At 44.7% G+C, this 260,908-nt stretch overlaps 75 protein-coding genes across 86 annotated transcripts in view; 32 read left to right on the top strand and 43 right to left on the bottom strand.

The window, feature by feature from the left end:
- The window catches only part of BDCG_06155 (TdiA protein), a 3,168-nt gene extending 1,899 nt beyond the window's left edge, over positions 1-1,269 (bottom strand). Inside the window, exon 1 of the mRNA XM_045421881.1 lies at positions 1-1,269. This exon is cut by the window's left edge and continues 1,899 nt beyond it. Within this exon, the coding sequence (XP_045277650.1) occupies positions 1-1,260 (1,260 nt within the window). The 5' untranslated portion in view covers positions 1,261-1,269.
- BDCG_06154 (TdiB protein) overlaps positions 1-4,247 on the top strand; it is a 6,236-nt gene extending 1,989 nt beyond the window's left edge. The window contains exons 1-4 of one of the 3 annotated variants that reach the window (XM_045421879.1): positions 1-2,134; positions 2,315-2,990; positions 3,066-3,545; positions 3,641-3,970. The exon at positions 1-2,134 is cut by the window's left edge and continues 1,876 nt beyond it. In XM_045421879.1, the coding sequence (XP_045281560.1) occupies positions 2,014-2,134; positions 2,315-2,990; positions 3,066-3,545; positions 3,641-3,743 (1,380 nt within the window). In that variant the 5' untranslated portion in view covers positions 1-2,013 and the 3' untranslated portion in view covers positions 3,744-3,970. Of the gene's footprint in view, positions 2,991-3,065; positions 3,546-3,640 lie in introns of all 3 variants that reach the window. The other 2 variants (XM_045421880.1, XM_045421878.1) reach the window with 2 other exon arrangements.
- A 1,680-nt stretch (positions 4,248-5,927) lies between these two features.
- On the top strand, positions 5,928-8,182 carry BDCG_06153 (TdiD protein). The gene is made up of 5 exons (XM_045421877.1): positions 5,928-6,476; positions 6,541-6,552; positions 6,619-6,819; positions 6,878-7,129; positions 7,194-8,182. Exons 1-5 carry the CDS (start codon positions 6,316-6,318, stop codon positions 7,624-7,626), a joined length of 1,059 nt encoding a protein of 352 aa, XP_045277649.1. The 5' UTR covers positions 5,928-6,315; the 3' UTR covers positions 7,627-8,182.
- Positions 8,183-8,759: 577 nt separating this feature from the next.
- On the top strand, positions 8,760-11,027 carry BDCG_06152 (CMGC/SRPK protein kinase). Its single transcript, XM_045421876.1, has 2 exons — positions 8,760-9,736; positions 9,792-11,027. Exons 1-2 carry the CDS (start codon positions 9,073-9,075, stop codon positions 10,580-10,582), a joined length of 1,455 nt encoding a protein of 484 aa, XP_045277648.1. The 5' UTR covers positions 8,760-9,072; the 3' UTR covers positions 10,583-11,027.
- Positions 11,028-11,108: 81 nt separating this feature from the next.
- BDCG_06151 (TRAF-type zinc finger protein) lies at positions 11,109-13,039 on the top strand. Its single transcript, XM_045421875.1, has 2 exons — positions 11,109-11,963; positions 12,039-13,039. The coding sequence occupies exons 1-2, from the start codon at positions 11,439-11,441 to the stop codon at positions 12,936-12,938; spliced, it is 1,425 nt and encodes a 474-aa protein (XP_045277647.1). The 5' UTR covers positions 11,109-11,438; the 3' UTR covers positions 12,939-13,039.
- Positions 13,040-13,649: 610 nt separating this feature from the next.
- BDCG_06150 (HET-C domain-containing protein HetC) lies at positions 13,650-17,945 on the bottom strand. Its single transcript, XM_045421874.1, has 6 exons — positions 16,900-17,945; positions 16,658-16,793; positions 16,374-16,544; positions 16,163-16,204; positions 15,850-16,079; positions 13,650-15,748 (listed from the first exon to the last, which is right to left on the bottom strand). Exons 1-6 carry the CDS (start codon positions 16,985-16,987, stop codon positions 13,929-13,931), a joined length of 2,487 nt encoding a protein of 828 aa, XP_045277646.1. The 5' UTR covers positions 16,988-17,945; the 3' UTR covers positions 13,650-13,928.
- BDCG_06149 (Spc97/Spc98 family protein) lies at positions 17,274-20,976 on the top strand. Its single transcript, XM_045421873.1, has 2 exons — positions 17,274-17,787; positions 17,870-20,976. Exon 2 carries the CDS (start codon positions 17,888-17,890, stop codon positions 20,294-20,296), a length of 2,409 nt encoding a protein of 802 aa, XP_045277645.1. The 5' UTR covers positions 17,274-17,787; positions 17,870-17,887; the 3' UTR covers positions 20,297-20,976.
- BDCG_06148 (MFS transporter) lies at positions 20,933-23,701 on the bottom strand. The gene is made up of 4 exons (XM_045421872.1): positions 23,031-23,701; positions 22,310-22,971; positions 22,162-22,229; positions 20,933-22,088 (listed from the first exon to the last, which is right to left on the bottom strand). The coding sequence occupies exons 1-4, from the start codon at positions 23,500-23,502 to the stop codon at positions 21,386-21,388; spliced, it is 1,905 nt and encodes a 634-aa protein (XP_045277644.1). The 5' UTR covers positions 23,503-23,701; the 3' UTR covers positions 20,933-21,385.
- Positions 23,702-25,534: 1,833 nt separating this feature from the next.
- Positions 25,535-26,619, bottom strand: BDCG_06146 (uncharacterized protein; the record flags this gene model as incomplete). Its single annotated transcript, XM_045421871.1, has 2 exons — positions 25,535-26,067; positions 26,193-26,619. The coding sequence occupies 2 exons, from the start codon at positions 26,617-26,619 to the stop codon at positions 25,535-25,537; spliced, it is 960 nt and encodes a 319-aa protein (XP_045277643.1).
- Positions 26,620-27,787: 1,168 nt separating this feature from the next.
- BDCG_06145 (uncharacterized protein) lies at positions 27,788-28,036 on the bottom strand (the record flags this gene model as incomplete). The annotated part of the gene is made up of 1 exon (XM_045421870.1): positions 27,788-28,036. The coding sequence occupies one exon, from the start codon at positions 28,034-28,036 to the stop codon at positions 27,788-27,790; it is 249 nt and encodes an 82-aa protein (XP_045277642.1).
- A 90-nt stretch (positions 28,037-28,126) lies between these two features.
- Positions 28,127-29,756, bottom strand: BDCG_06144 (uncharacterized protein; the record flags this gene model as incomplete). The annotated part of the gene is made up of 3 exons (XM_045421869.1): positions 28,127-29,458; positions 29,509-29,645; positions 29,693-29,756. The coding sequence occupies 3 exons, from the start codon at positions 29,754-29,756 to the stop codon at positions 28,127-28,129; spliced, it is 1,533 nt and encodes a 510-aa protein (XP_045277641.1).
- A 26,670-nt stretch (positions 29,757-56,426) lies between these two features.
- Positions 56,427-56,651, bottom strand: BDCG_17251 (uncharacterized protein; the record flags this gene model as incomplete). The annotated part of the gene is made up of 1 exon (XM_045426395.1): positions 56,427-56,651. One exon carries the CDS (start codon positions 56,649-56,651, stop codon positions 56,427-56,429), a length of 225 nt encoding a protein of 74 aa, XP_045281558.1.
- Positions 56,652-58,850: 2,199 nt separating this feature from the next.
- Positions 58,851-61,724, top strand: BDCG_06143 (uncharacterized protein). The gene is made up of 8 exons (XM_045421868.1): positions 58,851-59,309; positions 59,359-59,440; positions 59,625-59,975; positions 60,064-60,196; positions 60,422-60,600; positions 60,647-60,724; positions 60,773-61,183; positions 61,233-61,724. Exons 1-8 carry the CDS (start codon positions 58,957-58,959, stop codon positions 61,308-61,310), a joined length of 1,665 nt encoding a protein of 554 aa, XP_045277640.1. The 5' UTR covers positions 58,851-58,956; the 3' UTR covers positions 61,311-61,724.
- A 97-nt stretch (positions 61,725-61,821) lies between these two features.
- BDCG_17250 (uncharacterized protein) lies at positions 61,822-62,127 on the bottom strand (the record flags this gene model as incomplete). Its single annotated transcript, XM_045426394.1, has 1 exon — positions 61,822-62,127. Exon 1 carries the CDS (start codon positions 62,041-62,043, stop codon positions 61,822-61,824), a length of 222 nt encoding a protein of 73 aa, XP_045281557.1. The 5' UTR covers positions 62,044-62,127.
- A 300-nt stretch (positions 62,128-62,427) lies between these two features.
- Positions 62,428-63,141, bottom strand: BDCG_17249 (uncharacterized protein; the record flags this gene model as incomplete). Its single annotated transcript, XM_045426393.1, has 2 exons — positions 62,428-62,687; positions 62,823-63,141. 2 exons carry the CDS (start codon positions 63,139-63,141, stop codon positions 62,428-62,430), a joined length of 579 nt encoding a protein of 192 aa, XP_045281556.1.
- A 6,963-nt stretch (positions 63,142-70,104) lies between these two features.
- BDCG_06140 lies at positions 70,105-73,483 on the bottom strand (the record flags this gene model as incomplete). 2 transcript variants are annotated; one of them, XM_045421866.1, is made up of 5 exons in its annotated part: positions 72,500-73,483; positions 71,797-72,388; positions 70,550-71,735; positions 70,341-70,488; positions 70,105-70,282 (listed from the first exon to the last, which is right to left on the bottom strand). In XM_045421866.1, exons 3-5 carry the CDS (start codon positions 71,109-71,111, stop codon positions 70,105-70,107), a joined length of 888 nt encoding a protein of 295 aa, XP_045281554.1. In that variant the 5' UTR covers positions 71,112-71,735; positions 71,797-72,388; positions 72,500-73,483. The 2 variants fall into 2 exon arrangements, with proteins under 2 accessions (XP_045281554.1, XP_045281555.1); XM_045421867.1 differs by having other exon boundaries at positions 71,797-72,928; positions 73,035-73,067.
- A 356-nt stretch (positions 73,484-73,839) lies between these two features.
- Positions 73,840-74,049, bottom strand: BDCG_06139 (uncharacterized protein; the record flags this gene model as incomplete). The annotated part of the gene is made up of 1 exon (XM_045421865.1): positions 73,840-74,049. One exon carries the CDS (start codon positions 74,047-74,049, stop codon positions 73,840-73,842), a length of 210 nt encoding a protein of 69 aa, XP_045277639.1.
- A 3,069-nt stretch (positions 74,050-77,118) lies between these two features.
- BDCG_06138 (transcription initiation factor TFIIA small subunit) lies at positions 77,119-78,186 on the top strand. Its single transcript, XM_045421864.1, has 3 exons — positions 77,119-77,233; positions 77,296-77,443; positions 77,528-78,186. The coding sequence occupies exons 1-3, from the start codon at positions 77,193-77,195 to the stop codon at positions 77,672-77,674; spliced, it is 336 nt and encodes a 111-aa protein (XP_045277638.1). The 5' UTR covers positions 77,119-77,192; the 3' UTR covers positions 77,675-78,186.
- A 70-nt stretch (positions 78,187-78,256) lies between these two features.
- Positions 78,257-85,594, top strand: BDCG_06137. 2 transcript variants are annotated; one of them, XM_045421863.1, is made up of 5 exons: positions 78,274-78,681; positions 78,731-78,776; positions 78,831-79,846; positions 79,922-81,486; positions 81,553-85,594. In XM_045421863.1, the coding sequence occupies exons 1-3, from the start codon at positions 78,528-78,530 to the stop codon at positions 79,825-79,827; spliced, it is 1,197 nt and encodes a 398-aa protein (XP_045281553.1). In that variant the 5' UTR covers positions 78,274-78,527; the 3' UTR covers positions 79,828-79,846; positions 79,922-81,486; positions 81,553-85,594. The 2 variants fall into 2 exon arrangements, with proteins under 2 accessions (XP_045281552.1, XP_045281553.1); XM_045421862.1 differs by having other exon boundaries at positions 78,257-78,681; positions 79,922-85,540.
- Positions 79,711-81,199, bottom strand: BDCG_06136 (uncharacterized protein). Its single transcript, XM_045421861.1, has 2 exons — positions 80,285-81,199; positions 79,711-80,201 (listed from the first exon to the last, which is right to left on the bottom strand). Exons 1-2 carry the CDS (start codon positions 80,458-80,460, stop codon positions 80,048-80,050), a joined length of 330 nt encoding a protein of 109 aa, XP_045277637.1. The 5' UTR covers positions 80,461-81,199; the 3' UTR covers positions 79,711-80,047.
- Positions 81,844-85,338, bottom strand: BDCG_06135 (NAD-dependent aldehyde dehydrogenase). The gene is made up of 3 exons (XM_045421860.1): positions 84,643-85,338; positions 83,620-84,504; positions 81,844-83,507 (listed from the first exon to the last, which is right to left on the bottom strand). Exons 1-3 carry the CDS (start codon positions 85,057-85,059, stop codon positions 83,394-83,396), a joined length of 1,416 nt encoding a protein of 471 aa, XP_045277636.1. The 5' UTR covers positions 85,060-85,338; the 3' UTR covers positions 81,844-83,393.
- Positions 85,595-85,975: 381 nt separating the features above from the next.
- BDCG_06134 (uncharacterized protein) lies at positions 85,976-86,784 on the bottom strand (the record flags this gene model as incomplete). Its single annotated transcript, XM_045421859.1, has 3 exons — positions 85,976-86,185; positions 86,245-86,511; positions 86,701-86,784. 3 exons carry the CDS (start codon positions 86,782-86,784, stop codon positions 85,976-85,978), a joined length of 561 nt encoding a protein of 186 aa, XP_045277635.1.
- A 1,909-nt stretch (positions 86,785-88,693) lies between these two features.
- Positions 88,694-93,098, top strand: BDCG_06132. 2 transcript variants are annotated; one of them, XM_045421857.1, is made up of 9 exons: positions 88,694-89,122; positions 89,192-89,422; positions 89,476-90,009; positions 90,102-90,781; positions 90,921-91,136; positions 91,193-92,120; positions 92,186-92,493; positions 92,558-92,639; positions 92,710-93,098. In XM_045421857.1, the coding sequence occupies exons 3-9, from the start codon at positions 89,537-89,539 to the stop codon at positions 92,774-92,776; spliced, it is 2,754 nt and encodes a 917-aa protein (XP_045281550.1). In that variant the 5' UTR covers positions 88,694-89,122; positions 89,192-89,422; positions 89,476-89,536; the 3' UTR covers positions 92,777-93,098. The 2 variants fall into 2 exon arrangements, with proteins under 2 accessions (XP_045281550.1, XP_045281551.1); XM_045421858.1 differs by having other exon boundaries at positions 89,192-89,341; positions 89,428-90,009; positions 92,710-93,045.
- BDCG_06131 (uncharacterized protein) lies at positions 92,763-94,883 on the bottom strand. The gene is made up of 5 exons (XM_045421856.1): positions 94,773-94,883; positions 94,435-94,711; positions 94,145-94,353; positions 93,663-94,068; positions 92,763-93,588 (listed from the first exon to the last, which is right to left on the bottom strand). The coding sequence occupies exons 2-5, from the start codon at positions 94,618-94,620 to the stop codon at positions 93,307-93,309; spliced, it is 1,083 nt and encodes a 360-aa protein (XP_045277634.1). The 5' UTR covers positions 94,621-94,711; positions 94,773-94,883; the 3' UTR covers positions 92,763-93,306.
- A 118-nt stretch (positions 94,884-95,001) lies between these two features.
- BDCG_06130 (pyruvate formate lyase activating enzyme) lies at positions 95,002-97,465 on the top strand. Its single transcript, XM_045421855.1, has 2 exons — positions 95,002-95,471; positions 95,568-97,465. The coding sequence occupies exons 1-2, from the start codon at positions 95,091-95,093 to the stop codon at positions 96,258-96,260; spliced, it is 1,074 nt and encodes a 357-aa protein (XP_045277633.1). The 5' UTR covers positions 95,002-95,090; the 3' UTR covers positions 96,261-97,465.
- Positions 97,466-98,736: 1,271 nt separating this feature from the next.
- On the bottom strand, positions 98,737-99,691 carry BDCG_06129 (uncharacterized protein). Its single transcript, XM_045421854.1, has 3 exons — positions 99,437-99,691; positions 99,241-99,388; positions 98,737-99,133 (listed from the first exon to the last, which is right to left on the bottom strand). The coding sequence occupies exons 1-3, from the start codon at positions 99,658-99,660 to the stop codon at positions 98,987-98,989; spliced, it is 519 nt and encodes a 172-aa protein (XP_045277632.1). The 5' UTR covers positions 99,661-99,691; the 3' UTR covers positions 98,737-98,986.
- Positions 99,228-100,687, top strand: BDCG_06128 (uncharacterized protein). Its single transcript, XM_045421853.1, has one exon. The coding sequence runs from the start codon at positions 99,697-99,699 to the stop codon at positions 100,441-100,443; it is 747 nt and encodes a 248-aa protein (XP_045277631.1). The 5' UTR covers positions 99,228-99,696; the 3' UTR covers positions 100,444-100,687.
- A 517-nt stretch (positions 100,688-101,204) lies between these two features.
- Positions 101,205-105,599, bottom strand: BDCG_06127 (mitochondrial DNA-directed RNA polymerase; the record flags this gene model as incomplete). The annotated part of the gene is made up of 3 exons (XM_045421852.1): positions 101,205-101,255; positions 101,384-104,677; positions 104,763-105,599. 3 exons carry the CDS (start codon positions 105,597-105,599, stop codon positions 101,205-101,207), a joined length of 4,182 nt encoding a protein of 1,393 aa, XP_045277630.1.
- A 504-nt stretch (positions 105,600-106,103) lies between these two features.
- Positions 106,104-107,543, bottom strand: BDCG_06126 (uncharacterized protein; the record flags this gene model as incomplete). Its single annotated transcript, XM_045421851.1, has 4 exons — positions 106,104-106,325; positions 106,403-106,686; positions 106,798-107,421; positions 107,537-107,543. The coding sequence occupies 4 exons, from the start codon at positions 107,541-107,543 to the stop codon at positions 106,104-106,106; spliced, it is 1,137 nt and encodes a 378-aa protein (XP_045277629.1).
- Positions 107,544-108,155: 612 nt separating this feature from the next.
- Positions 108,156-113,034, bottom strand: BDCG_06125 (sulfite reductase beta subunit; the record flags this gene model as incomplete). The annotated part of the gene is made up of 4 exons (XM_045421850.1): positions 108,156-108,185; positions 108,289-112,692; positions 112,763-112,902; positions 113,004-113,034. 4 exons carry the CDS (start codon positions 113,032-113,034, stop codon positions 108,156-108,158), a joined length of 4,605 nt encoding a protein of 1,534 aa, XP_045277628.1.
- Positions 113,035-113,759: 725 nt separating this feature from the next.
- On the bottom strand, positions 113,760-116,783 carry BDCG_06124 (golgi apparatus membrane protein c). Its single transcript, XM_045421849.1, has 2 exons — positions 116,287-116,783; positions 113,760-116,142 (listed from the first exon to the last, which is right to left on the bottom strand). The coding sequence occupies exons 1-2, from the start codon at positions 116,326-116,328 to the stop codon at positions 115,039-115,041; spliced, it is 1,146 nt and encodes a 381-aa protein (XP_045277627.1). The 5' UTR covers positions 116,329-116,783; the 3' UTR covers positions 113,760-115,038.
- Positions 116,784-116,855: 72 nt separating this feature from the next.
- Positions 116,856-119,132, bottom strand: BDCG_06123 (Ras-like protein Rab-6A). The gene is made up of 5 exons (XM_045421848.1): positions 118,784-119,132; positions 118,670-118,695; positions 118,497-118,585; positions 117,978-118,380; positions 116,856-117,885 (listed from the first exon to the last, which is right to left on the bottom strand). The coding sequence occupies exons 1-5, from the start codon at positions 118,834-118,836 to the stop codon at positions 117,827-117,829; spliced, it is 630 nt and encodes a 209-aa protein (XP_045277626.1). The 5' UTR covers positions 118,837-119,132; the 3' UTR covers positions 116,856-117,826.
- Positions 119,133-119,141: 9 nt separating this feature from the next.
- BDCG_06122 (V-type H+-transporting ATPase 21kDa proteolipid subunit) lies at positions 119,142-121,132 on the top strand. Its single transcript, XM_045421847.1, has 5 exons — positions 119,142-119,532; positions 119,610-119,644; positions 119,739-119,830; positions 119,946-120,254; positions 120,353-121,132. The coding sequence occupies exons 1-5, from the start codon at positions 119,475-119,477 to the stop codon at positions 120,453-120,455; spliced, it is 597 nt and encodes a 198-aa protein (XP_045277625.1). The 5' UTR covers positions 119,142-119,474; the 3' UTR covers positions 120,456-121,132.
- Positions 121,133-121,236: 104 nt separating this feature from the next.
- Positions 121,237-124,345, top strand: BDCG_06121 (molybdopterin molybdotransferase). Its single transcript, XM_045421846.1, has 4 exons — positions 121,237-121,836; positions 121,964-122,004; positions 122,065-122,102; positions 122,170-124,345. The coding sequence occupies exons 1-4, from the start codon at positions 121,567-121,569 to the stop codon at positions 123,987-123,989; spliced, it is 2,169 nt and encodes a 722-aa protein (XP_045277624.1). The 5' UTR covers positions 121,237-121,566; the 3' UTR covers positions 123,990-124,345.
- Positions 124,044-128,262, bottom strand: BDCG_06120. Of its 2 annotated transcripts, XM_045421845.1 has the most exons (5): positions 128,081-128,262; positions 126,597-127,997; positions 125,205-126,513; positions 125,005-125,142; positions 124,044-124,901 (listed from the first exon to the last, which is right to left on the bottom strand). In XM_045421845.1, exons 2-5 carry the CDS (start codon positions 127,896-127,898, stop codon positions 124,402-124,404), a joined length of 3,249 nt encoding a protein of 1,082 aa, XP_045281549.1. In that variant the 5' UTR covers positions 127,899-127,997; positions 128,081-128,262; the 3' UTR covers positions 124,044-124,401. The 2 variants fall into 2 exon arrangements, with proteins under 2 accessions (XP_045281549.1, XP_045281548.1); XM_045421844.1 differs by having other exon boundaries at positions 126,597-128,243.
- Positions 128,263-128,401: 139 nt separating this feature from the next.
- Positions 128,402-130,308, bottom strand: BDCG_17248 (uncharacterized protein; the record flags this gene model as incomplete). Its single annotated transcript, XM_045426392.1, has 3 exons — positions 128,402-129,246; positions 129,332-129,887; positions 129,947-130,308. The coding sequence occupies 3 exons, from the start codon at positions 130,306-130,308 to the stop codon at positions 128,617-128,619; spliced, it is 1,548 nt and encodes a 515-aa protein (XP_045281547.1). The 3' UTR covers positions 128,402-128,616.
- A 25-nt stretch (positions 130,309-130,333) lies between these two features.
- Positions 130,334-131,501, bottom strand: BDCG_17247 (uncharacterized protein; the record flags this gene model as incomplete). The annotated part of the gene is made up of 2 exons (XM_045426391.1): positions 130,485-131,501; positions 130,334-130,417 (listed from the first exon to the last, which is right to left on the bottom strand). The coding sequence occupies exons 1-2, from the start codon at positions 130,755-130,757 to the stop codon at positions 130,334-130,336; spliced, it is 357 nt and encodes a 118-aa protein (XP_045281546.1). The 5' UTR covers positions 130,758-131,501.
- On the top strand, positions 131,455-134,466 carry BDCG_06118 (FAD monooxygenase). The gene is made up of 3 exons (XM_045421843.1): positions 131,455-132,702; positions 132,764-133,057; positions 133,128-134,466. The coding sequence occupies exons 1-3, from the start codon at positions 131,908-131,910 to the stop codon at positions 134,109-134,111; spliced, it is 2,073 nt and encodes a 690-aa protein (XP_045277623.1). The 5' UTR covers positions 131,455-131,907; the 3' UTR covers positions 134,112-134,466.
- A 1,566-nt stretch (positions 134,467-136,032) lies between these two features.
- BDCG_06117 (uncharacterized protein) lies at positions 136,033-137,518 on the bottom strand (the record flags this gene model as incomplete). Its single annotated transcript, XM_045421842.1, has 1 exon — positions 136,033-137,518. The coding sequence occupies exon 1, from the start codon at positions 136,342-136,344 to the stop codon at positions 136,033-136,035; it is 312 nt and encodes a 103-aa protein (XP_045277622.1). The 5' UTR covers positions 136,345-137,518.
- Positions 137,519-139,701: 2,183 nt separating this feature from the next.
- Positions 139,702-141,328, bottom strand: BDCG_06116 (small nuclear ribonucleoprotein F; the record flags this gene model as incomplete). Its single annotated transcript, XM_045421841.1, has 5 exons — positions 139,702-139,774; positions 139,969-140,124; positions 140,306-140,343; positions 141,051-141,105; positions 141,252-141,328. The coding sequence occupies 5 exons, from the start codon at positions 141,326-141,328 to the stop codon at positions 139,702-139,704; spliced, it is 399 nt and encodes a 132-aa protein (XP_045277621.1).
- A 1,264-nt stretch (positions 141,329-142,592) lies between these two features.
- Positions 142,593-145,408, top strand: BDCG_06115 (uncharacterized protein). Its single transcript, XM_045421840.1, has 4 exons — positions 142,593-144,240; positions 144,341-144,438; positions 144,510-144,872; positions 144,957-145,408. Exons 1-4 carry the CDS (start codon positions 143,912-143,914, stop codon positions 145,124-145,126), a joined length of 960 nt encoding a protein of 319 aa, XP_045277620.1. The 5' UTR covers positions 142,593-143,911; the 3' UTR covers positions 145,127-145,408.
- Positions 145,409-145,429: 21 nt separating this feature from the next.
- BDCG_06114 lies at positions 145,430-147,158 on the top strand. Of its 2 annotated transcripts, none has more exons than XM_045421838.1 (3): positions 145,430-145,893; positions 146,508-146,570; positions 146,692-147,158. In XM_045421838.1, exons 1-3 carry the CDS (start codon positions 145,771-145,773, stop codon positions 146,899-146,901), a joined length of 396 nt encoding a protein of 131 aa, XP_045277619.1. In that variant the 5' UTR covers positions 145,430-145,770; the 3' UTR covers positions 146,902-147,158. The 2 variants fall into 2 exon arrangements, with proteins under 2 accessions (XP_045277619.1, XP_045281545.1); XM_045421839.1 differs by having other exon boundaries at positions 146,238-146,570.
- Positions 147,159-147,203: 45 nt separating this feature from the next.
- On the bottom strand, positions 147,204-150,077 carry BDCG_06113 (GTP-binding protein rhoC). Its single transcript, XM_045421837.1, has 3 exons — positions 149,308-150,077; positions 149,029-149,232; positions 147,204-148,961 (listed from the first exon to the last, which is right to left on the bottom strand). Exons 1-3 carry the CDS (start codon positions 149,614-149,616, stop codon positions 148,635-148,637), a joined length of 840 nt encoding a protein of 279 aa, XP_045277618.1. The 5' UTR covers positions 149,617-150,077; the 3' UTR covers positions 147,204-148,634.
- Positions 150,078-150,922: 845 nt separating this feature from the next.
- Positions 150,923-153,922, top strand: BDCG_06112. Of its 2 annotated transcripts, none has more exons than XM_045421835.1 (5): positions 150,923-151,282; positions 151,461-151,677; positions 151,788-152,558; positions 152,655-153,268; positions 153,373-153,922. In XM_045421835.1, the coding sequence occupies exons 1-5, from the start codon at positions 151,228-151,230 to the stop codon at positions 153,435-153,437; spliced, it is 1,722 nt and encodes a 573-aa protein (XP_045277617.1). In that variant the 5' UTR covers positions 150,923-151,227; the 3' UTR covers positions 153,438-153,922. The 2 variants fall into 2 exon arrangements, with proteins under 2 accessions (XP_045277617.1, XP_045281544.1); XM_045421836.1 differs by having other exon boundaries at positions 150,959-151,282; positions 151,446-151,677; positions 153,373-153,874.
- Positions 153,923-154,157: 235 nt separating this feature from the next.
- On the top strand, positions 154,158-160,323 carry BDCG_06111 (Ulp1 protease). The gene is made up of 4 exons (XM_045421834.1): positions 154,158-156,843; positions 156,911-156,994; positions 157,092-157,373; positions 157,429-160,323. Exons 1-4 carry the CDS (start codon positions 156,079-156,081, stop codon positions 159,358-159,360), a joined length of 3,063 nt encoding a protein of 1,020 aa, XP_045277616.1. The 5' UTR covers positions 154,158-156,078; the 3' UTR covers positions 159,361-160,323.
- BDCG_06110 (copper-transporting ATPase) lies at positions 160,177-165,356 on the bottom strand. The gene is made up of 3 exons (XM_045421833.1): positions 165,299-165,356; positions 163,865-165,231; positions 160,177-163,786 (listed from the first exon to the last, which is right to left on the bottom strand). The coding sequence occupies exons 2-3, from the start codon at positions 164,343-164,345 to the stop codon at positions 160,497-160,499; spliced, it is 3,771 nt and encodes a 1,256-aa protein (XP_045277615.1). The 5' UTR covers positions 164,346-165,231; positions 165,299-165,356; the 3' UTR covers positions 160,177-160,496.
- Positions 165,357-165,605: 249 nt separating this feature from the next.
- BDCG_06109 (endo-1,3(4)-beta-glucanase) lies at positions 165,606-169,962 on the bottom strand. The gene has a single exon (XM_045421832.1). It carries the CDS (start codon positions 167,717-167,719, stop codon positions 166,346-166,348), a length of 1,374 nt encoding a protein of 457 aa, XP_045277614.1. The 5' UTR covers positions 167,720-169,962; the 3' UTR covers positions 165,606-166,345.
- BDCG_06107 lies at positions 168,717-173,402 on the top strand. Of its 3 annotated transcripts, XM_045421831.1 has the most exons (4): positions 168,740-168,964; positions 169,053-169,992; positions 170,078-171,778; positions 171,857-173,279. In XM_045421831.1, the coding sequence occupies exons 3-4, from the start codon at positions 171,013-171,015 to the stop codon at positions 172,633-172,635; spliced, it is 1,545 nt and encodes a 514-aa protein (XP_045281541.1). In that variant the 5' UTR covers positions 168,740-168,964; positions 169,053-169,992; positions 170,078-171,012; the 3' UTR covers positions 172,636-173,279. The 3 variants fall into 3 exon arrangements, with proteins under 3 accessions (XP_045281540.1, XP_045281541.1, XP_045281539.1); XM_045421830.1 differs by having other exon boundaries at positions 168,717-169,992; positions 170,081-171,778; positions 171,857-173,347; XM_045421829.1 differs by having other exon boundaries at positions 168,740-169,992; positions 171,857-173,402.
- On the bottom strand, positions 169,998-170,180 carry BDCG_17246 (uncharacterized protein; the record flags this gene model as incomplete). The annotated part of the gene is made up of 1 exon (XM_045426390.1): positions 169,998-170,180. One exon carries the CDS (start codon positions 170,178-170,180, stop codon positions 169,998-170,000), a length of 183 nt encoding a protein of 60 aa, XP_045281543.1.
- On the bottom strand, positions 170,225-170,888 carry BDCG_17245 (uncharacterized protein; the record flags this gene model as incomplete). The annotated part of the gene is made up of 2 exons (XM_045426389.1): positions 170,225-170,475; positions 170,543-170,888. The coding sequence occupies 2 exons, from the start codon at positions 170,886-170,888 to the stop codon at positions 170,225-170,227; spliced, it is 597 nt and encodes a 198-aa protein (XP_045281542.1).
- A 390-nt stretch (positions 173,403-173,792) lies between the features above and the next one.
- Positions 173,793-180,114, bottom strand: BDCG_06106 (DENN domain-containing protein). The gene is made up of 4 exons (XM_045421828.1): positions 178,261-180,114; positions 177,120-178,139; positions 176,820-177,056; positions 173,793-176,761 (listed from the first exon to the last, which is right to left on the bottom strand). Exons 1-4 carry the CDS (start codon positions 178,639-178,641, stop codon positions 175,604-175,606), a joined length of 2,796 nt encoding a protein of 931 aa, XP_045277613.1. The 5' UTR covers positions 178,642-180,114; the 3' UTR covers positions 173,793-175,603.
- A 3,812-nt stretch (positions 180,115-183,926) lies between these two features.
- Positions 183,927-185,929, top strand: BDCG_06104 (HIT finger domain-containing protein). Its single transcript, XM_045421827.1, has 3 exons — positions 183,927-184,013; positions 184,082-184,525; positions 184,627-185,929. The coding sequence occupies exons 1-3, from the start codon at positions 183,967-183,969 to the stop codon at positions 185,477-185,479; spliced, it is 1,344 nt and encodes a 447-aa protein (XP_045277612.1). The 5' UTR covers positions 183,927-183,966; the 3' UTR covers positions 185,480-185,929.
- BDCG_06103 (3-oxoacyl-[acyl-carrier protein] reductase) lies at positions 185,638-188,426 on the bottom strand. The gene is made up of 4 exons (XM_045421826.1): positions 187,187-188,426; positions 187,040-187,071; positions 186,618-186,948; positions 185,638-186,458 (listed from the first exon to the last, which is right to left on the bottom strand). Exons 1-4 carry the CDS (start codon positions 187,309-187,311, stop codon positions 186,002-186,004), a joined length of 945 nt encoding a protein of 314 aa, XP_045277611.1. The 5' UTR covers positions 187,312-188,426; the 3' UTR covers positions 185,638-186,001.
- A 71-nt stretch (positions 188,427-188,497) lies between these two features.
- Positions 188,498-193,816, top strand: BDCG_06102 (TBC domain-containing protein). Its single transcript, XM_045421825.1, has one exon. It carries the CDS (start codon positions 189,297-189,299, stop codon positions 192,678-192,680), a length of 3,384 nt encoding a protein of 1,127 aa, XP_045277610.1. The 5' UTR covers positions 188,498-189,296; the 3' UTR covers positions 192,681-193,816.
- A 295-nt stretch (positions 193,817-194,111) lies between these two features.
- BDCG_06101 (uncharacterized protein) lies at positions 194,112-195,466 on the top strand (the record flags this gene model as incomplete). The annotated part of the gene is made up of 1 exon (XM_045421824.1): positions 194,112-195,466. One exon carries the CDS (start codon positions 194,112-194,114, stop codon positions 195,444-195,446), a length of 1,335 nt encoding a protein of 444 aa, XP_045277609.1. The 3' UTR covers positions 195,447-195,466.
- Positions 195,467-195,849: 383 nt separating this feature from the next.
- Positions 195,850-197,103, bottom strand: BDCG_06100 (uncharacterized protein; the record flags this gene model as incomplete). Its single annotated transcript, XM_045421823.1, has 1 exon — positions 195,850-197,103. One exon carries the CDS (start codon positions 197,101-197,103, stop codon positions 195,850-195,852), a length of 1,254 nt encoding a protein of 417 aa, XP_045277608.1.
- Positions 197,104-197,886: 783 nt separating this feature from the next.
- BDCG_06099 (uncharacterized protein) lies at positions 197,887-198,761 on the top strand. The gene is made up of 2 exons (XM_045421822.1): positions 197,887-198,195; positions 198,453-198,761. Exons 1-2 carry the CDS (start codon positions 198,019-198,021, stop codon positions 198,747-198,749), a joined length of 474 nt encoding a protein of 157 aa, XP_045277607.1. The 5' UTR covers positions 197,887-198,018; the 3' UTR covers positions 198,750-198,761.
- A 104-nt stretch (positions 198,762-198,865) lies between these two features.
- BDCG_17244 (uncharacterized protein) lies at positions 198,866-199,234 on the top strand (the record flags this gene model as incomplete). The annotated part of the gene is made up of 1 exon (XM_045426388.1): positions 198,866-199,234. The coding sequence occupies one exon, from the start codon at positions 198,866-198,868 to the stop codon at positions 199,232-199,234; it is 369 nt and encodes a 122-aa protein (XP_045281538.1).
- Positions 199,235-199,492: 258 nt separating this feature from the next.
- BDCG_06098 (uncharacterized protein) lies at positions 199,493-200,970 on the bottom strand (the record flags this gene model as incomplete). The annotated part of the gene is made up of 3 exons (XM_045421821.1): positions 199,493-199,813; positions 199,884-200,737; positions 200,796-200,970. The coding sequence occupies 3 exons, from the start codon at positions 200,968-200,970 to the stop codon at positions 199,493-199,495; spliced, it is 1,350 nt and encodes a 449-aa protein (XP_045277606.1).
- A 700-nt stretch (positions 200,971-201,670) lies between these two features.
- Positions 201,671-207,208, bottom strand: BDCG_06097 (VPS15 protein kinase). The gene is made up of 3 exons (XM_045421820.1): positions 206,764-207,208; positions 206,587-206,707; positions 201,671-206,530 (listed from the first exon to the last, which is right to left on the bottom strand). Exons 1-3 carry the CDS (start codon positions 206,975-206,977, stop codon positions 201,979-201,981), a joined length of 4,887 nt encoding a protein of 1,628 aa, XP_045277605.1. The 5' UTR covers positions 206,978-207,208; the 3' UTR covers positions 201,671-201,978.
- Positions 206,115-211,694, top strand: BDCG_17243 (uncharacterized protein). The gene is made up of 18 exons (XM_045426387.1): positions 206,115-206,484; positions 206,748-206,954; positions 207,040-207,565; positions 207,629-207,766; positions 207,827-208,387; positions 208,460-208,740; positions 208,937-209,024; positions 209,089-209,131; positions 209,207-209,227; positions 209,297-209,345; positions 209,443-209,527; positions 209,625-209,643; positions 209,739-209,753; positions 209,866-209,894; positions 210,181-210,256; positions 210,314-210,348; positions 210,441-210,504; positions 210,598-211,694. The coding sequence occupies exons 3-18, from the start codon at positions 207,336-207,338 to the stop codon at positions 211,036-211,038; spliced, it is 2,175 nt and encodes a 724-aa protein (XP_045281537.1). The 5' UTR covers positions 206,115-206,484; positions 206,748-206,954; positions 207,040-207,335; the 3' UTR covers positions 211,039-211,694.
- A 2-nt stretch (positions 211,695-211,696) lies between these two features.
- BDCG_06094 (uncharacterized protein) lies at positions 211,697-213,679 on the top strand. Its single transcript, XM_045421819.1, has 3 exons — positions 211,697-213,207; positions 213,271-213,344; positions 213,410-213,679. The coding sequence occupies exons 1-3, from the start codon at positions 212,290-212,292 to the stop codon at positions 213,630-213,632; spliced, it is 1,215 nt and encodes a 404-aa protein (XP_045277604.1). The 5' UTR covers positions 211,697-212,289; the 3' UTR covers positions 213,633-213,679.
- Positions 213,680-215,959: 2,280 nt separating this feature from the next.
- BDCG_06093 (uncharacterized protein) lies at positions 215,960-216,774 on the bottom strand (the record flags this gene model as incomplete). The annotated part of the gene is made up of 2 exons (XM_045421818.1): positions 215,960-216,390; positions 216,672-216,774. The coding sequence occupies 2 exons, from the start codon at positions 216,772-216,774 to the stop codon at positions 216,077-216,079; spliced, it is 417 nt and encodes a 138-aa protein (XP_045277603.1). The 3' UTR covers positions 215,960-216,076.
- A 1,290-nt stretch (positions 216,775-218,064) lies between these two features.
- BDCG_06092 (isopentenyl-diphosphate delta-isomerase) lies at positions 218,065-220,145 on the top strand. Its single transcript, XM_045421817.1, has 3 exons — positions 218,065-218,902; positions 219,061-219,399; positions 219,483-220,145. The coding sequence occupies exons 1-3, from the start codon at positions 218,668-218,670 to the stop codon at positions 219,719-219,721; spliced, it is 813 nt and encodes a 270-aa protein (XP_045277602.1). The 5' UTR covers positions 218,065-218,667; the 3' UTR covers positions 219,722-220,145.
- BDCG_06091 (uncharacterized protein) lies at positions 219,107-221,333 on the bottom strand. Its single transcript, XM_045421816.1, has 2 exons — positions 220,923-221,333; positions 219,107-220,847 (listed from the first exon to the last, which is right to left on the bottom strand). The coding sequence occupies exons 1-2, from the start codon at positions 221,015-221,017 to the stop codon at positions 220,421-220,423; spliced, it is 522 nt and encodes a 173-aa protein (XP_045277601.1). The 5' UTR covers positions 221,018-221,333; the 3' UTR covers positions 219,107-220,420.
- Positions 221,334-221,623: 290 nt separating this feature from the next.
- Positions 221,624-225,265, top strand: BDCG_06090 (MATE efflux family protein subfamily). The gene is made up of 3 exons (XM_045421815.1): positions 221,624-221,822; positions 221,901-223,054; positions 223,141-225,265. The coding sequence occupies exons 2-3, from the start codon at positions 221,966-221,968 to the stop codon at positions 223,945-223,947; spliced, it is 1,896 nt and encodes a 631-aa protein (XP_045277600.1). The 5' UTR covers positions 221,624-221,822; positions 221,901-221,965; the 3' UTR covers positions 223,948-225,265.
- Positions 224,074-225,486, bottom strand: BDCG_06089 (DnaJ like subfamily C member 8). Its single transcript, XM_045421814.1, has 3 exons — positions 225,343-225,486; positions 225,226-225,269; positions 224,074-225,165 (listed from the first exon to the last, which is right to left on the bottom strand). The coding sequence occupies exons 1-3, from the start codon at positions 225,403-225,405 to the stop codon at positions 224,634-224,636; spliced, it is 639 nt and encodes a 212-aa protein (XP_045277599.1). The 5' UTR covers positions 225,406-225,486; the 3' UTR covers positions 224,074-224,633.
- Positions 225,487-234,029: 8,543 nt separating this feature from the next.
- BDCG_06088 (ATP-dependent RNA helicase DBP4) lies at positions 234,030-236,615 on the top strand. Its single transcript, XM_045421813.1, has one exon. It carries the CDS (start codon positions 234,073-234,075, stop codon positions 236,503-236,505), a length of 2,433 nt encoding a protein of 810 aa, XP_045277598.1. The 5' UTR covers positions 234,030-234,072; the 3' UTR covers positions 236,506-236,615.
- Positions 236,616-237,359: 744 nt separating this feature from the next.
- Positions 237,360-239,345, top strand: BDCG_06087 (AAT family amino acid transporter; the record flags this gene model as incomplete). The annotated part of the gene is made up of 6 exons (XM_045421812.1): positions 237,360-237,691; positions 237,779-237,980; positions 238,049-238,090; positions 238,150-238,298; positions 238,362-238,826; positions 238,904-239,345. The coding sequence occupies 6 exons, from the start codon at positions 237,360-237,362 to the stop codon at positions 239,343-239,345; spliced, it is 1,632 nt and encodes a 543-aa protein (XP_045277597.1).
- A 2,329-nt stretch (positions 239,346-241,674) lies between these two features.
- On the bottom strand, positions 241,675-242,102 carry BDCG_17242 (uncharacterized protein). The gene has a single exon (XM_045426386.1). It carries the CDS (start codon positions 242,063-242,065, stop codon positions 241,775-241,777), a length of 291 nt encoding a protein of 96 aa, XP_045281536.1. The 5' UTR covers positions 242,066-242,102; the 3' UTR covers positions 241,675-241,774.
- A 2,546-nt stretch (positions 242,103-244,648) lies between these two features.
- Positions 244,649-244,941, bottom strand: BDCG_06086 (uncharacterized protein; the record flags this gene model as incomplete). Its single annotated transcript, XM_045421811.1, has 1 exon — positions 244,649-244,941. Exon 1 carries the CDS (start codon positions 244,928-244,930, stop codon positions 244,649-244,651), a length of 282 nt encoding a protein of 93 aa, XP_045277596.1. The 5' UTR covers positions 244,931-244,941.
- A 909-nt stretch (positions 244,942-245,850) lies between these two features.
- BDCG_06085 (uncharacterized protein) lies at positions 245,851-247,542 on the bottom strand (the record flags this gene model as incomplete). The annotated part of the gene is made up of 4 exons (XM_045421810.1): positions 245,851-245,989; positions 246,399-246,529; positions 246,594-246,705; positions 247,504-247,542. The coding sequence occupies 4 exons, from the start codon at positions 247,540-247,542 to the stop codon at positions 245,888-245,890; spliced, it is 384 nt and encodes a 127-aa protein (XP_045277595.1). The 3' UTR covers positions 245,851-245,887.
- A 5,334-nt stretch (positions 247,543-252,876) lies between these two features.
- Positions 252,877-260,669, bottom strand: BDCG_06083. 2 transcript variants are annotated; one of them, XM_045421808.1, is made up of 4 exons: positions 260,446-260,669; positions 258,969-260,336; positions 255,149-258,901; positions 252,877-255,041 (listed from the first exon to the last, which is right to left on the bottom strand). In XM_045421808.1, the coding sequence occupies exon 3, from the start codon at positions 258,735-258,737 to the stop codon at positions 255,894-255,896; it is 2,844 nt and encodes a 947-aa protein (XP_045281534.1). In that variant the 5' UTR covers positions 258,738-258,901; positions 258,969-260,336; positions 260,446-260,669; the 3' UTR covers positions 252,877-255,041; positions 255,149-255,893. The 2 variants fall into 2 exon arrangements, with proteins under 2 accessions (XP_045281534.1, XP_045281535.1); XM_045421809.1 differs by having other exon boundaries at positions 253,142-258,901.
- On the top strand, positions 259,100-260,545 carry BDCG_06082 (single-stranded DNA binding protein p30 subunit). Its single transcript, XM_045421807.1, has 3 exons — positions 259,100-259,284; positions 259,345-259,448; positions 259,559-260,545. The coding sequence occupies exons 1-3, from the start codon at positions 259,281-259,283 to the stop codon at positions 260,291-260,293; spliced, it is 843 nt and encodes a 280-aa protein (XP_045277594.1). The 5' UTR covers positions 259,100-259,280; the 3' UTR covers positions 260,294-260,545.
- BDCG_06081 (FAD synthetase) overlaps positions 260,666-260,908 on the top strand; it is a 2,435-nt gene continuing 2,192 nt past the window's right edge. The window contains exon 1 of the mRNA XM_045421806.1: positions 260,666-260,908. This exon is cut by the window's right edge and continues 2,192 nt beyond it. Within this exon, the coding sequence (XP_045277593.1) occupies positions 260,901-260,908 (8 nt within the window). The 5' untranslated portion in view covers positions 260,666-260,900.

The following is a 260,908-nucleotide window of genomic DNA, read 5'->3' as shown; positions in this document are numbered from 1 at the left end:
TGCCTCGATCCCAGAACCGTCGAGTTTGGTGATGCGCATGCGCACACCTGGCATGCATTTGCCGAGTGACGCAAACTCTAAATTCTCCGCGCGATCATAGCTCGGACACCGGCTGTTAAATATGCATCCGGCACATGTCTCGGTCATGCCAAATGAGGGTTTGAATACATCTTCTGGAGCGCCATATTTCTGGAGCAGAGATTGGAGACCAACGCAAACATTTGTAACATTCGCTTCACCACCTGTATCTAGGTACAAAGTTTCTAGCTTCAGGTCTGCGTCCGTGGATGCCTTGTCCGCCTCCAGTTGCCTGCGCAGCTTGGCAAGGAGGATGTTTGGCGCGAAGGTCCGCGAGACACGGTGACGACTAACAAGGCGCAGGAGTTGCATAGGATCGACCAGCACTTCAGATGCGGGGACCTGAACTTGTGATACCTTGGACACAATGGCAAATATGTGGCAATGGACGAGGTTAGCTACGTGATCCATATTCACCCAGGAGAGAAACGGGCTATTTTGATGCCGCAAGTTGGCAACCTGTGTTTTTCCACGAAAGGCTACAAGTAGCTGATGGTGGGTTAACGGTACCACTTTTGCGTTGCCGCTGCTTCCAGATGTGAGCATTAGAGCAATCACATCAGAAGGGGAAGGTCGGAAAGGTAGGGGCTGCCAGGATTTAATGGGTGGTACGGCTTGAATATCGCCAATGACAAACGTATTAATGCGGTCTTCCCCGCTTTGCTCTTTGAAAGGACCTAGTAGGAGCAGCTGAGTGAGGCATATTGGTCCCTTCAGCGTGCTATGGAGATGGCTCAGATGCTTATGCCTGTCACTTGGGTTCTGACTGAACATCGAGGGGCTGGTGATGGCGGGGATTCCGCCAGCTAACAAAACAGACCAGTACCAGATGATGGTGTCTAAGGTATTGTCGAAGTGGATGAGCACGACATGTCCAGGCTTGCAGATGCTTTGCTGACGAAGCCGATTTGCATTTTCTTCCGCCTGCTGAAGCAGCTCACTGTACGAAAGCTGCTGGACTGCAGAAGTCCCGCTAGTGTTGTTGGGCTGATATGCGATGATCCCCTCAGTTGTTTCTCTGGCGGCATGTCGCAAGGCGTCAATGATGTTGTCGAAGTCGTATCCATTTTGTGGGATCGCCGTAAGCGGAAGAGCGCCATTGGTGGTGGGTTCAGACACTCTATCTGCCATCTTATCTTCCACGTTGGCTTTCTTCGAGGTTTGCACGATTGAAGGCGCCATGTTAATGTGCTAGGAATGAAACTTGAATGAGAAATATACTGAAGTACTGCTACTGACAGTTATATAGCCGGAAAGACAGAAAACGTGGAAATGGATTCCTATAAGGACAGAAGGATGCAGATTATTATCAGCATAAGAATGTCCCTTGGACGTCCAGCTTACGGGTTGCATCCACGGAGTTTATCCTATTGCATTGAACAATGATGCGCCGCTCTCGAAGAGCAACATGGCATTGACAATATCAACGTGCTACGAGGTTAACCGCCTTTATAATGTTTTTACCCCTTGGGGCTATTTGGTAATATGATACCACACCACAGCATGAGACACAATCCCAGCCATGAGAAATTCTCTTACACGAGGGTTGAAAAGCGAAAGTTTTTTTCAAGACGGGACACAGGGTGGCAAAACAGCTGGCAATGTGCCTGGAGATCCAGGTGGTTCTCGTTTTATTCATCTCAAAGAATTCACGAATCTACAAATTCGCTTTCCCTTTTCAGGCAAAATACTACGATATGGGGAAAGAATCCCAAAGTTAATCATTGATGGAATGCTTACCTTTGGCCTGAAAGGATGGAAACTCTAATCACACAGTTATTGCTCAGGTTCAAACAATTTTAACATCCTTGACAATCTCATGCAGTTGCCGGCTGCGATCCATGCGTTTCCGGTGTGCACATCAGCCCAACTTAATTGTTGTGCGACCCTGGAAAAGAAAATAACCCGACCAATTGCCAGACATGGTTATTATCTATGGGACCACGAAACCGGATTATTGATATCTTTTGTATAGCATCATGGGTCATTATTGTCTGTATAACAAACGCGGAGGGCTGCTGGAGGATCGCAGAAATAACAACCTCTGAAGAATCGAGTAAGTATATATAGAGAATCTTGCACCATTTCACCGCTTCGGATTATTCGATGTTGCTATTGATGATCATCGCCCCGAAACCTTCTCTCTTGAATCAATTGTTGAAACCTTGTTACCAATCTTCGTTATTCGCGTATTCTCCTTAAGGATACCCAAAATTAATCAATATGGCCGGGCAAGCCGTTTCCGCGATCCCTGAGGCAGCTTCTGCGTTTCAACAGGCAGCAAAAGTTACAGCCACACGGTTCTGGTCTCATTATCTCCGCTCCATCATGGCGCCATTGTTCAAATCGGTGGGAGCTTACACGGAATCCGAGCAAGAATCCCATCTTCAGTTTATGGACGAGCATATTGCAACGAATCTCGGACCTCTACCAAATGATCCTCATTCACCATATGTTGTGCCCGCAGCGATAGTTGGCGCTCCCTTTGATCCCAGTATCAATTTGACTTCATTTGGCAGTGGGAAAGTTCGCTTCGATTACACAGTCGTTGAGCCGATCGAGCGCCCGAAGGAGGACCCCTTCTCCGAAAATTTGGCCAGAGAGATGCTACATAAGTTAGCCTCGGTCGTAGGAGCAGACACGAGGTGGATGGACAGCCTCATGTCGTCGCTTTATTTATCACCCGCCGAAACTGATGCTCTCCTGGCCAGTATGCCGCCGCAACTTCTCTGCCCACCCGCTTGTATCGGCGTGGATTTTGACGGGCCCAAAAGGACGCTTAAGGCGTACATTCCAGGGGTACGTAAGGCTCTTGCCACTGGACAGTCTTCGGCCGAGCTTGTGTTGGAGGCTATACGGGATCTAAAACCATTAGGATCCGAGCTCGCGCCGGCCGCGGATCTTTTAGCTGAGTAAGTTGGTTGCTATCTCTACTTGCCCCTCGATGTTTGCCATTAGCTTATTTTATTTGCAAATAAAACAAATAGATATCTCGCCAACTGCAAACATGACATTATTCTTTTGTTGGCAGGAATTGATTGCATTGACCCCACAAGACATAAGAATGCGCGGGTTAAATGCTATCTTCATAGCAAGGCAAATTCATTTAGTGTCGTTCGTGACGTGATGACGCTTGGTGGGCGTCTAAATGACGAGGCGTCGCTTAAGCGGGTCGACATTCTGCGATCTATCTGGCCATTGCTCTTGAACGAGCCCGAAGATACTAAACAAATTGATGATGACTGGTCGAAGCCCGAACGTATCAAAGAGAAGCTCTACACTGGGATACGTTATACGGTTGAGATGACACCCGGAAAAAAGATCCCTGAAACTAAATTATACATGCCAGTTTTCCAGTACACGGAGACTACCGACATAACAGAAAAAAATTTCGAGAATACTCTGAAGAAACTGAACATTGAATGGGGCCATAATGGGAAGTATGGAGAGGTCATGGAGGCTGTTTTGTGAGTCTATCCCCACTCGTCCCTTCTGGGAACTAAACTTTGGGGGGAAAAAAAGAACAAAATTAGAAGTTTTTTCATTTCTAACAACGATACAGCGGGAAAGAAAAAGATTATACACAGATTTTCAGTTCCTTTTCATACACCGCGGGGAAGGGCGCGTACACAACGTCGTATTTTGCGAAGCCAATAAGGCAGTAAAATGGCACAATTTTTTGTGGAAGGGTAATTTGCTATTTGTTCTGATGCACTACTTCTTACTTCTTAGTCAAGTTTTTTATCCTGCTGTGGTTTTAAGATTAGCCATTGGAGAGCTTGAGATGGAATAAATTGTAGAATTTAGGATAGGAGAATAGCAGTGTTCTAAGCCTTTGTGTTGCATAAATCGCGTTGATATATTTTGTTACAAGTGAATGGTTTATTTCCAGGGTCCCACGTTATTCTTGAGTAGTTAAGATTTTGCCCATACAAACCGAGATATCCTAACTGGAGAGAATCGACATTGGGCTGAGACAAAAGCACTCGCACGTTTTCTTGGTCTTACCAACCCCACGTCATGACTTCCGGGAACTCTGTTACACGGGGGGATACGGGCTGATATGGTTCTCGATTTGAAATCAACAAGAAAAGTTTTTACTAGCTTTGGCAGGGTTGATACGAATTCTAACTTTCATTGCACTACTCTCCAAGAAATATCAAGATCTGGTGATTTATTAGTAGTCCAATTTCATTTACAAGGTTCACTCAATGGAAAAGAAGATCTAGTTCATAATGCAACCCGGAGAGCCAATGCAACCATGTGAAGAACAGCATTTTGCATCATGGCTTACTTTGATAAATGTTACAATGCATCAAATATTGCTCCATTTGGGATTTGTAGTCTATCTTATCCGTTCACATTCATTTGACTCAAATTTTACGCTTCGGTTGTTTTCACATACGTTTGTCCAGAATATTTATATTCCAAATGAGCATTAACTCCAACTAGCTACTGCGCTTATCATATCCCTCCCAACCGAAGGGGATAGCTGTTTTACATCCAGGAGCTACTTCATAAAGCATACTTTAGTGAAGGTTACTTTTAATCTGTTTATAAGTGAGTTCCAAATAATCATGAGCAACTCACATGATTAGCAAGTAGAAGTAGCATAACTAACAGATTTGCTTGTAATACAACCATCAGCCTTGTCACAACATTGGTGACAGAATCATCCCCGGGTGGCTTCAAGCCGCAACTGCGCCCCTTGCAAAGTTACGCCATGCCCTTCCACACGTTGATAATAGATAATATTGAATCGTCTGTGTTCAGCCAGTCTGATGCTGGCTTGGGAAGCGGAAGAAATATTATTGGCTAATAAATTTGACCAACTATTAGTGTAAACTTAAATGGCATGAACCAAACAATCTTATTTTAACCTCTCCATCTTTAAATACTCTATTCTAGCTAGAGATCGTCAGGCGCGTGCAACTTGAAAACCTCAACATGGAAGAACGCAACTACCCAGGTAGGTTATAAGCCCGATGATATCTATGGCTGTAGAAAGGTTGTTCAAGTGCAGTTGTCTGCCAAAACTCGGTCTCGTCCTGATGAGGAGGTGCTTGGGTAAGCCTAGCGATGAAATGCTCCAGACGAGGCATAAATCTGCTTGAATGAATTTATAGCCTAAAGAGACCACATTCGTCAACCTGGAATACGAAACTCCACGGTCTGGCGGTCAGGAAGAGTTTTGAAAGAATATTTTCCAGAATAACCTAATTGGTCCCTTCCGTATGAATATCATCGTGCAGTAACTTGGAAACTCGGATGAGGAATCTGATTCCTACATGTGATTGAATCCGAAGGTAGGATGTCTGGATTTGTGAGAATGAGCAGACCGCATTCTTATCCATCATATCTTCTGTCGAGAAGAAGCAGCCTTATGGAACTAGGTGAGGGAGCTCAATCTAACAAGAGGAGCTTTTGGGATCCTTGTGGGCTCAATACGAAACCCCGATAGGGAGCGAGACTGGAACTCTATGGGTAACATCTGTTGTTGAGTGTATAGAATTGCCCGGAAGGATAGTGAAATTTATTTACAGTGGGGTGTACGCATACATCGAGAGCTAACTGTCTAACCATCCCATCATCTCACCGATATATGGGATGCTGATTCTTTTTCTTTACGAAGTTTTATATTTCCCAGGCTGAACGACATTTCTGAATAATAATTGTCTGGTTCTTCTAGCGGAATTAACTTCAAGAGAATTACATAGAATATCTTCCTTAACATTTTACTATTCTATTGTTCCGTCATGGGATCCGCAAGAGATGTGCCCGGGGGTGTGGCTATCGACCCAACCCCCTTTTTCTCCAGGCGTGCACAGCGATGGGAACCAGGAGCCAGTGAGTGAAAGTGTTTCTCGACACATATTACTCTTGTGGCCCTTTAGGCTAACCCGCAGGCAGTTCGGAGCCTTCTCCCTCTAGAGTCTATGCCAGGAATGATATCTCTTGTTGCCGGTGCGTCGAGCGTTTTGCTGCATACCTGGTCTATGGGATTCCCCTAGCGGTTGGGGCTTAATTCACCTGACACCCGTCTAGGAAAACCTAGCCCAGAAACGTTTCCTTTCGCCAAATTATCGATATCGCTCAAAGATTCAAATGAGAGTACTATAGTCCTTGAAGAATCTCTATTGAGAGAAGCACTTCAGTATGGATTGCCAGAAGGGAATGCAGAATTAATTCAGGTTTGTCATCTATGAATTTTGGGAAACAAGAGAACTTCTTAAACTCATGAATGAGAGTATGAAGTGGTTTAGAGGCCTTCAGAAGAGAGTTCACGGCCTCCCTGAATCTGGCGACTGGGCTTGCTGCGTTGGCAATGGGAGTCAGGAACTTATCTACAGAGCATTCCAAGTCTTCACTGACCTAGGTGACCCTGTCTGCCTTGAAACGCATGTACCACTATTTTCCATGCCCATCATCTTTTTGGAAAAGTTACTAACGTAGGACCATTAGGCCGGCATATCCGTAGGCCCCAGTCCCGCTTTTCTCATTGCCAAAAAATCATATCCTATTTGCTAACGATGCCCCTAGTGGAGTTGTAGGATTTCTCAGGGCAGATGGACATCATTTAATTGAAGTTAACTCGGACATCGATGGCCTGGATCCGTCTGAACTCGAGAGGATCCTCTGCAGCTGGCCTGAGAAACACCGACTCCCAAGAGTTCTTTACACGGTTCCAACAGGATCGAACCCAATAGGAAGGTCGTCCACTGAGTCACGGAAAGCTGAAATGTGAGTTCTGAACGATGAAAAACCGTAATTCGCTGACTCAAATGCTTGATTATTATAGTTTGCGGCTCGCTCAACGTTTTAATTTCATGATATTCGAAGATGACGCTTACTATTTTATAAACTTCGAGGAGGCACCATCGAAGAGAGCCCGTAGTTACCTAGCCCTCGAGAGAGAAGTCAACGGAGAAACGGGAAGAGTCATCCGTTTTGACTCCCTAAGCAAAATCGTCAGTTCAGGAATGCGGTTGGGCTTCCTCACGGGCCCCTTACCTGCTGTGCAGAAGGTCATAAAAATCACGGAAAACATAAAGTACGCCGAAAATCATGTTTTCTCTGACAGGTTTACTGCTTTTTGTGCTAACTTTCCCTGTTAGCCTTCAACCAGCATCCACCACTCAGTTTCTTGCCCTGGCTCTATTTCGACACTGGGGCTATCCCGGGTTCCTCAAGCATTGTGCGAAGGCTGCCAATACCTATCGGCAAAAACGGGACGCTTTCGCAGCTGCAGCAGAGCGGCACCTCAAAGAGAAAGCGACATGGGATATCCCAACTGCTGGCATGTTCTTTTGGCTAACACTCCGTCTTCCGCCGTGCATGGACAGTTTCGATTTGCTGAGTACTAAGGGCTTGGAGAATGGCGTTCTCGCAACTCCGGGCGTCGCTTTCATGCCCAACATCCGTAAGACATGCCACCTCCGCGCGAGTTATAGTCTTATCACTGAGGTGGAGATGGACGAGGCGTGCAGGCGGATTGCAAAGCTCGTGGATGATGCTTGGGGATCCCAATTGGACTTAGCAAAGACCTGAGTGTTGGAGTTCGAATGCGGCTCCATCGTCTCCAGTTTGTTTATTTTGCACGATGGTAAATTGCAGGATGCTCTCTATAATCTTTGAATGTCAATGTCAGGTTCTTGAACTAGACAAAATTACTACAAGGCGCATGTTTCCAGCACTCAATGCTCCTTAAAGATATAAAGCCCCAGAAAGCCTCATGGGTAGATCAACAGTCTCCATTGCAGTATTTTATTGTCATTAGCCCCTACGCGTGAGAGTGAGTAGGATAATGGTCAAGTTCATATATCGCTTTGCCCTCCCGAAAAGAAAAAGAAAAATCGTTATTCATCCCTCTGAGATAGGTTGCGGAACCTTTGATATGCGATATATCATTGGAAGGGAGACAGGAATTATTTTAAAGGCCCTAATCAGAACCCCTCCCAATGCGTGTAGCACTTCTGTTTTTCTATTTTTTTCTTTCTCCATTTTAAATTTAGGATACTGCTGCTGCAAAAAAGAAACGGAATTTATCGCATATTATATTTGCCCATGCCATAGTTACCATTGGACCATATTATTCTATTCTGACCCTGAACCTAGAAAGTTTTTGATGCAATTCATCTTGAAACACGTTAAGCGCCCATGCTATTATTAACTTATAACTTTGCCCAATAGTCAGCCTGCATGTTTCATCTTGAAGGAACAACATGCCATGATACACCAGCTCTGGACAACGACTCTTACAAGAAAATCCAGGGGCGGGGAAATAGCCTGTCACTACGAAACCTACAGTACCACCTCCTTCGCAGGGGTCATTCATAGGTAGATATAGTTTTAGGCGCCTGCGTGTGCATATTTCGCGTTGGCCCATAACCTCAAGAGAGAGAGATGACAGACTATAAGAAAGGGAGAAGGCCCTCGTTCATTATGATATTGTCCATTTTCAACTTGTCATCCGATGCGAGGTCTGAATTCTTGAATTCTGTCGTATATTTTGTTCATTCTCTCTTGATCGTCATCACAACATTCGTAAATATTTTTTTATATCAAAACTAAATCTGATTTTATGCGAATCATTAGCGCCGATCTAAATATTAATACTCCGTACATGAAACTACAACTATTGATGGCAAGCATGTATTTAAAGGACCCCAAACAAAGGCTTTCATGGGTCTTCTTCATTAGGACGAAGATCAAGTACACCAGCAATTCCATGTCACATCTCACCGAAGTATGCACATGTACTGTACAAATGGAAAAGAAGGTTTTGTCCTTAGGGAAGCGACGCATGCCACAGAAAAGAAGGATAGCGATTTGGTAAAGGGTCTGGAGCGAATGAATGCCTGGTTGGCGTGGAGATGGATATGCTTTATTTATGTCTGACCGCTGTTATGTATGGCGCTGTACGGAGTACAATCCTTTCGTAGAACACCCAACAAGACAGTATAAGATCCGTACCACTCACTACATTCGTTCTGTATGATGTTTCGCTATTCCAAGATAATTCCTTCATTTATTGTTCCGTTAAAATTTTCTTTACCCTCTTTGACGCCCTCGCCATTGAGCATTTGTCGCTCCCTGAAGAGTCGTTTTGGCATGGCGGCCTGCCTATCGTCATCCACAACGGGCGCTGACGGCAACCAAAAAGTTCGCTATTATGAGTATAAATGTATCTATGGAGTGGAACACCTTGAAAAGTACGAGCCTGGTGGATATCATCCATTGATGATTGGAGATATTCTCCACAATCGATACAAGATCGTAACCAAACTCGGCTTCGGTGGTTTTTCTACTGTTTGGCTGGCCCTCGATACTCAGAAGAAACAATATGTCGCCCTCAAAGTTGGTGTAGCAGATCAGGATCAGCCGCGGCACGAGAGTGAAATCCTCCATAAACTTTCGAATGCTGCTTTGTCCTCCTCTAGAGCGCATCCAGGCCACCGCTTAATCCCAGCTATCCTGGACGAATTCGCTGTTGATGGCCCGAATGGGAGACATCCGTGCTATACGACTCTCCCTGCGCGATGTGACCTTGGAGACGCTGCGTATGGCTATGTTTTCCCACTGCAAACGGTGAGAGCTTTAGCTGCTGGGATTACGCAGGCTCTTGCGTACATGCACTCTCGAGGATTTATACATGGAGGTTCGTTATACATCGTGGGCTCTTTGTTTTCATTAGAAGTTAATTGAAAATTTAGATGTACATATTCGGAATATCCTTGTAAAAACTTCACCAAAGCTCGACTCTCTCTCTATTGAGGACTTTTACAAACAATATGGAGAGCCTAACCTTACCCCTGTTGAACATCGTGATGGAAAGTCCCTTCCACCAAATATCCCATCAATGGCAGTCACACCGATATATATTGGTCGAATAACTGCAGACCAGTTTACCCTCACTGATGCCAGAGTAATGCTAAGTGACTTCGGCGAGGCATTTTGTCCAGCGTCCCATCATCGCCAGGCACAGGATAGCCACACTCCTCTCGGCACACGACCACCAGAGGCCAGATTCGAGCCTTGTAACCCTTTATCATACGCTGCTGATATCTGGTCTTTGGGCCTGCTCATCTGGCGAATCCTCGGACTCAAGTCGCTCTTTACCACCGAGTTCCCTTGTCCAGATGAACTTGTGTCACAATATATCGACGTTCTGCGCCCTGGACCCGACGGCATCGATATGCCAGAGAGCTGGTGGCGACAATGGGACGGCCGCGATAAGTTCTTTGACCATAATCGGGAACCGATACCAAATAGAGAAATATGGCCATCTCTTGAGACTGGTTTTGACCACCAGGTTCAGTATTGGCGTCGGAAGGATCAGATGGGGGAGTTCGGGGATGATGAGAGACGGGCCATTTTAGATCTGCTACGCCAAATGCTGAAGTTTATTCCTGCAGAGAGAGCAACGGCTGAACAAGTATTAGAGTCAGAATGGATGGTCAAATGGGCGCTACCTGATTTCCAAAGATCATATTTGGACGAATAGATGGCTTTTCAATCACAGTTTGTTTACTGAAGATAATATTGCATCTCGTTACAACGATAAGAAACTTAGTATGATGACATTCAACGCATCAAACACGAATGAATACCCGCAGGAGTAGCAGCCTTAAGACGCGAAGCCATAACCATAGCCTTACGGTGCATCCGTATATTGGGAGTGCGATTTAGTCGAAATCGCCCTGTAGGCTATTCTGTATTAGGAAGAGTGTTAGAGTAGGAGACTGGGGCAATGTACCGGGGCCGGTAACGAAGAGTGCTGCTTCCTTTCTTCTTTCGTCTAGACCTGCTTGATATTCCTCTTCTCTATACACTCTGATGTGTGCGGTGGCAGAACTACTTACGTACTGCTCATACATTGTGATTTCAATATATCGCGTTCGAAAATGAAGAATGATAATCCTGGGGCTCTTGGCGCCTCGGCTTACGGATACATCACATGACCCGGATTCCGGCCGACATTCATCAATCCATCCCCCGGTTCGGACCACCGAGTTATAACAACCCAAAGCTATTAATAGCCCAACAACCGTCTGCCCAACGCTTCTTTACATTTCACCTCATTTCATCTTCGCATATATCTATCTACCTCTTCCTCTGGCCTTTGACGCCTTGGCCTCTTTTCCGCCTTTTTATATCACCCGGAGCAACAACAACCCCGCAGCTTCTCACACAGCCCCGCAACGCTTCGCTCGGAACATTCTTCGCAGTACGCGGGTTTTAGACCTTGAAATCGCGGGTCAAGTTATATAGGAACCTATTTCACGAAGCCAGTTTCTTACATCCGATTCAACTTGCATTCGTTTATTAGAGCTGGAATGGTTGTGGTGGGACTGTGAAAGATGGAGGATGAATTTCTCGAACCCGATTCTATCGTGGACCTTCGAGCCCTCGAATATGTTTCTACATACGATGGCCACCTTATGTGCCCGATCTGCCACTGTCCGTTTATAAGACCAATTCGGCTAAAATGCGATCATATATTTTGCCAGAAATGCCTCAATTCCTGCATCACTTCATCCCCGTCACACATACCACTCTCGCCGCCTTCCGACAATTTTGCCTGCCCATCCTGCAGAACCCCAACGATGGCCACGTTTATGAAAGTCCCTCGTATAATAATTAGCATGTGCGATGACTTATGTGTGAAGTGCCCGTTTGCTGGTCAAGGGTGCGAGGAGATAATCCAACGGGGTCACGTACAAGCCCACGTGGATAAATACTGTGACTACCGGTTAATGCGTTGCCCGGAACCAAAGTGCAATTACATGACAAGGAAGAAGGATCTGGATCCTGACCGCCGATGTTTACACGAGCTCCGTACTTGTGACGATTGTGAAGAATCTGTGATGGAACGGGATTTCGAGGTGTGTTGTTTTTGCAAGTGCAGTTAAATTCTTGAGTACTACTCTCCAAACTGACACTTTAACTAAACCTGTTAGGTTCATAAGAAAGAACTGTGTTCAAGCTTGAAGACAGAATGTACGGATTGCCACACGATCGTACGTCGAAGTGAATTACCGAAACATCTAGAGACTTGTCTTGAAGTCGAGAGAACGTGTTGCGCTGCTAAATTCGGATGCCCAGAAAAGTTCAAAATAGAGGAACTTACGCAACATGAGCAAGCATGCACTCTAGCGAAACTGGGCCCATATCTGGAAGCCCAAGCTTCTCGTATGGAATCCATGGAATCCACAATAAAACAATTGCGGCAACGAAATGAGATCCTTGAAGACTGCGTCGCAAGTATCCGTTCAACGCTTGCGCAGGTCTCCCCTTTGCAAGCCAGCCCTCAATCAGAAGTTTCTCCAATTATCAGAAGCGACTCTCCCGTATCTTTATCATTAGAACATTTAAACATTTCCTCACCGAATGCCTCAAATAATCCAACAACTGAGCCCACGAGTGATGTCACCCCCCCATTTCAAGAATCTGTCACCAGCCCACCCCCTTCAAACACCACCACCTACCTTCTTTCTATCCACGAGTCCCTAAGAGAGGATGTAACCCAACTCTCGAATGCAATATCCGATATCGATGCACGTGTTAACATGTCTGTTATGAACGAGAGCATTCGGCTAAGAGATGAGATGGCCCACATTAGCGCTGGTGTTAATGCAATTCGGATGCAAGTCCATTGGCTTATGAATCCACGGCTACACCAGAACCAAAGAACTGTTAACGCCTCCGCAACCACAACATCGTCCACTAGTGATACCTCCAGAAATATGGGCGGGGTTGCTACCGTTGCTGGCCAGAGTGGCAACCCGTCCAGCCCTCCCGCTCCCATTCAGAGAGGACGGCGGCTCAGTGATGGAAGCCGTGAAGGAACAAAACTGTGATGGCTACGATGACTTATACGAGGACTTGTAATCATTGGCTGGTTGGCGCTATTTCTCTAATTTATTTTTATTTTTTTATTTTTATTTTTATTTTTATTTTTCCTTTGATTTACGATGACGAAGAGATGTTATATTTCCAATTTTTCCTCTTCTGTCTGAATGCATATCTACGGAGTTGTATTATAATTTTATGGGAACATAGGTCGAAAGGACGGGGATATTTTTTCACTCCTACACCAATTTATTCTACTCTCTTACTTCATAACCTCGACTACTTCCATACAGAGACCAAACACTCCTAAAGCGACGAAAGAAGAGTGCTCCCTTTTCATTCGTCTAACAGAGTTTTCTATGGACTTTTCTTTTTGTCCTGGCGTACAATCAGCTAGAGCACTGGCACATTGTGGTTTTGCCTTTTATTTTCTTGTTCTCTTCTTTTTTCTTTTACCTTTCAAACCAGCTCTCAAATTCCCCAAGAATGAGTGTTATTCTGGGACTGATTAACCTACCTTCTGACTTACTAAAGAACATCGCAATTGATCGATATCACCTCTACATTCCTTATCAGGTATCAGGCATCTACTGTACCTGCCGTAATTTAAAGTTGCTGACTCCTTTCCATTCAGAGGAATGATCACAAAAGGGGTACGCGCTATGTAGATAGAGGGGGGTTCATACACCAGCTGGCCAACTTAGGTGGGCTCACGATCATGTGCGGAGAAAAATTCCAATATCAAATTACTTTTAACAAACTTCACTATTGACGGGACGAACAACTTTCTATCATATTATTGCGTGACATTCTACAGCCCCTCATACATATATCAACTATTTTTTTTATAAAGCCCCCGGTTATCGACAAGGAAGATCCAAAATGCCAATCCGATACCCGTCTACCGTTATGAACATGATTCAATACATCATTCATTACTTTTTTTTTTTTCTTTTTCCCTTTCGTGCCCAGTAACCAGCAAGAGAGCCAGCCAGTCCTTAATAGCGTCGTGAACCATCATATCCACCAGGTGGGGCCTGGTAATAGTCATACGTATGCGCTCCCTGCGTGGGAGGTTGGTATTCGCTAGTATTTACATGTTGGCGATAACTCTCATAGCCAGATGGTGGAGGCAACGTGTATCCAGGATCATCATATAGGCCCTGCTGCTGCTGTTGTTGTTGATAGGCACCCGGTTGCTCCTGGTATGGTGGATATGGTTGGGATTGGCCTCGAGAGCCTGATCCGATCTCTTCAGCCGGCAGCGCCCGTGTCTGGCTATGACCCTGGTCCTCTGGCAATTCACGTGTCAAGCCACCACCGCCACCGCCTAGGAAGCCCGATAGTTTGCTCAATTTGTTGAGATTGGACATTCCTGGGATGGGGAGGTTGGATAACTGATTCCATGGTAGTGAGGAAGAGGAGGATGGTGGCTTGGTTGAGCCGCTGGAACCGCCTACAAAGTGAGACAGACCAGGGATACTGGAAAGGTTTGGAAGGTTGGGAATGCTCGGGAAGCCGCTGGGAGATTGACCACCTGCCTGATCGTGGGATTGATGCTGCGGTTGGTTATGGCCCCAGTAGCCGTGCTGTTGACCACCTTGGCTATGATTGTGGCTGTGAGAGGGAGCATATCCATATGACTGGTGTTGGCTAGGCGGCGGGACATGTGCGTGCGTGTTACTATTGCCATGTGTGTGAGCGTGAGGGTCACCCCCAACGTGATTCTTCCCAGCCTTAACACCATCTGCACTAAGAATATCGTTCAAATCTATCCCCTTACGTGCCTTTTCGCGAGCCCACCGTTCGACTTCCGCAAACATTTCCTGGTGTGCTTCGTTGTCAGACCGTCGAAGCGCGGGGTGGTGAAGAACAGAGACGCAATCGTCCAGCACCTGATCAACTGGGACATCAACGTGTTGGAATGCATATATAACACGAGGGACGACGAATTTCACCACCGCTGACGCTACTCGTCCAGCCGGATCGTTGAGGATATTGCTGAAATGGTCTTTGGAGAGGAACGAGTGGGTTGGATCTGTGCAGGCCGGGTTTGTCCAGGGTTCAAATTGAGCCTGAGCTTCTGAGGCTTTCAACTCATCTGCACCAAGCTGTAGTTTTGACGACGCTATCTTTATCACGGGTCGAATAAACGGCGCTAAGAGGGAGAAGATAAATATCGAGAGCGTTTCGCTGATTTTCTCCATTAGCGAAGCAAGCCCGGGGATTTTCTCGAATGCAGCGGACAGCCTTTTAGCCACCCTGTCTCTAAACTCCAAAATCGGGTAGATTTGAGAAATCGTTTCCTGAGGGTTAATATCTGCAGGTGTGGACGCCCGCGGCTGGTTATACGCGCTGTGCTGGTTTAAACCTTGATTTCCGTGGGGATCAAAATGGCTCCTTGAGGCGGCATAATCATCTAGGCCACGGTGTTGGTTTGCCTGCGCCTGAGCCTCCGATTTTCGCTTTAAGGCTTCCGCTTCTTCGATTAAACCCTTCATTCCGGGAACTTTAGAAAGCAGACTGGTGAGAGCACTCAAGGCTCCCGAGGAACCAGAACCCGTCTGTGCACTGCCAAGTGTATTGTCCATTTCATTGATTTCACTCTGAGCAAGATTATCTGAGGCACCCCCGAGCAAACTGTGAAAGAAATCCGTCATGCCAAATGTGCCAGTGACGATAGGGAATATGTATTTCCCTTGGATGTTCATCTGGGTGGCCACCCCGACATGAGGGAAAACATTATGATAGTTCATTTCTCGTAATACCAATTCGCAGTAATTGCTGTGTGCCGAGAAGTCTTCCAGAGTATGGAGAGCTATCGATAGTTGTTAGCTTTGTGAAGCTCCGCCATTGAATCCCTGATGTGGTGTTTTGTAAAGAAAATTTCCGTAAAGAATTAGAGTATAGGGACGTTACCTTGACCGAGACACCTGAGAGCCTCGCTCAAATGTTCTTCGCGGCCTTTCTCATGACGCCCACCGCCGAGGTAGAGCCTTCCAAAATGTATGCTTCGCGCAATACTATACCTCACGTACCCGGCGCTGGTTGCCCAATCGCCGCGCTCGTTGGCAATGTAGTTCTTCATACCGGTTTCCGGGTCGATTTCAAGCTCGATAGGTCGAATTGGCCCTCGAAGTCGGGGGTCACTAAAGGTAGAGGTTAATATATGATTTGTATGATGCAATGCATGTTGTAGATGTGTGCTTGTTTCGGGGAGTAGAGGACATACTATTGCCTCGCATCTTTATCATCCGAGTAACCCTTTGGATTGCTATATTTAAATAAAACGGTTAGGAATATAGTTTCTTTTGGAGGATGGTAAATTAAAACATCATCACTAGAAGGGATATAAGGCTTAAATAGCGATGTTTGGAGTACTCCGCATGATGCCATCCATCATCGTAACATATGATATCAATGTGGGAGGGGTAAAGACGAACTCAATATGTTCCTCCGGTCTGTATACTCCAAGTCTCTCAGCTGTGACCTCAAACTCAGCAGTTGCATATCCGAAAGCCATGAAACTGAGAATCCAAACCAAGACCCTGATAGAGTCTGCTTGAATTTTCGATACTGTGCCCACGTCTATAGCTTGCGAGTAATCTCTCAACCTATTGTGCCATAAGTTAGTTTAAAATCACTAAGGAGTTCCAACTGTGGTTGAATTAAACGCGTTGGATAAAAGGATTAAGTCAGGGGAAATAAGCTTGTAAAGGTACAGTACCAATTTCCAAAATATAGACGCTTCATCATAATGCCTGTCCATTTATGTCCCTTGATGAACGCAAGGGTTTTCACGATATCCTGGATATCTCCATGGCGCCAATTTTTGCCTTCAACCACAGATATAGAAGCGATATCTAAGAGAGCAGTCCAACAAATAAGTATCAACTAGTTATGATATGGGTCATTCAAGTGTCGAGTTTCCTTTGGGCGCACACACAAAGTCAAATAACGGAAACATACTTCCAGCTCCGAAGGCATGCACTTGCGAGGGAAGCAGCACAAGTAGAATCGCCAGGATAAAAATAATTGATCTTGTGCCTAAGCCCATGTTGAAGATGTGTGATCAAGCCTCCGTCCACACGACGATGTTAGTTAGGCAAAGGAAATAAATATACGCCTGATGGATTCGTCAAGCAATGGTGATTGCGGTGATATTAGATCTCTAGGTTCCCGTGAGAGGGTGCTTCAAGGAAATTGAGACAGTGAAAGGGAACTTGATTATTGAGTTGATTTGATTTGATGACGTCTCCAATGCTCCAAAGCCGGATTGCTATATTATTGCAAGATCAAGAGTGTGGCGTCACAGAAAACTGGCTTCGTGAAAATATTTAACCACCAGGTCTCCTCCCCCTCCCAGCTTTCTCCCCCCCCACCACCAAGGCTTGAACCCCGTCGTCGTGCGATAAAACTAGCGCAGGAAGATAAGGGCGCTTCCGGGGGCTGACGCAGTACTGTACTGTACTGATCCTGGTTGCTGGCTTGACTACTTCCGTCTGCAAGCCCTTTTTCAGCTGCGGTTGGTCTGCGGTTGGTCTGCGGCGGCGGTTGGTTGCTTCGGGTCGTCGTCGGCGCTCGAATGGTAAGGCTGAAATCTTAGTGAGTTGGGGCAAAGTGGAGGGTTGCTGACTCATCCGTGGTTCGTCCTTGGCTGCCAATTCTCCGTTTGTGGAAACATTGGATAGAGGAATCTCTGTGAACGCGCAATTCAACCGCCCAAACATGAAAGACATTTTATTCCCCGAAGAATGAATGGAGTTGGCTCCAGGCGATGTGTCGGTTCGAATTACTGGGCTGCATTCTGTTGTTACGTCGTCGAGTTGGCAAGAGTGAGGAGGATCGCGCCGCTAGGTTGGATTGAATCCACTCAAGACAGACACAGAGACTCACAGACAGACGCAATTGCAGTTCACTAATACTTTAAAAAATCTAGCAATTCACAACCGCCAGCATGCTCCATGAGATACTCCTCGCCTTGTCCGGTCATAACTCTCCCCTGTTTGACCAAGAGGAAGGTGGCTCTGCCAAAGACGGTGTCCCGTTTCTCTCGCCCGCCGAGCACGCCCTCCTCCAACCAATAGCGGAGCTGTGTCGACTTCATACACTACTCCGCAAACATACAGCGCGAATTTCCTCGTCACATCCCTCCACAATATGTCGGGCGGTATCAACCAATATCTCCACAGTGCAATTGGGTAACTTCCAGAAACAAATACTGGAGGTTGAGACAGCAGTGCTTGCTAATGATGCTCGATATGTTGGTGGCCATGGGATCGTACCATTATCAACAATTCGCTCAGAATTCTTGCCTTGGGTGGGGAGGTTACAATGGCTGTGGCAGATCGCACGGTTCATGTCGCCGATTGTGGGTGAGGAGCAAGGAATGTGTACTGGAGCCAGCCTAATTGATCACCTTCGAAAGGAGTCGCATACAGGATATTTGGATCTTGAAGAGATGGCCCTTCAGCTGATAAATGCCGGAGAAACCGCGTTCATGCGTCAGCTCTCGATGTTTGTGCTGTACGGCCAATTGCCATCATTCGGACGTGGAGATTTCTTTATCCAGGAAGGCCAGTCGACGGGGTACGAGAAACAAAAAAATACCGACTTCACAATCCGAGCAGATCTAATGCCAAACTTTGTGTCTTCGTCCACTGCCAATTCAATCTTATTCATCGGTAAATCCTTGAATCACATCCGAGCGCAGGGCAAATTTTCCGCTGGAGATGAGTCAATGGCCTCGCTGTCCAAGCTCACGTTACATGGAGATTATCTCGATCATCTCTCAGCTCTTTCTTCCCCGATATCGCCCGCTGGCCTTAGTGGTGCAATATCCAAGATAAGGATTTCATTGTCACAAACTGCCTTGTCACAACTTCTCCCATTACCTAAAATCGTGGAAATCCTTTCCTTGTTGCATGATTTCCTCTTGTTAGGACGTGGCGAATTCGCTATGGGGCTAGTTACATTCGCGAATAATCTTTCAAAAGGGAGACATCGAAGGCCTGACCTATTGAGATTGGGGAAGGGTAGTACCGATCTATTAGAGAATCTCGCAGTTAAGGAGGGGGAAGTGGCCGCAGTTTTATCTCAAACTTGGTCCGAACTGTATTCAATACAGAATGCGGAAGACCCCGTAGACGACGAACTCGACCTCGCCAGAGAACTTCTACACCTTTCCATCAAAGACAAGACTGATAACAGACGGGTTTCCACGAAAGAAGCGGCAGTTAGTAGCCCACTAATAGACGTTTCTGACGTCCCTTTCAACGATTTACTATTTGGCACGCCCACAACGTTGTCTTTAGATGTTCAACCACCGCTAGATCTCTTTCTCTCTCAGGCCGATATGGGGCTATACTCGAAAGTCCACTCTTATCTACTTGCTATTCGTCGAGGCCAAATTCACCTAAGTAATCTGTGGAAATTGACATCCCTTCGAAGAACTCACCCGGCGCCTCCTCTAGCAAACAAGCGTGGAGGCCAGGTAAGATGCCAGTCAAACCGGGAACGGGCTCTTGCTCGAGCTGCTGCTATCAGACCGATCTGGATCACGGCAAGTAGAGCTCTTTTTATATTGTCAGAGCTGACAAGCTATATGCACGGCGAGGTTATATCGAACTCGTGGCAACACTTGAAGCAATGGCTAGATGAAGTCCGACCAGTATCAATGAGTGGCTCGCGGCCGGCAACGGCAGTCTCCTCAGTCTCCCGGCGCGAAAGTTCGGCTGCGCGCTTTCGCTTAAGCAGCCTGGGCCAGGGCGATCCCCAAGCGCGGAAAGAAAATAAACCATCCCAACATGACCCGGAAGCTATCACAGCGGCCCACCGCGCTCACCTGGTATCCATCATCCAATCCCTGCTCCTAACAGACATACCCTTCACCCGAGCACTCCGCACACTCCTAAATGCCATCGACCACCTCATCGCCATGGTAATACGTCTCGAAACCGTACAGCAGAACCTGGACTTGGAAACTGATGAGGGCGTCGTGGATTCCCTAGCCGATTACGCGGCGGAAGACAAGAGGATAATGCATGACCTTCACATAGCAAGGGTCGAAGTTGACAATGGCGCTGCAGATCTCATTTCTCGATTACGTGATATTGACGATAATCGACTCGGAGATGGTAAGCGGCCTTTTGACCTGGGGCAGAACAATGTTGGTGGTAATGTGATGAATGTGAATGGGGATGGGAATATGGGTATGTTTGGCGATGGTGCGGGTGTGAGTGCGAGTGCGGCATATGTACCGTGGAAACCAGCTGGGGTGGATCAGTTGTTGATGAAGTTGGACTTTTTCAGTTCAAGTCAGAAAGACGATGTGGGCGGATTTGAATTTGGGGCTACGTTCACTTGAGAACTCGTTCAGTGTTTACCGTTAGGCTGGGGCACAGAGTGAGAGGGCGCTTGATAATCGAATTTGTATGATTATACCCCCCCCCCCCCCCGGCCTCCTCCCTCGGAGGGCTTCTTCCTCTTCCCCTTCCTCATCATTTTCTTTCTTATGTCTTTCATGATCATGAGTTTACGGATGTACCGAGGCGGCGTTTGCATTTTCAGGGTTAGGTTCGGGGTTCGGAATTATCACACTAAACAATTGGTAGAAAATTATCAACGCGATTTTTTTTATTTTTTTCCGTTCAGAATCACGGATAGGGTATAGTGGGACACTGAGTTATTTATTCTCCTATTTCAGTCAGAGACTATGCAGGAGACCCCCCTCATCATCTCAGTCTGAGGGCAGAATTTATTTCCAATCACTCATCTGACTACTCTCACTGAGGTGTATACAGTCTCAAGCAGCCTTTACTAATTATATGATTTTATGTGTATATCATTGATCAGAGAAAATTCTTCACTACTCTCAATTTAAAATCTAGTATAATTCTGAATCTTTGATATCTCTAAACTAGACGGTTCAGAGAAAATCACTAAAATCATATTAAATCTGACTGAATGCAAAGACAATCTTCATACACTAAGATTTAATGTCATTCTGTCCATTGATTATATATATATAGTGAAAATCATTTCCTCCTAATCTATTAATTAACTCTCTGTAGTCAAGAACTGGCCCCAGATTGTGTGGATGTAATCAATAGATCATGGTAAAATCACCTTGTGAGGGAGGCAGGATTCAAACCTGCAACCCTGACATCTCGGAAGAGCCATCCCCCATAGCCAGCCAGTTCCTACTTACCATGGTCCTTCCACGGACAGCGCTTTTACCACTACGCTATCCACCCCACCTTGGGCTTGCTGTGCATTTCACGCGAAGTTTTGGTAGATTTGAAAGTTATCAACATTAGAGGTTACTGGGTTGTTAGATAGTTACTGGCGCGAATCTAAAATCGAATCTCCAAGCGTATATTCCACAAACAATTGTTCACTAGCCCTAATCGGACAACGCAAATAGTCAAAAATATAGAGCAGAGACCTGGGAAGATCAAATAATATATGTGAATCCCCCGTCACCAGCACCTTTCTCCCTTCCATTCATCGACAAGCCCGCTGAGCCCGAGCCCAAACCCGAACCCGAGCCAGAGCCAGAGCCAGAGCCAGAGCCAGAGACACGGCCCATCAGCCCGGCAGCCTCCCCTTCAACCATCTCAATCTCATCTACGCCCGCCGCGCCCACACCCTTTAACACCCTCTCACTCTCCCTCTGCAAAAGCACTCTCAGCACGAGCGCCAACGCCGCCACCAAAAGCATAAACAGAGCACAAACGGCCATACCACGTACATACCACGGGCCATCGGTCCGTGGATACAATCTTGTCCCAACGAGTGGGCCGCACTGGCCGATGATATTCAGGATCGCCATGCCGGTTCCCTTACCTTCTTTCGCGGGCTGGTTGTCCATCGTCCAGGTGATGATTATGGTGATGGACGAGAAGAAGCCCGCTGCGGCGGGGTAGATGGCTATGTATCGAATGAGGATTTGGAGAGTGGAGGAGAGATGGGTGTGGAAGTGGCCTGCTAAGGCGATGGTTAGGTAGGCAGCGGAGCTGAGGAGGGCGTGGGTTATTATATAGGGGCTGCGGGTACGGTGGCGGTCAGAGAGGGAGGCGGTGAGGAGGACGATTAGAAATGAGAATATGTACGGTGGGGCGGATAGGGCTTGGGAGGTGATGGCAGAGTAGCCCATGCTAGGTGTTATTAGGATGGTTAGTTGTCGACGACGACCACTCTATACTACTGTTGCAAGTAGGATAGACGAACTCTTTTAGAATTGTGGGGAGGTAGACTGGCAATGAGCTGAAAGCGACATTGCAGCTGAAGAACATAAGCTACAAGAGAACGAGGATTTTTTAGTAAATAATGAACGGCGCAGAAATGTTAAAACAAATGATTCGCTCCTGGAACTCACCGCAGTGAGATACGCCTTGGGATCGCGAAGTGTTCGGCCGATCTCACTCCATTCAAACCGTCGCTTACGAGATTTATCCCTATGACGCATGCCATCGTTGATTTTCAAGCGTAGCTGTGCAACTTTCCTCTCTCGAGGGGTGAGATACCGGGAGTTACCAGGGCTATCAGGGACGTAAATCCACGCAAATACAGCAACAATTACACTTGGGAACCCTTCGAAGAGTAACAATGCGCGCCATGGTGCGATGGGTCCATCTTCACTTAGCTTCACAATCGCCCATGCAAGGGCGCTGGCGAAGGAGGTTGCGAGCGGAGCAGCGGATATAAACATCCCTGTGCGATAAGCCAGCTCCTCGCGCTTATAGAAAAAGGACAGAAAGAACGGAAGACCTGGCCCAAAGGCCGCTTCAGCAACACCGAGGAGCGCCCTGAGAAGCACAAGGGGCCAAAATGAGGAGACGAGAGATTGACATGCGGCAAGAAGGCCCCAGGAGAAGCAGCATATAGAAATATAGATATGTGCAGGGACGACTGTATACATAAGCGTCATCCATTCAAAACAAATATATGTGATGTAAAACGCCGTGAGAACCCATTCGAATTGCGAGGACGTGAGTTTGAGATCTCTTTCCATTCCCGCGATCCTGGCATTCCCGATGTCTAAAAGGCATAACAGAGTTTAGAATTTGTGACGCTTAGGGACCAAGATGTGAACTCACTTGATCGATCAATGAAGGACAGCATATATAACAACGCCATAAACATGGTCAATCGCAGATCAAACTTCCTGACGATGCGCCTCTCTTCGTCGGCAGTATATATCTTTGAGGAAACAGGCTCCTCTATGTAGTCGTATTCTTCCGTTCCTTTCGGAGAGATGTAAGGTCCGCCATTATCGCTCAGCTCGCTCCCGTATGCATCATGCGCTAATTCTCGGGGCTCTGCTAAGTTTTCATTATGCCCGTTGCCATTGAAATTGGCTTGAAGTCTCCCTAGTTCAGGAGGCTGCTGCCCCCAATTAGGGGATGACGGGGTATCTGCTAATATTGAGCCCGAAATTTCATCTTCTGGTGTCAACTGGGAGTTCGAAGAGGTGGAGGAGCTCGTTGACGGAGTATCTCCAGCAGTCGAAGAGGAGGGTGTATTTACGAAACGGCGAGAAACAGGGGGCTGGTTTTCAAGGTTGAGCATTGTAGGTGTAGTTTAGGGAGCTGCAGGGCTCCCTGGATGTCGGGGACATAGGGCACCGGAAAGATAACCCTAATGTGCTGAAACGTATTTCATGAGGTAGGTCGGACTTAAAACAGTTAGTTTGGGAGTAATATTAAAATCGTAACCGCCAAATGGTCCAAGGTTTAGGGAAATCCATAAACAGGTTGTTCGCGCTGAGCTTGAAGGCTGTTGAAGATCGATTCCGAGCTCTCTCCGCACCCAGATCACGTGGTCTATTTAGCTTGTTTGTGTGGGATGGTTGAACCTCTCTATTGGGGCGTAGGAACTAGCTAATCTATATAACGCTACGTCACGTACCACGTTCGCTAGGGCGACCGCTAGGCGGCTTCCGCCCAACAGTTTGTTACTCCCGTACAAGCAACGCCGCAAGCTCTAACTAGCTGCGAGGATCAGGTCAGGAATAATTAGTAAATGACAAGCTTCAGCCGTCTTGAAAATTTTGGGGATACATTGAAGCAACTGTCATTCCTTCTGCGCAAGCCCATAGTTCATCACTTGGTGTGTGCAAATGTCCGAAAGACAGTGCGGGTCTTGCTGCCTGTTTATCACTGATAACTTTCCATTCAGGTACGTACGTTCCCTTGCTTGAAAATGCCTATAGCGGAGAGCTAGTAGCATGGCCAGCGACTATTTGCCCAATGCTTACGCAGCGTATAGATTCTTTTCCCGGATTGCGATGTATAACTTGCCAGATATTCCAGGACTGACGAACCTGATCCCCCCGGTCAGATTGTTGGAACTGTGGAATACAGGCCATATGCTACTTTCCCTTAGGATAGTGTATTGCCCATGATGGAAAAGTATCGTTTCGGACAATGGGATGAAAACCACCGCCTTGGTGCTGGTGGTAGATGAGAGGGTGTACCAAGGAACTTCGAGGTTCGGAATTGAACTTGGATTAAGGAATCTTGCAGTGAAGTCCTCTCATCGTCTTAGTGGAAATTCATCTCCAGTAGGACAAAAAGTTCTTGATGTTGGGTGGTACGTTTCACTGAGCTATGCGTCGTCATCCATTGATAGTTCAAACAGCCGTGATACTCAGCAGGTTGGAAATATAACAACAATAACGAAATAGCAAATGACAAATGCATCTTTTGAATGCGATTCTCGTATGAAAAGTATCTCGTGAGAGTGAATAGTCTAACCACGTACTATATTGCGGTGATTAGCTGTAGCAAGTTCGACGAAACTACGCCCACTCTCCACTTCTCCTGACAGCGGCAGTGATCGTTTTGTCGCGATGCGAGAAATTTGGAAATATCTCAATACTTGTATTGATTGATTGAAATCATTGATGAAATTTGCTTTAAACCTACACGTCTTTCACAGTCATCCTTGTGATATGAAGCTAATCAGCATTTGGAACGAGTGTTTGAAAGAGAGAACAATTGATATTCTGCAGAACAGTCACCCGAAGGTGGTCTCAGTGTACTTCTCTATGGTTTAGATCATGACCCTACAAAATGCCCGCCGACTGTGGACTTGGGTGCTGGGTGGGTTTGCTATTCGCGGAAACTCAGGCACGAGCAACAGGCTCTTTTGTTCCGATGAACTTTGTCCCCATTTACATTTCAGAGATAACTAACTCGCTGGAGGCTTACGGAGCCACATGAATATTAATCCGGGGGGATACATGTATAATGAGGGGTGGATGGATAATCAACGATAATATCTTACCTCTTCTTCCACTGTCTAGGAAGTAGAAGATGGGTACGACAAAGGAGAAAGGAGGATAGATCGAATCATACAATAAATACTTGAAATCATTTTAGCCTTTTATTCCTAAATACCAGCAAACCTCTCACTGCTATGGAGGGTTCAGACATTCTCACTACTAAAATACCCATTGTATGTATTTCAAACGCCACATCAAAAAAATGGAGAAGTTTGAACGCTGCATTCGACCTGGAAAAGGATTGACATGGCCACCATACGGCAATTTTACTAGATGTCGATCAAACTATGCCCAACCATTCATCTCCCCTTGAGTTTAGTATGGACGGTAGCAATCACCTCTAGGACGGGACGCACGGTAGCAGTGCGGCTGAGACCGACGCTTCGCAAACCGCGATGCCGATGACGACATCGATGAAGCAGGCTTCCCTCCTCCACGCTTACAATCAGCCTCATGAATCTCAAAGGGCCGTTTCCTGCCCCCACTAAGCGCGATCGCCTTCTCCTTCGCCATCTGGAACGCCGCCTCCAGCGTCGGGACCATGGCATGCTCCATCTTGCGGGCATGCAGGTAGTTGAGGGCGTTTTCAGCGGTGTCGCGGAGAAATTTCGCGGCGCGGGACTTCGCGACGACATCGCTATCTGGGATTAACTTGTACTCTCGCTGTGCATTGGAAAAAGTAGAGAGGATGCGGGAAAGGCTGTCGTTGATGGTTTTGAGCTCCTTTGCGTTGTTGCGTGGGCCGTTCTTGTCCTTGTGGGTTTGGCCAGGGGCGCTGCCGTTTATAGCACCCTTTTTGAGAAGGGCTGGGATGGGGTCGGTGGCTTCCTGACCATTGGTGCGGGTTACTAAATGGAAAGCGCAGTTAGTATATAGAAGTAGTTCCTCTAGTTTCTTGTCTTTATTTTCTTCTCCTATATCCAAATTTGTAGCGAAATAACAAAGAATTCTAAACAAAGGGCGAAAACCATACCGTTCAACAATAGACTCCTGACAGCCACATGTTTGACAACCAGGGCCTCCAGGTCGGCAGCTTCAGCGCCTTCCATCCCCATAACCTGATCAAGGAACAACTGGATTGCACCCATGTAACACGTTTCAGCGCCCTTGTCAATCAATTCAAGCAGAGCCTTATCGTAAACAGTGATCTGGCCGTCCCCTAAGGCCTGCGAGCGGGACTTGACCAGTGAAATATGGTGTTCAAACACTTCATAGAGAAGACGGAAGAGATCGGAATTCTTGACAAATTCTGACAGCATTGGTTTCACAGAATTGGCATCGAGGTACTTCTCTGCAAGTGCAGAGGATTCATCGTCCAGGTTGGCATTGGCTTTGCGGACTGTTAAGTGGTTTCCATTGGCGAATTCAGGGCCGTGGTGCATCGCGTAGTTGGGAGACATGGCTTGGAGAAAGGGGTTGAGATCTTTGATAACTGAGTGTTTCTGATCTTATACACTCGATTGAGGATGATGTCTCATCCACTAGATGGGGGGTATGTGGCTCTAGTGGAGATGTCAAATCAAGCCTGAAGGTGGAAGATAACAGACGAATTTGTGTGAGGAAGTTTTGGCGTGAAAGAGAGATATCGATGTAGGAGCAGACAGACGCGTTTGGGTGAAAACAAAGAGGTGTCTGGTTGCTATGTCTATGTGTTGTGAGATATACAACCACTGGCCATGTAGCATTGAATATTAAAAACTTCTAGAATGGCCGGTATGTTTGTTGAGCAAAGAAGATACAGACCAGCAATTAGCATCCCAATAACTTTTTATATCAGTTCTGTCAAAATGAAGTTAGGAGACAGTCACAATTGAAACAAAAAGCTTCTCTAGGAAACTGCAGCTTCAGTATGGCAATATGGCCAGTGCTGCATCATCCTGCTGTTAGAGATATAGGTCTCTCCAGCCACGCCTAGGTAAAGATAAACAGGGATAAATCCTTAGCTTGGAAAATGCATTAGCAAGTGTAAAACATGCTCAACAGTGTGGATTTATCATGTACATTTATTGAGGTAATGAATCCCCATCCTTCAGCAGGGAGGACTCATAGCCCATGTGCAAAGGTTCTCCGCCAGCAGAGGAAAAGAAAAGTAAATAGATAGGGATATACACATGGGAAACGGTTCTTTTTCAGATAGGCAGAATAGCACTGAAGAAGGGAAGCTCAGTGGATTCATACATCGGAAATGAAAGGAATAGGTGTTGAAAGGATAGTAAGACAAGGCGGGTGGCCAAGAATAGGGTATATATTGTGGCAAAGGGTAGCGAGGAGCACGATAACGGGTGAGATATTTGATTTATACAACCAAATCTCAAAGGATGGGATAATGACGAAAACCAAAAGCAAGAGCTACGCCGGTGCTGGATGTTTTCTTATTTCAGATTTGTTATGAACCTCCCGAGTTGTCGTAAAGCCTGTTAATCTCATCCACAAGTGTGGGTGATTCATCTCCATGCGGCTGACAATCCTTCCACGTATGGCCGTCACGAATACACCATATCTTCTCATTGACACGAACGGTACAACTCTTTTTGATCCCCAAAGCAGTATTGCGCTTGAAATCAGTCGTCAGTAGCGCAGGCCGCTGACTCCATCTGGATCGTCGTCCTCGTCTACCTGGCGACTGACGTAGACATTGAGAGCGCCGAAATCAAGACCAAATTCCAAAGAGCAGTCCTCAATCAGCTCCCGCTCCGGTATCTTATTATATGAAGCCAATAAACAGTTGGCGAAACCAAGGGAGCGGACGATGGGCGTTTTATTCTGCGTTTGTGCACCGGGTGGGAATGGGAGGTTAGCGGCACAAAGCATGAACATGTTCCCTACACACTCGGGCGGGCCGTGCTTGCAAGATACATCTGAGGATTTATTCGATACACTAGAAAACGAGTCATAAAAACTTTTTTTTCAATCATCCGGCGAGCTGGCGTCCTCCGATAAAGATTCTTGCTCCAGTCGCGAGAGATGATGACTCTCTGGATCTTGCGAAAGTCCAGATTGTAGAAGCAGCGGGACTTCAAAATCGAAATCAGGCGGTAACTGGTCAATGGCCGAGCAGATCATATCAAAGAGCATTGGCATCCATATGTCATAGACATTCTTGGTGAACTTATATGCTGTCCATTTCTCTTTGCCATCTAGTTCAGTGAAGTCGAAAGTGCGGATAGGGTGGCGATAGAAGGTAGTCTCTTTACCCTTCATCACAGGGTAATGGCCATAGATTCTTACTGTTCGATGGTCGTGGGAGATGGAGAATGCCAGAATTTGCCGGTGGAGCTCTTGTTCTCGCTTTACAAGCCGAAAGAGCTCCACAATTGCCCTGACCGAAAGGGTCATGCTGTGAGCATTCTGTCGGTCTGCTACATCAAGTGCTGCAGCACCACATTTCACTTCACATGTTAGGAATGGAAAGTACATGTAGTATGTGGCCATGAAGAAAGACAGGTCCATGACGTCACCTAAAATGGGCTTGATCTTCGAAAGTTGATCTTCCGTGAATGCAGCGCGCCTAAATCCCACAGCGTAGTCAGGCTGCGGACGAGGTCCAACAAGGGGGATGGAGTTATTCCAGCCTTCATTGACGCTTTCGACTAAAATGTTCAAGGGTTTGGCACCAAATGTAGCAAATGTCTCTGCAGAAGGAACAATCAGTCGAGAAATATCTTGAATGACCCTAGCTTCGTTTTTATCTTGCAATTTTCGGCAGGCCTTATCAAACGTATCATCATGAAACAAGGAGTCTTTTGGGACAGTCTGTTCCTTCTCGAGCAATGTTCTGCAGAGGCGTTTGCTGGCATCTGTGATATCCAGTTCGGATTTGTCCACATAACTGCCCTTCGTTTCAAGAAGAATCGAATAACGTGGATCTTGGTATGGCGCACTCTTCTCCTCCCTCGGCTTTTGGTCGCTTGGTGTATTGGAGGTAGCCTTAAGGGAGCCCAGCCCTGATCGTTTGCGGCGAAGGGAGGATGCCGACTTCTTCCACGCAAGTAGATGACTCATTTCACCGTCCGGTTCCAAATATTCCTTTGGCCAAGCTTGTTCCCTCCGCCAATGCTCAATGGGATCAAATAGGGCGTCGTTCCTGTTGCGGGATGGTGCTCCTTGGTCACCCGGTCTCTTTGCGGTAAGGCTTGGAAATATCCGTGGTCGCTTCCGGAGGTGGTCAGTTGGTGTGTTGTCGGTTCCGGCTTCACGCGACCGCTTTCGACTCTTGAGTTGTTGAGTAGTCAGCTGGCCCTACAGAAGTGAGCTTAAGCTTAGATTTATTGTGAAGTGGGTTGACATACTTCCCGGGATAGAGTCTTGTTCATGGGAAGAGAGTGTTTGTGCTCACTATGGTTGCTGTACTCCAGGTTTAGGCGTGCACTTTTTCGAAGGCCTTTCTTCGTTCTCGTTTTGCAAACACCCTGAGGATGTTTCCCTTCTGGCAAGTTAGAGGTGGGTATTTAATTGAGTGTAATCGAGGCGCACCTTGATCTTTTTGTACAAACGGTTGCCTCATATCCGTCTGGGCGGCTTGCCTTGAATAGGCCATGTCGATTGGCGGGGGAGAAAGATAGCTTTATGTCACTGCTGGCCGGAGATTGAGTGGTTGGTGTTGATAGAACTAATAAGTTTCGGAATGAGCGCCCAAGACGTTCCCCACATAAGCTCAATTGGTAGTTAACTAACTGTTGGGGGTCCCGCGGTTGATCGGCCCTTCTACCAGCAGTGCGCTGGTGGTGATTGAGCTCTTTTGCCCCCAGTAGCCTACACTAACTATGGCTCCTGACTAAGCAGCCACTCTCCTTCCAGGACAAATTCTTACGGTGTATACAGAAAACTTGACCTCGCTAAGTGCGCCACTTGACCTCGTTACATAATCATGACCCCGACCTCGCACAATACAGTAATAATCAGTTGGTAATTGACTTTCAATCTTTCAATCCACTCATAGTCTCATTCATTCAGCTCATTAATTAATCAAAGCATGTATAGCTGATTCATAATCAATTAAATGAACAGACAAATTCATATAGAATATAAAGAGATATTTTACAGAATTTTAAAATATATTAAGATAAAAATATTTAATAATTAATTTTAAATTGATTTTAAATTAATTCTGAATTGATTCTGAATTAATTATAGTAATAAAAATAGATTTAATCTATATATTTAAGTAATTAATAATTGATTGAAAATCAGTTGATAATCAATTCAGTATTATTATGTAATTCAAAGATTGCTTAAGTCAGTGTATGATTACAGGCATATACCGGCTTCTTATATTATAATCTCATACATTAAATTAATTAGTATATGCTATGGCCTCTTTGCACTCATATGTGTATACTAGTAGTTCGGAAGCAGCTGTGTTATTATCTGACAGTTATATGTTCTTCTGAATCATATTCTTTCTCACCAGATTTAATCACACTCATGTGATCATGTTATACACTCTAGCTTCATGCAGATTAGCTCATCACTAGTATCTTATAATTATATAATCTATTTCTAATTCAGCTAGTATTCTGTGTATATTCTTATAAAGAAACTTTCACTATATTACATTACTCATTCACTAACTTTTCTCATTCTTTAATCATCTTCTTTATTATCATTATTATTAAATATCACTATCTCATTCAAGATTTCTATCTCTTCTTCTGTTCAACTCTTTTCATCTGTTCATCTATTATATTATACATATTTCTGACAATGACTTCTCATTCTTATAACAAGCATCATTATAGTGCTCATACTAGACAGTTTATTAGCAGTAAGTATAATATATTGTGAAACATAGTCAGAACTTGTTTATCTTCTAATAATTATTAGAATGATGTATTATCATGAATAATAATATATCTTCTTATACACTCTTAATTATTTCTCTTCTCAGCAGGTTTCTGATTGTGTTTTCTGACATGATTTTACATGAATGCAGATGCTGATATATTTGTTTTTATTCATATAGAATTATCATGTGTTGACAGATCTGTATTTATCAATAATAGTGAACTCAATATTAAATCATTAATTGAGAACTTGAAGAATGTGATAATGAAGAAATTGTCTGTGTCATATATAACTGAGTCTTCTGTATTTCTCTCTTCTCTCTCTGTTTCTTTCTCTGTCACTTTCTCTTAATCTTCTACATCTGCTTCTGTGTCTGATTCTCCTGCTCTTACTATCTCTGTTCTCATAACTCTCACTTCTGCCACTTCTGGTTTTACTGTCTCTGCTTTTGTTATCAGCTCTCCCCAATTCAAGAAGATATTGTATAGACTTAATAAACTATATCTCTCAGTATGTATGCTCTCACTCTTCTTACTGACTCTTAGAATAATTTATTGTATAAAGACTGTGTATAACATGACTATCTAGAGCTCAGTTATAAACACTGATTATTATATTCATTTTAAATATTTATAATAAGATAATTATTTATTTATATCAGAGAATCATCTCTCTTCTTAACAGTGTTAAAATTATAAGTCTTTTTCTTTTCATCTTTTCAATCTGACACTGATTTTTCTGTTCTTAGAGGAAATTGTTATGAGTTTTACTATGTACAAAGTCATAATATTCACAGATATCAAGAAGCTTTTTATAACTATAAAGTTCAATATTACAGAGATATTCACTCTGATAAATTTCTTCAGAATAATAGATCTGTATCAGTCTATTCTCTAACATCTGTTATCTGACTTTGTAATACAGGCAAAAGATATCTGTGTTTTCAGAAATGAGAATATGAATATCATACTCTTTTACACTCACAGATGTGAGACTTGTATATCTTGTCTGAAATGTTATTGTGAGAATGAGCTGTTTATACACTGTGTTCTGCTTTCTGCATTTTCTTATATCTCTCTCTCTCTTTCTGAGAAGCCTCATGTGTGTTGTAATTACATATACAACTCTAAGACTAGTAGATATTCATTCAGTAACTGTTCTCATCTCTGATTTTGCAATTTTTATATACTAATAATGATTCTTAGTTACTTCAGTGTCAGAGATTATTCTCATTGAAGATAATAATGCTGCTGAGACTACTCTCTCTCACTCTTAAGCTTCTTCTATTACTTTCTCTTTCTTCTCTGCAGAGAAGATTGTGTATACACTGAGTTATAAGTGTTCAGCTCTGAGTGACTCTCACTGTTATTTATTCAGTTCTGTGTCTTCTTCTTCTTCTATTTCTTTCATCTCTGCTCTCTCTGCTCTAACTTCTGATTCTGCAGATTCTACACTCTTCTTCAATTTCTCTACATATATACATGTGCATTTCTATATTAGCATTTCAGTCAATATTGTGATAAATGACATTAATGTTATACACAGAGTGATAGAGAAATCAGAGACATGCATAGTATTGTTATAAGAGTAACTTACAACTCTCAAATCTCTTATGAATCTCAAGTTTTGAGATTTTCTTTATTTTTGACATTTTTTGAGTGATGTAATGTTGAAAATAGATTAAATATATAATGTATAAAAATGAATGAGATGTGTATAATAATATTTATCTTTTTATGACTGACTCTTACAGTTGATAATCAATTCATTATCTCTTTTCTTTTTCTTACACTTTTTCTTTATCTGCTAGCTACTACTCTTACACAATCTCTATATAATACAGTGTTCAGTGACTAGATTTGACAGCTTTCATCTTTATGATTCTGTCTCATATATTATACTGTCTCTCTTCACTCACTCAGATCACTACAGTGAATAACTTATTGAAACTAATCTCACTCAATCTCTGAGCATCTTCAGAGATTAAGATGACTTAGTCTTATATATTCACAGATATTTCAGATAGTTCATCCTCTGTAATCTCTGTAATTGAACTGATGTAAACAGTTAAATTTAACTCTGAATTTCTTTTTCTTCTGTGATCTGACTTATATACAAGTCTGTCACTCTGAGATCACTCTTTATCACATTGCATCTGCTATCTGCAGTATATTATCATATAATCAGCTACAGTCTCATCACTTATTAAAGTGTGATATTTATCTGATTTCTTCATTTCTTCTCATTCTTTTCTTATAATTATGAAAAGATCAGAATAAGTGAGATCATCTGATTCATAAGCATCTATAATTTCTCTTACTTTGTAAGACTTTTTAATTATAAGTCTCTTCTTTTTCAATGCTGATGATAGTGCTGTAGATGATTATAATCTGCTGAGATCTTGTATCTTTGCTTTCATAAGTTGTGAATCATTGATTAAGTTGTATAAGATCTGTCTCTCTGATTCTTTCAATGCATACATTCTCAGAGAATGTGATTTGAGTATTTTATATGACTCAAATCATCTAGATTAAAACTTCTCAGAACTCTCATTATATATGAGAACTTATATTCTTATCTTAAGACTTGATTTCTTAACAAGTGAGTCTCATATTCTTTTTGATTGAATTGCTCAGTTCAGAAGTAACTTGTTAGCTTTTATATGTGTGTGGCTGATCTCTTTCAATCTTGATTTCATGTTCATGACTGTTGTGTCTGCAACTGTTCTCTCTCTCATCTTTTTCAAAGCATTCTCCGGGATGCGCGGATGCAATTTATACAACAGGTAGAATGATGAATGCTTGAAGACTGCATGCTGTTGAATTCACATGATTAATAGCACCTGTCTGAGATATTCATCTCATAGTCTCATAGACTTGCTCACTAGATATTTTGTCAGCATATTGCTCAAGATTTTATTCAAGTATTTTATCTTTTCATTTATCTGTGAATAATATGATGTTGTTCTACAATGTCTTATCTGTAACTAGCTCATAAAATACCTCACTACTTCTTCTATGAGATTCACATTATTATCAGTTAGAATCTCACACAGTATTTCATAGTTAATATAGATCTCATTATATAGAAACTTCATCATCACCTTCTCTATCATCTCTGAAACTGCTTTTATAACTGATCAGTCAGTAGTGTAATCAATAGCAGTGATTATTCATCAATTTTCATTTGACATTCACAGTAATATGTCTATAAGATTCATCTCTCATCATTTGAATAGTTGTATTGTACACTTCATCTGATATTATACTTTCTCATATTCTAATCCTTTCTTAGATTCTTTCATAATCTGGTAATTCAGACACTTGTGAGTGTACATCTGAATGTCCTCAGTCATGCTTGATCAGTATACTCTTGATTTGAGTACACTCATAAGTTCAGAGCTTTCTAAGTGACTGAATTCCTTATGCATATAAGTTATCAAGTCATGTCTAAATAAAGATTCTAAATAGAGAGCTTCTGTGTATTCTAGATCACAGTAAAGTATAATGTTGTTTTTCAATTTTCTCAGCTTAAAGCTCAGAAGCATCTCTTCTACTACTTTTATAAGACACTTATCATCTGACATCTTATCATTCTTCAAGTGAGAGATTATGATGTTCACTTATTCTGATTCCTTACATTCTCTCAGTACATTTAACATGAATATTTCTTATGTCTGATTTACAGAACTCTCACTCATGAAATCAGGTCTGTAACTGATTATATCAGATATCACAGTATTCAATCTCTTTCAGTATTTGATATGAAGATTGTACACTTGAAACTTCAAGATTCAACATACTAAGTATTTGAAAGATTTTGTCATTGATTATAGATAGATAAGGCTTTCATAATCTGTGATCACTGTTATTATATATCTGTTATTAATATATCTATCTCACAACATCAGCATGTGCTTGATTACTAGTAATTTCTTTTCATACACTGAGTAATTGAGCTCAGTACTCAATAGTTTTCTATCATCATACATCACTGAGTGCAGCTTGCTATTCTTGCTTATCTGTAGAAGAGCATCTCTGATAACTCATTTGAATACATTTATCTTAATATAGAAAGATTTATTATGATCTGATTGAATAAGTACTGAGAATATTATTATACATTCTCTCAGTGTGAGAAAAGTCTCTTCACATACAGTATTTTAGATAATTGAATGAAACTTCTTCTTTCACAGATTTGCATTCATTTCTCTTAAGAGATCTGAGAGTGATGCAGATATTCATGTGAAATTCTTGATGAATCTGCAGTAGTATGAGATCAACTCAAGAAACTGTTATATATAATGTATATTTCTCAGCCACAGTCAATTCACTATGACATTCAATTTCTTCAGAATGAGATGTATACAGTCATCACTCACTACATATTCTATAAACTTCAACTCTTTCATTTCAAACACACACTTGATTAATTTGATATAGAGCTTATACTCTGTCAGAGTTATAAGCACTTCATTGAGATGCTTCAGATATTCATCATATAAGTTTGAAAAGACTAGAATGTTATCAAGGTATACAAGGCATGAGGTTTCATTCTGTTTATAAAGAATTGTATTCATCATTGTTTGAAAGATGACAGACATATTTATCAGACTGAATGACATTGTCAGAAATTCAAACTTCTCTCATTATATATTAAACACAGTTTACAGAACTGATAGTTTGTCTATGCAGATGTGGTTCGGAAGAACGTACGACCGTCGGATAATAACGCGGCCGCTTCCGAACTACTAGCGTACGCGTACGAATGTAAAGGGGCCCTAGCGGCCGCTAATTAATTTAGTGTATGAGATTCAATATATAAGAAGCTGGCGTACGCCTGTAATCGTACGCTGGCTTAAGCAACCTTTGAATCACATCTGGTAGCATGTCTAAAAACCGGTGAGAAGCGCAGGCTCCTCCAGGGCATGATAATTCCATCTACAAAGTGATTTGTAGTTATCATGCCAGTGTGGTCCTAGAAAATGCCTCAAAAGATAGTGTATGAAGAGTGATGAGTGAAAGAGCATTCAATTGATGCTGCTTTGCTTATTAAGGGAAAACTTCATGCTCAGATGCATGCCATGTATGAGATGTGAATGAATGAGATGTGAGAAAGAGAATGAGAGCAGTGAATCAGATTCAAAGAAGTCTGCTCTCTACTCAAAAGAAGAATAAAAGAAAGAGTGATCATCATCAGAGTTGTACAATAATAACAGAGTGATATAGCAATATAATGATATAGTGATATAATGATATAGTGATATAATAATACAGTGATATAGTAATATAATAATACAGTAATAACAATAGATATCATACAATCAATAAGAAATCACTGAAATGAATACCTTCTCTAGCTGATATAAATAACACTCTTCTCTGCTATCTGAACTGAAAGGTATACAGAACCTCTCAGAGAAATTACTTAAAGCAGTAAGAAAAGCAGCTGAGACAGCTGAACCAGAATTGAAGCTCTGTACATGTACAAGAATTCTAAATGAAATCAAGACCTTGTATACACAGTAGCAGGCTGAGACAGAGGTTAAATAACAATTAGCATTTACTGCAGACTAAGCATTCACTATGAAGAGCTTCACTGACACAATCATCATCATTAATAAGAATAGAGAAAATCAGATCTTAGGCCTGCAGCAGAAGATCAAATGTTTACACAGACAGACAACTACACTGAATCTGAAGGTTTCATCATGATCATTCATAATCTCTTCAGAAGCATACACATCATCAGAGATCACTGTGCAGAATGAGAATCTGAGTATAAAATATATCAAGCTAAGAGATCTGCTGAAGTTATCAAGCTTTAATAACAATCAAAAAAATGATGCTGTAATCAGCTGACTAAGTCAGATGCAATCATATTATCAGATTAAACATAAACTCACAGACAGACAGTTAATGAAATTTCAATAAGTCTTAAGATCTGCTGTATTTCTACACAGAAAAGCAAAGTCATTATAAATGACTGATGAAAAGATGAATCTTACAGACTCAGAGCAATATTCATTCTCATAAACATGAAATGAGTTTTCTAAGTGAATCTTGCACAACTTTGAGAAAGTGAATATATAAGACAAGTATTATGAACACTTCACTGAGTGTAGACAAGTGAGTAATCTTATATTATACTTCACATACTTCAGCTTACACTATCTTGTGTTGAATGAAGAGCTTTCAATATCTTTCTATTTACAGATCTTCATTCATGATCTTATATCTGAGTTGAGAGTAGAATGAAAATGCTTAATCTTGCAATCAGACACAGTGAAAGAAGTATATAACATTCTCATCATACAAGAATAAGCAAGTCAATTGCAACAGAAAATACTGCAATTGAGTATATCTCAGTGAAGAATGAGTAATCAGACTTCTACAACACAAGTCACACACTCAGATGTGATGAATCTAGATCTGAATATCATTGCTAAAGCACTGAATTCTTCAAAAAAGAAATTCTCTGAGTGAAAACCTTGATGTCACAAGTATCAAGCTTGCTTCAACTGCAGACACTAAAATCATGATGTAAAAGATTGCACTCAGCATGCACAGTCAAGAGAAGCAAGAGAGTTAAAAAACTAGCAGAATCAGTGAGCTCAGAGACACTCACTGATATTCTATGAAAAGTCTTCAAAGTGAAAGAGATGCTCACATTAGATGACTCTCTGAATTCTATGAATGTAAAGAAGAAGCAGGCTTCTGAATGAGATGCAGACAAGAATAATAAAGTGAACACTCATCTCAATATCTTGAGGCTCAAAATGTTAATGTATAAGAGACACTTGAATAAGAATTGAGAGATAGCTGTAAAAGTGTTAGCAGATACAGAAGCTTCTACATAATATATTGATAATTATATAATCTGAAGATTGAAAGAGATTCACTGAGTGAAGAATCTCTGACACATAAGATTATCTGATAACTGATATTTAATATCATCTGCAAGAGTAAGAGTTTCCTTGCACTTCAGAGAATGATCTTGCTATATTTGAACATGAGAGCTGCAGAACATGAAATACAATCTTATTCTTAAACTTGATTGATTTCAAAGATTCAATTCACAGATTCAATGATGTACATATCATATGCAGTTGACTGATAGGAAGAAAATGATTCATACAATTCTATCAACTGATATGAGAAGAACATTTCACATCTCTGATATAGAAGAATTAAATCTGCTTACACATCAACAAGTAAAGAGAATGATTTACAAGACCTCATCTGAAAGCATTCTGTATATTATACAGAACCTGGAAGTGAAGAAAACCAAGATAAAGAATATGTGAGAGAATAAGCATATAAAGAAGCTTCTGAAGAAGTATAGAAAGATCTTCTGAACAGATCTTTCACTGAAATTGCTGCTGAAATAAGAATTCATACATGAGATTGACACAGAGGATGCAAAACCAGTCAATCAGAATGCATACTCTCTGTCACAAATGCATCTTGAAGAACAGAAGTGTCAGATCACTGACCTTCTAGAACATAGTCTTATATAACTCTTATCAAGTGTGTGAGGCTTTTCAGTTCTATTCATGAAAAAGGCAGATGAAGAGTGATGAATGTGTATCAATTATCAAGCACTTAACAAGCTTACAATCAAGAATGAATATTCACTGCTATGAATTCAACAACAGTTAAATACAGTCAGAAATATCTGATATCTATCAAAGATTAATCTTCTCTCAGAATACTGACAGATCTGTGTAGACAAACTGTCAGTTCTGCAAATCACATTTAATACATAATAAGAGAAGTTCAAATTTCTAGCAATATTATTCAGTCTGACAAATGCATCTGTTATCTTTCAAATAATGATGAATACAATTCTTCATAAACAGAATGAAACCTTATGTCTCATATATCTCAATGACATTCTAGTCTTTTCAAACTCATACAATGAACATCTGAAGTATCTTGATAAAGTGCTTACAACTCTGGCAGAGTATAAGCTCTATATCAAATCAATCAAGTGTGTGTTTGAAATGAAAGAGTTGAAGTTTATGAGACATGTAGTGAGTGATGACTGTATACACTTCATTTCAGAGAAATTGAATGTCATAGTAAATTAGCCACAGCTGAGAAATGTACATCATGTATAACAGTTTCTTGAGTTAGTCTCATACTACTGCAGGTTTATCAAGGATTTCATATGAATATCTACATCACTCTCAGATCTCTTAAGAGAAATAGATGCAAATCTGTGAAAGAAGAAGTTTCATTCAATCATCTGAAATGTCATGTGTGAAGAGGCTTTTCTCACACTGAGAAAATGTATAATAACATTCTCAGTGCTTATTCAATCAGATTATAATAAACCTTTCTACATTGAGACAGATGCATCTGAATGAGCTATCAGAGATGCTCTTCTACAGATAAGCAAGAACAGCAAGCTGCACTCAGTGATGTATGATGATAGAAAACTATCAGATGCTGAGCTCAATTACTCAGTGCATGAAAAGAAATTACTAGTAATCAAGCACACACTGATGTTGTGGAATAGATATATTGACAATGAGTATACAATAACAGTGATCACAGATCATGAAAGTCTCATCTATCTACAATCAATGATAAAACCTTTCAAATATTTAGTATGTTGAATCTCAGAGTTCTAAGCATATAATCTTCATATCAAATACTGAAAGGAATTGAATGCAGTGATACTGAATACAATCAGTCACAGACCTGATTTTATGAGTGAGAGTTCTGTGAATCAGACATAAGAGATGTTCATGTTAAACATGCTGAGAGAATGCAAGAAATCAGAATGAGTGAATGTCATAATCTCTCACTTGAAGAATGACAAGATGTTGAATGATAAGCATCTTATAAAAATAGTAGAAGAGATGCTTCTGAACTTCAAGCTGAGAAAATTGAAAAATGATGTTGTGCTTTACTGTGATCTAGAATACACAGAAGCTCCCTATCTAGAATCTTCATTTAGACACAACTTAGTGACTCATATACACAAGGAATTCAGTCACTTAGAAAGCTCTGAACTCATGAGTGTACTTGAATCAAGAGTATACTGGCCAAGCATGACTGAGAACATTCAGGTGTACACTCACAAGTGCCTGAATTATCAGGTTGTGAAAGAATCTAAGAAAGGATTGAAACACAAGAAAGCACAATATCAGATGAAATGTATAATACAACTGTTTAAACAATAAGAGATAAACCTCATAGATATATTGCTGCAAACATCAAATGAAAATCAATGAATAATCACTGCTATTAATTATGCTACTGACTGGCCAGTTGCAAAAGCAGTTTCAGAGGTGACAGAGAAGATGATAGTGAAGTTTCTACACAATGAGATCTATGTCAACTATGAAATACTGTGTAAGATTCTAACTGATAATAATGTGAATCTTATGAAAGAAGCAGTGAGGCATTTCATGAGCCAGTTACAGACAAGACATTGTAGAACAACATTATATCATCTGCAGATGAATAGAAAGATGAAACACTTGAATGAAATCTTGAGCAACATGCTGATGAAATATCTAGTGAGCAAGCCTATAAGACTATGAAATGAATATCTCAGGCAGGCACTGTTGATCACACAGATTCAACAGCATGCAGTCTTCAAGTATTCATCATTCTACCTGTTGTATGAATTGCATCCGCGCATCCCGGAGAATGCTTTGAAAAAGATGAGAGAGAAAGCAGTTACAAACACAGCAGAAACAACAGTTGCAGACACAGCAGAAACAGTAGTTGCAGACACAACAGTTATGAACACAGAATCAAGATTGAAAGAGATCAGCCATGCACATGCAAAAGCTAATGAGTTACTTCTGAACTGAGCAATTCAATTGAAAAGAATACAAGACTCACTTGTTAAGAAATTAAGTCTTAAGATGAGAACATGAGTTCTCATACACAATGAGAGTTCTGAGAAGTTTCAATTTAGATGATTTGAGCTATATAAGATACTCAAATCACATTCTCTGAGAATGTATGCATTGAAAGAATCAGAGGGACAGGTCTTATGCAACTTAATCAATGATTTATAACTTATAAAAGCAAAGATGTAAGACCTGAGCAGATTATAATTATTCACAGCACTATTATCAGTATTGAAAAAGAAGAAGCTTATAATTGAAAAGTCTTATGAAGTAAGAGAAATCATAGATACTTACAAATCAGATGATCTCACTTATTCTAATCTTTTCACAATTATAAGAAAAGAATGAGAAGAAATGAAGAAATCAGATAAACATCACACTTCAATAAGTGATGAGACTGTAGTCAGTTGTATAATAATGCACTGCAGATAGCAGATACAACACAGTAAAGAGCAGTCTCAAAGTAGCAGACTTGTATGTGAATCAGATTGCAGAAGAAAAAGAAATTCAGAGTTGAATTCAACTGTTTACATCAGTTCAATTGCAGAGATCACAGAGGATGAACTATCTGAAACATTCACAGACATGTGAGATCAAGTTATCTCAATCTCTGAAAACACTCAGAGATTGAGTAAGATTAGTTTTAATGAGCTGTTCACTGTAGTGATCTGAGTGAGTGAAGAGAGACAGTATAATACATGAGATAGAATTATAAAAAGTTGAAAGCTGTTAAACCTAGTCACTGAACACTGTATCATATAGAGGTTGTGTAAGAGTAGTGACTAGCAGATAGAGAAAAAGTGTAAGAAAAGAGATGATGAATTAGTCATTAATCATAAGAGTCAGCTGCAAAAGACAAATGTTATCATACACATCTCATTCATTTTTATACACTATATATTTAATCTATTTCCAATGCCACGCCACCTGAAAAATGCTAAAAACAAAGAAAATCTCAAAACTTGAGATCTGCAAGAGATTTGAGAGTCACAAGCCACTCTTACAATAACATCATGCATGTCTTTAATTTCTCTACCACTCTGTGTATGACATTAATGTCATTTATCACAATATTGGCTGGAATGTCAATATAGAAATGCACACATGTACATGTAGAGAAATTGAAGAAGAGTGCAGAATTCACAGAATCAGAAGCTGAGACAGAGAGAATGAAGGTGAAAGAAACAGAAGAAGAAGAAGATGCAGAATCAGATAAATGATGATGAAAGTCACTTGAGACTGAATGCTTATAACCTGGTGTGCGCACAACCTTCTCTGCAGAGAAGGAAGAGAAAGTGACAGAAGAAGCTTAAGAGTGAAAGAGAGTAGTCTCAGCAGTGTTATCATCTTTGATGAGAATGATCTCTGACACTGAAGCAACTAAGAATCATTGTTAGTGTATGAAAATCATAAAATCAGAGATGAGAACAGTTACTGAACAAACATCTGCTGGTCTTAGAGTTATACATGCAATTACAACACACACAAGACTTCTCAGAAAGAGAGAGAGAGATATGAGAGAATGTAGAAAGTAGAATGCAGTGTGTGAACAGCTCATTCTTATAATAATATTTCAGACAAGGTGTATGAGTCTTATATCTGCAGGTGTAAAAGAGTATGACATCTGCATTTCTGTTTCTGAAAACACAGATATCTTTTGCCTGCATCATGAAGTCAGATAACAGATGTCAGAGAATAGACTGATACAGATCTATCATTCTGAAGAAATTCATCAGAGTGAATATCTCTGTGATGTTGAACTTTACAGTTGTAAAAAGCTTCTTGATGTCTGTAAATACCATGACTTTGTACACAGCAAAACTCATAATGATTTTCTCTAAGAATAGAAAAATCAGCATCAGATTAAAAAGATGAAAAGAAAAAGACTTATAATTTCAATACTGTTGAGAGAAGAGATGATTCTCTGATATGAATGAACAATTGTCTCATTATAAATATTTAAAATGAATGTAATAATCAGTGTCTGTAACTGAGCTTCAGATAGTTGTGTCATACATCATCTTCATACAATAAATTGTTCTGAGAGTCAGTAAGAAGAGCAGAAGTGTATACACTGAGAGATGTGATTTATTAAGTCTACACAACATCTTCTTGAAACAGGGAGAGCTAGTAATGAAAGCAGAGACAGTAAAACCAGAGGTTGTGAGAACAGGGGTAGTGGGAGCGGGAGAACCAGACACAGAGGCAAGTGTAGAAGATTGAAAAGCAGCAGAGAAAGAGACAGAGAGAAGAGTAGCAGAGAAAGAAGCAGCAGAAGAGGTAAGAAAGAATGCAGAAGACTCAGTCACACATGACACAGATAATTTCTTCATTATCATATTCTTCAAGTTCTCAATCAAGGATGCAACATCAGGTTCACTATCATCAGCAGATGCAGATCTGTCAATGTGTGAAAATTCTACACAAATAAAAACAAATATATCAGCATCTGTATCCATGCAAAATTGTGCCAGAAAATATGATCAGAAACTCACTGAGAAGAGAAATGATCAAGAGTGTATGAGAAAGTGAAGAGAGTGTATGAGAAGGTGAAGAAGATGTGTCATTCATGATAGTATGTTCTGGCAATCATTAGAAGATAAACAGGTTCTGACCATGTACATTTCACAACATGTTACACTTACTGCTAATGAACTGTCTGGTATGAGCACTATGATGACACTTGTTATGAGAATGAGAGATCATTGTCAGAAACATGTACAATGTGATAGATAAATAGATGAAAAGAGTTGAACAGAAGAAGAAGCAGGAATCTTGAATGAGATAGTGATGTTTGATGATAATGATGATGAAGAAGATGATTGAAGAATGAGAAAAGTTAGTGAATGAGTGATGTAATATAGTGAAAGTTTCTTTGTGAGAGTGTACACAGAATACTAGCCAGATCAGAGATAGGTCATACAATCATGAAATGCTAGTGATGAGCTAATCCGCATGAAGCTAGAGTGTATGATATGGTCACATGAATGTGACTGAATCTGGTGAGAGAGGATGTGATTCAGAAGAATGTATGACTGTCAGATAATAATGCGGCCGCTTCCGAACTACTAGCATACATGTACAAATGTAAAGGGGCCCTAGCGGCCGCTAATTAATTTAGCGTACGAGATTCAATATATAAGAAGCCGGCGTACGCCTGTAATCGTACGCTGGCTTAAGCAACCTTTGAATCACACAGATCTACCAGTATTCTGAAAGAAGATCAATCTTCAATAGATATCAAGCATTTTCAACTGTATTCAACTGTTGTTGAATTCATGACAGTGAATATTCATTCTTGATTATAAGCTTATTGAATGCTCAATAATTGATACATATTCATCACTTCTCACTTATCTTTTTCATGAATAGAACTGAAAAGTCTCACACACTTGATAAGAGTTATATGAGATCATGTTCTAGAAGGTCTGTAATCTGACACTTCTATTCTTCAAGATATGTTTATAACAGAGAGTATGCATTCTGATTGATTAATTTTGCATTTCTCATATCAATCTCATGTACAAATTCTTGTTTCAGCAGCAATTTCAGTGAAAGATCTGTTCAGAAGATCTTTCTATACTTCTTCAGAAGCTTCTTTATATACTTATTCTTCTGCATATTCTTTATCTTGATTTTCTTCACTTTCAGATTCTGTATGATATACAGAATACTTTCAGATGAGATCTTGTGAATTATTCTCTTTACTTATTAATGTATAAGCAGATTTAATTCTTCTATATCAGAGATGTGAAATGTTCTTCTCATATCAGTTAATAGAATTATATGAATCATTTTCTTTCTATCAGTCAACTGTATATAGCATGTACATCATTGAATCTGCAGATTAAATCTTTGAAATTAATTAAGTCTGAGAATAAGATTGTATTTCACATTCTGCAGCTCTCACACTCAAATATAGCAAGATTATTCTTTAAAGTACAAGGAAACTCTTACTCTTACAGATGATATCAAATATCAGTTATCAGATAATTTTATATATCAGAGATTCTTCACTCAGCAGATTTCTTTCAATCTTCAGATTATATAATTCTTAATATATTATGTAGAAGCTTCTGTGTCTACTAACACTTTTACAGTTATCTCTTAATTCTTATTCAAGTACTCTCTATACATTAATATTTCAGGTCTTAAGATATTGAGATAAGTGTTTACTTTATCATTCTTATCTGCATCTCATTCAGAAGCCTGCTTCTTCTTTGCATTTACAGAATTCAGAGAGTCATCTAACACAGGCATCTCTTTCACTTTGAAGACTTTTCATAGAATATCAGTGAGTGTCTCTGAGCTCACTGATTCAGCTAGTTTTTTGACTGTGCATGCTGAGTGCAATCTTTTACATCATGATTTTGATGTCTGCAGTTGAAACAAGCTTGATACTTATAATATCAAGATTTTCACTCAGAGAATCTCTTTTTTAAGAGATTCAGTACTTTAGTAATGACATTCAGATCTAGATTCATCACATTCAGATATATAACTTGTATTATAGAAGTCTGATTATCTGTTCTTCACTGAGACATACTCAATTACAGTATTTTCTATCACAATTAACTCACTTATTTCTGTATAATGAAAATGTTATATACTTTCTTCACTGTGTCTGACTATGAGATTAAGCATTTTCATTTCACTCTCAACTCAGATATGAGATCATGAATGAAGATTTATAAACAGAAAGATGTTGAAAGCTCTTCATTCAATATAAGATAGTATAAGCTAAAGTGTGTGAAGTATAATGTAAGATCACTCACTTATCTACACTTAGTGAAGCATTTATAACACTTATCTCATATATTCACTTTCTCAAAGTTGTGCAAGATTCATTTGAAAAACTTATTCTATATTTATGAAAATGAATATTGCTTCAGATCTGTAAGATTCATCTTTTCATCAGTTATTTATAATGACTTTGCTTTTTCATATAGAAATACAGCAGATCTTAAGACTTGTTAAAATTCTGTTAACTGTCTATCTGTGAGTTCATATTCAATTCAATAATATGATTACATCTGACTTAGTCAGCTGATTACAGCATCATTTTTTCAGTTGTCATTGAAGCTTGATAACTTCAGTAGATCTCTCAGCTTAATATATCTTATGCTCAGATTCTTATTCTGCATAGTAGTCTCTGATGATATATACACTTCTGAAGAGATTATGAACAATTGTAATAAGATCTTCAGATTCAGTGTAGTTATCTATCTATATAAACATTCAATCTTCTGCTACAGATCTAAGATCTGATTTTCTCTATTTTTATTAATAATAATAATTGCATTGATGAAGCTCTTTATAGTAAATACTTAATCTGCAGTGAATGTTAATTATTGTTTAACTTTCATCTCAGTCTGTCACTGTGTACATAAGATCTTGATCTCATTTAGAATTCTTGTATATATATAAAGCTTCAATTTCAGTTCAGCAGTCTCAGCTGCTTTTCTTACTACTTTGAGTAAATTCTCTGAGAGGTTCTGCATATCTTTCAGTTCAGATAGCAGAGAAGAGTGTTATTTATATCAGCTAGAGAAGGTATTTATTTCAGTGATTTTCTCATTGATTATATAATATCTATTATTATATCACTATATCACTATATTACTATATCATTATATGATTTCTGTTATCATTATATAACTTCAGTGATAATTATTCCCTTCTTTTATCTCTTTGAGTGAAGAGTGATCTTCTTTAAATCTGATTCATTACTCTCATCTCTTTTCTCACATCTCATCTATTTATGTCTCATACATGACATGCATCTGAGTGTGAAGTTTTTCTTCAATAAGTGAAGCAGTATTAATCAGATGCTCTTTCACTTACTACTCTTCATACACTATCTTTTGAGATGTTTTAGAACCACACTAGCATGATAACTACAAATCACTTCATAGACAGAATTATCATACTCTGAAGAAGTCTGCACTTCTCACTGGTTTTTAGACATGCTATCAGATGTGATTCAAAGATTGCTTAAGCTAGTATATAATTACAGGCATACACCGGCTTCTTATATTATAATCTCATACACTAAATTAATTAGCATACACTATGGCCTCTTTGCACTCATACGCATACGCTAGTAGTTCGGAAGCGGCCGTGTTATTATCCGACAGTCATACGTTCTTCTGAACCACAATTATTAAATTCAAGAATAATTTCAGTATTAAATTGATTTTAAATTGATTGTAGAATTGATTGTAGAATTGATGATAAATAATTAAGAAAGAAAGAGTGGTTTCAAATTACAAGAAAAGATGTATTAAGCGAGGTCAGATAGTGGCACGGGTCACATTTACGAGATCAGCTTACATAATGAGATCAAGTGGCGCACTTAGTGAGGTCAAGTTTTCTGCTTTCTGATTCTTACACTTCTTACGTGTATACAGAAAACTTGACCTTGCTAAGTGCGCCACTTGACCTCATTATATAATCATGACCCCGACCTCGCATAATACAGTAATAGACTGATCGTGTGACCGTGTCTGAGATCAGAACTAGATTTTTTGATAGTCTTATTATCAATTTAACTGATTTCATTACACAGTTTTAACATTAGATAGTAGTCTCATACTGTCTCAGTGAGACTTACTGTCTACTCTTATTACATTTTTCAAATGAGATCATGATTTTCACTTCTCAATTTAAATTATTTTTATTGTTTTAAATGACTTTAAATCTTATTTAAGTGTTATCAAAAAGTGTTACTTTTTAAAAAATTAAAAATAGTCTAAAAAAAACCTTAAAATGTCTAAAAATAGTAACTTTATACTAAGAATGAGACTAAATGAAATCAAATGAGATCACTTTCTCATTTTTTTCAAGTCATGATTTCATTTTAAGATCTGATATATAGTCACTTTATCTGTTTTTTTAATAGTCAGTCCCAGTGAAATTTACATCAAGAAATGTATGAGATCAGATTAAATGAGATTAAACATGAAATTTATAGTTTCAGCAGCCAGTCTATACAGTAATAATCAGTTGATAATTGACTTTCAACCTTTTAATTCACTCATTCATTCAGCTTATTAATTAATCAAAGCATGTATAACTGATTCATAATCAATTAAATAAACAGATAAATTTATATAGAATATAAAGAGATATTTTATGTGGCGTGCTTCCGCTCCCTATTCAAGTCAATTCTCTATCCAGCTCTAGCTTCCGCTTCATCTCTTACTGTTTCCTGAAGCTTCCGCTTCTATCTTCTCCCTCTGTCCTTTCCTTTATATGTGATCACTTCTTCTATGAGAGCTTCCACTTCTTCTCTACAGAGCCTTCATTCTTTTCTTCATATGCAATCACTTCTTCTATGAGAGCATTCACTTCTTCTCTACAGAGCCTCTGTTCTTCTCTTCATAGACAATCACCTCTTCTACAAGAGCTAATCTCTATAGAACAATCACTGTATATATAAGAGTGTACACTCATCTCTCATCTTTAAGAGAATAAGACAAGTTTTTATCCTTATATCTGACCCTATATAGCAGCATACACTATAATTTGATAGCATGTCTTGTTAAGAATCAAGTTCTTCTAACCTCTTTAACTTTCACTTCACTCTCAATATACATAGCACTGATGATTGAACTGGGCTGCAGACATCAAGAATTGACTAGCTAGTAATCAGTCTGGTTAGTTATTCTATCTTCTTTTGACACTGCAGCTAGTGATTGGTCTGGCCTGCAGTCATTTGAATCTATCTCATTCAATACTACAGCTGATGATAGGTCTGACTGATGATTATTTGAGCATCTTCTGCTTCAGAACATCATAGTACTAGTGATCAGTCTAGAACATAGTCACAGTCATAATAAACTCATCTTCACACTCTTATACAACTTCATCAGCCTCATCATGATAATGAAGCAGGACAGACAAATCACTCAGAGCAGCTTCTATCAGTCACTTTCTTCTACTGAATCAGACAAGCTCATCAGTGAAATCAAATGACCCACTCAAGAATTCATCAATGAACCTGACTCAGAATGAACTTACTTGCAAGCAATGACTGAAAAGCATGCTATTATGATTGCAGAAGTCTGGCGGAACACAGACAGATAGTATGAGAGTGTCAAAAGCCAAGTGACACTGTACAATCATATCAAAGTGAAAGACATTCTTATGAGTGTATCAGTCAGGTGTTACAACAACATAAAAACAGCTTTTAACTTCACTTCAGTAGTGAAATGAAAGAATGTCATTGATCTCTGGTTGCAGGCCTTTCACACAGATATCACAAAGAATACTAAGAAGAGAGATTTGATAGTCTTAAGCTTTCATGAATTTAACTGTCAGAACTGTGCTCCTTCTGATGAAGCAGTAATACTAGATACAATTGAGAAGTTAGAACAGCTAGAAGCCTGACTGGCCTGACAAGAGAGTGAGCTCAATGAACATGAACATCAGCTTGATCAGCAGAAGAAGTAGTTGAATAAGTGTATCACTCTCATTGACAAACATGTCAGCAAACTTCAAGAGAATCTCAAATAATTGACAGACAGAAGAAGCAGGTTGACAGAAGTATGAAATAGCTTTCATGTTAAGAAAGCCGCACTCACTGCTCAAAGACAGAAGCTGAACTGTCATCAGTAGATGAATCATTCAGCTCAGATCAACAGAACAGATATTGAAGCTGACAATTCTCTTAACAAGTCTGCACGGCAATTAGATGCCTTCTTCAAGAAAGACTTCAAATCACCTTCTAGAACCTGACAAATGCCAGTAATTTCACAGAGACTGTGTGATACTGAAGACAGAACACACTGTCATAATCTAATAAGAGACAGAATTAATTTTCTCAGAGAAGTTAACACTGCACATTTTACTTATGACTCAGAGAGAAACTGGATGTGCAGAGACCAGGCACTCACTCACAATAATCTTGATCTTTCACTTGATAGTGAATCTCATTCATTCACATGGAGTGACAATAGGCCAGTGAGATTACAGGCTGACAATATCATGCTATTTAACTCAGCAGAAACAGATATAATAACATTTATCAGTTGCTTGAAATTCATTGTCACATAGAAGAGAGACAATGTGATTCTCTGCATATTTCTTCTGTACCTGAAGAGTCAGGTATTGAAATGACATAATGATCTGTCTATTGAAATGAGAAAGAATATGAACATCTCTCTCCCTATCATTATTGATAAGTTAAAACACGAGTTCCAGCTATCAGAAGAAGAAGCTTGAATAAAAGCTCAGACTCTGCATTTTTTCTTTGAGAAGTCAGATAAACTGTCTCTGATATTATACATCTTATGAAAGATTAACTTACTGCAAGCTGCTGCAATCTCTGACTCTGTTATAATAAAGAGACTCTTATGAGAGAGTTTAGAGTTCAATCTTTTCTTAATCACACTGCTCATTCTCACTGAACAATTGAACAACTTTCAATAATAAATTAGAGATAATGAGTCAGTCACTCAATGCACCTGAACTGATCAGAAGACTCAATTCATCAACTACATATATAGTTCCAGACATTTTGAACAGAATAATGATCATCATCTGTATCATATCTCTCTGTTCAAGCAGACAGAAGCTACAAAGTCATCTGTGTCTATTACAGAGACAGCAGCAATTTTCATGAGTGTCTCTACAATGAGTAAGTTGCTAATTCAGTGTACAACAGAAGGAGGAAGACTGCTGACATCTGCAGCAGAGTGCTACATCTGCAGAGGTCTTCATTATATCAATCACTGCCTCAAAAAAGAAGAGAACAGTGATTATTCAGTGAATCAAGTCAAACTGAAGAGTACTGAGAAAGATGATAACAAGCTACTGAATCTAGACCTCAGTCTAGATTCTGATAGTGAGTCAGAAAAATAACTAGCAAGATGAGCACTGAAAGACTCATCTCATCTACAGACATTCTCTTAGATGATTATCAGAACATCTTTAATACTGACATATATGTAATTACAGCGTGTGATATCTCTATAAGTGATTGAGAATATATTAGCAGACTACAGTATTTGTCTTACATCTTTCTCATCATTCTCATCATTATATCACAAGGCGATCTCTCTGTTTGCATGAATACAGGCATGAATATATCACTTATCAACACAATAATAGCAAACTTATTCTTCTCTTATTATCAACTGATTTCTATGCTGCATGATCAACATGTGAGCATTCAAGAAGTTGGCTTGAAAGCTGATGAATCAAATCTATTCATAATAACAGGTCTCATCTTAAGAGCGGACAATGATTCTCTTTTCATTATTGAAGATAAATTCCACTTAGTGTAATATCTCAGATGCAATATAATCATAGCTAATAATGTATTATCATTAATAAAAGCAACTATCAATATTCACAGTGAACTTGTTATATTTCACAGAAGATATTTCATAAATGTCAAGATCATCAGAGATGCTATCCGTGCGGGTAGACACTCATCAAACTCACAGCCACTTCAGCAGTGGAAGAAGATTGTCATTTGTGTCACTAATACTGACATCATTCATCATTCTGACTGAGAAGACCCCCTGTTTCCTATCTTATACATCAAATTACATTTGACAGATGTGAAAGACCAGGATAATTCACTTTAAATTCCCACAGCAGACACTCTCACTGAGCAGGTTCAAGCAGACATATCAGATCACTGAGTGACAGAAGATCAAGCAGTCATTCAAGCAATCATCAATCAACATCACAAACTATTTAGCTCCAGCCTAGACTTATTTTCAGATAATATTAAGATATCACTGCAGTTCATTGATGAGAGTAACTTTTTCAGCCTGAAACAGAGACTCTATTCTCTGTCTCAAAGAGATCATAAAGCCACTGACCAGATTCTGGACTCACTTCTGTAAGATAGAAGAATTAAACATGTTTCTCTTGAAGACAGAAACCTCATTGCTTCACCCATCTTTATAATCTGACTTAGAGAGAAGCTGAGAGTGATGATTGATTTATGAAAAGTAAATGCATGCTTACTTCTCAATGTATACTCTCTATTAACACAATAAGATGTGTTGCAATCACTCAGCAGTTCTACAGTATTCTTATTCATGAATATTCATCAAGACTTCTTTTAACAAGCAATTGAACAGAGTGATTATTTCAAAACCACATTCATGATCCTGCACTGAGGTCTTGAACATTTTACAGTCATCACAATGAGATTGACAACCTCACCTGAGTTCTTTCAACAGTGTATGAAGAAGATTCTAGTAAAATTCCTATGACAATTCATATTAGTCTATATAGATGACATCATCATCTTCTCTCACTTACTGAATGAACATCTTCATCATATGCAGCAAGTCTTTGCAGCTCTTGAGACATCTGGAATAACAATGTCATTAACTAAATGTCATTTCACATACCTCTCAGTGCATTTGCTGAGTCACCATGTCAGCTGACTAGACATATCTACTCAAGAAGAGAAAGTAGCTGCTATTACTAATCTAATCTTCTCTATAACACTCAGAGAACTAGAAGGAATTATCAGTCTCTTCAATTATTATCACAATTTTATCAATTTTTATGCAGATCAGATGAAAGCATTAGAGACTCTCAAGATCAAGTTGCTACATAACAGTTCAAAAACAGGCCAGAAAAGAGCATCATATGCAGCTAAGATCAAGTTGATGAGATTTGAGAACTCACTGCAGTTTCACACTCTGCTTACAGAAGTCAGATATTCATTTGACATGATAAAGCAAGCCTTGATGAACACTCTCACTCAGACATATCTCAACTTTAAACATCTCTTCATATTGTACATGGACACCAGTAAGCAAAGAGGTATCAGAGTAGCTCTACATCAAGTCAGAATGAATAACATTGAAAGACCTGTTCTATTTCTCTCTCATCAATTGAGTACAGCTGAAAAGCACTACTGAGCAATTGAATTGAAGTGTCTTAAACTTATATGAGCCCTGCAGAAATTATCACAGTATTTAGATGACAAGTTTACAGTTGTCACAGATCATGTTACTCTTGTGTTCACTTTTCAGTTGCTGACAATAGATCATCATAGCAACTGACTGATAAATTGAGCCTTAGTTCTAAGCTCATACCTTCTGTGAATGACAATCTGCTATTGCAAGGACACTGTACATACTAATGCTGACACTCTATTCAGATTGCACTGTCTAGATAATGATTCAGAAGAGATTCTCTCTGAAGAGCAGAAAAAAATTCATCAGATCATCATCAATCAGGCAGATGAACTGATGATAGATACATCTTCAGTGAAGATATGTATGATTTCAACTACAGTGATAGAGCTCACTGACAAATTCAAAAAGTAACTACACTGAGATATTCTCTGTGACTCAGCATTGAGAAAGGTCTTTCACAAGGCCAGTCAGAAAGAGTAATACCAGTTATTTACAGTGCAGAATGAGCTATTGTTCTTTGAAGAATTATGTCTCTATATTCTCAAATCACTGATGTGAGATGTTATTCATATATGTCATGATGCAGCAGGTCACTCTGGCCTTCATTGAACAGAAAACCTTATTTACCAGTTCTTCTTCCTTTCTCATGTCTGAAAGAGAATCCTGGACCATCTATCACAATACCTCAATTACTAACTAGTCAAACTGTCAAATCACTTACCAGAGGACAAATTACACCTCATCTCACTCTCAAAACAGTCATTTGAAGTTCTTTTGATTGATTTTATTACAGAATTATCTATGAGTGATAATTGTGACACTATATTGACAGTCACAGACAAATTTTTAAAAGCAGTAATTCTAATTGCAGGACAGAAATAATGAGATGCTTCATGATGAGTGAAAGACTTCTATAAGAAGATAATCTACTACTAGCAGCCCTCACTGGTGATTATTTCAGATAGAGATCTCAAATTTATATCACAATTTTAAAAGTCAGTTCTTCAACTCATGAGAATTAAGACATGAATGACAACTGTCTACAATCCTCACTCAAACAGTCAAAGCAAGTGAATCAATCTCATGATTGAAGTCACATTGTGAACACTTCTTATAGATGAATATGAAGCAAATTGAACTGCTCTGCTTGAACAAGTGAAAAGAGTATTGAACTCAGTAGCTATACAGCCAGCAATGATCTCTCTCTTCAAATTGCTCACAGGTGTAAAGCCTAGATGACTGTCATTGAACAATGAGAAAGCTCTGCTAGATATAGCTGAGTTCATCACTGCATGAGATGCAGTGCAGTAAGACATTCTTGACTTATACACTCTGACAAAAGCTAGGATGACTGAGTTCTTTAACTGATCTCATTCTCAATCAACTATTCAGATTGATGATTGAGTCTTCTTGAACCTCACTTAAAAAGCTCAAAAGAGCTACACATTAAAAGAAACATTCAAGCTATCATTCTTACAAGTAGGCTCATTTCACATTCTTCAGAAAGTATCAGATGCTGCATTTCAATTGAAACTGTCAGTCAGTTGATGAATGCACTCAGTAATCTTCATCATTCACCTGAAAAAGACTGTGTTAACAGAAGCAAATATGAAGTATTTATCATCAGAATCAGTACTTATTAATGATCAGTTGCAATTTAAAGTTGAAAATATCATAAGAAAGTACACAGAGAATGGTAAGACTTATCTTCAGATTAAGTGAAAGAAATATAAAGACCTGATCTGAAAGCCTTTTGAAGTTATTGCACAAGACATCCTGCACCTGATCAAGGCCTTCATGATCAAGAAGCCTCACAGTCAGCTGAGTAAATGATAGAAAGAAAAGTAAAATAGAGACAGAGTGAAAGAAAGAAAGAAAATGTATTACAATCTAATTTTAGCTATTGAATGAGAAAACAAAGAAAACAAGAAAATCACTATCTTCTGCTCTTTTCATCATTTCACTCTGTCTCTTCTCATCAATCATCTTCAAGCTCTTTCTGCAGCTTGACCTCCTGCTCAGTGAGACATGTGTCTCAAAATGCAACATTCACTGACAATTTCTCATTCATAAGATCACTGAAATGCACCCTGCTGAGCAACTTAAAGAAATAATTATTAGTCATAGTATCCCCTGCAGCTGAAATCACATTGATGAACTTAGCTATTTTATCCAGTTTCTTCTGTGTGGTCTGAATAGCATTCAGATTATGCTTGTCAAGGTTAGGCAGTCACTTCAGCACCTTCAGATCTTGAGCTCTATAATTGACCATGCAGTCTTCAGAAGACAGAATTGACAATCATTATGCACTACTCATCTTGACCTCATTGATCATCTTAGCAGGGGTCAAACAGCTTATCTTCACCTCATCACTCATCTTCACAGATGTCAAGATATCTCACTCACTGATTTAAACACATTTCAAGAGTTTCAGTGCAATCAGACTCAACATCTTGCACTTGAAAGATATAGACATTCTCTTCATTGAAACTATAGTCAAATTGTTCTTCTTCTTCATATCACTGATCTCAACAATGTCATCAACATCTGTCTTCTCAGTCACAGTCTTTTCAAATCCAGGCACACTTTCTTTAAACAGCAAGTTATCTGTGTTTCACTCAAGTTCATATCAGTTACAGCAATTTAAAGAGCAGTGAGATCTCTTATTTTCTCACTGATAGTTAGTGTAAGTGTCATGTCCTTGCTGCATCTATTTATCATCTGCAGAGATAATCATACATTTCTCAAATCATCTCTGACTCTTCATGCAACACTGATACAACACAGAAGCTATTTTCTCATGAGTCTGCAGAATAACAATATTCTGATTAGTGAAATTCTTAGAATTGACAGTCTGTGAAGTGATTAGTTCATCATTATTTATTCATCAGTACAACTTTCACTTAACAGATAACTGTCTTAAATCTTTAATCAATCACTGACTGAATAAAATGAAAAATTCACAATTGATAAATGACATCTTCTCACTACATTTTACAAGTCTTTCAATGATCAAGACAGCATCTGCAAGCCTCTTCACAGTCAGGTTCTGTATGATTGACACACTCAGGTGAGTGAGCTTGTCATTCTGCTGAAAGCATAAGTCAGTCTTATCATCATAATGCAGACATCTTATACATATTATGTCATACAGTCAAGACATCTGATCACTCTCAACATTCTTCTTTCACTCTGACTTTCTTAAAATGTTATCACTCAGAGTTTCATATTGCTTTCAACTAGTTCTTCAGTGCTTCTTGTTCTCTTCTATCAGTAACAGTTCTTCAGCATCTGTATCTGCTCATTCAGCTCTTACTTTCAGTTCTACTTATAACTCTTCATCACTGATCACTCTCACAGCAGTCTTCTGACTCTCTTTTCTCTTATTCATTTCAATATCTTCTTCTGAAAATCAGCATGTGAACAGTCATAACTTTTTCAAATGAGTAAACAGTGTTATAAGCTTTTATATCATAGTCTTAGACTCTTCTTGACTCTTCAAGCTTCTGTTATATGATTTATCTGTTAACTCTTCTGCAGTGGCACCATGCAGCCTAGCTGAGTGATGACAAGACATCACTGTCTTTTCTTTATCTTGATCTTTGATCACTTTATATGTGAAAAGATAAGTTAATAGTATTGAAAGCTCATCTGTTCAGAATTCTAACTCTTCATCTTCATCATTTTCTTTTATCTCATTCTCACCTGTTCTCTCTTCATCAGTCTTCTCACCTGTCTTCTCTTCTCTATCACTCATATGAAGAAGGGCATCACACTTCTCCTGACTTAACAACTGAAACAATTTCTCTAAGGTTAAGGCCTTTTTCACCATGCTCACTGCGCCTGTCTTCACAGCTGTTAACTTCTTCTTAAGACTCATTGTTTCTGTGGTCTAATCTTTCATATATTGCGATTTTCACTAATTCCACTATATTAAATTTTAGTGAGATGTGTGAGAAATAAGAGAAGAATAAGAAGAAAGTAATTGTAATATATATATTAATATGATTATTCATCTACACTAATCTCTATCACTCACAGAACCTTCTTCTCATCACAATGAAACTTTCACTCTCATCTATCTCATCAAAGAACTCTTTCTCATTCAAGCTTCTTGTAATTTCTTTACAATCTCTTTCTTTTCTTACAGCTGTTTTTAGATTAAAGAACTTCTGTCTCTTTCTTATCATTTCTTTTCAAGTCATTCTTACATCTTTTACTCTTTATAGAGACAAACAATTCTTACATCTGATCACTCTTTATATGAATAAGCAATTCTATTACTTAGTCTTCTCTTTTCTATGATATCTGCAGCATATGTAAACAGACTAGCACTTCTGAATAATATCTGCCCCTTTGGGCCTAGCGCCTGTGATATCTGTCATCTTTTTTCAATGTCATTTTTTTCTTCTCTGTGAACACATTCTTTCAGATAGAGGAACTGTGACATGCTTTCACTCTCTATTCAAGTCAATTCTCTATTCAGCTCTAGCTTCTGCTTCATTCCTTGCTGTTTCTTGAAGCTTTCACTTCTATCTTCTTCCTCTGTTCTTCTCTTCATATGTGATCACTTCTTCTATGAGAGCTTTCACTTCTTTTCTACAGAGTCTTCATTCTTTTCTTTATATGTGATTACTTCTTCTATGAGAGCATTCACTCCTTCTCTACAGAGTCTCTGTTCTTCTCTTCATAGGTGATCATCTCTTCTACAAGAGCTAATCTCTATAGAACAATCACTGTATATATAAGAGTGTACACCCATCTCCCATCTTTAAGAGAATAAGACAAGTTTTTACCCTTATATCTGACCCTACGTAGCGGCGTACGCTACATTTTACAGAATTTTAAAATATATCAAGATAAAAATATTTAATAATTAATTTTAAATTGATTTTAAATTGATTCTGAATTGATTCTGAATTAATTATAGTAATAAAAATAAATTCAATTTATATATTTAAGTAATTAATAATTGATTGAAAATCAGTTGATAATTAATTTAGTATTATTATTAAATTCAAGAATAATTTCAGTATTAAATTAATTTTAAATTGATTTTAAATTGATTCTGAATTGATTATAGTAATAAAAATAAATTCAATCTATATATTTAAGTAATTAACAATTGATTGAAAATCAATTAATAATTAATTCAGTGTAAATTATATAAATACTTACTTTATTATTAAATTCAAGAATAATTTCAGTATTAAATTGATTTTAAATTGATTTTGAATTGATTATAGAATTGATTATTAATTAATTATAGTAATAAAAATAAATTCAATCTATATATTTAAGTAATTAACAATTGATTGAAAATCAATTAATAATCAATTCAGTATAAATTATATAAATACTTACTTTATTATTAAATTCAAGAATAATTTCAGTATTAAATTGATTTTAAATTGATTTTGAATTGATTGTAGAATTGATTATTAATTAATTATAGTAATAAAAATAAATTCAATTTATATATTTAAGTAATTAATAATTGATTGAAAATCAGTTGATAATCAATTTAGTATTATTATTAAATTCAAGAATAATTTCAGTATTAAATTGATTTTGAATTGATTATAGAATTAATTATTAATTAATTATAGTAATAAAAATAAATTCAATCTATATATTTAAGTAATTAACAATTGATTGAAAATCAATTGATAATCAATTCAGTGTAAATTATATAAATACTTACTTTATTATTAAATTCAAAAATAATTTCAGTATTAAATTGATTTTAAATTGATTTTGAATTGATTTTGAATTGATGATAAATAATTGAGTGGTTTCAAATTACAAGAAAAGATGTATTGAGCGAGGTCAGGTAGTGACACGGGCCACATTTGCGAGGTCAGCTTACATAACGAGGTCAAGTGGCGCACTTAGCGAGGTCAAGTTTTCTGCTTCCTGAATTCTACACAATTCTCCGTGCGTAAAAAGCCCAATAATGACTTTACTCGCTGACGTACCACAAAATACTAGCCAATCATGAATCAGTGCACATCACAGTGTCAGGGAGACATGCAGCTTTGAACTGTTCAGAGCGAGCCAAATGAAGCTCTTTACTTATTTTCGCCATGATTTACAACTTAGTCAATCCCGTATCTGCGTTGTCAAAGCAGAAATGCAGTATATAAGAAGGCACGATTACCCAGATTTCCTGAGGCAATGAGCAGATGTTCAATCAAGAAGCCCCTATCAAGTTACCACTCCTGACCAATCTAAAAAATGCCCCCTCCTTTTCAATTATCACCATGTCCAAACTCATGTTTGCCCAAACACCTCCATGCAGCCCGATCGACGAAAGCGCCCAGAGGAGCCCGACATTGGATGGAATGTATCAGCACCTTGTCGCACAGAAGGAACTAAAAGATCTCCTTGTGGAAGTTATCCAGGAGATCAGGGCTAATCCCACCGCAGCTGAGCCCAATACGGATGGTGCATCGTCGGGAGCGAACAAGCTGTCAGACTCCAAGCCCGCAGTCGCCGCACTTGGCTCTAAGTTTGACTTCAAGAGAGTCGAAGAGATGTATGTGCTCCGTCATCAATGCTTATCAGCTCGACTGAATGGTTTGCAGTTGGGATAAAATGACACTGCAGTATAAGACCAAGGAAGCGGTGGAAGAGGTCCTTGATGAGCTTGACCAATATGCCTCCGTTGTTCGGACCTGAACTGGTAAAAATTCCACGAAGCGGACTGTCTGCATTGACATCAAGTCTAAATTCCTTTGTGATGCTTTGCAGGATGTTTTGAAAGTTGTCAAGTCCATCAGCTTGTAGGAGGATAAGCCTAGTGTGTGTTGCGCTTCATTGCAGAACCCAGCAGTGGCTAACATTGACACAGGTTGAGCTGGACCTCTTGTACTACTTCCTTCCTGAGCTGGAGACATATAGGACAAACACCGCTGGTACACCGGGCCGACAGGGCCAAGTGAATTTCCTTTCCCTGCTCATCGAATTCGTCTTGATGACATACCAGCCCACAACTGAACGGCTCGCATCCCAACTTGAAAGTGGACAAGCCATGTGGGACATTCTCTGGGCTGTCTTCAAGCCGGGGTCCATCATCTATACAAAATGGTTTTGGACGGAGAAGCCAAGATGCGTTGTGCTGAATGCTATTGAGGAGAAAACCAGGTTTAATGGTGTGGAGTATCACAGCCTCAATTGTAGCTACATCGACTATGACAGAAAGGTTCTTGGAAAAGCTGGCATGGAACTTGAAATTGAAAAGTTTTGAGGCTTGCGACCCATCCATCAGCTAACCAGCATTTCCACTTTAGTACCACCTGGAGGAAGTGATGGTCAGGCAGAACCTGATCAAATGTTGGCCGGAAGTTCTGTGGACTAGCAGGAACACATATCTGTCACTGCTGTGGAACTGCCTTCTTCATGAAGAAGAGACAACCTATGCAAGTCAATATTGATAGCTGTGTTGGAATTGATGCTTTGCTCTTTCATCAGATGACGCTGAACTATTCTCGACCATGCGTTGAAGTCTCAGTCCACGGGGATTGACTTAGATGGAGCTTTTTGGATTGACTTTGAAGAGCAGATCCAGAAAGAGAGGGAGCAAGTGAAGTATGACAGCGTGGGAGATGTTGACATGGATGATGATGACTATCTGATATGCTGTCCCAGCCGTTGATGACTTTGGTGAAATTAAATGGTCATCGACTCTCTTTGGGAACTTGACAATTCCTGATGAGCAGAGGTCCACTCTTATGGCACTTGCAAAGACACAGATGGGTGTGACTCCCGCCCTCCCATTTGATGATTTTGTTGCAGGCAAGGGGTGTGACCTGAACATCCGTTTTGTAGTATGTCCTGAGGGCCTTCAATTAGTTTCCCTGCTAACAGACACAGCACAGTGGCCCACCGGGTGTGGGTAAGACTCTGACGGCTGAAGCTATGGCTGAGAATTTTGAGTGGCCTCTTTACCCGGTAAGCCCAGCTTCAATTGAAAGTCAATAATTTCTGCTGACGTTTCAGATTCCTGCCGCGCAACTGGTCACCCAATCTGACAGACTTGAGAACAACCTCACAAGAATATTCCAAATCGCCAAATGTTTCGATGCTCTTCTCCTCCTAGATGAAGTTGACGTGTTTCTTGAGCGTCGCGCATCCATCAACATGTCCAAGGATGCTATTGTTACCATATTCCTTCGCAAACTGGAATATTTCCAAGGGATCTTCTTTCTCACGACCAACCGCGAGACAGAATTTGACGAGGCAATCCTTAGCAGGATCCATCTGAAGATTAAATATCCCAACCTAAGTCGACAGCAACGAAAGGCAATATGGAAGCATTTTGTCTCCCAAGCACATACGCATCAAAGACCTGCAGCAATAAGTGATCGGGATCTGAATTGGTTAGCAACCTCAGATCTTAACGGCCGAGAGGTATGGCTCTAGACCCCTTTCAATTCAGCTCTTGCTAATATTGTCTCAGATCAAGAACCTGACGTCTATTGCACATGCTCTTGCCACTGTGGATCGTACCTGTGTTAGCTATATGTACATCGAGTGAGCATCAACGTCAAACGAAGATTACTCTCGTGAATTTGATTAAGTTAAGATCAATGACATGTACACCTAGTTTGCTCGATCTTGGAAAGGCTTTTTGAGTCTCAGGTCTAATGTTCTTTCTTGCTTCAAACACAATACAAGTCCCTGTTCTGAATTTATGTCGTTTGAATTACTGTTCTTGGACTCTTGGGCCGAAACCAAACCATGTATGGTCTCTATATGCGTAAGTATTCCCGAGCAAACATGCGTGTCAGCTTCAAATGTATTCCGAAGCCCGGATCTTCAACCTGACTTCACTAGACGCCATTTCTCAAGGGCGCTCAAAGAGCTAGAAAGCTAGAGAAGCTAAGACAAGAAAGCTAGAGAGCTAGATGGCTAGAGTGAGAAATAAAAGACTGTGATCATTGGGTGTCCCCTCGCCGCCTGCTCCTGCATCGTTATGCTGAAGTTTGCCCAGGGAAAAGAGGTCCCGGCAGGACCTCTTTTTTCAACCAATCATCTTGCTGACTAACTCATCTAGACCAATCTGGGATGGTCGAGCCCGATCCAAATTCCATGTCACTGGTTGTGGAATCCTGTAACAGTAACAGTGCGAGAGGGAAAATAAGATGTTCATCTGGTCGATAGTCTTGGCACAGGCCAAGACTACTCCTCGCCCACCTCTCCTCGCGGGGTGCACGCCGTCCTGCAGGCCCATGCTGTCGTTCAATCCCGATAGCTGTAGCTTGTGACATGTCAGACTTTCCCTCCCCTCATCCTCATGGAGAAGCGCATGAATACAACGCTCTCGCCGCAACTTGTTGCGAACGAAGTGCACCGCCAACGAGACGCAGAAGCTTGTTGATTCACCAATTTCATTTCCCTGCAACTGAATATTTCTGTGAAGTTGAATTCCGTAAATACGTAAAGACTTAGCAGAAAACCACATAGACCTCTTTCTACTTTGATCACCTACCCCTTGTTCGCTCACGGCTACTTGGTGTTGATCGATTGTTGAGAATCGAGTACGTTTGCCGCAATGACGCCGGCGTCCTGTTTGGGAACCTCTGCTGGATCAGCTCCCAGGGCTTGTTCTGGCGCCTTATCGACAGAAGAAGCTCGTTGTCCGCCTCAGACCATCAGGCCCGGTTTGCTCCTTGATCGCTCATCCTCGCCGCATAGTCCGCGCCAACGTGTGGTGGTCCAGACCCTCCTCCATACCTTCCAGGGCCGGCAGTGGGCGTGTCCATTGTAGAAGGGCGCATGAGGAGGAAGTAGAGTTCAAGTGCAACAGCAGAAGCCAGCGTCATCGCCTCCTCTGGAGGCAGTAGAGTGTGACCTGCCTTGCACAGGCATGTGTGACCCGTTTGGGTAGCCTCCCTCGCGCTCTCTTCATGATCTGTTCAGACAAAACCAGTATTGTCTCCTTCGCCGCCCCTATCCTCAATGTTGTTGTCATGTACACAGGCATGTTCGGCAGCATCTTGTCATTGGATCTGTGCTGGTGGGATCACTGCAGAGACTGTAGACTGACGGTAATCATGACATGTGGATGGCCGCAGAAACGCCCTTCGCTGCTTTGCAGGTGATGCTGACAGCTCATGCTCTGTGTCTGCGCTACCATGGCGTTTGCGGTCATATCCTGAGGTTGGCCCCTGATTGTCTACGACATCAAGGGTTGGTGGATTGCGAGCGTGAAAGCTGGTAGGAATCACCACTCCAACGCTAGGGTACCTTGGCGGTTGTGGGCTAACTTGATAGATGCTTCCGGGAAAAATGGGTGGGATTGTCACTAGCCGCAGCAGCCCCAGTATCTTCGGTGTCTGGCCGTGGCGAGGAAGGAATAGAGACATCAGGATGTGCATCAAGCTGAGCGTCCACGCTCTCCAACACGATTCGTCGCGGCGATGAAGTTTGTGTGCGATGGGAGGGAGGACTAATGTCCCTTTATAGTCGCAGGACGCCAGGGCAGCGAATACCCGCGCCAAACCCGATTAGGCTACGCTAGACCCGACACAGGTGGCGCCAGACCGGATCGGGGGAGTGCGGCCGAGCCTGAGGCTGCACTATGTTTTGTCGGAAGTCGACTTTATCATGCACCGGAGTCACAATACCTAAGCTTCTGAAGACAGTACTGAACATCAGGGCATTCGCTCATGATATTGGCCTGCTTGAACTAGGGCAATGCATGACAAAATTAATGAACGGCGGAACAGTCGGTATATTGCCAAACCTCCAGTCCGGTGCTTTTCCGCATCCCACATCCTTCCTCACGTTATTCTACGTTTCGTTGATGGGAATTCGTAGTAGAATTATCCGCCCTTCATATACTACAAGCTAAGCTGTGTATGATAGTCGGAAACTACTAATATCCATAGATTTTACCAGGCAGTGATGCGGCATGTTCACGGTCATCCCCGTTATCCATCCACGATGAGTTGGTGGAAGTCACGTGATTAACATTATACTTGGAAGTCTCTCACCTGATACCGAAGTATGAATCTCATAATTAAAATTATTATTGTGGGGGTTTCATCCCGCTGGCGGACTATATTCTTTGAAGAGATCTTGTATGCATGTTTCAAATTTGAACAGCAATCGTTTCATATCCAACGAAAGCCAGGTTGGATTCGTACGCTAAACTACCTCGGCAAACGATATAACGGTAAAACGTAAACGCGCGACATCCGGTATCGCCCCTCGTCCGGTCCGGCGAGCCCGAAGCATTTTTTTCGGATTTTGGGGCGAAACCAGCCCATAGTGACCTATATGCCCGCAGGAGCTTCCTCGCAATAGTAATGGCACACCGCCGTCCGAGTTAACCTACGGAGCATATATCAAGCGTCATTCTGTACCGGACCCAACTTGTGCCGAAAATGAACAGCCGGCGGCTAGCCTAACCGGCGAATCGGATGGCCTTTGCAGTTCTATGGTGTCTGTTCGTATGCATGAAATTGATAACTACTGGCAAGTAGTCCGAGGCGAAGAAAAGAATGCGGAAGGAATTGGATATCCAAACTGATTCTAGCCCCCATTTTGACGATATGTTGACTCACTGCGCGGGGGATCTCGGGTTCCTAGCGGCTGCGCCGTCCGTCCTATGAAGACACCCAAGAGGTTGGGGGAAGAGAGGATCTAGGGGATTCTCGAGAGCTATGATGAATGATTGCCTAATCCATTGACTAATAAATATCTTAATAAACTGCTCACCATATCTATCTGCATTCTAGGTCGAAAAGAGGAGGTTCAGCCTATGAAGCAGAAACGGACCTTTGCACGATTAGCATGTAGATGAATTTTTAGTCGATGGCGAGGGACATTTGGAATAACTTACGCTTTCCAAGACTCCACCCAATTTTAAACAGAAACGGATGTCGAAACTTCAAGTTTCAGCAGAAAAACAATATGATTTGCGAAAATTTCAGATGAGTTCCAAGTTGATCACTCCGGGGTGTCTCTTCTAACATCAACGCAGAAACAGGTGCTTCAAACGGCAATCGAAGTGCCCTGTCAATTTATCAGCCAGACTCATATCCGATGACATTCACCTAACGGGGATCAGAGCAGCAGCAAATGCAAATCAGCTTTGCCAGGGAGTTGAATCCGGCAGTCATTAGTAATTACCGAACTATTCAACAGGGGGGCTCTGAAACAAACGGCAAAGAACAAAGGAAAGAGAACATGGGTACTTCTTTGTCAGAGTTCTGAACCTCTTGTTTGGAACCTATCCTGACTAGTGTTGGCGCCCTGGAATAGCGATGTCGGGGGTATCCCCCTGTAGTGTAGTGATACTAAAAAAGGTGATGATTATTTTTGTTGGAGCCGATATGTACTGCGTAGGTGTTTTTGAAGGCCTGAGGTTCACGCCATCTGAAGGGGGGGGAAGGGGGGGGAACAATATGTCCAACAAACCGAACCCAAAAAGCTAGGGCCAGAAGATCTCAAACTCCTTTGCACGTGGGTGTTTGCTTTGCTGGTCTCGATTATTATTACTAATTTGTTGGAGGATTTGGAGACAAGAAATAAATGGGGAATTCTGCTGATGAGTGAGTTGGTTGATATGTAACGTGAACATCACTGGGCCAGCAGCCTGGGCCATGTTGCATTATGAGTGAGCTTTGTGCTCATCTTGTGATTGCGAAATTCGCTGCAAGAATGGGGGATCCAAGCAGCCGGAGGATTGAGATAGTAGTAAAAATGAAAAATGAAAAACGAAAAATAAAAATGAGGCTAAAAATAAAACATGAAAAATAACCATGTGTTCTGTAGCGATTCTATCCTGTTCTGTCCTTTATTATTATTAACTTCTGTATGGACATGGCCGACGTTACGTTGTTGACTTTGGAGAAGAATATATTAAATAACTTATAACTAAACTAGTTAAGTAACTTAAATAAATAACTTACGGTACGACCAAGAGCGCGGGCAGACTCACAGTCAACCACCAACCACCACCACCACCACCACCACCACCACCACCACCACCAAGCAGCAGGCGACATACCGCTGCAAACCAGCTTCAGGACAGCACAATCCTTTATCTCTCTACCAGATCATCCTCTCCTGCTCTCTCTCTCTTCTTATTCACCAGCTTTTGTGCTGGTTTCGCTACTGCTGTGTCTCTCTCTCCCCGCCAGCGCAATTGTTCTATTTCGCTTTCTGCTGCGAGGCCCCCCCCCATCCTGCCCTCCATAGGGTCACATCGGTGTATAAAGCAACCGGTCCCCATCTCTTGCAAGGTCGTATCTGCCGACGACCTCCTCCGCTTTTCCTACTTCTACTTCCCAGACGTTCACGGACGATCATTCCACGTCTCCGTCATTTATCTACATTAAATATTGCCTGTCCTCGCTGTTTCATCTTTGTCAGTCATAGTTCAACTAGACGGCACCGTCGGAGGTCTCAACTCGGAGCTTCGATAGCCGCATTTTTCAACCCCGCGCATCTACCCTTTTAACTAAGAATTTTCTGTTCTGAAGAGTCCTATCCGCGTCAGTTTGGGGGTCTAACGCTTGCAATTAAGGTATTTCGGCTGCGGAACACTTTCTGTTGACTTTCCTTCAACTCCCCCACGCCCGCTGATTAAACCCCCGTGGTTGCAACAAGTTACAAGTAGTTTGATAAAAATAACCCCGCCTCCTAATATTTTTCGAGTTTAGCCCATTTCCGCCTCTCCTCCTTATTGTCCTGCGCCTATTGCTTTAGCCAAGTCCTTTTCCTGCAACAATCCTGATATACTGCGACCTACACCGTTGCGCTTGGAAGATGTCACAATATAGTGTTATGGATGACCTTGATCATGGTCTAGACCACGAGTCTTACGATGGCACCTACACTGACCAGGGAATGGATAATGGTTATACCGGCCAACAAAATCGCGAAGACACCATCGATAGATTCCTACGACCTCTCATGGTATCAGACAACACTCTGCATGAACTCGCCTGCCGCTTCCGACATATATACCGCGATCTTGCTCGAACCTCATCCCAACAATTTCTACCCACTCCAGTAACAAGACTACCGACCGGTCAGGAAACCGGCAGATATTTGGCGATTGACGTTGGGGGGACAAATCTTAGAGTGGCTTTCATTGAACTATTGGGGGAGTCGAAGGATGGAGATGCGACGAACTCCAACTCTCCGACATCACGTGACACAATGCGAAGAGCGCAGAGACAACGGGTGAATCGGACATTAGAAAAGATATGGCCTATAGGGGAGCATCTGAAGAGGGACCAGGCGGAAGATTTGTTCTTATGGATTGGCGATTGTATGGCGGAGGTGGTGGCGGAAAGCTTAGCGCCGAATCTGGCGAGCGGTACCCCTATCCCGGAGGAGCTCGAAATGGGCATTACGTTCAGTTTTCCAATGATGTAAGTGCTACCCTTCAGTTTTCCCAATTTTTTTTATTTTTTTTTAACATTCTTTTTATTTTATTTATTTATTTTGTTTTTCCTCCAATCATGTTCACTTTGTATTGTTGGATACAGGGTGCCCTTCCTTTAGACTCGGTCGGCGGAGCAGTGGTTTGCTTCAATACTAACCGTGAACAATAGGCAAGAGTCAATCCAGGAAGCGCGGCTTATGCCAATGGGAAAAGGCTTTGCGATAACTTCAAATCTCGATTTAGGCCGTATTCTGCTGGCGGGCTATGATAGGCATACAAGACGACCATTTGGAGAAGAAGAGCAGTCGGCTAAGCGACGAAAACGCTTTGCGCTACCAAAACTAAAGATTGCCGCAATTACCAATGATACAGTTGCTACTCTAGCATCGCTGGCCTATCTGGTGAAATCCCTACCGAACAGCCGTGTTGCGATGGGTATAATTGTTGGGACCGGTTGCAATGCCACGATTCCCATGAGCTTGAAAGATCTGCACGAATCTAAGGCAAAACACGTTTCATCGCGACACCCGGACGCTGTCGAAACGATAATTAACACTGAATGGACCATTAATGGTGCTGCACCACCCCTCCGTGAACTCAACATCACTACAAAATGGGATACAAAATTAGATGAGGCCTGCGCCCGACCGGGCTTCCAACCTTTTGAGTACATGACTGGCGGCCGTTATATTGGCGAACTGGTCCGGATTATATTTTACGACTATCTAACGAACGTAGTTGGTCTATCGAAGAAGGAACTACCAGCGAATCTTATCCAGGAGTACGCTCTCACCACCACCTACCTATCACAATCTGTTGCTCAAATACAATCGGATTCCGAGCTGGTGCGATACCTCACGGAAACCTTGCCCCCACCCGAATCCAGCGATTGGAGCTGGGATAATAATTCGGCGCGGGCATTCCGAAGAGTTTCCCAGGTTGTCCAGACACGGTCTGCAGGACTAATTGCCGCCGCTGTCGTTGGCCTGCTGGCATGCAAGGGGGAGCTCAAGCTGCGTGATTACAACGATCCAACTCCGCGACCAGAACTACACGTTATGAATCCGTCCCTAAACAACGGAGCCTCCCCAAACGATATCGTAAATGCCGTGAACTCCAAACTAGCCGCCCATAGTGCTGCTGCGGCTGGTAAGACTGGTAGCGACGACCGTAGTGTTCCTATCATCGACTCCGTGCCATCTAACTGGCAGTCCGGACCGGAGGAACTAGTTGTCGCGTATACGGGTGGCATCATTCAGCGGTATCCGCGTTTCAAGGAGACCTGCCAACAATACATTGACCGATTGGTGATCTGGGATGGCCCACAGGAGAGTGGCAAGTCAGTGTTTCTCCGGGAGGCGTCGGATGGCGGTATTATCGGAGCTGGTGTCTTAGCTGGTATGCTTACTGGAAACAGATGACCAGAGAAGTGATGGGCGTGGTGATGCCAGAAAAGCGGGCGTGTCAGGAGCTTTTGAGAGGTTCCGTGAGCCGAAAAAACGTTCGGAAGCGTGACAGGCTAAATGCACATGAACTGGTGAATTGTGTGGTTAGGGATACAGATGGAGTTTCCTTCCTCCCTACTTTCATTTCTTCTTTCCTTCCTGCGTACGCCTATTGCCCTCACTTTCCTATCTCTAAAGGTTGGTAAAACCGTGAAAGGCCTACTAAAACTGCTTCATCTTGCCATTGGTTATTTGTTGATCTTTGATTGATAACTGCATAAAAGTTGCGAGACCTCTGGTGTTTTGTTCACCTTTTTTTTTTTTTTTTTTTAATTTTCTCAGTTCTGGCGCTTCTATTTATTAATCACGTTTTTCTCTATGGCGCCGGTGCGTGTAACCCAACAAGCTTCTACAAGCTCCTCGTTCCATTTCTCACTCTCCTTTGCCCCTTTCCCCTTGCCCTTTCGGGCCTTTGTCCCTCCTTTTATGTCCATTTATCGTTTCATTTCTTCCATTCTGGCGAAGTTTTATTTTTTCTGTATGCATGTGTCCATGAACACTTCGGCGACTGACATAGATACCGCATTTCTATCTTATTGTTTAAATTGTTTAATCTCTGTGATCGGGCCCTGGGGAATTGGAGTTTAATCAAGCATGATTAAAAATGACAAAGTTCCTGAAATATTCCGGCCGCACGACCAATTTATCTGACAGAAAGGGAACTGCTGCAGCAGCAGCATGCATCGGACGGTCTAAAATTAGAAAGTTAGCCTCTCAAGCACACACAAATGGACCCTAGGGCCGGCCCATTTTGTTATACAGCTTGGATATTTTGGACGATAGGTCGGTACTTGTTCATGCACATGTAGGAGGAGGATATGGATTCGTACGTAGCATCCTCAGGCTCTAAAAATCTTCAAGGGCGGTCCAGCCTTGCGTGGCCCCTAACATATTTTGTCCAATAGAGATTTTTTACGAGGTGAGGGGATGGCTCGTAAAGATAGATCAGCAGTTCGGTTTGATAACTAGGATCAATTCCTTTAGATGGCCGATGATAAGCGATAATCTACTATATCTTATTCTAAGTTTCTATATCATCTGAGTTGAATTGTTGAAGATATTCATGTTTTTCAAGAAGTATTTTTGTGATGATATTTTTGTCAGTTTGTATCATGTTAGTTAAATAATTCCACTATATATATATCACAATATCTACATCTCAGCCTAAATGAATTATTAAGCTCAACAACGGCTTTACAAATTAACTATAGCATGATCTATTTCATCCGTACTATTAATGATCAATGTTTAATGTAAATATCTTCCTGCACTGTTGAAGAACTGTGTAATATAGATCTGGTGGCCGAGCGTTCGGTGGGCGCTGGTAGGTAGCTGCTCGGCTACAGTCACGTGTCCCACATTGCGCGGAATGAGCTGGAGGATAGTGGGACCAGCGAGGAACTTCCCAGGCTACTGTAACCTTATTTTATGAAAGGTGGAAAATCGAGTAACTTCTGTGCCTGGAAATATCTCAAGGCGAGCTCATGAGTCGCATTGAAGATATCGTACAGCACGAATCGAAGTTTTGAGAAGACGATTACCCTGCGGCCGGGTTTGCTAGCCTCAATGTTCTTGGTCTTGCTCTGGTTTGTTGGACTACTACATGTTGAATTGAGATTCCATGGCATTCTGGCCTAATAGCTTACGTCCCACTTACCACGATTCACAAAACTGTTCTCCGCGCTTAATCTCTGCCAGACATCGAGCGATGGTGGAGGATATAGTACCTCTCCGCGGTCTTTGTTCGGATCCGTTCCCCCCAAATCTGAAATCCGGTAGACGAGGGTTGATGACGAAAACCAACACTGCGATGATGATAATGTTATCACGGCGACCGTTGTATTCGAGCCAGGGTTGTATACCAACAGTCGTGGGTTCCGCAGATGATAAGGAAATTCGAGAGCTGCACGATCTCGTCCTCCATATCCGGATAACTATCCAGCGCATAGCCCGTGGCAACCGGCGCGGATGCATTAAGATAAAATCCGAGTTGGACGAGTCCCAGACATGGGACAATCCAATGAAGACTGTTATCTGTCCCTAAGCCGTACAGCAGGACTCCACCTGCTCCGGCGAAAGGCATGAGGAGATAAGCCCAAAGTCTGTGTTCCGGCTCATAAATGCCACCCTGTCTTTTGGAAAGGCGCAGAAGCAGCCAGTCGGTGAATAGCCCGCCCCAGAGAGAGCCGAATGTGGCCCCGATTAGCAGGGCCAGGGTCATCAAACCAAGTGTCGACGGACTAAAGTTGTATGGTGGCTCCGCGAAGAAGGCAGCCAAAGTTGTCAGGACCAACATGACCACAAACCAGCCCAGACTGAATTGGATATTCGTCCAAGTGGGTGCCGGCAATACGATTAACTCGAACATGGAAAATGTTAACCTCCAGTATCCGATCTTAACGTCGTGGTTCCTTCTGGAGAGGGACATTCTTTTGAGGTATGGAAGGGGTTGATCGTCCGGTGTGGGAGCCTTGGATTAGGGCAAAGGATCGGGAACCCTTCTCTGCATCATGGTGAAATGCCTGCTTGTTTTCCTGGGCCTGTGTTGGCTCCATGTCATGTCGCGTGAGGTTGCGCGCTTCATTCAAAATCGTTCCTGGCGAAAGAAGTTTCGTCGGCAGTGAAAACGAACAGGAGCGTCACGAGTCCAAAGAAAATGAGAAGATACTGGAAACACCATTCCCATCCCTGGGCATCTGCTATGTACCCTGCTGCCAGAGGTGGAAGAAAGTTACCGGCCACAATGACGAGCACGAATATACTGATCGCATTCCCTTTTTCGTGGAGAAAAGAATCATCTAGAAATGCCACATTGATTGTTGAGTAGAGTTTGATATCCGTCATCATGCGCCCAAACACAAGACCAATCAGGATCAGGAGTGACCTCAAGAGGAAAGGAAGCCTTCTTCCATATTTAGTGGCCCATGGTTGCATGAATAGGATACCAACACCGCACATCAGCACCAGGAGAGCCTGTCCGTAGGTCAAAATGGTATAGCTCGTGTTGAGCGCCAAAGTCCAGACACCCAAGACTGACGCCGTCTAGACGATGCTAAAAGAATCATGGTCAGAATGGAAGAGTCGCTGTCTTTTTCTGCAGTTGCGGATCTCACCATTCATTCGCCAAAAATCCCCACGAGATAATTATATATAATGCCAAATCTTCTTTCCCTTGGACCAGTTCTAGCTCGTGGATCAACCTCATGGCATCGGCACCCAGGAGAAGCACCAGGTTGTATGTAGGTGTATGTACAACTTGCACATTCAACATTGTGAAACTCAAGTTCCCTGATAAATTTGCATGCAGGTATCACAAACTGCATCAGTCTATTGAATTGGGATCATGAGAAGGCTCAGAGCTCACTGTAAGATGTCTTGTCTCTCTATTGATAATTTTCCATCATTAGAGATGAAGTCAATGCTTTGATATCATTACATATTCAATGCTGCCAGGTTTCCTTGCTGACAAGTGTTGACTAAGTCATAACTGAAACTATACACTTTCTTATCTTTCTGTTCACAATCAGTAGTCTCAAAGTGCTGATATTCACTATGATTCTGCTGTTTCAAATTTCTGTAAGCTTCATCAGAAGAGACTTCACTGCTGACTCTCTCTTTTATCATATCTTTTAATACACCGACTTCTCTCTGAGATTGGTTTAGATAAGAGTCAGATATACTTGAACTTATCTTCTTTTTCAGATGCTGTCATTCATATTAGTATGTCTGATCAATATGTTCAATTCAATGAAAACAGATAGGTTATTCTCATATAATGTACTTGAAACTCTAGACAGTCTCAAGTTCTCAACATACATGTGAATTGTGAGGTAATAATTGAAGCTCATTCATATCTGAACTGCTTATTGTTGCAGAAAGCGAGAGAAAGCAAGAGATATAAAAAGTCACAGATCTGTCACAGTCATTTTTGAACCTGATAGTTTGTCCTTGACAATAAAGAAACCATGGCGCTAGTAGACGCGGCCATGGAATTCTTGTATGGGAATGATAACAAGATAAAATGCAAACTCCCATTTGCCTTCTTCCAGATGAATCGAGAGGGCCTCCGGCCAACCGCAGCCCACAGCGTAAGCATCATGTGGGGTATCGCACGTTCTGCCAGGTAGGCTAGTCCTTAGAAAAACGAACTTGGGTTGATATCCGTCCCGTATGATCTCAATGTCGTATTTTTCCGCCGTGGTATGCGTTTTCAGAGACACGGTATCACCTTCGTCATAAGAGAACCTGTCACAATATACCCAGGCGTCAGGTTCGCCTCGGTACATACCTGGTTTCTCAACCAAGCCCCCAGGCGAGATCATGCATAGTCTGCTTCCATATGGGGTCTTACTTGCTCTCAAGATGAATCCATGTTGCGTTCAAAGCTGTGATAACAAAAAAAAAATAAAACTAAAAATAAAACTAAACGAGAGAGAAGGTGATTCTTGAGTGTTGGACTATCAATTGGTGATCAGTCTCCTCCTAAGCTTGATATACATCTCCAGAAAGGATTGAGCGGATGGGCATGTTGTGCTAAGAGGATCCGCGCCATGCGAGGACGGAGCATCCATCTCACGGAGTGCAGAGTAAGGGCCAGAGAGAGGGGGTGATATCCTGGTAACCTCGGAAGATATCCATTTGTGTTGGTTTTGGAATATCAGCCGGGATGCTCGATATTCTTCGGCTCTGCCAAACCTATGACTACCGTGATCGCAATCAGCCTGTAGTTCACCCGAGTAATTTAAATCCACCTTCCAGTTAACTGATTGTTTGGTGAGGCAGAAGAACACTCAACCTTGAGCCCTCGATGTCTTGGTTGTTGTGATCTTCCCCTCAACTCAATCCGTAAGTAAGGGGAATACTAGTAACTAACTACCTGTGCCAAGCACGGAGTATTTTAACTTATTAGTTATTAGTGAATGCGCCCGCCCTGGGCGTGCTTGGCGCGGTTAATCTCTACAATGTATCAAACTTACTACAGTACTTCTGTTAGAACACATATGAACTAATAATAAGTGAAAAGTGGCGGGAGTAAATACAGATACTGCCATTACTATCTACCAATGCTGCCACCATGTTCACAACTATATACATCTTGCCTGCCTCCACCAGCTCAAAATCGCCAGAGGCCCCAGCATTGTACCTAGGCCGTTATCCTACCCTAATTCCTTCATATCTGAATATCCACCTGTGAACCCTAATGAGGGCAGATACTTGGTAGCACGTACTTCGTGGTCGTCTCGCACCCGATCCGGCAAGTGGTAGGACATGGCCTGAGAAGAGTCACGGTGGGAGTCTTCGGGCATGACAAGGTTGGACACGGAGTGGTAGAGGTTGTGATGCTGATGCACGGGTTGACAATGCATGTCGTCCCCGAGCAGGGTTGGTCAACAGTGGTTGTATGGGTGTAGCAGGGTTCGGGGCACTGTGCCGGCGGAGTGATTCTTGCATCTGCGGGAGCGGGGCTAGCGGAGCTGTACGTGCCTCTGGGGTTAGCTTTATTGGGGAGGGCTTTGGAGATTGGGCGATGAAGTTGACAGGCAAGATGAAAGAGTTCAAATGAAAAGGGAGTGATATGGCAAAGAAACGTAGTGTGTCAAGTATATAGTATTATATTTCAAACATTAACCAATGTCTACTTAACACACCTGAAGGGTGCAAAAGCTAGGGCTAGCGTGAACAAGACTCCAAAGGATGCCTTCATTTTTATAGCAGGGCAAAGATTTGAAACTGCGGAGAATGTTTTATCGTTGTCGAAGTTGGGGGCCCGTTGAGGAACGAAGATAAGTCTGATAACGATTATGGATCAAAGCATTAAAGCTACGATGAGCTGGGAGCTTCCCTCCTTTTATCTCCTGGTCTGAGGAGAATATCATCTTCAACGCACCGCCTTGGTTAGACCAATAACTGGCATGGATTGGTAAAGTCAAGCCAACAAAGATCATGACATGAATAGATTGCGAAACGTGCTTCGCCCCCCAGACAATGATACAGATGCTTAGAATGCATACAATCACTGCACTAAAGACCTAGAATGCATATTAGTCGACATGGTCAGCAAGCATGGTGATGGAGGGCTCTATAGCGCGTCGTGATTTCTTAGGCATAAATGTCCTTGAAACGGTTGGTTTGAAGGCTCACACCAAAAGTGAATGTGTCTCAATCAGGGTTTTGGGCGGTGCAGCTCTCCTTCGAAAAGCTCCTCTTCAGGGTCCTTGGTCGATTTGACAAAAAGATATCTTGGATATCTTAGACGCTGACCACCTCAAAAGGAATCGGATGTAATTAGCATATTATTAAGCTTTGTTGCCAGCGGAAGGTCGACTTAAGTTTGTGAGGCTGAGTCGAAACTAAGACATAACATACTCAACGAGCCGAGCTAATGTTTGCTCATGTTCACTACCCAGCCAAAGGTTCGTATTTTTCGACAAGCTCAGTCTTACATTTTACTGAAGCCTGGATTTATTCAGATGTTTTCGGATCTTGTTTGGATGAGTGCAGATCCCAGATCCTCGTGTCTGCGGTTTGGCCTCGTAACTTTGGCAGATGGGGTATGGTGACGTGAAAACGGAAGCTCGTCCAGAAGTGTCAGCCACAATGGGTAAGAGTTTGTTGCTTCTTAAAGCGTGTGGACTAGAAAGAAATAAAGATGTCATATCCAACGTTGATCCATCCCGTCAAGCATTGGGAAGTGCAAGCATGGAGGAAACGGCAGTATCCCTTGTACAAACCGTGCTCACATGGTTGAAATACCACCACATGAATGTCAACGTGCCCACACTGATTCATCTAAAATTCTGATACTCCAGTCGCCAAACTTTTATTGAAGCTTTTCATTCGGGTAGCAGCGATTGGATGTTGTGGTGTTCTTAGGATAGATTCGGAACTTCTAATTGGCAAACTCTGAACGCAATCTCATTCTCCACCTTCTTGCGGAAGGAATTGCGCTCCTCTGGATTGTCAATGGGAATTATTGAAAGCACCGAGTTATGACGATACCATTCTTTGGAGCTTTGGGAAAGATAGGCTAGAATCATACACTTTGCTTCGCCAAACGGAATGTATCTTGGAAGGTTGAAAAGTATAGAAACGGAAATGTATGGTTCCTTAATTCTAGGTTCTTATGAGCGAACGCTCTGCTTTGAGGATGCCTTTCTGGGTGAAATGATCTGGTATCGAACCTTAGTAAAAAAGTTTCATCGATCCTGGTCGTTGTTCAGATTAATGCTCAGTCTTTTGGAGTGCATTTTGCCTGTGAAACTCATAGACACGGCCCTGTTGATTTCGCACGCTGCGTTGCCAAGTCTGCCTAATTATTATGTGGTTGTCTGAACCTGACTGGATTCGAAAACTCTGCAAAGCTGAGAGCAAGCCTTCTGTCTGCGTATTCGCCAAGAAGTTAGCAAGTTTCTGGCCTTGGATAACGGGCTTGCGACAAGATACTGCTTCTCCAAATACGAAGGTTCCAATTGGGATGGGTCAACGTACTGTATTGAAGGATACAGGATCAACCAAACTCGAGTCCTACTGAATTGTGGAAGTCATTCATTCTTCCACCCCACAAGTCAAAATAACGGACAACGCTCCCGTTGAAGTATGAAAACAGGAAAATAATACGTTAGGACCAACGGTTGTATTTAAGACTCTGGTGTAAAGTCGAGTCATCTTGTAGACAGGGTTTACCACTAGGCGATGTGATACAGGTTGAACGGGAGAGCGGCATTCGCTATGTGCGGGGATGCGATACCATCCGACGAAGATAGTCAAGTAGCCGCCTCGAGCCCCTCATCACTGACGTTCCCATGCTTGAAGGTGACAAAGTCGTTTCCCTGTGACCAACGATACATATTTCTCCAAATGAGTTTTGGGGTTGCGCAATCAAGGCATCGTTCCATTCCGTCGACTGATACCTATCTTGTCGGGTCAAAACAATCGAAAAATATTGCTTTGTAGCTGATCGTTTCATGGCCGTAGGTTTCCCACCCTCCAACTCAGAGCAGATACACCACCTTCGCCCATCACCTTCTCCAGTACAGAGGTAACTAGCGCTGCTGTTTTCGCCTTCCTTTTGGGCAGAGTCTCATTGACTGCTATCGGACGGTTAAACGTTTCCGCACAGAGCAGGATTATGCCCACGGGGATGTTGCCAGCTCACGAGACGGTAGTCTTGGTAGACTTGCGAAACTTCCGTCCCCTGGTCCTTGATACTTCGGATCAAAAGCGTTGGCAGTCAACAGGCACAATGGGTTATGTCATGCATAACTTGGCGCCTACGGAAGAGGAAGGTTCGTGCGGTAGATACGGTCTCTGCACTAATGTGACATTTTAAAATTTTGGTATCCGATTTTTGCTGCGAGAAAACATGAAGTTGTATCCTTCGATAAGGTGAAATAAACCTATCACGTGTGATCAACTGATAGTCACGTGAACGAGCATCTGGATCCATTTGATCTCCCATTCCCATTGAATCATCTGGTGACAATCACAAACACCCAACCAAGCCGCAACAATGAGTGCCCAGGCATATTATGAGCTTTATCGCGGCAGCAGGTACTGCATGCCATAGCTTACTACACAGGATGAATATAGGCTAACACGCCTCGCTTTCTTAGTATTGGCTTGTCCCTCACGGATACGCTTGATGACTTGATCAACGAAGGCCGAATCGAGCCTCAACTTGCGATGAAAATACTGTCAAATTTCGATCGCGTCATAACAGAGGTCCTTGCAGATAAAGTCAAAGCTAGACTCTCTTTTAAGGTAAGGATACCTCTCCCGGTCCGACCACCTGTCTCTCATTCTAGAATTAGCACTTGGGCTAATCTTTTGTTATTTCGTCTGAAGGGCCATCTGGATACCTATCGGTTCTGCGACGAGGTCTGGACATTCCTCATTAAAGATGCCACTTTCAAGCTCGATAATCAGACCACTGTTCATGCGGATAAGGTGAAAATTGTGAGTTGTAATAGCAAGCGCCCGGGTGAGGTATAAGCTTGTGCTGCAGTTGGGTGGCCGTTTTTGAATCTTCGCAACATGGAAAGGCGCACATTGGGGTTGGGATTTCTCCACACGGAAGACCTGATGAATGGCACCAGGCTCCGGTATTTCTGTATTTGAATCTGATTTTACGGGCTTGGGAGTTTCTGTTACTTTGCAATTTAGAACAGCACGACAAGCTGAATAGCTCGTGCCCAATGATACTACGAAATTTTTTGTTTTCTCTGGACTTCTTGCCTCCTTCTGCTCGACCCATCCCTTTTCGTATTAGCATGGAAATGTGATACTCTACATGCACGAAGAGATAGTGGGCCACTGGTATTTTCCCTGCGCTTCTCCCCTGCACTGAAGTTGCCTTAGTAGGCAAAACTAGATAGTATGCATGTCATGTTCTCCCGCTTCTTCGCGCTCTTTCACTCAAAATAGCAAGTAATAATTCAAAAGCTAAGGCACGTAAGTGGTCAGGGTACAAGAATACGAAGCATAAATTCCAGATTGGTGCAACCTATGATATTAAGGTTTTACGCTAGGTCTATTAGAGATTAGAGTAAACTTATCCCCAACCTCCAGTTCCGAGCCTCATCCATCTACATTTCAAACTCAGCTGCGGGAGCCTCATGAAATGGTACAGAATTACCGTAGACGGGATGGGTGCGGTTTACATTGTTACCATCGAGGTATTTTGCTAGGTACGACGCTTACTTTACAAAATAAAAGCAACTACACATAGATTGATTCAAAGGGGATCCGCCCATGGGTTGATCTTTGTTCTCCTGGGTACCATCACGCTCTAGAATCGTACTGCTCTTGAATTCACTCAGAGAACTCTGGTTGCTTCCTGAGCAGTATGCCTCGGACACTGCCATGGCAGGTCGACGAGAAACCGAGGAAAAGCACTACTCCCACTGCGAGTAGCTCCAAACGGCAATCCAGATCGACGTCTTCAACAGCATCGGGATTGGGTAATGTGCAAACCCCTACAAGAGGCGCGCCTCAGATCGGTATGTAATCGCTTTGCTGGTTTCTTGAATCTTCATACTAATTTAATAGTGCGAACTCCTTCAACCTCTCCGCCATGCGAAGTACCTCCTGTAGAGTTCGTATTGTCTCATCTCACTGGGCCGCTTTCAAGCTAGCTAACAGCATATAGGTTTATGAAAGAAGGCTTAGATAACGATGATCAGTATATTATGGTCGAGGACGAATTTCTAGCGACTGCACAGAGCTTCACTCGTCATTTGCACCATGCCGAATATGTGCGTAAGAAAAACGAGACAAAAATCAAGAACGCCAAAGCAATAAAAGCTTTAGTTCGACCTACGGGTGTGAAAAGTACTTTGAGTGCCGAATCTCGCAAGAACATGCAGTCCGAAGAAAACTCTTCCAGGCACAAGGCTGCTCTGAGTGAACTCAAAAGAATTGCTGGTCGGCCCCCTGTCGACTCTGAGGTAGAGGATGAGGGCATCGAAAGTGAAGAGGATAAAGATGATGATCCTTGGGTAGGAACCTCGTTGCAGAATTTGATGACATATCAGATGAAGCACAAGTCCTTGGTCGGCTTGCACAGGATCAGATCTACAACTCGGGCTGCATTGGGTTTCTCGAAGGCGCCAGTTGGCTTAGCTGGAGGAAGTCGTAAAAGGGGCCAGGATGGGCACCCCCAACCGACACCGGGAGCAGAGATTCGCCCACATGTCATTGATGATGAAAGTACTACCGGCGACGACGATGATCTTGATGCCCAGCCTCGGCGTTCGAAATCAGTTCAGATACCAACACCGAACCCAAGGCCTGCGACCAGTAGGAGTAACACCTACGCGACAGGTTCACTGTCTACAAAGACGAGAACACAATCTGTATCACGATCTGACCCACAAGAAGGGATAAACGTATCACATGAGCCTGGCGACTCGACGAGCCACCGACGAGCCGCTTTTGTTCCGCCAAAGCGGACAAGTAAAATAATGAGTTTATTCGATGACTCGGAAGATGAAAAATCAACGAAAATAACGAAAAATGAAGGCAACAATAACAAATCCCAAGTTCGCAAACTATCACTATCGGAAACCTCGCCATATAAACGCCATGAAAAAGATGGAAAATCCAAAAAATCCCGCCTCAATGAAGTCCCGACATTCTTATTCTGAGGCGCGCAAGAAAGAAAAGGTATATTCCTCTGCTCAAAATGAAAATATTTCATAAACGTCGTATCCAGGACCTGTTCGTAACTTATTTTCATAGTTCGTCCTCGAAAAGTCATGATACATGGAAATATGTATCAAATGTCGTTGGTCCAACCATGGACCCAAATCTTCACCTGGATAAAAAATCCTATATTCGTAGGTTCTCGTCAACGGCAACAATAGTTTATATGCTCTGCCGCAGCAGTCTCAACCGGACCACATCCGTATTTTCGGTTAGCTTTTCCTTCAACATCTTGGCTTCGTGGTAAAGCTTTTCTCGCTTCGAAACACGATAAAGGGCGCTGGAGTCACTGGGAGTTTCGTCCGACAAAGCGTCTCTGTTCAGAATACTTAGCAACAATTTTAAGGATCGGGTGCCATGGGCTTATTTGCAAATAGCCAACTCAGCGGGACGACATACTCCTTATCATAATGGGGCATCGTGAATTCTACCCGCCGAAAATCTGTTGGAGGACCCTGAGACGGAGACAACGAATATAAGCATGAAACTAAACTGACCACTGCGCGCTGTGAATACTCACAATCACCAACCGCTTTGAGGTACTTTGCCGTCGTCGATGGATGGACTTGATCCATGGTACTAGACCCCCAAAACAGTCCATAACTATCCTTCTAGCCTCTTTGACAAAATGGCACAGAAGCTAGGAGATTGGAGGGCAAAAGCCTAACTCTACAACGGTGCTTTTTAGTGTTTTCGATAGGAGGCGACTTTGATAATATAAGAGCGGGAAGTTGGAAGGTGTGCGCGTGTGCTATAGCGCGTTGTCGAGTTACTCAAACTCGCCCAGTAAAATCACGGAACGAAGTAACAATTCACGACCAAGGAAGAAGGGCGCAGGGACAGAAATCGGACTATGTGGTTCGGAGTTGCACAATTCAACAGAACTTTAATGGCACAAAGAAAATAAATAAAATGTCGACAAATTCAAAGTCGGTGTTTTCGAATTAAATCTAAAGGAGGCGGCAAGAAAGACAGAGCTGAGTGATTTAATCTCGGCAAGGCCTTGTAGTGTATCATCCAACAAATGTTAAACTACAATCAATGCAAGCCTAAACTGCACGCAAAAACTGAAAAACTGAAAACCAAAAGAGATTCAAAGGAAACGAAGAAGGTCCGAAGAGCGGAATTTGCATGAGAAAAATAAAAATAAAAATGGGGATGCTGAAACACAGACAAGGCGCGGCACGAAGCGCTACCCCCTCTCCAGGATGAATTAACTAATAATGATTATTATGCTCACTCGTTTGCCCGCGCCGCAACTCCACCCCTGTATGACCAAGCCCAGCCCATATGCTGACTGGGAACAGGCCAAATAAATTGTATACGATTTGGTCAAGTGAAGGGTCCAATCTGATTCTTCCCAAAGCGCCAGCGCGAGCGGGGTTTTACTCGTCGCAGTGCAGCCGTAACATACTACTGTGCAAGAGGAACGGCGAGGGAGGTTTGTGTGTTCTATGATTGTCTTCGCGGCGGGGTTCTGGTTGGCTGACTGCGTCCCGCATGAACTCGCCCGTCCCCCAACAACTGGGGCTGTTCAACCAACCAGCTCTGTTAGCTTTTTTTAGATCGTTTGACATCGAACATGGATGGTCAGAAGTCAGGTACAGGCTCCCGGGCGAGTGTGCTAGCAGTGGCAATGGCATGGCTGACACAAGGGATGCATGCAGCATTGATAAGAGACGCAAGCCTACCAAGGCTGTGCTTCCGGACGGACATCAGGGAAGGAAGAGCGAGCCTTTGTTCACTCGCCGTGTTCATCAGGCTTTCCGCTTTCCTTTTCAGTGCAACCGTGGAATTGACGCATCCGAATTTCTGTGATCCTATGTACTCTAACTACTACACGGAGACATATAACTTAATGATTGGCGTGTTCCTGCACATAACACTGCGCTGCGTAATCGGACACACAAAATGCCAAGGGAACTAAACCTGCGTCGAACACAGATTAGAAGCTGACAGCCATATTGGGCGTGTTGACTTTCGAAGTTGAGCATCACTCACCTCAACCAAGAGGCCCTCGCGTTTTTAACGGAATCGGTCCCTGGTACTGAGATAATCGGCCCCGAAGCTTCCCTAGATTAGCCGCTGTTTAGTGGACTGTCAGCAAATAGGGCACTAACTAAGCGGCGGGGACCGAGATTGTAGCGCTGTTATCAAGGGGAAATGTCAGATTCTGGCGCAGATATGTTATACAGAGTACGGATTACAGAGTACCTGGTTCTCAGATAATATATCGAGTGGTTTCCGTCTCAAGCATACCCCAGTTGGCCAAGATTCCAGGCCACCCAGGTCTACTAAACGCAAGCAACTCCAGACAACTGTTGTCATGGGGGTATTCTCACCGCACCGGGAATACTTGCACCAAGCACTCGCGTCATTCTCCTAACATAACAACTCTAGTTTTGTTGTCTGGTTATGTCTGCCATTCGTCTTTCGCCCTCCCCTCGGCATGCGTTCTCGTTATTCTCAAATTTATCGTCAGACAGACCTTCTAGGTTGGCTGGTGGTTTGATAATCTTGCCATAAGCTAATATGCTGCTTAACTGAATTCGACCCTTCGAGAGCTCGCCAAAGCCCTTCGCCTATCCTGCCAAAAGCTTTAGTCCTGAATTTCAATTGAAGTAAAGCGATGCAGGAGGTACCCTATCAACGTGGCCATGAAAAATGCCCGTGCCCTGTGGGATGTCATTGCCAAAAAATAGACTGCTGCGACCCAGACTATTAAACTGAGGCCGGCAGGCTCGGCCAGTTGAGTGACTAGATACCTTTCGAGCTTCGAAACATGATGTGGTTACCAGCTTACAGGCCATAAATGTTAGCTCTAGGAAGTTGATAGATGTGGCATTGCCCCCTTCCGTTATTTGACTCAGAATGATATCTCAACACAAAATCACTGATGTTGGCGAAATGATATAGGAACTTGCGGATATAATCTATATCAACTTCTAGGATTTAGGACAATAGATCAACCTTCATTCCTCTTTCACGGAACAGTTGAGATATCGAGACTAAAGTGAAGGAGCCAGATAACCGACTTTATTAAAGAATAGTACGAGTCATATGGAGGAGAATGTTCATCTACGATTTTAAACCTACCATCTTTCAAAACCAGTTAACATGCCTCCGAATAAGAGCTGTTTGCACACCAAGTTTTCACGCACAGAGCGAGTGGATTTTTGGAGATGGATTCACCCCACGTTTGCCACGAAACCGATCATTAACACTGCGAACGGGTTTTTATGCAACTCGTAGAGTGGTGCATTCATGCATGCATGCACAATGCACAGGTGCTCCGTAACTGAAAGGGGGTATTCTTTGGAAAGCCTGTTTGGCGCTAAAAGCATACATACACATGTAATGTACATGTACATGTACATTCCAAAAATAGCTTCCTATCACCAGTGTTCCTATGCCGCATATTACATTCACCATAGTTGGTTAATTCCATTAGAAATGTTTTGGGTTAGTGAAACATGAACCTATTGCTAGGATGATAAAAGGGAAGCAGTTATTTTGGGTAGTCCTTGAGATGGAAACTCTTCAACTTGACAAATTGATCAAAGCCGAACCTGCTCAATGTCACACCGCGCCCAGAGTTTTTCCATCCCGTCCATGCAAGGTCCTATAAAGTTATGTCAGAGGATCATACTTGAAGTTGATGAGGCTTGGGGTGGAATTATTTGGAGAGGAGGAAAGGGGATGAATTTTCCTCTCTGCAATTGCAATCCACTTACAGGACTCGGGTAATCTGCTCTGTTGACGAAGACAGTTCCTGCTTCGATCTGCTGGATCAATTCTTCGGCTTTAGCAACGTCTTTTGTCCAAACACTCGCCGTCAGGCCCAGATCGCTTTGATTCATTAACCGGATCGCCTCAGCGTCATCCCTGACTTTTGTGACAGGTATAACTGGCCCAAAAGTTTCTTCCGCCATCACTTGCATGTTGTGGTTCACACCGGTTAACAGGGTGGGCTTGACAAAGTTTCCAGCCTTGGGAAGGTTGTCAAACGTCGAGTTCGAAGGCGTTTCATCCACTGCCCCCTTTTTGAGGGCATCGTCAATCTGGGCTAAAATGGCCTCCTTCGCTCGTTTCGAGATTACCGGACCGATCTGTGTCTTCTCGTCAAACGGATCGCCCACACGGTATTTGCTTAGGACTTTCTTGGCCTCTTGGACGAACGCATCGTGGATGGTCTCGTGAACGTATACTCTTTCGATTGCACAGCAGCTCTGGCCACTGTTGAAAATCGCACCATCAACAATCTCTTCCGCTGCCCATGCGAGATCAACATCACTGCGGACATATGCTGGGTCGTTTCCACCAAGCTCCAAGCCAACGTTCACAATCCTGTCTGCAGCCGCCTTCTGGACAGCTAGACCCCCGGCGACAGACCCCGTGAAGCAGACGTGGTTGATGAGAGGTGACCGAACAATTGATTCAATGTCGGTAGGAGAACCGCAGTGGAAATATTGTAGAACATCTTGTGGTAAACCAGCTTCATTGAAAATGGAAGCGATTTGTTCCACCACTGTTGGCGTTTGTGGTGAGGGTTTCAAAATAACGGCGTTTCCGGCAAGGAGGGCGGGAACCAGGCTGTTGACGAGGACCAGGTACGGGTACTATAAATAGGATAGTTAGCAAGAGCAAAAGGCGACGGAGGCGATAGAGCATTGATATACTCGATCAACAAATGTAGCCGATGGAATATAAGAAAAGGATTGGGGCTTAACAATGCGGGGTGGTGAATTGTCACATACGTTCCATGGAAAGATGATTAGCACAACCCCAACCGGCTCTTTCTTAATATATCTTTTAAACCCAGCCTCAGCCTCCGTATCTATGGTCCCTTCGTCTCCTAACACAGTGGAAGAAATACGATTCAAGTACTCGCCTCGTTTTATCGCTGTTGCAATCTCGCCGCCTGTGTATGCGATCGGGCGTCCCATTTGCTCCGTCACCTCGCGAGCTAGGATATCCTTCTTCTTTGCAAGAAGTCCAAGAGCGCGGGCAACGATTTCCTGGCGCTGACCTAGGGTAGTTGACCGTGAAAAGGAACGGAAGGCATCCTGCCCCTTTTGGGGCAATGAGGTAAGCTCTTGTTGAGATACCCCTGGGCGGGTGAGGATAGGATCGTTGGTGATCGGGGAAATCGTCGTCAAAGTTTCTACAGACATTTTCACTATGGCTAGCGAGCTAGATATTATTTTGATATGACCCTACCAAATGTATAATGAACTTGGAGGTTTTGGGAGCGGCTTCAGTCTTGTTGATACATGGGCGGGGTTCGTGGCTCGCCGATTATTGATAGTTCGCGGAGCCGGAATGTGGACCAAGATCGCGGGGACGATATAAACTTAGCCTAACCAAAGCAAACCGCGCAAGATTTGTCAGAGGAATCCCTTTCGGCAGATCGGAATAGTTTCCGTATTGATTTATCATGATTTATTCTGTGACACTATCCTGATGTACTCTGTATATGGAGCTGCTTTCGACATTCGGAAGCGAGAGTATCCATCATGTGACATCATGGTTGCTACCCAGGTATCTTTATGTATGTACAGTACATGTACAAGTCTGTTATAACCTGAGTGATATACAGGACACTCACTCTGTAACCACTAACTCGAATTAGGAAGGCAACTGAACCCATCTGGGAGAGAAGAACTAAGGCAGGTGAGGACTGGAGTAATTTCCTGTCTCCATTCTGGCTTATCATCAACTGACGCTCAGAGTCGACAAAACCGAGTGTTAAATGCCAATAGTTGCCAGAAAACGCTCAGCACTAAATACAAAGATAATAATATCCAAAGCTTCTGTACCGTTGACTTGGTTATGGGGAAACAAGCTAAGCCAACTACTAAGATAGCAACAGAAACAAACAGCTCAAAATCCTACCATGGGAGCGTGCGGCTAAAAAAATCCCTGCAACTTTGATTTAAATTGAACTGACTCCGAGCGTTCTGCAGTGCCAATTTAATCCCACAATATGATACCACCATTACAGATTAATTCTAGTATGGATTCTCTGAGCCTGCTAGAAAATCATCATTTACCTCTCTAGGTTCTGAAGGAAGAAAAACATCAGAAACATCACAGCCCTCTCAAGGGAAGAGTTTGAGCAGGATCCGGGTAGCAAAGAAGCCACTTGGCAACATTCTGTGCTGTGGCCTTGTTGTAAGTGGACATGCTGAGATCCCAAAATCCATGCAGTGTATAGGTCAAGGTGAGATGGTCATCCGCGGGATTGCAAGACGCCTTAAAAACACGAACTCTGCCAGACTTTGTAGTCACAATTGTGGTCTGAGTGAATGTCAGTGTCTGATTAACAGAAAAAAAACAGCAAAAGACTCAAAACATACCTTGAAGGGGCCATCTTTGTATATCAACTTCCGGTTCACATATTTCTCTTTAATGAAATCATAATCCATAGTGTTCATCTGATTGTAGAAGATGGCCGCAATCGCCGGATTTTCACTTCGCATAATATAGGTCGACTTGCCATCGCCATCAGAGGATATGGTGACAGATCCAGCAGTAGATAAGTTCAGTGGTTGGGAGAATTTCGAAATAGTGTATACCACTTGATATAGCGACAGGGAGCCATCCAGGGATCCATAACCAAGCCTCTATCAAACACATCAAACAAAGGGCCCCCAACCCTTTAAATGTTAGTTACTAGCCTATAGAAATAGGATAACTTTGAAGAACTTGCGGCCGCTCTCCAGGACAGAGGACAGAATTGTTTGACAGCTCTTGAAGAGTTGAGTGCATCCAACTCCCCCAGCAGTCACCAGCTGGTACGAGGTGAGACAAACCATGGCCGGCAGGGCAGGCTCATCAAACAATGGATAGCTCTGAATAGCTTTCTCAAGAGCCTGAGAGATTGGGACGAAAACCATCTCTGCCGTAGAATCATTGCAGACCACTTTGAGGTCATGACGCTTGACAATTTGTAGGAAGTTTCCTCTGCGAAAGGTGTCTGTTTAGAGGTGGGAAGGATGGGGAAAACAACAACAAAGACGGTGTAACCTGGAAGATGTGGAAGGTGGAAAGCTTGCTCGTTATTAAAGATATAATTCGCGTTAAATACCACGCACATGGTTCGGCATCTCCCTTCAGATTCCACTGCTCACTGGAAATCCAGCTTGTTGTATTCAATGGGACTCAGCAGCTATAGTCTTGACATTTACCTGACAGAGGTATCAAAGTTGGGTGGATCAACACCACTTGGGAGCAGACAATGCAGGCTCACCTCATCATCAGCAAGTTGAATGGCTCAGTTCCAGAAAAACCAGGGCATTATCGAAGAAGATGACATGGTTCTTTATAACTTTGTTCTCCATGGATTCCCGAGATTGAAGCATTATACAGACATCAGGGCATCGCAGATAGACATGGTAATCATCTTATCACCTAGGGTTTTATGATGACATAACATAAGAGCTGTTTGAACGCCTCTTTGAGCTCTGTCAAAGGGCACCGCCCAATGCGGAAAAAAGTAGAAAGACAAAACAAAATTCCTTTCCCGAATAGAACATTCAACAAACACTGACATATTAATTTGGCATTGTCTTGATTTTTCACAAATGCTCGGAGAGCTTCCCTTATCTTCCTCCTACTGGAAAATCAAGTCCACTGTAGCGTAAGATTAAGCGCGTTTTAAGGGCGACAATATACTGCTCATGGACTAAGCGATTGTCATTGAATTCTATCTGGATGTGCATGTACAAAAAGCATAGGTAGTCAAGTGACCATAATCACGGATCAATGTAGTGTAAATGGTAACATCCATTGCTTTCAAAAAGGCAACATGCCTATCCAATGTATATCGAGGAGAATAGGAGAAGCCATGAGGTATTTGTACTATGTAAGGTGAAAGGGTGAGAAGAGAAGGATTTAAGGGCTCCAAGAATTGAAACCTGCGGCAGTTTGAAGATGAAGTCCACAGAATCTTTTGTCTTCAGCCCATCGCGAACAAGTTAAACTCATGGCTGACAAAGTCAAATGAGAACAGTAGCAGTACGATGACTTCTTTGCCGTTATAACTGGAGGGTGTTGATAGGCAAAGACAGCACTTGCTTAGCTACATGGTCCTTTAATATCGCCGATTGAGTAGGATACAGGCCAAACTCGAGCGAGGAATTTAAAGACGTTCATCGAATGATAGATGTTGCGTATTTGAGCTTGGCCCGCGTCTCCCTCCGGCGTTCGCCTATATGTGGCTTTAAGATCAACGCTGGAGAGCTCACAAGGAACCAAGCTATCACCAAAAATTATTTCTGGCCGACCTTTCAAGGTTTTCATTCCAGAGCCTTTTTACCGTTTTCTGGGATGCAAAGCAATATATTTTTCTGATCAAGGGGAAATCGGTTCCAACATACGTGACCGAATGGTGAAGTGTCTCCACGGGGCAAGTGAATCAACCCAAGCTGAGGGTTGTTTGTAATGCCCAGTATGCCGGCGGATGGCCTGTCCGGGAGAGGATCTTCATTGACAAAGACAACTTGCTTGGTTGCCCGCTGCGCTCGCGAAAACAGACGCAATATCAGTATAACAGCTCTATCTCCCAGATCCACCAGTTGTCATTTCATATCGAAATTGTTGCCGTGACTCCGACTCCGCATCCGAATCCTACCACTGATCTGATGGTGCGGAAGTTGGCGGAACAGCTAAAATCGGAACAGCGGAGATAATGGCGAGGGGTATGACTCAGAAAGAGCAGTGTGCGAGCATTTGTTGTAATCAACAGCTCGAACACGAGGACGGGGATGCTCTTATGGAGATATGATATGAAGGATGGTTGGTTTGAAGCCACAGATGTTTGCAAGCAGCGCAAATTGGCCCAAACAGGCTAAACGAGCCAAACAGAGCAAACGATGCAAACAACTCCTACATTAGCGTTCAACTCTATCAACCTTATACTTTCCAGGTTCCAACGTCATCATCCAATGGGTCTTACTCCCGCATGCTTCCCGCATCCTTGGACCTGGCAGCGGGATATCAAAAAGCACGGGAAAAGCGGAGAAACCACAATGGACTTGACCACAATGCAACATTTCGCTAGGAACCGGATGAGGATGCTTACGTTCTCCCAATTGCCCCGTTTAATTAACCCTAGCCTTCTGCCAATTTGCTGTTCGTTTCCAGGCGAGCGATGGTCAGGTTCTAGCAACTCACTCTACGTCATCGGTGTGGTGAAAGTTTGGAGACTAAGGCAGCGTATCCGCGATTGAGCAGGTCAGAGCATCACTATGCTTCTTGGGAAACATGGATAGCTAGCAGGCTGATATAAACCTACCTCGAAAGCTTTTTGCTCTACGAAACTCTAACCACCAGAGCTAAATTATTCCTCATCCCTCTCCATCGCGGACGATATCTGAGCATCGGCAAGCTGCTACTCGACCCCGTAAAGTGACCATTAAGGACGACGGACCGTTCTATTCAGCCGATATTCAGGTACTAATTTCATTTCTAGACCCAAGCCCCCTCAGACCCTCAGACTGATTCCAATCGTCCACACCCCGGCTGACGGCACATGTAAGAGGAAATCTCCGCCTTGACAAAAGCGTTTAAACTCACATTGGATTTAGCTCCCTGGGGAAGCAGTGCGGAATTTTGAGCCTGGTTTAAAGTCCATATATATATATATATATGTGGGTGTGTGTGACCCGCCTACCAAGGTTCATCCATTCCACTAGCTTCTGTCATACATTTCATCATCTTTCTCCGTCCCTGATCGCAGAACAACAGGATTTTTTTATCATCTTCACATTTTCCCTATTTCATTTGCAGTTAACTATTCTACAGCATATATTTTTCCAATCTTCAGCGAAAATGGCGCCTTCCAAATTGAGCAACGTACCTATCATGGACATCCATGTAAATGACCTCAAGGACTCACTGGTCAACGATATCTACGCAGGGCTCAAGCCCTCGCATGGAGGCGCAAAGTCCTTACCAACCCTCCTCCTCTACAGTACCGAAGGCCTTCGTCAGTTTGAAGATATCACTTATGTGGATGAGTATTATTTGACCAACGCCGAGATCGAGGCCCTGACCACACATGCAGCCAAGATTGTCAACCAACTCCCGGAAAATGCACAGCTGTTGGAACTGGGTAGCGGGTATGCTCCTTCCCACCCACCTTTCCAAGCGAGGACATGAACGGGCCCAAAACTCGCCTCTCCCCGTGACATCTACTTAACTATACTTCTAGGAATCTTCGGAAGATCAAGATATTGTTGGATGAGTTTGAACGAAAGCAAAAAGCAGTTGAATATTTCGCTCTGGATCTATCCCGAGAGGAGCTTCACCGGACCTTCGCTGAAATCCCTCAGGGAGGTTATAAATATGTTCGATGCCGCGGGCTCCACGGCACCTACGATGATGCTCTCATCTGGTTGACTAGGCCGGAGAATAGACGAAATCCGACTTGTATTTTGTCCATGGGATCTTCCATTGGCAATTTCACTCGTCCAGAAGCGGCGCAGTTTTTGAACCGATTTTCCAAGATGCTCGGGCCATCCGACTCCATGCTGATTGGAATAGATTCCTGTCAGGATCCTGAAAGGGTCTATAAGGCTTACAACGACAGTCAGGGCGTTACCAGGGACTTTTATATGACAGGGCTTTCCCACGCTAATTCTATTCTCGGGTTTGAAGCCTTCAAAAAGGAAGATTGGGGCGTGGCTGGTCACTACGATGTGGTGACTGGGGCCCATATGGCATATTATGTCCCTAACAAGGATGTTACCTTCGATGGAGTGGTCCTTGAAAAGGGTGAAAAGATATTTTTCGAGCAGGCCTTCAAATATGGGCCAAAGGACTGCAAAGACCTATTTCAACATGCGGGACTAACACCAATAGCACAGTTTGGAAATAACACCGGTGAATATTGTACGTTTCTGCCTTTCACTTTCATTGTATTGGCTGCTTCCAAACCCTTGAAACACATGCATTTCCGGCTCTAGGGCATTCTAGTGAGCGCGTTTTGTTTGCTGAAACCCATTTAGCCTGCGGTTAACTTTTTTAATAGATGTTCATCTTCTGTCGTCTTGCGCCCTGGAAATGCCAACTCGAGCAGCGCAGTACGCAGAGAATGTAATACCCAATGTCGCAGATTTCGAGAACCTCTGGAAGACCTGGGATATGGTTACTTTATCCATGATTCCGCAGGATGACCTATTATCAAAGCCGATTAGGTTAAGAAACGCGTTGATTTTTTACCTTGGGCATATTCCAGCTTTTCTTGGTAAATTTGTAGACCTTCCAAGTCATTTCAGAGATGTATTACTGAGACCAAAATAGACATTCACCTGACACGAGCCACGGATGGCACTCCGACGGAACCCAAGCACTTCCAATCGATGTTTGAGCGGGGTATTGATCCAGATGTTGATAATCCCGAACTTTGCCATGATCATTCCGACATCCCAAGCGAATGGCCATCCCTTGGAGAGATTTTGGCTTACAGAGATGCAGTTCGCAGCCGAACACTCGCTCTATTAGAGAAGAGAACGAAGGACCGCCGTTTGGCCGAGGCGTTATGGATTGGCTTCGAGCATGAAGCGATGCATCTTGAAACATTCCTATACATGCTTTTGCAGAGTGACAAGGCTCTACCACCCCCTGGAGTTCTCCGACCGAATTTTGAGTCTCTTGCTCGCCAATCCGCGTTAGAATCAAGGGAGAACTCATGGTTTACAATTCCTGAGCAGCAGATATCTATTGGCTTAGATGATCCGAACGAGCATGTTATCCCAGAGCACTCCTTCAGCTGGGATAATGAAAAGCCCAAGAGAAACGTGAACGTTTCAGCCTTTGCTGCGCAAGCCAGGCCTATTACAAATGGAGAATATGCAACATACTTGGAAGAGCATCACATCACAACCATACCAGCGACATGGATTGACCTAACCCCAAAGACTGGTGATGTTAAACGGAATGGCTATGACAGTTGCAATGGCTATTCCACCAATGGGGTAAGACAATCAAGCACCAGCGCGACCAAGAAGTTTCTGGAGAAATTTGCTGTTCGCACTGTCTTCGGACCTGTACCATTGAAGTGGGCGCTTAATTGGCCGTTGATGGCTTCTTATAATGAGCTTCAAGGGTACGCGGAATCTGTCAACTGCAGGATTCCCACCTTTGAAGAAGTTCGAAGCATTTACCAGTACTCCGCGTTTCTTAAATCTAAGCAAAGAAATGGAGCAACTTCTTTGACAAACGGGCATAGGTAAGTAGCTAATATGTACCATATTGATGTGGATAGAATACATAGCTGACTTTGGTTTAAAATAGCAACGTGCCTAACGGGACCGTGAAAACCTTTGACAGATCAGTTGAACCCGCTAAAGATACTCACGGAAACCCTCGCTCACCGGATCACCAGCCTGTTCAATGCCCTTCAGCAGACCCCATGCCAGTGTATATCGACCTCGACGAAAATTGTAACGTTGGGCTCAAACACTGGCACCCTACCCCAGTCACCCAAAACGGAGACAGACTTTCCGGGCAGGGTGAACTGGGGGGCGTCTGGGAATGGACAAGCACTCCTCTACATGCGCATGAAGGGTTCAAAGCTATGGACCTTTACCCAGGTTATTCAGGTAATTAGACTTCCTTCTAGGCTACTCAATGCTTTATTTTGCTGCAGTCGCTGACACTCAACAGCCGACTTTTTCGATGGAAAACATAACATTGTTTTGGGGGGTTCCTGGGCCACCCATCCTCGGATCGCGGGTCGAACAACATTGTAAGGCGTTTCTATTCATTATCTCGCCATGCAAATCTTCGGAATTTCGCTGACATGTTGTGTTGCACAGTATTAACTGGTATCAACGCAAGTACATCTATGTATGGGCAGGTGCACGCCTAGTTCGAGACATCTAAAATTATTCAATTTTTGAGCTCCACAAATTTGTCAAGATGCAAGAGCAGCATGCTATTTGTCTGTCATTATCAATATATGTTTTTCTTTTTTCCTTCCGCTGGCAGAGTCATAATCTACTACATTGCCTGGACAATACAACATTAATGTATATAATAAATTTAGGGTGAATATTGTTAAATGTACAATTGTTCTTGCTTAGTCTCTTCTTTTAAAAAGAACTACGAACGCTACACAACAATGTTACTATTTTTAATCACATAACATTCAGCAAAAGATGGAAAATTCTATCCTTTGGTTCAGAACAGGTATCTTGTATTGTAGGAAATGAGAATGTGAAAGGAGTAAATAGGAAATGACAAATGGTAAATGGTAATAACTAAAAGATATGAACGACACCACGTAACGCTAAAGTAAGGCCACGCGCAGCGAAGGCCGACTAAACCATCGTCATTACATAGAACCGCGACATGAAATGTATATTTTGAACTGAGTTGTGTCCGCAAAATAAAAACGTGAATCCAGCGGCCATTTACATGACATACGATGCAACAAGCATGGCTGAACCGCTCATTATTCCCGCCATCAAAACGTTGATTTGATTATTGTCCAACAAATCATACCCACTCTCGATCTGGCGGCTTTCATGCTCCAAATCAGGAGGACCTCCCAAACTGTAAGAGCGCCGCTTCCTCAGAGTCGGCTCAGAAGTCAGGATATTTGCAATATCCTCCGCAACACGGATCCTGCTTCCCTCTCTGTTAGATGGTTCTTCCAGGCCGGTGATTATTGATTCACCGGGGTGTACAAGTACCTAGAGATGAGGTTTAGTTAAGTATGTATGGCAGGGCGAAAAGTTTTGAAGGGAAGGGTTTGCAAAGAACTTACTTTCCGCCCGCCAGCTCCTTCTACAATCTTGCCAGTACGTTTATCAACAACGCTAGCTTGGAGGAGGCCACCTAGAATGCTATCCACCACGCTTCCTAGCGTGCCCCATATCGTGACGGCGATAATCCAGAAGGTTTTCTCTCGCCAGCCCCATGCTTTTCCGCCGTCGAAACCGGACTTTGCTATGCCATCCGCGGGATCGATGGGACAGAATGGAAGTATCAACGATGTCCCTGCAATGATGAAAGCTCCAAGGGCACCTGCCAGGAGTCCTGTCAACGTGACACCGCCATTGGTGCCTGGCGGGACTTTACGGAAAGTTATTGATGTTATCAACCTGGGTTTGCTTTTCGAGAGTATCCCGAGTTCGCTTGAAAATGTATCTGCAGCTACAACGGCGTAGTGGCTATATTATTTTGTATTTAGTAAATATAAACAATGCAAGTTTGCAAAATATTGTTAATTTGACGGGCTAGGCTTACGCGACTATCCCAACCATGAGTAGATCTCCCCCGTACGGAAAACAGTCAGACTCTGGCTGGTTCTCCGTCCGCAAGCGACGCAGATCCAAAAGAATTAAAAAGGACGCGACTGCAGAATTTGCCAGCACCTGGACATGAGTTCTAGGTCCCTCACCTCCCACTGAACCAGTTGAAGAAACGGTCAATCGAGACTTAACATCATGTTTTATCTGGATATGGCCCCCTAGTTAGCAAAAGTAATCCCCGCCTAATGAGCTAAGAAAACCAGTACGTGAAATGAGCAACGTCACCTTCGTAACGTAGGTTCCACTCAAAAAAAAAACAACGAGGAAAGCAAACGGCGCGGAGCTTGGATGTAAAGCGTGCACCACAGCCGTGAGCGCAGCAGCAACTATACCAATAGCTGTTAAAGACTTCCGGGACCAGGCCCGATACACCAGAGCCAGGGTCGCGGGTACCGCAACAATTGGCTTCATGATTGGGAAATGCAATGCTTTTAAAACTATTTATGCGAAAGATAAGCTCATAGCCAAGTGTTTATGTTCGTAGATAGAAGTAATCGAATCTCTAGCATGGTCTCTCAGCAAGGTGTTTTGTATTGAATTACCAGAATAAGATTCACACTTACCTTGAGGTTCCAAAGAAGAATTCTTCAAACAAGTATCTCAATAGTTCCACTGCGTCAGGACTCATTAAGACATTGCCAACAATGCATTGTTTCATTCCCCTTAAAAAGTTACGCTTCTTCCACAAGAGGTGAGCCCGGGCTGGATATATATTAGCCGGATGTGGACTAGTGTGTCTTTTTCAGTTATGACGTAACTAGTTAATCCCGAGGCTCAACCAAAGCGCCAACCTTCGCATCAAAATTCCTTCCCCTTGATATAGTTATCACCAGATAGCATTGATACAGATACATCGCACGGAGCGCTACACTCCGCCTAATATGCGTCTACCTCTACCTCTTAAAACCCTAGCGCGACCATTCCCGACCTTCAGCCGTTCAGGTCAAACCCGCTCAGTACATCTCGCACCCCCGTATCTCCTCGATGAATATATCCCGCGCCATCAACTCATATCATCCGTGGATGCCGCGAAGAAGCGTTCCAAGGCATACGCCCATTTGCGGAACTGTAATTTGTGCCCCAGACTGTGCGGAGTAAACCGGTATGAAAAGACGGGTTATTGTCTAATACCCGGAGAGACAGTGAAGGTGAATTTGATTGCGCCGCATTTCGGGGAAGAGCCATGCATTCAGGGGTCAAGAGGGAGCGGGTCTGTTTTCTTCTCAATGTGTAACATGAGATGCACATTTTGTCAAAATCACGTTCGTTCCTTTCTTATTTCTTTTTCCCCCTTTGTAGGATTCGAGCCTGCTCTCCGGGTGTTATCGAACGCTGGTTAACGATTTTATATATCTCAGGATATTTCTCATCAACGTAATGGATTTGATCTGACACCAGAGGAGCTCGCGGAATGGATGTTAAAATTACAGAATGTAGGACAGGTACACAATATCAATTTCATCACTCCGGAACATGTAGTTCCGCAGGTGGCTCTGGCTATTTTAACCGCTGCGGACATGGGTCTCAAAATACCTATCATATACAATACGTCATCCTTTGACTCGCTAGAATCCATAGAGCTACTCGACGGTCTTATCGACATATACCTTCCAGATTTCAAAGTCTGGAAACCCAGCTCATCCAAGCGGTTATTGAAAGCAGACAACTATACGGAAACGGCGATGGAGAGCATCAAAGCTATGCATGCGCAAGTCGGAGATTTAAGCTTTACCTCTGACGGAATTGCCAAACGGGGAGTGCTACTTCGACATCTGGTAATGCCAGGGATGGAGGACGAAGGAGTGGAGATTGTGCGCTGGCTGGCTGAGAATGTATCGAAGGATTTATACATTCACATTATGGAACAATATCACCCCGATGCGCATGTTGGCAAGAAGCGACGAGGTAAATCTGGCTCTCAAGAGATTCGGTATGCGGAAATCAATCGTGCGATCAATGATAACGAGCTGGAGGCCGTCAAGAGTGCGGCCAGGGATGCGGGACTATGGAGGCTATGTGAGCCGGCGGAGCATGCAAGCTTTTACGTGTGAGAAGAACATGTTTGGTTTATAAAGAGATGCCATTCCGTCCCTGCGCTGGGTAAACAATTGCCAGTGGCAGTGTTGGCGGGTTCCACAACACCTATAATTACGCAGCCGATACGCGAATCATTGGATTAAACGCCAGAGCCACAGGTATCGCCCACACCAGCCCGGCTCCCATTACGCCCATACCTTGTCAGTATAGGGATATTCAGGTCTATTTAAGTTAAATCTCGGAGCAGCATCCAACCCTTTTGCCAACCCCTTCTGCCAACCTCTCTAGACCCACGAGGGAAACCGCAAGGGCCTACCCCGCGAGCAATGGCGACGCAAACATTGAGGAGGTATGAAAGCCACCGCGAATTTAATATGTAGGCTTAGCAATGGAGATCCCCAACTTGCAATTTATCCACGTTTTGGTCACGTTGGTCACGGCCACTCATCTGTGTGTACAAAGCACACGCAAAACAATAATGCACCGCCATTCGCATGTTCGATTTCCCACGGTTGCGGAATACGAGATTGGGCCTCAGACACATCATCAATATCGGGCGAACTTGAAACCAACTACTAGGATATTGTCTCCGCTTGAGAACCTTGTCAGATATTTCAAAGGCAAAGCTTAAGATGTAAACATAGACATCTAACCAACCATATTAGCTTGAATGATTGTCATAAAAGGTGGGTATTTAATTATCAGGTTGAACATGTTTACCAACAAACATAAATACATCAGCTTAGGCCTCAGAGCCAAATAGGGGTATGGAAAACAAATTGTCAATATCTTGTGAAGAAGGGGGGTCGTAGGCTCCATACGCCAAACCATAACGAGAAGAGTAGAAAATGGTATATACAAGGACAAGAAAACGGAAGGCTCACGGGGAATGTTACAAGAAAAACTGCCAGAATCCAAAACTTCAAATCACAAAAGTTGTCTACATACTCCGCCATCCGCAAGTAAAAATTTCCGCCAACCATCCCATGTTTTTGTTACGTTCCCGTTCTCACCATCAATAGTTATGTCATGCCCTGCTGAAACATCCACCTTACTTATCCCGTGCAGTCAGCGGGTGCATCCATCCGTCCTTCAGCGCTCACTCGCCCCAAAAGTTGCTCGTTTTCCTTGAATATCACAGAACCTCCTCGTCGGCTGGCCGCATCCTGCTGGGGCTGAAAAAAGGGTGGATTTGCCTTTATTTTATTTTATTTTTATTTATTTATATATATATATATATATATATATATATATTTTTTTTTTTTTTTTTTTTTTTTTTTTTTTTTTTGACTGCAGCTTTCAGTGTTTCAGGGCAGACATCAAGAGTAATAAATAATAATGTATGCACACCATCAATCATCTCATTGGCACCAACTTTCCCTTTGCTCCCCACAATCCAAAAGCCCCTCACATGTCGATTTCTCTATCTAAGTCTTCATTGGCAAGAATGTTTCTTATTAATCTTTTCTGGTTTTTGCCCACTACGAGATCTCCATCAAGCAGGTAGTTGAGCTTCCGCGATAAATGATATATGAGGGTATTGGTGAACTGCCTTCAGATGAGGATGACCTGTTCTGAAATGAATTCATGGCTACTCTTGCCGGGTTCATTGTAGGAAAGGATTCTGATATGCGGCGCTTGTATAGGGCCATGGAAAGGGGTGTGGGTCAGGTTGCACATTCTGGCCTACTCCGTACAGTGACAGTATCTAGCCCTACTGAACTGGTGGTGCCTTTGGATAGCTTGACCAGCATATCCAGTCATCATTGCTGAAGAGCAGTTCCAAAGCTGCCGTGGCATGCCCCGCTACTAGGTGCAAGAAGTGGATAAATTGCATTACTTCAAAAGATTCCTAGAAGGAAACAGGATCATGCAGAACCCTGGCTGGCGGTCAAGAGCAAACACTCATGAAATATATTCTTCATCATCAGGCTACTTCCGAGTGACTCTCTTGACTAATTCGATGTACCGGAGAAGATCGGTGCTATAGGAGAGATCGATCGCCGGCCCAGCTTATTTCATCCAAGTGCTAGTAACTAAGAGTCAACATTCCCCGCGGTCGGATCATCGTTCAAAGCAAGAAGAGGCTGTTGATAGCCAAAACCCTCTAGTATGTAGGCTAGGAACCTATCCATGCCTGGCGGGGAGAAAGCAAGGGAAAGGGAAATCATTAATTTTCATGCCAGTCAAAACCAGGGCTAACCTAAGAGACGCAAGCCATGCCTACGACCCGACCGTATATTTATTAGCGCCAGGAATCATTCTGGAAGGCTTTTTGACTGTACTCTGCAGATTAGCGTGCGGCACTTTGGCCTGTCTAATCTGCACTCTACGGAGTTATACTCTGTACATCTGGTGTACATCTGGGGAAATGAAGTCGCCGCCTCTCGGAGCTTTCATTCTCTTTATTAAATACCAATCTATAACTTACCGGATATGCACACCTGCAGGTGATCTCCACTTTTCCATGTCCACCATTGTTATTATCATCGCCAAATTGACTGCGTTTAGGCCAAGAAGGCGTGATTTATTTTCTAAGTTCTTTGTATACATAGTTACCCCCGCACTTTATAGTTCAATAGCTACATTTTTTTAGCTGCAGAGCGCCGCCAGATTTTGAAGGTATCACACGAACTGAGAGTGTAATTCAAAAGAGAATCCCCGCTATTGATCGAATCACTCTGATGTCCCCTACCTTTCATGCATGCTTAGTTCGCTGTGTAGGCTCAAACATACTGAATCACCCCTCCTCCTTCCTCTCCACCGCCCCCTTTCCAAATTGCCGCTGTAAAAAGGTCCTCCACCGATTAGTTTCTCCACAGCACTCCTTTTCGCTATCCTGGACGCAGGGGAGCAGGATGTGTGGAATAAACGAGCTGCGGTGAAGCTATGCATAGTATATCGAAGTAATTCCTGTAATAAGAATACGAGTTCACTCAAATAAAATCCCTGGGATGATGGCTGGAGATACATAGATTTGACATATTTACTTACCCCTGTCACGACAAAGACGAGAGTATTGGATGGCACGGGTTCGGCAACTCCAACCTGATAGCCGAGCCGAACCCAATTATTTCCCACTTTGGCCGTGATATCGGCTTCCCGAGCATTTAATGTGAGCTGTTCGATGATAGTTAAAGGCCTGTTGGATATCTTGACGGTGAGCAGTCTAATTTAACCAGCCACCTACCTCGCAACCCTGGCATCCTGGTGATTGAACCCCTCGCGGCCTTGCGCAATCTCTGCCCAGTAAATCTTCCTCTCCAAATATCCCATTCTATTCTCGTACGAATTGCTCCAATCAGCACCTGCAGAGTCAATATCAAACCCACATACTCCTACCGTAGAACCAACGCCAGACGCCTTAAAACATCCTACTGTGTGCCGCCCACGATAAATTAAACCAATAAACATCTCTGCGCCGACCCCGCAGGCCCCCCAACACTAGCCATGCCAAAGGAAACGCACACTTACACAACATATGCCGAGTTCCTCAACAACGTCCCTGTTTCAGAAGATGATATCAATTTCTTCTCAGGCATCCCCTGCGCCAAACCGTTTCTGAACAACCCGTCCACGTATCGCGTCATCCCCTTCCACCCCCGTTTCGACAAAGGGGAGGAGGACACGACAGATAGATTCTTCAGCAATGTCATCAACACGCCCGAGACAGTCCCGCGACTGGTTGCTGTCATGCGCAGACCGGAATTGAACCCAGTGGCTGCAGCGCTGCTGGCTACTCCTGGGGCGCCTGGGAAGCAGCGGGACGAAAAGCTACCCACAGCACCGCCGACCACTAAACAAAATTCATTGCCAGCTGCAGATCCAGACTTCCTTCTCCTCCTAGAGCTAGGGCCGTCGCTAAGTGGGTTCCGCGACACCGTTCATGGCGGTGTCTTAGCTACGTTACTTGACGAAACTCTCAGTAACTGCGTCGAGGCCTTTAGGCAGGATATGCCTGTCAGTGGTGGGGAGGACAGGCCGCGTCTATACACTGCAAAACTGCAGGTTTCTTTCCGAGCGCCTGTGGAGACTCCTGGGGTAATCATTGTTAAGGCATGGTTCAAGGGGGTGGAGGGTAGGAAGTGGTTTTTGGAGGGTCAGGTTGTTGGAGAGGATGGGAAGGTCAAGGTGGAGGCGGAGTCTTTATGGGTTATGGAGAGGACGACGAGAGGGAAGGATGCTGCCCGGTTGTAGGTGGTTAGGGCGGGTTTCGATATAATGGTGACAGCGAAAAATGTGATAAATAAAAGGACAACGGCTTTATAGATTATTGACTAGGTGATAGAAGGGCTACAAAAGGTACGCACACACCGCTAAAAGTTGGATGATATGTATAGATTAGATGTTTTGGGATAGAAATTGAGAATATGCGTACGTTATACAATAGAATAATATATCATACATCAATGGACATCTTTTCTCGAAGTTCATATCCATACAAACATGTTCCGGAATGACAACCGGAATAGCCTGAATAGCGTAATAGTACATGTCCCCGTTTGGCCAGAAAACAGCGGACAGAGATATCCTGGTCAAGCAGCCAGAAGAAAAAGGAAGGGGTAACTCTTTATACATCGAAATAACAGTAAAGCGGACGGACGCCCTTTTCAGATATGTCCAGGATAGGAAACACAGATGGTAGGAAGATTAAAATAGGTTACAGGAGAAGGAGAAAATGAGAATGAAAACGAAATGAGAACCTCGCTGACCGCCGTTAACGCCAAACAGAATGCCGGGGGTTGTGTGCATATACCAAAAATAAAATGAAAAATGAAATAAAGAGATAATCAAAAAGATCACCGGTATATATATGCACATGTCGAAGATGAGATGCTCCGTTCCTCTCTATAGTTTGCTTTTACCCACCATATTCCTCAGCGCCTAGAAAAACGTATGTGCAGATAAACGAGGCATATCGAAAGGGAAATAAATGACTATAGACATGTTCGAATCGTTTACGAGAAGAAATACTCGCTATTTTTCAGTCTCTTGACGTCGAATTCGCCCTGTGTAATAAAGAGAGTATGCGTGAGTAAACAATAAGCCAAGGAGAGCAAGCGAAAATTAGAACGATAACAGCGGCTGCAGCGAAAGGGGCATATTAAACATGTTAAAAAGAAAATTCAAGGCATACCTTTGCAGGAACTGTGCGGAAGGTCAATGGCAGCCAAACCCAAATAGGTGCAGGCTTAGACTTGGCCTTCGGCTTTGTGTCGGGAGACGCTGCCTCCTTGCCAAGCTCACTTAGTGAGAACTCATCTGGCTTGGTGGAAGTATCGGCTTCAAAAGCCGCTTCTTCAAGCTCGTCTAACGGGTCTTCTGACGTCACCACTCGGTCCCCCGTCGGCGTTTCGGACCCCTCAGGAGGAATTTGTCCGATACCAGCTACACCGAGCGACTGCATCGAGGCAAGTGAGGATTCAGCATCTTCAGACTCTGCAACGAGTTTTCCAGCGGTAACCATTTCACGGCCCTGAGCCTGCAACTCGGGATCGTTAGATCGCAGAAGCTTTAATCGTTTATACTCATTAACGAGTTCATCCAATTGAGCCCTTTTGCTATTCGATGATTTGGTGGCCTTGCGCCATTTCAATACTGCTTTGGCCAGTGGCGTGCCAGGCTTAATGTTGGCTAGGTACATGTGATTTGCGTATCTAGTTTTGAATTCGGAAGCAAGTCTCTCTACGATATCTTCGGAGTGCATGAGAACAAAAGCATCACGAAGCACACGGTTCATGATATCGACATCCGCTGCATGGGTCCAGAAAGAGTCGTGAACCGCGGAGAATGAAAGACCGAGTTCGTCGCATTTGACCGCGGAAAGAAACATATGAGTAGCGTCAAGGGAATGAACGAAGTTAGGAGGGAACGCCTGTAGCTGTTTGCGTTTGTTGACAATATCGCTGGCCTGAGGGTTCCGAATGCTGAGTTGCTGCAAGTCACTGTAAACCTTGATGGAAGCAGCGTCTCTATAGGGCTGAGCAACTGGAAGTTTAAGCGGAGTTGTCCATACAACAGTGGATTTAAAGTGGTATTTAGGATCTTTGATATTTTTCGCCATTTTTTTGGCGCCTTGGAACCTCCCTACTACCTTGAGGTTCTGTTCATCTGCTAGGGCTTCGATTTGTTCGGGGCTCAAGGACTGACTGATACGATTTGCGCAATCGCCGAGCCAGAATTGAATGTCGTGAGCACCGGTAAACATCGAACCCAATGCGACAAAGATCTTCCTTGCTATGTAGGTGGCGCATTCACCAGCAACTCCAGAATGGAAAAGGTCAGGGTAGTGGTCCACGAGCTGTTTCCGCACTTGCCGGATTGCCCCCAGGAAGGTGACGCCGTAAACGTTGGTCATGACCGTTTGTTTCACAATCTTCCTAGTGATTTTGTCTTCAAGTAGTTTTGCAGTTTGGTCGCCATTCGCTGCATCCTTTTGAATAGATTGTTTGACGTGCTCTGCCACGCCGGTATAAATATCCGAGGGGCGATCGGAAGGCTCAAGGTTCACCTGTTGCGCGCCGATGATATCACCTCCTAGAGCAGCATAGTGTTGAAGACCGTTGCAAGAACCATCTTGATGGACAGGCAGGTGAGAAACGAACTTGGTTGGATCTTCTAGAGCCATCGCATTTGTCAATTCGATGCAGGCTGCAAGGCACTGGAAAGGGTCTCCGGCATCAAGCCACCATTTTTTGCCCTTTAGACCATTAATGGCGGAGTCCCTGATGTCTTCCAAATGGTCCATTGCAAACTGCTCGCGTTCCTGGAAACTTGCCTTATCGTAACCAAACACGTTGGCAAGATGGATCTTCAGCCACCTCAGGCCGCTTGTGCCCAATTCGCGACCTTTGCTGAACAATAGAAGACCGCGACAATGATCGGCACCCATTTGGTTGAAGTATGGTGGCATCGGATATGCGCGGCCACGGAAATCCAGGTTATGGGGGAGATAAAAGGTTTCGTTCCTATACGCACGCGCAATTTCTAATTGGAAATTCTGGAAACACCGCTGTGAATGGTAGCCTGTGCGGGTGTTTGCGGCATGGATTTTTGCCCGGTAGTAATCTTTAAGAATATCTCGGTCGTCAGTTTCGGGCTTTTCAGGTTCGATAATATTTGGGTTTTCAGGAGCAAGGTTAGCAATTTCCTCGCCACTATTCCACGCCTCGAGCATCACTTCCAAGACCCCTCTATTGATTTTCCAGCCGGTTTTGCCGAGGACGGTTAATCCAGCGAATACAGTATCTAGGTCTCCACGGGCTGCTGCGGTTTCAACATAGCTCAACTGAGAAATATCCCCTGCCTTGACTCGCATGACCGCGGATGGGTATTCGAGAAATCCACCCTCTCGAGCACTGGTCCACGGGCGTGGTGGACAGACCATGGGCAAGTGTTTCGCTAACAATTCACCAAGAGGCTCTCGGCGTAACTTCTCCACGATATGATCATTGGCATGAACATAGCCAACTCTGAAGCCACGTTCCAACTGGTAAACACGTCTGAATGCGGCTTGGTCAGTCCGTTGTGTCCTGTTAGTGCTCGGATCTTTTGTAGAAACAGGAACAGTTGCAGTCGACAACAACATTGATGCAAGGCAAGCCCCGATTTTAGCTTGAACAACAGGTGACCAATCAACTGGTCTCTGGCTCTCCTCGAATCTCGCAATTATTCGTTGCCATTGGACCTGGGCTTTCTTTGTGCCTTTGTGGACAAGCTTATCAATGAGGGCCGATGTTCTCCTGGGAGATTTGGACTTCTTTTCCAATTCGCGCAACTGCATCGCCAAGTACTCATCGTAAATCGCTTTTCCCAGGTACATCACCAGTGCCGTTAACTTGACCCCTTTATCCACGCCGCTCTTATTGAGAGCATTAAAAGTGCTGAGAATGGTGAGGGCAGCGAGCTTGTCGGTTTTGATCGCTCTCAAATACGGAGATATTTCTACACGTTGGCTATCCGCTGGTAACATGCGTGACTTCTTTTCGGATTCCTCGATGAGTTCCAGCTCCTCATTTATCCTTGACATGAGCTGTGTGTGCCAGTCGTATAAAAGGGCTCCCATTGGCTTGCTGGGAATGGGATTGACTCCAACTTTTTGCAGCATTTCACTTTCCTTCCGCCAGCGGGCAATAGCTGAGTCGACGCAATCTGATTCTAAGCGACGCTGCCGCATTTGTGCATAGGCCAGATCTTGTTCTTCTTGGGAGCCGGGCAGATCGGATGGTCTGGGAAGTGCTTGCTCGGGGTCAAAGATGGATAAGGTCTCTCTAAGAGAACTAAGACCAAGACCTCGTTGTTCGGTAGCGCGAACGAGAGCAATGTCGTCGGGTGGATGCAGCTTCGGTTTAATCTTAGAGAAGTCCTCGTCCGGTTCAATGTAGGACTCATCGGGCATGGTTGAATCGTTGTAAGCATTTTCGGAACATATCTGTTTAAAACCAACAACGCAATTTTGTTAGTAACTAGAAGCGACAGGAACTAAAATCTACGCCTGATTTAACTCTCTAACATACCTCTGAAAGAAGTCCCAAGTCTGCTTCCGATAGAATGGGAAGACCCAATACTTCCTCTTCAATCTCCGCATCTTTTGCAAGATTCCAGTACCTTCTCACTGTTCGTTTCTGCTTATTTTCGAATAACATGCGTAACGCCATCTTAATCATCAGGGCGTAGGTTATGGAATCCGGTTCCGCAAAAGCATACTTCATGTCGACTTCAAACCATTTCTGTGCCCACCACACCATCCCGTAGCGCCGGTGGACAATCATATGCGAGATCATCGAGCGTAGATATTTGTTGTGAAGATCAAGGACTTCCGGCGTACCGTATCCAATAAGCTTGGCAACCCGATGAATCAGAATCTCCGAACGCCGGAACATAGCAGCTGAAAGGCTGACATCGATGTTCGCAAGCATCTCGGTCAATTCGCCACCAATTCCATTAGATCTTCTCACAGCAGGCGGCCGGCTAATTAGGAAATCCTTCCGTATGATGACTGAAGAGGTATCGATATCATCAGGCTCTGGATACGGAAGCCGCTCGTTCCATGGGGAATTCGACAGAGGCGATACAGTTAACGGCGAGTGAATCTCTGCATGTCCATACGGGAGGCCCTCAAACGGAACATTGATGTCTGAAGTTGCCGTTGCTAATGACCGGGTGGACCGTAAGGGTAGGGAATTAGGGGACTCGAGGGTTGGGAGGACGGACGGCCGGGACAAAGTTTGAATCCTGCTCGATTGGCACTGCAATCGCGGGTATGCTACGGGAAGCCATGACGAGGATATCTGCTCATATGATCTGCCTAGGCGGCGTAGAGTGTGTCTCCGTTGAGCGGCCCGGCACAACATGCTGGCAGTGAACTGGAAGTCTTAACAGAATGAGCGATTACAATTGATAAGGATAAGCAAAAAAGAAGGAATAAAATAAAAGGAAAAACATGTGAAAAAGCAAAGGAGAGAGAGAAATGAAAAGAGAAAGTGATTGAGAAGCTCCCTCCCCTCTGCGTTCCTGACAAGAGAGAGTACAGAAACCCGTCGTCGTTGTGCAGGAAAAGTGCTTGGACGTTGAGATAGAAATCGACGAAGAAAATTATTTTGGAGGCTTTGGACGATCGGCGTCTAGCGGATAATAGTTATCCCGTGCGAAAGGAAAAGTTAAAAAGATTGAGGATAAGTCACGTGTATATATTAGTCATGTGATCCATTTCTGACTACCTAGGTAGGTAGCAATTTGGGATAACCAAAAGGGTATTTTTCGATTGTAAGTAGTAGTACGATCTGTACATGTACACAGTGTTCGTCGCTCATCAGGCAGTACATATCGCACTCTAACCACGAAGTTCCACCACTTCATTAGTCGCCTGCCTTAGTTCTCCCGCGGACGTCAGACGGCCTCCGCGCCTTTCTCCGCAGCTTCATCGCCCACCCAGCCATCTCCGGGTTGATAGGGTCTATTCTCGGCGCGCTCATTCCATCAATATAGTCTTCGGAACCAATTGCGGATTGCAGTAGGGGTGGTTCATCCAGGGATTGATTGAACATGTATTCTTCATACATGTCCCAGGAATCTTGATCCTATATCATAGTGTTAGTAGATAATTTTTTTGCAAACGAGATTTAGCAGAAGGAGCGTTTGTTTGGGCTTTCCATACATTCTCATCAATCCATGCATATTTCTCCCACTTCTCCTCATGCATCCTTCTCAGGAGCACGTTATTGCTCGCAATGTTCCCTGTTTCAACATCCGCAGATTTGACCTTCATATCGATCGCGCGTGCCTCCGCTTGCACAGCACGAGACCCGCGCTCTTCATCGGCGTCGCGTTTGCCCTTCGTCATGGTCTTGCTTTGTGCAGATACCTCGTCGAAGGCGTCAAGGTGGTGGAGCTGTGGACGGAGCTGGATGACTGCAGATAGAGGTGCCAAGTGCAATTCATCTTAAAAAAAAGTCAGCGCCATGTCAACTCGTAAAATAAAATAAAATAAAATAAAATAAAATAAAATAAAATAACCAAGAAAGTAAAGGAAGCATAAGCGAGCACACATACTCTCCCTAAAAGCACCCAGCATATAAACCGGATCCCCATCAACAGGCTCCTTGATCCGTCCCCCAAGCGTTTGCGTCGTCATAATAACTCCAGCCTTCTCATCTTCATAATCCATCAAACCCTCCTCATCCCCAGCGAAAATCTGCTGTCTTCTTTTCCCTATCATCGTCATCCCATCCTCGCCATCATCCATACCTGAGGCGCCAGCGCCAGCACCAGCACCAACGGTCCCCTTAGCTCTCCCCCCCGTATTAAACCCACCCGCCATCCCCATCGAACCCCCCTCAGCAATAACCCTGCTCTTCTTCAGCGCATTACCGTACCGGAGCCCCTTCCTCTCATCATAATTGACATGCGTGTTAATCGGTATATCGACTTCTACTAGCCCCGTGCGTGGCTTTAGGCGGAGTTCGGTAGGTTTCTGCTGGGTTGCGGCGTTGTAGGGCTGTGTAGCTTGGCGGTCGGGGTATTGGAGGAGGAAACGTCGGATTTGAGAATCGGTTATATAGATATCGTAGGAAGCTATTACGGGGTCGGCTGTGGGAGGGGTGGTTGTGTCTATGGAGCCGGAGCCGGAGCCGGATGCCGGTCCGGGCGCGGGCGCAGGATCGATGTTAGGGGTGGCTACAATGGAATTGTTAGATTTGGAGAGATAATATTTCCGCACATCGGTTGGTATTTCATCCCTGTTCTTCTTGTATCAACGCGGGGTGAAGGGAAGCTATAACCGTTGACTTACAGGACATGGTGGTAGGGTGGAGCTAGAGGTGGGAGGTGCGGAGAAGATTGAAAACCGGAGGAATCACAGCGGGGCTAATTCAATCCATTGGAAATAGAGATTTTTTCAGAGAAATATAGGTTGGATTATTCAAATTTGCTTTTTCTAAAGGTCTTATTGCAGAGCTTCAAAAAAGTTCGTTGGTGATATCTTGAGGTGGTCTGTCGGTGGGCATAAAACCCAACAGAAAAAAAAGACGTTATGGTCCAAGCTCCTCTGACGCACCCGAACGCCCCGGCCTTGACCCTGAATCACGTGGGGGTGGCCGACCGCGGTCAGCATCTAGCGATACAGAAATACATTCATTGCATGTTCTCATGCTGAAAATTATTCGTGTTATACATGGCATTTTAAATTAATAGGATAACAAAAAGCAAGGGAGCTTAAACCCACGTTAAAATTCAATTGTCTTGGAGACAAAGGGTATTAAGTAGTTATATATAGAAGTCTGCATATAAAAAGGAACATGGACTGATTCCGAAATTTTGCTGAATACATTGCATAAAGAGACATGAAAAGCCACGACGAGAAGGGTAAAATAAATACAAGAGGTAGAATTAGACCATGTGCTGTACGTAAATTACTCCTCATCCTCATCATCTTCCCCAACCTATATTGAACCATTCAAATCAGCAAAAAGCTACCACAGAAGGCAAAGAAGCCGTACGCTGCGTATAAGACGAAGAAAAAAATAGTTAGAGAAATCAACTTACATCATCATGGAACGTCTTCCCCTCCGTCGTCTCCTTAATAACCCCAGCCCGAATACACCAATCACCAAACCTCTCCGGCTCCCCTCCCTCAACCGACGCCGCACGCCGCTCAAGCGAGTACCGCTTTAGCAGATCCTTCATGAGCTCCAAAATCTCATCCTCCTTAATCGACGACCGGTACAGCTTATTCAGCCGGTGTCCATGATACCCGCCGCCCAGATACATGTTATAGGCACCATACGCTTTACCCACGAACGCCACCTCCGCCAGCCAGGGCCGCGCACACCCGTTCGGGCAACCCGTCATGCGCATGACGATGCTATCCTTGCTCAGGCCGTTCTCCGCCAGGCAGTCTTCGAGCTTATCGATGAGGATTGGGAGATAGCGTTCCGATTCAGCCATGGCGAGGCCGCAGGTGGGGAAGGCGACGCAGGCGGATGAGGAGAGGCGCAGGCCGGAGAAGGCGGTGTTATCGAGTTTGTATTCGGCCATTAGCGCTTTGATGGCGGGGAGATCTGCGTCTTCGATATTCGAGAGAATGAGGTGCTGGTTGCCTGTGAGGCGGAACTCGCCCTTGTTCAGCGCGGCGAGTTTGCGGAGACCTGTGCGCATGGCGAATGAGGCAGTGTCTTCGACGCGGCCGTTCTCGATGAAGAAGGTGAAATGGTTCAGACCCCTTTCGTCCTTCTGCCAGCCAAATGTGTCGATGTTGGAGTCGAATTTGAAGGCGCGTGGTGGTGCGAAGCGGAGGTTTGGTGCGAGCAGGTCTTCGACTTTGCTCTTGAAAACGTCTACGCCCATGTCGTCGACTGTATACTTTAACCGGGCGTGTTTGCGGTTCTTGCGGTCACCGTGGTCGCGCTGGACGATCATGATCTTTTCACAGACGATGTGGACTTGGTCTGCAGACACGAAGCCGAACATGGATCCTGTTCGGGGGTACGTCTTCTTGTTGTTGTGAGTCATGCCCATGCCGCCTCCGACGAGGATGTTAAATCCTTCCAGGTGACCGTCGGCACCCTTGATAGCAATCAGACCGATATCGTGAGCGTAAACGTCAGTGTCATTGTGTGGGGGAATGGCAATCGTAATTTTGAATTTTCGGGGGAGGTAAGTAGGTCCGTAGAGAGGCTCATGGTCAACGACGGCGTTACCCGCTACCTGAATTTTGGTATCCTTCTCATCCTTCAGCCAGATTTCGTGGTACGCAGTTGTTGCCGGGAGCAGGTGATCGCTAATACGCTTGGAAATAGCATGGACCTCCTTATGATAATATGACAGCTCCGGAAGGCTGCTGCACATTACGTTTCGGTTTACATCACCGCATGCGGCAATGGTGGTCATCAGGGCCTGGTTGATGGCCTGCATGGCAGGTTTCAGTTTCCCTTTGACAACGCCATGGAACTGGAAGGTCTGGCGGGTTGTGAGTTTCATAGTTTCGTTTCCATATGCGCTACTAATGTCATCCATTTGCAGCCATTGCTTTGGCGTTGCAACACCACCGGGTAATCTGCAACGAATCATGAAGGAGTATGCGGGTTCCAATCCTTGGGCCTTACGCTCGTCCCTCACGTCGCGATCATCTTGCATATATGTACCATGGAACTTAGTAAGCTGCTGGTCAGTTTCTGAGATTGCTCCAGTCGATTCATCTAGCAGGCCCTCTGCGATTGTGCCTCGCAGATAGTTGGACTGTATTTTGATGTCCTCGTTGGTCAATGGGGGCGGCTCCTCTGGTAGTCCCTCGACCTTGTCCACCCCTAACGCCTGCCACAGTTTCGGTTCCCATTCTTGATATCCGGTCTGGAACCCATCGGGATCCTGGTCATCTCCAAGGCCGATATCAGCCAACTTCTTACCACCGAGGAACGATATACGAGCGTCAAGATCCTTGCCGGGCTTGTTGTAGTAGATCCTGTCCTGTTTTCTGGGCCAGTAGTGGCTGTCTCCCAATGCGAAAACAGAGTAATGAACGGAAGAGAGGTCGAGATCTCCAGAGTTCTTAACGACCTCCCACAGGGCACGACCATTCTGAGGAAATTCGCCCTGGCCAGCTGTACTCGTGATAAACACTATGTTTTCTTCGGTAGCCAGGTCCTCGATGGGGAAATCATCCATAGCCATAACCATGGTTTTCAGTCCACGGGCCTTGCCGCGGTTCCCTAACCGCTTGGCCAAGTTCTCACCATTACCACCGTCAGACGCGAACAGAATCGTTAGAGGAGCGCCAAAGAGACCCTCCAGAAGTTTGTCATACGAGTCTTTAGCAGCTCTCTTTTGCAGCGCCCGGACTTCCGTCCCATAAGACTCAGACAGGCTTGCGGAAAACTGAGGATGTCGTTTCATCAGCTGGGTAAGCTGGTTGTCCCGACGGAGGAATTCCTCCAACTCTCGCTTGATCCTCTCGGAATCGAGGGCGAAATTGGGCTCTCCTACTTCCGCATTCTTTGGGTTCCATCTATAAAGTGGCCAATAGCCCAAGTCGACAGCCTTCTTCGTTTCCTGCAAGATGGTCAGGGGAGAGTCACTCTCCTTGTTGTAAGGTAGATAAGCGAGAACCACAGAGGGTCCATCGAACTGATCGGCTTCCGCCATTGCCTGCAAGACCTGAGTATAAGATCCATACACCGCAACGGATGCGACATAAGCGTTTCCGAAGTTCATGGCATAGAGACCAATGTCCTTCTTTCTCCGCGTCGCGTCCGCAGCAACGCGCTCCGAGTAAGGTTGCGAGTCGATAATAAGCATATTAACATTGGCGCCCGAAGCGAGGACATGGTGAACACCAGAGTTGCCCAAATCATAGGCCCATGCATCAGAGCCAATCAGCCACTGTGACTCCTTCGAGAAATACTGTTTCGATTGCAGCAGTTTCCTCGCCAGAGACGATCCGTCAACATCCAGCCGAGAAATCACATCGGCAGCGAGGCTGTTTGCCTTGGCCGAATCTGTGGCGTTTAATGCCCATCGCGAAAGCCAATTCTTGGGCGTGTCGGTCGTAAAGGCGTTTGATTTGGCAGCTTCCGCAACCTCATCAATGAAACGTTGCCGACCCTCGATGCGCGCAATTAAGGCACCGAATCCGTACTCCGGCGTGAAAGCAATTGTGCTTGAGACTCCTGCATTTTCAGAACCAAGTTGATTGGCAACGTAAAGACGGGTGCTAAAGAGCTGGTCCAAAATCTTCATGTACGCATTCTCGGCCTCGGGCTGTTTTTGGACGCTGATAGCTGGAGAAATCTCTTCTGGAATCTTTTCCTTGCCGACTTGAAGGTTCTGAATTGGGGTGTCGGCCGCGAGATTCTGCAATATGCCACGAAGGGCTTGGTTGGATGTTGAGGGCTCTATATACCCCAGTCTATAGCCAACAAGTTGAGGAGCCCTTCCACTGTCGCTTGGTTGGGATAAGCTTGATAAGAGGTCCAGGAACGCTGGGCCCCATCGCGTGGTCTTGCGTACTTGCTCCAGGACGGCAATGCGTTCGATCGATTTGGGGATAGCATGAGATATTTGACTACCGATCCAGGGACGATAGAGGCGGGCAGTAATAACTCCAACATTTGCAAAATCCTCTTTGCTGCTAGGGTCCGTTAGAACATCGACGAAGACGCCCGTGGAGCCAAAAACAAATATGGCCGATTTTGCAGCATCCGGCCCAGTGTATTCGATAGCGTGATATTGACGCCCGGATAGCTGTGATAACGCATCCCATATTTTGCTAGTGATTTGGAAGATATCCAAAGCGTCCACGGGTCGGAGAGTTAAAGGTTCCACCGTGGTGGCTGAGGAACTTGCTGGAACATCAGAGCCGCTGTCACTTCGGGACGAGATGGAGTAATTCTCATGGGAAGACACCTTCGACGGAAGCGAAAGCTGGGAGGCAGACAGGCTGCCAGCTTGGCCCTCGCTCCGTTCGCCCAAATCTTCCTCCACAATGGTGGGAACACGGCCGGAGTTTGCATACAGCGTATGTGGAGCATTAGAAGGTACCTGGGCATGTTGCACATCTTCTAAATCTAGAATCTTCTTCACGAGCTCCGGATCCTCTGCCGCAATTGGATTATCATCGCGCGAGTTGGTTGCATCGAAGAAATGGATCACCCCCTTTCCTGACTTGGCTGCCAGCGAATGTGCCGTCAAGGCAATATCCTGAGCCTCTTGCAGCGTTTCCGAATGCAAGAAAGAAAAGCCACATTGGCGGATAGAGCTGATTACGGAGTAATCGGGGAAAGGAGCTGGGTCTAGGGAAACATGGATGACGAGGGGGTAATTTGCTAGTTTATATAGATACGGTATAGATGGGAGGAGGATAGAAGAAGTCGCTGTGATAGCGACACGGTGGCCCGACTTCAAAGGCTGGAAAGCCGATAACAGCGGATCCTCATTCACGCGGAGGGCGCGGATCTATATTTTATTAGAGCCATGTCAACATAACAATGATGATAGAAACAAATTTAATAATGAATTTTCATACCTCCGGGACCCTTTGTGACACAACTCCCCGTACACTACCGGCGGAGAGTTGGCTCAGGTGCTTTGAGAATAACGAGTCAGTCTGAAGGGATGGCTGGACAGAGAGGACAATGTCACTCGAGAGATAGGCGACTCTTGCGACTGCGCAAGAGAAACAAGATATATTAGCATCATCGTATTAAAAATGATATCCATGTTCAACAATATAATCAATTCTTGCAAGGTGATAAGGGTTAACATACCAGCCTCTCCCGCAGTTGACACCGACCTCATTGTAACAAAATCGACAGCGCTGCGGGCTGGTTGGATAGTATAGATCAGAAGAGCTCTATATCAGAGCGCAAGCATACCCTCAACCGCAGTCAATCCAATCCCAAACTTCTCCTCTTGAACGAATGAACAGAAATGATAAATAATAATGAGAATGAGAAGTAAAGAAGAAGAAGAAGAAGAAGAAGAAGAAGAAAAGAAAAGAGCAGTTACTTATCCATGCCATCACGAATTATTTGCTTGCCAATTCAGCAATTGGTCAGCATCGTTGGACACTTCCCTTGTTGCAACTGCGAGGAGTTGATTGGTCTGCGATCACGACATCAGTGCAAACATACCAAACAGGCACACCGATATGGGAGGAGGTACCAGGTACAAACAACCTCCATGTAAATTCTGCATCTTCAGCACGGCACTCCAAGTACCTGGTACACACTGCTGCTGCTGCCGAGGCTCGCCAAGGCACTGCGGAGCCGGACCGAGCTGACACCATTTCCCACAGCACTGACGAGATCGCGATAGATAGGATAGTCCGTTGTTTATGTGTGACACAAAAGCCAAACAAAATATATTCAAAAACTGTCTGTCAGCACTTCTCTTCGCCTCTTCTTATACGAAGCTGAAGACAACAATACAAAAAACACATACCGTATTTCCCACTTCTCCAGATTAGAGGAAAATGTCACGCCATGATATGAACACAATGCTACGGTAGATGGCCGTGGTGGAAAAAAAAAAAAAGGAAAGGAAAAACACCAATACAAAACACGATCAGCAAGTGAGTAAAATATATGAACAGGTATATATTCCGAAAAGAGTCAAGGCAAATTAGACAGGAAAAAGACAGCTGTATCATGCATCCCACCTGGAGCAGGGCCAACGCAAAAATAAAAGGCAAGCAAGACGAAATTGCCGAAAAAAAATGAAAAAAAATGATAGGTAAGGTTAACCGCAATGCCAGATTCTCCAAACAACTAAAACACACTATATCACAGCAACTGTCTTCGTTCGCGGACGCGGAGAGCGGGGCAGAGAGAAGGAGGAAAAATAACAAGGCATATCCACAGAAGGGAAATCACCGGAGCCGAAGCATGAGAAAGCGAAAGAAAAACATGGAGAAACTCCTCCTACGACGGCCGTTCCCGTACAATGACAGGCACACATGTACACCCGATTTCCTCAACAGCACATTTATAACAGGGGGACAATAAGAGCAGAAATGGTAGGGTGAGAAAGGAGAAAACAAGAAAAAAGGAAAAAAGGAAAAAAGGAAAAGAGAAAGAAAAAGAAAAAGAAAAAGGTCAAAAGGAAACCCCAGCCGAACAACCCCTTGTCATGTCCCACATCCAATATGTAAATCAGAAAAGCATATAGGGAATGGAAAAGAAGCAGAAGTGGAAAAGAAAGAAACGTAAGGGGAGATATTGGAAGGGAAGAGAAGAAATAAGGTGAAAAGGGAAATTGAATACAAAAAATACCGCCCTCACATTCTCCGTTCCCTTCGTTTATTATCATTGGGAGGTTGTTGGCCTCGTTGTAGTTGTAGTAACGTGTGTATGTATATGTATAAAAAATATATGCTCAGGCTTATATGCATGATAAGAAAGAGACAAATCCGTACATGCGAACCAATCTATCGCAATTTCGCCCAGGTTTTCGTTCGTCGCGCTTAAATGGGAATATGTCGTTCTGCCTGTTCGGTGCACACAAACAAAGGAAGGATATTGTTTTATCTTTTCTATCGGAGGAGTTGATCGATGGGGAGGTTGGGGGGTAGTGTATTTTGTTAAATAAACAAACGCGGGGGGAAGGGGGGAGAGGGGAACGAGTCGTGGTCATAAATCGGTGGGAGGCCTGCGAAAGGTCCCGCAAGTGATATATCTTATCGTTCTTATGCTGTTTCGCCCTCTCATAGATAAACGGCGATCTTGAGTGTCCACTGGCGGTATCCTGCGTAGATGAGAAGCAGGTGGCTATGTTATTATACCCTCCTCATCTTGCCAATCTCTACCGTCCTTCCGACATGTCGTGCATTTTCACCGATTGGCCCGCTAGTGATTGGTTCCGGCTGTGGCTGTTACTGTGTATTTGATGTTGTTGCTGCTGCTGCTGCTGCTGTTGCTGTTGCAGCATGATCGCAGCCTGCACAGTGGCGTGGGAGGGGACTGGTGGTCCAGTGCCGGATCGTCGACGCCTTTCCCGTTCAGAAATTCCACTCCCCGGATTATTATTGCTTGGGTCAACGCTCTTTCGGAATTTCCTATTCATCCCATTCATCCAGCTATGATCATCATCTTCAAGCCAGTAGCTACGGCCCACGGAAACCATGATCCTACCCAGTTTGCCCTTCCACCCTTGTCCCTCTGGTGCTCGGATGTTGAACGGGTTCGGGTCGCTATCGATATTGCTGAGTACGGAGGAGTTGCGGCTGTGTGCTGGGACGGAGGGTCGGCGACGGGAATCGACTGACGTCCGGGCGTGGAAGGAAAATTGCAGTATGCATTGGCGCGCAAAAGCCATCATGATAAACACAAAGTACACGCGGATAGTCCACAGTGTGCATATAATGGCGATGCTCTGCAAGCTTTCCGGCTGTAGGACACCTCTTCCAAGGGTCGCGGATGAATCTGCATGGCCAGCTCCGGCGGGGGCGGAGGCGGCCTGAGCGCTGGCTACCACACCATCTCTAGTACCAGCGTCCACGACCACGGAAGTGACGTTGAATTTTGGACGGGTGAAGCCGGCAGTGTCCGCCATCATGGAACTTCCGGGGCCTGACTTTGCCGGTGTATCGCTCTGTTGTTGGGCAATAACGAGGAACCATGTCACCGCAAAGGCAGCTGTGTATGCCGCATTAATGACGCTGTCGATCAGATAGAACCAAGCCAGCGCAAGACATTGGAAAGGGGATTGTAGTCGGACATGCGGCGCCAGGATGGCGGTCAACGCCAGGCCTAGAATCGAGTATATGTACATCGACAGCTGCAAGGGGGAGAGATGGTAACCGGTCAAGAGAGCAAGTAGGCCATAGACCCCACTAATTTTGTTCAGGAGAAGGGAGAGCGTGATGAGAGTAGCGCCGGTTTCTAGGCTCATCACATAGAGAAAGGACTAGTAGTTCGAAACACCCAACAGACCCGCGCAAAAGTTAGCCAAGCGGAACAGTAAAGATAGTTACTCTGTGAACGAGGCGCAATAGTGCAATAGTATCTTTGCTATATATCAAGAAGCACAGGAAACAAAGAGCCAACGCACCTGTGGCCGCGGAATGCGGAGGAATCGTAATGAGATGCCCATCCTGCTGGTGTGTGAACGCAGCGGGCGGCGACGGAAGCCCTGTTGGTGGTCGCGATACGAGCAACAAGCTGGTTCTCCAGCGTCCAAGAGAGCGAATTGCCAATAGAGAGAGCAATGGAGTCGGGTAACGAAAGTGAAGATAGGCGATGACTAAAGTTGGAGGAGACTGGCAGTTGGTTTGTGAGTGCTGTTGTGTATTTTTTTGTCTTTTTTTATACTTGGCAGAAGATGTATCTTCATGCAGTGAGTGAGAGTGAGTTGTTGGTTGTTGCTCGATCTTTGTCTTTGTTGCTTTCTTTCTCCGCTGGGGTCCGTCCGCCCTTTGCTTGGCTTAGTTACGATTAGCGCCGGCGCCAACCACCAAGCGTCAGCCAGCTGGATACAAAGATCCTGGAACTCTCCGGCCTGTCAGCCCCTGATGAAATCAATAGTTGGGAATGGCGGGGGAAGAAAGCTCTCTTGCTAGTAGTTGATAGTATTACAGCGGACAGTCAGCTGGACAATACTAATAATTAGATATTATTGTAGGGCACTGGGGCAAAAGAGCTCGATCACCAAATAGTTTTTTACTGGTAGTTAAGGCCGAACCACTCCATTTATATATATCTACAGATCTGATAACTATAATACGGGAATGGACACAGAGGTTACTGTCAAAGGCAGTTTTCTATGTATAGTATTATCAACACCAGCGCTTTTCTCCTCAAGAGCTTCATGTGATAAATAATATCCTCTGCACCCTTGATTGATGATATGAACAACATTTATCAGCAAACCCCTAGCATATCCGCATCTACATGTTTCCACAAGTGAAGAGTTAATATAAAACTCATTGTCTCTGTTGTGAAGAACGCAAATCTATAACATCCTCGGGTTGTCCAACCCTTTTATGAATAGGAGCTGGATAAATAACAACTATACACAGCATACAAGCGCATGTTCGAAGAGGTATAGGGGATAAATAATGCCAAATAATTATAATAATAGACGCAAGGGGGGATGTGAAAGCAATTCAGATGAGCAACAAAAAAACAACTCCATGGAGCAATGCGCAGTAATGGTAATAATAAGCAAGGAAAAATAAAAAAGAGAGAGAGAGAGAATCCCCAAAATAAAAGAGAGTTAGATCCATAGTCAATAATGGCGGGCGCCCGCGGGGAATTTAACTCGAGTCAACATGGATGGGAACTGCATAAAAATATGATAGGACAAAAAGAACTTTGGTCTACGATATCTCTGGCAGGAGAGGAAGAGGGGGGAAGTTTGAGCGAACAGACAGAAAAAATAAAATAAAATAAATAAATAATAAAAAAGAAAGAAAGAAAGAAAGAAAGGAAAAGAAAAAGAAAGGAAAGGAAAGGAAAGGAAACCCTCATTATACAAACAAGAGAATGCGGCGGAGAGAACAATTACAACGAGAATAAACCAAGCAAATAGATGCAATAGAACTGAACAAAGCGTGGATATCCTTAACATTGAACCATTCAGTAATTTCTCCCTAGCATGCACATCCATCGTTGCTCACGGGTTGTGTAGGGTTGATATTAACATCAATCACTGTGAAAAAATTTTAAGTTAGCAACGCCCCCAAATAGATGGATTCGCCATTATAAATGACAATAAAAGCGCAAAAGAAATTAAGAGCGTACTTTGGTTAGCGCCTCTCCCCGCCTCATCATCCATGCCCGGGAGAGCCTGAGCTATCCTCCGAAACAGCTGCTTGACGTTATGCCCAACCTTAGCGCTGGTCTCGATGAACATAAGTCCATGCTTCTTAGCCTCCTCCTCCCCTTGCGCTGTCGTTACTTCTCGTTTATCGTTCAAATCCGTCTTGTTCCCCACGAGAACGATGATCACATCATTGCCCCGCTCCCCGCGCACGTCGTCGACCCATTTGCGTGTGTTTTGGAATGACTTGGCATTTGAGATATCGTAGACAACGACTGCTACGCTCGAGTCGCGGATATAGGATGGGATTAGGGAGCGGAATCGTTCTTGGCCGGCGGTATCCCATAACTGGAGACGGACTGTTCGGTCTTCAAGGTACATTGTCTAGTGGAAGCAGGAGGATGTTGGTTAGTCGCGGTTGGTTCCCGACACGAAGCGGCAACCGACAGGCGGTAGATAATCCATGGCAGTCAAATTTGGGAAGAGGGGCCGGGTCCTACTTTTGATAGAAAGTCGATGCCAATTGTAGCTTGATACATGTTATCGAAGGAATCGTACATGAATCTGGTGATTAGGGAGGTCTTTCCAACTGCGCACGTTAAATCCAATATGGCATCAGACGTTAGTCAAGTGCAAACCGGCAATGCGCAAAGTGACAGCAGGTTTCACCCACCACTCTGTTCTCCAAGAAAAACTAATCTAAAAGGATCCAGTCAGCGTGGGGTTTCTCTTAATCAACAGGGATGAGTGCTTGAGACGGCGCGCTGGGTGAACGCGGCGGACGTACTTGAATTTCTTAAGAGGGTTCGAGTACGCCTCTGTTGCTGATTGCGAAGCCATGGCGAAGACTGTGTATTATGCTGAATTAGAGGGGGTATAGGTTAATTCGTGGTTTGATGCTCGGAAGCGGAGATGGGGTTGTTGGGTGGGTGGATAAAGGGCAGATAGATTTCGAGGTCGAGGAGAGTCGGGAGTTGCTATGTTCTGTGCCTCGGTAATCTGTACTAAAAGCCGTAGCAGTCGTTGCAAAACAGACGAATTCAAAGAAAGGGGCCAGAGCAGTGTCCTTTGTGTTTCAGAGTATCCAAGTTGAGGGTTATATCCTCTGGGTGTCAATCTGTCTGGTTCGGTTGAGTTGGGGGCAAGCTTATTTAGCGGAGGCGGTAAAAATGGCTAGTTCCGCGCGGTTAACTGGGTCAGGGAAGGTTGCGGGTTAGCCGCAGCCATCGTCACTGGCCAACATCACAGGGAAAACATCCGTCCCTCGAACCTGCAACAGCTGGGCCAGAGGTGCTTCGATACCTATCATCCCTCCGCGTCCACCTCCTCACACCGCCGTATACCTACCTCTTTTGCTGCTGCGGGTGCTAGCAAGCATTCTCAGCCCTTCAACTACTTCTCCAACACATCAATACCCTCCAATCTGCCACATTACACCCTGAAGAGGAATCACGTCGCCGGAGGTGCAAGAGACGACCATGGGTCTCCTGTACCCGGTTGGCGGTGCTACCGCTTTCCTCACAGTTGTTGGACTTTGTGCGTGCAGACATGTTGTTGCAAGAGTGTTCTGATTATTTTCGTCCTTCGGAGCTGACCTTGGAAAATGCGTATAGATATGCTCTTCAATGGCGAGGGTGAAGCCTTCAACGTATGCCTTCGATTTACCACAACCCTCTACCCCTTCCGTCCCGCATGCAATAAACGAACATAGTACCCGCTGACAAACGTTGTGAAACAAACAGGTTGGCCTGTTTCTCGAGTCAGTGTCTCCATATACCTTTGCGACAATAGGCATAGGCCTATGTATCGGTTTATCAGTCGTCGGAGCTGCATGGTACGCTATCTTCCCCGCTCCTCCATAAATACTCATAATATATGTGTATATATGCATTAAACTTTGACGGACCTACTCCTCTAACTCACCATCTCTTCGTCGTCCTTGATAACAGGGGAATATTCATCACCGGCTCCTCGATCATAGGCGGTGCGGTCAAGGCCCCAAGAATACGAACAAAAAATCTAATCTCCATCATCTTCTGCGAAGTCGTCGCCATCTACGGCGTTATCATGTCTATTGTCTTTTCGTCGAAGATCGCCTACGTCCCCACCGAAAACCTGCATTCCGGAAGCAACCTGTACACGGGTTACGCGTTATTCTGGGGTGGTTTGACGGTCGGTGTATGCAATCTCATCTGCGGTATTGCTGTCGGAATCAACGGAAGCAGTGCTGCATTGGCTGATGCGGCGGATTCTTCCCTGTTAGTAACCATCACCTCACATTGTCTGGATCTTGATCCACCACGTCTATTTCTCGTGCTAAATAGCTCATGCTGATGTGTTTTCGTGCAAATTAAAGATTCGTGAAAATCCTCGTGATTGAGATTTTTAGCTCCGTCCTCGGTCTCTTCGGTCTGATTGTTGGCCTACTGATATCCGGAAAGGCAAACGATTTTGCTTGAACGTTGTGAAACAGTCGAGAGAATTACAATGGAATTCATTTGGATAACCTCGAAACGCGGAAACCCATTCCCTTCCACACAACGGGGATGAGGTGGGAGAGTCTCGTGGCGCCAGGATCCTCTCCTGCAGTACAAAATAACTGGCGCCGCTTTTTTTGATAACCCTTTACTTATTTACGATTTTCCATTTCTCTTCAACCAATGATGAAATCGATCTGGGGCGATTTAGATTACCATTAACCATGTGATATTTACGAATGGAATAGACATGGAGTCATAACTTGTTTTTTAATACGGCAAACATGGGAAGGAGGGGAAGATTGTGAACCAGGAAGGGGGTTTGAATCACTGTCCGCCCGGTCTGTTGTTTTGCTATATCATGTATAGTATTTGTTGCTGCATCGGGGAATTATATATCTCTTGTGATCTTCCCGTCATATGTCAATTTATTTCACAGTGTGGACGGTTTGCCACTCACTCTTAACATTATAACATGGAACCTCATAAATACCATAAGCTGAACACTTGATAAATGCCTAATGCCGTCGTATCTGACGCAGCTCCATGCCTGGTTTTACTCAGCCAGCATAAATTCACAGCGGGGAAAGATATGGCAGAAGGCTGCCTTGTACAAATACATCTTCTACGTAGATCATAGAGGGAAAGATACTCTCCCAGCTTCCTCTAGATACATCATACATTGTAGCCGGGAAATCTCGAGGGTGATCGTGATGGCTTCCGTGTTACCGACCCAAGAGCGGAATGAATTAGAATCGCGTGTACTTGCCACAGACTACAGATTTAAGTTCCGGACTCTACCAATTTAGAGCCTTTTGTTCATTGTTGTTGTATCCTGTACGGAGCATGTATAGAGCATTGTTGCAGGCAGCGGCATCGAAAGGGTTTGATGTTGAGCTAAACTTTGCCCCTCTCTTGCCGAAAAAATGACCTTATTTAAATAACCGTTTTTAATAACTGGTTAAATATTTACGGCCTCTGACCAACGGAGCACATCCAACTTATTTATACCTGAAGATATTAAGAGATCCCATTCTCCAACCATTCCTAGTGCAAACACGAACCTCACAGGTGAGGATCCTCGACCTTCGCTATGGCTGACTCAAAATTAAAGGCTGCTATCCTGGTAATTTCTGATACTGCCTCTCGGGATCCTTCAACGGAGAAGGCAGCTAGCGCTCTCACCCAAACATTCGCCGCTGAAGGAGGGGGCAGATGGAGTGATCCCGCAATTGTAATTGTCCCGGATAACGTTCTGGAGATCCAACGGCAGATACTCTCCTGGACAGATGCGGAAGACTATTTTAATCTCGTAATTACAACGGGAGGGACGGGGTTTGCAGTTAAGGACAATACTCCAGAGGTGGGTTACGTTACTCCCCTAAGAGCATATATATCTACACCCCGGCCGATGTCTATCAATTGAAGCTTGCCTATGGGGCGGTCTTGAAGACTCTTTCAATTGTGCATCACTAACAAACTACTGTTAGGCCGTATCGCCGCTAATCCATCGACATGCCCCTGGACTTGTGTAGGTCCTAATGCCCCTTATTCGCTTGGGTTTCTGGCATATGAGCCTAACTTTCTCTAGGCACGGCATGCTTGCTACTTCTTTGGCTGTAACTCCTTGTATGGCATCCCCCTTCAGAAATATTTCTATCAAGTATTTGAAGCTGTTCTGATTTGTTCATCGCAGTTGCTATGATGTCCAGGCCCGTAGCTGGTGTGCGGGGTAAATCATTAATCATAACCCTACCAGGTTCTCCAAAAGGAGCGAAAGAAAATCTTCAAGCCGTCATCAAACTTCTCCCGCATGCCTGCATCCAGGCTGCTGGAGCTGATTCGAGAGCAATTCATGCTGGTGGTGTACAGAGGTTGGAGAAAGAAGCGGGCATCAGCACGACAGCTGCTGGCTCTGTCGAGGAAAAATCTCATCCCCATCATCACCATCACCATCACAATCACCATGGCTGCCATCAAGGGCACGGACATGGTCATTCACATGGCCACATTATACCCAGAGCTCATACATCGCCCGCTGACCGACCACAATCAAATGACCCTATTGCAGGACCAACGAGACGTTACCGTGAATCTCCTTATCCTATGCTTTCGGTGGAAGAAGCTCTCAAAATCATCGTTGAACAAACTCCAGAGCCAACCATCATCGAAACTCGTGTAGATGCATCTCTTGTAGGATCCGTAATTGCGGAAGACATCTATGCACGCGAAGCGGTCCCGGCATATAGAGCAAGCATCGTGGATGGCTACGCAGTTATCGCCTCCACTCCTACAGCGGATTCCACTGGAAACACAAAAGGAAAATTCTCAGTAGCATCAGTCTCACATGCACAAGCAGCTTCTATGCCGCCACCGTTGAAGCGAGGGGAAATTGCGCGGATAACCACTGGGGCTCCGCTTCCCGAGAACGCCAGTGCGGTCGTAATGGTGGAAGATACAGTCCTTGTATCTACAACCCCTGATGGGAAGGAAGAGGCTGTCGTGGAAATCCTAACTGGGGCAATAAAACCGGGAGAAAACGTGCGCGAGCCTGGCAGCGACGTCTCCCTGGGATCTAAAATACTTCAAAAGGGAGACCTAATTACAGCTGTAGGCGGGGAAATCGGTCTTCTCGCGTCGACCGGAACGCGAATGGTCAAAGTATACAAAAAGCCCCGCATCGGAGTCCTCAGCACAGGCGATGAACTCGTTAACCACGATGGTCCTGATTCACTCCAAGGTGGTCAGATTCGCGACTCAAACCGCCCGTCATTGCTCTCATGTCTTTCAGCCTGGGGTTTCCCATCAGTCGACCTCGGAATTGCAAAGGACACACCAACAGGGCATCTCGAACAGTGCCTGCGCGATGCTCTCCGCGGCACCCCCGACTCACCGAGTGTTGACATAATAATAACGACTGGCGGCGTTTCCATGGGCGAATTGGATCTACTAAAACCTACCATCGAACGCCAACTCGGCGGCACCATCCACTTCGGCCGGGTTTCCATGAAGCCAGGAAAACCCACCACCTTCGCAACAGTCCCATTCAAACCCGCAGTATCATCCACAGACCCCGCCGCCCAGCAGGAGCGCGAAACGAAACTCATCTTCTCCCTACCCGGAAACCCAGCTTCCGCACTAGTGACGCTGAACCTCTTCGTTCTGCCCGCCCTGCACAAAGTGACTGGTTTGGGTATGAGCAGCCAGCAGCAGCAGGGCTTCCAGCCTCGTCTCGGCCTCCCACTCGCCACAGTAACGCTGACGCAGGACATCCCGCTCGATCCTAAACGTACGGAGTACCATCGTGCGATCGTAACAGCCTCGAAAATAGATGGTAAACTTCTTGCGACGAGTACCGGGCTGGGTGGACCGGGTGCTGGGGCGGGGCAGCGGAGTTCGCGCGTGGGTAGCCTAGCAGGTGCGAATGCTTTGTTGGTCCTTGAGCCGGGGAAGGGTGTCGTGGAAAAAGGAAAGAAGGTGCAGGCATTGCTGATGGGAATGGTAGTTCCTGAGTGAAATTTAAAAACTAAAAATGATGAATTATTATGTGAAAGATGGACAATTTGATGATTTGGTTGATTCGATTCATATGTTTATTATTTTGGAATGTGGTTTTATAATTTCTATTGAGAATGACAAAAATCGTTGTGAATTTTACTTCTATGTAACTTCATGCGTATTTAGGGTGTTCACCGTAGGGAGGTATCATTGCCTCCACGGTCAAATAGGCAGAAATAGTTAACTTCGGGAATGTATGCCTCATGAACCATCTAAAAGAACCCGTAGATATTCACAAGGAGTAAACACCAAATCGAAAGCTCCAAATATGTAACAATAAAAAACACAATGAAACCTGAACAACTATACCTGAGAGAGAAGAATCCAACCATACACCCCAAAACAACCAAAAAGTAACCCCCCATCCTCACTACGCCTTTGCCCTTTTCCATCCCTTCTTCTTCTCCGCCCTTAACGCCAATAAAGTCCCGTCCCTCCCACGCTTTCTACCAATTTCCACAACCAAAAACCTCACAAAATCCTGCAAAACCCAATAACTACTATGCGCAGTCAGCATATTCAAATACTGAATACTCAACGGCCCACCGCCGCCGCTGATGTAAAAATCAATCTGCCCGTTATCGTTCAGCAGCGCCATGCGCTTCTCCGCGAGTTCCTCGCGCGAGAAGTCGTGCGTCTCCATCTCAATGTTGGAAGGTAGTTTTGCGATGCTGGCGGGGCGTTGGTTCTGCTGCGAGAGGGATGTGGATAGGTCTGCTGCGGTGCTCTGGTTCGGGCCCTTGGAGGAGCCCCAGCGGAACACGCTGCTGACAGCTTGGAAGAATGAGGTGGATGAACTCGGGACTGAGGCTGGTTTGAGGGAGTTGGCGAGATCGCTGTCCACGGCTGCATTGAGGCGGTAGGTGATTGCTAAGAAGAAGAATAGATATCAATATTGATGAGTTTATTATTATTTTATATTTTCTTAACTGGAATTGGATAGAACTTGGATATGAGAGGTAATTGAGCTTACGGTCGGTATCGTGCATGATGTTATAAATATTATCAACTGCTAGACAGCCATAAGTACCTGCTTCTCCGGCAACTCCTCGCTCCATGTCTTCTCCGTGCGTTCCGGGTTTAGCCCGATTTTGTCGCGGGAGCAGCGTTGCTATATGGAAGTTAGTTCTCTGATTCGCATCGTCTCCTGAATGAAAAAGGAATGATACAGACATTTATTTAGTAACAAGAAGAAACCCGCTGGGCTTCCGCAGAAAAAGACATTGCAGGTATCAAATTCAAATATTGTCTGGCTGATTTTGGTGAGTTCAAAATCAATATAGGGAACATGGGTGGGCTGCTGGCTAAGAATATCCATTGCCATGACACTGCCCAAAGAGTGCGCAATCAGGTGCACTTTACCAGCTTTTCGAAAATCTGGATTATTTTGACACCAGAGGCGATATATTCGGTTCGCTTCTTTGACTACCGCCTGAACCATTTTCTGCTTGTGGTGAGATAGGTAATAAGGGATGTCGAGCATAACATCGCTAATCAAACTTCTTATGGCTGGCATGGTTTCAGGTGTAATGTCTTTAAGGCTGAACTTGTTCGTATCCGGGTTTTCGAGTGAAGCTTCAGCATCAGCATCTTCTAGGGAGAGTGTCGACCGCCAGTTGACTGGTAACACCATAATGCTTTCTAATTCAGGGCGCATATGAGGCCAAACAGCGTCGCTGTTAAGCTCAATATTGACTTGTCTCCGGAACGCATTAATGGCATGTGTGAAATGATAACTTTCAACTCGCTCGGATAGTTTTTGGCCGATACCATGTACGACCAATACTAGGTCGGAAACCGTTGGTCTTTTATCCTCAATTTGGCAGGCGTAGCAGATAGGGCGTCGGCCAAAAGACTCTCTTTCAGCAGTTTGGTGCATTTTCACAATTCTCCTGCCGCTGGTCGCCGGAATTTTAACCGGGTGTAGCTTATCCCAAGCCTGAGCATTGAATCCTCGAACAATAGGAATTCCTATTTGTCTTCCTTTCCGAATTGCACTGAGCGGACGTCGTCCCCGTGCAGCGGAGGGTAGTAGATTCGGCCTAAGAATTTGCGCCTCCTTGGAATCAACATATATCACACTTGAAGATTTGTATGGCCTAGGAGCATCGGGTGGCGTCATAGAGCCTGCAGCTTGATTCTCATAAAATATCGACGGTCGCTCTGGCTCAGTCGACCTCGGAATCGACAAACGTTTAGGCGACTTCAACTCCCGCCCTGAATCCACCGTACTTTGCTCTTTTACTTCTTCTTCCAGAGGCCAGATTCGATGCACAATTTTCATTTCTGCCTCTGCTCCATTTTCTATGCAGCTGTTAAGTTCATCCTGCCAGGTTTCGGTCCAGGGGCGCATGTACATATAGCCGGCTTCTAGTTGGTTTGCAAGTTCCGGCTCAACAGGTAACATAGTGTTCTTATAAAACCACGTGGCTCGAATAACAGAAGATATATCATGAATAGGGCTCCAATATATGGGTTTCATCTAGAGGTTGTGTTTTGAGTTAGAAATGCTTCCGATCAATTGCCCCAATCACGCGAACAAAATGAGAAATCAAAACAACTTGCCTCTAAGTTGGGAAGTTCCACTGAATGTAGTCTTGAAATTCCAACCGGTATAACCGCATCAGGTTCCCGTTTGCTTTCTATCGGGGTCACTTCTGGTTGAGATGGAGATAACCGTTTCACTGGGACCCTTGAAGGGCTACCAGAAGGATCTACCCTAGAGCTAGATGAACGGCCATCGCTCCCTTGGTCACCTGTCACCATTCCACCTAGCGGATGCGACATACTACTTGGGGTAGCAGGCGACCTTGGTGAAGGAGCTGATCGCGGACTCCTGGCCGGAGCCCTGATGAACGGAGACCCAGAGATATTTGTGCCGCCTGCGTGTAAACTAGTTGAAGGAATCGACCTGTGTGTCTGTGAAGGGTAAGATCCATAAACGTCATCACCAGTTGGGGATGATGTGCTATTCCGTTTCGAAGTTTTTGACTTACGGTCCCCTGGGGGGCTGTGCCGTTTCAAAGAGTTTGGAGTATGGTAGTTTTGATCAGGAGTAGAAAATTGTCCCCCCGATTTACTAGATGCATCTACGTCGCAAGCAGATTTTTTCGAAGGTGTTCGAATCGGGATCGAGACACCAGTAGGCCTAGGTTGTTCATTGACTTGACGCGAAAGATTATCAGTAACCCTATTAGGAGTGTCCCGATCTTGGTTCGGGATTTCGTTGGATGCAGCGTTGAATATTGCCATAATTATAGGTCGCAATTCATTCCTCCAGTCGCTTTCTTCGTGCCGGCTAATTTGCTCGATTACGTTTCTCAGAGTTGAAACCACAAGCCTCCTTTTTTCCGCTTCATCATCAGAGCTTCCATATTCCGCCACATGCTGTTCAGCGAGAGAAAATATTGAAGCAGAATCGTGGCGTTCGTTAATCGGTGTCAGATCTATATCCGGCGAATCATGCCTATATTCGCGAGCTGCAGCTAAGGCTTCAATGATGAGTCTGTCAACTCTCTGCTTCCAGTTTCTGATAGCCTTGTTCTCTTCGGTCCCGCTTTTATGAGTGTCTTCAGCTTCCGAGTGTTCCTCTGTGTTCCTAAGTCCGTGCCATGCTTCTTCCAGCGCAATGTTATCCAAAACCGAAAAGGGCCGTGGAGGGAAGCTGGCAACAGAGGTGCTCGAGCTTGCAGAAGGCGCTGGCAGAGGAGTTAAAGGATCATCTATTGGGAAAGACGACAAGTAGAAAAACTGGGCGCGAACTTTGGGAGGAACTGTAGACGAGCTGAAATCCGATTTCGTTGCTGGATTGTCCTCGGGATCATATAGTAGGCATGTTGGCCCATAGGTGTGGAGCAAGCTCGACATACTTCGGCGGTGAATAGAGCTTCAAATATCTGCGGGAGATTACTTCGCGATATAAATAGGGACGAGGGTTTATATAGAATAAGCTGGGTCATATCATGACTGGAAATTTCAAGTTATTAGTCTGTTGAGTCCGTAGATGAATGCTAGTTCAACTATGGAGTAGTTATACGGCTGCCTCGAACCTTCGAAGTTGTTGGGGCTAGCCGAAGGTGCAGGATAGGCGCATTCCTTCATAGCCGCATGAAAAGCATCGAGATAGCTGTAGAGAAACGGGAATAGCCGCTAGAGCTTTCTCTTTATTAAATTGAGCAAAGTCATTGTCCAGCGTTGTCCCATTGAAAGCTGTATGCCTAGTATGATGCTGTCAGTAGCTCAACTGACGTTAACGTCATCTGTCCATTCTTGTCACGTGGATGTTCAAATTTCTGGCGTCGTCAAAAAACAACTAGTTACGGAGGAATTAGTATATATTCTTTAAAAAATTATTAATTATTACTTTACTCGTCGCAAACACTTTGAAAACGAGAAAACAAAAATAATCATGTTCATACAGATCGCCAGAAACAACAGGAAAGAAGTATTTAGGCGCTTAAAACCAGCAAACACATCAACGAAGCCCTGCCAACTCCGTGCAAGATATACACCCGCAGACAGAAGCAGAACGAATATACATTCGGATGAAGCAATGCTCGTTGTTTACTTTTTCTTTTAGATGCCCTCACTCTCGGTGTTCTCCATGAACCCTTCCTCTGTCTTCGTTTTCACGCTGAGATAGGGAGGGAGGGTGATACTCCCTCGTCACCCCATGCGGCCCCTTTCCTTGCATCTTCTTCTCTTGCTCCCGTTTCATCAGCGAAAGCGTGTTGACTTGAAGTTCCTGAAATGCGAGGAATGTGACAAGCGGCGCCCCGAGCATCTCCAAGATCTTGTGTGTATCATGCATATGTTTTCTAATGACGCTATCTGGAGTGCAGAAGGTACGAACACTCATCTCCTTGGCGATCGCTTTCCAATTGCGCAAGGTCGCATTGAGAGCAACCACATTCTGTGCACATTCGCCATGAAATTTGAACGTCCGTAGGTTGTAGATGACGAGATCACGCTGGGTGAGCTGGTCGAATTGAAACTGTACGACCTGCGGACGATTCTTTGAAGCCCAGAAATTGGTAACTTTGGTAACTGAATCCACCGATATGCGACCCTCCTTGTGCTGGTCGAGGAGGAACTTGTTGGCTGTCACGCATATCATAAGCTCTACCTCAGAGTATAATTTTGCCTGGGTTGGAGGGTCCAGGGAAATGGGGAACGTCGATTGAAACCTTTCCTTGGATTTCTTAGCATCCCCTGTCTGCAAACCGAATAGTCAGATTAAAAAAGATACTCACAGTACTGGGGAAATAATTCCGAGTAATTCGAGAACATTATGAACTTACGATATCCTCAACCCGCTGTTTGATCTTTTCACCAAGCGACTTAAAACCAGGCCTTTTGTTCTTTTCAGAAGAGCTTTCCTTCAAAGAAGGGCTACGACCCAACCAACCGTTTTCTCCAAACAGTTTTTTATGCGGTGATCGAGCCCTCTTCATAGGACTTGGCAGAAACTCGAGTGGTGAATTTTCGTCAAGGTCCTCAAGGACCTTCACGGGAGACAAAGACCTCCCTCTGCCACGCCCTCTATCCGGGGACCCAGATCGCTGTTTCTGGCGTCCGGGAAACACATTTGCTGAATGATTCCAGTCGGGGCAATAATGATCTCCTCTACATGGCATGTCGTCATAGCTCGTATTGCCATCAAGAGACTTGACATTGCTCCCCTCTGACTTGGAAATAGGGAGGCGTCTGTTGTATTGATTTGTATCAACGGGGTATGAAAATGCCTTTGGCGGAATTCCTGGCGTGGCTTCAGATGTCTCTGGCTCAAACGGCCACATTATTTCGCGTCCTTCTCCAGAAGGGTTGGAATCGCCCGCACTATTATATGAAGAGTGGCTAAATAATATGTTAGTTTCCCTTCCGCCCAAGCGACGAATATGGTGATATCAACTTACTTGTCGTATACGATCGGCACCTCCATAGAGCAGATTGGGTTAAACTTTTCCGGTTCAAGCGTCAAAACAGGTTTTCCTGTATTTTCTACTGACTTTAACAGTGGATTGTTCAAGATTTCACGCGTTAGTAGGCGAAAGGTGTCTTTGGTTGGAGAGCCAGATGAAGATTGAGAGTAAACGGATGCACTTGATGCACCAGACTGGAAGTAAGGGTTCCGGGCAGTAAGCTGTGGTGTGGAGAGCGTATCTGTTGCTCCGTGCAGGTGATGGGCTCTGTTGTGGTCGATCTCAAGGCCCCGAATACCCTCAATAGGAACATTTTCGTATTCAGAATAACCCCTTCCGCTGAATTGACTCTCCATGCTGGATAGAGTAGTTTGCTGGAGCTTACGGGTCCCTGGAACGGCGGAAACGTGTGTCAACGTCAACAACCACGAGGGTTGTTCGGTTGCCACGGCGCACGATAGCAAGCTGCAACTGGTGAGCTTCAAGCCCACAATACTCCAAGCAATAAACAAATCCCGAAAAAATTACGCACCTGGATATTGAAGGTTGACAGTCTCTGCATGTAACAAGGGGTTTGCCACCGCAGAAAACAGAGATAAGCTTGATCCTGATTCAAACAGTTCTTTATAGTATGAGTTGTATAAAAATGCTGGTATAACATGGAAATCAACCAAAAGCTCCTATTCAAATCAACGGTGTCAACGGTATACCAAGGATTGACAGTCCTTTCACCCAACTCCTCAGAGCACTCCGCAAATGCTAGATTCAGGGCCTGACCCATTGTTGGCGTATATGAATCCACCATCGACCAGATTGAATACAACAATGGGCTTCAATAAAGGTCTTCATAGTTTTGGTGAATGAACGTATTGGAACTTTTCAGCTAATTCAATTTGAAAAGAATATTTGCTTTGTCGACATATCCCATTGTGTGAATATTCAAAATTGGGATCTATATTCAGAAATATCTATAATCCGCCAGCTCAAGTGATATAATAGCAATTATTATATAAACATGAGCAATTTGGGCAGAATTCGAAAGACAGGAATCAAAAATATTCCAACCATCTACCAATCACCTTGATTGGTATTCCAGGGGCAATACACAGAACAATTCCACACGCTAGCATAGTATATTCTATGGCTGCCAGTCGAAAGTTCCATGTTTGGGAAGAACAAAAACCGAGATGCAGGCTTTGAAGGCTGCCATCACTCTGTCCGTGCTGAAAATAGAAAGGCGTAGCTTGATATCTCCAAATCATCCGAATACAATAATGGCGCAATTCGGATATCACTCCACAGGGTGATATGACATTCAACAGGGTATATACCCAATATCTATTCCAGCGGCTATGTGAGTTTCAACCTCGCGACTCGGATGCAGACCGAGAAAGGAGGGTGAAAAGTCTCTTCTTCCAAGATGAAGCTGGAGTATTAACTATATTCGGGGGCTGTTATTCGCATCCAATGAATCAGCATTCCCAGATACAAGCGGATTCTCTGCAATCTGTCATGATATTCCTGGTGTCCTATTACCGGCATCTTTGCGTTATAGCTAGAAGTTGTCAAAGAAGTTCAACGCTGACTAACATCCATGGATGACCTCACCACCACGTGACCCTTACACTGCCGACTACCAGCTCCGGCCGCCAACTAGGATAGGACTCTGCAACACAACCGAACAGCGAGTTTCCTGGTCTGGTCTGCAGCCCGCACAGCGATGCTATCCCCCACACTGCTAAGACCATGGCCGCTGGCTAAGTGCTCCCCCGCATCAGACACACCACACGCCTGAAAAAAGGCCCAACAAGATGCTTCGTTTCAGGGATCAGCGCCGCCGCCGCCGCCGCCGCCGGTTAGCTGGAGCTATGGTCTTCGTCAATATTAAAACGATACCCATGATTGATCCTGGATGGACAGTGTTTAGTATATAAGCAGCCTGTGCTTCCGCAGCTATGCGGCGTGGTCGATTGTCTAATTTTAAATACGCCTTCTCCTGGAGCGGAGATAAAAATGCCCATGGGTTCTCTACGCGAATCCCCCATTATAACAATTCCTGTCGTATCCTTCCAGTACCTCATAATCGTCACGAGAGTAGGATGCCTCAATCAGCAGACAAATACGATGTCGTCATCATTGGCGCTGGGCCTGTCGGGCTTCTTGCCTCCCTATGCTTCTCCAAATGGGGGTATGAAATCAAACACATCGATAACCGCCCACTACCCACCAAAACCGGCCGGGCTGACGGTATTCAGCCTCGTTCATTAGAGCTGCTACGAAATCTGGGTATAAAACGCAGGATCATGGCACACGATCCCGCGAGGGTTTATGACGTTGCTTTCTGGGACCCCTTACCGGATGGAAGAGGCATACATAGGACCGGAAGTTGGCCTAGCTGCCCTTCATTCATCGATACTAGATACCCCTTCACCACGTTATTACACCAAGGGCATATCGAAAGGGCTTTCATAGAGGAGCTGACAAAGCATGGCGGCTCTATCGACCGACCCTGGACCATTGTTGGATTTAAAAATGATGGGGAGGATAAAGCGTACCCCGTGGAAGTCACACTCAAGGACCTCGATACAAATGTCGAACAGGTATCGAAAGCAAAATATCTATTCAGTGGGGAAGGCGCCAAAAGCTTCATTAGAGAGCAATTGGGAATAAAAATTATTCACAAGGACCCAATTTCTCATGTTTGGGGTGTGATGGACGGAGTAGTACGGACAAACTTCCCTGATATCCTGGTATGACCATTCTAATCCAATAGGAAGCAGAAAAGTGTGGGTGCTGACGTGAGAATTTTAGACAAAGTGCACCATTCATTCGGATAGCGGCTCTGTAATGGTCATACCACGAGAAAACAATATGGTGCGGTTATACGTTCAAATTTCGTCCTCGACTGATGCAGACTGGAGCCCGCGGAAAACGGCAACGGTTTCGGAGGTCCAGCAAGCCGCCAAAAGGATTTTCCAGCCTTACCATTTAGAATGGGACAGGGTGGAGTGGTACTCTGTGTACCCTATTGGGCAGGGAATTGCTGAGAGGTATACATTGGACCATCGCATATTTATAGGCGGCGATGCTTGTCATACACATAGCGTGAGTGATTTGCATCCGCTGGTACCAAACCACACCTATGTCCGTAGGTCGCAACTAACCTCCTGTTCAGCCCAAAGCGGGTCAGGGTATGAATACCGCATTTCACGACGCATTAAACTTCGCCTGGAAAGTTCACATGGTAGAACAAGGCTTCGCCAAACCCTCGATTTTGAACACATATGAATCAGAGCGTAAACTAATTGCCGAAACTCTCCTCAACTTTGACGCCAAATATGCGGCCTTGTTCTCTTCAAGACCCCCATCCGCTGCTGAAGTGGGAGCAGCCAGCAACAACAACAACAACAACAACGATGACGACGATGACGCAACAAGCAATATCAACGAATTTGTAGACATGTTCAAATCCGCTTGCGAATTTACCAGCGGGTACGGCGTAGTTTACCAACCCAATATCTTCAATTGGGGACCCGATCACCCCGCCAAGTCCCCTCTATTCAACCCCCCAGGGGTAAAATTGGTCCCCGGTCGAGTGTTCCCCTCATGCACCGTTACCCGACTAAGTGACTCCAACAAGGTTGCGCTGGAGCAAGCAGTGCCCGCCAACGGCTCCTTCCGCATCCATATCTTCGCCGGAAACCCAGACAAGACGAGGCAAGCAGTGAACGACTTCGCATCAAACCTGGAGAAAAAGCGCTCATTCCTCTCCAGCTACCAACGAAGGGATATCGATACTGTCTCCCATTTTGAACGACATAATCCGCACTCCCACCTTTTTACATTCTGCCTGACTTACTCAAACACCGAGGGCTCGGGTGCAATTGACCACCTGCCCAAGTTGCTAAAGGCGTATCGCCATCATATCTACGTCGATAACGTCCCTGACATTAAGGCACCGAACGCAAGAGCAGCGGCCCACACGAAACTTGGCTTCGATACGGAGAGAGGCGGCGTAGTTGTTCTCAGGCCAGATGGGCATATCGCATGCACCCTGCAGCTCGTCGAGGGGAACGGCACGGTAGATGCGCTGAATGAGTATTTTGGGGCGTTTGCAAGCAAGGCGCTTGGAGATGGACATTCTCACGCAAAATTGTAATATCGTGCATCATTCTATTGGTAGTTGATTGGCTTTCTTTAGGTTAATTGATAGATACCTGGCCTTTATATATATATCGGTGCAAATGTGCTGCGCATACTTTATATTCCCAACGAGCCTATGGTTGGTTATATGCATTCGTATGTACATGTACATGTACATTACATACCTTTAACTATCTTCTTTTTGGCTTCTTCTTCTTCTTCTTCTTACAGCGCCAAATCGGGCCTAATCATAATCACTCAGCTAACCCAAAGAAATTGAAATACTCTCACCGAATGAAAAATAAATAAATAAAATAAAATAAAATAAAATAGAGCCCATGCAATATCTATCTCCAATCCCAAATAATCTTCTTCCAACCTAACAACTAACACCCTCACTTAAAATTGCCCATCTACCAACCCCCAACGATTTGAACCCAAGCCCACCTCCACGTATTCTAGCATCGAATATACCATCTGAAAACTAAACTCCAACCTCCTCTGCGCCGAAGGCAGTGCATACATCGTATTTATTTGGCTCCGTTGAGTTTCAGAGATTATACGAACTAATAAAATAGATAAAAAAAATAAAAAAATAACCCCGTTTGACCCGATCGAGGTCGATCATGTACATGTACATATATACATACATAACGTAGATTTAAGATGCGCCGCCATGCCCTGCTACTTCCTCCAGCCAGCCAACCATGCCTCTCGGGATTCCAGGGGGGTCCCGTAGTTATATATAGTTAAAACGAAGTACTCTCTCCGTACCCGTACCCGCACAGGCTTTGTTGGTAAAAAAAAGAAGTTGGTATAAAATAGCATTTAGCATGTATGCTTGGTGGTTGGTTATTATTATATCTCTCTCTCTTGCTGAATGGAAATAATCCAGATATCCCTCCCCACCCCATCCTGCCACCCAGAAGGAGCACAGGGAATGGAAATGGAAATGGAAATGAAATGAAATGAAACACTACACAAAACTAGGGAGGATAACGAAGAAGAAAAACTAAGTAAACAATCCATCCTCCAGCCCGCCGAAAAAAGAAAGAAAAAGAAACAGCGAAAGCTCCAAATAGACAAATAGAGATCACAAAAAAAAAAAAAAGAGAGAGAGAGAGAGAGAGAGAGAGAGAGAGAGAAAGGAAAAGAGAAAGGACCGCGCGGGGTATATATAGCATGATAAAGTTTGGGGAGCAAAGATAATCGAAAAAAGGGGGGGCATTCAGTCGTCAGGGCAGGGTAAAGACAGTCGTGAGGTCATGTCGTTTAAAAGTAATAACGTTAGAGATAAAAATCAGGGGGGTAGTTAGATGGAGCCAAAGTCAAATCGTTATCCACGAAAAAAAAGGGGGGGAATAATGAAGAGAGGGATATTACAACACAATAATAACTATAACCAAGAAAAATAAACAATGGTGACCAAAGCAGTAAATAAGTAAGGAAAAATCGGGAGGAGAAATCGTGAACTCCAGGTCCAGCCAACACCGATACCCCAGCTATCTGCGTAGGTAACTAGCAATGAGCACCAGAAAATTTAAAAAGAAAAAAAAAATAAGAAAAAATAAGAAAAAAATAAGAAACTAGGGGGGGAAATGTGTTGCATCGATATAAAACCACCCACCAGAGCTCATGCCACGCCCCCTCTCTCCATCCGGAACACACAAAAACATCCAGTCATATAGATGGAAAACAGATAACCACCCATTTTCCCAACTCGATAAAATTAACCAAACAATGCAAAACCCAGAACGGAAGGGAATTTTTCTCCAAATGCAGTCGTGAAGCATGTGTTTTTAAAAATGAGCAAACCCGCCGCTCATGCGCGGTCTCCCTCTCTGTCGACAGTGAAATCCATCCCCCCTCCCCCCCCTTCCCTCCATTCCCTCCATTCCCCAGTCCATTCCCCAGTCCATTCCCACTCCCCGCTCCCCCTATCGACCCCCCACGGGAAAAGGAATCCACCTAAAAGCCAACTTCCTCCGCGAACCCGATGACGAGGAAGAGGATGCCGACGATGTCGAAGACGTCGAAAATGTTGACGCGGTAGAGCGCGATCTGCTGACCGTGGTGGACCTTTGCAAGGCAGCAGCAGCAGCGGCAGCAGTGGTAGTGGTAGTGGTAGTGGCTTGGGCAGCTTCCGCGGCGAGGATATCTTCCAGTCGCACGTCAGCGCTGGAGAAGGTGTGTCGTTTGAGCCGTTCTGAGCCGAGGAGCTCGGTGAATCTTGAGGGTTGGGATGGCATCTTGGGGTTTTCTTTTTCTTTTTCTTTTTCTTTCTTTCTTTCTTTCTTTCTTTCTTTCTTTCTTTTTTCTTTTTCTTTTTGCGGGTTTTCAGGTCTGGCTTTTTTTGGCTTTGGTTCGGTGGTTTGTAATACTTGTGCAGCGAGATATTGTATGGATATATGTATGTATGTGTCGATAGTACAGTATGGTTGAAGAGAGTAAGTGAATCGGAGAGAGCGAACACTGGTTGCAAATATCCCGCTGCTTGATATCTTTGGGGTCTGCAGCTCACCCCGCTCCGCTCCGCTGCTCAACGTGACCCCTTTTTGCACGCACGTAACGAGTTTTTAACAGGAGCGACGACGACGATGAGTAATATATTTTTTTCCTCCGCTGTGTGTTTCGTTTTCTCGTGAACGTGTTGGTTTATTGGTTTAATTCGATCAACGATATTTTGTGGTTTGCGATGATGCTATACGATACGGCGAGATAGGGGAGGAGGAGGAGGAGGAGGAGGGTATGTAACGATATATCTATTATGTAAAGCTCAACCACCAGGACATTCCCTCGTCGTTGATACTGGTTCTTCCCGTCTCTCTCCCCTTTGCTTTGTCTTTTGTCTTTGTAGGGATAAAGACCACTGTGCGGGTATTAACGTTGAGTGAGGGAAGTAGTTAGTCTTTTTGGATCAATGGAAAACACATGTAACTAGATAGAAGGTCCAAACCCTTGCAGCGGGGGGCACAAGCAAGCAACGGGATTTAAATTAAGCGAGAGTTGGAAAGTAGCAGGAATAGGAAATAATAATACCAAAAGGGCGAACAGAGGAGAAATACAAAGAGAGATAGGTAATAATGATAATGTGGGGGAACAAATAATGTAAAAATGAAACCACCTTTCCGAACGGGTTCTTGCACTTCTTCCCCAAACTCCCATCCAGAAGAAAAGAAAGACGGAAGAAGAGTCAAAAAAAGAAAAGCAACAAGAGGCGAAAAGACTCGGACCAACCTGGCCAATACGGGGGATTCCTGGATATTTCCTGCATGAGTTATTATTATTATTATTCCCCTCCCCCCTCCTGTTGAAGCCCGGTGCTAGCTTCAGACCTGGGAAAACTTATTATTATATTTATTTTAGTAAGTTAGTTAGTCCCTTGCTCGAACCACCATCACGGACAAAAAAAAAAAAAAGAAAAGACATAGAACAAGCCATGTTTTTTAGACTTCCAAGAAACAATTGTTACGCTGCGCCAATCTGTACAATCACCCCCCCTCCCCCTCCCCGCCTCCCCACACACAACACACAACACACAACACACAACACACACGAGAATGTGCCCGTTGTTCTGATTGCCTACTCTACTCTACCTATTTGGTCCCGGAATGGCCAAAAAGGCGACAGAAATGTTTCGGACTCGGGAGGCGCGGGATATAAGGTTGTGTTGATTTCGCCTGCCGGCCGGGAAAAGCCCTCTTCTCCCCCCCCCCCCCCCCCGATTGGATGGCCCAGTTTACCAAAGGGAAGGATTGAACTACATTACGCAGTAGTAGTAGTAGTACATATGAGTAGTGGCCCAAGTAATTTCGTCCTTCCTCAGCGGCGGAGAATCAATTTTTCTGTGTCTCGTGCTCTAGATAGGTTGCGGGATGGTGCTAATGGTGCTAGTGGTGGTGGTGGTTGTTTGCGGGGGAGGGGAGGGGAGGGATCAAAGCCCACGTTTTGGCGCTTCGATGAATCATGGATTTATTAACTTATTAACTATTGCATTGGTTAGTTACATGACAACGCTGATCATTGTCAGTGGTAACTAGTTAACGAGGAAATATTTACATATATCTTGATCATGACTCTGTAGAAACTATCAGGCCTCGCTCGACGCTGGGAGAGAGCAGGCAGACAGCTAAGACTCCTGATCTTTATTTACTATGCGTAGTTATTATTAATAATATTTAGTCCAACCTCCCCGCCCACAACTTAACAAACTTGGCGACCTTGATCATGCGGCCTCACTAGTCAAAAAAACTTGTATCGAACAAGCTTCCAGATGAAGAAGAGGTGTGCTGAATCATATCTTTTGTGTTCATGGTTCAACGGAGCGGGAGGGACAACCCGCGCCCAACCAACGAGTAACCGGAAGGAGAGTGATAGTAAATTATATTTACATCCCTATGTATGTACAGTGTACATGTACATACATACATACGGAGAAGCAAATGGGAACAACTAACTAAACAGCACTGGACTTGGCCAACACCGGCCGGCCACCTATCCGGAGCGTTGGATGGTGTATATTTATTGAATATTTCATGCAGTCCATGCCGAAATCCTCTTCTTCTTCTCCGCTGCCCCCGCCGTGGGTTGGTTGGTGAATGTTGTCTCGTAGTCTGAATGAAACAAGCCCAAACAGCTTATCAGGAAGTGCGTAATACGTATTAAATATTGTACATGTACATGTATATGTACATTACATACATGTATCTTCTCTTCCTCCTCTTCAATCCTTAATCCTCCCATCCTCCTCAAGGAGAGAAGTAAGTGCATTATTGTACGTATTAGCCGGAGAGGTTGAAAGTAACTAGCTATCAAAAACAAGAATCCTTCAAAATATCCCGTCCAACCCTGTCCTTAACAGAGGGAACCCTTGAAACAGAGTAATTTTTTATAGACACAACGAACGACACTTGGATTACCTCCGCAACGCGCATGGACTTGGAGACACGGAACACCAGTTGGCAAATCCTTCTTCTTACCTTCCGACTACTTTTACTTGTTGACACTTGGTGAATATATAACTAACTATACACTACTATACTATAGCACGCACGCACGCACGCACACACGCAAGCTTTCAAGAGACGTCTTGATTCGCTTTATTTAGCCTCCATCTAAAATCGTAACTGTTGACTATCATCATACGGAACCTCGCTGCCAGAGCCAACCTCTTTCCCTCCCCTTTCCCCCATGAAACAGGCGGCAGTGTCGCGCCCTCAACCATGCCGCAGCATAAATGGAATCAACATATGAAATCCATAACCATTTAAGGCCCATTTCTCCCTTCCTCCCGGCTCCAACTAGAAAATATATAAAAATAAACGTAGGTAAAAACTGAAAGCAAAGGTCCAAGCGATTTAAATATTTTCGGATTCGTATATCCCTCGTGAGCGTAACAACAATCAACAATCGAAAAAGAAAAAAAAAGTCGAAAAAAAGTCGAAAAAAATGAAAAATCAAGAGCAAAAAACCGAAACAACGCAAACGCCAGAATGTCGCCCAGATTTTGTCTGATCGTTCGTTTGAAACCTTTTCGGTAATCTCATCTTTTCTTTGCTGTTTTTGTAAATATATATATATTTTTTTTCTTCTTGTACAGGTGTCGTTTATCCTTCGCTCATCTGGACGTCTTTCATCTCCACGCCTTTCGCGGCCGATATCCAGAGGACATTATTACACCTAGACAAGGGGTGAGACGTGTTGAGCGTTAGCGCGCACAGTTCAGTTCAGTTTCGTATCTATATATAAAATATATAAAAGAGAAGTACGGAAAAGCATAGAACCCCTTCCACACCGTCATAGCCTCAAACATCACTTTGAGAAAAAAAAAAAAAAAAAAAAAAAAAAAAAAAAAAAAAAAGCCAAAAACTCACCGTATCAAAACCTGCCCCAAACTACCCGTGCTCTTCCCGTCAATGAATTCCTCCGTATTCGACAACTGGATATTCATATATGAATCAACGCTGACGAGCTGGCCCTTGTACTCTGTCTGGCCCCATTTCAGGTGCACGATGATATCCTCGTTGACACTATAGCAAAACGAAAAAAAGAAAGAAAAAAAAAGAAAATTCGGTAAGCACACTAGGCATGGAAAGAAGTGGTAGGTGTTGTCGGGTGGGGATTTGTTTTTAAATATTGGGAGAGGAGAGGGGAGAGAGGTAGGGTAGGTAGGGTAGGCCGTTTGGTAGGTAGGAGGGGAGGGAGACGTACAGAGATTGCAGCATAGGCCGCGGGTTTAAAGGTACGAACTAAAAGACGTGGATATGTGTTAGAATAGCTAGCTATATAACATTGTAGAATTTTTCTTTTCTTGTAGGAGAGTCTGTAAGAAGGAAATGCTGGCTGGTTTCGCCTGGTCGCGCGTTACACTTACACTCATTGTGAATAGGAAGGGGGGTGTGTGTGCAATATCATCTGCGAGTATCGGAGAGGTGGGATATGAGGGTAAGAGTCTCGTGGTGGTGAATTAGCGACACGTAAATAGATCCGGCACGGTATAGAAGCGAGTAGTAGGTAGCAAGAGGTTTTGCTCTCCGTGCCAAATCCAATTCGTCGGGATAAAGCACTGATGGTTGGTTACTGTTGAAGCTCTCATGAAATCTCCAAAGGGCGGCTGCGATCGATCTGCCGGGCTAGGCGGTGAAAAGCATTGGCCAATCATAATCACTTTCTCGGCGAGACGAAGAGGAGGAATCAATAATACAAACATTATATATTATTTATTCCATTAATCTTTACAGCATACATCAATTAATGGCATACAGAAGAATTCAGCCCTCTTCTAGTCCACCGTCCTGCCCCTAGTCCACCGTCCTGCCCATCACTGAAATCATGTTTTTCCCCTCCTCCCGAGGACTCGTAGACCTTCCAGATTCCCGCATTTTTTTCCACCCAATATATCATACACACCGCCTCATGCTCTGCGAATCTCCCAGCTCACGTCTTTGATACTTACCTCCTCACCTGCCTTCTCATCATAATCATACCACTCCCCATCGCTAAGATCGACACTTGAAAATGCCGTCGATGATTCTGCTCCCTTCGCTTCCCACTCTCCCTAGTTATCCATGAACGTAACAACCGTTAACAACACTCAAAGGACGAGGGAAGTGCACATCATTATTATATATATATTCACCAGCAGCGTAAAACTCACATCAGCCTTAAACTCCGTAAACTCCAGCCCTCGACAATCGAACTCGATGATTTTTTGCCCCTCGCTTTTCGATTCATCATATGCGATTGGTCCGTTGGGGATCGAGGCGGAATGTGTCCTCTTTTTTTAATTTCCATTTCCATTCATAAGAATATCAATCAGCATTAAACCTTGTTTTTTCTTTTTTTCAGCGTGCCCAAATCTAGCATAAACAGGATGATGCTAGTCTAGTCTCCCCCCTCAAAAGGAAAAAGTAATGAAAAAAAGAAGAAAAAAAAAGGGAAGTAGTGGAGCTCTCGTCGTAGATAAAACTCTGGATAAAGAGTCCAACCATGCAAGCAGGCGAGCAAGCATTCAAGCATTGCAAGAATCAAAATCGCATCAGGGAGACAAAAGGCATTCAAGCAAAAAAAAAAAAAAAAAAAAAAAAAAAAAAAAAAAAAAAAAAAAAAAAAAAAAAAAAAAAAAAAAAAAAAAAAAAAAAAAAAATTTTGCTGGCCAAACCTCACCCGGGGAAGAGTGAGTGGCGTTCAAAATTGCCCCCACGAGGTGTCCCGTGGACCTCAGGTGTCTCTTAAGATTACCAAATCAGCTTTCAGGGTAGAAGAAGCTGGAGGAAAATTCCGGGAGGGGGTCAATCACGTAATATTACGACTCGTGCAGGGCCCCGTAATTTGAAGGACCCTATTTATGTATATATATATAAATAAAAATGTTCATCCTTCTCAAATATTTTAAAGTTCCCCCATTTAGGGTGGATTTTCCGGCAGGAGTTCCATTGCCCTTTAAACGTGTAAAAGTAAGGGTTCTGTTCCGTGTCTTTGGGCCGGAGATTCGTGACCTTGCGTTGTACAGTAGTTTTATTAGTATCAAAGAGCCACCACTGTTGGATTTTAGGAATGTCCGTAGAATGTATTTTAATATGGGTAAAATCATGCGAGTATTTAGTATTAAATGCTGATGTTGTCCAAACCAGGACAGGTGTGGCGGGGCGGGGTAGGTACAGGGGGGGGGGGGGGGGATAAGCTCCGACAGGATGTTAGAGTGATAAAAAGGAGACAACAGGTTAGAAAGGGGAATACTATACTTGCCCTGATAGCTCCGCAGAGAGTACAAGAGAGTACATTTTAAATCAACTTTGGCTGATTCCCTGGTGGAATTTGGGGGTTTGTATCGCTCAGCGGGTTGGTTAGATCTCTGCGCGGAGCAATTGGTTTCGTGGAGCTAAAGATTTAACTAAGTTAGTTATTTAAGTTTCCAGAGTATTTAGCTAAATATAAAAAAGTTCGAAAAGATTGTTTTTTCTTCATGCACTTTGATGTTTGTATGACAGAATTTATTTCTCATTATAACTAGTAGTATTTATTTTTAATTCTCTCTTGCACAGCAGTTTCGAATAAATAAAGAGTACAAGAAGTATAGTTGCCCTTATATATGAGTTTTTCTCTTTGAACGCTATTTGCAGCAGGGAAATGCACAGAACTTGTATCCAAAACCAAGGGTTTCTGATAGGATGAGAGGCAGAGTCCAGATAAATTCGTCGCAGCCCTGACTGAATATGATAAAAGAAAGAGCTGGCTCATTTGCTTTGAGTCGAACTAAGAATCTCGAAGTAGTTATCTTGTCATCCGATTTTTGAAGCCTTGTGCAAACAGCTATCCTACGCAGTATATCGACAAACCTTACAAGCAGCCTCTCTCGCTTATTTACTAGTAGTTCTGATACATAACCACAAGAGCAGCAGCAGCAGCAGTATTGTCCCTGCGGTCAAAAGGTGATCAGTCGTTTGAGTTCTACGCTTTCTTCTCTTTGCCTTGCGGACATGATTGGTTGACGGTTATATTTCCAGCAGCCACACCCTGTCATCACAGATCAACTGGTTTCGGAGGAATATTACCTAGTTAGCTAAATAGCTAGCTAGCTACCAGGGGCATCAGACGTTGAGTAAAGTCGCTAGAACTTCAATAATTGAAAAAAGGCCCTTACATATATTTATATTAATCTCCATTAGTTTCTTATTCAAGTGTTTCAGATATTCAGCAGAGGAACGGCTCCTATTCTTTAGAAGATGAATACCAGGAGGAGAGGTTATTGTTATTTAGTTACATCCAGCTCGCACATAAGCAGGGGTAGCTTTCAGCCATCAAATGTGAGACATCTTGTGCTCAGAAAGCCCGGAGGGGATGAGAATATAAAGTAATGTATATCGCATCGGACTCGGTGCAATTCTCTCATTATTATTTCAATGAATGAAGGCTGGATATCGTTCTCAATCCGCATATCCCTACAATTCCATCCCATGCAGGCCGAAGCACCGCACCCACCAGAGAGAATGAAAGCACCGCGAATAAATCCAAAACAGCAATAATATCCCCGAGACTACACTACGGCAGCCTAAATATCTGGACCAAAGACTCTGGCTTCGGATTCCAAGCCTGGGCATGTCTTGGCCCGAGACAACCCGGGCGCGGAGAATTGCAGATCATATCGCAAGGATTGATTGATATCAATTCCCACAGCCCCCGGCATATTTATATATATCATACTATAATATATTATTGTCATGTTTACGACTCCGGGATGATGGCGATTCATGGAGGGAACATCGCCGCCGCCCGTTTCTTTTGGCAGCTCTTTGACTCAAGAACGACAGCAAACTAATGTTGTCCCACCTCCGTCCCCGGGTCCTGACTTCCTCCTCCTCGAGCCTTTACCGCCGCCGGATTCGTCTCCTCGCTAGCACCGTTCTCTTCGTGCTATTCGTTTTCTATTACCTCCGGAATGATAGAGATGACGCAAAGCCGTTACCACATGGCCATGGACATGATCCACAAGCCGCCGTTGTGGTTGCTGGCCTGCGGAGCTCAAACACCAAATGGCTGCCCAAAGCATTCCCTCAATGGGATATGCATATCTATATTGCGGACGACGAGCCTACCCAACTGCGTATCCCCAGGAATAAGGGGAGGGAGGCTATGGTTTATTTGACGTTCGTACAGAGTGAATACCACAGCAAACCTTTTTTTTTTTTTTTTTTTTTTTTTTTTTCCCTCTCTTGTTCATTTTATAATTTATTAATTTATTCATAGATACATGATTGATCATTACGATGACCACCCAAATGATACTGCCGTTCTCTTCCTCCACGCGGACCAGAACCAATGGCACAACGACGATGAGAAGTACGGTGCGTTCGAGAAATCCCCCACGCCGAAAAAAAGAACCAACCCGGAAATCCTTCTAACCAAGACTCCCCAGATGGTAAGCGCATGCTCGAGCGCTTCAACCTCCAACACCTCGTACGCGAAGGCTACGTAAACATGCGCTGCCACCCGTACCCGGGCTGCACCACGGGACTCGATCTGACCGCAGTCCCGACAGTAGTAAACACCAGCGAAGCAGCAACGATCGCGGGCATCCTGCAGAACGCTGCCACCCTCTTCCCCGGCGCGACAAGCCTACCGGGAGAAGTTGCGGTGGGTTGCTGTGCGCAGTTTGGTGTTACGGCCCGCGCCATTCGAGAAAATCCGCTGCAGAGATATGAAGAATTGCGGCAGTGGTTGCTTGACACGCAGCTGTCGGATCAGATTAGTGGGAGGGTTATGGAGTATATGTGGCATGGTAAATGATCCGCCCCCTTCCCCGCCCTCTCTTGTTCTCTGTCCTTCTTCCTCTTGCTAATATGTGTATATTACATAACTCCAGTTTTGTTTGGGCAGCCGGCAAGGCACTGCCCCGATCCACAGCAATGCTATTGCCAGGTCTATGGACGGTGCAATCTCAATTGCGTCGACGGGGATTGCGGGGTGTATATATACCCGTTTGGTGCGGGTCGTTCGTGGTTTAATCGGATAAAGGATTACCTTGGAATATAGTTGGTTAAAAGGGTTCATTGATTTGGTTATTATTTCTGGTTTGTGCTGGATAGATTTTACATGGCTTGGGGTTATCTGGCCCCGAAGGAGGTTGATTATTCCGGCTCTTTTTGCTTTGTTCTTCGAATTATCTTGTTATATATGCATACATAAAGAATAGAGTTATAGATAGATAGATATAGATAGGTTCTTGACAACTTCGCAGTCCAGAAAGCCAGAAAGCATCATGGCATATCAAATATTTTCCTCAACAGCACATCAAAAATCTGCAACATATGTGACATTTCCGAATACACCACTATACCATTTGCTCAGTACAGGATTAATCGTGTATGTTTTCTACAAACATCATCACCGTGGCTGAAAGGGTGGCGTGGCGGTCGGTCCATATTAAGGAACAAATCCGATTTTGCTTCAACAAACAACGTTTTTTCCCATCATCAATTCAAATCAAGAACATAAATACGTAAATACAACCACAACCACAGCCAAAAAGCCAAAACTCTACCCACACTCACTCACCCACTCACCCACTCACTCATTCAAACACATTCATTCATTCATCCATCCGTCCCCCCCCTGTCCAATGACGAAGGACCAAAACTCCACTGTTCCCGTACGCTGAGGACGCGCCTTGTTGAACGATGTCATCGTCTGCTGCTGGTGCTGCTGCTGCCGGCCAACAACCACCGCGGCCACAGTCGTCAGCGAATGCGCCCACGTACTTTGAGACGCAGCGGGAGGAATTGGTTAGGGAGATTGCATTGGTGAGGATTCCTATTTGTCTTTACTTTTTGTGTCCGCTTTTAACTATTATTTTCATTGTTACATATATAAAACTACTGAATCTCCTCCCCTTCCCCCCGATGTTTTTTTTTCCCTTTCCCCTCACCCAGCGCGTGTGTGGTTTGGTTGTTTTTTATCTTATCGCGTTTCCATGCCGTGACGAATGGCAGTTTTGTTATTTCCATGTCCCTTTGCTGCTTTCTGCTTTTGCTCTGAGTATATTTCTTCATGCTCCATGCTCAAACTTCATATGTTTTGTTTTACATATGGAATGGCGTTATCCCTAACACTATCCCTGTCACATTCATCTTCATCGCGAAACCAGTTGAGATGATAGTGTTCCACCCTCCGTCAAATGCCATTTGCCTTCTATAGGGAGAGGAAGGGAGCAGCAGCAGTCTCTTCTGCTCACAACCTTCTCCATCATCTCCATAACCATCATCGTCCGTATGGGGAGAAGAGGGAAGCCATTCACTCACACCAAAAATACAAAATACAACCCAATCTTCCAGTTATCTCTATATAATATAATATCGGCACGCTTCCCTTATAAACCATGAGCCTACCAACTCTAACAAAGGAAACATACATCCAGAGCCTCGAACAAGTCCTCCAAAACATCAACCGGCTGAACCGGAATCTGGAAAGCGTTATCACCGTAAGTTGACTATCCTACCCTCAAACCCCCAAAGTTTCTTTAATATATATATATATATATCGACAACCCACGTATCCATTTATACAATGCAAGAAAACCCTAAAAATAAAAATAAAAACAGGTCGGCAACGAATTTTCCTCCGTAGAGGCGCTATGGTCGCAATTCGAGACGGTGATGGGGCTTGGTAATAACAATAACAATAACGACATCGACAACGACAACGACAACGACAACGACAATGAGAATGAGAATGAGAATGAGGGTCATGGTGAAGGTGCGCAACATGACGACCATGATCATGAGGATGGTGAGAGAGGTCGTGGACACTGACGAGGACGAGGACGAGGACGAGGACGAGGATGGAGCGGCCCATATCCGGGTCCCGGTCGAGAATAATAGGTTGACCATGAGGAGGCGATGGAGATAAGTTGTGATGATACATAATATAGATAGATAGATGTGTTTGTAGGTGTGTGCACGAATAGAAGCTGAAGGGGCGACAGTTTGGTATGATCCATATGGCATGATAGGATTTTTGGTCTTTTTTGGTCTTTTTTTTTTTTTTTTTTTTTTTTTTTTTTTTTTTTTTTTTTTTTTTTTTTTGATAAATAGATAGAAATACACATATGGATGTATAAACCACTAGAGGGTTGATTTTATGTTATTTTTCAGTAGATGTTCAGCTGTTCATAACATGCATACATAGAATCACTACATTCTCTTTTCATCTATTTATCACGAAACTCATATTTCATTTCCTTCAACAATCTCCTTACATTCACTTCCTCTACTACTCCTTACATTCTCTCAATTTCTCACTCTTTCCACTTCACTAACTCACTCATCAATCTCTTGACATTGTACTGTGTACTGTACTTTACATACATGCATGCACACACCTAACCTAAACCATACCCTCTCCATTCCCCAACCCACTCTCTCAAAAAAAAAAAAAAGCATGTACAGTACAATTCATATCTCAAATAAAAAGAAAAAACAGCCCGAAAAAAGGGAATATATGGAAAACTGATCAACTTAGAAGAGAGGAAATATGTTGGGTAAAAAAAAAAAAAAAAAAAGAAAAAAAAGACAAACACTTTCTATATGCATTTTTGTTGTCATGCCTTGGAATGTATTTCATCATCATCTCAATTCACTTTCAAAATGCTCATTGGGGAGGAAAAGGTTCACACACTCAGAGTTGATTTGTAAAAATAATAAAACAAAAAACAAAGGAACCTCAAAATATAGTTATAAAAAAAGGGCGAATGATTAAGGAGAGGTGTGAAAAATTCAAAATTGGAGTTAAAAACATACTATGGTAATAAAGGCTAAAAAAAAAAAAGCCGAGAAACATTAAAACTGGCCAATAGACAACAACAGACGTGAAAGACAAAAAAGACATATTTGCGCCATATCGTACTCTGTGAAAAAAAATAGGAAAATGGAAAGCATAAAGGAATAAGGGAAAAAGAAAAACGCCCATGAAAATGGAGGTAATGTTTGTATAATCAACAAGGTCACGGTGACCTTTGTTATCGCCGTAGAATGAAAATTCCCCCTGTCACCGGTGGGCGGGTGGTCAGGGACAGGACACAAGCAGCAGGTCATCAAAATGACAGAAAGAATCAATGCCGGAGCCAGAGCCGGGGCCAAGAAGGAAAAGGGTAAAAGGACAAAACAACATTTATACCGAGACATGAAAAGCATCCGTGTAGTGCCATTCATACATTGCAAAAAGGGGGGCATTTCGTCAGCGGGGAACTGGAACGTTGTGTTCATATTTTCGTCGTCCTCGTGAGGGTTCTTTTGTTTGGTGGGTAGGTGGTGGTAAGTAAGGTCCGAGTGTTCAGAGGAGGTTGGTCCATCCCAACAAGTGTCGTGAGTATATCGTCTGTAGATGGGTGGGGGGAAGAAGGGGAAATATATTGATCATCCGATAGGTGATATGGGGAGCGGAGGTTGGAAAGGGTGAGTCATGAGATTAGGGGGCAGGGGGCAGAATTCATTCGCATTCCTCCCGGGTGAAATAAAATGGAACCGGGGGGGGGGGGGGGTGATGTTTACAACAACTTGCACGTCCGTTTTTTAGCTCTCTTGCGACCTCCTCCGCCCCCATTAGATGAGTCGTGGCCCTGCTCTTCAATCCCAACAGCGGTGTTAACGGCAAGTTCAAAGACCTCGTCAACACCGCGCATCTCTTTGCTGCTACACTCCACATATGTGGCGCCCATTCGTTGAGCTACTGTTTGGCCTTGTTCGGGGGTAACAGGAGTTAACCCCTGGGTTTTAAGAAGCTCGATACATGTGCGTTTGTCGCGCAGGTCAGATTTGAGGCCGACAAGAATTAGGGGTGTTGTGGGGCAGAAATGGAGGACTTCGGGATACCACTATATATAGATCGATATGATTAGATTGATTTTCCGTGGTTAGAGTACAAGTTACAAGGACTCTTACCTTATCCATCACGTTCTCGAGTGATACAGGGCAATCAATTGCAAAGCATACGAAGAGGAGATCTGTTTCAGGATATGAAAGTGGACGCAGTCTGTCGTATTCCTCCTGACCGGCTGTATCCCATAGGGCAAGTTCGACTGTCTTGCCGGTTGGTACGTGCATGGTCTGAGTGATATAATTTTCGAAAACAGTGGGAACATATTTCTACGAGAGTAGCATGTTAGTGAATAAAATTGATAATATCAATTGTACTAGGCACAATAAATAAATATAACATACCTCTGGGAAATAACCCTGAGAATAACTAATCAACAAACAAGTCTTCCCGCAGCCACCATCTCCAACAACAACAAACTTTTTCGAGTATGCGGGGGGTTGGGTGATATTTGTTGCCTGGGACATTCGACTCGAGGCCATGCTCATATTTGTGCTGACTGTGCCATTGCTCACTCGAGTGCTCTGGCTTCTGGCGTGTTTTCGACGGGGAGTGAGTGGTGCGGGAAGGGCCTTTTCATCGACAACAGAGGAATGGCGGCGAACACGGCCGGCGCCATACTGCGGGTGCTCTTCGTACCCACGGGTTGCCATGGTTTGGGTTCAAAGCCTTTGGATATCAACAGGGGCAAGAACTTTGGCTCAACAAAATGGCTGATAAGGACTCCGGTTTGGCTGTTATCTAGTCGTTTTATGTTGTATATAGTTGTAGCAGATGTCGTGGAAGGGTATGCAGGGGTGAGTGGAAAACTTTGGAGAGGAAGAGAGAAGAGAAGGGAAGAAAATAGATATTTCTGTACAGGATATGTATGTATGTATGATGCGTATCGTTGTGGGTGGTGTAGAAAGAAACAGGCGAGGAAGATGAGGAAGATGAGGAAGATGAGGAAGATGAGGAAGATGAGGGAGGGGAGTAGGAGAAGCGAGGAGGGACAAGGGGCAGGAGGAGGGGGAGTCAAGAACAGGGGGGCAGGCAACTGAAGAGTCGTTAGAGCTGGAAGCTGGTGGAGGAGCAATAGTTATTCTTTTTCTCTTTTTCTCTTTTTCTCTTTTTCTCTTTTTCTTTTAATTTTAATTTTTATTTTTGAGTTGGCCGGAGCAGCAGTGAGATGCGATAGATGGGTGGTGTGGGTACGATGGCTGCGGCCAATGTTTACACCTGCTGGCTACCATGGCAACGCGCTCTCCGCAGCCGCCACTTGTCTTCCAGCTAAACACGCTCCTGGGATATTTATACATATCATATCGCTGGATGTTCCTCGATGTTCCTGGATGTCCACTGGTGGGCACTGTTCCCACTCTGTCCTGGGCCCTGGCTCAGGCTCAGGCGGGCTCAAGCTGGCTGCTTCAAGGAATTCAGGCGCTCTAGACGTCTTGTCACCCCCTGTTTGGCCTTGGTTTTTGCCCTGTCGCCCTCTCCACATGGGCGGATCCGAAACAACTAGATGGCAATAGTTCCTTGCGTCATCCTGGGTGAACAATTGGAGGCGGGCTGAAAAGCATCCAAGCTTGTCCCTTATTACAGAGTACTGCGTATTGTGGTGCTCGATGGAGCGCTATCGGGGATAATTAACTATTATTTAGAGGAAAAGATAGTCCTGGTGGTCTAGCCTCAGACGTTTCCGCCTCAGAGCACGAGATGTACAGCGTAATGATTCTTTCTTACTGCGTATACATTTGAGAATCCTTATGGAAAAACAGCTCCCGTCAATTTGAGACGTCTTTGAAACTAGTTACCTACATGTACAGATGAAATAACAATGCATTTCTCAACAGCGTACGGAGAGTACTACAACAGAAAAATAGATAAAACAATACAAATAGATCTCTGCAGGGGCTGCTCTTCCGCATTCATTTTTTTGTTTGTTGTAAAAATAGCCGCGACTTATTTGTTGTCCATGGTCCGCCCCTGACTAAGCTCCAACAGCCGAGGGCTGGCAGCTTTGACAGCCTCAACTTTCCATACGAAGAACTTCTCCTCCACAGCTATTCATTATTGCCTCAATCCTGCTACACACTATTGGATTCCATTATTTGCCTACCATTTAGATGCATTGAGGTCCCTGTCTGCGAGTTGTCCCGTAATAACCCCCTGGCTTATTCTCTGTTTTTGGATGTGCTAAGCTCTATAACATAACTATATGGCTCTCTTGTCAACTCTTCCCCGCCGCAATCGTTCTCTCAGTCTGACACGGAAATTTGCCCATGACTAAAGGAAAAGCAGACCAGCCCGATGCGGGCTTAAAAGGCTTGGACCATTGTATGTTCATTCATTCCATGTCGTTGAGTTACTGCCGTTAATGCGCCTGCCAATGTTTACGAAACACATTCCCATACTTGAGAAAAAAAAATATGAATATAAATAAATAAATAAATACATAAATAAATAAATAAATAAAAACACCCCAGAGCTAACAAAATAGTTTGAACTTGCGCAGATCAACAGAAACTCCCCAAATGGCGGTACAAGCTACGTACAGCCCTTCTCCCCCTGGTGCGGTGGGAAACGCCCTATCTCGCTTGGTTCCAGGCACGAATGCGCACCCCTTCCCTTGATTCTTGGTTTGCGATCACCGCCAATTTGGGTACCCATACCTTCTACATGGTAATGCTACCTATCCTATTCTGGTGCGGCTATACAGAGGTTGGTCGAGGGTGAGTCGCGCGACAGATTGGATTTCCTCTATCTCCCCCGCCTTCTCCGAGTATAACAGGGTATCGAGATGCGGAGGAGAATTGAGGATGGAGCTGATACATCTATGCAGATTAGTACACCTCTTAGCGTCGGGCGTCTTCATCAGCGGCTGGTTTAAGGACATGTTATGTCTTCCTCGACCCTTGTCCCCACCCCTCCATCGCATTACCATGTCTGGCTCCGCGGCGTTAGAATACGGATTCCCCTCTACTCACTCGACCAACGCAATCTCCGTCGTCGTTTACGCGCTTCATCTTTTAAACTCGCCTGATTCTACTGCCAGTCCGGTCACGAATACTATCTTCCGCATTGTCCTATACATATTTGGCACATCCATTGTAATTGGGAGGCTATACTGCGGGATGCATGGGTTCTTTGATGTTATCATCGGCAGCTTCCTTGGCGCTTTGTTGGGCTTCTTACGATGTTCATATGGTGAGACGTATGATGAAATTATCTATTCAGGCTCGATTAATACGGTGTTTGCGGTGGTTGTGGTTGTTCTTGCATTGGTTCGAATGCACCCCGAACCCGCCGATTCGTGTCCATGCTTCGATGATAGTGTTGCTTTCGCTGGAGTGTTGATGGGCGCAGAATTTGGGAACTGGCATTTTGCCCAGACCACGTTTGCTTGGGGTGACCCTTACCCAGGGACTGTCCCTTATGATTTGGCAAAGGTTGGCTGGATCAAGACTATCCTGCGGATTATTCTTGGGGTCGTGATTGTCTTCTTGTGGAGGGAAATAATGAAACCGTCCCTCCATAGGATACTGCCCCCGATATTCCGTGTCATAGAACGACTGGGCCTTAATCTTCCCAGAAGATTCTTCACGCTTGCATCGTATGTCATACAGGCCAACCACCCTTACCCACTCCCCCCTCGCACACCCACCTAGCCATACCAGGAACCTCAGCTAAAAACGTATTAATCCCACAGCGAATACGAACAAGTCCCCGGCCACCTAAAAGACGACGACATAATCCCCAACGTCTCCGAAATCCCCTCCATCCTCACCTCAATCCGCCACCCGCGCCGACGGGCAATCTCCATAGGCCCGCAATCTGAAGCAGACGCCTACGAAACACTCGCTTATCGGGAGAAGCGACGACGGGAAAGTACCTCCTCCAACCAATCGCGCAGCGTCAGTGCCGGACGCAGACTTCCACCCACCATTGAGGACAAACAAAACATGCGTGACACGTCGTCCGCCTCTTCCCCAGCTGCTGGTGGTTCCCAGAGATTCGGAGGCGGGGAAAACAACCCGGCGGTACGGAGCCCGCGCAAACTTGATGAGTACGAGCATATGATGGGGACGGGGACACCTGTGTTTAGCGCGGAGAGCACTCCGAATATGGATGGTGCTGGCGGTGCTGACGGTGCTAGCGGTGCTAGCGGTACTGGCGCGAACGCGGATGTGAATGTGAATGTGGCTGCGGATGCGCTTGAGTATCAGCTTGGAGCTGAGGAGGAGAAGGAGATGTTTTCGAAGATCACGCCGCCGCGGGTACGGTACGATGTGGAGGTTGTGACGAAGTTAGTTGTGTATTTTGGTATGTTCTCATCCCCTCTCCCCTCACCATCCTTTGGACCTTATTTTCTTTGTGGCGCCCCCTTTTTTTTTTTTTTTTTTCGCTAATAATATATGAATTGGTAGGAATCGGCTGGTTGTCTGTTGAGGTTAACCCGATTATATTTCAGCTCATTGGATTAGGGCCGTAGAGATTTTTTTTTTTTTTTTTTTTTTCATATTCCATAGTGGTTGGCTCTCTCCCTCTCTGTGGCATACACATTCTCACACACACACACACACACATATATATATATATATATATATATAGGAACACTCATATCAGCAGGGCTGATGCGACTAGAGCTGGGGTGGGGTACATATCTTTATTGTACAGTATGTTATTGTTGATGAGTTGATGAGCATGTGTTTACAGTAGTTTTATTCAGAATTGTTTTTTTTTTTTTTCTTCTTGGAAAGGTTTTTTTATAGGTATTTTTGGTATTCTTTAGGCTTCTTGATTTCTCCCTTGCTCAAATATATATATATATATTCATTGTTCAGCAACCTTCCTAGCGCCGGGACGCATATACACGCAAATAGATGCATTGGAAGCAAGAAAGACAAGTGAAAAAAAAATAGAACAACATAATTTATTGCTATGTTTGTTTTCTTTCATTTCTTCTTTGCAGTTCAGTACTTCCTATGTAACTACTTAAACTCTGTAGAATTAATTTATATGAGCTCCCGCACCTGATCAGGAATAGCGCACTCCCAAACCATGGCCACACTGTCAACGGCCATAGACTAAACCCAACCAGGCAACATTGCCCACTCCACGTGACCCCCAGCCACATGTTTGCCGCCCTCTCCTGCGCCATATATAAACGCGCTTGTGGCCCGGCGCAAGAGACAAAAGTTAAGTTGTTCCATTCCGCCCCATCGCGCGTGTTGCTTGCTCAACTTTCCGCCAAACACCACCTCATTTCCCCATCTCCGCCGGATGGTTACGGAGCACTTGTGCTTGTACAGTACATTTAGGGGCGGCGGGAAAACTCCGGGATCTTCTTTTCTCCTCCACGGCTCCTCCCGTTCTATCAAAAGCGGAAGGAAGGAGGGGGGGGTTCCCTTTTTTTTATTTTTGTTTTTATTTTTGTTTGTTTGCTTTTTTTATTTTTTTTTATTGTATTTATTTCATTTTCATTTTTCATTTTTATTTTGCTCCTGCTGTTTTAACTACATGAACATGCTTGCGCGTGTTGAGGGAGATTGTTTTTCCCTTTTCTTCTTCTTCTTCTTCTTCTTCTCTTCTTCCTGTCGCTTTTCTTCTATCATCTTTTCTACAGCTATATGCTATACCACCTCTACGATTGCTACTACTACGCTGCGTCGTTGATTAAAGCTCCATACACACTACCTATACATCCTTGTTATATCCGGCTTGTACCATATCTCTCTAGCTTCTCTCCGCAAGCTTCCCCCCCCAATCCATCCATCATCTATCCTCTTTGTTCCCCAGATCCCTGTGCAAGCCAACTCTACTCTTCTACAACAAACCACCCATCTATTCGGGACAAGCCGTTGGCTTTGCCTTTTTCGTTCTGTTTCCTACTTCTTATCCAATCTCCTCTGCCAACTACAACAGTGCATGCATGCACATGTATGTACGAACATCTACCACGACGAACGAACAGCTTTTGGACCTAATCGTCGTCTACCTGTTTGCTTTGGAAGAAAGCATTCCACGCGCTGGTTTCTACATGTTTGCAGAGTAAAGAAACTTGCATGGAAGTGGTTGGATCTCAGCGCGGCCCTCGATTATTTGCCTCTGTACCCCCCGTTACTACTGTATACATCCCGCTGTTCATCTTCATTTCTCCCCCCCTACGACCGCCACTACTACTACTACTACCTCCTTTGCCTGGGTCATCTTACTACTTCGCTCTGATATCTAACTGTGTGTTATATCTCTCACCTCACCTTTTTGTTCGTCTATCCTCGAGGTGTTTTGGCTAGGAGTCCTGTCTGTGTTGAGGTTCAGTCGAGCATCTGGCAGATCTGATATCCCCTATATACACACTTGACCTCTCTATTCACTTCAACACAACAACACAGCAACACCACAACAACACAACAACACTGCGCAGTGAATTGAGCCGCAGCTGCCTGGCAACATCACGAGTCCGAATCGGGACAGCGAGCTGATCGTACCTGCTCTTTCCTGCCCCCGTCGTTGTTTACCATCAACACAACAACAACAGCAACAACAACAGCAACAACAACAACACAAAATATATAAACAACAACAACATCCCTCATCCCTCATCACCATCATCCTCTTTACATTCTCCTCTGCCACTTACGGTTGAACTTCTCTTTTCCATCCACCACTCCTACGAGATTATCTCCAGAACGATTTCGTTGCGCTGCAAATAGCCAACCCCTGACCAAGCCAAACCCTACTGCTCCTAAGTCTACCAAAGAGTCGAACTTGTCCCTCCTTTTCAAGGGGCTATTGCTTCTCACGTCGCTTGTTGAAAGTTAGACTTGTCCTACTCTGATCAGGCCGCGTGCTTGGACTTCTACCACGTCCTCACCGTTGATAAACATTGGTGTTGCTACACGGTCATCATCATCACCATCAACATCACCATCCCTATTCCATCTGTACTCTCAACACGAAGTCTTTTTTCTTTTTCTTTTCCTTCTGCTAAGGTCTCTTTATCTTGCTTGAGCTATCTGATTGGTCCTCAGCGCGCTCTAGCATTTTCTTGACCCAATATCTCTCTTCACACTGCCCTACTCCCATTTTTTCACTTCTCAATTTTAAGCTGCCGTCGAACTGATTGCCCCATGTCCCGGATTCTTCGACACGTTTTAATACAAAACTTTCAAGCAGCGCAGGCTTCCGCCGCGGAGCCCACTAATATGATGGACTGGGAACCAACCCCCCAGGAAGATCTTCTTCCACATCCCGCACCCGAGACTAGCCACCAGCAAGATCAACCTAGTGTCAGTCAATCTACACTTCCTGTCAATGATGTGGAGGAAGATACCTACCCACAACACCTCCCTATTTGCCCTCCAAATCCTCTTCCGTTTGTTCCGGAGCCTGTTCCGGAGCGACCTCAAATATACCCCCAGCCAGAATTCTTGAAGCCTCGAAGAAAAACTTTACCTCAACCCCTTCTAAGCGGGCCTCAACCACATCTTGTCAACGTTTACCGTGCCCCACCAGTTTCACGGAAGAGTCTTATTGATCAACTTACATCTAAAAAACATCGTTCTGGCAACCTATTACCGCCAATCTCGAATCGCCAAGCATATTTCCGCAGTGTTGCGGAACCAGCAAAAACCTGGTATATGCGAAACCAGGCTGAAGATATTGCAATGCAACGACCGATGGTTGAGCTTAGAAACCAATTCACTACCCGAAGAGGCAACAACCCATATCCATATACTCCCTCGCGATCGGCTCCTCAGTCGGCGGCTAGCCCAAATTCACGCAAACGGCGAATCGAGGCTGTTGATGGCTACGCATGCGATGAGCATAGGGCTTCACGTGACGGCCAGGGGGGGATGCACAATCACAAACAACCAGCAGGAGCACAGGTTACTGTATATATCCCCGTCTTCATTTTTAGTATCTTGGCTTGTTGCTAACTGTGTTTTATCCTTCCTCCAGGCTATACCCGAGTCACCTATTGACACATCAATGGTCGACGCGCCTCCTTATGAAGGCTCCCTACTCCAAGCATCTCCAGTCCATGTAAGCGAGAAAAAAAAAATAAATAAACCCCTAACCTTACCATCTATGTTTTAAACTGTGTTTTGTTCTAATCTGATTTTTTGTTGTCTTGTATTAGGGTCGTACTGAAGATGACATCTCACAAATCCAACGGACTCCTCAACACATGCCTGGTACTTGGCCAGCGACTCCAGTTTCTGTCCGCCAGATCGCCATTCCACCCACTGAAATATTTCACCTGAGCGAAGCCGACGCCGGCTATATGCGAGACCAGGTAGCTCTAATGTCGGGCGCATTGGCTGGATGCCGACGAACTTCAAGCCACGGGATGGTAGTCCCACTGTCCGATGGCAATGCCATTCCTCCTACATCTCCAGAACATGCATATGAGCTTCAACGAGTGAGTGCTAACAAACCATGAATGGGACTAGCGTATACTAATTCGTTGTACCCAGCTTTCATACTTGCAAGATATATTGCAAGAAGTTTCTGACACCTATTACCCGATACTAAGATCATCACGTTTCGCTATAGAAGCAGTTGGCAACAGAGTCAGACACACCTATCGAGAATTCCTTCAAGCAGCTGTTGAAGTCGTGGGAAGTGCAAAAAGACGGGCAGTGGCGATCTATGATAAAGTGACTTCTAAATTCGTCCGGCGCAGAATTAATCGCCAACAACAAGACACCAGAAATCTTCGTCGCGCGTCGTCTACCGAGCGCCACCAATTGAAAGCTCGGAAGTTAGGGATGGGCCAGAAGAAACAAGGCTCCTCATCCCCCCAAGTCATAATTGACGAGTATGAAGATGTCACACCTCCTCGCCCGCCTCGCGATATGCCAGCCTCAGACATGATAGACTATTATCGTCTTCCTAAGGAAAAAGCTCCTACCCGAACACTACTCACCACCACCACCACCACAAAGGATGGTATTGTGAAAGGCGCAAAGGTACAGAAGAAAAAGCTGAGTGACAAAGCCAAATCGAAAACCAGAACGTCTCGAAAGCTGGCTCAACTTAGCCAAGAGGATGTGAACAAAGCTGCCCTTCCGCGAGCTCCAAGACGCGGCGAGTTGATTAAAGGAGCTTGGCCAAATGCCATACCACCTAGTGCAGCTGCTCTACGGGCATACCATGAATCTTTTGCGAAATTGAGGAGTAGACCTATTGAAGAGATGTCGGGAATTGATATTCCCGAGCCAGAAAATTGGCCCCCTCGTCCCCAACTTCCCCCGACTACTACTCCTCCTTCCTCACCCCCGCCGACAGAATTGCCCCCTCCAGCGGAAGAAATCACTTGTCAACCTGAAGCATCTGTTGAAGCTGAAGAGCCTGAGCCACCCAAAGAGGGACTGTCCCCCTCCTCTCCCGAGTACGAAGGTTTTCTGACCAGCCCACCTCGACCACGACGCGAAGCCAAAGAAGTCCACTGGCTTGAATCGGAATCTCCAATGGGACGGCCAATTTCTTCAGTGCGAGCCTACGATCCTCTTTCTCGTGTCACGCCATTTCAACCACTCGAGTCTGTCACAGCAGAGGAATCGGGTCGCCTAGCTCTAGAGCTAACGGATAAGGAAACACCGGCAGACCACTCGGTCCAGTACGACCAACCCCTTCTACGATCTCCAGAAGTCCCCTACGTCAAGCACTTGACAGCCAACTGGGAAGCTAAAGTAGACCGTGCGATGGCTCTTTCCGACAAAAGTGAGGTTGGGACCACGCCTCGCGGCGAACCCCTCACCCGGAAAGCCCTGAACACGTGTTACACGAAGCTCGAGTGGCTCAACGATGAAGTAATCAACGCGTATCTCGAGTTGATCGTCGACCATGCACGTCAGGAAGCAGGGAATTCTGGGCGGCACGACAAGCCCAAGTACCACGCCTTTTCAACATACTTCTTCTCGAACCTTCGGGACAAAGGTTACGAGAGCGTAAGGCGTTGGGCGACACGTGCCAAGATCGGGGGCGAGAAATTGTTGGGGGTGGAGACGATTTTCGTCCCCATCCACGACCGCTCGCACTGGACCCTCATGGTCGTAAGACCGGCCGCTCGAACGATCGAGCATTTCGACTCCCTGGGGTCACCTTCCTTGGGCCACATCGCCACGGCCAAGGAATGGCTCCGAGGTGAGTTGGGCGACCTCTTCGTGGAAGAGGAGTGGCGGGTGCTCCCGTCGATTTCCCCACAGCAAAATAACGGCAGTGACTGCGGGGTATTCCTCCTGACGACTGCCAAGTTGGTATCGTTGGGCAAGCCTCTGAGATATGGGGCGAGGGATATTCCCGAGATCCGTAAAAGGATCGTTGCCGAGCTGATGAATGGGGGTTTCTTCGGTGATTTCGACCCGAAGAAGGACGAGATGTTTCCCGCTAGGTCGATGCTGTGATGGCAGCATAGGTTCTTTCTGGGTTCATCTTCGTTTTTTTCTTCTGGGGAGATTGCATCTTGCCAGGGAGGGGAGAGGAGGGGGTGGTTTTTTCTTTTTTTCTTTTATTTTTTCTTTGGACGAGGGATCGCGTTTTTTTTCTTTTTCTTTTTTTTTGGTACGAGTCCGACTCGCAAGATCCGGGGCTTTCTCCGTCCTCCTGCGTGCTTCTGGGTTTGTAACCTTTTCTTTGTCTTTTCGGTTTTTTTTTGTTTTTTTTCTTTTGGTTAAGCCCGGTACTCGAGCCCGGCTTTAAGCACTCCCGTGCTTATATGCCTTGGAGTTTGTGTATTCGGTGTGTTTTTATTAGTATTTTTTCTTTCTTTTTTTGTCTCGTTTTGCATGTTGGCAGGAAATGGTGCTGTTTATTTCATTCCTCGTCCTATCTGGCGTTTTTACTTTGTAATTTGGAAGGGTATGTATCTAGAGCTGCTATTTTGTTTTCTCTCTTTCTTTCTTTCTTTTTTTTTTTTTTCGTTTTGATACCCAATGTTTTTCGCGGGGGCGTTAAGTTTTGTTTAATTTTTTGTTTCTCAAAAATAGATTTCATGTTTGGACGACCCCGTTTTTTGTTGTCATTATATTTATATTCTTTCATCTTTTATAAGAGTATGGGCCGGCGGTTGGGCCCCATTGACATTCTATACCTTCTCTTTGCCTACTGATTCCGCTTCTTAGCAATACGTGAATTCATCTGAAGAGTCTTGCAGCGCACTATCGCCGTTCATAATATGTCAGTTAGATAATTCGAGCGCTACAGGAATGATAGGAGGATGAGCAGAACGACTGTCGTTGGTGACATTATTAATATATAGTTAATAATAAAGGGAGCTAAGGTAAGGTATCAAAGTGAACTAGCTTTGCAATGCGGCCAACATCCTTCAGTACAGCAAAACCGAAATATTAGATTAATTAACCAACCCATCCATGATCCCATACATGGAAGACCCCGTATCCACAGGTAGCAAAGGAAAAAGAAAAGGAAAGAGAGAGAGAATGAATAGCGTGAATACCAGGAGAGTAGAAAGGGGGTGGAGTGGGACGTGTGACGACAAACCCCCTCTTTCTCCCTTTCGCCCCATCCACCCACATCCATCCTATATCAACGTGTCCGCCCTCAAACCAGACCACGACCACGGCCACGCCCATGACACCCCCACCCCCACCCCCAAACTCAAACTAACCACCACAACCGGCAATAGACTAACAACTTCCCCTAGACCCGCATAGCTCGGCTCAATCCGAAACCCAACCGCCTCAAACGCACCGCCCGCAAATAGCACCGCAAACACATTGTACACCACCGCCCACGCGATGTTGAGCCGGATGCGCCGTGTCGCTTGCCGCGAGAGGTCTAGGAAGGTCAGCAGGCCGGCTAGGGAGCCGGAGAGGATGCCGACGTCGGCGGCGTCGGCGGCGATGTCGGTTGCGTTTGTCATGCAGATTCCTAGGTCGGCTTGGGAGAGGGCGGGGGCGTCATTGGTGCCGTCACCGATGAAGAGGACCTTTTCTTTCGGGGGGGAAGGGAGGGATCGGAGGCGGAAGAGAGAGGTGGTAGGGGTGGTGGGGGTGGTGGAGGCAGAGAGGGAGAGGGTAGGTATCGGAGCCATCTGCAGCTTGCGAATGTATTCTGCTTTGCTTTCGGGTTGGCAGAGGCTGCGGACGTTGGCTGTGTCGAAGTTTAGGACTGTGGCGACGGCGCGGACGGCGAGGGGGTTATCGCCTGAGAGTAGGTGGGTGGTTATGTTCATGCTATGCAGTCGTTTGAGGACGGCCGCGGCTTCGGGGCGAATGGTGCTGGTGAGGCCAAAGACGGCGAGGAGGGTGTCGTTTTGTACCACGCAGAATGTGGTCAGGGATGCTTCGAGGAGGTCTTTGACTTTGGGGTGAGATTCGACGCCGAGCCAGGAGGGGCTGCCGCCTTTTATTGTTGTGCCTTTGTCGGTGGTTATTTCGATGCCCTTGCCGATTACTATCTTGGAGTCTACTTCGGGAGGAAGGGTGCTGGTTGTTTGGGCGCCGTTGCCAGCTAGATATTGTGTGATTGCCAGGGAGACGGGATGGCGATTCCCCCTTGTAATCATCAATGCCACTCTGCTTATTTCCTGGCAGGTTTTACCTGATTCTTTGCAAAGAAGTGTTTCGCAAAGGACAGCCAGCTCGCCCGATGTCAAGGTTCCTGTTTTATCGAAAACAACATGGCTGATGTTGCACCCAACTTCGAGAGCAGCTCCCGTCTTGAATAGGACGCCCTTTCTGGCTCCTACCGTGCTGGCAACAGTTAGAACCATTGGGACTGCCAGTGCTAACGCACAAGGGCAGCTGATAGCTAGGATCGCAATGGCATGCGTAAGAGCGTTGACTGACGATTTTGCATCATCCCAATTCCTGACGAAGCGGTTGACAAGAACCCAAATGAGGAATGCAATACACGCAACAGCGAGGATTATGGGGGTCAGGTATGAGGCAGCTAAATCGGCTCTCTCTAGTGCCTTCGTTCTTGATGATGCCGCCGTAGAGACGAGCCGTCTGACGATGCTGAGGGTATTTTCTGACACGAGCCTCGTTACTCGGTAATTTATCTGGCCATTGATGATAGTCGATCCTGCATAGACATATGCCTTCCTGGAACGAACAACTGGTTCATGTTCTCCAGTAATGTGCGACTCGTCTATTTCCGCGCTGCCGCTAACAACGATACCATCAGTGACAATAATTTCGGAGGCCTTCCCTTGAATGATATCTCCGTAATGAAGGAGTGAGCTATCGACAGAATCGGGTTGGAAGTCGCCCGAGTCCAAAAAGGTGCTGGCACGGAAACTCTTATTGGTATTGGGGGACGCCTTTTTAACAAGACAGGCAGATTTTGGTTGTGATGTGCCTAGTTTGATAGCATTCTGAGCATTTCTCCTAACCCATGCAGCCATCAGTCTGCCTAAGAGAATCAAAGTGATCAGCAACGAGCTGGTCTCGAAAATAGGGTGACCTAGCACTGTCTTGTCTGTCGAAAATCGCATCTCGAACGCATATGATACCACAGAGTAAATATAAGCGCTCGTAATGGACAAGACAACCAGAACATCCATATCTATTTCCCTCCGGTATATCAACGACCGAAATGCATGCATATATATCGGGATTGCGAGAAGTTGTACGACGGTTGCAAGTGCAAAGGCCGAGGATATGAACGAGGTTTGTTTCGGGAAAGGGGCATATCTAGCAAATGGTGCCCATGCAAACACGAGCACTGGGATCGTAAACATTGCGGCCACCACAGTGCGCCCAACTAGCCAGTACCAGTGTGAGTTTGCAATAGCGTGAGCAATACCTTCAGAGGAGCTGTCGGTAGCTAGTTCCGCATGGCCTCTGCTGGATGTTTTGGTGGAGGCATTTGCCGCATCAAGCATATCCCTGATCCCAGTAGTCTGGGGGTTATAGAAAACTTCATACGTCCCATCGCGAAGGGGTACGACATGGCTAACCCCATCTATCTGTTGGATGATGTCTAGGCCCTTTAAATCGAGATTTCTGATGTGGACGCGCTCTCCGGAGACATATGTGGCGGCAAGCCCTGTCCTAAGGATTGTGCATGTGAAGCCGGTGACTTTCTTGATTCTTGAGGTGATCTCTGCTGGATCACTAACTATGGACGAGTCGTATACCAGGTCTGCGCGGTTCAACATAAAGCTGGTACGCACTTCGCTGACACCAGTGTACGAATTCAACAGATTCCGCAGTTTGGATTCGCATCCCGTACATGTCATCCCGAACACACCGAGTGAAAGAACATACACTTTGTCGACATTGCCCTTCTCGATATCAATTTCGGGAGTCGGCTTAGCAGTATTCGTCGTCGCGGCATCGACTTTGTCCGCTGAAGGTTTGGAGGAAATCAAGGTGGATTTGCAGCCATTTTGAAGAAGAAGACTTTGCTTGCGTTCGCGGCTCACTCTACAGCAAGATTTGTCGTCAGGAAACACGAGACGGCGGGGTACACTGTAGAGGCATCTGTGGACGATGTTGCTGATGCGGGAAACGAAGGAAGCCTCCCCAGCTTTAACAGATCCAGAGAAGGTTGAGAAAACACTCTCCTCCCCCCTAGGTCCTTTATCTGAAAGATGTTCTGAAGCCATTCTCAAGTGTCTCGTACATGGCTTCCGCGCACGTTGGCGGCTGAGAATGTGGCCGAGACGTCGAGGCGGGAGCTCAGCGCTTTCGGGAAGGAGCATCGCGGAGTACCTCCTGCACTCTCTGGGCAGAGTAAGACTCTCCTCCCGATATTCTTCGCGCACACAACAATTCTCTCCTAGCGGGAGGCTTGCGGTGTCTTCGCTATGCTGGTCGTCCATCGAACATAGACGTGTGGCGTACTCGACAAGACATTCGTCTGCATTCTCAAGTTAGCATGGATTTTGATCTTACTTGCATGGACAGAATGTTTTCAGCAGCAATTGCTTTCATATACCTAAAGAATCGCAGTCTCCACCTCCTCTGCAGCACGGATTCTCCTCAGCGATGGAGGGAGGGGGCACTTTTATTGAATAAGACGGCCAGACGGTAGCCCGCCCTGAGCAACACGACTCCAACCCATTCTCAAATTCGGTTATCGGCGAGGATAGACGGCGAGGAGGTGGCGTTTTGAACCTGCAACATGTTCTCTCCTTCCTGCAGCAGGATATCCTTTTTCCCTTTCCTTTTTCGCTGTTGTCGGTAGCCTTCTCCTCACCAGGGTCGTCAATCACACCTGGCTCGCTGACGAGGGGCTCGTAACATAAGCCGCCCGGGGTAGGTGGGCGGGTCTTGTCTACACCATCTTCGTTATTCATAGACACTATAGAAACCCGAGGGCAATGCGATTCCTTATCGTCGGGTTTCTCGACAGACGGAGTCCGCGAGTAGACAGAGGAACTATCGTCTGGATCAATTCTTTCATCCGCAGCCGACATAGTTGTCGGTGTAGCTGTAACTGTAGCTGTAGCTGTAGCTGAACAACATGTACTCCGGGATTCCACACTGGCAAAATAAAAGAGTTTTGAAGGTAAAACTCCAGAGTTTGGGAGCTCTTTTGGGGAATGTATTTATTTATTTATATTATTCTATATAAATAAATAGCTAGCTCAAGACGCGACGTGAAGTTTTGAAGCGCGTCAATATAATAAGTCCGAACTGTTGAGCTCATAGATCTCTTGCATTTTTTATTTTATTTTATTTTTTGTATGAAAACAAACTTGCAAATGCACCTTCACACTAGTCTGGCTTTCGTGCAGCGAGCGGTTCATGCACGATCAACCAGGCTGGGCCGGAAACGGTCTGGGGTAAAGCGAGCTTTCTATCCGCTCTGACGGGAGTCATGGGAAAGGGATCAAGATCAAGAGTCATTGGCTTCATCTTCTTTCGTCCCGTCCTTTGGAGGAACATCCTTTAGCAGAACGGATGTGAATAGATAATGGAGGGCAGGACAGAGGTCAGAGCCGACCACACACCCCCCCCCCGCCCCCCCGTTATACACACTTCTTGCGAGTGAGCTGGCGTCATTTGTGCTGCGCAGCGTGCAGGGCCACACTTCGCGGAACATTATTGCCGTTCGATTGCCACCAGACAGAGTACGAGACGTTGACTCGGGAAGTTTTCTTGACTGATCGCTACTGATATGCAGTTAGCTTAATGGTTTGTACGCATAGTAGAGTAGGTTAATGGCGTTAGCGAGATTGCTAGCCCACCAATGACAATACATATCCGTGACAAATATTTGTCTAAAATAGTGTAGCCACACATGTAACTAATATAACCCTGCTTGCTAGCTTCTCCGAGAATAATGAAGAATCAACCATCCTGCAAATAGATCAAATAGTCAATGTGAGATCGTTAAACGCCGTCATGACATTCGAGATTCGCGTACCTTGTATAAAAATCAATGATGTAACCATCTCTCAAATCCGGCGCCCTGGGATATATTTATTTTAAATATCCCGCAGAAGCTACCATAACAACCCCGATGCGGTGCCTTGGAGTCAAGGGAAAAACGAAATAATTGGAAGCACGAAAATGGAAGAGGAAAAAGAACCTTTCAAACTGGCAAAAAATTCAATTAGCAACACGTTTGTCCCGCGTAATGAAAAATCAATAACTTATCCCAGGACTAAACAAACCTCCCAACCGTGTCGTGCCTATGGAGTATTTGACGCGAAAACCTCAAGTCTTATCCTTCCAGCTGTCTGTTCTATGTACAATGTACATGTACAGTACATTGATAATAAATAAAAAGTGGGAGTTGTACGGAGTATTCCGTTCGCCAACTCCTCCGGTAAAAATTTCCATCTGCCTGGTTTTATAAATATGTATATACGGTATATGGGATGGTGGTGTAGTTCTCGTTCGCCGCAACAGTCGTTCTCGGTAGCTATCCGCGAGCAATGGCTAAGCATAAGCCACCGCTGAGTATTGCATCAACTGGAACATGGGGAGAGGAGAGTAGATGAGTCCTGTTTGCGTTCCAGGTCCAATTGTGGCTCTGTCTCTCCGTCGTGTAAGTCATGGTCATACAAACGATGCATATTATAACTATATGATGATTGGCGATGGGCGGTCTCTCTGTATGTACTGTGCTATTAGCAGTGAACCCAGGTATGTCTCAACCAGCCGTATCTAAAGAACCAGAGCACAGTAAATAAATAAGTAGAATTTATCCATTCCTTTCCTTTTAAAAGAGGAACTATTAAAATCCGAAACTCCCGACCTAGGGCATCCTCAAGTACCCAAATGACGCCAAAAAAAAAAAAAAAAAAAAAAAAAAGTGACAAAAATATACTGAGCATCCCGGGAAGGAAAATAAAAAAAAAAAATAAGGGAAAGAAAGCAAGAAAAGAAAGTAACTATGTTATTATTCTGTGAAGGGTTCCATGAATACAACTGTAATCCGCTTTCCAACAAGCGCGCTCGAACATGATCAATAATAATAATCCCACAGGATCTCTGGCACGCCGACGGTTTCCACATCATCAATCCGACACCCGACCAGGCATTGCTGACCGTTCTCAGTCGTTCCGTCATCACCATCGAAGCCATCGTACTCATATTCAAGTTCCCCACGGCGTGGCTTTAACCCATCTCCAGCCATGTCTTCCAAAGTCCGTTTGGGATGGCTATTTCCAGAAATTCCAGAGTGGACGGTAGGGCGAGTTCGGTTGAACGAATCGTAAATTTCAACATCCATGTCCGAGATGTTGTAAGCAACTTCGATCCATTCGATCCCCATCAACGCAGTCGAACCCATTGTCATATTCCCAGACCATTCGCCACCATCACTCCACAGATTGAGGACAAGCATACTCGGCTTATCGGGAACATGGTAATCGTTCTCAGCTTGAAGTTTGTTATTGAGATACCATCGCGACATGTTTGGAAACCAGTCAAGGCGGTGAGTTGCCCAGCTTGTCCAAGGGACAGGCAACTCAACAATCGTGGCAGCCCCCGGTATCTCCAGGTCAGTTAAAGGATCCCAATCTGGTTGGTTGGCATAGTGGATGAGCGTGTGCGGATCAGCTGTTAATATTTCGATGTCTGATTCAACACTGGCAGAGTGATACGTGAAAATTCCAGCCACGGCTCCGGTGGGCGGCAGACGTAGACGGAAATTAGCTGGATTCAGTTCTGAACGGTTACGGCCTTGTCTTAATATCCCGTCCTCGTCAAGCACAGATTCGTGATCCTGTCCGCCCCAATAGCTATCTCCATCTTCATGCTCGTCAACATCCTCTAGGTGTCCATCTTGACCAGCATGAAGGCGGAGCCGAACGCGAAAAGAACAATGAAAGTAATCGTGAGAGTATGTTTCGATCTCCGCTGTCGATGAATGGTCATGTAATCTCTGGGTGCGAAGGGCTATATATGTCGTGTCGCTCGCTTCATTGGTTGTATCTTCGAGGACGAAAACATTTTCATAACTGTTGCGGATAGGGATCGGGAAAAGAAAGGACCCAGCTCTACTCCAGTCTTGGATCACCCAGTCGTCTAAGAAGCCTGTTTCTTCAAGAGTCATGTGGGATTCCTTTCTTGAATTGGAAGTCCTGTTTCGGGCTGGCTTAGCTGTCGTGGAGTTCGGCTGCCAGGTTTTCTCTGGAACAACAGATCGGAAATCGTAGAACTTGTAGTTCTGAAAATAACCGGGCTCGGCGCCTGAAACCACATAGCATTCACACCGGTCTGCAGGGTTATTAGGAGAATCACTTCCGTCATCGGTTGACTCCCGTGGGACCACTTTTTTCGCGCCAGCCTTGAACCATAGAACGGTAAAAAATGCAAAACACGGGAAATATTTCATAATGACGTACAGGAGAAGTTCTCGATAGCATGATAGAATAAAACTGAAACGCACCGTTGAGCCGCCTCAGCCAACGCGACATGCTCGGAGCAATCTTCGACATAGCCGCATCGTTTCTCAGTAAATAAATGGCTGCTCGATTCTGAGGAAAGTGCGATGCTGGCAAGAACGAGACGAAACGGGGAAGGCACTAGATGTTAGACAGCAATATACAGCAGTAATATCAACCTAACTGTCTCTTCTCTGGTGAGCGTCCCTCCCGAAGAGCATTTGCTCGGATAAAAAACGTAAACTGGCGTCATAAAGTCATCCTGCCGTTCCTAGGTGATAGGGGTGATAGGGCTTCCGCTAGAGTTTAAAAATTCCCATACGCTCAAAACTCTTCATTTTGAAGAGAAAGACGCAATGGAAAATAGAGATGAAGCAAGTCATTGAGCTCGTCCATGCCCACCAAGGAGACAAATGCTTTCCCCTTTCCCCTTCATATTAGCCAACCCAAGATAGGTACACCGGATATTCTGGCAACTGCCACCTAAGGTCACCATTTTTCAGACATCAAGAGAATAAATATTCCCCAGCTATTAGTCACCTGGAGGACTCAGCAGGGGTGAACATGTTGTTGTGAGTTGTGATATATCCACGGTAGAAATGCATACTCAACAGCACAAGCTGGCTCAGCCGACTTCCAAACTGGATGAAGCACCAGGGTTAACGGGTTTATCCACTTCGTAACCATAAACCTGCCAATGGGTCTGACCCAGGTCAAACAAGCTGGGCGATGAGATCTAGAAGAGATATCTCCCTCCCTCTCTACTCTGTAGTGTCTAATGGGAAATTATGGGATCACAGTTAAGGTACTCCGTATTGTATGGAGAGGAAGGCAGTTAGCCAAGACATATCACGGGAACGCCAAGATATCGGAACATTAATTATCCGAGTGCTGCCTGGAGACCTCATAGTCCATTTTAGGAAAAGCGTCGTCTTTCGCCGACTCCCCTTTTATCTCAACGCTCGTCCTTTGGCGGTTGGCAACTATTTTTTATATAGAATCTTCTGGCGCTGCATGTTCAAAGACTCTGTTTCGGATCAGAAAGACACCCGGAGAATCGGAGAGAAGCTTTGCGCGTTACTCATAGGGCGTATCTGCTGTATGACTTTGCAGCCGTCTCGACTATCCATTGCCGTTTATATATACGCCCCCTTTCATGAACTGAACCATTCCAGACCAGTTGTATAAACTATCCTGTCTGTGTTTCCTTCTTTTCCTCATACTATAGGGGTTGTTGAGCTGTGCTAAGAGAGTTGTCCAAACTTTCACGACAGCTACATTCAGCGCTCAATTTACATACCTTCACGCCATCATGTTTGGAAAGATGATATGATTGTTCTACTAGCATATCTATAAGCAAAAGACAGTTTTATTTTGAGAGTCATCATCGGCTTTGTGAGATTTGTACATGCATGTTGTTCGCATGATCCACAGCCGCTCCCTTGCCCGAATGCTAGTTTTGGGTTGGACATGAAGAGCTCATGCTCAGTTTCCGCAGGACATATCTGCTAGCACGGCCCCGGGCTTCTTTGCTGATATCAATGCGAAGGGCCCCATTTCCGTGATAGGGGCTCTGTTACATACCCTCAAAACCGGAGGCCCAAATCGCAGTCTCTTTAAACTGCCCCAGACAGTTTTAAGGCTAACCAGTCCAGGAATCCATTTGCCAATGACTGCTTAGAGGCGTCAAGCGGTGTTGTGAAAGCGTAAGTGCGTTAGGCGACCCGAGCCAAAGGGTCAGTCCAATCATCTGGAATTCGAGGATCCGCGTTTCGATGACGAATGTAACGTCCCTCTCGAGCATGATAGGCGGATGGCGCACTGCAAGTTGAAAACGACCCCAGTGCCAGACGGGAAAGAACGGCTGTGTCCCAACAGTGTGATGAGTGGTATCATTACCCCTTCCCCTTGGACAACTTTTGAAAATAATCCTATGGACCGCGGATCTTTCATTCCCTATGACTCCCATGGCCGATTTTATTTTGCCAAAAATCCAATGAATACCGCGGTTGCCTGCAAACAGGCCGATTGTCTATCTATTTCCAATTTCCCGCTCAGCATATGATGAGAGGCAACAACGAAGTGCTCGCGCTCTTAGCAAGACTCAGCTCTGTAATTATGAGTGGGTCATCAATAATGCCTCTCCCAACGTCCCATAATCAAGTGACTTGACTTGACTTTGATTGGACTCCATGACAAGATTGCTGACTGTTATTTGCAAAAGGTGAGTCATGTGATATGGTCATCCCTGCTGGGCCGGGCGTTCAAACCTCCAATTTTCCGTTGATGGGATGTTGATAATTGCGAAGCAGCCCGATCAGCTAGCGTGATACAGTGGCGGTACACTGGTTTGTTGTATTGCACTAATACAGGCTCGGGGGCTCTCATGCAGGCGCCAACGCATACAGCCATTTTCGCGTTGGGTTCCATTTGTAATGTCACATTGCCCAATAAAGTCAATACACTAGGCTGCAAGTCGCTGCAAGGCCCTTGATCCTGGACATGGCTAGCTTGTTTGAGCATAGATTGACGCCCACCGCCTGCTGATGCAAACCAACAAATGCATTCCTTTCCATCGCAGCCGAGCACATCCACTTCAGCCTGCGCCCCTCCTCGTGTTCCTCTCTCTCCTCTGCCATGGGAAGGTTATTGTTTCTTCCCAAGTTTTCCGGAAGCATTCGCTGTTTGGAAGAATTTTCTTCGTGCTCTAATTATCTTATTAAAAGATAATTATTTCGGATTCTAAAATTTCCTCTTTTTTCTAATTTTTCTACGTTTATTTTGCTGTGAAATCCGGCTCACTTGTCCTTTTCTGCCTTTGTTCTGCTTATGGGACTTTCGTAATACCGCTAGTGGTACGAAAGATATTTCAGGCGACACCAAGACTGCTGGCGCAGTCTTGGTATCAGCAGATATTGCCGTTTCAAGTTTAGTGTCTTTACATAGATCAAGCTGATGCATAATTCTTGCTGCGGCCCAGAGTTGAAACCGGTCTTGGGATGCCAACTTTGCCCATGAGCCCAGAATTCCCATCTTTCTCCCCTTTTGTCGCCATCTTCCATCTTTGTTCGTCGCCTCTTTCCCTCTCTCTCCACTTTCAATCGTCCACTCTGTTACCATATCACAAGTTTCCAACACGACTCATGCTCATATAAACGAAAATACAAATTCAAAATGGCGACCCTCAAAGCGTACATTATTATATAGGGTGCCACCCCATTCTACTTGCCCTTCTCTTGTCTTCATGATGAGCGCGGTTGAAAGGGGCCTTATGAGGGCTTCCAGTATGACGACCAGTCCGAGATTATCTACTAAGCGAGAATCGACACCACCCTCCGTCGTCTCCGATCCAGCACTCCTCCATATCCATGATCGTTTACATCAACTAGATGCCAAAGTAATCGAACTCCGTTCCTCTATCTTGACCCCCGATGAATATGTCGACCGACGAAACCGCCAGGATGAGTTCATCCGGCGAGAGTTCGACGGGCAACGCCAGGTTTGCAGCCGTATTGAGCTGAATGTTGGAAGAACGAAAAGTGACGTTACCCAACTGAAGGATGGGTTAACGCAGTTGAAGTCTGAAATGCTACAGCTAAGAACTCATGTCACCCAACTTGGCTCGAAGGAAGCATTTCTCCAGAGTGATATCACCCAACTCCAAAGTGATGTCAACCAACTTCAACTCGATGTCCAAAAACTACATGCCGATGTTTGCGCTACCCGTACCGATCTCAGCCAAATCCAGTCTATCGTAAGCCAGCTTCGCATCGATTTAATGACTCTGCGGAGAGAGACATCCCAAAACTTCGGGCTGGTTTTCTCTCGATTCTCGGCGATGGAATCGCGGATGAAACACATGGAACGCACCAGGTTCAACTCTCTCGCCCAGACGATACATGCCCCTATAACGCCAGTCCCTCTTGTCGAAGATGACGGTTCCGTTCGCTGGCCCGAATATTTCCCCCCAACAGTTTGGAAATTTTGGTGTTTGAAGAAAAGAAACAGGGGTGAGTGCATAGACATGGAATAGGGTTAAAGGGGTACTGTGCTGTGGCTTGCCGCCATACTAATCTATGAATTTCTAGTCCATCGACTCGTCGAGCTTGCCGATTTTTACGAGCTGGAAGGATACCAGTATTGGGGTCGTATGCCTCATGCCCATGATGCTACTTTCGCCACAGATGGCAATATGAGCGACTCGAGCGATTCGAGCGACCTGCCATCAGACCTCACCCGCGCAGAAGCAGCCCGAGAATATCCAGAAGCTTGCCATCAGGCGTTAGCCGCCACTCTTGGTCTGGTGTATTACAAGATCCGAAACGAAGTCGGCGAAGGTCCTCTGGGACATCACGTTCCAGCGGCCCACAAACGTCTGCAGGACGAAGTTGGATCGATCAATTCTTCATCAAGACAAAAACCAGCCAAACTCTCCCGTCGCTCTAATGAGAGCTCACCGACCAACTTACGCATCCACACCGGTGCCGCCCTCGATGCGAAGTCCATCGTTTCTGAGGGACTGGATAAGCTAGGTTGGAATGTTCACGCGTCACAGATGTCCGATGACACGATGAGTAAACTGAAGGGAATCGTATCCGATGAAGTCAACACCATCCTGCTCCACGCATTGGAACGCGGCCGGATTCGGCTGAAACCCAATGCCTTCGAACGTCACCAACAATCGCCCACAAACTCTTCCAGACTTAGCATTCGTGCCAGGCCCAACTTCGATGAATTTGCAGCACCACATGACGATGATATGGCTACTATTGCCAACACTATTCCAACCGAAATCATTTCGCCTCGATCTTCCGGGGAGGATGGACGTTGGATTCCAGGGAAGATGTCGGAAACGCCCAGTCCCTAGGGGTGTCTCCATCGCGTGGTTCTCGCGTCTATATATCTTCCTTGGACTCCAAAGTCATTTTCTCAGATCAATATTGCATGCTTGCTTTTCCCCATAGGAACCATATCTTCCTATTCACGAGCGCTTCTTACTCTTCTACGTCCGCTACCGATCAATACATTCCTACCATACTACGGTGATCAAATCTGGTTCCATTCCTTCGTTTCCACTGCTTCGCGTGTCGTTTCCCTATCGATTCGACGGGCACTTTTGGTTAACGAGGGTAAAACAACTGGGCAAGGACGGCGTTTGGACAACCAAGCACAATGGGCGCGTCAACTAGCATCGTCCGTTTCACGTTTGATAACTGCATTTCACTGGTGTTTTCGGGGTCACCTTCTTACAACATTTATCTGGCGCTCTGTTTATATCTATTTTTTTTTTTTTCAGCTTTTTATTCATGCCCACCTTCATGTCCAACATACCACTTCATGTCCAACGCACCCCATCCTTCACACTACTACCCTTAACACCCGCCTACTTACTACACCTTTCTGTCTTACTCTGCTCTCGCATTCTATTCTCGGCTTCCTATTTATTTACATTCTTAGCGCAGATATATCCATCCCCTAACAATGCAAATACAAATATAAATTATAACAAAATCCTTGTGTGTATTCATTTTTCATTAAGAGTCTACAGAGCGAGATAGGGTAGAGTTGAAAAAGTGGTGAACAATTTTGATTAACCCCTTATTCACGTGACCATATAGCCCTAACTCAATTTTCTCAACCTTTCCAACGCCCCCTGGTGTTAGAGGCTCTTATAATTGGATATCAGGGTACGGAGTAGAAGAGCAGTATATCACATATCCTTAAAAAAAAAAAAAAAAATAAAAATAAATAAAAAAAGATAAGAAATTTGCTGACTCGCGAGCTGGCACCCATCCCTTTCACCTCCTCGTCCGCAGCCTTGTAAGCAGCGTGGTTATATCATGTAAGGCTGGGAAAATGGGAAAAGCAAGCCCCTTGGAGCTCAGTGAAGTATCTTAACAAAAATGCCAGACAGGCATACGTACATTCCCCGCTCCTCATTCCCCCCCCCAACACCCAAAGTAGATGTGTGAATGGACAACAAATGAAAAGAAAAGAAAAAAAAAAAAAGGAAAAAAAAAATAGCTGCCGTGAAGTTATATTTTTTATCGACCACAAGAGAAAGAAAGATAAGATCAAAACTCAGCCTTCTCTCGTCCCATCCCTTCCTACATTCAAATCTCCCGTCTATTTGTTTGTTTAACCATGGCATGTAATGGCGTGTGTCGCAACACCACACCGTGGTCGCCATACAAAGTTACAAACCCGACAGACGAGACCAATAATAAAATACAGTTAACTAACCAAACGTCCGTATATAAATCTCCTCCAACAAATCTCACTAGGGTTCGTAAGGTATGATTATATTATCCTCCTCTCCTCTAGTTACCCTACCTAGCAAAAAAGACTTACTATCCGGCTAACACAGCACAGTACGAGCGTTCACTCCTTTCGCACCGGTTGGGTTGGTTGGCTACATTCCCCGCGTAGCAGGCAGGCAGACAGGCGTATAGTGGTGACCACTAGCCTTGTTTGCTTGGTCGTCTTCACTGCTTGCTCTTCGCGCAATGTGTGGTTTTCTGGCATTATCATGTTTGCTGAAATGCTTTATCTCACATAGGTATGTAGCACACTCGTAGGAAGCCTCGTGGATAAAAATGACCAAAGATGTTACTACTGAACTCAAAAGAGGTCGAGAAAACGAACTCAGGGTATATAACGATCAGCGAACATAGTAGAGTAAATATAACAAATGGCGATTAAATAAAGAAACAACGAAAGGCTATATATATATATATAGGGGAGGAAGAAGGAAATGAGAAATGAGGAAGCTACGAAAGTAAGCAAAAGGGGGAAGAACAAAAAAAGGAAGAAAAATCGATTGGAGATTCAAAAAATAAAAATAAAAATAAAACGAAAATAAAATAAATAATACTAGTTAACTAAAGGAGGGTGTGGGTGTACGTCCTGTGCCACGAAGGGACCGCCAGGAAAAGAGGAAAAAAAAAAAACAAAAGGGGAAGGGATCGCGCACGAAAAAGAGAACACAATACATATACACATATAAGAGATGAGAAATACAAAGAATTTGGGAAAGAACAGAAAATATGAAAATATGAAAACGGAAAGAAAATTCAAAACAAGGGAAAAGGAGCGTTTCATAGATAAAAAAGGTCTGGTGCGGCGTATGCATATTTTCCTCTTCAGTAGAATCCCATCCGCTGCTCGTGTGAACTGCGGGATGATACATATAGGTGCCTAGCACTATCTTTCTTTTGTCTCACTCTTTGTTTGGCGGGATATGACGGGCGAGAGGATCAAAAAACATGTCGAGAAGATAGTTTGGGTTTAAATCAGACCGGGCAAGGGAATTGGAAAATAGAAACAAAATAAGCTGTACACATGGTTTCGCATCACATATATACCAAATATATTTGTTTTGATAGACAGACAGATAGAAAAAGACACTTTTGAAACGCTAGCCTAGTTAGTATAGGCTGAGTGGATGGGCGGAAATAGGCGAGCTCTGCGTCTGTTTTACAGTGGCAGAAAGGTAATACTGTTAATAGGCTGAAAGGGGGAATAAGTTAGTTTGAAAAATAAATAAAACATCTAGCTTGAAAATAAAACAAAGAGGAGAAAAGAGGAAAGAAAACAAAGAAAATAATCCACCCCCAACAGATAAATAATAAAGTTATAATAGCAAGAGAGCTCGAAACAAAAGTCAAAATCATGGATGCAACTCCCAAAGGGCGCCATTACTTGTCGATGCTGCCGTCATTGAGCGTGGAAAGAGTATTCGTAGATATAGATTCCTCATTGAATCAATGTGTGTGGTGTGGGTTGTTGACTGGCGAAAGGACGACGCTCTATCAAGATGGTTTTCGTTCCTACTCTTATGCGATAACACGGGCAGTGTCAGGTCTCATAATGTGTTGACTAGGTTGTTTTGACACGGTGCCGCTGTCGATGTGTCCATCTGCACACTCCATGCCGTACGCGTGTTCATCCTCGTCTTCCACGATTTTAGTCGGAAGATCACCGGGTCCATATTGCTGGCTTGACCGCTCGGGGATTGTGGAGCTGCTGACCATGGACATCGATGTGCTGGATCGATGATGAATAAGATCTGGAGTTGGTGGAATACTGGAGGCGCGTCCATCTGGGCTCAAGTAACTGCTGTCATTGTCGCCGACTTCACTTCCATCTGTGCGGATAGAATGTTCGTTCCCATCGTCAGTGGGGCCAAGGCTGCTGCCTTCCCGGCTCTCCTTGCTGGCCTGGAGCGATTCTTCGAATTCTGCATCTTGGGCAAGATGGAGACCCTCGACAGCAGCGGCACACTGGTCGCTAATGTTGCGGATTATGTTGGCAATTGCATCTGTCTTATCGCGCAGGTGACGATCAGCAACATCAGACATGCTCAGTGCGGAGTAGCGTTTGGCTCGTTTACTGGGGTTCAGCAAGTGTTGTTCCATTTCAGGGGTAACATCTTCCCCATTACCTGCACTGGAGCGGGTTCCGAGTCTAGAGCTAGATTTCATGTGATGAACACCCTTAACGGAACTCGTTTCATTGGTATCGCGGCCGCTGATTGATTCGGTCTCAGTAGCATCTTCACGGATATCGTCATAGCCTTCCTGAATATATCCAGAGAGTTCTGGAGTGGTTCCCAGAGAGCGAACAATATGTTCCATGTGATGCGCCTGGCCATTGATGAGGCTTCGAAGATGGAGTACCACACGTTGGGCTTCATCACGTTGACGCAACAAAGTATCGCTAGTATGTTGCAAGGCACCGATCTCTTTAGCGTTCCGTTTCCTCTCACGCTCGAGTTCCTCAGCAATCTCTTGCTGGAGGACCAAGGCTTCGAGAGCATCGTCGCGCTGTTTTTCAGTTCCAGAAAGTCGGAGGGTAAGGCGAGCAGCATCGTCTTTCTGTTGGTCAATAAGACCAGTAAGACGGCGGTTCTCACGTTTGTGAGATTCAATTTTGACTTTCAGCTCAGAAGTCTCCTTGGTAAGTTGTTCAGCAAAGGCTTGGAACTTGAGGAACTGTAATGATAGTCAGTAAGCTTCCTTTAACTCTCAGGAAGACCATATGATAATATACCTGCTGTTTCCATGTCTCCAGCTCTTCGACCAAAAAGTTGTTGCGCTTGGTAACTTTGGAAAGCTCCGTATCCATTCTACCTTTGAGGTTGATGAAGTCTTGCCATGCTTCCATGGCATCTCTGGAGTACTGGTTACGCTCACGAACGATTTCGTTCAAGTGTCTCATGGAAACCTTGGTCATCAATGGTTTCTTGACAGATCCACCAAAGAGAGCTTTAACTCCAGTGTTTCGGCCCTACAAAGCGGCTTAGTATTTCACCTTGTACAAATTCTCTAGAAAATCATATCATATACTCACTAATTTTTCGCAGACATGGTCCATTACGGCCATGACGCCATCCTGATTCCACCAAGCTGGATCTTGGACACTCTCAACTTCACCTCGCATAACAATGATCTGGCCGGCTGGGATCAATTTACCTCCACCGTAGGCTGATCGGAGGTGCTGAGGAACGCCAGATTGGGTAACATCCCCATTGAGAGCCTGGGTCAATCTGTTGATCATTTTGGTCCTCTGGCCTGGAGTCAAAATGTTTGGAGGGCTGGAAGTCAATACAAAATTGCGGTCCAAATCAACTACCAAGGCATCAGATGGAGCGGTGAACAGAGTCTTGCATTCCGCAGTAACACCAAGAATGTATGGACCGGGCTCCTGGACGAGCTCCTTTGCGTGGCGCGCATGGACAACTGGGCAGTAGAGACCACTCCATTCGTAGACTCGCACACAGAATCGAATTGTTTCGGCGGCCACTGTTAGCATGGCTGGGTAATGACTGACGAAGATTATACGGCGGGTGGGCGAGACAGCGGCTTCAATAACACCCACAATATTCGGAATAGACAAACAGTTGAACAGGGGCCACATAGCGAAGTTTTGGTATCCGGTTTGGGAGGAGGGAAATTGGTAGCATAGTGCATAGTCCTTCATGTCAATCCGAACCAAATCATTGAGTCGTGGCGCTGGGAAGCTGAGAATGCGGGATACTTCTTCAGCGTGGAAAAGATTGGTAGCTTTGTTCCAGTGGATCCACATGCCACGGAGGTAGTCACCAAGAAGATCGTAGAGGGGGTATCTGGATAAGAAACTGAGGCAGTATGGAATCCAATAAGTTTCGTCTGGGGTATCATAGAAATCCGGCTCTGTTTTCCTGCGCAGCTCGCGAATGGTCTCCGCACGTTTCTCATCTGCTCGAGACCATACACGCAGCGCAATGCCATAGAGAGTGTGAGAGGAATCCTGTTGGAGAACGAATGAATGGTGTACACAATGAGGTTGGTTCTTGCCCGTGCAGATTTCAACGTCATGAGGGAAACAAGCCTGCAGAAATAGATATCAGCCCAAGTTCGAGTTCCAGCATTTGAGAAGGGTGTAGCGTATGGGGTGGGGTCCTTCCATAGCATCTTCATGGGTAGGTTGGACAGCTCCTGATGGGACTTACTCTCATTGCGGAATGTAGTGCCCTCGCAATCTCGTTATCCTGTTCTAGTCTGGGACTGCTGCCCAAGATCTCAGGTAACCAGAATTGACCAACAGCTCCCTTCATATGACCGATCTTTCCCTGAGCGGGAGGTGGAGCCTTCACCCACTGTGACGGCTCACGGCCAACGCCACAGACCATGTAGGCATGAGTGAGAGTTTTAGGAGTTTGTTGAGCTGGTTTCATATTCAGCGTCGAAGGGATGGGTTGGGTGATCCGGGAATGAAGTGAGGAAGTCCGACTTGGGATAACAAGGGAGTTGTCTCCCTGATCTCGGGTTATTGGGCGGTCCCTGGTGGCAGGGCGAACGAAGGACGCATGGTCTCTCAATGACGGAGCCATGGTAAAAGAATGTTGCTTGCTGATTTCGATGTCCTTCTAGAGGATCAATCGATCGATCGATCGATCGATTGGAGGGGGTTTGTTTGATATTACTCGTTTCCGGTTTTATTGGAGAGGGTTGGCGGATGGATGGGTTGCCCTCTGCTACAGCGAGGAGCAATGGTTTGCCAGCAGTTGTTTAAGGGGAAAAAAATAAAATAAAAAGTCAAAAAACAAAGAAAACCACTTGCTGCAAACAAACACACAACGGGTATAGTTAGACAGAATCCAAAGCCTCTTCTATCGATCTACGAGAAGAAATAAATAAAATAAAAATCAAAAATAACAAAAATAACAAATATCGGTCCGTGACACAGAACAGATAGATCAAATAAGACCCAATCGAAATAATATGATCGAAGTTGCTTGGGGGGGACCGTCAGAGGGGGAATTGAGCAGGAGAAAAGCTATTGTGCCCGTTGCCCTGATGAACCGCAGGAGAGATCAATGGGTCATTCAATCGATCAATTGGCGAAACAGGAGGGTTCCACGCTGATAAAAAGGAGTGACACGGGGGGCCACTGGTACGCAGTCAGGTCTGGCGGGCGAAGAAGAAGAGCTCCAGGCTGCGACACGACGCACCAAGAGGGTGCATCCAACGCAGAGAGAAGTTTGATAGAACAGAGTGAAAAGGAGTGGTGGCGAAAGGAAAGATAATTGAGGGAGATAGAGAGGGATAGAGAGGGATAGAGAGAGAGAGAGAGAGAGAGAGAGAGAGAGAGAGAGAGAGAGTCAGGGGCCAGCAGAGAGAAGAAAGAGAGAGAGTGGAGAAGAGGCGAGGAAAGGAACCCGCCACAAGCAACAAGCAGCGTTGGTTGGCGCAGGGGCACTGGGTGCCGCCAGGGGGGGGGGGGAGGGTTTGAGGGGGAAGCGGGCGGGCAGGGCAGGGCAAGGGGAACGAGGGCTTGCCTGCTGCTTGGGCCTGCTGGTCCTGCTGGTCGGGGCTAGGGCGAGCTTCAAGCCTGCAAAAGGGGCCCGGAGTGGGGTTCCAGGGTTCGGGCTGGCGGGGGTTGTGGGCGTTGTGGGCGTTGTGGGCGTTGTGGGCGTTGTGGGCGTTGCGGGCGTTGTTGGGGCGAGCCCGGGTGGAAGGGAGTTATTATTATTATTAACTGTAGCTATTCTTCCCCCTCTGAAACCCCCTATTATCATTATTTATTGTTGTTTTATTATTGTTATTCGCATCCACCTACTTGCCATTTCTTTTTCAATTGCTTTATCACTGGGTGTTCTGAATTCACATACACCACTCCTCACGCAGAAGGCAGTGAAGTTGAATAATAACAACTTAACACCCAAACAACCACATTCAAGAAACAGGGAGCAGAAAATAATAATAATAATCATGATGAAAGATGTCAAGCGTGGAAGGTTAACAAAAAAATCAGGCTCTATCGGCTTGGCAAAGGAAGCTAGCGGCAAGCGTTTTCCCGTTCTAAACTTCTTTAATCATCCCATCCCATCCCATCCCATCCAGCTGTTGAGCCTATCGCAGGCGGCCAAACCCCAACAGCTGAGCAAGCCCCTGACTGGACTGGTTGGTTTCGCCGCCCCCTTATTAGCAGCGTAGACAACTAAACAACGCCACATGGTCGGTGCCAAGGTTACCACACAACACATCTTACAGCGTAGTTCGGTAACTTACGCATGGTACAAGGTTCATCGGTTCCAGCCTTCTTCCTTCAAGCCTCAAGCCAGGCCTTCATATTCAATCAGAGCCACGGACGACGGCTCTTGGGTATCGTATCATATCTGACATCCCGAAAATAATAATTGGGTAGAGCCGTTCCCCCTCATTATTTGATAAATCGGCATCAAAAGGTTTCTTGGGAGAAAAAAAAAAAAAAAAAGAAAAAGCAAAACCATAGATTGAAACACATTACCCCCTTCCACGTTAGAAAACCAGCCGAAACGATCGATGGCTAGATCCCACCTCAAATTGATATTGGTGACACAATACATACCCAATCCCTCTAACCTGGTGAAAGAGAGGGTTGAATGATTTCTACATTTTTCTGAAGGGTTTCTTTCTGTGCAAATCAGGCAATTGAACCCTCCATCTGTTGTTACCTCTTCAACTCCAGGCCAAAGGTGTGACAAAACTATTGCATGTTACGTGCAACCCGATTCTACAGGTGAGGGGGTCCGTCTGACAGCCACGCCACGCCCCCTCGAACGGTATCCACGCACCGCTACTTACGATAATCAGCGAAAATGGCTGTTAAGAATCGTTCAAAATGACTGGTCGCCACGGCCGTTACGCAGTAATACATTATTATTGTTTATGTTAGGCCGGTTCTCCATGACTCCGGCTCCAAGGAACACTTAAGAAGAGGAGAAGGAACGCGCACCGCATACCAGACCAATAGTGGGCAACAAAATTGGCATACTGACCAACATGAATTTATGTATCTGCGTTTTTTAAAATATCTCTGATGCGTTTCTTTTGTTAACCCTCTCTCTTTACTCCGTACTCCGTACGGAGTACCTCTCTCTAAATACCAATCGCCCAGTTCTTCAAGAAGCCCTCCGCAAACGGTATGATTCGCCCAACACCGGGAGCTTGCCCACTTACTTGGCTATTCAGTTGATAACTCAGTCCAATCACTTTGTGTAGGCTACTGGGGCAAAAGAGCTCAATCACCACCAGCGCCTGCTGGTAGAAGGGCCGATCAACCGCGGGACCCCCAACACCCCCCCTCGGACCAGCTACCACAGAGTACAGTACTCCTCTCAGTGGCTCCTTTCAGTGGCTCCCCATAGTGGCTCCTCTCAGTGGACTCAGTCCTAGGGCTCAAGGGACTTCTAGGGCACACTCCTGGGATGTCTCTTGGCACTGTTAAAATGTCCAGGGTATTTGTTTGGAATTTTTAAGTCCATTCTGGGATCAAACCCATGCATGTTGACCACAGCGGGGCTCACGCTTAACAGTCTCATAACCTGTAGGCTACTGGGGCAAAAGAGCTCAGTCACCACCAGCGCACTGCTGGTAGAAGGGCCGATCAACCGCGGGACCCCAACACTTTGTCTTTGTCTTTTTCTCTCCTTTTCAAGCCATTTTTCCTTTTTTTTTTTCCTTTTTTTTTCTTTTTAAACTATACAATTATGCGGGTCTGTGCATTTGCTGTCTGGTCCCTGACCCAAACTACGGAGTAGTCAACTGTTCTTCCAAAAGAATGGTTAGTTGATGAATTTCTTTTTACATTCTCAGGGTCCTCATGATGCCCTTCTTTATTTTACTCCGTACTTGTCTTGTGGCTTTTCAGTTACGCCCCATTCACCGTTGGATAGCAAATTGTAACCGCTGTATGGTTCGGAACTCGCTGATCATCATTTGTTTACAACCCGTTTTTCTTCCTTCTGGGACCGTGTGCTCTTTCTCTCTCTCTTTCTCTCTCTCTCTCTCTCCCTCTCTTTTTATTTCATTTTCATTTCATTTTTTTTATATTATTTTTCGCTGTGCCTTCAAACAAGGTAGATGGGTGGCATGACAAAAGCTTGTTGAAAGCTGGGTTTGCTTCTACCGGTGCTGAGCCAAGGATATAGGCTGCGTTGCCCTATCCTCCATCCATGAATTATAGACTGTAGAAACTTGGGAGATGATCCAGAAACGGCGATGGAGAATCCATATGTTGCTAATCTCTCGTGTGTGTGTGTGTGTGTGTGTGTGTGTGTGTGTGTGTGTGTGGAGGTGGTGGTTGGTTGGTACCTAGGGATATACATATCGTATGAACAAAGCATGTGATGTTGATGGTTCAACTTCCAATGGCGGTAAGAAGCCTGGAGACTTTGATGAGTGTAGAATTTTGAATGAGGGGTTCTTAAGATACGTGTGTGTGTGGTTGTCTGTGGCGGGCGGGGTGTGAAAGAAAAATATTCTGTACAAAGTACGGAGTACGGAAGTAACTCGATTGAGAGCAGAGAATTGCTGGGTGCAATAATTCAACTATGGGAGATTGCATATGATATGCATTATGATATGCAATGCAATGCAATGCAGCAGTCATTGTAATAATGTATCTCACTGCTTCAAAACTTGACCAGCAATCATTTACTGCGTATATTGCAGTCTAAAATAAGATCAAATTCCGCTGAGAAGTCATCTCTATGCAAAGGAGGAAAAGTATAAGTGATTGCATTGAGGTATCACATTCACATATCACTGTTAATTATAGATAGATAAACTGCACAACTTCACATCTTCCCCCCTTTGCTTTGTAGATGTGTAACTTAAAGCCGAAACAGCTTCTAAAAATGCACGTGAAGTATTTTTTGTTCTCCTGGAAGAATAATAATGGACAGCTGCTTCTTGCATGGATGGGACTGCCACGGCTTAAAATAGTATGATGTTCAATTGATCCACTTAATATTCCGTACATACATACATATCCTCGTTCTTTATTATTGCCGAGGACAGCACGGATAACTGCGTGCTCTACGCATAGTAGTAGTACTGCGTAGTAGCGCCATCAACAAGATAGAAGGAGATCGGCTCGTCCACCCTGCTTGCTTGCGGTGGGTTTTTCTACTTTTTTTTTTTTTTTTTTTTTTTTTTTTCTAGGTTCATCTTCGGCGGACCGACCTGCTCCAATGCTCCTCTGGGGAGTAGATACGAGGGGCTGTGACGTTCCTTGTAAGCTTTTCGATTGATTCCCCTGGTTCGGGGTGATAAGTGTGTCCTTGGACTGTACTCTGGATGTTTGGGATGTATCCGCGGCAGCAGCAGAGGTCGCTAGCAAACGGAGAGCATCCGCTCATAACCGCTTCTGCGCTCTCTTGTATCGGGATTTGCCGCCTTCATTATATCCCTTCGTACCTAAGCAGCGTATGTATGTACATGTACATACAATGTACAGTAGATAGGAGGTGCTTGATTGCAGTACGCCTTTTGAAGCATCTGGATGCTAAACGGGCTGTGTGGTCGGGTAGGGTAGGGATGATGGCATCGTTATTGGCATGTTCCCCGCGAGAGAACCGAGAGGCACCATCGCCAAACAAACCCTGCACGCGCGTTTTGTCGTTAGATAAGTGCTCGCCGGCGCCAACGGGGGAAATTGTCATCACTACTCCGTAACTACACTTGGCCGAGCTGAAGGAAGAGAAGCTTCCTTCATAACCAACGCTAGCCCTAATAGTTAATAGTAAAAGGAGGCTCTCGCGCCAAGCTTCCTTATCGATAAGCCGGGGAAATATTTATTCCGACAAAAATTGTTGTGTTGGGATGTTTCCTTAACTGGAGTATCAGAAACCATATCTAGAGCTCGGGGCTATGTACTGACCTTCCACAATATGTCTAAATCCAAGGAATTATCGCTTAGCGATCTATGTACTATCTGGTAAGCCTGTGTATCTAGAGCAAATCAACAGAAACATCTTTGCTAACACATTGTTCATGCGCCCGAAGCCGCATCAATGAACCCAAATACAAATGTCCCCGCTGCTCGACCCCAACCTGCTCACTCGCATGCAGTAAGCGCCATAAACTATGGTCTCAGTGCTCTGGGGTGCGCGACCCAGCAGCCTATCTAAAACGTAAGGAGCTTGCGACGCCCGTGGCCTTTGATAAGGATTTCAACTTTCTTAGCGGGATTGAGAGATATGTTGAGCGAGCGGAGAGGGATGCGGAGAATAGGGGGATTGCGTTGGCTAGGGTGGATGGTGATGGTGATGGTAATGATGATAATGATGGTGATAGCTGGAAGAGGCAGCGAGGGAAGAAGCAGACAGAGCCTGTAAAGAAAGGGGAGGTGGGTTTGATGAGGGGGGTTGAGATTGCCGGAGTAAAGGTGGTTAGGGCACCGAGGGGAATGTCGAGAGAGAAACAGAATATGTCCCATTGGCATAAGAAGTATGTTCCTATTCCTTGTTCTTTGTGCGTGTTGACCTCTTTCGAGGCGTAATTTTATTTGTACAAAGGGGGATATCGTGGCAACTACTGACTGGAATCAGACATAAATGCCTAAACTGGACGATTGAATGGATACTAGCCGACGACAGCCAGAGCCAAAAGGCCATCAGCAAGTGTCTCGAGTCAACAGCCGTCGCTACAGCCTTCTCTAGAACGTCCCTCTCAAAACAGATTGGTGCAGAGAAAAACACAACCTCCCCACCAGCGAAGAAACGGAAACTGGATTCCGAAGCCATTCCACGGCCCTCGCCATCTGCGACCCAAAACACAAACATGAACATAAACATAAACTCCCTTTCGTCAGAAACCCATGCCACCACATCCTGCAGCCAAACACCCCTATCCCGCACAGTATGCCCAGAGACAAAATCAACCCCCAACCCGACTCAGAATTCCACCAGCAACGCAGAGGAGCGCACGAAGCCTGGAAACGAAATCCATGCTACCACTGCCTCCGTAGCCAATGGTGATGGCACTACCAATCCACGCACTAATCCACCATCCAATGAACCCCTATCCCAACAACACAAACAGCAACATCACTTCTATCTCCACCGCCCTCAATCCCGCTCAAAGCTACCTGTGCTCATCCCGCTTACGGGATCAGCCACAATCACAGACGCTCTACGGAATCGTAGCGTGCTGGAATTTCCCACTTTCTACGTCCTCCCGTGGGCAGCTAGTGGGTTGCCAGCGGACAGGTTCATGCTGGAGGAGGTGTATTTGAGAGAGAATGGGGATGGTAGTAGTGGAGATGGGTTGGAAGGGGTCGAGGAGGAGGAGGAGGAGGAGGAAGGGGTAGAGGGAGGAGATGGGGCTGATGTTTTTCAGGGTGTTGATGAGAAGAAGGTGTTGGAGGTTTTGTGCAAGGATTTGGAGGTGGGAGGAGGGTAAGGGTTGTTTGGGGATGGGAGGTGTCAAGTGCCACCCCTTCCAGATCTATAGGTGTAGTTTATTTAATTCGGTGACATACGGTGTATGTGCATCCTATATACAATCATACGATTTACCGCCATAATAAACATTTTTAGTCCGGATTATGGTGCCGAGTTGTGAATATCAATGGGTACGTGGTTACCTCGTCATGGTGGAAGGAGAAAGGTGTGTGTAGGAGTATAGTAAAAAATGCTCCCGCGGATAAGATATCTCTCCATCAGTAGTCAAGTAGATACAGAGACCTTATCAAGGTTGGAAATTTAGAGCAAGTACGGGATGTAATAGGATATTCATCATTAGGTATCCATGCATCACTCTATAGCACATTTGACAGTACGTAAGAAACAAAACAGTATGTATCTATCAATTCCCTCGCAAAAGAAAAATCCCAAACCGCCCCAGACTGAGAACCTAATCCGGGAAAAAAAAAAAAAGAAAAAAAAAATCCCAAACAGGAAAACAGTCCCTCTTTCACCCCCTTCAGCTCATCTTATTCGGCACGTACGGATGCCCAGCACTCAACCCACCACAAACCGCCCATGCCTGCCCATTCACATAGCTACTCTCATCACTGCCCAAAAACAGCGCAACCCGCGCCACCTCATCCGGGATCGCGCCCCTCTGCAGCGGATTCAGCTGGCCAATCTTATGCTGCGTGCCGCGCGCCTCTGCCATGTCATATACCTGCTTCGTCATGCCCGTGGCAATCAGACCGGGGCAGATGGCGTTGATGCGCACCCCCGTGCCGGTTAGCTGGTAGGCGCAGGTCTGCGCTAGTGAGACTACGGCGGCTTTGCTGGCGGAGTAGTCGGTTGAGCCGGCGTTGGAGCGGAGGCCGGCGACGGACGCGGTCATGATTATGCTTCCGGATGGGTAGGGTTTGGAGGCGGAGGTTTTTTGCATGGCTGGTGCGGCGTATTTGGCGGCGAGGAAGGGACTGTGGTTTTGAGGAGGGGGGGGTTTTGTGTTAGTTTATGTAGATTCTATTTGTTATTTGTCCCAGAGGGTTTAACGGGTTTTTTTTTTTTTTTTTTTTTTTTTTTTTTTTTTTTTTTTTTTCCTTATCTTTCTTCCTCTTCTCTAAGTTTAATCTTACCCTTTCGCATTCGTGTCCATGACCTGCATGAATTCCTCTCCTGTAATTTCCGTGAATATCTTGGGCTGTCCAACTATTCCTGCGTTCGCGAACATGACGTCCAACCGGCCGTATTTCTCGAGGGCCTCGTCGACAACGGCTTTGACTTTCTCCTCGTTTCCGGCATCAAATTGCCGGGTATGGATGTCCACGCCTGGGTAGAGCGATTCGAGCTCCCGTTTGTGCACGGCAAGGAATGAATCGGAGAAGTCGCAAAGGAAGACTGCCTTTGCGCCATTACGGGCGAATTGATGGGAGCTGGCTCGACCGATGCCGATGGGGGAGTTTGCTCCTGCGGGCGTGAAAGTAGATGTTAGTCTTTCGTTGTGGCCTTTCTGTCATTTTCGATACCTTTTGGTGGAGAGAGGGCCTGGGCTACCTACCCGTTACAATGACAACCTTTCCCTGGACTCTCCTAAATTCAACATATGGGTGAGCCGGGGTTTTCGCCAGGTTGGATGCCCGCGCTATGCGTGCGCCGCAGCAACATCCAAGCCTCCAATGGACATTGAGTTGCACAGGAGACTTACGGTCCTACGGAGTCTGGAGCAACTTCACGAATTCGAGGGATGTTCTCAAAGGTGCCGACATCTGGGACACCTTGAGTCAGTTGCTGGCTGACGGCTTGAAGGCGGCGTTTAGCGGCGGAAGACATCGTGGATGACGGAGGATGGAGGGAGTACGGAGTAAATATGGCCAGGGAAGGCAATGCAGGGAACGTATTGTCAACTGTAGGTCAGTATGGGTATTATGAAGGATCAAGATACCAGCTCTGGTCCATTATTATTATTCCTCCGCCAACGCGCTCGTTTTTGAAGCATTCGCAGACATGTTCTTCCCCACATTCGCGGCTTGTGCAGGTTGTTGCAGCCACCAAAGTCCCGAGGTCCAAAGCCACGGGAGTTTTAATTTAGCCGGGCAGAACGAGAAATTTGGTGCCTGTTTCGGGCAGTGTTCCCTCGCCGCTTTTAACTCTAAAGTCTCCGGCAATAAATACGAGAGAGTTTATTATTATTTAATTTATTTTTATTATGGGATGGGATGGATGTTGAACTCGATTAGTTTATCCTCTTCTTGATTTGTCGACGGTCTGCCAGTTGTTAACCAGACTTTGTCTCATCCGATGCCCAATGCTCCCTCTAATTCTCTAATTGGATATGATTGAAGTCAGACGAGGTTTATCCAGTTATCACAAATGCACGACAAGCTGTTGGAATCAGCTGGCTACGTAATGGTCTATACACAGATCCAGAAGAATGGGATCGCTCGGTCCAGCCGTGATACCCTGGTGTTACCACTCTCATTACTGCATTCAAGTGCAGGGATTTGAAGTCCCAAACAATGCGCCCAACGCCCCAGTGAGTTTTCCTGTGCTTCTCTTACAATATTGGGATAGATAGGTATAGCAATAGCATGCAGTCAACGCGCTCTGGACAGACAGATTATACACCACTTCCTGGTTCGTTGGACGAGTGTGTCAAGTAAGGGGCAGCACTCAGCACCCCGCCACTTCTGAGCAAATTGGATGAGGGAGGCCACGGTTTTCGTAGCAACAAGGGGAGTTGTTTCAAGCCAGAGCCACTTTGCCTATCATGGTCCTTCGGGCACCTTCAATCTGCGGACAGGTTGGGTTGGAGCCTGGAAACTGGCCACTAGGGTTTCGCGGCTGGGGTGGCGATATGATGCGTGAAGCTTCCTGTGTCAACAAATGTCATGGATGGCCATGTGAAGGACCTAGATTTGTATGCGATTGTCTGATGTGTATTTGACAAAGAGGCTTGATGATGCAGCACCAAAAAAGGTCAGAGTTTTTCCCCCAAGAATTCTTCTGGTAGCGGAGTCTAATGCGTAACATCACATGACCTGCCAACGCATCCATCCATCAAGGGTGAAAATAATGAAAATAATGCCGTAACTATTTGGACACGGGAAATAGATAATCCAGAGTCTAGACCAAACAAGGAAGGCGGCTGAACCTTTTTTTGGCAACAAGCAAGTCACCGGACTTGCATCATCGCCGACTTAGACTACTCCGTACACTAACACCTACACTTACACTACACTTACACTACACTACAACTACACTACACTACTTGCTTCTTCTTAGATTATTTCATCATCACCAACATCTGGCTGAGATTTGTTGTTCGTGATTCACCCTGTCTGCTAGACGCCAATCCCAGGTTTCTTGTCAACATTCCTGTCTGATTCACTCTATAATAAGACATTTATCTCTTCCCTACCCTTTCTTCCTTTCTTTCTTCCTTCCTCCCTTTCCTCCCTTTCTTCCCCTTCTCCTCCTTCTCCCCTTCTTCTCCATTTGTCCCCCCCCCCCCTCTCGTTTGGCGTGTCCCGCTGCTGGAAAGATTCACGTTGACTCCAAGTGGCTGGCCTGGCCGCCTGTGCGTTGTCCTTCGCTGCCCGTAAACTACGAGCCGGGTTTTGTATTAAAGTGGGAATACGGGAAGAGAAATGGTCAATGTAGTTAGAAGACATAATTGGAGACGCCAAAACAGCAGGTGCACTTATCCCAACGATTCGGACCATACCATACATTGTCAACACTAAGCCGACGGAGTTGATCTTGATGAAGACGTACGCCAGTCTTCTGTCGCCAGTTGCTCTGACAGCACCTTAGCCATGGCTGACGCTCTTGATCCCCATGCCAATTCCAAACGACGCTCCTCTTCCCAGACATCCGTGTCTTCTAGACGAAGCCATAGAAACAAGCAAACCCGAGCAAAAGCCGTCAAGCGACTCTCTACCTCCTCCTCCACCAATACTCCCACCGACCTGACGTCGTTTCCTTCCCTCTCTCCTGACATCTCACCAGAGGGTTTCCGGGGTGAGCCTGCTTTAAATCATGCTTTGAGTCAGGCGTTATTGGAAGAGGATAACACTCGCCAAAACGGCGAGAGAGGTCGTAAAGCAACACTTGAAGGCTTAACAACATCGTTACCGCAGATATCTGGCCGTACTGCCCTGTTTAGTGACTCAGTCGCATCTCGGGATGTTCCGGGCTCACTCCATCTTGCCAATGACGACCATATCGAGCGCATAATTGCAAGGACTGGAGCGGTAAAATTGGTCCGGCAGTTCGCCAGGGATCTGGCACTTCGCGATGCTGAAATTTCATCAATCCGGCTACGCGCAGACGAGAGAGAGAAGGAATTGAAGAAAATGCTTCGAGAAGCGCAAATATCGAACCAGGCAATCGAACACAGACTCTACATTCTGGAAAACCCCGTTGTTAAATCGATAGATGACAGTACAGAGAATCTCGGCCCGTTAAGTGGAGTGAGAAAGGTGTCTCCCACAATCGATGATATGATGAGCCAGGCTATGAGTGATGATGTAGGAGCTCAGGTGATGAACTCGTTACCCGAAGAGTACGACAAAGGGGACGGGGATTTGCGCGACACAATCCGTCCTACTCGAAAATACAGCAATCCTCGATCCAGAAGCTCTAGTGCAGGGTCCACAACTAAAAAAAGATCTTCTACTACTTTAGGTCGCGCCTGGCAGGGGTATATCTGGGGAAGTGCTACGGTTAGTCGGAAGACGAGCAAGGCGAGTAGCATGATGAGTGACTTGAATGAGCAGGATAGTGGTGATGATTTCCTGCAAATGTCGGACCCATCTGGAAATCGTCGGAAGCCCTTAGACGAGCATCTATTTCAACCCCTGGAGGCGATTCCACCTACATTCGGCGCGGACGGCAAGGGCTCGACAAAAATAAAAAACGGAGATGCTGCGAGTGTCAATTCTCGTCGTTCTTCGAGATCCTTCGCATCATGGACCGTCAAATTGTTTGCTGGGAATCCCCAGGCTGGGAAGGAAGATACTAACTCCCCAAGTGTCAAAAGCCGTCATTCTTCCACTACGCCGAACTCGAGGGTCAGACAAACATCGGCTAACGAGTCGACAAAACCTAGTGCATCTGCAGTTCCTGCCCTGAAGCGTCTAAATGGCACGGTCAGTGGGCAGACAGGATCTACAAAGCCCTCCACCACATCTAGTGTTCGAGGCTCTAGAACCAGCCTCTCTGGAGCTCGCCGGGATGGCTTTTCTAGCTCTAGACAAGTCGGAACACCTGAGTCTAGGCCAACGGATGAGAATCCGACTACCCTGGGTCCTGTGGAGATGGATCCTATATTACCTATGGAATCTCGCCCACCAACACTCACACACATATATAGAAATTACCAACCGGGGGAGCTACTCACAGACCGATTTGGTTTCATCCATGACCAAAGGAGGAAGAAGCGGCAGAGGGGAGCAGATAGTGATCCATCCAGAATAAGTACCACGGAAACAATCAGTAGGATCCGGAGCGATCCAGATCTGAACACAGGTCTTAACGCGGGCGACGCAGGGTCTCCCTCGGATGCAACACCAATTGATACTGAAAACGGAAACATTTCCACACGAAGATGGCAAGATTATTTGAAAATTGCTACTAAGCCAACTGAGCTTCTCTCCGACACTCCAGAAGCAGGTGCTATTGTCGCAGTATCCAATGCTGCCGAACAGAAGCCACGCTCACCATCTGTTGCTGTTCAAAAAGGAGGATCAATATCTGTTGTCAATTCCACACCACACGCAGCCGCACTTACGTCGCAGGTCGTGTCAAGCAATGCAGAGTTTGCAGGGTCCGGAACGGAGGCATTTGACTCTCTCGTTCCAGCGTCGGAACAGGAACCCGTTAAGCTCCTTTTGGAACGGCTAACTGAGCTTCACGATTCCTTGCAACGGGACCGTACGGTAAAGTGGAATGAATTTTTGCGGAAAGTTCGTGCAGAGCGCCGAAAAGAGGGCGAAGCCTCTGATCGACCCAGCGTATCCCTTGCTATGCCTGAAGTGTCGCTTGCAGTCGGAGAGGTTGTAGGAATTACAGGCCTTGGTACCAAGGGTAAAGTCGGGCGTGCCAAATGGCGCGAGTTTAGAGGTCTTGTTATTGGAGGCATTCCTGTCGCGTACCGAGCGAAAATTTGGTCCGAATGCAGTGGCGCCTCTGCAATGCGAGTACCCGGGTATTATGATGACCTTGTGAAGGGCAGCACGAGCTTAGACACAGATCCATCCGTCGTTTCCCAGATAGAAATGGATATTCATCGAACACTGACTGATAACGTCTTCTTTCGCAAGGGTCCTGGTGTCGAGAAACTGAACGAAGTCCTTTTGGCTTATTCTCGCCGCAACCCCGACGTTGGCTATTGTCAGGGTATGAATTTAATTACCGGATCGCTACTTTTGATTATGCCTACCGCTGAGGATGCTTTTTGGATTCTTGCATCACTCATCGAAAATATCCTTCCCGCCCACTACTACGATCATGGTCTACTCGCGTCGCGCGCTGATCAGCAAATTCTCCGACAATACGTAGCTGAGATCTTGCCTAAATTATCGGCACACCTTGACGAGCTAGGCATCGAACTTGAAGCTCTGACCTTCCAATGGTTTTTGTCTGCTTTCACTGACTGCCTCTCGGCGGAAGCTTTATTCCGGGTTTGGGATGTCGTTTTCTGTCTCAATACCCCTACCGCATCGGCTACTACTGCAGCCTTGACTCCCCAGGCCCAGTCCAACGCTCAATCGCAGAGAGACAATGCCGAGGGAGGCACCGTTTCGACCGGCTTAATTTCCCATACTATCAACTCTCTAACAGGATCTGCGCCAAATTCGGATGGTGACCCATTAGCCACCAGTGGCGGTGGTGGGAGCACTTTCTTCTTCCAGGTTGCTGTGGCACTACTCAAACTTAATGAACAGCAGCTTCTTACAACGTGCCCAACGCCCGCGGCTGTGTATACGTACATCAATCATCAGATGACTAACCACGCAATTAGCATCGACGGACTCATCCAAGCTAGTGAAGCGTTGAGAAATGTGATTAAGCATGAAGACGTGTGTGCGAGGCGTCTTGTTGCCTTGAGAGATATGAAGGCGGATATGAGTGGTGGTGGATATGCCGGGAGCGTAAAAACCGACGTTTCGATTGGAGCCGCTGATTCCCAGAAGTAGCACAGAACTTCTACATAACCTTTTTTTCCTTTTTTTTCCCTTTCCATTTGCTTATTTTGTTTTTAATATTTCTTTTCGTGGGTACGACGAGACCACCGTATGGAAGACAGAAGAGCTTATTATTTCACGCCAGATATATGGGAGGCGGAGAATAGCATCGCATAGCCTATGGCATGCGATTTGCGCGACATTTTCTTCAACGTCTCCTCTTTATCACTTGCTCCTCAATACTAGAACACATGGATACAATGCTCCTTTCCCTTTTTCTCTCTGTTATCTCGTCCCTCTCTCTTTCACTTTTCTTTGTTTCTTTCTATCTATCATAGCGTTGAGATACCCACTCCTTTATCATAACATTTTCCTAGTTTTCTAAATATTGAATTTTCTGCCCTAGATCTCGTTTCCTCTCCTTATCTCTCAATTTTATCATTCTGTCATTCCACTTTATTTTCATGTTCATTTTATTATTTTACTATTATTGCTATTTCTTTCCGTCTGATATAAATTATCATGAATTGGATTGGCGATATTAGGTTTTTCTAGATCGTCATATCCACCCCCCCTCCTTTCCTGCACTCTTTCCACCTTGATAGGATTCACTATTGTCTAGGCGACTTTAAATGAAGAGATTCTGCTTCAGGGGTAGTTGAGAAAGGGAGTAACTGAACACGGTGGAACTTCATTCCCCCCCCCCCCCCCCTCTTTTTTGGAGTATGTAACCTGAGAAGGAAAAGATGATATCTCAGTTACCCGCAGTAGCTAAACCAAAGTATTACCTAGATAATTAATTGATTTAGTTGCGTTACAAACTGCAAGAAATCGAAGTTTGATGTCCACCTAAGCTCTACCAATGCAACTGCTTGGAAGAAACTGAGTTGTTTTTCCAGCTGAAGCCTGAACCATTATGTATGTACAAGTTTGTCAAGAAAATCTAAGGGAATGATCAAGTTTTTGTGTACCGTACGCCCTCAGAAGCTGAGTTTATCTGATATATTAGCCCGTGTCTTGAAGAAGTTGGAGATGAGATTGAAACGAGAACATCACGCACGTACTGTTCTATCCTTATTACATGCCTCTTTTGCCAGCAACATCTTGTTTGCTTTCCTTCTATCCTATTCTAACCCTTTCACAGTCCCTATGAAAGCTGCTGGAGGTAATATATATTTTATGTGCGCAGTGAATCACCCATATCACTACGCCACTCCTATCATCATGCGGCTTCTAAGTGACCTCCTGCGCAGCTTCACGCTCATTCAATCTCATGTGTTCCGGCTCCCACGATTAAAAATACCTCATATTCTTCTTTTTATCTCATACTTAGTGTTTTAACCAATTTTCTGGTTAAGTTTCAGTTCCCTATCGTTTTGCCTTGAGCATCGCAAACGCATATTTACCCTGTTAAGAAATATCAAACTCCATATTCGCGCCCTCATGACCTTCCTCAATCTTCCCCCAGAGTTGATCATAAACATTGCAGACCAAATCCCAAACAAGCGAGACCTTAACAACTTTTCCCAAACCTGTCGCGACCTCCACTCCATCCTAAACAATTACCTCTACCGCCACGACGCCAAATCAGAGGACCCCCAAGCCCTCTTCTGGGCTGCATACAAGGGCCGCAAATCCACCGCCCGCAAAGCACTATCCCATGGCGTAGACATACACGCGGGGGATCCCTCGCCCTCCCCATTCCCAGACCCCTTCCCCATCCAATCGCCCTCCCGGCGCCAAGACTCATGTCCACCAACCCTCTACTTCACGCCTCTCCAAATCGCAACTTGCTACGGCCACGAGAGCATGGTTCGCTTCCTCATCCAGCACGGCGCAGATCCCCATACGCCATTTCCAGCCCACCACGGAGGCTGCCTGCTCCATGTCGCCTGCTGCAGCGGGCCCGCTGGGCTCTTGAGACTGCTGCTGGAGCAGGGTGTTGAGGTCGACGTGCGGAATTCGAAAGGGTGGACGCCGTTGTATTGTGCTGTGCGGCCGCTTCTTCTTCGTGCTGACTCTGTGTCAGACAATAGGAAGAGGGTGGCGGCGGCTCGCGTACGGTTGTTGTTGGACTATGGTGCTGATCCGGACGCTGTGACCAAGGCTGGGAAGTCGCCTAGGTTGTTGGCGAAGAGGTGTCGAGACCCGTACGTGCGGATGATGTTGTTGGGGGGGAAGGGGGCGAAGGTTAGCTTGCATGAGGCGAGTTTGGAGGGGAGGCGGTTTCGAGGAGATTCCCCGTTGAAGGAGAGGGGGGTGGTGGAGAAAAGGGGCATACTTGATGCTGAAGTGGGTAATGGACTAGATAAGAATGACACGAGTACTTCCATGGCCCCGGGGCCTGTGGTGGGATCGAAATCCAAACGGCCTCACAGAAGAACGAAGAAGGACAAGAAGAAGAGGCGAAATCAGCAGCTGGAAGTGGCGGAGGGAGATACTAAGGGTAAAGGTGAGGTTAAAGAAGTAGTTGGAATAGGTGTAACAGAGCAGGATTCGATCACGCCGGTACGACTGGTCAACCTCAATGATAACACCGCAAATGCTACCGCCAGAAGGCAAACTGCTTGGGCCAAGATGCGTGCTGAGGCTTCACAAAGGGAACTGGAGGCCAAAAGGGGTCAAGAATTACCGACACCTTTCTCCTGCGTGCATCAAGCCGGCGGAATGTTCAGGATGAAGAGGAAGACTGAATGTGGATCTTGCGGAAATGTGGCCAAGCGATCCTTTCGATGCCCAGTTTGCGAGGTTGCGTTATGCTCTAAATGTGTTAAATGAGCGACCTTTTGGGGGGGGGGGGGGGTTTATATATATTTAATTGGATTTGATTGGATTCTTTTTTGATTTTGATTTTGACTCTTTTTTGTCCCCCTGTTTCTCGATGGGTAAAATTTCGGAAAACTTTTGCATATATATGTATATAATGCGGAAGAATTCGAAGAAAATTGCTCAGTTGGTGATATTATTGATCCAAGGGAAATTAGTACACGATGTGAGGTTCGCTGCATGATAGGATGATATGATAATGGTAATGAGATAACCATATCCGAGAGTGCAGAGAAATGACGTGAAAGTTGGACAGTGTGTACAGAGCAGACAAAAACAGAACCACAGTAAAACATGGGAGTAGATAGCGTGGACCAGACCAAAATTGGAGAGATGTTGATTGCAGTATCGTCGGCTATTTCAGCACCCCCAGAAACATTCCTGCCTGTGATGTACGTTGTAGACTTTTCAATCTCGCCTCTAGGCTTAAATTTTCGTCCTCCTTCCTATGCAATTCCCGACGCAGCGCCTCATTCTCTGACCGAAGCTGCTGCAATCTCTGCGCTGTCTTTTCGCGGAACGTTCCATGCTCATCAAGTAATGCCTCCATCCTATTCCAGTCCATACCGGCTGGTGCTACGGACGAGCGGCGCATTTCAGCCAATTCCTCCTCCCTCTGCCGTAGTTTGCTTTCTACCTCGTCGACTGCAGTGCGCCATGCTTTGTCTGTCGTGGCACGAAAGGCGTTGTTCTGGGTTGCAGCGGCAAGCTGGCCCATGAGAGCCTCGTTGGCTTTCTCGAGCTCGAGCACCCGCTGTTCCAGCGCTGCGTTCTTCGCGGCTTGGAATAGATCTGATATATCTCGTCGTTCAAAGGAGATGTTGCTCTTGGGTTGTCGGGGGGGTGTATGTTGCCCATGGCCACCGGCTCTTTCTAATCGCTCGACCTTACGGATTGCATCGCACAGTTTGCCGCGCAGGACAATAACGTTTTTGAGGTCATCGTCCCGCAGCTTTCTAAATGCAGCATGTTCACGGCGTTCTGCGGCTAGCAAGATGCGGACTCTCCTGAGGTTGGCGACGTCTTCGTCTCGAAGTGTAAAAATAGCCTCGTGTCGTTGAGCTGTTGCAGCTTTCTCGGCTTCGAGAACTTTGACTCTTTCCTGCAATGCCTCATATTCTTCCTGCGCAATGGATATGGTGGGATTTGCTTGCTCGATATAAATAATTTTGGACATTAGAGAGGAAAGCTGCTTTTCGAGGGGCCCGGGAATTCGTTCAGGCTCCTCTTCACCCTCTGAGGAGCCGGAAGCACTGCCTGCATCTGTTCTATAATCTCGTAGCGTGGGCGTTGTTTTAGGAAAGTCGGCGTCGTCTGATTGCTTCAGATCTTCAGAGAGAATCTGCTTGAGAGGTTGTGGGTGGTACTGCGCGTTTTGCACAATAAGACTCCGCGGTTCTGGTATTTCTGCTAGCTGGATGCTAGAACTGTCAAGCTTCGGCGACAAACTGCCCTGCCGTTGCCATAGTCCGGCTTGTGCTTCTTCATTTCCGATGGTATCGCTGCTCCGATCAGAATCGTAACCTCTCGAGCCTGGAGAACCTGCGGGCATCGACCGGGCGGATAGGGACCGCATAGAGGGTGTTCTGGCAACGCTCGTATTCCACATTGATTGAATGGGGATTATATTCCTCAAAAACAAGTAGAACTAAGACAACGTAGAGAGAAAAGAAGAACGAAGTAGTAAAAGAAAATAGAAGGAGAAGTCGAACGGCGACAGTCTCCAGGACGAAAGTCGGCCAGTCAGCCAAAACCAGTGAGAAATTTGGAAATATTCAGTAGAAGAAGCTATTGGCTATATCGACTCCGTAGGAACGATGCCCGAGCGATTCCCCGAAACAAGGTGATACAAGAGGGGAGGGAGCAATTGGCTGCAACATCGCTTTAGAGTTTGATGATACAGTTATCATTGAACCAAAATGATTAGAATCGGTAGCAATCCCCATGTTAATTTATCCGTGTCTCGTCTCAGGCTGACCAAAAGGAGGTTCGTGTGTCGAGTCTCCTGGTGGTTGAGACATTGCTTGTGTCATCTGGGTTGGAGAACGCCCGTAAAAAGAAAAAAGAAAAACGAAGAAGCCATCTGAATCATGTGGATTTTATAGCACCGGAGGCCGCAGCTCCTTTACCCTCCCATTGTGTGGCCAAAGCGATATATCTCAACGGAACCGTTGAGCTTGTGATGTGTCGAGAGAAGACCATGTTGATATCTGGCAGGCGAAGTGAGGCTCGGCTACCTCAATGATTATGCTTCATATGAGGATGAAAATAACAGCACATTGCTGCCTGTCCTGTTCGCCTTTAAGGTGCCAGCGCACGAGGACAAAAGGTGGCGCTGAAAAACCTTCAATCTTGTGTCCATGTCCAATTTTTTCACTGTTGTGGCTACGGGCTTAGGAGCAGCGAACTGGAGTATGAAAACACCTGTTGCCCAAATTTCCCCCCCATGTAGCGAGCAGCAAGGCTATTTATTCACAAGAATAGCTGGCAGGCGGACACCTGGAGCACCTGGAGACATTGCAAAATGGGACATATGGAGAGGGGTGATATTGAGGCGCTGTTTGGTCGTGACCAATCTGTTGACTATACTCAAGGCTATGGGCATCTTTTATTCTCGCCCCTGGAAATGGAAAGTGATGGCGTCGGGAAGCATAAAAGTCGAAGAATATCCAAGCAGAAGACGAGTGATGGCCAAAACAACGTAGGTTCCCTATTTCTCCGCGACGTTGGTTTTGGCAAAGTTGTTCACATTCGCCAGGCAATCAGCGTCCCCTTTGATGAGACTACCACTAGAGCTCCGCTATAGGATCTTTGGTCTCCTCATCCAGCCTCTATTGTGCAGCTGCTATGAAGATTTGGCCGAAATGACGGGGCAAACGTTGTCCGGTTTAGGGTGTTGGATGCGTCTTATAATTGCTCCTCTCGCTATCCAGACCCGATTTTACACACTCAACGCAGGAACCAAACGGAGACGTCCCCGAAGGGATGGAAGATATTTTTGAACTGTATAAAGCAATTCGGGAAGGGGTTGCTGATGATGCCCAAATGCAGCGTGGAAAGCAGCTTTGTATGACGTCACAATTTGATACAAGTCTGCCAATTGATGAAATGAGTGAGGTTAGTACGAGTGATGGGGAGGATCATGATGATGATGATGATATTATGATGATGATGTTCGCAACGGCGAGAGAGAAGAAGAGGAGCAGGACGATACTACAGTGGAAATGGAAGACGCCCCTTCTTCAGCCGCGCTGATCGATTTGGGCATGCCACCCTGTTTATAGCCTGTAGGTTTACAAAGGCCCTGATATTTACGACGCAGATGTACACCCAAAGGGGGCACTCAAAACGATTTCCACGGATATCCTCTTATGACACTCTCAAATCGCGAAGACCAAAACGTGGAGTTCGACTTTCTCCGTCCCCTATTCCTATTCCACGTTAGCCACCAGTTCACGCGAGATATAGGCGCATGCTTGTGGCAAAATGCCATCATCAAATTCGAAACTCCGGAGAGTGTTTCTTCCCCTTCATCGCTCCTCGGCCTGCGATCGTCGATTCTATCAAGTTTATCGAACTGGAACTTCAATTATTCGAGGATTGGTTCGACAATTAATCGGACACTGTTGTTGCCATATGCTAGTTTATTTCGGAGTATATGGATCTGCGGTATGTGTACAAAACCAGGATATGCCATACTCCGTACTCTGCAGGCAGTATGTGAAAGCTTAGTTATGTGAAAAAGATGTATTAAATAATAGATATAAAAGATTCACACCCCATAACCAAATTGGGATCAAAGAGACAACGAGAATAGTGAGAGATTTGCAACAATGCCAAGTGCTCAAGGAGATCTAGTTTTGGTGAAGGCAACATGGATGGGTAGGGGAATATATGACAAGGGGGCTCGGTGCACACAGAAAACACAACTATACAACCAGGAAAATGCCCAACCAGCACATATACATGCACACGCTTAAATGTATGCCACACATTCGCTATTTATTCACCTTGAACTTGTTTTTAATATCCTCTTCAGTGAATCGACGCGTTTTTCTTCGAAGCATCGAGGCAATTTCGTCCAAGCTCATATGGACTTGCTCACCAATGGGAACAAGGCATTTTGCCAAGTGCCCATAGTCCTTCTGCATCAACTTGACGGTTAACATGATATAATCAATGTTGTGGAATACCAGCGCATGTTCCTCAGAGTAGCGCTTTTTCTGCTTGAGAAAAGCGACGGGATGTTCCCGCCAGTGCCTCAGAGGGTTGAGGTGGTGAGATGTGTGATAGCCGTCATTGTAACAGAAACGGTTGCTCTGCGCACATTTTAAACTTTAGCATGGATTTTGAGTCGAAGCAGCAGTAGAGTAGGTAAGGATTTCTTACAGCAACATCTATCAGTGTGATACTTGAGCGAAAGTCGGAATCTGGATCGACTTCATCAACAAAGGCATGCTGGCCCCAGTTGCCAATCATCAATCCCACTCGTAATTGTAAGAGTGGCAGCGCAAATACGAACAACGTAGCTTTCCAATTAACTGTGAGGAGGAGCAAAATAGCAAGGTAATTTGAAATTTCCCAGAATGCAGCCTTTATGGCTAATTGTGTCTTTGATGTGCGGAGGAAGTACAGAGGTAGCTCCAGCCAGATGAAGAACATAAATCGACCAACGTAGCAGAGGAAATCACCCAAGTCGTCCCGCTGGTATCGAATGGTGGAAGAGAGGTCGTTAGGCCCGTTGCCCTCGACGTGATGGTGCTTGACGTGATGGTAATAATAAGAATTCCAAGTGTGGCCCATCAGCGGGTTTGTAATGTAGGGGAACAACTTGTCAAACCATGAGTATTTTCGAGCAAGAATGCCTCCCATGTGAATATGTTGATGCATCATGAGAGTATATGTTCCCACGTAGTAGGATTGCATGATCCAGTGCAGGACTCCATGGATCCAGTTGAAGCGGTAGAACAGGAAAAGTGCACTTGGGACGGATGTAGCAAAGTAGAGTAGGAGATGCGTGAGCATTACCACATCTGTCTCGACACGGACTACACTGCGGCCAAAATTGACATACGGCTCTAATAAATAGTCATTTAGAAGGCGGGGAAGCTTGATATCATTGAAATCCCACGTCAGAAAGATGGTTGGTTCGAAATCTTTGTGCTGAGGATTGTTGAGAGAAGCCAAAGTTTCGACCGTGGCGTTGTTGGCTTGGAGGCCGTTGGATTCAGCGTACCCATTTTCTTTTTTAAAAAATTTATTAGCAATATACTGAGATACAGTTCAGCCAAAGGGCCTTACTGTTGGACCTTTGCCTAATTTCAGCTTGGTGGATTCCTGAATTTTCCGTCCCACTGGTAGAGCTTGATTGGCTTGCTGGTGCTTCAACAGCCTGGCTCCTGAGCTCGGAAACATCGGCAAATAGCTCTTTGAGGACTAATAGATCTGGGCGTGTTAAGTTAGGATCGATATCCATGATTGTGAGAGTGGCTGCAAAAATCGCCTTCCAGAACGAAGAGCAAAAATATTCACGAAAGGGAGCTCACCCGGAGCGGAGATAAAAAGATCAAAAGGCGAGATTTGAGATAACTTTTCGGGCTCCGGCCAAGTGGATTCAAGCTAGTCCGGGCGGTAAAATTGCTTCGTAAGAAAATTAAAAGGCTTAAATCAAGCATTTCTCCTTTATTCCCATTCAGGCAGCGCCTTTTCAATATTCCTGTGTACGCTGCAATAGGGCTTTTGGCGGGCAGCGCCATGGCGTATCAAGCTCTCCCTGCAGCCTGAAATCCATCACAAAAGGCGCTAGGGGGCTTTTTTGCCCTGCAAAACAATGGGATCAAGCGTTGAGGATGTCAGGATGATGACACCTCGCTTGCTGAACTAACTACGCTGTAACATAGCGTCCCACAAAGCAAAGAAACCTTGAAAAGTGGCACTTTTGCTTGTTAGTGGTTCGCTGTGTGTGGTGGAAGGGTCTGGATGTCCAAGCGGCGCTAGAACATCGCGACAACCACACAAGCCCAGTTACCGTTGTTGGGATAATTAGCCGCTCGAAGAATGGAAGGGAATAAAATACTCCGTGCGGAGGATTGCGAGATCGACTCTTGTACAGTAGATGTACATGATGTACAGTACTGTACATATCTGGGAGATTTTGCAACGTGACATCATTTGCTCCTGATCTCTGTCCCGACTGCTGATGCTAGATCGACCCGAATACGGGGTTAATAACTGTCTCTCAGAACCGGGAAGCTTATGTATCTACGCAATTGATTTTGGTGTTTGTGATGCCAATGGATTGAGGTTTGCAAATTCTTGCTAAAGAAGTGGTTAGATATCCAACTAGGCACATAGTCTCTGGCAAGTTCTGGGTATAGATTTTTTAAAAAGTAACTGGCATAGTAACATATTTATGATAAGTACAAAGTAGTAGTAGAAAGCTTGCTTTCAAAACTAAACACCCAATACTTAACCTCGAAAATTTTTATTGAAATACGTATACCATCCCCCCGCGATCGACACTGACAGTCATCCCATACGGGGATTCTAGGAGCGCAACGTCAAGAATGGAGTCAAGATGACTTTTCAAAAGTTGTTGCTGTTGTAGGCTGATTACTGTGCTTCTGGGAGGACGGCTGGCTGCGGTAGGTCCGGTAGCCGAGCCCTTGTCTCCACGCTTCTTTGTAGAACCTCGCCCCTTGCCGCTGCCATTAGGAGAAGCCCCGGTAGTAGGCACCCACTCAGTGGTGACGGTTAATGAAGGGGTAGGGTGTGTTACGTCGTATCGTGGTTTCTGCGCGATTCCGTCAGGCACCACCTCCAAGCCACTGATTATCATCGAGGCATCCGGGTGGGTGACATCCCAGAAGCGGACTTTCCGATCCGATCCACCAGATATTAAGAATCCGCATTTTGACCCTTCCTGGCTATTCTCAGGCACATCAAGTCCAACCGCGATGGCCCGGATGCCACTCCGGTCACTGCTACTGGATGAAGAGAGGCCAGTCCCGTTTCTGACACTCGGCTCAACACCAGCAGACGACTGAGGTTTGCCCGCAAAGCGCCCCAGCATACCTTCGGGTCGGTCTTCGTCAACACGCCATGGCTCATAGTTCTTCCAGCTAGTGTCTGCTGCTAGGTTGATGTTTTTCCGTGTGCTGGGGTTTCGCCCGTCGTCGCCCTCATTAGATGCATCAGTGGGCGCCGAAGACGTGCAGTATACCTCTCTGCATTGAACTTTATCAATATCCCATACCATAATTTCGGAGCCGTTGTTGCTGCCTCCTACTACGCATATCCATCTTCCTCGCCCTTTAAGTGGATGTATTAGCAACCGATGAATAGGGGCTCCACCGGGAAGGCCCCATGATTTCACTCGTATGCGGAACCGAAGATCCCATAAGTCAAGGATACCATGCGATGTGCCAAGAAGGAGCCAGTTGTGCTTCCTGTCCAAACAAAATGTTGTGGGAGTTCCGTGATGAATAGCATTTTCCAGCGTGTATATTACACTCATCGTTTTTAGGTCTAAGGCGTAAACTCGAGATTTGTTTGTAGCAATCAGAAGCATGGAATGGGCCTCAGATCGATAATGTTCCATCCAAATGGCGTATTCACCCAAGCTATTTGGCAGATAGGAAAGGTTATATTCGCGGACAACTTGTGGTTTCCCGTATCGGGGGGCATCGTTAATATTGCGATAATCGATCCTAACCGCATGAATACTCCCGTCCGTCGCCGCACTGACAAAGGTATGAGTGTTTTCGATGAAGGTAACGCATTTCACTTTTGCACCACTATCGTGACGGTGGGTTTGTCGGGAGCGTGGGGTTACATTTTTTTCCAATCTCGTGGTATCCCATACTTTAAGCGTGCCATCATCCGACGCCGTGACGAAAAATGCATGGTCAGGGGCTACGACAACGCGGTTTATAGGCCCGCTATGTTCACCGAACATTGCAACCAAGTTTCCTTGGGGCCTCCAGGGCTTCTCTGGCGTCTGAAAGCTTGACTTCTTGATAGGATGATGAGTGGTGACCGGAGAAACGGTTGGCCCAAAGTCATATAAATCAATCGGATAGTTCTCAGCAAATACTGCATCTAGAAGTTTTAGGATCGTGGGGTCGTTGCCACGATAAGTGTGGTTTGCGCGATAATGTCGTGGTGCTTCCGCTGGAAGTTTTGAGTCCTGCACCATGGAAAGCGGTGATGGGCGGCGGCGTTGGTCCCTTTGAACTGGGGCGTCTACTTTTCCGAAGGCGTTCGTCGATGTGGTGGAAGTTTCGGCATATGCTTTTGCGGTTTCAGTACGGTTGAGAAGGTTTATGGCTGAAGGCCGGCGATGGACTCCGCCACCCGGAAGCGTTGCAGAAAGGTTGTCGGAATCCTTACGCCTCAACGAACGATCACGGGTTGATGCATCTTCTGGTCGGGTTCGATGACTATCATCCCTACGTTCTACATCTGATGGAGACCCTGAAGAATCCTGTGATCCAACTGCACGGGTCGGCGACGACGATTCAGGCGAAGCAGGGTCCCGGGTCATTCGTGGCACAGCATGAGAGATTCCACTTTCTATCCGCCCACCGTCACCTGGTGGCAGATTTGTGCGGCGGGACCCGGGCACAGTATCAATTGTCGTCGAGGCATCAAGGAGCGCATCAGCAATTGTATGAACTTTCCTCTCGCCAGCTGGCGCTTTCAACTTGCTGAGTGATGATCGTCGTTGCTCTACATTTTGTTTTTTATCAAAAAAGACCGTTTGCGGAGTGACACCGTGCTGGCTTAAGGATACAATATTTGACAAGGGTGCAGTTGAGCTGGTATCCCCTTCTTTAGGTCGTCTGGTGGCAACTCGCCATATGTACTCTTTGAGAGCTAGTAATTTGAACTCATCCTCCTGGGCCATTCCGATATTTTTTATGCGAGAGAGCCACTGCTCGTCTTCGTCATTTTTTGTGATCGTGTTCGATGAGTAATTGCTGCCACGCTGCCGAATCTTCCCGAAGCTCGACGTAGGTGGACCACCCAGATCAAACACTCCGTCACGCGCAGCGTATTTCCAAAAGACACCTTTCTCGGCTTTAGTTGCCCATATCACTAACATATCATATACACTTTTGGAAAGTGGTTTTTTCAGAGCGTCCAACAGTTGGGCTTCCGAGATGTCCGTTGTGTTAGTTTTGAGAAAGGGACGAACGAGAGGTGTTATGATAGAATACGTATCGGCCGGGGACAGGAATGTGGTTGAAGCAACAACAAAATGGATGGCCGCCTCGCGTATCCATATGCTAGGGTGGATGAAAAATCGTACGGCGATATGGAGGAGGTCCCACGTGGTTGCTCGCTGGAAAAGCCCCAGTTTGGCCATACGAGCAAGAGAGCGAAGAACTCTCTCGACAACAAACTCTTCTGGATCAGTCATAGATTGGACCATGAGAGGCAAAATGAACTCTTCCAAACTTGTACTTCCTACATATGTGGCGACTCCAACCACTGCTTCAAAGAAAGCACACTTGAGTATCCAATCTTTATCATTCAAATAAGTATTAAGGTGGCTGAGAATCACCTCATTTGCCTTTGGGTTGCCGAAGAAGACGCAAAGACTGGCGACTGATCCGAGGAAGGCACGACGAACAGAAACATCACTGTCCGTAAGTAAAGATTTTGTATGTGATTCGAAGAAGTCGAGAAGATCAATTCGAGCCACGTCATAGAGATTATGGTAAGACACATCTTCTGTCCAACCTACTTCTGTGCTTTCAGGAACGAGCGACCCCAGCCGTATATCTGAGCGCAAGGCCTGAACCATATCCAGCACGTGAAGCGAGGATTGCGCAAGAGACGCAATGCAGGAGGCATACGCTGCCCGGACAATTGGGCTAGGATTTGAATTGGGGCCTGGGATAAATGGCTGTAAGCGGGGAAATATATACTCCGGGAAGATGTAAGCATTGACTGGTGAAACGACCCGGACCATAGCGAGAAGCTGGGTTAAGGTTCGAATGGCAGCTACTTTGACCACATCTGAGCGATCGGTAAGTAGAAACATCACAAAGGGCAAAATCCTATCAAGCTTCGCTTCATCGGGAACCCTTTCAGCGAAAGCCAGCAGGATATCGCAAGCTTTTACTCTAGCAGAAGCCTTTGCGGTATTTCGGAGGCTCGAAACAACAAGTGTAAGAAATATTAGTGTTCCATCATCAGTATCAGACTGAGGCTTTGAGGGTTGGTTGCCATAGTTCGGTAAATCGAGCTGAAGGGGGAAAATAGGGTAGTTAAGCGTTGGAAGAGTGAGATTTGATCCATCAATAGCAGGTTTAGCATTAACGCCAAGGAAATAGGATATCTTGTCAAAATCCAAATACGTTTTATTAATTCGTTCATCAGCCTCTCGTAGATCACCAGGCCTAAGCTCAGGCCGGGCACGACCAGACGAAGGATCAGTAATGTGTCCCATGTATTGGTGAAGGAAACTGTAAAAATATTCAGGAAATGCTCTGTGGCGCCAGAAGTTGAGGCATTCCTCAGCCGAGTACCTGGATTCTGGGTCGACACGGATCATGTGAACGACCAGATCTCTTACGTCGGGATCTTCAATCTTTGACAGGTGGCTCTGTTCCGGATCGTATTCCCCTTTCCGGTACTTATAAAGTTGACTGAGCGTGAAAATCGGGGACTCAAGAAATAACTCAGCGATCACACAACCAGCGCTAAATATGTCCATTGCCCAGTTTACGCCTCTACTATCAGGTTCTTCACCAGCCATGAGAAACCGTTCGGGAGCCAAGTAGCATGTCCGCCGGCCGGAAGTATCGAAATAGAATGAAAAATCGGCTGGATTATCTTCTGGAAGAAATGTTGGTTTAAACGACGACGAGAAATCCGATAAGTATAGCCAGTTCCAGGATGTCACCAACAAATTTTCGGTTTTTATATCGCCATGGTAAATGTCATGAGAATGGCAATCCCGGAGGGCAGAAAGTAACTGGTAAGCTATCCATTTTTTCTCGATATCCTCGAGGAAGGGGCGAGTGCTGCATAGAGTTAAACCGGGAGCATATGATTCAAAAGAATGAGGGACAAATCGTACCTCATACGATCATAGAGCGAACTGTGGATATATTGACGGACTAGGTAGCCGCCAGTCCCAGTCTCAAGTATCCGCTGATACCCAAGGGCATTGGGGATATCTTCTAGTATATCTCGTTCGCCTATGGGAACATGGTTAGATCGCACTAACAAATATAATAGAAGGATTAAAACATACGGAGAATGGCCTTGACATATGGATCTAGTTCCATGCTCGGATACGGCTTCATTATCACTTTAACAAAAACGAGGCCATTTCTGTGCCTAGCGCGTATGCTCTTCATGAACCTTGCAGTGCCTAAGGACTTTTCGTACACAAGGTCCGCGAGCTCTGGCACATCGATGCCCGCAGAGCCAGCGGAAAGCGTGGTAAGGGAATAGCCCTGCCCCATGATGTCTTTTGGAGCTCAACTGCTATATGACCGTGTGTCGCAAACTGATGTCATGGTGCTAGCTATTCTTTACTTGGTGAATCCCGATTGCAAAGACTTGTTCATATCAGGGCTCCTTGCTGATCCTTTCGGGATTGTTTAACACGGCGTTTCAACGCCTAGACTGTGGCAACAACTTGTCACGACGCACTGGTGTGTCGTCTGCTTCAAGCCAGCGACGTTAGGCGATGGATGGTTTTGCCGTTTGTATGATGTTCTTGCTCCAGGCCCCATGATGTGATTAGCTAAGCAGATGAATCACATGATGTTTAAGTTGAAGTTGCTTGCAGCCGCTGCTGGGCGACCTCCCTAAGATCACATGCCTCACTATGGAGTACTCTGTCATAGACTAGCTAGATTTTCAGGGTTAAACTTTTATGAGATTCATTCGGGTGTGTTACCGCGTCCGCGTTATTGTCTATCAAGACATAGCGAAACAATGCCGGGCCCAAGGATTTTGTCAATAACCCCACCGACTAACGATGAATTTGCGATGCCATCTATTTCCGAAAATGAACCTGTGGGGTCAATTATCCGGAAGCTCTCGAAGTAGGTGACAACTCCCAAAATTTTGATATTGGAAGATGTATGAGTATGCTAATAGTATTTAAGGTATATTATTCAAGCAATTCCAGATACACCATACAGTTTTGACCAGATGCGGGCAACCACAGCTGGATACCCTTTAAAAGGGCTAGCAACATCTTTGTCGGACAATGTGCACAACCCTTCTCTCATATCAGCTTTAATGTACGTACACCGTCACGAATTCGTTTAGTCAATAGGATTGCACTAACAGATAGACTGCAGGATTTTAAAATGGCAGTTTTGCAACCAGGAGGATGATTATTGGGGTCTTAACGAGAGTCGAGGATATGCCTGTGAATTTGTTGCCTGGCAGTTCTTAACATATCTTTCCCCTAGAGATACCATTGAATACCTGCTCGATGAACTTTCAGAGACATGTATTCAGCCAACGTCTGAGAATGATCCCGAAAGTTATGCTGAAGGGTCATTCAGCAAGCCTCAAATAGGTTCAAGTCAAAATGACTATGAACGTCGACCGCTTTTACTCCACGCTTCACCTCTTTCGCGACTTTTGGGATATGGGACAACTAGAAACACCAAGTATTCACAACGAAGCGAGGATATCACTGGCACGAACTCTTCAGAAGAAGGGTTCGAATCTGACGTATATGACATGTTTTGCGGTCTTAACGCCTTGGAAATTGCAGCAATCGCAAACGCAAAGAAGCTTTTATCACAAACTATCGTCCAGAAAGTGGTCAACGGCGTGTGGACTGGAGCAATAGTATTATGGGATTCTTTGAGTGTCCATTCGAAGAAAAAACCACAGTTGTTCCACAAAAGGTATAGTAGTAGTTACTTCAAGCAGAACTCAATTCAAACTAAACTTATCGTCTGACAATTTGAGTGCGCCAGAATGACTGATCCTTACTGCCGATTGCAAGTTCCCCTTTATCGCAAAGCATTCGAGGCTGTGTTTTTCTTGTCCTTTTTAACTTTATACTATGCTGTTCTGATGGCCAGGAACCCTCTGCGAATCAGCCCCATCGAAATATTGCTGTACATTTGGATTGCAGCATTTGCATATGACGAAATTAGCGGCCTATCAGATACTGGGATGATGTTCTATCAAATGAACTTCTGGAGTCTATGGGACCTAGGGATCATTGGGACAGGTTTTGCATTTCTTATTGCTAGTGAGTTTACCAGCCACAATCCTGTTTAGCCCGATGGATTGATTTTCCCGAAGGTTTTGGGCACCGTTGCGGCGTTGCCTTATGAAACCTCGTTGTGGCGTAGTAATATATGATGTAAAAATTAGTAGTCGTGTTTGGCATGACTGAGGTTGATCAGGAAAGGCCAGGCCACATGTGCTAACGGAGATTTCCGAAGGAATAATCGGTTTGAGTCAAGGAAGTGCATATGTCACGGACATATCCTTCGATATCCTATCGTTAGAAGCATTGTTTTTAGTTCCAAGGCAAGTGTAATATTTCATTTGAATGCACCGCCACATACCGCCTGAATCTGACAGAGAACAACAGGGTCTGCTCTCTGATGAGCTTGAATTCCTACTTCGGTAGCCTGGTTGGTGACTCCTCCGCCACGCAAGTTTGTGCCACAAATGCATATACGCTGTTACTGATTACTGGTTATGCATAGATACCCGTACTCAAGGAGATGGTACATAATTTTCAACACGTAACTATCAATTAGGTCATATCCGGTGCTAATGCCATGAGCGGGGCTTAGACAAAAGCCTTCCTAAAGTTTCTGCCCGTGGTCGTGATCCTGTATATTGGTATGGACATCATTCCGTCATTCTAGACCTATTTCGTCTAGAATGGGGCGGAAATCCCCAGTCAAGGCGGCAAATAACAAGCTAATACAATATCCAGGCTTTCTCACCACTTTCACGATGTTAGCACGGGATCGATTGACCCTGCGGCAAATGTCGTGGATTTTAGTCAAGGCCTTCTTTGGGTAAGCCTGCTAAATATTTCCTAAACCTGACGAGTTGGTGGGGCTTGCTATGGCAATCCTAATGGAAAATCATATTAAATGTGGCATGATTGAATAGGTTGAACTCGCTCGGATTCGTAAGTTCGATCATACAACCCGTTCTCTGCACGTCTTTGCCAAGCCTCGACTACTACATGCAGAACAGCAAGTGGCTGAAATGATTGGATATTAGGACATCGCTCAAGATGTAAGGTCCATGCACTCCGCGGTTGTTGCAGCAGCCTGAATTGAAATGACAGGGATATTCCCAATATCGATTGGCTGTCGCGTTTAGATGATTTTGGCGCTAATTTTACTAGATTTCGCCCCTTTTCGGCTATCCTCTTATGTAAGCCGTCTTTTCAATTCATCACGCATCTGGACCGGATCACGTTCCATGTCAAGTTGCATTCCATTCCCTACCCTACCCTTCAGCAGCACCAACATTAGTCCTGGCAGTTTCGTTCTTCCTCTGCGGTGCTATGTTGGCCTATCAGTTTCTTCTTTGTCATATCAATTCATCATTTTCCCCATATTTGCGGCTGCACCTTTCCTTAACCAACCTGTACAGGGATAGCGCCTCGTCGGGGATTTCCGTTTGTGGGTGATTTTCTAACTCGCAAACTTGCATCTAGGTTGGTATTCGTCTGCATGACGAACATTCTCTTGATATCTTCAGTTACTAGTTTAATGAGCTTGAGCCTAACGGAAGTACGTGAATCTCTCTTTGGCTGGACCCATGTAGATCGAACTCGCTAACCTATACAGATTATGGCCCATGCTCGAGAGGAGTATCTCTTCCAGCAAGTTGCCCTACATGATCCATTATTGCCTCACTGCGCACCGCCCCCTTCCCACCCTACACAACTCTTCTACTAACATTAATCCTACCTAGACTTTCCGTTTATGTCCTTGACAGTGTTAACTCCCGGCGTCTGACTTACTTTCTGCCCCCACTTGTCAGTAATAAATTGACAATACCCTTGTATTAACTGCCGATATGTGTGGCAGTAACTAAGGCTTATTTACTAACTGATATTCTTCATTGCAAGAACCTGATACCATTGCTCTGCATTCGCCCTCTCCGGCTATTCTTACCTGGTGAATCGATCCGCCGGGTCCGTATAGTCCTGTTGAAGGTAACTCATTCACCATTTGTGGGCATTATTCTTGCGTATGAGAGTAGTAGACGCTATGTTACTCGACAGAACCATTCACCAATGGCAACCTCGTCATCTCGTCCCCCTCCCGTAAGTCAAGTGAGGGTCCCGGTTCACAAACTGTCGCTCCGTCATCGTCGAGGCTTTTCCAGGCCTGTGCCTTTGCCGGGGAGAGATATAGTGGCCCCGGTGCCCCACCGTGGCCCAAGTGGAGTAGACCCAGGGCCGACCGCGGACCCAGTTCACCTGGCAGATGTGGTCCAAACTGTGGATGGCCTTCGCAGACAGGTCGAACAGTTAGCTGCAACAATTTCTTCCAACAAGAATCATTGAAACTCCGGTTTTTTACGCCAGTGCACTATGCAGTTTCTGGCCAAATTATCCGTTCAGAGACGCAGGAGGGTATGTACTGTATTTTCAATGTTGTTGGTAGGTAAGGTACGTCGGCTGGTATTTTGTATGAAAGTGCACCTTTGTGGCTGTTGGTTCCGGAATTTTCCACGCACATCTGATCCACTCGATTTCATAGCACATTGGCAAATTTATCCGCTTGTACACGCCTCGCGCTTCGCCCCTCCCCCAGTAGATCACCCGCAAATACCCCACCTACTATTTTACGCTCTTGCTAAAAATGACCACACGCAAAAAGCGCAGCATACTCTGTTTAGGCAGGATGTGTAGGGGATCATTGACGCCCGAACCGATGCAACCAGAACTACACATGTACCTGTTTTGTTCGTTTAAACCTCCCGTTTTTGCTCAGTTCTCTTAGTGCCCAGACTTGCACCCAACTAAACCGTTGCAAGTGCTCGGACTTGTATGACCAGATGCATGCGCAACCACTCTGTCGGGTTTGTCTATACCAATTTGGGCTCCACCATCGCTCTTCGAACGCTCTATGGGGCCGCTTCATGTTGAATGGAGGGTACAGTGCATTTCTGGAGCTGTGGCAGGACATTTTTCTTTTCTTTTCTTTTCTTTTCTTTTCTTTTTTTTTTTTTTTTTTTTTTTTTTGTTATTTTTACTTTTTTTTTCGTTTTATGCAGGATTATCCTCACCCCTCCCCCGACTTCGATCGTGCACTCTCCCTCCACATGCACTTGGTACCTAACCATAATCTTGATGCAACGACCGCGTCTATCTGGCCTCTGGATTCGATGCCCTGGCCTAGTTTTTCTTTTTTTTCCTTTTCCGTTTCCTTTCCCAAATTCTGCCTTGCTCTCATTCTGTGGTTGGTATTTTTCACGTTTCTGGTTCCGCTCGGTATGGAATTTACTCAACCGTTCTTCAATCCAATTTTCGACACACTCGAACCCTGCAATACACCATGGCCTTTCATTCCAGTAGCGGCATGTACATGTATAAGAATGGTTTTCGGGTCCAACAACATTATTTATGAGGCTTGTTGATCGCCAACCCATTTTCTGAAATATATACCCCATTGCCCCTCTCCAATTCTTATTTAACTTATTCACGCCTGATTATCAATATACTGTTTACTCTTTCTGCGATAGTCCTTCAACTGATATCGTATACATTGTACTCAAGATCATCTGTGGTGATTGAGTTTTGTTGATCTCAGTTATGGACCTGGCCTCTAGGTCTCCTGCGAGACTCTCCCCACAATTCTGTTCCACTACTGGGCAAGCTATGGTCGTGAATGCCTCCTCCCCATATCCTACTCCCCCCCAAAGCCGCGCACATACTGAAATCCTCCCGGCACACTCACCTGTTGCTACTGGACTTGGTATTTTCGGTACCACACATGTATCAATGTGTTCGCCCTCCCAATCGCTTCTCCAATCATCCCAAGCGTGGGAACGGGGATGCGGCCCAAACAACGCCTTCTCTCCTATGGGAGTGATGTCGGGCCTAACTTCATTCGAAGAGAGTCATTTAGTTCTACAAGGCGCCCCCCAGCATTCGGGCGTTTCGATGGTTTATTCTAGTCCGACACACCGCGAGATGGCTAGTAATTCTATAATCCAGCGATATGCGACCTCTTACAATAACGACTTTCACTATCATCTAGTCCCCACTACGACGCAAGAACGACACTCCGCTATAAATCAACAACGGCAGAGACAGGTTGATTGCTCGATGCCTCAAGACTTGGATCAAAATAATAGTGTTCTCCTTTTCGACCTGGATAATAACGTGGAGAATCAAAGCGTGGAGAATAATAACACTGAAAGACCAGCGATAAATAACAGGATTCCTCGAGTCCCTCTACGGTCATCGCGCTCACATGCGGCAGCGTCTCAAGACGACCAAGTAAAGGTTCAATCGGGTGGTATCAGGAAACAGTCGAGGAGGAAGACCAATGGACCCGAAGGGAAGTTTATGTGTGAGAAATGCGGACGGCATTTCACCAGGAACTCGAATTGCAAATCCCATATGAAAACCCATGATCCGAATCGCAAATTGCCTTTTAAATGCACTGATCCTGAGTGCACCAAAAAATTCGGCCGGAAAACTGACCTCACTAGACATGTGGATAGTGTACGTGTTTCCTAACTAACCGAGCTTCTAGTGTTTACCTATAAAATTGACATCTGTTTCCAGGTGCATAAGAAACTACGGCAATATGGCTGTGATCAATGTGGCCACCGTTTCGCACGACAGGACACTTTGCGAAGGTTGGTTAACTTGTGCTCAAAAATTTAAATCGTTCGTCCTCCAGCACTAACAGGCAACGAAATAGGCATCGCGAAGATGGATGCAGAAGACAGAATCGTCAAGCCCAACGTGCACTCAAAAATCCTCCCACAGTACCTGAGCCGGTTCAATCATATCAAACGTCATCCATCCTATATCCCGACCAAACAAATACGTATTCTGAGGCCGACGACCAGCAAAATCTGCATGAGTCATTTATTTCTCCATACCTCGATAATACTGCGAATGAATTCCAGCAATACCTATGAAAACACGCACAAACTTCCCGGTTTTTCCTTCCTTCCTTCCTTCCTTCCTTCCTTCTTTCTTTCTTTCTTTCTTTCTCTCTCTGCGTTTTTGCGAAGAATAAACCATTTAATTCACCAATTGTCCCTTGGAAACCCCCATTTGACATGCATCCAACCAAGAAAGCGCCCACAGATATGATTTTCGCATGGCTTAGTGAGTACCATGGACAGCCACTTCGGTTGTTAATGCTTGCTTTTTTTGGTTTCCTCATTACATTTTTACGGTCCTCATGGCTTTACGGTACATGGTATATTTATTCGACATATCTCTGAGTGCATATTTGGACCCTAATTCTTTGACCTTGCTCATCGGAGCATTCCTCAGCGGCTACTGCAGGAACACATATATCGCGGCCTCCAAAAACTTCTTTGATAAAAATAGCTGGGTCTTTCCTTTGTTTGACATGCCCTCTCCTTACTCCCACATGACTTATGTTTCCATGTACCAATCCCTCCACCATTTATGTTCTTTTTTGCTTCTGTGCTTTACATATGTTTATCAGGAGAAGATGATAAAAATGTGTCATTCCATGGATGACATTAGTGAAGTGACATTTTAATAGACCGAGGACACTGGGGCGGCATTTTGCTTCTTTGTAACTAACTATTCATTTTGCTGACATCCATCTCGCACTTTCATTTCTCTACTTTGGTTGCCTTCTTTTCAGTCATTTTATTTTATTTTATTTTATTTTCCCTTTTGAATAAATTTAAATGTCACACGCGGTGCAAGGTTAGTTGTTCATCCTTTTTGTACCTTGCATTTTGTTCCTTAGCCACATTTTGTTTGCATTGCCTTGCTCTTCTCATCTCTGTTCATGTTTAGTTACTCTTTTGTCTGTCCAGCGCTCCATCTGTCTCTAGAATGTGGTTTTCTGTCTATGCAAATCTTTTTTGGTCCATGCTGGCCATGGAAATGAGAATCACTCTTCATCGTTGTTTTTCTTGAAATTGTACCAACTTTCTAATAGATCGCGTACTTCCCTCTAATCCGCACGGCTTAAAGTTCCAGGCATCCCTGTGCATTGCTAGTCAACAACTTTAAATAAAAAGGGGGCGGGGAACTTCTCGCCGCCATTGATTGCAGAGGGCCAACCCCAATGCGTGCCACAATATAGATGAGTTTTTACAGCATATGTCATGTTCAATATCCACAAGCGAAAAGCAAGGAAAACTCCAGCAAGATATTCAAACATTAGTCTGCGTGACTAAAAAGAACGCGATCATCTTGGGGTCCGAATGCCAAGTAAGATATCTTTGTATTTTTTATTTTATTTTTATTTTATTTTTATTTTTATATTCTTTTTATATAAAATAGAGTAGCAAAATAAGGGGGGGGGCCGAGCCTTGTCAGGTTAATACGGATCGGATTCGAATCTAGATACCGATGGATATGCAAAATAGACCATGTTTCATGTGTTGATCTCATACTGTTTCTATGAAAACTTTCATTTCAAGCCAATCGATTTTTACGGCCGGGAGATCTGCGTTTCTAAGCGGGGCCTGATCGGTCATTTTGTTCGGCCATGGCTCAACGATGGGTTCAAATGTTTAAACCATCAAGGCCATTCTGCGGCCAGCCATAACCCACAATCGGCCCCCAACCAACTTCAGAAGAACGGGAGTTGAAGAAAAGGGGGGGAGATCAATAGATTGAATGTTGGGGGCCGAAAAGTATTGACAGTTACAATGAGGATTGTTGTTGTAGCTAACAGGCACATCAACTTGGGGGCCAAAACCTGGACGACTAACTTCGAAAAAAAATAAAATAATAAAATAATAATAAAAAATAATTAAAGCTAAAATAAAAAGAAAAGAAAACCTATCGTATTACTAGTGGTCAATATTCCACGTCTCAGACACCAATTATTTCTTTGAAGAACAAAGGGGAACCGGGATGCATAGAAGTACCCATCCACGGTCACCAACCAATATATCCAAAGAGGCTATATTTTTCTCAGGTGGTGTTAACCATGGGCTTATGAAATGATGTATGTTTATATTTACTTACATGTGTAACCAACTTGCCAGTGTGAGCGATGTAAGGGGTTTGTTGCTATTTTTGTTGGATCAAGGGAGTGTCACCCGCAGACAATTCGCATATCTAGCCATCTAATGCCGAAGAAACTCAAGCGTTCAAACTCGTGACTCCTGCTCCTTACATTCCACAGGCACACTTGACTGCCAGAATCCATTCCATCATTGGCTTCGCTGTCAGGTTCATGCCAACAGAACAAGACGGGACCTGCATAAATGTCATATGATTGATGCAAGTGTTCGACAGAAATAGGTGCGGACCACCTGGTCAGGGCTAAGTGCTTGCACGAATGAGATAGGGAATCGAATTAATCATGGGCAGTAGACAATATATGCAATGTATAGAAGGAAAATAAGGATGCGCACCATCACGTTGAGTGGAACACCAAAAAGAACAATATGTCCCATTTTGAGGGCTTCGAAAATGCTTGATTATCGATTCCATGCATGAGAACACCGAGGTTCCCGTCAAATTGCATTTTCCACGAAAGAGTGGCTGGTAATGGCTGGGAAGGATTCGCAGCAGAGACAAGTGACCCGGCATGACCATTATGCACATTGAAGATCGCTCTGTTGGGGGAGTACATCTCATAGATGAATGAGTATGCGTTCTTCAAGTCACCTGGCATATCGACTGAGGACCTTACATTTCCTGGGGGACTCCCGTCTTCCTTCGACGGTTCTTCTCACAATGACGTGGGTGGGGCATTATTGATGTGCCCAAGCTAAATAGATGTGCTTAATCCATTAGTAGTAAATATCAAAAAAACATAAAGAATAGATTGTTGCAAATTAGATTACCATCTTCGATCAGAAACTCTAGGTCGTCCTTAATCGGTTCGATTTTTTTTTTTTTTTTTTTTTTTTTTTTTTTTTTTTTTTTTTTTTAATGCATGTCGATATTTAGGTCTTGACTGAAAGGAAGGCCCAAAAACTGTGAGAACCTAGGTTTTCACCACATACCCAGATGCGCTTCATGACTAGGGTTGAGCCGGCCCGAATCGAGACCTAGAGCCTCATTGTTCGAATATCGTTCTTTGATTGTTCCATGCATGCGACATGTCATTCGTGTGTATGTAGAAAACTCCTGTATTAGGATTTGAAAGAGGCTAGCGAGCTGGAAGTAAAGGCAAAGGTTTCATATTTGCAAGCACCTCAACCTGGAAGAACTGAGACCTTCCATTGCATTTCTACAATGCCTAGAAACACCCAACATGCATTGTTATTTTAGGTGTTCAGAGCGATTTGGTAGCCCAGTTCGAGGAAAGACCCGCGCGGTTCCTGCATGATCACGATATGCAAGGAGCCAAAGAATCTCGATTACACCATATTCGGTCTGGTTTGCAAAAGGAAAAAAGGGTGCCCACTGCCATGGAGTGTGAAATATTTCTTCCAACTATCGTGTGCGACAGATAGAATGGGTAGTTTGCTATAGAATGTCGATCATGGATTATGGCCGTTGGAAAGTCGAGCAAATATGCCTCACGTTTAGGTTATCATGGTAAATTTCTTTGTTAAGAATACCAGGGTCCCGGTATGAGTTGTTGGCAATATGGCTTCGGTGGGCTCCTATCATTATCTTTCACTCTGCTCCCATTTACCCCTTTTATCTCTAATAGAACACTGCTTCTCTGCGTGAGCTGTATTCCAAGCGGGTGAGCGCACCCTGGGGGCACGCTGTGTAGCACCAACCGCGCTTCCCTTTGGATATGTCTCACTGACCCAGCTAGCACCTGGATGGCCAATGGAGTTCAACTGACTTAACCACTGACCAGCATTTCGCTGATACATGAACAACAAAAGAATCGTCATTATTTGGACACCAATCCCTCCTCTGCCGTATGGGGAGGGTAATGGCCAGCAGACAAGTCCAGTCCACAACCAAGGCCAAATCAACGAGGCCTGCCATTCGTTGGAACCGCGTACCCGTCACACCAATCGGCCGTAAGAACTTACCCTGAAAACCATTTGGTGGGTGGTTTTGAGGTGAATGACTTTTTGCGATTTCGATGCTTTGATGTTGAAAACCCCCAATCTACCCAAAGTTTTTATCAGCAAAGTTAATGGACAGCCAATAGGTTGATTGTTTTCAACCTTCCCTATGTGAAAACGAATGGTGTGGTTCGTCCTGGGTGGGTTCCCCCGCTAGGCAAATAAGAGAATAGAGGGGAAAACACAAATAGCAAAGTCAAGGCTTGCATGACTAGCCATTGGCGTAGGCTAGGGAGTCGGATGGGAGGGCATTCAGAGGTCGACAGACAGTCGTGATACTCTGATGTTGAGGAGCCACAGAAATGGCCTGTTTGGGACATAACAGTACGCAAGACACGACCCGGGACCAGGATGTAATACCTCCATCCGAATTGCCCTTTGGGATAATAGCCTTTGATAAAACTCAATTCCTTTATGAATGGCCCTCCATTTCCACTGGCAATCAGGGATATTTCAATAGCCCCCAGGGTTGATAGATCCCGGAAGTCTGACGGCAAGTATCACGAAGACTCTGGGTAAGTTGTGATCTAACGACCGATGATTTAAAAGGACGGAACCGATTGCTGAGGAGGTGTTACGAGAGCTGAGCTTGAACATGTATATCCATGTTTTTGGTGTTTGGCGGTGATCGTGATGAACTTGATAAACAGTGAAATCTCGGCGGTATCTTTGCGATGTGATTGGTCTTGGCCCGTTGGAGGGGAAAACACCGAAGTCAGTCAGTTGGCGACACAACTTTCTCGGAGTTGCACGAGTTGACATTGACATATTTAACATCCTCAATTCTCATCGAATCCACCCCTACGCTGCTCTATATAACCCCTGATCAAACCCGTCGAGAGAAATTTCTCAACGTAGTCTTGAATTCATTTCCCAATTGCTTGATTCACTTAGGAAATAAATAACTAGTCCATCAAGCTCCCCTGTTTCCCCCTTGAACTTTTTACCCCGATACCTGCACGCGATCATGTCAAGCACCACGACAACGACGGCCGCTACGGCCATAACTGCGGAAAATGTCACTACTCTCTTCCCGGATGTCGATCCCAGCCTTGCGCGGACCACTGCCCAAACACAGAACTCTGCGCGTGAGGGTGGTGAGCTGGAGGGGTACGATGAGGAGCAGATTCGTCTGATGGATGAAGTGTGCATTGTGCTAGATGAGAATGACAAGCCTATTGGGAGTGCTAGCAAGAAGACATGTCTGTGATTCCTCTCATGATATTGCTTGCCTTGTGCAACCCTATATTTGGAACTTCCGCTAGACCACTTGCTGTCCGCTGTTCTGTCACATTTTTGTTTCGTATCCAAGTGATGTGAGCTGACTCTTTTGAAACTTTTTGTTTTTTGAATATCTTAGGCCATTTGATGACCAACATTGACCGCGGCCTTCTTCACCGCGCGTTCTCCGTCTTCCTCTTCGATTCTCAGAAGAGACTGTTACTCCAACAGCGTGCATCGGAGAAAATCACCTTCCCCGACATGTGGACGAATACCTGCTGCTCACACCCACTTGGCATTCCCGGCGAAACAGGAGTAGAGTTCGAGGATGCTGTGCAAGGGGTTCGCCGGGCTGCTCAGAGAAAGCTGAATCACGAGCTAGGCATCAAGGCGGAGCAAGTTCCTCTCGAGAAGTTCGATTTTCTGACCAGGATACACTACAAGGCTCCCAGCGATGGCAAGTGGGCAGAACATGAAAGTAAGAAAAATAATATCTCTGTTTACCTTAATTGTTCATTTTGCATGATTGCAATGCTAATAGCGTACAACTTCCACGAACAGTCGATTACATCCTTTTCATCCACGCGGATGTCGACCTAGACGTGAGCCCCAACGAAGTCCGCGATACCAAGTATGTTACGGCAGATGAACTCAAGCAGATGTTCAAGGACTCGGAATTGAAATTCACCCCCTGGTTCAAGCTCATCTGCGACTCTATGCTCTTCAATTGGTGGGAGAAGTTCGGCACCGAAGAGTTCGAGAAGTTCAAAGGAGACAGGACCCTTCACCGCATGCTTTAAATTCATTCACGATAAGCAAAAATATTCCTTAAGAAATTACCATACCCTTTATTGTCAATACTGCTTCCGTGGCTATATATATTGAGAGAAGAAAATTGATTTGGAGCGAGCTGCTGCTCACGGGGAATTGTCCAAATTAATGACTGTGGGCGCCAACGTGTCCTCAAACCATTGCAGGCTGAACAGCTTAGATAGGTAGTCGTTTATCGGTATTCATTTCGGGCATAATAATAATTATAATTGATGGATTTTATTGTGATGCCTGGGCATTATACCTATTCCTGTGTTCCTCAGAAAATAGTTGCAACAGTCCAGAACACATATCCCCCACGTTTTTGGTAGTACGCACCCCATCATCAATCGAGTAACTGTAATTCCTGACCAGATCGTATTTTATAATTCCTCGTTGGTAGGGCGTAACCGCGTACCAGATGTCTGTGCACAAATCCCACGTAAATTCCACCCCTCATGGGAAATTAATAGCTGTCACACATTAGATATATGGCCGATATAGACAAGAACAGGGAACCGAGCTTGATCAACCCCGAAGTAAACACAGAAAACTAGACGCCTGTGGTATCCAGATCCCAGAAATAAATGATGGCATAAAACAGCACACTTCCCGAGCTATAGCAAAACATGGCTAGTATTCACACACAAGTCCAACCTTAGCTAGATCGCATCCATGCAGAAAACCCACTACAAGCTTGCCGGAGAGCCCGTGCTTAAAAGTACGATACACGTCCCAATGATCGATATGGCAACAATTGTGAAAACTACCTGCGTTTTCCAGCCACTCTGCACCAGCGCCGCATGCCGACTATATTTGGCCATCGTCCGTATATAAGTCGCAAACCCGCTGCACAGGCAGACGAACGATAGCACCCAAAAGATGATACCCAGCGGGAGTGCCATGCGTAGCTCTAGCTCCGTCGGCTTGTACCGCAGGTGGAAGGACATTATGATTGCGCAGGCAACGACGGAGAGGTACATGGACAGCCGCAGCCATGAGAGGAACGTTCGCTCGTTGGCGCAGTGATCACGGGCGTCTGATGCATTATTATCGAAGAGGAGGGGGCCGAAGAAGGGTTTGGAGAGAAATATTGGGCCTTGTGCGATGAGGTCGCTGTGTGCTCCTTGGTTAAATGATCTGATGCGGCCCTGGATTCAATGGAGAGGGGAGTTGGGAATAAGCGCTTACGCTGTGACGTGCACTGGATTTCGTTTCAGTGCGTTGGGTACGATATTAGTTCTTGAAGGGGCATCTTCGAGTTCCGGGGTGTTACCGCGGGGCATCGTAGAGAGAGTAACAACACTGGAGTGTGCTTTTTAGGATCCAGAAAGGGAGAGAGATCGCGAAAACTACCATTTCACATCAGAATCCACGCTGATAACGTCTGCCGTCGATGTGGTTATGAGGTGGCGGAGTTTTCAGGTTACGGAATTTAACCGCCCTTTCGGCACGGGGACCAAGTGCAGCTACATCCCATACATATTGCACCGGATGAAATATTAATATCTTCAACAACTACAATGTAAGAGTATATGATAATGGGTAATTTTTACATGTTGAACAGCTCTGTAAAATATGAAGCCTCTAATATTGGTAAATGAGTAATATTGTAAGAGGTACAACAGTATATTAATGAGACCGTTTTTGTATAAATTACGCATGCAATGTGGAAATCTAGCGTCTCGTGGATGTATATCAAATACACGGTACAGATTTCTCGCGCTTAACCCAAAGAAGTTATAGTGGGGCACAGGCGGACTCAAAATAAAGTTTTCAAGCTCGGGCCATATGTCACACCGGCATGTCAGCTTCTGATTGGCCAGGCAGCCGGGGCTGCGCTCTTCGGCTCCCCGATGGCCGGCGGCTCTTGCTGGTGGCTGGTGAGTAAGCGACGATGGGCATTGTGGATAAACGGGGGGGATGGGGAGTCATTCAACTGTTATTCTTATTCTTTCGCGACGGCTTGTCTCTCTTTTTCCAATTTTGCGGCTACTAAGGGAGCGGCTTAATAGTAAGGTCTTGGTTTCTGAGCAACTACGGATATACTTCTCTTTTAAGCTTTTTATCGAACCCAGTGTTTTGCAGGTTGTGCGTTGATTCTTCATCTAGGCGCCGGCGAAAGTATGCCTTTATACATGTGTTTGCTAACAATTATTAAAATTACAGAATATACTTGTATATATAGAAAACAAAGAGACCTCCTGTTATCGTCTTGACCACCCCTCATTTTCATGGATATACCAACCGATCCAGCAAATGTTAACTCCGCTAGCAATAATGGAGACCACGACCAAATAGACAGAGGTTTATCCGAAGCCCGCTCAATTCCCTCTGCGACCAGCCCTGCGAATTCTCACTCCTTGGCTGAATCTTATAGAAGGCCTAGCTTCTTCACAGCCGGCCCACGGGGAACTGTCGTTCCACATCCTCAGGACCAGGACCATGAAGCGCTGGCGGATTGGGAACGGGAGCAGGTATTAGAAGAAGAACGGAATCTATTGGCAGATAATAATGTCATTCCCACGGAACGTCGACAAGGGAAACTAGCCGGGGGACGGAGCCAGATCGCTGGCCTACTCTCCAAAATGCTGAAGGAATCTGAGACAATTCCCAGGGCGGAAGATGAAGAATCCGCACAACCGCTTGAACCTTCATTTAGCCCCGGCTCCTCTGCTACTGAGACTACAGCCCTTTTGGCACCATCTAGCTCTCTAGGTGACCATGTTAACGCTGTTGATGTTGGGAGAAAGTGGGAGGAAGCCGTTGAGGCCGGACAAATCCATACAACATGGAGTCGGGAAGCTCAAGTCTTATCGAAATACACAGCCCCATTGATGATCACGTTCCTGCTTCAATACTCGTTGACGGTAGCCAGTATCTTCACAGTTGGACATATTGGAAAAGTAGAGCTGGGAGCCGTATCCCTCGCCAGCATGACTGCCAACATTACCGGCTTTTCCATATATCAGGGCCTTGCAACAAGTTTGGATACTCTATGCGCTCAGGCTTATGGTTCGGGGAAAAAACACCTCGTTGGATTGCACATGCAGAGGATGGTTTACTTTCTTTGGGTGATGACCATCCCCATTGGCTTTGTATGGTATTTCGCCGATAGGATTTTGATGGTCATTGTTCCGGAGAAGGAGGTTGCAGTTCTTGCAGGACTGTACCTGAAGGTTGTCCTGTTGGGTGCCCCAGGTTATGCATGCTTCGAAAGCGGGAAACGTTTTGTTCAGGCGCAAGGACTGTTTTCCGCAGGGCTCGCTGTCCTGCTAATATGTGCTCCGCTAAATGCGTTTTTGAATTGGCTTTTCGTTTGGGTATGTTCCTTCCCACCCCCAAATCGTCCACTGTTTCACATTATGGTTGTACAAAAACGTTCCTACATCCTAACATGTTATATTAGAAACTTGGCTTTGGTTTCGTAGGTGCACCCATGGCTGTTGCCATAAGTGATAATCTCCTCCCTGTCCTCCTCTTCTTGTACGTTTATTTCATCGCGGGTAAAGAGTGTTGGAATGGCTTTACAAAGAGGGGATTAGAGAACTGGGGTCCCATGGTCCGCCTTGCGCTTCCGGGCTTCCTAATGGTTGAAGCTGAGGTCCTCGCTTTCGAACTATTAACACTCGCCTCAAGTTACTTCGGTACCACGGCACTCGCCGCTCAATCTGTCCTCTCCACAATATCGAGTATCTCCTTCCAAATCCCTTTCCCTCTCTCCATTGCACTCAGCACTCGAATTGCCAACTTTATCGGCGCCAGTCTGACTGGCGCGGCTCGCACATCCGCTAAGGTTGGGATGGTGGGCGCCGTTATCATCGGGCTGCTAAATATCACGATCCTCTCGTCGCTACGAAACTATATCCCTAACCTGTTCACCTCTGACGAAGAAGTTGCGGATATGGTCGCCCAGATACTTCCCCTCTGTGCCTCATTCCAGCTCTTCGACGCGCTCGCAACCAACTGCAACGGCATCCTCCGTGGTCTCGGACGCCAGTCCTTCGGTGGGTATGTGCAGCTATTCTGCTACTACGCCGTGGCTATGCCCATCAGTATGGGCACGGCCTTTGGGTTTGGCTGGACTCTCTGGGGCCTGTGGGCTGGTGTTGCTGTTGCATTACTCCTGGTTGCAATTATCGAAGGCGTGTTCCTGACCCGCACGGATTGGGAGATTTCCGTCTCCGATGCTCGGAAGAGGAACGCGATGGGATGATTGATGCCATCCCTATGTTTGTGTTATCCCTGAATTTCTGGATTATCAAAAACCTATCTTCTCGCTCTGTTTACCGGTTTTGCCACATTTTGGGTTGATATATGCTATTCGAGTTTTTGCTCTGCAGCGCATTTGTCACTTTCTTTCGAAGATGATGATAAGATCATGATCACGAGCCCTATGAAGTTGATGCAGAAATTTATTCTTAGTTTTAGGACACGAAATGTATTCCCCGCTCATTCGTGCAGTGATATGATATCCCTTGGCTTGTTCATGATGTTGAGTTATTATAAAGGTTGATATTTTCCTTCCATATATCCCCGATCAAGCTCTTATTCATGCCATGTATAGACAAGCCAGTATATAGAATTTTCTTAGATATGCATCTTGTCCACTATAGTTGAAGTTGATGAGTGAAGACATCACGCTTTCTTTGGTTTTTTATAAGCGTTTTAGCGGCCATCCGTTGATGCCTTGAAAGGGTAAAAAAAAATTCTGTGATTGTATCGATCCTTACATGGGTATTAGAATATGAATAATTCCGTGACAAACTCCGACCACCTGTGAAAGAAAAGCGCCTTCTGAACCAGCTCACGAAAGTTGTCCCCCCCTAAGAAAAAAGAAAGTACCTCCCACATGTTGAAACCTCTACGAGATCTACTCACACGACATACGATTCGTCAAATTCATCCCAACACCTTCATCTTTTTCTTCTTCTTTCCCTCCCCTTTCTCCGATTTCCCCTTCTGCCAATTCCTCCAGCTCCCAATCCGCTCATCGCGCGATTCTTCCCAAGCCTTCTCGTCTTCCCTCTTCCGTTTCCGCGCCTCTATCTCTTCCTCCTCTTTCCTCTTTTCCCTGCCTTCCTCCTGCATCTGCGCCTTTAACCGTCGTCTCCGCCTCGCCTCTTCCTCAACAAGAACCTCTATAGTCTTCTGACGCCATTCCTTCTTGAATTCTTCAGTCTTTAATTCGGGTGAATCGAGCGTATATTTATGTTCTCTGATTAATAGTCGTCGCGCATCGGCTATGCACTCGTCGAGGTGGGCTCGTGCTTTTTCATCTAACAGCGTTGTCTGGGCTTTTTTTAAGCGGTCAAAGGCGTCGGGCGCTGCGGGGTTTGAGGATTTATCTGGATGTATGAGGAGGGATTTCTTGCGGTATTGCATTTTTATGTCGGAGTCGGGGACGCCAGGCTGGAGGTCGAGAACCGCATAGCTGTTTGTGATTTAGTCATGTCCTAATCGGAAGTGGAATTTTATATAGGATAAAACCTACGCGTCCAGTTGGAAAGCCTTTCTGATGCGATCGATTTCCGCGTCCTATAAGCATTCCGTTAGCTAAATGCGAAGGCTCTGCGAGTCGCAGGAGAGCGAGGGAGTGGATTTTTCATACCTTTGTAAATTCAGACGCCTCTCTCTCGAGGGCGTCGAGTGCTTCCAATTCATCATCAGCCATTTTGAAAGCTCTCTGCAGTTCAGCTAGCCAAGGTGTTTAGAGGTTCCAACAGTAATTCACTCGCCTCTAGCTAGCTTTCTCCATCCCACGTAAAATGCCAAATTGATGACTAAGCTTTCATGGCCAGTCGAGAAAAAGTTTAGCGGGTGTATACAGAAAACTTGACCTCGCTAAGTGCGCCACTTGACCTCGTTATGTAAGCTGACCTCGCAAATGTGGCCCGTGCCACTACCTGACCTCGCTCAATACATCTTTTCTTGTAATTTGAAACCACTCAATTATTTATCATCAATTCTACAATCAATTCAAAATCAATTTAAAATCAATTTAAAATCAATTTAATACTGAAATTATTCTTGAATTTAATAATAAAGTAAGTATTTATATAATTTACACTGAATTGATTATTAATTGATTTTCAATCAATTGTTAATTACTTAAATATACAGATTGAATTTATTTTATTACTATAATTAATTAATAATTAATTCAGAATCAATTCAAAATCAATTCAAAATTAATTTAATACTGAAATTATTCTTGAATTTAATAATAATACTGAATTGATTATCAACTGATTTTCAATCAATTATTAATTACTTAAATATATAGATTAAATCTATTTTTATTACTATAATCAATTCAGAATCAATTTAAAATCAATTTAAAATTAATTCAAAATCAATTTAATACTAAAATTATTCTTGAATTTAATAATAAAGTAAGTATTTATATAATTTACACTGAATTGATTATTAATTGATTTTCAATCAATTATTAATTACTTAAATATTGTAAGAATAAGTGCTCGCAGGCAATTATTCAGGTGTTTGCAGCTTGGCATGATATATACTGTTAACTACTAGAAGTGTTTATAATAGAAAGATAAATGTAGAGATTAAATATATAATAGCATTCAAGCTGAGTTATGAATAGTATTCATGAACTTCAGTCTATATAGTTGTATGTAGTCAAGGGCTGCTAGCTCTATTGATTACATAAGAGATAGAAATAGAGATAAAGAATTCACAAGAAGTGAGATTTCTTATATATTTCTTTCTCTCTAAGACTTTGTCTGTGAAGTCTTTCACTGAGTGACTTCATAGTCAGCTCAGCACTGCAGTGATACTCACTAAAAACTCTTCATATCTATAAAAAAATCTCAGTGAGGAAAAATTTCTTATTATCATAAAGAGAAAAGAGTCTGTCACTCAGTTTCTTATTTTATGAGATTCTTTATAATCTACAGATTCTTCTCTGACTATCACACAGATTTATCTTATATCTTTCATACAGAAGAGTTTCAGTTAACTCTTAATTATTTTCATAAGATTCTTGTGTAATCATTACACAGATTCATCTCACAGATGAATCACTCTCTGTAAGATTACTCTTATTAAAAAGAAATATTTATGAGTTAATCTTTTATTCATTCTTACAAATCATTGCTCTTTGATACTGTAGAATTATGAGAAATTTTTCATTCTTTCATTAACTCTGTAGAATTGTAGAATCAAGATATCTGCAGTCTGCAATCACTCTTTGTAGTTATATAGAAAGATTCAGATCTGTAATTCACAATCACTCTTGTTTACTAGAGTGATCTAGCTGTTTTATAGAATTACTCACAGTGTAAGTAAATCTCTCTAGAGTAGTATAAATATTTCAGATCTGTTTATGAAATTTCATCTTCTTTTCTCTTTTTCTGTAACAGCTTTCATTCTTATAAACTGTGAGTATTCTCATTCATCTGTGAAGTGTTTTCACTTAGATGATAGAGAGAGAGTGTTTCTGACAATATCTGTGTATTAATTTAAGAACTTCTCAAGAATAAAAATTTTTTCAATTTCAATATCTTTGTAAACAATGTCTGACTATTACTGAGCTTCTTATGAGTGTCTCTGTGACTTCTCTGATCACTTTTTATCAGCTGATGAAGCAGGAATGTCACTGCTTATAATTACATCTTCACTCTTCTCAGCTCTGTCACTGCACCTGATCTTCAGATCAGCAGCTCATTTCATTTCTCTTTCAAATCAGTTCCTGACTTTAAGCAGTGTAGTCTCTCTTTTTGCTGTAAGTCTTCTCATAAGTAATTTCTTACAGACTCTAGCTGACAGTTCTTACAAAGCTCTCAGTGTTATCAGTGTCTTCTGCAGCTCTGCAGGCCTATAATTACTTCTCTTCTACCTGCACAATCTCTGACCAGGTATATGTGAATATGTCTAGGTTCTCTATCAATGATCCTCACATCACAGCGCATTTCTGTAATCTCATTATCAATGAGAGATGAGTCTCTGAGTACCTGTAAAATCTGAGTAATCAAGGCAATATGAATGCTATGAATTTGTGACAGAAGTTAATCTGAGCAGATGAGCTCTCTCTCTGTATCTTCATTATTTTCAGGCTGAATACTTCAGTACAACTGAGAGAGCAGATATAACTTTGTGAGAAGTATCTGATCACACACACAGATAATCAGTCTTTAAGACTCTGCTGCAACTGCATGTGCTCTGATATTCAGCTCTTCTAAAGTCTGTACATTTCTGACAGTCTTCATACTAAATACAACAATTATCTGTACTGCAGGCATGATACTCTCTGCTTCTTTGAAGAAGAAAATTGATAGTTATGAGAGAATTGAGTGTTATAAGTGTTGATAATATAAGTATGAGTTTTCTTTATTTTTTCTTTATTAATCTCTAAATTGTATTCACAGCTCTGTTTATTTTCTTATTTTTTTTTTAACTTTAATAAGAACATGTTTTCTTCTTCTCTTGCATACACTGCAGACTGTTCATCTCAGTAGAAACTCATCATCTTATAGACTAGAATTTGTAAATGACAGTGTTAATATCTTTATCATAATCAGATTCTTAGTGAAGATCATATCATTCTGACTTATCAGAATTCACAGTATAAAAGTCATATCTCAGCTTCTGCAGATGTCTTATCTACTCAAATGATTCTCAAGTGAACTCATTTATCTTGTTAGAATACTCTTATCACTGAATCTTAAATCAGAGCTTACAATCTCACTTCTCTGAGTTAATAATTTCTTTAATCTGATATTCTCTTTCACTCTCTAGTACTTCATGAACAGAGTGATGAGTCACAGAGTTCTTTTCTAAGAATTCCTTATATTCACAGAGTAAAGAAATATAAAAAACATTGTATATCTGTAATTCAGATAACAGTTTTAATCTGTAGAACTGTGAGCTAACTTTCTTCATAATCTTATAAGACTCTGTCTGCAAGAGATTCAGCTTCTTACTAGATCTTCATATAATAATATTTTCTAGACTTAGTCAGACTCTATCATCTTTCTTAAAACTCTTTATAATATACTTAAAGTCATAGTATCTCTTCTAATACTCTTAGATCTTTCTCAAGAATTTATAAGCTTTCTCTCAGATCTTCTGAATTCTCTCAGCTTATTCACAGATATCATCACACTCTATAGTATACTCTTGCAGGTTCATCAAGATTATTCACAGATAAGTCTCAGTGAGTATCTCAAAGAGAGTTTTATCTGTACTGACATACTTTGAGTTATTGTATATGAACTTTATAAATGATAATTAATGTACTCAGTCATTCTAATTATAATTGACAAAGCACTGCAGATACTGTTTTAATATACTTATCAGACATTCTGTCTGATCATCTGTCTGTTGATGAAAAGCTGTGCTTAGATCTCATGAGATCTTTAGTATAGTTATCAGATCAGATCAGAACTCTTCTATGAAGATTAATTCTCTATCTAAGACAATATTCACAGACAATTCATGCAACTGAATTACATTATAAACAAAGATATGAGTCAAATTCTTTGACTTCAAGTTCTTACAAGTGAGTATAAAGTGTGTTATCTTGATAAAGTGATTCACTATCATCAGTACACTGTCAAAGCAGGTATTATATATATTCTTGTTTTCAGAGAGACTCACAAGAGCATTCATTTCTAGCTGTTCTCAAGATTCTCATGAGATGAGTAGAGAAGTAAGTTCTTCATATAATCTGAATCATACTATCTGTGAATTCTGATAAATAGTATAAGAATTCACTATCTTCTTCACAAGTCTCTGCATCTTCAGTCAGAAGTATTTTCTTATAAGTAGCTCATGAGTTCTAGTGTCTGTAAAATGACCTGCTAGAGAAGAGTCATGATACCTTTTAATAAGTTCTACATATAAAAACTTATTCACAGGTATATAAATTCAGCTCTCTCTTTACAAGAGATTATTTAAGTCTCTTCAATTCTTTATTTCTGCAGGATTAATTTCTGTTATAAGCAGTTTTCAAATATGCTGAGCATATTCATTCTTCAGTTGTAGTTCAGATAATCTGAATAGAAGATCTTATAAAGACTTATACTCTGTTTCTTCTTATATCAGATCTTTCACAGTGCTTCTCAAAGCTTATAAATTCTTCAGATTATAGATACTCTCTTCAAGAATTCTCACAGAGATCTTCAGAGTGTTGACTCTCAGTGTTATAGAAAGTAGTTATACAGGCTTCTTTTCTCTCTTTCTTCTCTTCTCTTACAGAAGATTAAGAGACTCTTCAGTTAATCTCTTTACAATACTCAGTCTGAGTATTCTGTGAAGCTTTTCTGTCTTCTCTAGTCTCTCTGTATCTGTTGTCCTGATCTTCTTAATATAGTCTGATCTGTGAGAGAGTTCATCTGCTGAGTTCTTAGTTCTCTTGATATATTCTATCTTGAATCAGAACTCACTCAGTCTCTGAGCTCAGTAAACCTACTGTTATAAGAGTTTCTTGATTGAAGTAAACTGTTACAAGCTGTCATGATCAGTTCTAACAGTAATCACTGTTATAAGACTCTTAAAGTAGTAACATCAGTGATGAAAGAATTTCACTATCATAAGAAGCTTCTGATTATGAATGTCATAGTTGATCTTCACAGATTACATCTTTCATGAGAAAAAGATCACTGAAACTCAGTTCTTATTTAACTGTAGTTACAAGACTATTTCTGAAATTGTAAAGAAAGAGATATCTGTCTTCAATCTGATTAAGAGTAAGAAATTAAAGTGAAACAGTATTACTGTGTCTGCAAATGTCTGTTTTAATCTTATAAAAACTCTATAAGCTTCTGAAATAAGAAAGTTCTTACAGTTCTCTCTTCTTAACAATCTTTTCATTCTCTGTTTATAAGATGACTTCTTCTTATTTTCACTCTTCAGCATATCTGTAAGAGCTAAGAAGATTCTTATAAATGCAAAGATAAATCATCTATAGAAATTCATAAAGCTTAGAAAGATCTGAATCTTATGAATATTAGTTAACTTCAGTCATGATAGAATAGTCTCAATCTGTGAAGATTTTATCTGAATATCATTCACAGTGATTATATATTCTAGGAAATTAATCTAACAGACACTGAAGTTGTACTTCATAAGCTTAATATACAGTTCTGTCTCATCTAAGACCTTCAACACACTTTGCATATACTCAGTGTGTTCTTTCTTCTTCATGAAGTACATTATCACATCATTCAGATATATTATTACAAAGACATTCAGATATGTATAAAGTGTTTTGTTGATAAAAGACTGAAATATCACAGAAATATTAATCAGATCAAAAGACATCACTAGATATTCAAATAATTTCAGTGCAGTTCTAAAGACAGTCTTTCATTCATTTTCAGACTGTATTCACAGCTGTGTATATACATTGATCACATTCAGTTGTGTGAATATGACAGCTTCTGTGAGATGATTAATCACATTCTCAATCAGAGATAGAGAGTAGCAGCTCTTTATTATCTTGAAGTTCAGATTGCAGTAGTCTATATATAATCTGAGATCTTCATTCTTCTTCTTCATAAATATCACAGAGGCTTTCACAGAGGCCTGTGAAGATCAGATGAAGTCATTTTTCAGATTCTTCTTTACATAGGTCTGTAAGACCTCTGTCTTGTAATAAGAGAGCTTATAGATTGATTTTCAGAAGAGTTTCTGCTCTTCTATTAAATCTATTATCAGATTCTTCTCACAGTGAGAAGAAAGCTCAGCTGTCTTAACTGAGTTAAATATCTCTGCAAGATCTCAATATTTCTCTGATATCTGAAGCTCAGTTTTCATAACTGTGAGATTCTCAGACACTTGTAAAGTTATTATATAAATGAGTTTGTCTTCTCTAATTAACTCTGCAGCATTAACTGCTTCTATCTCTGTGAGTGAGTCTGTCAATACTGATTGAAAGTATAAACCTGACTTGTAAACAGCTATGTGTGAATTATGTCTTTGAAGTCATACAAGTCTTAAATACATGTCATCTGTGATGTTTATAATAATCACAGTTTCTACAAATCTTCTTCAGATTTCAGAGAGATCTTATAATTCAAAGATAACTCTCATGAGTTTCTCAGCTCTCAGGTCTGAGTTCTCACATTCTGCTTATTACAAGAGCAGGTTCTCAGTCTTCATCTTTCAGCTTATTCACTTCATAAGCTTTAGAAATATTACAGTGACCTGGAATTCTGAGTTTATTAATGCTTTTCATACTTGCAGAGCAGCAGCACTGCAGCACAGTCTCTTCTCATAAGTAAGTATTTTCATTAAAAGAGTAACAGATTCAGATGTCAGCTTCAAGACTCTTAAGAAGACTGTTACTGACTCTGTCTGTAACTTCTCAAATTTCTATTTTGATTTATCTGAACAGTTTGTGTGAAGATATTCTGATTTAGAATAGATAAAGTAGAGTCTCTTTTTCTTAATCTCTCTATTATATACTCTGTTTATAAGAGCTTATAAAGCTCTCTCTCTCTGCTCAGCAGTCAGACATGAATCTCTCTGTATCTTATCATCTTTTTCTGACAAATCTGTTCTCTGTTATTCTAGCTTTTACAGAGCTGATCAATGATCTGCTCTCTGCAGGTCTGTGACTCTCACAGTGATTTATAAGTGATGAATAAGAGTCATCAGTTTCTTCAGAGTTAAGAGCTTAGAGTCTTACTCAATAAGCTTGTTCTGCATGTTTTTATTCAGTCTCTTTACAAACATCATTATTCAGATCTTATTTCAGAGCTCTGTTTTCACAGATCTCAATTCATATCATAATTTCATGAAGTATCATAAGTAGTCTTTATCAGATTTCTCATCTCTTTTTCTAATATTAATAATTACAGTTCAGATGTTCTCTGTTCAGTTTATAGAGTCTCTTAACTTATTCTCTAGATAGATCTTAAGAACAGATTATCAGAATCTCTTATAATCATTCTCTAGATAATTCAGTCAGTTCTTAACTTCAGTGTAATAGAGATCTGTTATTATATAGATGACAGCTTCTTCATCTTTCATGTCACACAGCTGAGCTTGTAAGTCAATTTCAAATACAAACTTGTAAAAGCTTTTATAGATTATGATTCAATAGATAATCTTAAGTGATCACAGCTTGAGAAAGTTTCTTTTCAGTTTACAGATATCTCTGAAGATCATGTCTAAAGACTCAGTTTAAGAATGTTTATAGATAGTAAGCATTTCTTATAGAAAAATAGCTTGATTCTGCAGAAGATACTCAAGAATGTTCTTCACTGAGATTAATTTATTCATGAGTTTAAAGAGTTTCTCTGTCACAGATATAGAGAATGATGTTCTGTGAGTGATTGATAAGTTCTCTGAAACTTCTTTTATAGAGATTATTCATGATTCAGATAACTGCTTCTGAGTGTCTGCAGTAGAGTTTGCAGAGATTGAAACATATAAGTTTCTAGTTCTTTCAGTTATAACAGACAGTTGCTGACTGACTGAGCTTGAAATGTAAGAATAAGTGCTCACAGATGATTATTCAGGTGTTTGCAGCTTAACATAATATATACTGTTAACTACTAGAAGTGTTTGTAATAGAAAGATAAATGTAGAGATTAAATATATAATAGTATTCAAGCTGAGTTATAAATAGTATTCATGAACTTCAGTCTATATAGTTGTATGTAGTCAAGGGCTGCTAGCCCTATTGATTACATGAGAGATAGGAATAGAGGTAAAGAATTCGCGAGAAGCGGGATTTCTTACAAATATACAGATTAAATTTATTTTATTACTATAATTAATTAATAATTAATTCAGAATCAATTTAAAATCAATTCAAAATTAATTTAATACTGAAATTATTCTTGAATTTAATAATAATACTGAATTGATTATCAACTGATTTTCAATCAATTATTAATTACTTAAATATATAGATTAAATCTATTTTTATTACTATAATTAATTCAGAATCAATTCAGAATCAATTTAAAATTAATTTAAAATCAATTATTAAATATTTTTATTTTGATATATTTTAAAATTCTGTAAAATATCTCTTTATATTCTATATGAATTTATCTATTCATTTAATTGATTATGAATCAGCTATACATGCTTTGATTGGTTGATGAGCTGAATGAATGAGACTATGAGTGGATTGAAAGATTGAAAGTCAATTATCAACTGATTATTACTGTATTGTGCGAGGTCGGGGTCATGATTATGTAACGAGGTCAAGTGGCGCACTTAGCGAGGTCAAGTTTTCTGCTTCCTGGTTTAGCGGCCCGTCGATAAACTTCCGATGCGATAATACAAAATTCCGAGGGTATCTTACAACCCAAAGCCTGACAGGTCAACCAGGCTCCCAAGCAACGACGACGCAGTCATGGCATCCGCACATCATGCGCGGAATAACAAGCATTCCAAACCTCCACGTAACAATGCCAGAAGTCTCAAACGAAAGCGGGACGAGGTTGACCTTGCAACCCTCGCGCAACGAGTTGACGAGCTCGATGTGAAGGCTTCACCCGAAGCATTTTCCGACCTACCTCTGTCAGAACCTACCCTGAACGGCCTATCTGCGTCCCACTTCAAATCCTTGACTGACATCCAGGCCAAGGCGATACCCCATGCTCTCAAAGGACGAGATATTCTAGGCGCTGCGAAGACTGGCAGCGGGAAAACACTTGCGTTTCTCGTTCCGCTCTTGGAGCTGCTATATCGCAAACAATGGACAGAATATGATGGACTGGGAGCGTTGGTGCTGTCACCTACTCGCGAACTGGCGATTCAGATATTTGAAGTGTTAAGGAAAATTGGTCGTCATCATACCTTCTCTGCTGGCCTGGTAATTGGCGGGAAAAGCCTACAGGAGGAACAAGAACGGTTGGGGAGGATGAATATCTTGGTGTGCACACCGGGACGCATGCTACAACATATGGATCAGACGGCGGCTTTTGATACGAACCATATTCAATTGCTTGTGCTTGATGAGGCGGACCGGATAATGGATATGGGATTCCAGAGTACTGTAGACGCCATCATCGACCATCTACCAAAAGAACGGCAAACGATGCTATTCAGTGCAACGCAGACAAAGAAAGTTTCGGACCTTGCTCGCTTGAGTCTGCGGAATCCTGAATACATATCAGTCCATGAAACAGCCGCCAGCGCAACCCCGGCCAAATTACAACAGAATTACATCGTCACCCCGCTTCCTGAGAAGTTGGATACCCTATGGAGCTTTATACGGAGCAGTTTGAAGTCTAAAATCATGGTGTTTTTCTCGTCAGGGAAACAAGTTCGCTTTGTGTATGAGTCCTTTAGACATATGCAACCTGGCATCTCCCTTCTTCATTTACACGGACGCCAGAAGCAAGGTGCTAGGGTAGACATCACTAAGAAATTTTCTGCGGCTAAGCATGCGTGCCTGTTTTCCACAGATATTGCGGCGAGGGGCTTGGATTTCCCAGCTGTCGACTGGGTTATTCAAGTTGATTGCCCAGAGGATGCAGATACATATATCCACCGAGCGGGTCGAACTGCACGCTATGAACGGAACGGGCGAGCTGTTCTATTTCTAGAGCCCAGCGAGGAGGCAGGAATGCTGAAGCGGTTGGAGCAGAAGAAAATACCCATCGAAAAAATCAATATCCGTTCCAAGAAACAACAGAGCATTAAAAACCAGTTACAGAACATGTGTTTCAAGGATCCAGCATTGAAATACCTCGGACAGAAAGCTTTTATATCTTACGTCAAATCCATTCATGTGCAGAAGGATAAGGAAGTGTTTGTTGTAAAGGGCTTGCCCCTGGAAGCATACGCTGCAAGCTTGGGTCTGCCTGGTGCCCCACGCATCAAGTTTATTAAGGGTGAGGACTCGAAGAAACTGAAGAACGCTCCGAGAGGATTAGCAGCGCTGTCAAGCGGGGATGATACAGATACGGACGGTGAAGGCGCCAAGAAAAAGAAGGAAGAAACTGTCAGAACAAAATATGATCGCATGTTTGAACGACGAAACCAGGACATATTGACCGAGCATTATACGAAATTGATTAATGAGGACGGCACCGCGATTACTGGGGACGCGTCTGATGATTCCAAAGCAGACGCGGATGAAGATAATGACTTCCTCTCTGTGAAGCGGCGGTTTGATGCAGGCGACGACAACCTCGGCGAAGCGTCTGGTAACGACTCCGATACATCGGAACCTAAGATCAGAGCAGTACAATTACCTGGCAGCGAGCCACTTATTATAGATTCGCACCGGCGAGAGAAACTTCTAAAATCGAAAAAGAAGCTCCTCAAATACAAGGGTAAAGGATCGAAATTGGTCTTCGATGAAGATGGGAACCCGCACGAAGTGTATGAAATGGAGGATGAAGATGACTTCAAACAGCGAGGCTCTGCAGACGCGCAACGGGCGAAGTTCCTCGAGCTCGAGGCCGAGAGGACTAGACTTGCAGATATCCGCGACAAAGAAATTGCGAAACAAAAGAAACGAGAGAAAAAGGAGAAAAGAAAAGAAAGGGCGAGAGCCGAGAGAGAAGCAGCAGATGCTGGGGCCGTTGCAGTGCTTGCTCCACCTGATGAAGACTTTGAAGGAGACCACCTTAGCCAGTCTTCCGGCGACGAGCATATCTCCGAGGAGGCCCGTCCGAGTAAGAAGCAAAAGAAATGGTTCCAGGACTCGTCTGGTGATGAGCAAGATAGGAATGGCGGCAGCCGTTCTAAGCGCGGAAAGGCTGAGGCAACCGGCCCTGTTGAGGTTCAAACTTTGGAGGACCTGGAGACTCTTGCTGCGGGACTGCTAGGTTAAATAGCGTGTGATTTGCGTCTAGTTAATTAAGCGATATGCGTATATGTAAATACCTGTTCATCCAGTTTATTTTATTTTATTTTATTTTATTTTATTTTATTTTATTTGTTCGATATAACTGGCAGATGCGTTTACTGGCTCGTCAAAACTCTGGCTAACTAAACACGTTTTCACAAGCTCAGGAATCCAGCGCCAAATTTTAGCACAACTCTGGCACGCAGATCTTTCCCGCTACGTCGGGATGTTGCATCGACCTCACACAGCCAAGCTCTCCTAAGTCACAGCCTCACAGCCTCACAGGTCTGCTTAAGCTCTTTAGGGCTGTGATTCCAAAGCTAAAACTCTTTTCGGAGGGTTTAGCCGCCATCCTTGGATTTTAACAAGTGTTTCTTCGCGGCAAATTATATCTCCTTCATCCAAACCTGACGGCTCAGGGACTTGATTTTCATCGATCACGCAAAAATTTGGAGCGCTGTCCTATTTTGCGGGGGGCGATGGCGTTTCCCTGGAACGAAATGAACTAACCCAGATTTAGGCCTTGTGGTGCAAGAGTTTATTTATATTGCGCGAGCGTCGCATATCTATGGGGAAAAACGGCCTCTGGGATTTTGTTCTTTTCTCTTTCGCTTTTGATTTTGGGGAGTAATCGCTGGCATTCCCGATACTGTCGCTTGAATAGTATTCGGTCTCGGTTGCTGCGGAGGCATTCCTGTCTCTAGTGAAGCTATACATACTGAAGCTAGGGGAAGAAGAGAACCAACCTCACAAGGCAGGGCGGGAGACATTCATTCTTGCGCCCGGAGAAGTTTAGAATCTTCAATCCCGTTCTCCCAGGGCATAGGTTGTAGGCAATAATGGCAACTTCCGACCTGAAATCCAACAGTAGTGGGGATGCCCAAAAAGCGATCGGTGTCGAGACGCAAAATGCACCCCCAGATGGACCCGTCATCGTCGCGGATAAGCTTGCGCGCAAGCTATCGGCCCGTCAAGTGCAAATGATTGCAATCGGAGGTACGATTGGCACGGGATTGTTCCTGGGGACGGGAAGGTCGCTGTCCACGGCTGGGCCTGCATCTATGCTCATTTCATATGCGCTTGTGGGTGCCATCGTATTTATAACCATGCTGTCGCTTGGTGAGATGGCAGCTTTTGTGCCCATCGCTGGATCATTTTGCACATATGCTGGGTGAGTTTTCCGAAAGAGTTCCTTTCCGATTATAGCATGTTTACACTTGGGGACGTAATAATGCTGACAAGAAATGAACCTTACAAGTCGATTTGTTGATGACGCCTTCGGGTTTGCTCTTACGTGGAACTACTGGCTTAACGACGCTGTGGCTACGGCAGCGGACCTCGTCGCGCTTCAGATTCTACTGAAGTACTGGTCCGATAACTTTCCTGGCTGGGCATTCAGTTTGATTTTTCTCTTTGTCCTCATCGGGCTCAATATCGTCACTGTTCGAGCGTACGGAGAGGTAATTGAAATAAGCTATATTACCTGTTTTTGCTAAGTCTTATACTAACATGGTGAAATTTCCTGCAGATCGAATATTGGCTCAGTCTCCTGAAAGTTGTCACTATTGTCGTAAGTACTAATGCGTCATATATTGCATTTTCGGTTCTCTCCTAACAAGCCATCCACAGATATTCATTATACTTGGAGTTGCAGTTAACTGCGGCGGCAATGTTGATAGGCAGTACATAGGAGGGAGGAATTGGCGTATCGGCGATGCCCCCTTCGTCGGTGGAATAGGCGGCTTTGCCTCCGTTTTCGTCACGGCTGCATTCGCCTAGTATGTGATCTCTATACCCTTAAGATTGTTCTATAGTCATTGACTAACACTACATTCCGATAGCGGGGGAACCGAATCTATCGCAGTCACTGCAGGGGAGACCCGAAACCCCGCCGTCACCCTTCCGAGAGTGGTCCGCAACGTTTTCTGGCGTATATTAATATTCTACATCCTGGGCGTGCTAATTATCGGCCTAAACGTCCCATACACATATCCCAATCTCGCAAACAGGGATACGCAAACCAGCCCCTTTACCATTGTTTTCCAACAGGCCGGAAGCAGGGTAGCCGGCAGCTTCATAAATGCGGTAATTATGACGTCCGTTATCTCTGCTGGTAATCATGCTTTGTTCGCTGGCTCTCGACTTATGTACTCCCTGGCTGTGGATCGCCATGCTCCGGCCTTTTTGGGCAAATTAAATCGACATCGCGTTCCGTGGGTTGCAGTGCTTGCCACCTCCGTTATCAGCGGGCTCTGCTTTGGATCTAGTTATATAGGCGCTGGGCAGCTATGGACCTGGCTACAAAAGTAAGTCAAGAGCAACACTGTTTACAAAAGTTTCAAGGGCTGAAACACGGACACCGTTACTAATTCCGTTTCTTCAGCATCGTTGGTGTTTCCAATCAAATCTCCTGGATGTCGATTGGCATTGCCTCTATCCGATTCCGCGCCGCCATCAAGCGGCAAAACCTGGAGCATTTCCTCCCCTTCAAAAATTGGACATACCCATTTGGGCCGTACGCATCGGTAATTCTTAACGCCTTCATCATTCTTGTGCAGGGCTGGTCTTCGTTCAGCCCCCGATTCAAAGCAGTTGATTTTGTTAGCTTATACATCCAGATACCTGTCATGATCGTAATGATTGCGGCATGGAAATTGATTAAGCGGACCAAGTTTGTTCCGCTGGATGAGATGGACCTACTCACTGACCGATACGATGGTGGTGTTGAAGGAGAGGCTGCTGCGGAACTGCGGAAGAGGAAGCGATTTAGAGACCAGTCCTCCCAGGAGAAGGCCAAGACGGTTGGAATGTGGTTGTTCCTATGAAATACACCACCCTATTGTTTAGCCATGGATATTTTGATTTACTTTCAATGCTAATGAACCCATCTTTCTTTTCTTTTTTTTTTTTTTTAAATGTATGGACTGCACCTCAAGCGCTTATTCCGCGCCGCCTACAAATATCCCCAGTGACAATACTGTTGCCATTTTAGAGGCCAAATGGGCACTAACTCGAGCCATAATTGATAATTTAAATTCTTTGCTGTGACCATTTATTTATATTGAACTTCAGAAGGTGCCTAAATCCGCGGGCTCTTCTCCAGTCTTCAACACACCCTTTGGACAAACTTCATATGCTCTGAATGTTTTTGATGGCTTTCAAAACCGACGATTTGATGTCCTGCTTTTCAATTTCATTCCTCGGTTTGAAGTTTTGGAAACCTATTTTGGGCTTGACAAGACCTGAGACTATCCGTTTATCATTGAGCTCGTGATATATCTTCTCTATCCACATTTGCGCCTCGAGTGATGGTGATGCTCGCCCACATCACGATTAAACAGTGGTATTTTGGTGCAGCAGTGTTTGTATGTTCCGAGCTATTCTATCCTCCGCCGACCGTATGTACGGCTCGAAAATGCGCCGACTGGCCGTCGCGGTGACCTTAAAAAGTCTACGAGCAGAGACAAGCAGAAGATGCAGATACATCTTAGAGTACAGCCAAGTTTGTAGCTAATCTTCTTTAATATAGCTTCCCCAAATACAATTCGCCGCTTCGAGGAGAGATACTGGCTTGTGTGGCTTCTGGTAGAGGATGCTGGATCTTGTCACATTATAGCTCCTATTTCTTCAGTTACAAATCATTTCCGCAAATGCATTGGTTGTTGGACAGGTTCTTGGGGACATAAGCGAATCTCTAATCCTTCCCATGCGACGCAATGGAATATCGTCATCGTGTCGGATGGAACGATCTCACTTCAGAGCTAGCATGTAAATGCATGTTATTGCCATCCGTAGCCGATTTCTTCGACTACAGACACACGCCGGATGGCACGCACAAGATGCCCACGTCAAAGGAATCGGAACGCTGCCAATCTACACAGTGAGAACATCAGTGGCCAAATAACTGCGCAATGATATTTCCGTGGGGCTCCGTCCACCATCTTGCTAGTTCTGATTCTGATGCGTTTTCAAACCCGTTGAACAGTAGGCCCCATCCCATCCCAATCGTTGCTAGGAAATACCAATAGTAGTCATGAGGGAGAACTGTATGCACTTCGCTTGTTCAAAATATAACAGCTGAGGCTTCTTGTCAAGAATCCTCTTGACTATTCCTTGATAATATCTAAATAATGTAACAAGGGGGCCGCGAGGATGATCAACACTATGGAAACCTCATATTTCTCGACAAATCATGACAGATGCGGACATTAAAACCAATTATGGCAAGGCTGGATGGCGAGAATGACATCTAAATTGCCAATTGGAAAGATTTGAGCAGTGTTTAGTTGCAGTAGGGGTTTTGGACATCGTAATATCAGCAAGATAAGACGGGCAGCTTTCAGATACATGGAATCCTAGATATATAGATATATAGATATATATATACACCCACTGCTGTAGACAAGTTTGCTTCTTAAGTTAGCTCTCTTTGCTCTTGCTGTAAATTCCGTATGCTCAACTGCATGAGTTACAACTGAGCTCTTCTCATCGAGTTTCCTTGTAATTTCTAATTTTTATCGCAGAATGAGCCTTTTGGTCCAACGAGCACTATTGACCTGCTCCAAGCTTCTTTTCCCGTTGTGGGCAAACACCGAGGCCAGCGACTCAGTGGGTAGCTAACTAGTACCCATTCACACCGTGCATATTGTAAACCTTTCCGGTACGATTTGAAAAGGAAGCGCGGTTTGAATAATAATAGAAAGCCTCATTTCATGTCAGAGGTATAGAAGCTGAGCCAAACTCCCGGATAAACTACCCTTGTTTGTTAAATTCAAGGTGTAGCTGGTGAGAACCAAAGCTCTTTTTTTTCCCGGTTGTCGGACAATCAAGACATTCCACCCGCGCGCGGGCTTCTCGGTTAGAAAATAACAGGGTTAACAAGGTCTAAGGCTTTGTCAGAATACATTCTCGCGAACGATCCATTTTCAAGGCAGGGGTGTTCTTATCATCGCAGCACGAGTCCCCCGTATGACATCTGAAACAGCATGGATACTCGGCAGAGCGAAATTGAACACATAAGCCTTAAGACTTACGAGGCGCTTGAGACAGGTAAGTTGAAACTTGAGAGGACGGTGATGTAGTAAGCGAGATTTCACAAACTTATAATATTAATAGCCACAGGTTGCCCAGTTGGGAATATCAAATGGCGCTGAAATGCTTATTCCGGGAAACTTTCTTTGGGGAGGCATGGATGATGATGATGATATGAAGCTTTAGCTGGGGAGTTTCGACATCCCTGAGCAGCCTAACCTGGTCAAAAGTCCGAAGCTGCTTCACGATTTGCTCCCACATTTTTCCGCTTTGATTCCAACCTCCCGCTAATTCGCAACTTGCAGAGTATTGTTTCGAGAGGGAAAGGTTTGTTTGAGCTGTCCCGAGAGGCCACTTTCGGAAGTGCCATTCTCTCTCCCTGTTGTTTCAGTTTCTGCATTTCATCTGTCCCTCTGCTAATAAGCATGATTCCTTTCAAGCCGACGAGAGCAGGGCTTGGGGTGCAAAGCATTGAACATCGAGGAGGAGGGTAAATGAAGAATGCTCGTCTCATCAAATATAGGGCATCGGAAAAAAAAAAAAAAAAAAAAGGCTTCTGACAATTACCCATTCTGCCTTCTGCCCTCAAGGGGGTGGAAAGGGCCTCCTGTGAGGCTGAATTTGAGAATGCTGTCTGCCATGTCAGCGGCAGCCGATGCATTTATACCCATCCCATCCGCTCATAGACCTAAGAATACCGTGCGCGCATTGCGCCTGACTTCTGATATTCCAGAATAATTATTTTAGAAAAGTCAACGGGTGGAGACGGGGCAGCAAGCACCCTGGGCGAACTCCATAGTGGAGATTAGGGAATTAATCGTGCTCCTAGGTATCGACATGTTGGAGAAAACGGGGTCATAGAGAGAGAAGTTCATAGTTGTCTGTTTAAGCTGCGATCATATCCATAGCCCATTGCACTTGAAGTTGGCAGAAAATTCACCATTGTATTGCTGTTCACCACGGGAATCTCATCCAATCTTATTGGGGGAAATAGGGCATTAGACAAGATAGTGGAAAGAAATTTGTAAAAGCTGTGTGAATCATCGTTACGATGGCATGGTGCGTTTGGTCTCATCTCGCTGAAGGCCTCGGAACAAAGTGATAGCTAACACAGAGCTGGGGACAGATGCCTCATGGGCATCCTGCTTGTACCCCCTCGAGCTCCTGAGGAGTAAGGGCTAGCAAGAAAAATGCCCACCAGCCCTTATGAAAATAGTTGCCGGTTCACGCTGGCTGGTAATCGGTTTGTTGAAAACCGCACGGATACTAGGAATTCTCTAGCCAAAACAGGTTCTTCAAGGACGATTTGGAGAGAATATGAGCATGCGCCAACAATCCCAAATGCTAGGACGTCACCTTGAAAAGAAACCAAGCCAATAGGCCGTTCGGCTCTTTGGCACTCTTCTCACGTCGAGATGCAAGCCTCTGGGAACAGCTTGTCTCTCCGCGATTCGTCAGCTAGGCATTGGATATCTCAAGCAAGAGTTGAGTACCGTTGGAGAGGCCTATGTATCCCGGCATTAACGGAAGACGTAGATCCTAGCTACTAGTTGTTTGCCACAGCAGTATATCAAAAAAGAAGATGAAAGGTTGGCTGGAAAGGGGTTCGTGATGGAGAAGTAGCTCCGTCTCCACAGAATAAAAAATGGAAGGATATCCTATCAGCTCAACCCTTTCATAGATTCGCCACCCTTATGCTGCGTATGCTTCAAGCGATCCATCTTCAACTTTCCGGGGCATCATATAGCTGCTCGATAATGCTTGGATCCAGCTTGTGATAGCTTTGATGCAGGAGGCGGGCTGGCTGAAAAGACGTATGCATATGGTCAAGAAGAAAGATTTATTCGTCGATAATTAGGGTCAAGCGCTTTCCAGCTTGGCCTGAAGGTTAACTAGATCTTAGATCTTCTCCGGCTCGCTTTGTGTGTGTGGCGCAGAGCTGAAAAGGGGGATGCTGCGGATAGTGCCATCCTCGACTCTCAGCGTGGCGAAACGGCCATCGCAACGCCTCGACGAAGATATCTATTTTCTTTCTCTTTGTCTTTCTCTTTTCTTTTCTTTTATTTTCTTTTCTTTTATTTTCTTTTCTTGCTTTGATTTCTTGGTGGCAGCTGAGGAGTATGGTCAACTGAGCAACATTTCCCAGGTTGGAACACCGCTATCGAAGCTTAGCGGTTGAAGTCGATGCCGTGGATATCAGACATGTAGGGCGATCGAACTGTGGTTTCTGGTTTCCACAGATTTCCCCTAACTCCATTGTCCAATAATGATGGCTGAATTAACACAGACTGTACTAATTATTTTCACCTGTTTGCCTAACTAACCTTTATTAGTATGCTGAGGTATAGCTAACTATTGCTGGTTCCGTCTCTCCATTGGCTCTGGATAGGAGCCACAGCTGCCCATGGACAAACCCCACACTGCCTCGGTGTTTTGAATCACATCTATATATACATGGAAGAAGCTTAAGTTTCAAAGTTTGAAGAGCAGTGGACAGTTCAGCTGAGACAAACTGAATCATCGTTCTCTGAGGCTCTTGCGTGGCTTGCTTCGGTGAAGTTATTGTCGTATATCAGGGGCACTTCGACTAACTCAACTGCGGCTGACTTCAGTATCAGGCATGTATGTAACTCCCCGAGGCAACGATAAAGATCTCACTGCAAGCTTCCAACAAGTCCTAGCAAGAGAACCCCGAACACAATTCGGGTAATTCTTGAGGGAGTCTCGTCTACCTCTAAAAATAATTGAGCAAGTCGGGACAGCTACGAATTTCGGAATAAATAGTTGGGCCTGACGGAATCTTCCTGACGTGGAGCTCATTCCCGTGGAGGGGGAGACATCAGACGCTCCGGAGAAATTTCCAGGAGGAGATATGAGCGCACTGGTGGGGTATGTTCATATTCTGAAACCCAATCGATTCATCAAGGCAAGAAGCTAAAGAATAAGGGTTGGTACCCAACCTGACGCACCTAGTATTTTTTCTCCGAACGGTGAAGAATGCTAGCGAGACAGGGTGGGACCCGCAGGCGTTTGGATGGTAGCATTTGGTAGGTTGACGATTCGGAGAATCAGCAAGCAATGACCAGGGGTCGTTTAATTATCTGATGAACCAGGCCATTTGATCGGCGAAATCCTGAAGGAGAAGGGAAGCCTTTTTTAGAAACGGGAATCCCAGCCATCCGCGCCCTTGGCAGTGCCTATAAACCATATCTGGAGCCTGGAGCCTCTTGGGAGCGGAACCCCAGACTAGCACTAGCCAGGATAGATATATCTTCCGCTGATGCGCTGCCACGCCTCTATCGACGATTTCACCGTTAGGTCCTGCCATGTTTTTGGATGAAGGGCTGGCCGTTCGTCTTACGAGAGGAGAAGATTTCATAGAAGGGCCCAGCTTGATAAGTTAGGGATACCCGTGCATCTCTACGCTGCGTACATGCCTCGCTCAACATCTTCGAAACTGGTTTGTACAGAAAATGTGCTTTATTTACAGTCCATTTTTGCTGTATTTAACTAGCGATACGAAGCCATGTTAACAATACTCAAAAAAAAAGGGGGCCAATATCCGCTCGTTGCAACGACATCGGAGACACCAAAACACTGGGCCGTCCAGCTGCGGACGTTGCATTGTTATCTCATCCGAAGCAAAATACTGCATAAATTTTAGTGGGAGGTGCTGTCTAGTGTCCACTTTCCCGTTTCTGGTCCCAAGACAGTAACAATCCTCCTGTTTCAGGGATTATCAAGCTTTGTTTCTTTGGGCTACATCGCCAAACATCCCTGAGAATTGCCGAGATGAATAATCATAATTCCTGCATGCCAATTCGCCAGCGGCTGGCTTGCCGTGATAGGCCAAGGACAATAAGGTATTCAAGCGAGGGCGGCCCAACGCTGGGACCACATGAACCAGCGCAGGCAATCAATCACAAGTGGGAGGGATCTGATACCAGTGACTGAGGGAGAAAGGGAAACATGCTGACCCATGGATACCCTGAAGATCAATACATAAGGGCGAGCGCCAGCAAAAGGGGCTTAGCTATATTTGCTTCTCAAAGATGTGACAAAGATGAACCATTATTATTATTGTTATGTCGGTGTATGGCATGGCATAAAACTTCAACTTGAGCCTTAGTGCCCGGTTTTGAGCGAGCAGGACATGATGTTCTCACCTGCGAAAGAGTAGAAACTTGATATCAGTTTAGGGACTCTGGACAATTTCAGAAGAGACTCGGTGTGTTGGCGTCATGAAGATATATTCCCCATTTTGACTAATTGTGTGTATTCCCTCCATCTGCGGTTAATTCGAAAAACTAAAAGTGGAATTACCTTGCATGGACTATCAGCAATGTCTCGGGAATACAATCATGATCTCATCCTTACGTGCGAGTGAATCTTCCAGTAAACTAAGTGCTGTGTGTGTGTCATGGGTACGGACGGCTCCCTAAGGATATATCAGCGTATTTAAACAGGCCTCATATTTGGCTGTGATGGATCCGGTAAAGTAACTTACATACATGTTCTGTACATACAACCCGGCGTGCAGGGATCTATCTAGGCACGGAACATTATTTTATATTCTTCATCGGGTGAAATCGTTAAGTCTCTGGAGGATAGGCCCAGCAATCTAACTCCGGACTTAGATCAATGCATTACAGAACTAGAAAGTAACAATTATTTCACAATATCTGGCATGTTTGAGCGAATTTCTGGTTCAGAGCTCAGGAATGATGAGCTTTCCGTTCCTTTCTCCTGGCAGTTGCTCTAAGAATATGCGCCACTCTCAAAATTGCGGGAGACTGACCGGTATAGCAGGTGCATACGAACGACGAACGTACTGTACATGTACATACTGGATATTTGCCCTTCCCCATCCGTGGTTCACATGGTTTTTCTCCTGGGGAAACTTCCGGATTAACCGAGTCCAACAACTCTAGTTGAGGGGCGTGCGTGCGTGCATGCGTTTCTGGTCCCTGTATTCCACCTGCATATGCAATAATAGTGAGCATAAACAACCAAGGGAGGCAGCCACATTATTATTGACTTACTTTCCACGCATTTCAGAGATGCGCACATGTGATACCTGAATTCTACGCGGCCAGTCGGGTAATGCGAGAGTTGCCAAAAGCTTGTTGGCTCACCGACTATGAAGGCCGCAGCCTTGAAAATGTGTTTTCAGCCGGCGACTGCGGTTAGAGATATCTGAACCTGAGATGTCATGATGTTTTTTGACTGGAGTTACTGGTCGAGTCAATTTTTGTTGGACGGTTCTTCCGTTTTCCTTCCTTGCTTTTTATTTTTATTCTTCTTGGAGCCAAAGGGACGCTGCAGTCGATCCGGTCTTTTGGCGAGTTACCCTGCTTTTCCTGGCTGCACGTTGACAGATACGGCTTGATAACATGGAAGCATCCGAACGCGCCACAGTCTGTTTGCATTTGTGGGAATCCGTGACGACCGTCCATCACGGGCAGTTGAGAGCCAGCGCGCCGTGGAGGAAATCATATTTGATTTCGGCAAACACTTCTGGAAAGTTCGAACCTTTTTTCCCCCTCAGCAATGGGAATGACACCTTACATTCGTTGCTACTACTGCTGGTCAGTGCATTTTCTGAACGGGGATGAGAGGTTCGAACGGAAGATCACAGCGGGCTCGGAAAACAGTTTGCGGGGTCCACTAACTTTTTTGGCGGCGATCATATTTAACATCCTGCAGTTCGTGATAGACAGGTCTAGAAACACTCTAGGTGGTTGGATCGAATAGCTACTGATATCATCATCGTCCCGATTCCAGCCAAAAACAAGCCACATGAAAAGTTGCCCGTGATGTGCTTTCTAGAAAGCTATGCTCGTTGAACGAGAAATTATTTTTGCATGTATATTGGCGGGGTGCAGCTACAGTAGATAGATAACAGGGAACTGCATTGTCTTCAAGGGTTTAAAGTGCAGCACAGTAAGTTACTCCGTACATCCCCTCGAAGTACTTCTCTTCATTGGCCATGGTTGAAAAATACCTCGCAGGAATTTGCGTACTGGTCTTGGTTTTCATTGGCACCGAATTATCCTCACAGCACTCAAAACAATGATATTATTTTAGTGTCCATGAATATTCGAAGGAGACATTCGAAAAAGTAACGAAAATGTTCAACACAAGGCATCATCAGTCTGATAAATTCTCAATTTAGGACGGGGCGGGGTGGCTTATGGTAGTGCTCGAGGAGGATAGCTGACTCCCTGGTATGAAGAAGGAATCGTAGTTATTGAACGAGCAAAAGCACCGAAAACACCGAAAACACGACCACTTTAGCGACTCTGCAACTTCACGGAAGGTTCACAAAGATTTTCCTGATATTCCTCTCGAAAGCTTGAATATCGCAGTACAGTACGCAGCGTAATTCACGTTGTATCCACCACAAGCGTACCTACTACCACAATTAGGTACCTCGACGTTAGTGGAGTTTACCAGCGGGCGCTAGGTACCACCCTTATTGGTCGTTGTTAAGTTACCCCCTGCCTAGGTATGTTAACTAGGTAACTTCCCTTTCTGGCCAACAAGCCCTAATTAGTTTTTTTCTTTTGGGTTTTCTTCGTCCTTTGAACAATTATATTATATTATTGCGGTTTCAGCCTACAGCCATAACATAACATACCACAATAATAGTCCATTTGGAGATATTCTATTGTGCATGTAAGAAATATCCATTATTCTTCTCTTCTAGACTGTATCACACAGGAACTTCCTCGTCCATGCTTGCCTTGAATCAGTGTGCAGTGTTCCTTGTTCGGTTTGGGTGTCACTACTGACAGCTGCAACCTTCGACCAAACCATAATAATAGACCCATGCAAGCCACCACTCTGCCGGCCATTCCCTGCTTGAAGTGATAAACTTGCATCTCTCGGCGTCAAAAGGCCCAAAGCCCAAGATCCAGTTGTCTCGATCAAGCACAGCCAGCCAGCCAGAGGTAAACTACCATTGCTCAGCGTTCCCGTTCGACGAAAAAGTAAATAGTGGAAGCTCTGGGTCGCCAGGCCGTGTTGTGATTGGACTAGGTTTTTTATTTTAGTCTTTTTGCTATTTGTCCGCCTGGTGTTATGCAAAGATGATCGACGTGACAGCAGATCAGGACGACGACTCACCCATCAGGAAGCCTGTTGCCAAGTTGGCGCTCGCCGCAGCTCGGTCACTCTTTTCGAGCTAGCCCACCCAGTCTGCGTTTGGCATGGAACGTGAATGTTAGAGGATGATGATCCAACTCGCGAGCAGCTCACTAGTACCAATCTACCGCCTATCTATTATTTCAACTTCAAAATTAGTCGGGTCATTTTTTCCTGGATGTGTGCGTCCTGCAGAACCTGCACCCGCCATGCTCTCCACAACGGATACTACCTCCTGCGGAGCAAATTGGAAACGTTGGCAAAATGAAGCTCATTGTAGCAAATCACTATCGGGGAGGTTTGGTATCCCCCTTGCCACTTTTTTCCTGACAACCTCTGGAGCAATGGGTGTGGGGGGGGAGCGTTAATCCACTACTGAGTCCATGGGGCCATACCGAATCTTCCCTTCCTCCCAACGCCACCCCTAAATATTAATGAAAGCTCACTAAAAGGATCCACCCTCCATCGTCCGAGATTAGCACTGGGGGAATCCCAGTACGAGGCAGATGCTCCGCTCGAGCGTGACAACTCTTCTCTTCAAGTTCAGGCGTATGCTCCCGGACCCTGCCTTGCTATGACCTGCATGATGGATAATAGTATTATGATAACCATACACTTCCGGAGATGATCGCGAAGGCTTGATTGATTCAGCCGGAGCTTAGGTCAATAATGTCCTCATCTTCCGTTCTACTACTAAATCCACCTGGGCACCTCTCTCTCTCTCTGACCAACTCAGCTTCTCCATAACTTCAAAACACATCTCTAGAGTTAGCCACCAACTATTCTCACTACTCCTCCTTTTTTTTCTTTCTATCTCCTACTGTTTTTGTATTTTTGTATTTTATTTTTTTGCCTCCTTCCCCTCCATTCTGCCTCTTTGAACGGATCTCTTGCCTTTCCCTATTTTGTTTTAGTCGTCGCATCCTTTCCTAGTTGCGCCTCCTTCGATGGTAGCGTTCAATCTGGCAATCATTGAACTTTAGTCTCCGAAAGGTGTCTCCAGATTTGGCGTCGCTCAGTGGCGAATTCAGAGATGCGATAGCAATCAATTGGACCCTTAAACAGCTGCACGCACACCCGTACAGCCCTTGCCAGCTAGCTTTTGTGTGTTCCATTTTCTTATTATTTCATTTCGAGCCTGTCATACCTCATCGTGGGAGTCTCTTCCTCAATAACTTGGAAAGTTACGTCCAGCGACGGCTGTGACAGTTTTTTGAACTGTTCTCTTGTCTGATCGCCTTAGGCTGGATTGTTACCACTATCTACCTTCGGGTGTCATATGTGACAGATCTAGGGAATTTCGGCCGGAGCTGATGAACCTTTAGGCGGATCGAGTTCGCGTTTTCCATGAGCGGAAGATTCCATGGTGTTTGCTCACACCGAGATTCATGATCGGCACCATTGGGTCTTCATGCTTCCGCCCTTTATGCGATAGTCCAGATCCGAGTCGGTTGTCTCTTTGGTTTTCCATGCCTTATACGGGCTTTGCCGGCCATTTAACCCTTCTATCTATCTTCTATAGTTCCAGACGTTGGATTGGGAAAAGTGAACCTCATGCACTCCTTACGATCTACCGGGCTCCCCCTCCCCTTCACGCCATTCGGACAAGCCCACGGGTCAAGCTCCGATCCTCTGAGATTCCCTTTAAATTTGAATCTGTCAGGCGAGCCTTGCAATCCCAACCTTCGGGCTCCCTATCTCTCTCCCCCTATGTCCGGAACCCCCTCGCCTGAAAGTCGTTTCGATTCACTCCTTGGAGACAGGCGCCGAAAACGTTCCAACTCACCCATTACGTCCACTACTCATGGCAATGTACAGCCGCTTTTATCTTACGCGGAATCTCCAGCAAGAGCCCCGGGACTTAGTGCAATTCTCCCTGACTCACAACGGTTACCCACCGGGCAGCCAGGCATGTCTATCATCGGGCTGCCCGCGATTCATGGCCCTCAACTCCAGCATACTCTTCAGTCTGGATCTCTTCTACCCCCAAGAACCACCACGCTTCCCCCTAGATCTACACGTAGAGCAAAAGCTCATGTCGCCTCGGCATGCGTGAATTGCAAACGGAAACATCTTGGATGCGACTCGGCACGCCCATGCCGAAGATGTATTTCGGCGGGAAAAGAAGTAAGTTCAGACGGAAATTTACTTTGGGAACTGCAGCAATCTTGTAGAATTTAATCTTATCACAGCTGTACTGAACAATTTCCATGTCAAGCCCACTAAATATTCGGCACTAATGAATGACTTCCAAATAGGAATCTTGTGTGGACGTCAGACACAAACGACGAGGCAGACCCCCTTTAAAAGTTGAAGAGGGACCGCTGCAACCATACGAACCCACATTTAGTCATTCAGGAGTATCATGCCCTGAGCCGCAAAGTTCCTCGCCCGCATCCCAATTCTATGGCCACAGACGGACTTCTTCCTCTCGGGAAATTCGCCCGATCACGGAAGTACGACTACCTAGGAGGTCTAGTGAGGTTGGGGTGGAATATGGGCCGCCAATGCCTAATCCCGCGATGCCTAATCCCCACATGTGGGTTCCTCCAGATCCATCACGGGGGATTCATACATCAACAGCTATTCCAAGCCCGTTCTCTAGTCAAATGGCGCTTTCCAGCGGTTCGTCCCAGCGATCCCCAACCCATAATAGCCCTTTATTTTCACCTGGCGCGGTATCGTCCTCCACATTTACTCCAGAATATCGAGATGTGTCAAGCTCCATCCCCCCTTTCTATGGCGAAAGGATACCACCGAACCAGCCCCCTCGCCAATACCAACGACGTCATAGGCCTCCGCCCCCTACCGGATCTGCGTATTTCGGAGGACCGGGATCTGCGCACGGGCCGCTATCAAGTCCTCCCTTATCTGCTCCCAGCAGTGCGCGGAACTACCCATTCTCGAGTCCTGGCCAATCACAAATACAGTTACCACCTCTTATGCCGTCAAAAAGGGGGTCAGAATTCGAGTTTACTCAGGGTATCCAACGGCCACCTGTACCAACTCAGGCGCCATCCCTATTGTCTTTACAACCAGGGCGACCAAACCCAGGGCGGGATGATCATGCCCAAGAGTTGGAAGACCACCGCTCCCTGCCGGCGCACCCTCCCTTCCAGCCAGTCACTTTTTCCTCCGGGCCGTCCGGTCGAGGACGATTGGATCCATACCGTCCTCTGCAACAAGGAACTGTCCCACAAGGCAAATCCAGCTTTTTGACTTCGCATACTCAGCCAGCCCTGGAAGATAAAAACTCAGCAGCAAAGGAGAAGGAAGAGGCCTCAGAATCTCGACCTATAAAAAGACACAAGATGGCTCTAGGAGATATGGTCAATGACTAATTCTTCCTTTTAACTCCCTAATGTGAAGTGATGTACGGTTTACACACAAATAGAAAGAAAAAAAAGAAAGAAAAAAAGAATCGAATTCGAAGATACGAATGGAAGAAATGACATAGCAATAAACGAATTCCGAAGAATGGGCACAAAACTACCCAATAATATAGGATGAGAGACACGGGCCAAATTATAAAAAATTCCCTTTGTTATTTTTTCCCTTTGTTTTGTTGTCACTTTTCGCTTTGCCAGAAGTAAGAGGGAGACAACATAGATCAGACCGACTCCTACGCCGTTAACTTTTGTCCTACCCTACTTATGAAGGAGAGCACGGATACCATACCCGATACAAATATCTATGCCCATACCGGTAAACTATATCCTGTGGAAACTATTCTTTCTCTTCTTTTTGCGTTTTCTTATTCTTAGCCTTTGTTGTTTCGGTCGGAATACCCCTTGTTTACATTGGAGTTATCATGCTGGCTCAGCCTTTTCTTTTTATTTGCTACTTGCTATTTCTGCAAGGTCACATATATAAACGTGTACGCCTGGGAAGTGGCACCTTATTCCCTTCTTTTCTTTTTTTGCTTTTCTAGTTTTAATCTCTCCCTTGTTGATGTGCAGCTTTCTTTTGTTATTTTATATCTATGTGCTAGTATTTCATTCTATTTCATACTTTTACATATCTTAACGTCTTTTCCAGATGATACCCTTTTGCGTTTTGCATCTTATGGTTTTATTTATTTCCTGCTCGCTTTCTTCACACTGCTACGACATCTTTCACTCGGTTTCTGATAGTATACACTTCTATATTTTTTGCCGAGAGATATGCACGGGAATTTGGCACCGCACGCTGAAAGTATACATATGTTTACCCTTATTATAGTGATACCAGGCCTTCCCAGGACAACGCTACTATGAAATATTTTCGCCAGGTTCTAACCTTGGTTTCCCCGCTCAGCCCGTTTGAGGATTGCCACGACTTCTAAAATGGTCCGCCCCCCACCTAAAAAATACAGGAGGTTTGGCTTTCGTTTATATATGCATCGAATTCTAATGGTATATATCTAACAAACTATGCCAGAAACCCGAACTGGATGTTACATAAAAGGCCCTCATACATCCCAGAGTGGGAATAGACTCATATACCAATCTAGGCATGGTATGGTAGCAAACCGCTCTCAACTCTAATTCATGCATACCCGGTGTCGGCCCTCTGTGCATCCTTCCTCTTCATTGCATGAAGAAAGAACAGGGGAAATACCCGTTCGGCCCATAACCGTCGTTGGAATCGAGTACGTCGGGTCTGTGGAGCGGCCCCCTGCCTTATTTTTATTGGTTTTTTATTTTTTATTTTTTTTCCTCCACAGATACCGGACAGCTGGCACAGGAGAAGCTGGCTAAGGCGCCTTGCTTGTGCGTGGTCTTGAGCAAAGTAACGACCAGCATGAAGCTCCGTATCCTCCACAAAATACTTTCAGCCGAACAAGGCCAGTAGCTGAATCCATTTACCACTATAGGGGATTCGGTCTGATTTGTCTTTCTTTTGCTTTCGCTCTCTTCTAGACTGTTTTTTTCTTCACGCCAGCTCGTTATTCTGGAGAAACGTGGTTTGCATGTGGGACTTTGGATACGTTCATCCACAATTTAGAGCCACATTCTATCCCAAATCATGTGGCTAGGTTGATATGCTGACCGATATAGTCTGCAGTTCGCTACAATCGAGATGAGGAACAGGATGATGTGCGCCCATGCGTATTGTAGCGCCTGCCAGAAACTCCTATTAGGGATGTACATGTACCATATAGCGGTGCATCCTGTGCATAGATAAGCATGCGTGATCGCCTCCTCAGGTTGGAGAATAGAAATCCTGAAGGCATAATAGGTGTTGGGAATCACATGGGCTCCTCGGAAACCTCGGACAACTTGTCGATTTGCTTTAGATGTTGTATGGTGTTTTTCTCATATCCCCACTGGCGTTGCCTTTTTTGAGTTCTCCTTCCAATAGAAGTTCTCCGGGTTACTAGCCGAGTGGGTATGCCCAGCAGCTTTCCATGCCCCTACGATGGTCACACATTGTATCAGAGTGAGGGTATTGTAGAGATACTCGTTTGATCGTGGTTGGTTGGTAAGACCCAAATTTCACGTGGCTAGCGGGAATGCAAACAGAATACTGGGACAGAATGTAGAGGGATAAACTTGATTTCATATTGAAATATTTGGTTGCTGGCTGGGTTTCTCCGATAGTGTTGCCAATATAGTATCCATTTAGCTGCGTGTACAATAGCTTGAAGAATGTGGATCCACGCCCGACCGTTATTCAACGTCTGGAAATAACGTGTGTTTTCGAGAGAGGATTTCAGATATCGCATTGGCAAAGCTGATTCCAAGGTGGATTACTATGGTGGAACCTAGCATTGTATGTGAATCTGTAAGGTTGTTCAAGTTTGCCATTGTACTGTACATACCTGACCTTGCCATTGTCTGCACAGGACACCGAACGAGACAGAACAGTCTGCAGTCCAGGCCAAAATTCATAAATTCAACTCCATGCAAGGTTAATCTTTCCCGTAAGCTCATGGCAGAAGAACGTGACACAGAGTACTTCCGAGTAGCACAAGTGGGTACAAACTGCCATGCACGCTCATTCGAGCTCCCATAAAGAACCTACGGTTGCACCCATGAACAACATTGCGCAAAAAGGAAACAATAAAGATGTGGACCAGAAAGAGGTCGAAAATGGAACAGGCGGCAGCGCGGGGAGCTCAAGCAGAAATGAAATCTTTAAAGCCATCATGACCGTGGAACGCACGTAGATCCATGCAGTTCAAGAAGGCCAATCGTTTGATAGCCCTAGGGGACAATCCGACACCAGGGTAAGGTAAGAACACCGCTTCCACCTCCCGATCACATGCTATATTCTATGATGCCGTGTCAAGGGACCGAGTAAATGGAATAGGCCGAATTAGTTCTATACGGTGAGACAACGCGATGTTGTGCATATTTACACTACAACCAATTGGGCATTCAGTGAAATGATCGATGCAAGCAAGGAGGAATCGCTCATTGTGAGAGCGTTGGGTTAGGAGCTCATGGGAGAATTGGGGCAACCGTACCTCCTAACAGTTCTCGTGTTTCCCCCCGGGCTGGATATACAGTTCGGGAGAAAAGTAATGAAAGGTCCCGAATTTGCTTGCCCCAAAACATTCTTGACTGAGAGGAACTAGTTATCTGCCAAAAGTACGGCACAGGCATCCCGTTTATAAAATCAAACTGATGGCCACACCCGCATGGAGGACATACCATACTGAATGTCAGGATGTCCATATTCTTCCCTCCATCCCTCCCCAAGCTATTATATGAAATTAGACATTGTTGCACAAATGACAGGAGAATATACTTGGCAAACGGAGCCTAGCACCATGCATCAAAGGCATCTGCGTGCAGGGAGAAAAAAAAGAAGCCCGGCGGTTAGATATGCAGATGAGTTAACTTGGCGTCCAAGAACGGCGGGAACCAAAGTTGAATTCCATACCTGAGGGGTGCAATGTTTTCCTCGCAACCCTGGTGAAAAATGAAGCACACCATACCAACAACTACTGGAGTGACCAGTGAGCTACCATAAATCCAGAAGTAAATCACGTTACTTCTCGGCCTCTCAGTCCTGCTACGCATAAAGTGATTCCTCTGCCTGTTTTGAGCTGTAGACAAAGAGGGTGATCGATGAAGGTGGGAATACAAAGCAAATAGAAAATAACAGAGCAGGGCTTTTTAGTTAAATTTCAATTGCGAATAAAGGTCAGAATGCTAAAATCCAAGTCTAGTGACGTGACTAATATGAGGGATATCAAATCTCCTCCACTATCTCCCCTTTCTCCCCTTACCCTTATTTGAAGGTCGCGCATTTTTCTGTTTCCTCAACTCCTTCACCTTTCTGGCCTTCCTTATATCCTCAACACTCTTAAGCTCACTCTTTTCACGGCCTTTAACGCCGACCTGTTTAGAACCGGAAGAGGGATCAAATGCCTTCTCAGTCTCGCGTTGCTTCGCAGCCTCTACTTTCTTTTTCTTCTTCTCGTAGTCATCCCTGAACTTGTCGGGGTTTTTGGGCGCCTGCTCCTTGCGATGTCTGTACTTTTTGCCTCCTGGCATACCAGAAGCAAGGCCAGGGTTTTCCGCCTCTCCGACCCTTGGCATACGGCCAATCCTCTTCCCTTTCTTCCACGCATCGAATCGCCCACTTCGGAAGCTCGCAGCAATCTTAATTCCACTCTCGCCACGAACGAGAAGGTCACCTTTACCTCCTTTCGACCCATCCTCGTCGTTTCGGCGCGATACATACTTCTTTTGGCGTTTGTCCCAGCGCATGATGGAGCGTGGTTCACCGAAGCCCCGCGCAGCACTTTCGTCGCCGGCAAGATCCATAGTGGCACCGCGTGATGCTTCAACAAAATTAGTGTTTGAACCAGAATGGACTCCGTACGCCCGATCTTCAGCCAGGGAATTGGATGCAGGTGTGTATGACATAAAATACTCTGGGTTGTGGAATGACTCCCCAGGTTTTGAATCGTTTGCGTCCGTTTTCAATTTCGATTTGCCAGATTGTGGATAGGAGAACGTGACTTCAAGTTCTGAATCAGATGCGAGTGACATATTGTCGGCAGTAATCGCATTATCATTTTCATCGCCCAAGTCAGCCAAGCCGTCATCATCACTGTCATTATCATTCGGTAGATTGTCATTAGCGGCGCCTCCACTGTTGCCAAGGTGCGCACTTTTGATCGCAGACTCCTTTCGTGCTCTCTTAGATGCGAATGTCGACCTCATCTTTCTCATCATATCAATCGCCTCATCGTTCCCGTTCTTTCCCCCACGCCTGCCACCAATCTCAAAGATTGTTTCTTGTGGTTTGTAACCTCCAACACGGGCGAGCATCTTCTCCCTTTCCTCCTCCAATCGGCTGGATTCATCACTGAAAATGGGATGCACCATCAGCCACTCATCGGATTCAACCACATCTTTTGCTCGCTTAGCGCTTTCACTAGAGGCTGAATTTCTTGTTCTCATGTACAACTTTTCACCTTTCATCGCAACTTCGCGCTGTAATTCAACATCAACATCTTCATCTAGCAGCTTGGACACCCATTCAGTATAACGAGAAACCTTATCCCTAGGCAAACTACCTACAACCACATCCTCCGTGTAGTTGAGTTGCTGGCCTGAACCTCGTCCTAGAAGTAAAGGTCGACCGAGGAACAGCTGCAGGTCGAGTAAATACGGAGCATCTGACTCTCGGATGAGGCTGTAACTCCAACCAGTCTTACCAGCTCTAGCAGTCCGTCCCACACGATGAACAAAAATTTTAGCCTGCGAAGGAAAATCATAGTTAATCACATTAGAAAGGATAGGGATGTCGATTCCTCGTGCTGCAACATCTGTTACGACGAGGATATGCGTAATTCCGGAACGGAAATTTTGGACTTCAATTTTGCGAGCGGTTTGATCTAAGGAACCGTATGCGTACGACACAGCGAAGCCAGATATCCGAAGTATTGATACAAGGTAATCGACATGATGTTTCGTAGCCGTGAATATAATAGTAGAGTGTTCCGTAGGCGATTCTTTATGGGAATTTGAAGCGAATTCCGACCGCTTCCGTTTCTTCGGATTCTTCGCTTCCTCTTTAGCACGTTTATGCGCTTCTGTCTCGCCCGTGGGAATTTTGATAACCTCGTGAAGAAGATGTAATAGAGCGCCCTCTTTCTCAGAAGACTTCACTGTGAAGAACGCATTTTGAAGGTCCGGAGAGATCTTGCTTTCCGCATCTAGACGGATCAAAGTTGGCTCCTGGAGACCTGCTCGAGCAAATTCCACCAATGATTTAGGTAAAGTCGCAGAGAATAGAAGTGTCTGCCGTGAAGAAGGCAAGCCGTGGAGAATTTCGGTTAACTGTGCGGCAAAGCCCATCTCAAACAGCCTGTCCGCCTCATCAAAGACAACGTAGCGAATACTTGACAGATCCAAAGACATTTCCACTTTCAAATGAAGGAAGCGTCCAGGCGTGGCAATAATGATATCCGGGTTACCTGCCATGTATTCAAACTGTTCCTCAAGACTATCACCGCCAACCAACAAAACGGATTTTAGATCCGTCCCACGACCCAATTCCTTCACGACTTTGAGAGTTTGTAGGGCCAATTCTCTGGAGGGTGACAAAATCAATGCCCTAGACCCGAATTTGGCGCTGTGGTTTTTCAGCTTCTCAATCATGGGAATCACAAATGCTGCGGTTTTCCCCGATCCTGTCCTTGCCATCCCGACAACATCCTGATCATCCAACAAAAGTGGAATTGTTTTCCTCTGAATGGGCGTTGGAACAGAAAACCCCTTCCGCGTAATGGCTTTGAGAAGAGTTGCGTTAAGTCCCATGGATTGAAAACCTCCGCCCTTTTTTACAGTCCGGCCTTTCAGGTTTGAGGCCTTGCGGTTTGCTGCTGCTTGCTCAGAAGCAATGAAGGCTTCGTCGCCATTATCGCCACTATCATCGTCGCCCATAACATCAAGGTTCAAACTTTCCTGTGGTTTTCGCTTTTTCGAAGGTTTCTCGAGGTCGAGAACATCATCGTCCCCCTTAAAGAGGAGCTTTGAGATATCGAACTCATTCTCCGAAGCTGCTGGGGACACATCTCGATGAGACATGGTCATTGGAAACGGATGCAGGCCACGGATTGCATATGCCACTCTACCAAGCTAGGATATCCAAGGCAATCCTTGAGCCCGGGTCTGGAATTCTCCTGAGATAACTTTGTACCTTTTAGATCATGACGGGTGGGTGGCTGCAGAATATAAAGAAGGGAAAACGCTGTTGACTGAAACAAAACATGTCAGCCGCTGCCGCATTATGTTAAATGAAAACCAAATAACCAAGATACATACCGTCACTTTGATAGAGCAACCGACCCTATTCGCCGCAGTTGTTGCGCAGTTCGAGAAACTATTTTTTCTCTCCGGCGTCAAAATCCGAAAAGGCTGCAAAGGGAAGGCGGTGAAGGAACAACATTCCTCCGATTTCCGACCATTCCCCCGCCAAATTCCCCGGCGCCAAAAACGCGTGACTGACACGTCTTCACGAGACTCAATCAAGGCGGGGAATTAAAAGATATCAGGACAAATCGAATAGCAGAATCAAATTACAACATCCTTCCACTCCCTTCCATTTTATTACAAAGTACGCCTCCTACCGCGACTATGGGTTGGTATCCTCTTGCCTTTTTGTTTACTTTTTCCTAAATGCTAATATACTCCCTCGCAGATGGCGACCAATACACCTCATATGGTGCCCAAGGCGGCATGGCAGGAGGGGGTTTTACAGGTGGTGAAGGAGGCAGCCAAGGAGGCAGTCAGTCAGAAGGAAAGGTATGAATGCTATATTAACACTGAAGCAACCCTCACTTTCCTCGTTGCCAGCAGCTGTTTGCCTAAAGGTATCCCCTTCCCAGGGCTAACATTCTTTTTCCTCGTATTAGGGCGGCGGTTATGTGAAAAACTCACTTCGTCCTGTAACAATAAAACAGACATTGGAAGCTACCCAAGCACACGGAGACGCAGACTTTAAAATTGATGGCACGGAGGTATCACAATTAGCGTTCGTCGGCCAGGTCCGCGCCGTTAGCCACCTAACCACATTCGTCACATATAAGCTTGATGACGGGACGGGGGAAATTGAAGTAAAATTATGGCTGGAAAAGAACGCAGTCAATCCTACAGGAGACGATATGGACACGGGAGACGCTTCACGCTCTTCGGAATCGGAGATCCAAGTCAACGGATACGCCAAGGTTTGGGGGAAGCTTAACAACTTCAACAATCGACGGAATTTTGTCGCGCATGTCATCCGCCCCATAACGAGTATGGATGAATATCATTGCCATTTTCTTGAAGCTACAGCCATTCACCTATACTATACAAGGGGCCCAACCGGTGGTCAACCTGGTGGGAATGCGCCGCCTGGTGCGGCAAGTACGAGCGGTGGGGATCCTCTCGGCGGAAGGACGTTACCTCCAATGTCGCCATTGGCACGGAAGGTGTATGAGACTTTGAGCAATACGCCGCAGGGGAACGAAGGACTTCACGTGCAAAATCTGGCGTCAATGATGGGTTTGCCTGTTGGTGAAGTGTTCAAGGGAAGTGAAGAGCTGCTGAGCCACGGGTTGATATACCCTACCGTAGATGATAACACCTGGGCAATTCTAGAGTATTGAACTTGGAATCGTACCTGTCACTTGCATATATTTCTCCCGTTTTCTATGTTTAGGTTAGTCGGGCTAGGAGATTTTTTTTTTTTTTTTTTTTTTTTTTCGGGGGATGTCACGGCTTGCCAACGACGCAAAGGATATATGGCCCTGTAACTTACCCATTAATTTATATGTAAAATTAAAATAGAATCATAAAATTCGATACCCTTGAACAACAGTAGCTTAGAGTGGAGATATATTTTATCTTAAGAGTACGGACTTGAAGCACAGGTTGTAACTTTTTTTTCTAACTAACCGACCGGCTCTTGCTGCAGCTCCTCGGCTGAAACAGCCGTGACTAAGCCAGCATCAGCGCCCGGTTTGCCGATGTCAACTCAACGTCACAAAAGAAAAAAAAACCTCCCCCAAGCGGACACTCGGTGCGAGGTCGGCGAAGCACGCAACATCTCCCCCTAGCCTTGTCTACTGCTCCTTGCACTTTGTCTTCCGTATAGGCATTTGAACAACTCTTCAATCAGGTCCTCTTCGTCACCAGGCTTCTAATTGATCTTGCCCTATCGGTCCTTGTCTGCTCCCCTCCACCACCTGGCTGGCGCGAGCCCCGCTCATCCCCATGACGAA

Source organism: Blastomyces dermatitidis, assembly GCF_000003525.1.
Source record: "Blastomyces dermatitidis ER-3 genomic scaffold supercont1.6, whole genome shotgun sequence".
In the NCBI taxonomy this organism is placed as follows: domain Eukaryota; kingdom Fungi; phylum Ascomycota; class Eurotiomycetes; order Onygenales; family Ajellomycetaceae; genus Blastomyces; species Blastomyces dermatitidis.
This window is presented reverse-complemented; position numbering and strand designations above follow the sequence as displayed.

Bases quoted from the DNA above. Each gene is read 5' to 3' on its own strand.
- BDCG_06128 (XM_045421853.1), top strand. From the start codon at position 99,697: ATGCCAAAGGAAACGCACACTTACACAACATATGCCGAGTTCCTCAAC.
- BDCG_06092 (XM_045421817.1), top strand. From the start codon at position 218,668: ATGTCAAGCACCACGACAACGACGGCCGCTACGGCCATAACTGCGGAA. The intron at 218,903-219,060 runs GTCTGTGATTCC...TGAATATCTTAG, and splicing joins GAGTGCTAGCAAGAAGACAT to GCCATTTGATGACCAACATT. The intron at 219,400-219,482 runs GTAAGAAAAATA...TTCCACGAACAG, and splicing joins CAAGTGGGCAGAACATGAAA to TCGATTACATCCTTTTCATC.
- BDCG_17242 (XM_045426386.1), bottom strand. From the start codon at position 242,065: ATGAGACGAGCATTCTTCATTTACCCTCCTCCTCGATGTTCAATGCTT.
- BDCG_06131 (XM_045421856.1), bottom strand. From the start codon at position 94,620: ATGAAGCCAATTGTTGCGGTACCCGCGACCCTGGCTCTGGTGTATCGG. The intron at 94,354-94,434 runs GTGACGTTGCTC...GGCCATATCCAG, and splicing joins GTGGAACCTACGTTACGAAG to ATAAAACATGATGTTAAGTC. The intron at 94,069-94,144 runs GTAAGCCTAGCC...AAAATAATATAG, and splicing joins CTCATGGTTGGGATAGTCGC to CCACTACGCCGTTGTAGCTG.
- BDCG_06137 (XM_045421863.1), top strand. From the start codon at position 78,528: ATGCCTCGGACACTGCCATGGCAGGTCGACGAGAAACCGAGGAAAAGC. The intron at 78,682-78,730 runs GTATGTAATCGC...CTAATTTAATAG, and splicing joins AAGAGGCGCGCCTCAGATCG to TGCGAACTCCTTCAACCTCT. The intron at 78,777-78,830 runs GTTCGTATTGTC...AACAGCATATAG, and splicing joins TGCGAAGTACCTCCTGTAGA to GTTTATGAAAGAAGGCTTAG.
- BDCG_06097 (XM_045421820.1), bottom strand. From the start codon at position 206,977: ATGGGGCAGGGCTATTCCCTTACCACGCTTTCCGCTGGCTCTGCGGGC. The intron at 206,708-206,763 runs GTATGTTTTAAT...ATGTTCCCATAG, and splicing joins ATATGTCAAGGCCATTCTCC to GCGAACGAGATATACTAGAA. The intron at 206,531-206,586 runs GTACGATTTGTC...AACTCTATGCAG, and splicing joins TCGCTCTATGATCGTATGAG to CACTCGCCCCTTCCTCGAGG.
- BDCG_06143 (XM_045421868.1), top strand. From the start codon at position 58,957: ATGTTCAATCAAGAAGCCCCTATCAAGTTACCACTCCTGACCAATCTA. The intron at 59,310-59,358 runs GTATGTGCTCCG...AATGGTTTGCAG, and splicing joins TTCAAGAGAGTCGAAGAGAT to TTGGGATAAAATGACACTGC. The intron at 59,976-60,063 runs GTTCTTGGAAAA...TTTCCACTTTAG, and splicing joins ACATCGACTATGACAGAAAG to TACCACCTGGAGGAAGTGAT.
- BDCG_06118 (XM_045421843.1), top strand. From the start codon at position 131,908: ATGCGGCGTGGTCGATTGTCTAATTTTAAATACGCCTTCTCCTGGAGC. The intron at 132,703-132,763 runs GTATGACCATTC...TGAGAATTTTAG, and splicing joins CAAACTTCCCTGATATCCTG to ACAAAGTGCACCATTCATTC. The intron at 133,058-133,127 runs GTGAGTGATTTG...CCTCCTGTTCAG, and splicing joins ATGCTTGTCATACACATAGC to CCCAAAGCGGGTCAGGGTAT.
- BDCG_06135 (XM_045421860.1), bottom strand. From the start codon at position 85,059: ATGTCTGTAGAAACTTTGACGACGATTTCCCCGATCACCAACGATCCT. The intron at 84,505-84,642 runs GTATGTGACAAT...TCCTATTTATAG, and splicing joins TAATCATCTTTCCATGGAAC to TACCCGTACCTGGTCCTCGT. The intron at 83,508-83,619 runs GTAAGTGGATTG...ATAACTTTATAG, and splicing joins GAGCAGATTACCCGAGTCCT to GACCTTGCATGGACGGGATG.
- BDCG_06114 (XM_045421838.1), top strand. From the start codon at position 145,771: ATGTCATCGTCTGCTGCTGGTGCTGCTGCTGCCGGCCAACAACCACCG. The intron at 145,894-146,507 runs GTGAGGATTCCT...ACATACATCCAG, and splicing joins TGGTTAGGGAGATTGCATTG to AGCCTCGAACAAGTCCTCCA. The intron at 146,571-146,691 runs GTAAGTTGACTA...AAATAAAAACAG, and splicing joins ATCTGGAAAGCGTTATCACC to GTCGGCAACGAATTTTCCTC.
- BDCG_06132 (XM_045421857.1), top strand. From the start codon at position 89,537: ATGTGGGTGTGTGTGACCCGCCTACCAAGGTTCATCCATTCCACTAGC. The intron at 92,121-92,185 runs GTAAGTAGCTAA...GGTTTAAAATAG, and splicing joins TCTTTGACAAACGGGCATAG to CAACGTGCCTAACGGGACCG. The intron at 92,640-92,709 runs GTAAGGCGTTTC...TGTGTTGCACAG, and splicing joins ATCGCGGGTCGAACAACATT to TATTAACTGGTATCAACGCA.
- BDCG_06102 (XM_045421825.1), top strand. From the start codon at position 189,297: ATGGCTGACGCTCTTGATCCCCATGCCAATTCCAAACGACGCTCCTCT.
- BDCG_06149 (XM_045421873.1), top strand. From the start codon at position 17,888: ATGCTCCATGAGATACTCCTCGCCTTGTCCGGTCATAACTCTCCCCTG.
- BDCG_06094 (XM_045421819.1), top strand. From the start codon at position 212,290: ATGGACCTGGCCTCTAGGTCTCCTGCGAGACTCTCCCCACAATTCTGT. The intron at 213,208-213,270 runs GTACGTGTTTCC...ATCTGTTTCCAG, and splicing joins TCACTAGACATGTGGATAGT to GTGCATAAGAAACTACGGCA. The intron at 213,345-213,409 runs GTTGGTTAACTT...GCAACGAAATAG, and splicing joins CGACAGGACACTTTGCGAAG to GCATCGCGAAGATGGATGCA.
- BDCG_06121 (XM_045421846.1), top strand. From the start codon at position 121,567: ATGGCTGACTCAAAATTAAAGGCTGCTATCCTGGTAATTTCTGATACT. The intron at 121,837-121,963 runs GTGGGTTACGTT...AACTACTGTTAG, and splicing joins TTAAGGACAATACTCCAGAG to GCCGTATCGCCGCTAATCCA. The intron at 122,103-122,169 runs GTATGGCATCCC...TGTTCATCGCAG, and splicing joins TTCTTTGGCTGTAACTCCTT to TTGCTATGATGTCCAGGCCC.
- BDCG_06106 (XM_045421828.1), bottom strand. From the start codon at position 178,641: ATGGCTCCGTCATTGAGAGACCATGCGTCCTTCGTTCGCCCTGCCACC. The intron at 178,140-178,260 runs GTAAGTCCCATC...CTATTTCTGCAG, and splicing joins CACTACATTCCGCAATGAGA to GCTTGTTTCCCTCATGACGT. The intron at 177,057-177,119 runs GTGAGTATATGA...GCCGCTTTGTAG, and splicing joins ACCATGTCTGCGAAAAATTA to GGCCGAAACACTGGAGTTAA.
- BDCG_06113 (XM_045421837.1), bottom strand. From the start codon at position 149,616: ATGGCAACCCGTGGGTACGAAGAGCACCCGCAGTATGGCGCCGGCCGT. The intron at 149,233-149,307 runs GTATGTTATATT...CTACTCTCGTAG, and splicing joins CTCAGGGTTATTTCCCAGAG to AAATATGTTCCCACTGTTTT. The intron at 148,962-149,028 runs GTAAGAGTCCTT...ATCTATATATAG, and splicing joins TCGAGAACGTGATGGATAAG to TGGTATCCCGAAGTCCTCCA.
- BDCG_06088 (XM_045421813.1), top strand. From the start codon at position 234,073: ATGGCATCCGCACATCATGCGCGGAATAACAAGCATTCCAAACCTCCA.
- BDCG_06082 (XM_045421807.1), top strand. The intron at 259,449-259,558 runs GTATGAATGCTA...TCCTCGTATTAG, and splicing joins GCAGTCAGTCAGAAGGAAAG to GGCGGCGGTTATGTGAAAAA.
- BDCG_06111 (XM_045421834.1), top strand. From the start codon at position 156,079: ATGTCCCGGATTCTTCGACACGTTTTAATACAAAACTTTCAAGCAGCG. The intron at 156,844-156,910 runs GTATATATCCCC...TCCTTCCTCCAG, and splicing joins CAGCAGGAGCACAGGTTACT to GCTATACCCGAGTCACCTAT. The intron at 156,995-157,091 runs GTAAGCGAGAAA...GTCTTGTATTAG, and splicing joins TCCAAGCATCTCCAGTCCAT to GGTCGTACTGAAGATGACAT.
- BDCG_06130 (XM_045421855.1), top strand. From the start codon at position 95,091: ATGCGTCTACCTCTACCTCTTAAAACCCTAGCGCGACCATTCCCGACC. The intron at 95,472-95,567 runs GTTCGTTCCTTT...TATATATCTCAG, and splicing joins GCACATTTTGTCAAAATCAC to GATATTTCTCATCAACGTAA.
- BDCG_06152 (XM_045421876.1), top strand. From the start codon at position 9,073: ATGATGTTTCGCTATTCCAAGATAATTCCTTCATTTATTGTTCCGTTA. The intron at 9,737-9,791 runs GTTCGTTATACA...TTGAAAATTTAG, and splicing joins TCGAGGATTTATACATGGAG to ATGTACATATTCGGAATATC.
- BDCG_06115 (XM_045421840.1), top strand. From the start codon at position 143,912: ATGTTGTCCCACCTCCGTCCCCGGGTCCTGACTTCCTCCTCCTCGAGC. The intron at 144,439-144,509 runs GTGCGTTCGAGA...AAGACTCCCCAG, and splicing joins CAACGACGATGAGAAGTACG to ATGGTAAGCGCATGCTCGAG. The intron at 144,873-144,956 runs GTAAATGATCCG...ACATAACTCCAG, and splicing joins TATGGAGTATATGTGGCATG to TTTTGTTTGGGCAGCCGGCA.
- BDCG_06151 (XM_045421875.1), top strand. From the start codon at position 11,439: ATGGAGGATGAATTTCTCGAACCCGATTCTATCGTGGACCTTCGAGCC. The intron at 11,964-12,038 runs GTGTGTTGTTTT...TAAACCTGTTAG, and splicing joins TGATGGAACGGGATTTCGAG to GTTCATAAGAAAGAACTGTG.
- BDCG_06120 (XM_045421845.1), bottom strand. From the start codon at position 127,898: ATGTCGAGCTTGCTCCACACCTATGGGCCAACATGCCTACTATATGAT. The intron at 126,514-126,596 runs GCAAGTTGTTTT...CACAACCTCTAG, and splicing joins TGGAACTTCCCAACTTAGAG to ATGAAACCCATATATTGGAG. The intron at 124,902-125,004 runs GTAAGCTCAATT...TCTTCTTCTTAG, and splicing joins CATCATGCACGATACCGACC to CAATCACCTACCGCCTCAAT.
- BDCG_06104 (XM_045421827.1), top strand. From the start codon at position 183,967: ATGTCTAAATCCAAGGAATTATCGCTTAGCGATCTATGTACTATCTG. The intron at 184,014-184,081 runs GTAAGCCTGTGT...ATGCGCCCGAAG, and splicing joins AGCGATCTATGTACTATCTG to CCGCATCAATGAACCCAAAT. The intron at 184,526-184,626 runs GTATGTTCCTAT...GACTGGAATCAG, and splicing joins ATGTCCCATTGGCATAAGAA to ACATAAATGCCTAAACTGGA.
- BDCG_06091 (XM_045421816.1), bottom strand. From the start codon at position 221,017: ATGCCCCGCGGTAACACCCCGGAACTCGAAGATGCCCCTTCAAGAACT. The intron at 220,848-220,922 runs GTAAGCGCTTAT...AGGAGCACACAG, and splicing joins AATCCAGTGCACGTCACAGC to CGACCTCATCGCACAAGGCC.
- BDCG_06138 (XM_045421864.1), top strand. From the start codon at position 77,193: ATGAGTGCCCAGGCATATTATGAGCTTTATCGCGGCAGCAG. The intron at 77,234-77,295 runs GTACTGCATGCC...TCGCTTTCTTAG, and splicing joins GAGCTTTATCGCGGCAGCAG to TATTGGCTTGTCCCTCACGG. The intron at 77,444-77,527 runs GTAAGGATACCT...TTTCGTCTGAAG, and splicing joins AAGCTAGACTCTCTTTTAAG to GGCCATCTGGATACCTATCG.
- BDCG_06129 (XM_045421854.1), bottom strand. From the start codon at position 99,660: ATGTTTATTGGTTTAATTTATCGTGGGCGGCACACAGTAGGATGTTTT. The intron at 99,389-99,436 runs GTAGGTGGCTGG...GATATCCAACAG, and splicing joins CAGGATGCCAGGGTTGCGAG to GCCTTTAACTATCATCGAAC. The intron at 99,134-99,240 runs GTAAGTAAATAT...TACTATGCATAG, and splicing joins TCGTCTTTGTCGTGACAGGG to CTTCACCGCAGCTCGTTTAT.
- BDCG_17243 (XM_045426387.1), top strand. From the start codon at position 207,336: ATGCCTCACTATGGAGTACTCTGTCATAGACTAGCTAGATTTTCAGGG. The intron at 207,566-207,628 runs GTAGGTGACAAC...ATAGTATTTAAG, and splicing joins ATTATCCGGAAGCTCTCGAA to GTATATTATTCAAGCAATTC. The intron at 209,132-209,206 runs GTTGGTGACTCC...GGTTATGCATAG, and splicing joins ATTCCTACTTCGGTAGCCTG to ATACCCGTACTCAAGGAGAT.
- BDCG_06090 (XM_045421815.1), top strand. From the start codon at position 221,966: ATGGATATACCAACCGATCCAGCAAATGTTAACTCCGCTAGCAATAAT. The intron at 223,055-223,140 runs GTATGTTCCTTC...ATGTTATATTAG, and splicing joins TGAATTGGCTTTTCGTTTGG to AAACTTGGCTTTGGTTTCGT.
- BDCG_06099 (XM_045421822.1), top strand. From the start codon at position 198,019: ATGGGACATATGGAGAGGGGTGATATTGAGGCGCTGTTTGGTCGTGAC. The intron at 198,196-198,452 runs GTAGGTTCCCTA...CACTCAACGCAG, and splicing joins CGAGTGATGGCCAAAACAAC to GAACCAAACGGAGACGTCCC.
- BDCG_06107 (XM_045421829.1), top strand. From the start codon at position 171,013: ATGATGAGCGCGGTTGAAAGGGGCCTTATGAGGGCTTCCAGTATGACG. The intron at 171,779-171,856 runs GTGAGTGCATAG...ATGAATTTCTAG, and splicing joins TTTGAAGAAAAGAAACAGGG to TCCATCGACTCGTCGAGCTT.
- BDCG_06103 (XM_045421826.1), bottom strand. From the start codon at position 187,311: ATGTCTTCCGCCGCTAAACGCCGCCTTCAAGCCGTCAGCCAGCAACTG. The intron at 187,072-187,186 runs GTAAGTCTCCTG...TGTTGAATTTAG, and splicing joins GCTCCAGACTCCGTAGGACC to GAGAGTCCAGGGAAAGGTTG. The intron at 186,949-187,039 runs GTAGGTAGCCCA...TCACGCCCGCAG, and splicing joins AAAGGTTGTCATTGTAACGG to GAGCAAACTCCCCCATCGGC.
- BDCG_06110 (XM_045421833.1), bottom strand. From the start codon at position 164,345: ATGTCGGCTGCGGATGAAAGAATTGATCCAGACGATAGTTCCTCTGTC. The intron at 163,787-163,864 runs GTATATGAAAGC...TTGAGAATGCAG, and splicing joins TGGAGACTGCGATTCTTTAG to ACGAATGTCTTGTCGAGTAC.
- BDCG_06083 (XM_045421808.1), bottom strand. From the start codon at position 258,737: ATGACCATGTCTCATCGAGATGTGTCCCCAGCAGCTTCGGAGAATGAG.
- BDCG_06109 (XM_045421832.1), bottom strand. From the start codon at position 167,719: ATGAAATATTTCCCGTGTTTTGCATTTTTTACCGTTCTATGGTTCAAG.
- BDCG_06124 (XM_045421849.1), bottom strand. From the start codon at position 116,328: ATGGGCATCTCATTACGATTCCTCCGCATTCCGCGGCCACAG. The intron at 116,143-116,286 runs GTGCGTTGGCTC...TCGAACTACTAG, and splicing joins TCCGCATTCCGCGGCCACAG to TCCTTTCTCTATGTGATGAG.
- BDCG_06112 (XM_045421835.1), top strand. From the start codon at position 151,228: ATGACTAAAGGAAAAGCAGACCAGCCCGATGCGGGCTTAAAAGGCTTG. The intron at 151,678-151,787 runs GTGAGTCGCGCG...ACATCTATGCAG, and splicing joins TATACAGAGGTTGGTCGAGG to ATTAGTACACCTCTTAGCGT. The intron at 152,559-152,654 runs GTATGTCATACA...TTAATCCCACAG, and splicing joins AGATTCTTCACGCTTGCATC to CGAATACGAACAAGTCCCCG.
- BDCG_06122 (XM_045421847.1), top strand. From the start codon at position 119,475: ATGGGTCTCCTGTACCCGGTTGGCGGTGCTACCGCTTTCCTCACAGTT. The intron at 119,533-119,609 runs GTGCGTGCAGAC...AAATGCGTATAG, and splicing joins CCTCACAGTTGTTGGACTTT to ATATGCTCTTCAATGGCGAG. The intron at 119,645-119,738 runs GTATGCCTTCGA...TGAAACAAACAG, and splicing joins GCGAGGGTGAAGCCTTCAAC to GTTGGCCTGTTTCTCGAGTC.
- BDCG_06136 (XM_045421861.1), bottom strand. From the start codon at position 80,460: ATGGATCAAGTCCATCCATCGACGACGGCAAAGTACCTCAAAGCGGTT. The intron at 80,202-80,284 runs GTATGTCGTCCC...TATTCTGAACAG, and splicing joins ATGCCCCATTATGATAAGGA to AGACGCTTTGTCGGACGAAA.
- BDCG_06123 (XM_045421848.1), bottom strand. From the start codon at position 118,836: ATGGCTTCGCAATCAGCAACAGAGGCGTACTCGAACCCTCTTAAGAAA. The intron at 118,696-118,783 runs GTACGTCCGCCG...GGATCCTTTTAG, and splicing joins AACCCTCTTAAGAAATTCAA to ATTAGTTTTTCTTGGAGAAC. The intron at 118,586-118,669 runs GTGGGTGAAACC...TAACGTGCGCAG, and splicing joins TTTTCTTGGAGAACAGAGTG to TTGGAAAGACCTCCCTAATC.
- BDCG_06153 (XM_045421877.1), top strand. From the start codon at position 6,316: ATGAATGAGAGTATGAAGTGGTTTAGAGGCCTTCAGAAGAGAGTTCAC. The intron at 6,820-6,877 runs GTGAGTTCTGAA...TGATTATTATAG, and splicing joins GAGTCACGGAAAGCTGAAAT to TTTGCGGCTCGCTCAACGTT. The intron at 7,130-7,193 runs GTACGCCGAAAA...TTTCCCTGTTAG, and splicing joins AAAATCACGGAAAACATAAA to CCTTCAACCAGCATCCACCA.
- BDCG_06089 (XM_045421814.1), bottom strand. From the start codon at position 225,405: ATGGCTGATGATGAATTGGAAGCACTCGACGCCCTCGAGAGAGAGGCG. The intron at 225,270-225,342 runs GTATGAAAAATC...GAATGCTTATAG, and splicing joins AGGCGTCTGAATTTACAAAG to GACGCGGAAATCGATCGCAT. The intron at 225,166-225,225 runs GTAGGTTTTATC...AATCACAAACAG, and splicing joins AAGGCTTTCCAACTGGACGC to CTATGCGGTTCTCGACCTCC.
- BDCG_06150 (XM_045421874.1), bottom strand. From the start codon at position 16,987: ATGGGCTTAGGCACAAGATCAATTATTTTTATCCTGGCGATTCTACTT. The intron at 16,794-16,899 runs GTATGTTTCCGT...CTGCTCTCTTAG, and splicing joins GCATGCCTTCGGAGCTGGAA to ATATCGCTTCTATATCTGTG. The intron at 16,080-16,162 runs GTATGTCCTCTA...CTCTACCTTTAG, and splicing joins GATAAAGATGCGAGGCAATA to TGACCCCCGACTTCGAGGGC.
- BDCG_06148 (XM_045421872.1), bottom strand. From the start codon at position 23,502: ATGCTCAACCTTGAAAACCAGCCCCCTGTTTCTCGCCGTTTCGTAAAT. The intron at 22,972-23,030 runs GTGAGTTCACAT...TATGCCTTTTAG, and splicing joins GTCCTTCATTGATCGATCAA to ACATCGGGAATGCCAGGATC. The intron at 22,230-22,309 runs GTGAGTTCCAGG...GTTCTCTTGTAG, and splicing joins CCAAGGCGTATCTCACTGCG to CTTATGTTCTTCAGCTGCAA.